General features: G+C 36.9%; 1 protein-coding gene across 2 annotated transcripts; it reads left to right on the top strand.

The window, feature by feature from the left end:
* The first annotated feature begins 68,306 nt into the window (after positions 1-68,306).
* On the top strand, positions 68,307-270,575 carry LOC145672036 (uncharacterized). 2 transcript variants are annotated; one of them, XR_014128610.1, is made up of 7 exons: positions 68,307-69,113; positions 187,057-187,265; positions 190,861-190,996; positions 216,016-216,149; positions 224,231-224,459; positions 258,095-258,707; positions 270,233-270,575. XR_014128610.1 is itself a non-coding variant. In XM_081741242.1 (6 exons), exons 1-6 carry the CDS (start codon positions 69,047-69,049, stop codon positions 258,178-258,180), a joined length of 861 nt encoding a protein of 286 aa, XP_081597368.1. In that variant the 5' UTR covers positions 68,307-69,046; the 3' UTR covers positions 258,181-270,575. The 2 variants fall into 2 exon arrangements, 1 of the variants encoding a protein (XP_081597368.1); XM_081741242.1 differs by having other exon boundaries at positions 258,095-270,575.
* Positions 270,576-288,358: the final 17,783 nt, after the last annotated feature.

Genomic DNA, 288,358 nt, shown 5'->3' with positions numbered 1-288,358 from the left:
GTAGCAGGGACGTATCCAGGCTGAAAGTTTGGGGTGGCGGTTGTTCGAAGTCAATAAATTTTATTTAACATTTATAATACAAAGGTGAAAATTCTTGGGATAAGTTTTATTTTTTAAAAAATCCTATTCTGGGGGGGTCGATCGAGTCTCGAAGAAGAAAATGTCTTACTACTGGTCTAATTCCTAGCTCTGTGTCTTTCGTGCACATGATTCCGTGTTCGAATTCCGGCGGAGAGCATAAATTAATATCAAATCATTCACTTCCAATACTCATCTGTCTTCTTTAGCCTAATTTGCTGGAATGTTAAACTTTTTTTTTCATTTTCGAAGGAAAGCATCTTAGATTTCATGCTTCTTTACAGACAAAAATACGTAGTTTCTGAAAAATGGACTTTTGGTACCGTATATTTATACAAAGAAATGCTGACAAAATGCATATTGTCGGAGGAGAGAGGTGTTTCTGGACTCTAAAGAAAATAAAGCGGAAAATATTTGTAGTAGCGATGCTTTCTATTCAGAAAAACTTGGCGAGTAGCATTTCAGATTTCAAAGTAATATAAAAATTTGAAGCCCAAAAGATCGAAGAAAGACCTTCCATTCTAAAATAATGCATAGTTTATATAATTAAATAATTTTGTTTAACTTCGTGCGTGCAATTTTCTTGCTTCTTTTCGGATTAACGCCATCATTCATGGCTTACAGCACATACTATATATTCGATTTATCTCGTGTTCAATAACATGAGTGTAGAGGTTTTGTATATAAATAGTGTATAAACGTACATTGATAGTGCTTGTTTGAAAAAAAAAAGGAAATAGCTTTTTTTTTAATTCAATATTAGAGAAATAATTTAATCAGTAATATATAAATAGAGCTTAAAAGACTTTCCTCTTCATATTTCCTTAATATTTTTTGGATAAGACTCAAGAATGCTGGGGGAGGGGAACACTTGCGCGTACCTACATACCTTTGATATTGCAACATTGCAACCGGTACTTGTACAGACTACGCGTCGCTACTGCCAAATAGTCGATAAAACTTGTATTTCTTAACGCTATAACCGAGTTTGGCAGAACATGAAATTGTTAACTGTTGAAGAAAGGTTTGTATTTTAGTAGGTACTATACTCTCGCCCTATATTGTATATTAGTAGGTAGCACTAGCACAGATTGAGATAGGAAAGGAAAGATAGGGAAGATCTTTCGATCATTCCATATGATCTCTGATGTCAGCAGACCAGTTCTTGAAAATGTACAGTTCTTGCATTATTTGAAATAGAGCGCCTAAATTCCATTTCTCGCATCTGAAGTAACAGACGTAAATGTGTTTTACGATTGTTAAAGTAAACACACCTTTCTTTAATTAAAAATAAGTTAGTTAAAGGGTGAGATTATGAGGGATCAGGGAGGAACAGTTACCCCTCTTGGGTTAGATATTTATATAGAATTTATCAATATAATAGTAATATATGTCAATATAATAGCAATATAATAGTAGAAGTGAAAGATTGCGGCATTTTTTTTACATAACACGCAACTGATTTTTATTTGCCTGATGCAATTGTTTAGATTATCCACAGACCGTTTTTCAAATTATTCTGTATGAGTAATCATTAGATTGAATTAACAAATTACTTTTATACATATTTTCAACGTGTGAAATGATATAGTGGATTATGCAGAATCTAGGAAGCTCAATCCTCGTGGCTGGCAATCGTAAGAATTTTTTATTCACACAATCCTTTTATCTCATCTAGGTAATAATAAATTATATCGAATAATAAAGCTATTATTGGCTCCTTATCTATGGTAATTTTAAAAACAGTTAATGAGGGATAATAATTAATCAAAAGTTATTACTTATAGGTATTTAGAACTGTTGTGGATTTTTTTACGCGTAACAGTAATTGGAGTATTTTGTTACATAATCAGCCTAATCCACCTTGAAAATTGGCAACACTGTACAAATTTTAAAAACAGTTAATGAGGGATAGTAATTAATCAAAAGTTATTACTTATAGGTATTTAGAACTCTTGTGGATTTTTTTATGCGTAACAGTAAGTGGAGTATTTTGTTACATAATCAGCCTATTCCACCATGAAAATTGGCAACACTGTACAAATCAAGCTACAAAAAAGTTTATACTTTGCCAGGTAAAACTTCTTTCTGACAAGGGAGGGTCACGAAGTGACTCAGCTGAGATCCGAACGAGACTATTGTGTTTGCAATTGATATGTTATAACTAGAAGAATCCCAAAGTTATACGTGCCACCGGGCGGAATATCGTGAGTTACAACATATTTTGTAATGTAAAAGCTGCAAAAAATTACCTGGCAGAATAGTTTGAACCGAGTCATTTCTTCGAAACGGTTGGGTCAATGCAAAACTCGGCGAACACGTATCTCATCATTTTCAAGGGCACAGTTTTTGGGGATAAAGTTTGCCCCAGGGTCCCAGATGGGATCCAACTCAAAAGTTTCAAATGACACGAGGAGGGGGGTTAAGTACACATTTTTTGAAAGTTGTGAAGTGGAAGAAAGTGGAGGAAGTCTCGGCTCTACGAAAAACCTGTGCAAAATGGCGGCGGGGCAAAATGTAAACAAAAACTTAATTGAAAAGTTCATGGTTACCCCTATAAATCGGAAACGGTGAGACAAATGGGAAAACAGGAAAGGACGTGTAGCATTATTTTCAAAGTACAACGATTTAAGTTGAAACGTCTTGTCCCAAGACCCCCACAAGGTCTCAGGTAAGGTCCAACTGAAAAGTTTCAAATGGCACGGAGAGTTAATTAGCACATCGTGTGAAAGGTGTTGTTAAATGAAAGAAGTTGGAGCAAGTCTTGACTTTCTACGACAACCCTGTGCAAGTTGGCGGCGGGTCAAAATGAAAAGAAAAGCTTAATTGAAAAATCTATGGCCACCTTAAATCCAAGATGGCCGCTTAAAACCTATGCCGAGAGGATAGGCATACCAGACTGTTGAACGTAGGAAAACCAAATTTGGCATGAACGTTGATCATTAGGTGACGAAAAGATACGAAATGTTCAAAAACGCGACATCTTGAGTTCAAAATGCCGCACTATGTATCGGATGCATGTCAACTTTAAACAGTGATGTTGGAAAAGCGAAATGTGATATTTACGTTTATGGTCAATAGTAGATATCTACAAAATATAAAGCGTGAAAAATGAGTTTGTATATAAATATGCTATTTTTTGGAATATTGTGACCAAACAAGCAGCTCGATGTACTGAAATGATTTACACGTTGGTTTGGTACTGCTCGCCAATCTTGCAAGTGAACGTTTATTGTATATATATATATATATATATATATATATATATATATATATATATATATATATATATATATATATATATATATATATATATATATATATATATATATATATTTGTTATTGCTTGAAATATTGCGATCAAACCAACGAATGGCATACAAATGTAACCATCACGAATACGTTACAATATCGTAAAACTCATCTAATTTGTAATTTATAGAAAGAAAGCAAAAATAAATAAGACCGAGTAAAAGGAAATAATCGGAGAAAAACTCAACTATTCCAAATTAATTTTCATTGCATAGAAACGATTACTTTTCTTACTTCATTAAATCGGCTTTCAACATTAGCCGGGAAACAGACATGCAGACAGAGCAGAAGATTGAAAAAAATCAACGAAACTGCAAACCTAAGATAGAAATGCATTGAAGAGACCGTTCTCATCGCCAGGAAATCAATTTGCTGAGATATGGACGCTTCATCGCTATCCGTATGATAAAATATTGGACTTTTGTTTAGCAGTATGAATAGGAAATCAGAGTTGTGTGTTCATCACATATTCATTATATCATAGGCGCCGACTTTAGGGGGGCAGGACACTTTTGGCACCCCCAATATTTAAAGGTGGGGTCCTCGCCCCTCCAATATAATCCAGTCGAGGAAGGAGAGGATGAAGCGGAATATCGGACCGAGAACTTGGAGGGGGGAAGAAGAAGGGTTTCATCAAACAGTTGATAGAAAACGGCTGAATATGATTATGTTCATTGTTTGCCCCCCCCCCAATATTTTCTTCAAGTCGGCGCCTATGCATTATCTTAACACAAATGATATCGAGAGAACCGTGACGAACGTACATTAGGAACAAAACATATATGTATTGTTACGGAATGAAATAATAGTTGAAGTGAATCGAAATTCAGTTGTTATTTAGTATTCCTATTGTTTCTAAATACATAATTTTAAAAAGAAAGAGATTTAGATTTGTACTGTTATGAATGGCATAGGTTTTAAGCGGCCATCTTGGATTCAAAGTAGCCATAGACCTTTCAATTTGGTTTGTTTTTATACTTTAACCCGCCGCCATGTTCCACAAGATTATCGTAGAGAATCGAGACTTGCTCCATCTTCTTTCATTTAACAACAGCTTTAAAACGATGTGCTACTTAACCTCCCTTGCCATTTGAAACTTTTGAATTGGACCTCACCTGGGATCCTGTGGGGGTCCTGGGACAAGACGTTTCAACTTAAATCGTTTGAACATAATGCCACACTTTACAAATAATGCCACACGTCCTTTCATGTTTTCACATTTGCCTCACCGTTTCCGATTTATAGGAGTAACCATTGACTTTTCAATTAATTTTTTGTTTATACTTTAACCCGGCGCCATGTTCCACAAGATTATCGTAGAGAATCGAGACTTGCTCCATCTTCTTTCATATAACAACAGCTTTCAAATGATATGCTACTTAACCCCCCTTGTTATTTGAAACTTTTGAGTTGAACCCCGTCTGGGACCCCGTGGGGGACCCTGGGACATACTTTTTTACCTCAAACTGTGTGCCCTTGAAAATGGTGGGATTCGTGTTCGCCGAGTGTTCCACTTATCCAACCGTTTCCGAACAAATTACTCGGTTCCAACTATTCTGGTAGTTTTGTAGCTTTTACACTAAAAAATATATTGTAACTCACGATATCCCGCCCGGTGGCACGTCTAGTTATCATAACATATCAAATGCAAACACAATTGTCTCCTTCGAATCTCAGCGGAGCCACTTCATGACCCTCCGTTGTGGTATACATTCCCTTTAACTAGTTTTTGGGATAACAGGAAGTGCTGATGCGTCGAACATAGCCACCTGCACAGGTGTGCGATAATTAAGTAGGCAAAGACATTCGGCGAAACTGAAATAGGCGAAACAGGAAAATACAACATGTTGCAAGAAATGTAATTTCCAATTATTTGTCACAAATTCTATAGTATCTGGCTGTGGAACACAAAACCACTTTACACAAAATAAACCTAAAGTAGCGAACACAATAGTCCAAAAGTTTGATAAATAATTTGTTAATCGTGTGTTCAAAACACGGAGAAAGTCATATTTGATTTTTTAATTTTCTTTCTAACTTACCCGGAGACTGAGAACATTTTTTAAAAGTAATTCTTTATTCAAGTGTTTTCGTTTCAAATTTGATTAGAAAACCATATTATAAGAACTGTAAATGTAAAATGCCATAGCTGAAAACAGGATGGTAAATATCTGCACTCTTTCAACGGTATTACTGTAATTTCTTACGCGAAGCACCAGATTTCGATTATATGTAGAAGCACATGTGGTGCGGGTCCCACGTTGAGTTGTGTTTCCATATCTCTAATTGAGTTGATTTTAACACCCCTTTCAGCAGCGAGGCTATATGAGACATGGACCTGCTGATTAGCGTGGAGTCCTAACCAAGGCTAAACTCTAATTAATCAACTATTACTTTTTGATTTGTAACATAAAATCATTCCTAAATGCTTTCTTGACAAATAGAATAATTCACTGGTTTCTTGCTATACATCACGAAATGGCAGAATTATAACTTTTGTAGATAGAACAAAGAAATATTTAGATTACTCTATTACAATTGCCATGTATAATATCGATTTCAGCGGAAGGAAGGTGCTTAATTCGCTCATGTAAAAATAGTATTGAAAACGAACGTGAAATCTCAATTAATTTATTAATCAATCAATCGAACACAGTATGAAACATGTCGCAGTGGGGTGGGGTGGAATCCACTTCATCGTTCTTGATTGATTTTAAATCTAACAAAGGACATCACTCAATTGTCCGGCTCTGTTTTCAATGATTTTTTTTCTGTTAAAGGACATGTATGCACTATTTGTGATGATAGAAATATTTGCCGTGGTGCATGTTTCTATTTTTTATAATTTTTAAGAGTTGTGATGTGGTTATTAGAGATTACTGCAGAAGTTTCTTACTACCCTTTATAAACGGAGCGTTAATGAAAAAAACAACAATGTATATATAAAGCTTAGGGGAAGTCGTATGGTAGGTATGGCCTTGACGGCATCCATCTTGAAATCCGCCATTTTGAATTAAGGCCAAGTTTTTAAAATAGGAATAGGTAATACGATACATAATTTCGGGCTATAATTTAATTAGGAAGACAATGGTGAAGTTAGTTTTAAGATATGCCAATTTCGCTAAAAGTTACAGGCATATTAATTGTTTACTAGCTGAACCTGCGCTCTCTACACAGCGCATCATTAGCATATGAGCATAAATCTCCTTCTCATTCCTTACAACATCTGTACATGTCCTTTTACAGACACAAGTGAAAGGCGTATTGAGTAAAAAAATCCAAGAGGTATCATAAATGGGATTTTTTTTGATTATTTTTTCTCAATATCTCGCACCGTTTGCAAGATTTGAGCCTACTTCCGGTTGGAGTTTCTAATTCATGTATGACCAGTGTTTTCTTTCTTCTTGCATGCAGTATGTAATAAGACAATACATTACATACACAATTAATTATAATGTCAGTTATATATGGTGTTCATTGGGCAAAACACTCAAAAAATAAATAAATAAATAAATAAATAAATAAATAAAGGTTCATCTTAAACTGGAGAAATGGTTATCCTTGCCTTTCCATTATTATTTGGTCATGAAACAAACGCCTGAGACATATACAACCTCTATATACAACTATGTAGTGTTGGAATGTATAATGCGTAGGATGTGATGCTTTAGTTTTTTTTAATTTCAATCCTTCCAATGTACCCGTAAAAATGTAATAAAGAAATAGTATCCATGTTTTTTACATATTCAATTAGAACTGGACAATCTACATGAAATTCGCTATCGATCAGTGAAAACGTCATCTTTCTAGAGCCTGCAGTTTCCGAGATCTCATTTTCGAAAGGATTGACCACAAACAGATAACCGTCCACAATATCTATCTATTAAAATGCTACAATAGCAATTAAAAGCGTTTTTTTTTTTTAGTGCTCGCCATAGGCTAGCTCCCTTTTTGAGGGCTACACTCTCTCTTAGGTGGGAGAAGTGAAGGTACTATGGTAAAGAAGTAAGGAATGGGTGGGCTAAGAGTTATTTATTTATTTATTTATTACTAAAACTAGGACATTATGATCTTTTCAATCATAATCATACTTGAACGGTTGGTGTAGTTTTAATAACATAAGAGCAGTAACATAATAGCGAGTATAATTGAATACAACATAAATAATAAATATGGTAATTATATAGTGGTTTTCAAAGCTAAACCAAGTTTTCTTATCAGCAGTAAAACTGTCATATGGTTGTTAGCAGCCACGTGCGGTTTGTCAACCAGTTGGATGTTGCCGGTATTACAAAAGCTTAGCCGCTCTCCCTCTCGCCAGGGTAAACAATGAAGTCTCGAACTATTCTTTCTGGGTGTTGCAAACCAATAATCAGATACATAAAACCAGAATAACAATTTAAAACAGGGATAAAATACGTACAAGTCATTCAACAAGTAATTTTCTCTCCTATTAATATAATAATAATAATAATAATAATAATAATAATAATAATAATAATAATAATAATAATAATAATAATAATAATAATAATAATATGATAGTTTTTACGTCCGAGCCATTTCGGGTACTGTGCATTTGCGGTAATGCTCGGAAAATAGAATAGAAACTGAACCGCACGTTGGACCGATATTATATTTTTACCCGTATGAATCGGGTTTGCCCGATTGAACCGTATGAATAGTAGGGTGCATCGAATTTCCACTTTTTTTTAAATCAGCTTACCCTTAGTGATATTTTTTTGCAAAATGGTCTCCATATAACGTATAAAAAATTGCAAGTCGATTGGTCAATATCTTTAGGTGCCACCAACGGCTAAAAGTTTTGAAATTTTGTTAAAAAATAAATGTTATTTTTAAAAATGTAAAATATCTAATTTTATGAAATATGGTTATCCTATCTGGTTTTGTTTCTGTAAAAGGTCAATATTTTACGTGAAAAAAAATTCAGCTTGATGAGTCAAGTCATCCAGGTGCCACCTGTGGCTTAAAATATGGACAAATGTGTCCCTACTTTTTCATTTTTTTAAAATTAAGTAGCATTGTTTGTGATTCATCTGGATCGTTAATTAGATAAGAAAGATTTTGTTTTACATCTGCAGCTATTTGCTTATTTCCAAACGTTAATGATTGAAATGACCCAGAACTCACCATGAGGAGGTGGCTGTAGTTCGAGTTCCGCCCACCTATATATACTAATGTTGCATATGGTAGTGCAAGTCATATTGTTACTCTTTTACCTCAAACTGTTTTTCTTTTCTTTTTTGCATTACATTCTGGTATGTTTTTTCTTGATTGTAGTGTTAATAGGACAAATCTATGTCGTGCTTCTTGCCCACATACCGTTGATGCCGCTTCTGACCCCAACTTCACCATTCTTTCCACCGCGCGAGTGTGACAGGGTAAGGATGTAATATATTCATTAGCCATTGGAGCCGTCTTTACATTTTCTCTTAGCTTCTGCAGGCTCAAGTGTTTTGTCAGTGGTGACTGTCAGCGTCATGTTGACCAATTAATCATATCAACATAGTTTGTCGCTTCTAAGTTGATTTCAGGGATGACGAATTCTCGTACCGGTACGCGATCACCAGATTGGGTCGTTTGTCTTGCTTTTAGGACCCGCCTCCAGCCGAGCTCTCGTACGTTAGCATCTTGGTCAGTCAACATTGATAGAAGTAGGTTTTCAGGATGACCGTACCATGCATTTCTACGGACATTGGATCAATTATTTTCCTGTATTTCGCTTCCATGTGGCGAGAAGTCGTGATGAGTTGCCACAAATGACGAGCTTCTTCTGCACACGATGTATTACGGATCACAGCAAACCGGAGTGGCGCGTAGACCATCATGATGTACTGGACGATGGTTTTAAGTTCATTCGTGGGTTCTTTTGTTCCTACGCACAAACGTAAGACTCTATTTGCTGTAATTACCCATCTGGCTTGATGGATTTTACCAGGGTTCATGTGAGCTAACTCAATGGGCCATTCTCCTGAAGAAACCGCTTGGCAGATATTCAGCACTTATTTTTGATCCGTGTTTAATGAATCTTCAGTGAAGTTGAGATCCCAGTCTACTGGAACGGGCTGAAAAATCTGGAGTGACAACTCTTCACATATTGGAAGTGCTGATCCTATTGGTCCTTTAAATGTATTTGGTAAAGTAGACTTGCCGTCTATAAATTCAATCAAATGTCGAAATGGGAGTTCATTCGTGTGTATGATGATTAATTGGTGATATGATTAATTGGTCAGCATGACGCTGACAGAGTCACCACTCACGAAACACTTGAGCCTGCAGAAGCTAAGAGAAAATGTAAAGACGGCTCCAATGGCTAATGAATATATTACATCCTTACCCTGTCACACTCGCGCGGTAGAAAGAATGGTGAAGTTGAGGACAGAAGCGGCATCAACGGTATGTGGGCAAGAAGCACGACATAGATTTGTCCTATTAACACTACAATCAAGAAAAAAACATACCAGAATGTAATACAAAAAAGAAAAGAAAAACAGTTTGAGGTAAAGGAGTAACAGTATGACTTGCACTACCATATGCAACATTAGTATATATGGGTGGGCGGAACTCGAACTACAGCCACCTCCTCATGGTGAGTTCTGGGTCATTTCAATCATTAACGTTTGGAAATAAGCAAATAGCTGCAGATGTAAAACAAAATCTTTCTTATCTAATTAACGATCCAGATGAATCACAAACAATGCTACTTAATTTTAAAAAATGAAAAAGTAGGGACACATTTGTCCATATTTTAAGCCACAGGTGGCACCTGAATGACTTAACTCATCAAGCTGAAATTTTTTTCACGTAAAATATTGACCTTTTACAGAAACAAAACCAGATAGGATAACCATATTTCATAAAATTAGATATTTCACATTTTTAAAAATAATATTTATTTTTTAACAAAATTTTAAAACTTTTGGCCGTTGGTGGCACCTAAAGATATTGACCAATCGACTTGCAATTTTTTATACGTTATATGGAGGCCATTTCGCAAAAAAATATCACTAAGGGTAAGCTGATTTAAAAAAAAGTGGAAATTCGATGCACCCTAATGAATAGGGATGACCTGATAATCCCGTTTTTATGAAAACAAGCTTAGTCTGTCATTATGGTAAATGATGTGTTGTTTCACTTTATTATCATAACACAAATTGTTCTAATTATCATGTACGAACTCATAACGAGTCTATCGGTACAAACGGTCCAATCAGGACAAACACGGGTCAAACGGGTTTATTAGGTCTAAGGATCGAGTATACCAAACGCAATGGTTATCGGGCGGATACAGTTTACCCGAAAAGTTCAAGCACTAATTATAGGTTAAAGTCAATACTTGAGAGCTCTAATTGTTTGCATTCACTTTTTTCTTTCTTTTTTTAGGTAGCCGACCAACGAACTTGAGGATACATAAATATAAATGCTCAAATCTAAATTATTGTATTATATTATTGCAATGAGCATCAACGTGAATTGCTATTAGGAGTTAGCATGATGCACTAATATTAGTCTTATAAATGTTTATTATTATTATTATTATTATTATTATTTGTTTATGCCCTTCATGCAACTTAGAATCAATCTCACATAAAGTACTATATCAGACCTGATTGAACATTATTTTGAAAATTCTCATATAAATAGATAAAATTAACAATTGGAACTTAACACTTCAAGAGTTCAAAACATGTCCTCGTTTTCGTTTTCCTCAGTTTCTGAGGACGATTGAACTATCTCGATGACAACATGATCTTTGTCTCCAACAAAAATATTTTGCAAGACACGGTAACTTTGTTCAATGTCCTGGGAAAACATTATTATTATTATTATTATTATTATTATTATTATTATTATTATTATTATTATTATTATTATTATTATTATTATTATTATTATTGCCCTTTCTGAATTGCTTTATGTAAATGCAAGGACACATTTTTACTTGACAGCTATAAGTTATGAATATTTTCATATAAGGTAACATTGGCTAAAATGCCATACTGCGTTACTCGTAGGGATGGGCTAGGGTAACCAGACGTACTGATTTTCGCAGTACAGTACTGTTTTTCAAATAGCTGTCCTACGTGTTGCGAAGATGTCTAGGAAATCGAGAAATATCCTTCTTCTTTAAAATGTCCTGCGAAATGTCCAGAGTTAATTTATTTGCAATATCTTAATGTTTCATTCTTTATTCACAATATTTTGAATCAAACACACTCTTTTTCTGAATGATGAACTGCTGTGTTTTTTAACACTCCTCAGAAGACTAGGGAGGGAGAACAATCAACAAACCATTTTTTACAATACATCGCTTTTACTGAGAAGGCCTTGTTGAGATATCGGTAAAGTAGGAAAGGTTTCTTATTGAACTTATGACAGTGATGCTAACCAAGTTAAATAAAAGTTCCTTTGTGCTGGTCTAAATTTTCTTTCATTTCTTAAAATAATACCACGCTTCGAAATTTATTATTATTATTATTATTATTATTATTATTATTATTATTATTATTATTATTATTATTATTATTATTATTATTATTATTATTATTATTATTATTATTTAGCCCAACACGAACTTTGACTGTACGTTCATAAAATAAACCAATTTGTTATTCATCAAAGCATTTGGAGTTGTGTTTAATTCCTTTAATAATTTTGTTCAGTGCTTCTTCTTAACAAAAATGTTCATTAACTTAAGGTTAACATTAATTGAAATAATGATATGCGTATTGCCGACGCAGTAAGATATCATATACAGTACTATTATACTTGTGTCCTACTTTTCGATTGTTAGAATGTGGTCATCCTACGATGGGCACGAGTGAGTACGAGCGAGTATTCTTTGAAACTCGATTCGACTAAAACCAGACATCTTTGAACGCGATTCGAAAAATTTCCTCCAACTCGACTCGAATTCGGGTCGAGTCGAACCAAATCTGGTTTGTAGTTTCGAGTATTCTCTTCAAGTATCTTGCATAGACAATATAGGTTATCAATGATACTAGTACTACTACTAGTACAACTTTTATTATTATTATTAATAATAATAAATAATAATTATAATTATAATTATAACAACACTGTGTTTAAACATGAAAGAAACGCGGTCTGTGTTTGAATACTAAAAAACTAGTTGATTGCTAACCTCGGTAGTCGTGAATTCTAGGAGTCAAGGATATTGTTCACGAACTTGTGAATTTGGGTTGAGGGTTTAGGTTGAGTATTCGGGCTCGAGCCAAACATTGTTAAAAGTTATAGGGCACTGGCCAAATATCTTCAAAACTGTTCGGCCCGGGTTTACAATTGTAAACAACTTGAGCAGCTGGGCTCACAGCTCACTCACTATGGACCCGAACCGAGAAGTGAGCCGAGCCAACAGCTCACCGAACCGTGTCAGCAAGAGCCTTCGGCCCAGATGAGCCGAACCGAGCAGATGGTTCATCCAACCAAGCCAGCTCGAGCCGATGGTTCACCCCAAGCGAGCCGGCTCGAGCCATCGGCTCAGTTATTACTTCCCAACTGAGCTTCTTATTAAAAAAGTCTCTTGTGGTCTCGATATCGAGACGAGAAGGCATGCGAGCATGTTTCCTCTAGTGAGCAACATTAAAAGTATTCCATATTACTACTTAGCTTACATTTCTCATGGCTTTCGCTTTCTAGTGGAATCAGGCCATGATTTCAAAACGAGCTAAAACGTAATAATAATAATAATAATAATAATAATAATAATAATAATAATAATAATAAATATAAGTATTCCATACATATAGAAATGCTTTTGACCAAGCACACAAGAAATTATATTTTGTCCATTTAGCACTATCATTCTTTTGTCACTCACAATTATTAATATTCATATAGTAAATATCTTATAATTCTTATATTTTAAAATCAATTGACAGGTCTCTGATTGCTTTTATGAGAAATAAATATTTGGTTTTATAGATACTACGCAGTGGGGATGATCGTGCGTCGTTTCGGTCCTATGCCGTTTCGGTCCTGCGCCGTGTCGATCCTGTGCCGTTTCGTTCCTATGCAGTGTCGATCCTGTGCCGTTTCGGTCCTATGCCGTGTCGGCTCTATGCCGTTTCGATCGTACGTATTCTATGCATATAACTTGCACAGGCATAGAATCGACAGGAGTTTATAATTTGTAAGAGCAAAGATTAAACAGATAATAAAAATATTATTTTTTTAGGCACATGATTAAAAGTTAAATTATTTCAGAGCAGCGGCGTGAGAGCAAAACGGCACAGGATCGACACGGCATAGGATCGACACGGCATAGGACCGAAACGGCACAGGATCGACACGGCACAGGACCGAAACAGGTTTCTGAGCTGAATTGTCGGTCGTATGCCGTGTCGATCCTGTGCCGTGTCGATCCTGTGCCGCATCCCCCTCAGCTTGTCTAGAAACTGTTTAGTGGCATGTTTTGTTTTGAAATAAGAGTAGATGGAAGGCAATTGCTGTCTCTTCCGAGAAAAAATTACAAACTTTAAAACACCAAAGTATATTATCGGAACCCTTTAGGGGGGAGGCCCCCTGGGCCCACCTCTTCCCTACGCCACTGACAAGGAACAAAGACAACACGATAAGTTATCAATTACCGTTGAGTTCATTTTTCTAGTCGCTGTCTTAACCTAGATTTTTGGGTAATTCAAATTCTGGCCACACTGTAATTTCTATTGATGGCAACACTGGAAAATCATCCGATTCATATTTTCGGGTATAGAATAGCATTATCTATTCATCAGGTAAGTTACATTTCAATATGTCTTTCCACTTGCGAAAAACGGGCAAAAGAACAATTGTTGGCTTTTTAAAAATATTTAGTAGTCTGCTCCCTTGACATACATTTGTACACTTTATTAGTAAACAAGTGAATAGTTTTCGATACCTGGGTAGTATTCTTAGTAATGACATGAAGTTCGAACGTGAAATAAAAGCAAGGATAGGAATGGCGAAAGAAGCCTTTAGGAGGAAGAAAAGTCTGTTTTGTGGGACCTTGAAGAAAGAGTTGAGAAAAAGACTCATAAAATGCTTCGTGTGAAGTGTTGTACTGTATGGGGCGGAAACGTGGACATTACGTAAAGGTCACGAAAATCGACTGGAAGCCTTCGAAATGTGGGTGTGGAGAAGAACGGAGAGAATTAGTTGGGTAGAGAGGAAAACGAATGAGGGAGTGTTAGAAGAGGTAGGTGAGAAAAGAACACTTTTAGATATTATTAGGAAGAGGAAGAGAAACTGGTTGGGACATTGGCTAAGAAGGAACTGTATCATGAGGGACATCCTAGAGGGTATGGTGGCGGGAAAGAGAGGGAGGGGGCGAAGGAGACTACAATTAATGGATGATATTAAAACAGAAAGATCATACGCGAAGACGAAGAGGTTAGCGGAGGACCGTGGAGCATGGAAGCTTCTCAGCTGCGGCAAGTGACCTGCCAATAAAGGCAGAATACCTATGATGATGACTTGTTTAACGATGCATCATGAAAATTTGATATTACACTGTACTCTTTCTCTTATAAAAACAATCAAGTTCTATAATTTTTTCCTGGATATATAGGTGGAACTATTTTACAATTACTTATGGGGTGCAGAATAATACCTGGTCAATAATATACAGGCGTAATGGCTCGTACTATTGAACTCTACCAACAAAAATTTCTGAATGCGCCCCCTGTACTAAATTCGTGGATGTTTGTATTTTCATGTACCAATAGAAAACACAATGGAAGGAAGAAATTAATGAAATTGATGACTAACCGAAGATTATTATCCGGATAAGTATTTGCTCTGAAAGCTCTAGGTTGGAAACATCAAAATATATGATTTTTTTCTTAATATCAACTCGGTCAATAAATAACTAAGTAAATATGGCTCCATTACACTTCTATTCGCTTTCGTACGTCAACTATGTTTCCCCTCCTGGTGTAAAGCATTCTCATCTTTCAGCGGGATACTAGCGGTAATATCAAGTCAAAAGTTCGATATTATTCTTCGCATTTTCAGTCATTTTTTGATGAAACATGAGGAAGTATTACGGGTGAACGGAAGCATTTCATTTAAAGGGACAAGCAATTAGTGTAAAGGGGGAAAGGAACGGAACGAATGAAAAATCCATTTGTAAAAGCGTGACGTGATTTGAAGACTGCTGTTTTTGGAAAAGAGAGAGAGGGAAGGAAAAAAAAAGACATTTGGTGCATTGGATGCATTTGGTAATAACAACGGGGACAGATGCTAGAGTGATTCCTCAGAAAATAATTGCAACAGAAGGTTGTAATCGGCAGATAATGGCCGCCCAGGAGCTGGTGACCAGGTGTGGGTTATTGTTAGAAAAATTCCTGTCTGTCGATGTGTTCCCCCTTTCTCTTCTTGGTGGATGGGCAAATGATGAAGCGGTCGGTTGACTCATTCCATTCCATCCGACATTGAGGGTGACAGCCCCCTCGTCTTCAGGGGCATCTGATGTGAGGTGACTGACTCCACTACTCTAGGGAGCGAAGGGGGAGTTGGAGGTGTGGTATGAGATGTTAAAAGACTCGTGTCTGCCACTTTGTTATTGATGTCCAACAATCTTCTTGGTTTCCTTCCCTTTTCTTCCCTTTACGAACCATATCAAAGCAGTGTTACTAACTAGCCATGAGAATTACACACACAAAACAACAGGGATCCGGAATCACTATCCCTTTGGAGTTCTGGTACCTACTTTTAGGCACTAAAGTAGTGTCTTCATTCAGGGGCGTCATTTAAGGGGGGCAGGGAGGGGCAATTGCCCCCCACCCCTGAGTTTGGTATTTTTATAGATTTTATCAATAGAATAGTAGCAAGTCAGTAAAAAACGCCGAATTTTACTCGTATCAAGGGGTCTTGCACCCCCCAAGCAAAATCTGAAATGACGCTCCTGTCTTCATTATTCGATTAAAAAAGAACCAATAAAGCTTTTCACTTCGTTTTTTTGTTTTGGTTTTTCAAGTCTAGAGGCATTGTAAAACAAGTTACGTATGGTTTCACTCTTTTCCCCGTCGAGATATAGGTGTTGACGTCATAACTTTAAAAAATATTTTTTTATTAGGTCTATATTTATTATTTTCTGGCGGACTTACTTTTGCACCTAGAAGACTGAAATTTTGCACAAACATTCAGTCCATCGAGTAGTATTTATAAATATTTTTTAGATCTCTGCATTAACACAAGGAGGGGGGGGGCAGAGGGGCAAAAAGTGCAAGAAAAAAGTATTTTAACCAAAAATTCCCTTTTTTGCTATTTTCCCGCCTCAGATACATGATGTAGACATGTGAATGGATGTTCTATTTTGAAGAGAACAATGGATAAACCATGATCCTAGGATAAATAGAATGTTTCAGCAAATGTTTACCTGAGATCCTGAAAAAGAAACTTGGTTAGGTCTATTTTTATTATTTTATGGCGGACTTGAGTAATGATCTCAGTCCAGAGATTGAGATCAGGGTCTTTTGTGGTAATCTGGGGCATTGTGGGAGATCATTGGCAAATATTTTTCCGCCCTTACAATTCAAGAGAGAAAGTTGAAATTTTGTATACACGTTGAATACTCCCTTAGTATTTTTCACTTGGTTTTCAGATCTCTGCGTTAACAAAGGGGGCTCCAGAGGGGATCAAAATTTGAAAAAAAAAACAGAGAAAAATCCTGATTTCTCTAAAAATTTCCCGCATCAGGGACATGATACGGAAATATGAATTGTACCGTTTAAAAGGTTGCACTATTGTGAAAACAATGAGGTATGAACCATGACCCTACGATAAATAGGGATGATGCTGTAGCTGCTTGATTGAAAGTCTATAATTTACCTTTTAAAAAAGAAGGAATTTAAAAGGGCTATACGCTGATCAAAGTAAGAAATGAATTGACATTTGAAATGAGTTGACAATTCTGAACATGCATTACAAGACGGTAACATTGTAATATTTTTGCCCCTCTCTGAAGAAATCATTATAATTATACCACGACGCTTTTTTGGCCTGCCTTTCAGAATCTTAATAACTACGTTACGCACCTTCCCTTCTCAGCACCAAATTCCACCAAATTCCAACTTTTGAATTTTCAATTCGTTTTAAATTTTGATCCGAGTATAGTGATATTGTGCATTTTTAAGGAACATAACAAAAATACCTGAATTATCTCTCAGAAAATCGTCCGAAAAAATATCACTGCTAAAACTAAACTAACACTCTTCGCTTTTTTTTTTTTTTTTTTTTTTTTTTTTAATAAACACATACACACAATGAATACCACAGTGTGAGGTTATCAATGAAATATTGATGTATAGAATATAAAGAAGGTTCGTTAGAGCTGTTTTTGGGAAAATTCTTTTCAGCCTACAGTAAGCTACACTTATAGTTTTTAGTTAAGAAAAAAAGTTCCAACTCCAGCCTGGGGCAAAGGAGCTGATTTCTCTGTAACTTTGGGGGAAAGGGGACATTCAGATGTGTGTTTGGTTGCAGACAAGGGTCTAAGAAGGCCTATATGAGGATTTTAGGACAAAATTTAATTAAAATTATGCCAAATATTGTACATTTATAAAAAAATACATATAACAATAAAAATAGATACAAAAATATATATGGGGCCGCGGTGGCTCAGTGGTAGAGCATTCACCTCTGGTGCTTAGGGTCCCGGGTTCGATCCCAGTTCCCGCCAAGTGAACTTTGTGGTGGACAAACACCGTGCTCCTTGGGTTTTCTCGGGGTTCTCCCGTTTCCTCCCACTTTCTTCATTCCACCATTTAATTCATTTCTCATCTTCACCGTCTCCTTTAGCCTAACCGGCATAACCGCGGGACGTAAAACTCAAAGATTTCATTTCATTTTTCAAAAATATATATATTCATAAAAATACAGGGGCCCACACGAACATTGGGAGGCCCCTCCCCCGGGAATCGGCGCCCTTGGCCTGAGGGAGGGATTTTTTAAAATTTGATGCAGATACGTTGAACAGTAGGGCCTCTAGGTGAGTGCATAAGCATCGGGATGTAAAGAGAATAGAACCGTAGCCAGAAAAAAATGTAATCTTTCAGTTTAAATCCCCAGAATTGTGTCTTTTAGGCTAAAGGAAACGATGATTAAGGTTGGTTTAAAGGGACAAGTTTTGCCGATAGATGGCACTACAGTCTTCGTATCTCTCCCATGTATTTTTTACCTTTCGCGAAAATTCACGATTTCTCTTACAAATTTTTAACCTAGAGACTTCAGATTTTTAGAGAAGGAACTTCATAATTTATCAAAGACAATAATCCGTGCCGATTTTTTATGTAGAATTTTCTTAATTGTTGAAACAATTCTATTGTTAAAGGTTTGGATATCCATTTAAACATTTAAGTCATTCCAACAATGAAAAAAAAAATTCTAAATAAAAATCGGCACGGATTATTGTCTTCGATAAATTATGAAGTTCCTTCTCTAAAAATCTGAAGTCTCTTGTTTGAAATTTGTAAGACAAATCGTGAATTTTCGTGAAAGGTAAAAAATGCATGGGAGAGATACGAAGACTATAGTGACATCTATCGGCAAAACTTGTCCCTTTATATTAACCTTAAAGCAAGTGAATGATGACGGAAGAATTAGTGGAATGAAAAAGTGGGAACACTCCGAGAAAATCTACAGGCACAATGTTATCCACCATATACGTACTTCGCCGGGAATCGAACCATGAACCGCGCGCATCATAGATAAGCGCTCAACCACTTTTTGAAGTTAACTGATTTACCGAACGTGCCTCATTAACTTGCTTAACTACTTATTACTAAGTTTTTACTTGTTTTTCTATTAACCTAGAACGACAGGAACACGAACACAGAAACATCGAGGACAGTTAAAATTCCAAAGGCTGTCCTACGCAGTGGTGCCCACCCCCCCTCATGTCCATGACGCATCCCCCCTCAATTGTCTATCCGTAGGTGTTCTTCCATGAAAAAAAATTTCGATTATTTTTTATATCCCCTCAAACATATTTATATAGATTTTTACCCCCCCCCCCAATATTTCAATGACGCAGTTTGCGTCATAGCCCCCCCCCCTTGTGGGCACCCCTGCCTACCGGGAATCGAATCCGCGGGACCTCGTACACCAAAGGCACACGTGCTAGCCTCTAGACCGGCGGGAAGGGTAACCACTGATCCACCGTGCCCTCTATTTTTGAGAATGGTACGATTGCTCAGTAGTAGATTCTGAACGAGTCTCAACCTCAGACCATGAGTTTGTGATACATCGTGGTTACTATAAAAGAAAGAAAAGTTTCCAGTTTCACTGTTATAAGACAATATTGTTGGGAATGATTTATACTGTGAGTATTTACACACAGTGAGTATAAAAAAAAAACACTGGATTTGGTGGGAAAACCAATGAATTGCCAACACTGAACTTCCCTCTCTTGCAAAGAAGCTCTCTGAAATATTATTCGATAAAGAAGGCAATCTTTTATTTCAACTTCATGCCGTTTGTTTAACCACTATGAAACAGAAATATGAAATTAAACGAACATAACACAGAATAAAAGAAAAGAGCAAAACTTCACTGCATCAAGGCATTTCCATTCGCCGCAAACAGGAGCTTACCTGCCGAGTAACGAAAAAAATGAAATGAAATCTTTGGATTTTACGTCCCACGGTTATTCCGTTTAGGCTAAAGGAGACGGTGATAATGAGTAATGAATGAAATGGTGGAATGAAGAAAGTGGGAGGAAACGGGAGAACCCCGAGAAAACCCACGCACACGGTGTTTGTCCACCACAAGGTTCACTTGGCGGCGGATGGGATCGAACCCGGGACCCCTAGCACCAGGGGTGAACGCTCTACCACTGAGCCACCGCGGCCCCCTGCCGAGTAACGAGAGCATAGGCATCAGATATACGGAAAGTCAGGAGAAGGGGGTCGCATTATAGACGTCTGCTCAGGCTCGGGTTACAAATAAAGAGTACTTGTCGGAATCACATTTCCGACACTTCTGATTACTACCTTTTAATCCTTTAACTGGCACAGTTTTCTGGAAATGTATAGTCTTAGGTGGATGCCTTGACGTAGTACTATGTCATAACCAGTTAAAGGGTTAATTACTGTCAGGTGGTGAAAATGGTGATCGTAAAAGAAGTGCGTTACTGAATTATGTCTCTCTCTCTCTCTCTATGTGTGTGTGTGTGTGTGTGTATGTGTGTGTGGGGATCTGTTTGTTTGTTTTCAATTTTGAGCCCTCCATTCGATAGAGCATCAAAAGCTATCTGAAAGAAGTGATGGAATTTTTTGAGGCAGTCTTACAGTTCCTGAGATATTGGCCAAAAAAACGTTACGTTTTCGGGAGATTTAAGGATCCATATCTCGGGAACCTTAAGTCATGGGGAGATGATATTTTGCGAATTTTTCAATTTTGAGCCCTCCATTCGATAGAGCATCAAAAGCTATCTGAAAGAAGTGATGGAATTTTTTGAGGCAGTCTTACAGTTCCTGAGATATTGGCCAAAAAAACGTTACGTTTTCGGGAGATTTAAGGATCCATATCTCGGGAACCTTAAGTCATGGGGAGATGATATTTTGCGAATTTTTCAATTTTGAGCCCTCCATTCGATAGAGCATCAAAAGCTATCTGAAAGAAGTGATGGAATTTTTTGAGGCAGTCTTACAGTTCCTGAGATATTGGCCAAAAAAACGTTACGTTTTCGGGAGATTTAAGGATCCATATCTCGGGAACCTTAAGTCATGGGGAGATGATATTTTGCGAATTTTTCAATTTTGAGCCCTCCATTCGATAGAGCATCAAAAGCTATCTGAAAGAAGTGATGGAATTTTTTGAGGCAGTCTTACAGTTCCTGAGATATTGGCCAAAAAAACGTTACGTTTTCGGGAGATTTAAGGATCCATATCTCGGGAACCTTAAGTCATGGGGAGATGATATTTTGCGAATTTTTCAATTTTGAGCCCTCCATTCGATAGAGCATCAAAAGCTATCTGAAAGAAGTGATGGAATTTTTTGAGGCAGTCTTACAGTTCCTGAGATATTGGCCAAAAAAACGTTACGTTTTCGGGAGATTTAAGGATCCATATCTCGGGAACCTTAAGTCATGGGGAGATGATATTTTGCGAATTTTTCAATTTTGAGCCCTCCATTCGATAGAGCATCAAAAGCTATCTGAAAGAAGTGATGGAATTTTTTGAGGCAGCCTTACAGTTCCTGAGATATTGGCCAAAAAAACGTTACGTTTTCGGGAGATTTAAGGATCCATATCTCGGGAACCTTAAGTCATGGGGAGATGATATTTTGCGAATTTTTCAATTTTGAGCCCTCCATTCGATAGAGCATCAAAAGCTATCTGAAAGAAGTGATGGAATTTTTTGAGGCAGCCTTACAGTTCCTGAGATATTGGCCAAAAAAACGTTACGTTTTCGGGAGATTTAAGGATCCATATCTCGGGAACCTTAAGTCATGGGGAGATGATATTTTGCGAATTTTTCAATTTTGAGCCCTCCATTCGATAGAGCATCAAAAGCTATCTGAAAGAAGTGATGGAATTTTTTGAGGCAGTCTTACAGTTCCTGAGATATTGGCCAAAAAAACGTTACGTTTTCGGGAGATTTAAGGAGCCATATCTCGGGAACCTTAAGTCATGGGGAGATGATATTTTGCGAATTTTTCAATTTTGAGCCCTCCATTCGATAGAGCATCAAAAGCTATCTGAAAGAAGTGATGGAATTTTTTGAGGCAGCCTTACAGTTCCTGAGATATTGGCCAAAAAAACGTTACGTTTTCGGGAGATTTAAGGATCCATATCTCGGGAACCTTAAGTCATGGGGAGATGATATTTTGCGAATTTTTCAATTTTGAGCCCTCCATTCGATAGAGCATCAAAAGCTATCTGAAAGAAGTGATGGAATTTTTTGAGGCAGCCTTACAGTTCCTGAGATATTGGCCAAAAAAACGTTACGTTTTCGGGAGATTTAAGGATCCATATCTCGGGAACCTTAAGTCATGGGGAGATGATATTTTGCGAATTTTTCAATTTTGAGCCCTCCATTCGATAGAGCATCAAAAGCTATCTGAAAGAAGTGATGGAATTTTTTGAGGCAGCCTTACAGTTCCTGAGATATTGGCCAAAAAAACGTTACGTTTTCGGGAGATTTAAGGAGCCATATCTCGGGAACCTTAAGTCATGGGGAGATGATATTTTGCGAATTTTTCAATTTTGAGCCCTCCATTCGATAGAGCATCAAAAGCTATCTGAAAGAAGTGATGGAATTTTTTGAGGCAGTCTTACAGTTCCTGAGATATTGGCCAAAAAAACGTTACGTTTTCGGGAGATTTAAGGATCCATATCTCGGGAACCTTAAGTCATGGGGAGATGATATTTTGCGAATTTTTCAATTTTGAGCCCTCCATTCGATAGAGCATCAAAAGCTATCTGAAAGAAGTGATGGAATTTTTTTGAGGCAGTCTTACAGTTCCTGAGATATTGGCCAAAAAAACGTTACGTTTTCGGGAGATTTAAGGAGCCATATCTCGGGAACCTTAAGTCATGGGGAGATGATATTTTGCGAATTTTTCAATTTTGAGCCCTCCATTCGATAGAGCATCAAAAGCTATCTGAAAGAAGTGATGGAATTTTTTGAGGCAGCCTTACAGTTCCTGAGATATTGGCCAAAAAAACGTTACGTTTTCGGGAGATTTAAGGATCCATATCTCGGGAACCTTAAGTCATGGGGAGATGATATTTTGCGAATTTTTCAATTTTGAGCCCTCCATTCGATAGAGCATCAAAAGCTATCTGAAAGAAGTGATGGAATTTTTTGAGGCAGCCTTACAGTTCCTGAGATATTGGCCAAAAAAACGTTACGTTTTCGGGAGATTTAAGGATCCATATCTCGGGAACCTTAAGTCATGGGGAGATGATATTTTGCGAATTTTTCAATTTTGAGCCCTCCATTCGATAGAGCATCAAAAGCTATCTGAAAGAAGTGATGGAATTTTTTGAGGCAGCCTTACAGTTCCTGAGATATTGGCCAAAAAAACGTTACGTTTTCGGGAGATTTAAGGAGCCATATCTCGGGAACCTTAAGTCATGGGGAGATGATATTTTGCGAATTTTTCAATTTTGAGCCCTCCATTCGATAGAGCATCAAAAGCTATCTGAAAGAAGTGATGGAATTTTTTGAGGCAGTCTTACAGTTCCTGAGATATTGGCCAAAAAAACGTTACGTTTTCGGGAGATTTAAGGATCCATATCTCGGGAACCTTAAGTCATGGGGAGATGATATTTTGCGAATTTTTCAATTTTGAGCCCTCCATTCGATAGAGCATCAAAAGCTATCTGAAAGAAGTGATGGAATTTTTTGAGGCAGTCTTACAGTTCCTGAGATATTGGCCAAAAAAACGTTACGTTTTCGGGAGATTTAAGGAGCCATATCTCGGGAACCTTAAGTCATGGGGAGATGATATTTTGCGAATTTTTCAATTTTGAGCCCTCCATTCGATAGAGCATCAAAAGCTATCTGAAAGAAGTGATGGAATTTTTTGAGGCAGCCTTACAGTTCCTGAGATATTGGCCAAAAAAACGTTACGTTTTCGGGAGATTTAAGGAGCCATATCTCGGGAACCTTAAGTCATGGGGAGATGATATTTTGCGAATTTTTCAATTTTGAGCCCTCCATTCGATAGAGCATCAAAAGCTATCTGAAAGAAGTGATGGAATTTTTTGAGGCAGCCTTACAGTTCCTGAGATATTGGCCAAAAAAACGTTACGTTTTCGGGAGATTTAAGGATCCATATCTCGGGAACCTTAAGTCATGGGGAGATGATATTTTGCGAATTTTTCAATTTTGAGCCCTCCATTCGATAGAGCATCAAAAGCTATCTGAAAGAAGTGATGGAATTTTTTGAGGCAGTCTTACAGTTCCTGAGATATTGGCCAAAAAAACGTTACGTTTTCGGGAGATTTAAGGAGCCATATCTCGGGAACCTTAAGTCATGGGGAGATGATATTTTGCGAATTTTTCAATTTTGAGCCCTCCATTCGATAGAGCATCAAAAGCTATCTGAAAGAAGTGATGGAATTTTTTGAGGCAGCCTTACAGTTCCTGAGATATTGGCCAAAAAAACGTTACGTTTTCGGGAGATTTAAGGAGCCATATCTCGGGAACCTTAAGTCATGGGGAGATGATATTTTGCGAATTTTTCAATTTTGAGCCCTCCATTCGATAGAGCATCAAAAGCTATCTGAAAGAAGTGATGGAATTTTTTGAGGCAGCCTTACAGTTCCTGAGATATTGGCCAAAAAAACGTTACGTTTTCGGGAGATTTAAGGAGCCATATCTCGGGAACCTTAAGTCATGGGGAGATGATATTTGCGAATTTTTCAATTTTGAGTCCCCCATTTTGAGCATGCCCGCAAAACAACATATCTGTTAGGGCAGAATCTGCTATACTTTTGTTGCACATGCCTTCTTTTAGAGAAAAAGAGAAAGAAGTAGAATGTTGAAACATTCTAGAGTTTGTGGAACATAGTTTGTAATAGAAGATGTGATCTTGAAATTAGTTTTATACTGATATGTTTCTTGTGACAATGGTTAATATTTAAATACATAGTAAAAAAGTGGAATGCTGTATTCAGTAGACGTTATATAATTAATTTTTAGCATTGCGGTAGTTTAATATTTCCATCTAATTCTTGCAATACACAAGCTTGTGCGAAGTGGTGAAGTCCCGTACATTTAAAGCATCGTTTACCGAAAGCTGGACATTTATCTTTAGCATGAACACGATGACAATTTCTGCATTTAGTAACCTTTGTTTTATTTTTGTTAGATGCATATCATATATGTTAGAAACATATCAATATAAAACTAATTTCAAGATCACATCTTCTATTACAAACTATGTTCCACAAACTCTAGAATGTTTCAACATTCTACTTCTTTCTCTTTTTCTCTAAAAGAAGGCATGTGCAACAAAACTATAGCAGATTCTGCCCTAACAATATCATAGAAAATTTTCACAGAATTCTTAAACAAAGTATTTGGAAAAAATTGAGTACTCAAAGAAATTATAAATTGATATATATATTACAAGAATTGTTTAGTGAGTAATAAAGTACATAGAACAATTGGTATAAAGCCCGTAAAAGTTAATAAGAAAAATTAGTTCTTTTTAAGTTCATTCTGGCAATGTTCTTGGAGAATTCTCAACTGGCTTTTAATCTTAATTAAATACTCTTACAAGGATTTGCCAAACGATCCTGGAATGTCCTAACTAGTAAAAATATATTTCTCTAACGCACCTTCATTCTGTTCACCTTTCTAAATTGCCAAAGTAGACGCATGTAAATTAAATGCATCTCTTAAAGTAACTTCTTTGACATCTTCCAGGACTATCGCGCTTGTCAACCGAAAGCAAACCATGCCACTCCACTGAGAAATAATTTAAGTGAGCCTAATTACTTTCAAGTGATGGCAGGTGTATATAACTGTGTTATTTTATTCCATACTTGCAGCAATTACCCATTTTACTGCGTTAAAATAAAAATTTAAAATACACATCTCCTTATCTCGTGTGTTTGGTACTCGTGAAATATCTTATTTTTGTTTTTACTGGCATGATTTAAACGGCATCGGAAGTATCACTGTTCATCTCAGCGACCCCGAAAATTATAGATTCGACCCTAATATCGGCCATTTTCGATCATTTTTATATATCGCCCCTCTCCCTCCGCCAAATTCTGGGGTACGGGGTCGGAAGTGTCACTGCTCATCTCAGTGATCCAGAAAACTATGGATTCGACACTAATATCTTTCATTTTCGATCATTTATATATATATATCCCCTCCCCCTCCCCTACGTTGCACCGTCAGATATTGAAAACCAGGCCCGAACCATTCCAGGCCCGAACCTCATCTATGTTAAAAATTTGATCGAGGTTCAAGAGATTTAGAGTCACAATTATAGTTACTTTCAGTTTTATATAATAAATAAGTCTATTTTGTTATTTATATCATTTATTCATTTCTAATATATTTATTTGGTGTGTAATCTATATAATAACTCCATATGAAAATGCGGCAAATTTGGTGATGAAGAACAGCAAAATCTAAGGTATATTGCAAATTTCTGCTACTAGAGGCAGCACTGCCTAAAGATGAAAATATAACAAGAGATGATACAAGTGAGGGTGAAACTTTAGTGTTTCATCTAAAAAGGGACTGAGTACAGTGACGTGTATAAAAACAATCTGCATAAATGCCCTTATATATGGAATAACTTATTTAAAGACGGCAACATCATGCGAGGAAGAAAAACCTAAAAATTTCCACATGACCTTCTTTTAATAAGTCAGCACATTGGGAAACAACGGAAATATAATTTTCCCATTAAAAATTGACTAAGTTGCGTGCAAGACGCTGAAATTCAGAGCTCGGATGCTCAAAAGAAAAGTTCTTGGAAGAGAGGGAAATGGGCTAGTGATGACTAAGGAACTTAACAGTAAGGATACTCCTAACATAAAATTGTATAGAATACAGTGCAAAACGGCTGTGTGCGTGATATATGATGACAAGGGCGGAAGTCTATAGTAACTTACTATTACATTTTTTCTCTGTTATGCTTGTGCTTCTATTCCCAGAAAAATAATGGAAATGTTTAGTTCATGGAATATTCACTGGTGCCTCATCACCCCTGGAAAGGAACACAAAGTGTTACTATCATCAACTCGTGCAGCAATTGTTTTAATGAAGAACTAAGCTAATAGGGGACATTACTTTCAGCTAATGTAATAGTATCTAACTTACAATGTAGTATACATCCGGGAAAAATATACTTACGTAAGATGTGTACGTTAATACTTTTAAGAACTTATTCACCAGCACTGCAATAACAAGACTTCCCTCCCTTACTGTAAATTCACCTTTCCTGGAAGCTGGTAAAACAATCTTGGCAGTGTCATAAGCTTTTCGTCTCTCTGAGAAGCAGTTGTATCTGGTAGTTCAGGTTAATGTGAAATGAAATTTTTAAGTTTTACGTCCCACGATTATGCCGGCTAGGCTAAAGGAGACGGTGATGATGACAAATGAATGAATTAGTGGAATGAATAAAGTGAGAGGAAACGAAACAACCCCGAGAAAACCCACGCACGCAGTGTTTCTCCACCACGAAGTCCTCTCGGCGCGATCTGGGATCGAACCAGGGACCCCACGCACCACAGGTGAACGCTTTACCACTGAGCCACCGCGGTTCCTTGAAGGTGAATGTACAGAGGTAGGAAGGATAACAGAATGAAATTTGTACAAGGATCATCAACCCTGTGATTAGAATCTTTTGATTAACAGAAATTTCAGTTGTAGTCCTGAAAACACTTAAAGATAACGTCATATAGGACAAAATTCAGATTATGCATAAGCAATTATTTTTTTACTTGTGAGGTTCCTTTAGTAGTCATAGAATCTATAGTAGTTATAGAATCTCCTTTAGTAGTCACAGAATTTCCTTTATTAGTCTAGACTCTCATTTAGTAGTCATAGAATGTCCTTTAGTAGTCATAAAATCTCCTTTAATAGTCACAAACTTTCCTTTAGTAGCCATAGACTCTCTTTTAGTAGTCATAGAAACTCCTTTAGTCAGGGGTGCCCACAAGGGGGGCTATGACGCAAACTGCGTCATTGAAATATTTGGGGGGGGTAAAAATCTATATAAATATGTTTGAGGGGGTGTAAAAATTAATCGAAAAGATTTTTTTTCATGGAAGAACACCTACGAATAGACAATTGAGGGGGCGTGCGTCATGGACATGAGGAGGGGTGGGCACCACTGCCTTTAGTAGTTATAAAATCTCCTTTAGTAGTCATAAACTCTCCTTTAGTAGTCATAGAATCTACTTTAGTAGTCGTAGAATCTCCTTTAAGTCATAAAATCTCCTTTAGTAGTCACATAATCTCCGTTAGTAGTCATAAACTCTCCTTTAGTAGTCATAGAATCTCCTTTAGTAGTTACAGAATCTCCTTTAGTAGTCACAGAATCTCCTCTATTAGTCATAAACTCTTCTTTAATAGTCATAGCATTTCCTTTAGTAGTCATAGAATCTCCTTTAGTAGTCATAAAATCTCCTTTAGTAGTCGTAGAATCTCCTTTAGTAGTCATAAAATCTACTTTAGTAGTCATAGAATTTCCTTTAGTAGCCATAAAATCTCCGTTGGTAGTCATAGAATCTCCTTTAGTAGTCATAGAATCTTCTTTAGTAGTTATAGAATCTCCTTTAGTAGTCACAGAATTTCCTTTATTAGTTATAAGCTCTCCTTTAGTAGTCACAGAATCTCTTTTAGTAGTCATAAACTCTCATTTACTAGTCATAGAATCTCCTTTAGTAGTTACAGAATCTCTTTTAATAGTCTAGACTCTCCTTTAGTAGTCATAGAATCTCCTTTAGTAGTCACAGAATTTCCTTTATTAGTTATAAGCTCTCCTTTAGTAGTCACAGAATCTCCTTTAGTAGTCATAAACTCTCCTTTACTAGTCATAGAATCTCCTTTAGTAGTTATAGAATCTCCTTTAGTAGTCACAGAATCTCCTTCATTAGTCACAAACTCTCCTTTAGTAGTCATAGCATTTCCTTTAGTAGTCGTAGGATCTCCTTTAGTAGTCATAAAATCTCCTTTAGTAGTCGTAGAATCTCCTTTAGTAGTCATAAAATCTACTTTAGTAGTCATAGAATTTGCTTTAGTAGTCATAGAATCTCCTTTAAGTCATAAAATCTACTTTAGTAACCATAGCATTTCCTTTAGTAGTCATAGATTCTTCTTTTTAGTCATAGACTTACCTCGAAAAATCCAGTCCTTCTGCAACCTCTATAAAATCCCAAAGTTGTGCCCCTAATAGTTTCGGAAAATCAAACTACATAATACCAACTTAACTCTACCGTATGATACAAGGACAGTACTTATAAAATTTCACGGCTATACACCTAATAATTTCGGAGATTAACTTTTTTACATTTTTTAAAAAAATTAACTTATGATGGTTCAAATTTGTTCAGTTTCAAACTTTTTTTCTTTTTATAAATCAAATTGTCTTAAAGTTGAAGGCCTAAACATGATAACTTCTATGAACAATACTATTTGAGTAAGGAAATAATGTTATCTGAGAAGCAATATTAATTAAGAAATGTAAAGGGTGTCCCAAAAAGAACGCTGGATTTGAAAAGCCCGTTACTTTTATTTATTGTTCGCAACATTATTTTTGCATGTTCTGTTATCAGTGATTATTGAGGTTATATTTTTCACTATGCTTTTGTTTTCCAGGTCAGTATTTGTGGGAGTATCGTCATGGAAAGATACAATACGGTGCAGCGAGTGTTGATTCTTAAAACTCACTAAAAGAATAGTGAAAGTTTCGCGGAAACTGTTCGGAAACTTCGTACGATTCTAGGACACCATAACGCATTAAGTGAATCCACTGTTCGCAGATTGATCAAGAAATTTGAACAAACCGGTTCAACAGTAGACATCAAAAGCCCTGGACGACCTCGACGTGGCCGGAATGAGGAAAATGGTTGTTGCCGTATGTGATTCTGTTACTGTGAGTCCGGGAAAATCATGTTGCCGTCGTACTCAAGATCAAGAAATGTGTATGTGTCCAGCAACAAGGCACAGAATCTTAACAAAAGATTTGCACTTACATTCGTGCAGAGTTCAGTTTACACAGGAACTTAAACCAGAGGATCATGGAAAACGACGGTAATTTGTGGAATGGATCCTGGAAAAGGAACGAGAAAGCCATGGTTTCACAAAGCGTTTTATTTTCTCAGATGAAGCTCACTTCCATTTAAACGACTTTGTGAACAAGCATAATTGCCGAATATGGGGACCAGAGAACCCAAGAGTAATTCACGAAAAAGACATGTATCCTCAGCAAGTTACGGTTCGGTGTGAGATTTGGAGTGGGTACATAATCGGTCCGCACTCTTTTTAAAGATGAACAAGGAATGCCTGTCACATTGAATGGACTTCGTTATCGTGCGATGCTTTCCTTTGGACCCGTTTGGATCAAATAAACATCGATAACTTATGGTTCCAACGAGACGGCGCAACTTACCACACTTCAGGAGGCACAATCGCTCTCTGGGAGAAAAGTTTCCGGACAGACTAATCACATTACGATGAAACCAAACCTACCCACCTCGATCTTGTGACTTGACACACGTTGTGACTTTTTCATATGGGGGTACGCTAACTCACGAGTTTACCAGAACAAACCCCGTACTCTGTTGGAACTCAAACAGGAATTCGACGTATCCTCGACAAAGTTGATTGTGAAATGTAGCAGGTGAGCAGTAAGTAATGTAGCAGTAAGTTCATGCACCGAACGATCGCGTGTAGGGCTAATAGGCATGTCATATGCCCGATGTGTTTCACGTTTAAGGTTAGTTTAAAGGGTCGAGTTTTGCCGATAGATGTCACTACAGTCTTCATATCTCTCTCATGTATTTTTTAAATTTCACGAAAATTCACAATTTCTGTTACAAATTTCAACCTAGAAATTTCAAATTTTTAGAGGAGGAACTTCATAACCTACCGAAAGCAACAATTCGTGCCGATTTTTTATTTAGAATTTTCTTCATTGTTGAAATGGCTTGTTTGTTGAAAGGGATATCCAAACCTTTAACAATATAACTGTTTCAACAATGAAGAAAAATCTAAATAAGAAATCGGCACGGATTGTTGCCTTCGATAGGTTATGAAGTTCCTTCTCCAAAAATTTGAAGTCTGTACGTTAAAATTTGTAAGAGAAATTGTCGATTTTCGTGAAAGGTAAAACAATACATGAGAGAGATACGAAGACTGTAGTGACATCTATTGGCGAAACTTTTTCCTTTACACCAACCTTAAACCTCAACATCTCCTGAAGAGAATAGTATGTTTTGTTTGCTTCTTTCACATAAATAAATTCTATTTATAGTAACTTCAAATCCGACAATTCTATTTATAGTAGCTTCAAATCCGCCATTCTTTTTGATATACTATTTATAAGTTCTTTTCTCAGGAAAGTTCTCCTACAAACTTGAGAAACTACCTCTCACATATATAAAGAAAGTTTTTTTTTTCTTAGGTAATGCAATAGGATACTGTACATAAATTTAAATATAGTCAATCATGGAACATTTTAATAGTGAAGGAGCAAAGTGTCTCCATTTTTGATTTTAGAAATCTGGAAACCGTACTCAAGGCTGTGAGCTAGAAATCTTAATAATTTGTGTCGAAGTATGGATGGCTGAATAGCAAGGAAGATGGGTCTATTAGTGCTACACAGATACGGAATATTTGACAAGGCTCAGAACAAAATACACCAGAACAATCATTAATCTAAAAATAAAATGAAAAAGAAATAAAAATATGAAAAAAATCAAATGGCAAGATCACGCCCAACTAGCAGTAATCAAACTGTGGCACGTTCTCCACTCAAGTAGAAGGGACTAAGTTGTTGAAGCGTTATCATTCTCCAATTTGTGATGTATTTCTGTGTCGTATCACCACTGCTCCACCCCCTTTTCCCTATGAACTACAATCAGAAAGCAGGCTCTCTAATTCACTCTGGGTGAAGGGGTTATGCTAGAGGGGAATGCGGGGGAAAGAGAAGTGATAGCTTTTCCAACGGCTGACTGGAAATTGCATTGGAAGTTGGATACGTGACTAGTTTGTGTGTGGCTTACCGCATCCCCCTCCCCTCCTCTTCACCAACCACCAGAGGGAACTTTTTTTTTCACACCCTACTGGGCTCTCCATCAATATTTTCCCTCGGGGGTTTCCCCAAAAATTTTCCTCTATCGAAAGAAAGAAAGAAAAAAAAAACATTTCAGTTTCTGTGTAGTCTATATATATAAGGGAGACAGGAGGAGGGAAAATGTAGTTAGCTGCTGGGAGGACGGGGGTTGGAAATAGGGAACCATGTTATGGGTGAACGAAAAACTCATCTGGGGCCAATCAACGAAGATTCGCAAACACGCAATCGTCTCAAATAAAACAAGAAGTACTTAGAAAAAAAAAATTGGGGAAATTCGTTTGGGTTGTTTTGACTCCGATACAACTTGAGTTGGAGAAATTCCAAATCTAAACCTTCTTTTATGGTTGCATCTTCATAGCTGAAACGTGGTTCTGCCTTTTACTGGGAACGATATCCTTCGTGACGAATAAAGATTCTGCTGAAAACAAAGACATCTTACAGTGGGTTCAGCCCAGAGATTGAATGGTCATTTTCCGAAAAACTCTACGTCATCACTAAAAATTTCTCAACAGGAAGTTGGGATTATTTTCACTTTTCAGAAGAAATCCCTGCTTTCTACTCCCTTGTTGCTGCTTTCACACTATTTTTGAATCAAAAGATACAATATACGTATTTCAAATAAAAATTTTCTCGCCGGCCTTATATCTGGAGCACTACATTTAGTGTAGCCAAACCCGTATGACTTAACTCAGTACGATGTTCTTATTCCGTAGAAAATAGGAAAACTCGATTTAGGGTCCATTCAAAAATTTTGTGGCCCCTGATCCAAAAACTATATTGGCCAAGATCGCAATCTTTTGATTCATTTTTTTGGATCATTCTTAAAATTATTGGCCAAGATCGAAATCTTTTGATTCATTTTTTTATCATTCCTTATATTATTGGCCAAGATCGTAATCTTTTGATTCATTTTTTAATCATTCCTAAAATTATTGGCCAAGATCGTAATCCTTTGATTCATTTTTTTGGATCATTCCTAAAATTATTGGCCAAGATCGCAATCTTTTGATTCATTTTTTATCATTCCTAAAATTATTGGCCAAGATCGTAATCTTTTGATTTATTTTTTGATCATTCCTAAAAATTATTGGCCAAGATCGCAATATTTTGATTCATTTTTTTGGATCATTCCTAAAATTATTGACCAAGATCGCAATCTTTTGATTCATTTTTTTTATCATTCCTAAAATTATTGGCCAAGATCGCAATATTTTGATTCATTTTTTTTTATCATTCGTAAAATTCTTGTTGTATTGGTAGTTGCAATAGCAATAGATAATGAAGTCAAGGTTAGAGCATAAATTTAGGTTTAGTAATGTTATGTTAGATTAATTGATGACAGATTAGTATTTCCTTTTAGCATGTGTGAGACAGTACCTACGACCCCACACCACTAATCGGCTTTGTTTCGAAGGGAAGCATCCCCAACCGGAAATTAATAATAATAAATATAATAATAATAATAAATATAATAATAATACATATAATAATAATAAATATAATAATAAATTTAGTCTTTACTTTTAATGCCTCACGATATAACCTCTAAGCCAAAGGATTTCGTTTGATTTGAGTTTTGTGTACCTTTCAGCGGCGAGGCTATTTGAGACGTGGACTTACAGTTTAAAAGCGTGACGTACTAAAAATAATAGAAAATTTACCATTTTTCTTTTGCTTGTTTATTCATAAGTGAAAGGAGATAATGAAATGCAAGTTACCACAATCATAGATAACGTTATTCTACAACAGAAAATATGAACCTGAAGAATATTCAGTGTTGCCATCTATAGAAATTACAGTGTTGCTAGAATAACAACCCCCCTAAAATCTAAGTTAAGGCAGTGACTAGAGGAACAAACTCAACTGCTTTTGGTTACGTATCATATTGTTTTGGTTTCCTGTGCACTACTTTTTAAATAATAGTTCTATTTAGTTTGTAACAAAAAAAATAGTTTTAACATAAGTTATTAAAACTAAATAATGCTGCTATTTTAAAAAGTAGTGCACAGGAAACCAAAACAATATGATACGTAATCAAATGCAATTGAGATCGTTCCCCCAGTCGCTGCCTTAACTTTGATTTTTGGGGCTTTGTTATTCTGGCAACACTGTAATTTCTATGGATGGCAACATTGAAAATTCTTGAAGTTCATATTTTCTGTTGTAGAATAACATTATCTATGATTGTGGTAAGTTGTATTTCATTATCTCCTTTTACTTATGAACAAACAAGCAAGAGTAAAATGTAAAGATTGTATTACCGGTATTTTTAGTAAGTCAGGCTCTTAAGTGGGATCCGAGCCACATGAACTTCCGCCGGGAACAGAACCAGGTTCTCCCACGCCAAAAGCGCGTACTCTACCCGCTTAGCTACGAGAGTGCTTTAAGCTAAGGGAGACGAACAATTTATGAAATCAAATTATCGTATTATTATTATTTTCTCGAGTTCAACATCCCAAGATTGTGCTCCGAGGTTAAGCGAGTCGGTGATGATGATGATAATTAAAGACCGGCAGTTGTGCAAAATCAAATACTAAAGAAGACAAGGAAAGTGACTAAATAAAATTTAAAAGTGGCTGTTCATGTTACAAAAATCAATGTATTCATTGTACGTATTTTTATGTCATTGATTTTTCACAAGATTACATTAAATAACTCATGTATCAGGTAGGCTCTCTCTACCACTGAACCATCGTACCGGTGCCCCGCAATGGCGGATCCAAGGGGGGAGGCGATCGGGACGATCGCCCCCCAGAAGAGAAAACTTTTTTATTTTATATATAGATAAAACCCATCCCAGAGTTTGGAGCTCTTAAAAGTAGCTCTAAGTAGCAGTATTACAACCCACCGTCCCCCAAGGAGTCCGTCCTGGATCCGCCCCTGGTACCCCGTGAATGATTGTAAAGGAATTGGAGGGATGGTATTGTGGTAGGAAACGGGAGAATCTTAAAAGTCCACCAGCACGATGCTGTCCACCACAAACCTATATGTCCTGAGATCGAACCAGCAAACCCTTCGCACTTGAGGCGAGCACTCCACTACTGAGCCACATTGCCCCAGTAGGAATCAAATTGAAGATCACGTACAGTATTAGGTTAGTATTTTTGGTTACAGTTTCTTCACCGATGCTATATGAGTCATGGATCTGGAGTTCAACATGGAATACAAAAAATCATAATACGTTCAAATTTAAAAGCTCTCCCATCTGGAATCAAATCCGGAACTTCGTGTATTGAAAGGCGTGCACTGGCTACTAGATCAGCTGAGATGGCTGGGCACAGGAAGCTCGTGCTTTATATACTTACTGTTTCTAAAGATAAATCGAGTCTTTTGAATTTGCTAGATTACTTTTGATTTATTAAATATTCATTATATTTCACTGCTGAAATTAGTTTATCTATTTTCTTTTCTTCTTCTTCTTCTTTCAATGCAAGCTGTATCGATACTCTACGAAGATTTGCATCGTAGTTTGCAAACAGTTTTCATCGTGTGCAGATGGTGATATCGACGCGATAAAATGCTTCTAATAGATAGTAATTTATCGTCATGCCATGAAAACAGCCAGAGACATCCACCGGTGATAAAAGAAACTATCAAACGGGATCAGGGAAACCTACAAAAAAGAAGAAGAAGAAGAAATAAAGTATGTGACGTAAGTGAGTAAACTCTTGGAAAAACATCTGTCTTTTTTTTGTTAGAAGTCCCGTTGATTATGATCAGATGTCCAATATCCTAAAATAACGATATAAATTACTATTGATGCTCATAAAATGATTTAAAAAGTTGTCTTGAAGAAGAAGAAAAAAGAAACAACTAAAAGCACCATGTTGGATGTAGCATTTTGTTTAGCGCTGGGTGGCCGTAATTTTCTGTCATATGAGTCAGCGGAAAGTGCCAGGTGTATATTGGGTGAGTATGCTGCTCTTTTGGTACCATTTGATAGAAAAACCAGGTGATAACAATGTCCTCTCTTTTGCATGGGCCATTTACACTCCATTATCTGGATTATCGCCTCTTTTAATGGCAGTTGAGCACGAAGGAAAAGCTTCTCTGCAATTTAGAGGCCAGAAGGTGATTATTATTGGCCTTCGTGCGCAAAGATCGTTTTATGATTGAATTCTCGCTAAGTAAATACGTTACTCACTATTCTTATATTTCTTTCTCTAGATCTACGAAGAAAGAATGCTGTAACTGTAAAGTAATTCGTATATACGAGTACTCGTACAACAACATACTTCTATCTGACACTGATGCAAACTTCAAAACATTTAAGAGTTTCGGGTTCCATAAGCATCTAGGCGAAAGTATTTATCATATTCTTAATCCTTATTATAAAGTAAAAACATCTCAGTCTGTCAGGCACGCTATTTTCTAATAGTTTAGTCACGATAATAGTTGTTACTAGCTACATTGTCTCCTAGATAGCAGGAAAATATATCGCTAGCATTCAGACAACTTGCTTAAACGACCCACCCGAAGGCAAGGACAACTGGTAATAATAATAATAATAATAATAATAATAATAATAATAATAATAATAATAATAATAATAATAATAATAATAATAATAATAATTGCTTGTATTGAAGTTGAGGATCCATTTGAGCACTGCGGATATATGGGATTGTGGTTTATATTTAAAGATGAAATCCGAAGCTTCTAATGCTTTCCCACTGGGTATCCAACTCAGCACCAAAAGCGCGGGCGCTAGCTACTAGACCAGAGGGGAGGATTACACTGGGTAACAAATTTTGGCCAACTTTATGTTTATTTGATTTCATTTCTTTTTTTAATATCGTTGGGTGGTACCAATAACGTGCATAACATTAGTTTTCCCGAAATGTCAAAAGTTTTGCATTAGTTTGCCAGTTGTGAAATTGATACAGTGCTGAGTACATCTGGGTGTGTGTTTCAATTTTTGCAATGGCGGTAATATTGCAACAACGAGTTCGTATTAAATTTTGCATTAAAAACAGACTCAATAGTGCAAATATCTTGGAAATGTTGGAGACGTATTTTGGCAATGATGCTCTATAACAAAAACAGCGGTTTACCAGTGGCACGAACGCTTTGCGCTTGCTCGTGAGTCAGTCGAAGATGATGAACGCAGTAGCAGGCCCTCAACATCGAAAACCGACGAGAACATCGATAAAGTGAAAGAAATGTTGGCAGAAAACCGTAAAATGAACAATCAGAGAACTGGCATATGACTTGAACATTGCTTATAGATCCGTTCAAGACATTATAGTGAGTGATTTCGGCTTGCGCCGTGTTGCAGCAAAGTTAGTACAGAAAGACCTGAATTTCATGCAAAAGAAAAGGACCGCGTCGATATCGCCAAAGACTTTATTTGCAAGGCTGATCCGACGCAACATTCATCAAACGCATTGTTACTGAAAACGAGACGTGGATTTATGAGTATGACACGCAATCCTGATATCAGGAGAGTGAGTGACGAGCACCCAATGAGGCAAGATCGAAAAGAACGCATCGTTTTCAGTCGATTGATTGATTGAATAGGGGGATTAATGGGAACGTCAGCATCGAGGCTATATGTCCCCTCTTTTTCAGTCGAAAAACAAGGTGATCTTCATGGTTTCATGGATTACAACGATGTTGTACATCATGAATTTCTGCCAGAAAGTCAGACAGTTTACAAGAAATATTATTTGAGTGTTATGAAGCGTTTGCGTAAAGCAATTCACATAAGAAGAAAATATCTCTGGACAAACAACTCGTGGATTGTGCACCATGACAATGCAAGGTCGCATAATGCTATCATTATCCGAGAGTATGACACCAAAAACATAACGAATATCATTCCGCAGCCACCAAATTGACCGAATTTAGCTCTGTGTGACTTTTTCTTGTTTAATCGACTCAAGAAAAGAAACCATTACGGATGACGCATGTTAGCACCCGAGAGGAGATAATACGAAAATCGAAGATGGCTCTGATGGACATACCGAAAATTGAGTACCACAAATATTTTGAGAACTGGATCAAGCGCTGGCATAAGTGTGCTAAAGTCGATGGGGGCTACTTCGAAGAGGACAACATCAATTTTCAGGAATAAACTTCTATTTTTTAATTTTGTGAGTGAATTCCGGGATCTTTTTGATCAAGGTAGTATCTTTTATGATGTTTATTATTATTCAATTTAATTAATAATGAAAACTAAGACAATGAGATACACATTTCACAAATAACAGTACTATAAATATACCACATTGACTTGACACCTAGTCTTCGGTTCCAAGCGCTGCTATCGGCTGAAGGAAATCCACTTCCTTTGGCGCAGACGGCTGCAAGGCTCTCTCGCTTATCAGTAGTTGAACCCTTATTGGCTCAACGCGTGGGTGTGTCGAGGGTGTGAGCTTTAGGTCACATTTTTGCCACGGCTCAAGACATTTTGGCAGCACTATAACATTTGTTTTTCCGTAATTCTGATTTACCTGAATAGATTTCCAAATTCATGCGAAAGTCTGTCTGTCCAAACATTCAGGAGAAACAGGTGGCTACATATAGACTTTGGACCTTAACTTTTTTTTTTTTTTTTTTTTGAACCAGGGATATCATTAAATTATGCACGAATCGTTCGTTTATATTTCTGTGTTGCTCTTTTAGAATGGCGTACCCAAGAGATTGGCTAAAATACGAAAAGCATCCAACTCTCGTGTTTTTAGGGTTTGTAACAACATTTGACAGCTCGGAAAGGAAGATGTGTCTAATTTGCAATATGCTATGGGTGTGTTCAAGCAGGCATGACGATGTGGCAGGCATGGGGGGTTGTCTTCAGAAGGGGAAAAAGGGGGTAAGGAAGTAGCTAGTTTGCGGAGAGAAAAAAGTAATCGAAAATCAATACAGAAAAGCACGGTGGAGCGGAGTAAAAAAAAAAAAAAATCTTCCCAATACTTTCTCAGCACTAATAAACTCGTTCTCTTCCACTAGTCACACCCCGTTCCACCTTCTCACAGATATCCCTCAGTATTTTCCTTCCTCGTGAGTTTTTTTTTTCCTAAAGGAAAGTCTGGAGTTTCCCCCCTCCCCCCACGAAAACAACGTCGGCCATGTCAATTGATTTGACACGATCTTCGAGCATGAGAATTATATCAATTTGTTTTATAATTTTTTTCCCCTTTTTTTCTTTAAAAAAGTAATAAAATAGAATGACTCAAGTGAGAGAAACTACAGAAACAATACTTTTCTGTAAATTAACTGATAAAAAAAGTTCATATAAATTTTGAAAGGAAAACAGTTTTATGATAACGGAAATATTTATGTTTCAAAATTAGTTGAAGCAACTGTGAAACGGTTTTGTACCACTCAACTCAATATGCATTTTGTATGTTTCTATTTTTGTGGTTCATATTTAGCATCCCTAACATTCATGTGATTTTAATACTAGTAGATACGAGGGTAGTTTGATAAGTACCTTGATTTGATATTAAAGAAGACAATTTGATTTTATTTTTCGACATAGTCCTCTCGAAGTTCAACGCACTTACACCAAAGATTCTCCAGCTTTGCGATTTTTTCGAAGAAATGAGTTTTGTTCGAACATTTCAAAATACTCGTTTGCTTCCTGTATAACCCCTTCAATTGACTCAAATTTTCCTCCTTCTAAGAATGTTTAGAGTTTCGGAAATAGATGGTAGTCCAAGAGACCTAGGTCTGCTGAATAGATTGAGTGGTAGCAGTTCAAATTGCAGCTCGGCCAATTTTTGCTCAACGACACGCTTTTTCTCTGCTCTGGAATGAGTAAAGACGATACTACACGTATCTTGCGAAAACATTTTTTCACGTGCCATTCTCTTTGCAAAATGTAGTAAATCTGTTCAAGTGAGATGCTTGTGGCTTCTTCCAAATCGCTTGTTGTTCCTCCTATCCTAATGATCTGTGTTGATTTCAGGGGATGGTCTGAAGAAGAAATCCTCCCCCCCCTGGGAGCATTTATCCCATCATCCTCAACCTGAGTTACTTGTATTTTCGTACTAATACTGTCACTCCTCGTTAATTCGAAATCCTGAATCGGCAAAATCCTCTGAAGTCTTTACTGATAACTCCTAACTGGCATGGGGGTTCTCGGTTCGATCCCAACTCTTGCCAAATGAGCTTTGTGGTGGACAAATAGCGTGTGGGTGGATTTTCTCGAGGTCCATTTTTTTCAAATCTATATCATTTCAAGTGTTTCTATACATATCTTAATTAGATAAATGCTTTTTTTTTGCTAATATCTTGTTCAAGGGGAGGAGTACACCTGGAAGCCCCCCCTCTACGTACGCCACTGCTTCTAAAGTACATGTTGTTCGTAAACACTGTGAATAAAGGAAATGTTCTATTAAGAAGAGGAAGCATTTCCTTTCCATGTTTGATCTCTTGTTTATGTCATCTAGCGTGAACATTTTTTTGCCTTTCTTCCCCGTGGATTGGTGCACCCGACCGAGTGAGTGAGTACATGTCCTAGATGGCGACTTTTATAATGAACGTTTCAGGGAACTCACCGTAGCGAAAACAATGCATCTGTGTGTATGCGTATGACTTTGTGTGCGTGATTCTATTACGTATATAGAGGAGGAAGAATAAACTATGCACAAAGGGAGTTTGGAAACAGACCTGTAATTAAATGTTGTTTACCCTAACCATCGGAAGAATATCCTGATGTGCCAGTCGTCCGCCATTTTGTCAACAGCTCAACCAATCATAGGAAGCACAAATATTAACGTCAAGAGGAACTCACTACATGATTCTAAAAAAGAAAAAAAAAGTTAATTAATTTTTTATTTAATGGCGTTTTATATTGGCGTTGTACCTGCAGGGTTTATTACCACCTGCTGGTGCTATAGGATGTTTCATAAAGCAGTTCTTTGTTTGAAATCAACAAGAATTCTGATTCTGCCGAGATTGATAAATCATATCTGAACGTACTTTTTATTCCCGGAAGTTTTATTACCACGTATTTTTAAACATATCACATAGCAAAAAAGGATTTTAAATTATCATCTTTTATGCAAATACTTATTTTTTTTTTTTTTTTTTTTAAAAAAGACAATTTTATTTATTTATTTATTTCCTTAAAATTGTTCCGTGGCTTTTCTGCAGATTTCTATATATCGGGTGTTCTAAAAATGTCTCCCACGGACCACAACATTATTCTACAGGCCAAAATAAGCGAAAAATGTTATATGATGGTATACCCTCTCCGGGCCCTCCTTCAGCTACTATGGAGAATCAAAATTTCACAATGTGACAACGTCGCAGATTAACTTGGAGTCATTAGCATTACTCTACGAATACAACCAACAGTTGAATCGATTGCTACACTAATAAATGATGCTAGTGTCAATCAATATAGACTTTGGCTGGCCTCGGGAAAGAATCGATATAGGCCTAACTATTTGATAGTTTGGCAATCGAATCTATGGTTCTTTATTTGCGATGTTGCCACATTGTGCAATTTGTGTCTCCAGACGAGGACTGGAGACGTATATTTTTTGCTTTATTTTGACATGTAGAATAATGCTTTGTGGTTCGTGGGCGTCATTTTTAGAACACAATATATATTTATATATATCCTAACTATATATAGAATTACATGAGCTGACATAAATTATTGAGCACTTCCTGTAGGGCTACAATGATTAAATTTGGCATGATTGTAGCTTTTCGGGACTAACCGCTAGAAAAATTGCCAAAAGTGAATATTTTTAATTTTTGAGAGGTCGAAAGAGGGGTTGAAAAATTTCCCCATGTTATTTAAATGGGACTTTTTTTTTGACTTATAATATCATGTTTTTAGGTACTTAGAATTGGAATAAAAACTTGAAATTCGATATGCTTGTACGTTTTCTTAGCACTACCTAAGTAAATCAGTAAAAATAAAACAACCCAACTTTAGATTGGTTTTATAGGGAACTGAAAAATCTTTCCTATGTTAAAAATATGGAATATCTCTTACACACCCAAATTATTGAGCACTTCCTGTAGGGGTACAATGATTAAATTTTTCATGATTGTTGCTTTTCCGGACAAACCCACAGGAAAAGTGCCAAAAGTGAATATTTTTAATTTTTAGGTGGTCTAAAGAGGGGATGAAGAGTTTCTCGATGTTACTTAAATGAATCTTTTTTTCTACCTATAATCTCATAAATAAAAATTTTCAAACGTAGAGTGGTTTTATGGGGAACTGAAAAATCTTTCAAATGCTATTTATATGGGACGTCTTCTACACCCCAAAATGTTTAGGCACTTCTGGCAGGGTTAGAGTGATGAAATTTGGCATTATTGTAGCCCTCCAAGACTAACCGAAAGAAAATTGCTAAGTGAATATTTTTAATTTTTTAGGGATCCAAAGGAGAATGAAGAAATTCCCATATTATTTAAATGGGCATTTTCTTGGGATACAAAATCTTATCTTTTAGATAGTTGAAGTAGGAAAAGAAACGATAGAATTGTGGGTTCAAGAGGTTCGAGGCCGTAGGCCGAGCAAAGACAGTGTGTGGGGGCGAAGCCCCAGGATGGTCAGATTCAGGAAATATGAAGAGCAAGTTCAGGAGATTCACTGTTGATACAAAGGGCGTAAAGATAAGAAATGCGAGGCCGTAGGCCGAGCAAATTCGGGGGTCTGGGGCAGAGCTCCCAGCTAGCCAAAGGCTAATAGACTCTATATATATAAAACTACATGAACTAACATAAAATAAAGATGTACTTCCGGTTGACGTAGAAACTTTAAATTTGGCATAATTGTAGCTTTTCGGGACTAACTCACAGAAAAATTACCATTAGTGAATATTTTTAAGTTTTAATGGGTCTAAAGGGGCAACGAAGAAATACACTATGTTATTTAAATGGTCGTTTTATTGGACCTTAATCTCATATTTGAGGCACTTGGAATTGGAATAAAAACTTGAAATTTCGTGTGCTTGTACGTTTTCTATAGGATTATTTAACAAAGTCAATAAAAATAAAAACGTCCAACTTTAGTGTGGTTTTATGGGGAACTGAAAAATCTGTCCCATGTTGTTTATATGGGACGTCATCTACATCCTAAAATGTCTAGACACTTCCTGTAGGGCTACAATGATGAAATTTGGAATAATTGTAGCCTTCCGGAACTAACTCACAGCAAAATTGCCGAAACTGAATATTTTTAGTTTTTAGGGGCTCTAAAGGGGAAATAAAAAATCTCCATGTTTTTTAAATGGACGTTTTCTTGGGATACAAAATCTTATCTTTTAGGTAGTTGAAATACAAAAGTGCAATTCGATGGAATTGTGGGCTTAAGAGGTTTGAGGCCGTAGGACAATCAAAGACGGGGGTCTGGGGGCGGAACCCCAGCTAGCCAAAGGCTAGTATATATATATATATATATATATATATCTATATCTATCTATCTATCTATCTATCTATCTATCTATCTATCTATCTATCTATCTATCTATCTATATCTATCTATCTATATATATATATATATATATATATATATATATATATATATATATATATATATATATATATATATATATATTCTAAACGATATGTTTCATTGAGGGAACAAATGATATGGCATATTATAAATCCTCATGCGCAAGTTTCGAGTAAAATGATTTTTTTTGTAAACTAAAATTTAATGTGTGCAACAACTACAGCACCAATGAAGATGAAACTAATACTAAAACATTTAATTGAGATACTTAACAAACATTTAATTAGGGTACTAGAAAGAATATGGTTAAGGTAAGGTTTGGGTACAGCCACAGCCAGGGCCGGCCCTAGGCAATTTGCCGTCCCATGCAATGGCGTCATTTCCGACCCCTATCTCCAGAAAGAACAAATCTTAAAAGTCATGATTTTAAGTATGCTACGCCACCATGAACAATGAAGAGGAGGGAAAATGCACTTGCACTCAGGAAGGCCTAAACACTACAAATACAATCTCGTTGTGCCTGTTTCTTTCTTTAAATAATAGTGTATAATGTTAGTGAAAGATAAAGCAAAAACACGTACAAAGGAAAGACGGTAATACTTTTAACAGAATTCAATATCGAACTTCAATCTCAATATATCAGTTTGCAATTCCATTGCAACTAGCTCTTTTATCTTTATTTCTTGATTTTCCTTCTATATCTGTTAAAAAAATTCCTTTCCACCTTTAATGATAAGGAACTTGTTTGTGACAAAGACAAGATTAGTTTTCATATCAAAAGTGTGATAACACACTAAATGGAACAGGCATTCACTACTGTTATAGAATTGGGTTCTTGCTTTTGACAACAATCAAGTACTAAGTCATGCTGTGATTTGTTTCACCATTGCTTGCACACTGTCCATGTGACCTTAAACTAATATGACCTAAACATGATTTATGAATATAGTGCTCAAATAGAAAGTCAACTTAGTAAATTTAACTATCATCATCACGAAATCTGTTTTCAGCAAGAAATATTTATTTTGAACAATGTAGTTATGACTGATTTTGTTGCTTTTCGAAACTTGCCGCAACGTGCAAATGGACGTGTTGCATATATGGTAGAGCCGGCTCTGGAATAGGGATGGCCAGAACCGGTTTTCCGGTCTGAACGGATCCGGTTCCGGAACCGGTTCTTCGGACAAAGGTCTGGTACCGGTTCCCAAGATCCGGTTCTGGAACCGGGTTCTCGGGTCCAGGACTGGAACCGGTTCCGGAACCGGTTCTGAAAACCGGATATCCAAGAACCGTTTCCTTGAGGAACCGGTTCCGCCGGAACCGGAACTTTGTGGTCATCCCTACTCTGGAAAGATGATAGTACGCAGTATGGTTAATGAGAAGTTTGGGTACACCCACAGTAGGGTGTCCCTTATTTAGGGTAATTTCGTATTGCAATACGCACACCCACTAATTGTATTCTATGTGACTGTAAACACGCATTAGTAAAATAGCAGCTTCCTACGAGAACGTTAACCCGTGCCGACTTGACGACAGTCATGAAATAACGTTTCCACGTTATAATATAATTTAGAATGTACAACCGTGATAACGGAGAAACTAAAAGAGACAGAGAAACGAAGCTTTCAGAAGATACCGAATATCTCGGTCAGTATGTGACTTATAGATCTCATATAACCACGATACTGCTCCTCATGCTCTACCGCAGTGCATTATACAGGTTTTAAACCATACTGCACTAGTGACCTTTTCCGAATTATTGTACCTTTCCAAGCTCAACTTTTCTCTTCTGTTGATGGCAACAGTATTCAACGGACTCTTCTAGACCTGGAGTCAGAGTAAACAGGTCTTGTCAATATTAAATTTAAGGTGTACAAAACGTTAGTACCTCAATCCCTGTGTGCGCCACGGTATTTACATTTAACACAGGTTTCAAGTTATTTCTCGAAAAGTTTGCAACACTGATCTGCGTTTACAATCTCTCTTGCCTTTATTTTTATTGTTGCTTCCAATGATGATATCCAATTTAGGTCATTATATTTACAAAATCAAAACTTTCTCTTGGGCTGGCAACACTGTTCATCCGGCGATGTTCGTCAATACACTAGCAGATGTCAGCCTTTTTCTAGTTGCTGCGTGCAAAGTTTCGTTTCTCTGTCTCTTTCAGTTTCTCCGTTATCACTGTTGGACATTCTAAATTATATTATAATGTACCTAGGTAGAAACGTTATTTCATGACTTTGTCTTCAAGTCGGCACGGGTTAACGTTCTCGTAGGGAGCTGCTATTACACTAATAAGTGTTTACTTTCACATAGAATGCATTTAGCGGATATTCGTATCGCAACACGAAATTACTCTAAATAAGGGGCACTCTAACCCACAGCCAGAACATCAAGAGTTATAATCTCCCCGACGACAAAACCTTGACACAATGATTTCTTCGATGAATGGGGGCTGCAAACACGGAATTTTATTATCAAAACAGAATAAAGTGGAATATAATTAATCAGTTTAAGACCTTCCAAGCATGAAATGTCTCGAGTACTTGCGGGATACTCGATTAAACTAGTACTAGTTGGTAGGGCAGAATGTGGATCTTCTCCTTCTTCTTCTAAACCTTTTTTACAGTCAGCTGGGGTCAGCTGTTCTCTACCCGTTTCTATCTTGTGTCATATCCGCTATGATACCACACTGCACCATATTGTCCCACTTCTTCTTTGGCCGGCCTCGGAACGTTTCCCACTTACTTCTGTAGCATCTATTCGGTGAGCTACAAACTATTTTAAAAGTCTTACTTCTTACATGACCAAACCATCTCAGTTTACGTTCTTGCAAGTTTTTCTATTACTGATCTCATCTTTACTGTTTTCCGGATCATTTCATTATTAATTTTGTTCTTCTGCGTCACTCTACACATCCACCGCAACATCTTCATTTCTACAATAAGCAACTTTTGTTCCTCTCTCTTTTTCGTCGTCCAACATTCCGCTCCGTACAATAATGCAGGTCTTACTACTGTTTGGTAAACTTTTCCTTTAAGAAGTATTCATATCTTATGGTCACACAACGCTCCTGCCGTTCTCTCCATTTTGTCCAACCATTGCTAATTCTGTAGTTTACTTCTATTCCTGCATTTTCCTTCAGGAGACTGCCTTGATCAAAATGTTCCCGAAATTCACTCACAAAATGAAAAAGTACAAGTTTGTTTCTGAAAATTGATGTTGTCCCTTTCGAAGTAATTCCCATCGACTGCAATGCACTTATGCCGGAGATTGATCCAGTTCTCAAAACATTTCTCGTACTCGATTTTCGGTATGTCCATCACAACCGTTTCGATTTTCGTATTATCTCCTCTCCGATGCTAAAAACATTCCCCGTAATGGTTGTGTCGAGTCGAGTAACGTTGAGTCGATCAAACAGAAAAATGCCATATGGAGCTAAATCCGATGAATTGGGTGGCTGTGGAATGATATTCTTTACGTTTTTGGTGAGAAACTCGCGAATAATAATAGCGTTGTGCGACGTTGCGTTGTCATGGTGCAAAAGGCTAATAATTGTCTCACGCAAACACTTCATAACGCCCAAATAATACTCCTTGTTGACTGTATGACTTTCTGTCAGAAATTAATGACGTACAACACTATGGTAATCCATGAAAACCGTGAGCGTCCCCTTATTCGACTGAAGACGACGTGTTTTTTTTCAGTCTTGGCACATTCGATGCTCGCCACTGGTAAACCGCTGTTTTGTTTAGAACAGCATTGCCAAAAGACTTTTCCAACATTTCCAAAGTCTTTGCACCATTGCGTTTTTAACGCAAAATTTAATACACAGTCGTTGTTGCAAAGTTAACTCCATTGCAAAAATCGAAACATGCTCCCAAACAGATGTACTCAACACTGCGTTACTTTCACAACTGGCAAACTAGGATGTTCAAATTGGGAGGGAATGTCGCTGACAGGTGTGGCAATGCACAAAAAAAAGAAGAAGTGAAATAAGGTGACAGAGCGGCACACGTTGATAACTCCGGGAACTTTTTGATGAAGGTAGTAGATCTAGCTTTGTGTATCACAAAACCAAATGATATGAGCTTAGATACAAATGGAGCCTTTGCGGGGGCCGAAGTCTTCCTGAACAATATGGTCTCCGAACAGCTTTCCCCATCACATATCGCACACATAGTGATAAAATTTTGTCTTAAATCTAGGTTGCTACATCCACCGACGCAATCTGTCTTCAACATTGGGGGGGGGGGATAATATCGTTCCCATAATTTTTTTTTTTTTTTTAAGTGGCGTTCAAAATTTTTATGAAGTTGAAAAATAACGCTGTGGAGGGTCAAGTGAGCAGAGTTGTCTTCAACATTGGGAGACGGAGAGATTTGAGGCTTATTCTGGGGGGTCATCAATTTCATTTCACTTTCCTTTGTGGCAAGCGGACACAAATCATCACATTTCTCTCTAAAAACCACATTTCAAATCGGATTATTGGGGGGACAGTAATCCCGAGTTCCAAGATTGGATGGGGCCGCGGTGGCTCAGTTATAGAGCGTTCACCTCTGGTGCTTGGGGTCCCGGGTTCGATCCCAGCCCCTGCCAAGTGAACTTTGTGGTGGACAAACACCGTGGTCGTGGGTTTTCTCGGAGTTCTCCCGTTTCCTCCCACTATCTTCATTCCACCATTTCATTCATTCCTAATCATCACCGTCTCCTTTAGCCTAACCGGCATAACCGTGGGACGTAAAACTCAAAGATTTCATTTTTTCCAAGATTGGATGGGACATGTCCCCCTCATCCCCCCGGGATTTGCACCAGTGACTACATCGGTCACTAGTTTATCTGTATCGCTACTTTTCCATATGCATACACATCGTGTTTCTGCGGGGTCTTTTCAACATTCTATGAAAGAAAATAAGGCATCTTTATGCTTCATGAAGAATATAAATTCTAATTATTCAATGAGTTTAAAAAGCAAGTTAAACTTTGACCATAAACTTCACTTGAATCATATTTAAGCGACTTCATTTTACCTTGTATGTCTTCTTATTAACTAAAAATTTTGTTATAGGGACGCTTTTATATGTCCCCCCCCTAAAGAATTTTTATTTCGCCTACTCAAATTCATTAGTTTTGTCTCTAATTTTCATAGTTTACGAACAATAAAAAATCGCAAATTTCTGGTTAAAGTGAAGAAAATACAAGTATAGCATAATATAAATTTTATAAAAGATTGTAAGAGTGATTCTCTTTGAATATTTCAACCTAGCTTTATAAAGTGATTTTCCTTGGAAAGTCTACGGAAACGCTTATCAACAGCTACATGAAGATTATCTATAGCACGTGTTGGATATGTAGGCCTATACACGTGTGTGTATATATAAGGATATTTTTATCGTTATCGGTTTGGCCTGATTAAATATTTCTCCTGTTAAAATGATACGAGTTCAATATATTCTCATCCAATATTTTACCTTTCTTTTGTTTTTTAAGTACGTTTTACCTCCAATTAAAAATATCTACTAGGGATGGCCAATTCCGGAATTTTTATTTTCCGGAATCCGGAAAGTAAATTTGGAAAATTTCTAAATTCGAAAATATCCGGATTTCTGAAAAATTCCGGAATTTGAAAAATCCAGAATTTAAGAAAATTCTGGAATTTAGAAAATTTTTCCCAAATCCGGAATTTTCTAAGTTCCGGAATTTTTCCTAAAATCGAAATGTGAAAATTCCGATTCCGGAAAATTTTGGCCATCCCTAATATCTACCAATTGCTTGTTCATTATTTCTTGTTGTTCAGTTTACTACGAATTAAATATTTTTTAGCTAATATATATATATATATATATATAATACATTTTTTAATATCTTACCTGACCAGTTTATGCTCAATGATTCTGAGCTCCAGCTCGGACAATCTCTCGTGCTATGACATAGAGACTATGTGTTTGTATTATATTTTCCCTTTATGAAACACAAATGTTCAAAATTATGCTTCAATTATGCAGTGTCGCAATCTGTGTAACGAAGAACTAGTTTGGATCTACTATGAGTCTTATTATTACTTAATAATAATAATAATAATGATAATAATAATAATAATAATAATAATAATAATAGTAATAATAATAATAATAATAATAATAATAAACTTCCTATTAAAACTTTGAAAGCGCTGCTAATTTCTTCCATTCTATTTACATGACCTGCCTCCATAAAACTCCTAGACTTGATGACCATAGCAATGTTCGTTATACGATATCAATTATGTAGTTCCTCGTTATGAAGTTTCCGACATTCACTATTCACGTTTCTCTTGGGTCCGAATATTCATTCGTTTCAGGATCTTATGCTCAAACACTTTCACTCTGCGCTCTTCCCTCAGAGTAGGCGACCATGTTTCGCAACCAGTGTTTCCCTGTTTTGCCTAATTCCTGTTCTGCCTAATGACCCTCTAGCACTTCATAACACGTTTTTTAAATCTTATCTTATCCTTAGTCAGAATAGAAATTGCTGTTCAAGAAATGTACAAGAAATGTACTTCCCATAAGCTCTATCTTTAGTAAAAATCACCCTCAAAACTGTTCATTGTAACATAACTTTTGTAGTAAAAACAATCCTAATGAGCCGTACACAATGGTGCAGTAACCTATAGTGTGCTATGAGTGTAAGATCAAAAATCTAGACTTTGCTTTCTTTCAAATGCTACTATATTATTGCATACCAAGTCATCTTCGGTAAGATTTTGTTTAGGCTTATGTCTCTCATTTTATTCATTTTATGATCATTAAGCAGAAAACTATAGCATAATAAAACACTTTCTTATATATGACTCTACCAACTAAAAGGTAAAATCTACTTAAAATTGAAACTAAATTTCACGTACTTTATTAGTGGAAAGGCATTTAAAAAGTAATATTTAATCATATTTATAAAACAGCTCCGATTAAATAATATAGTATAAATAATCCAATTTACGTAGCTTTTGGCAGCTAATAAGGACAACTGAATTTGAGGCCTGTAATGTTTCCTTATTTGAAATAAGCAACTTACTTTTCATTATGGAAAGATGATTGGCCAACTACAATCAAGAAGTAGTTGACATCTAGTTTCGCCCAATCAGAGGCAAGTATTTGTTGCCGTGTAGAGCTACTTCGGTAAGCAAACTGAATGTCAACGAATTCTTGCTTGTAATAGGCCAGATATTGCTCCACATTTTAAATTAGAGCTGTTCTATAAATTACGTAGAATTCTCTAATGGCTTTCCACTAACACATGCACATCATATTTACTCTGAATTTCAAATAAAATTTACTATCTTTGGTGTTAGTAACATAAAGGAAATATAGATAGCCCATTATGGGTACTGCATCAGAATGTACGACTCCTTAGAATTGCCTTTACCTGAAAGCTAACTGTTACAATAAACAATTTAGCGAGTGGTTTCCCATGAAACTTAATCCACTTTACATATTATGGGGTCGAGACAAAAGCATTTCTTCAAGTTCGATATTTTTATACTCCTTGAAAAATAATCTTCCACAAAAATGCCATCCTTATTAGAAAAAAAAGTACCTCCAACTTCAGGAATTCAGAATTAATCGAATGGAATCGAATCAAACCTAACAGTGCCACATGGCCGCAAATAACGAGTCTGTCTAAAGAACTTTTGGACACAACCATCAATAGCCGGATCTGACTCACCTGAACAGGGATTTTCCCCATGGCCGCAAATTACGCAGAATCGTACACTAAGAAAGACGCGTCAATAGTAAACAGAAAAAATGGCAAAGAAAAAAATAGCAAAGGGAAAATGAGATTGATTATTAAAATAGACATTAAACATAGACCTCTAATACTGAAATAGACTCTGAAGGAGGCATGTAGTCCATCACGTTCTCATGTCAATTATAGTCAGTAATTTGAAGTGGAATACCTCTGTTTCGGTATACGACGTTTCGATGTAGGGCTTTTCGGTGTAGGACGTTTAGGTATGAGGCTGGATCGGTGTGTAGATTCCAATCTTTACACCAAAACGTCCAGTCTTTATAACGAAAGTTTTTCAATAGGAAGAAATAAATCCATAAAAGATAAAAGATTTAAAATAAAATTAAATGTTGTCACGAAATGATACTAATTTGCGTGAAATAATTCTTCTTTTTACTCATTTTACGAATATGAACTAGAAGTACATCAGCTTAGTGCTTTCTTTATGATGGTACTAACAGAAGCTGGAAATTTTTCTAGAAAGTTAATACAAGTATCCTTACGTAAAGTCCGCAGGAAAAAAAAAAACATGAGCATGCAATTTTATTGTGAAACGACAAAGTCTTTTGCTTCAAAATAAGTGTGCCGTTGAGGACGCCGAGGTTTTTCCAGGCGTGATTTTTGCCACTTAGCGTTATGTTGATTCCTTGCGCTGTTAGGCGTAGTTTCACGATAAACTTACATGCTCATGTTGCAGTTTTTTTGCTGCGGACTGTACAAACGCTCTTCCAAAGGGGGGCTAAAGAGTCTATAGCCCCCTTGACGCTCAGGTATACACTGGATAAAATGGGCTCCAACCCTGCTTTACACTGGATAGAGCAGCAAACTATGGTTTAGCCCCTCCCTTGATCATATCCTGGATCCGCCACTGCTTATGTATAACATGTATTAGCGGAAGTGTCAAATCAGAAGTAAGAAGCAATACTGTTGACATTTGGGAGGTAAGGACGGCAAAACCCAAGGTACGAACATCGGGAATTCGAGTCGAATGTAGATACTGCACATCTCTCATTATGGAAGTTCTTAAGAGTCTTCATCCCGGCGAAATTAAAATACCTTTAATTTTACAGTAATTATGTGATGTCTTCAAATAGATAAAAGATAATTAAAATATGGAACAAGAGCGCCCTAGACAATATTATTTTGCGTGAGGTACCGTTATCGCAAGTCACCTAGTGGCTTTCCGTTTTCAGCTGTTTAGAAACGCGAAAATAAATGCCGATTTTCAAAATGGTTCGAATTCGAAAGCAGATAAGTGAGTCGTGATAACGGTATCTCATGTAAAATAATATTGTCTAGGGCGCTCTTGTTCCACATTTCGGTTATCTTTTATCTATTTGAAGATATCTCATAATTACTGTAAAATTAGCGGTATTTTAATTTCGCCGGGATGAAGACTCTTAAATGCTATTCTAAGAGAGGAATCTCTACGTGAAATTCAAATGGAACGAATCACTGACGAGCATGAAGACAGAACAAGGAAAAAATATGCCGGTATTAAAAAGAGGCTGAGCAATATTTGTACAAATACAAACTTAATTATATAGTTACCCTGTTAAAGGAAATTGCATACAATTTTGAATTTTAAATTTGGTGATTCTAAGGAAAGTGAAGTTGTTCAGATTTTCTTCAACAGAATTCCTGTGAGGTAGGCACATACCCAGGAATTTATTTTGGGAGGATCAAAATTAAATATAAGGATAAATTATAATAAAATTTGTAAATTCGCGACTAAAATTAGCCTAAACTTACACAAAAGTCAAAATTTCCAGGAGCACCCCCAGGATCCTCCCACTCATGTAATTCAGTCTGTAAGTGAATTTCTCAGAAACGTTCTGCAATAGACTTATTTGTTGACACTGAATACTTTGAAATAAATTTGAACTAAATTCGAGTATTATTGTACACGTTATTATTATTGTCATTGTGTTGTAAGTTGTATATATTATCATGAACACGTTTCATTCTATCATGAACTCACCCCAATATCATTCTGTAAGTGCGTCAATAATATTTTAAACCAGTTTACGCTATGGCATGGTAACTACCCTAAGTCACTTCTAATGTAAGATTACAAAATTCAAAGTACAGGTACTTTTTAAAAACTACTTTCTTTGTAAACTAGCACCAAACCTCACAGCCAAACGTCCTACACTAAAAGTAAGCAATAATAATAATAATAATAATAATAATAATAATAATAATAATAATAATAATAATAATAATAATAATAATAATAATCAACATATATCGCTGGGCTAGTAGGAATCTAATGTGTTATAGGCCTACAACACGTGGGGGGAGGGGATAGCAAGACTCAATGTGTTACTAACGAGGAAAGAAGAATGTTTGATTTCAAGTTTAAGTAGCTTGAGAAATAGTTATGGGAAAACTGTTAAGGAAACAAACTTACACCAAAGAAAATAATAATAAAAAAAAATACAAGTATTTCTACAGGTTCCATTTCAATATCGTGAAAGGTAATTCCACCAATCAGAGATAAGGATTTGTTTATATTTTTCAATTTTGGCCAATCACAAACAAGCATTTGTTTACATATTTTACCATTGAGAAGTGTTTTTTCTCGATGCTAAAATACTACATGTTATAACACTTAAATTCTACACAACTGAAGACTTTTATATACAGCATCTTACTATGTTTATAATAATAATTGTTGTTTTAGGCTAAGGACAGTGATCAGTAAATTAACCATATAATAGAAGAATGGTTGTTCTTTAGTGTTTATACAATATGAAGCCCAATCAATTATGTCCTATGGTTCCAATTTATATATTATTGTTACTGTAATTCTTCATATTTCAACTCCTACACGAGGAAATGTTGACTGAATTACCTTAAGGTCAAAAGTCACTTTTAAAAAATACAATTTTTCCTATATTATTATTAAGAATTTTCCATGTCATAAGAGAGAATTCATGTAATTGCTAGTGCAGTTATATATGTCTTTAACTATATTACTGTTCAGTGAGTTGTACGCTAACAACCAGAAGGATAAGATCTCGATGAAGTTGTAGACGGCGAACAGATATCGTGGTGATATACTCGTAGTAAAATAATGGTGGTCTATGATTGCCAATTTAATTTCAGAGAAGCTGAAATGATATAAGAAAATCAAGAGGTCCTGAAAATAACTCTAATTGTCGGGAAAATAATTAGTATTAAATTTCCCTTAAATATAAATATCCCTTTCTGCAAAGATGAGGCAGAAAAGGGATTAGGCAGAACAGGAATTCCTGTTCTGCCTAAAGATAAAATTAGATAGAAAATGTCTTACAAAGTGATGGAGGGTCATTAGGCAGAACAGGAATTAGGCAGAACAGGAAGACACCTTCACAACCATTCAGAACAACAGGCATGATTATCGTTTTATATATTTTAAGCTTCAAATTCCTCGACAGAATTCGCGACGATAAAAAGTTTTGAACTCAATAATAACACGAATTCCCTGCTTCAGTGGACATTTAATTTCTTCGTGAATATGGCTTTGGTCTGTTAATATTGATCCTAGATATTTGAAAGTATTATTATTATTATTATTATTATTATTATTATTATTATTATTATTATTATTATTATTATTATTATTATTATTATTATTATTATTATAAAATGGTGTGGTTGAAATCCTATAGGGTAATCTTCAAATAAAGCAAGGAACAACTTCCATCACTCCTTTTCCTTTCGACGACCGCGGTGGCTCAGTGGTAGCTCGTTCACTTCTGGTGTATGGGGTCCCTGATTCGATCCCAGCTCGTGCCAAGTGATCTTTGTGATGGACAAACATCGTGTGCGTGGGTTTCCTTGGGATTCTCCCATTTCCTCCCACTTTCTTCACTTCACCATTTCATTCATTTTTCATCATTACCATCTCCTTTAACCTACCTGGCATAAACATTGTATGCAAAACTTAAACATTTTATTTTTCATTTGCTTTCTTGCACATACGAAGGAATCAGTTATAAATAAAACTAAACACTTAAACCGACACAATACTCGTGCATAATCGAATATATTATTACTAATTGCTGATTAAACCAATCATTGATTACCCGGGGAGATAAGATTATGTAATAAATTGTTCCCTAATTAATGATGTACACAATAATGGAAAGTGAAAATAGACTGCAATTCATCTAATACAGCATCATTAACATCATTTTCTCTGTCATTTATATATACACAAAGTACCTCTTTCTCTCTATCTGGAGGCCAATACCACAAAACGTGTTCGGTTGATTGGTTGTACTAGCCACAATTCCACTGAGATACATCTAATTTAATTTCATTGGATTAAATGCATTTTTAAAAAAAATTAACATCCAACCCTGGTCTCAGTCGATTAATTAACATAATGATCTGATCGGAGCCCGCAGTACATTTAAAAGTTAGGAAGCTTTTCAAAATTATCATTTAAGAATGAGGAAAAAAGGTTAAATCAATTTGGGTGCAATGCACATTTGATTTAAAAGTCCTGAACCATCGATTTACCATCAGTATATACCTAGATATTGCCAACCAGGGTTGTTGTATCTTCAAAATTAATGTAGTTTTTTTTTTTTCTACTGTAGGGCACTTCGAGTAATCCCAGATTAGTAATATTAGCTTAAGGTAGCTACTATATCTCAAATTATCTCTATGGCTAATTTGAGAAATACGCACCTCAAAAGAGCTACTTGCGACAGAGTTATAAATAAGGTACTAATAGGGATTTGCACCACTGTTTTGAGACAGCAAAACACATCCGTGTGTGTAAAAGAAACTTAGATGACATTATATTTACTGTAACATGTACCAGAGCCAATTACCCGCTTACCCGGCTTAAAATAAGAAGAAGAAGAAAGAAACAGTAATATGTTCCATTAATCAGTCACTTTATCCGCCTCCCCATTCATCAAGATGCAGGCCTGAATTTGGATTTAGATGGAATATAAGTGTCATTGTTTATCTCAGAGACCTCGAAAACTAGAGGTATAGGTTCGACACTAATATCGGTAATTTTCGATCATGTATACCCCTCCCCCAAGTTGCGGGGCTGAATTTGGATTTAAACGACATCGAAAGTGTCACTGTTCATCTCAACTACCCCGAAAAGTATGGATTCGACGCTAACATCGTCTTTTTTGATCATATTTATATATATCCTCTCTCCCGCTCCCCTAAGTTGCATGTTAAAATGAAATAAGTCATTTTCATTTTTACTTATTAATATATTCACATTCATTTTTAGTTATATATATACCTTCCTCTTCCTCCTTCCGTAAGTTGCACCGTCAAAGTAAAACGATATAATTCATCGCAGATCCGAACCTCACGTATGTGACCAATTTTTTCGAGATCGCCCCCTCCCTCTCTTTCCTGTCACCATACTCTTTAGCATGTTCCTCATGATACAATTTCTTCTTAACCAATGTCCCAACCAGTTTCTCTTCCTCTTCGTAATAATACCTAGAATTGTTATTTTCTGGCACACCATTTGTAACACCCTCTCATTCATTTTTCCGCTAGGGCCAGCTAACTTTTTTCATTCTTCCGCACACCCACATTTCGAAAGCTTTCAGTCGTTTTTTTTTTTAAATCATTTTTGCGTAATGTCCATGTTTCTGACCCACACAGTACAATACTCCACATGAAGCAAACGGAAGTATTTATAGGACAAAAGTGCTTATACTGCAGCCTGTGATTTCCAAAATTCAGGTTGAAATTATACACGTGAGTATGAGATATCTTTCAAATGAAGACATTTTAGTTAACCAATACATCTTAAAGATTGACCACCATATCCTTATTCAGAATACAACATTACTTACATCATGCTGTCCGATGTGTGTGTGTGTTAAGGAGCCTTCACTACAGCGAAATTAAACTACCGTTAATTTTACAGTTTTTTCTGTAATATCTTCAAAAACAAATAAAAATATTCGAAAAGCAGAAACGTATTGAACTAGACAATACGATTATGCATGTGATACCTTTACTACAATTCACCTATCTGCTTTTGGTATGACGCTATTTACAGAACCCGCAAAAAAAATGCTAAATCTATCTACAGTTGCAAATCGGAGGCAGATGAGTTGTAGTAAAGGTATCACATGCAAAGTCGTGTTGCCTAGTTCACTACGTTTTTGGTTTTCGAATATTTTTATTTGTTTTGAAAATATCACAGAAAAAGTCTAAAATTATCGGAAGTTTAATTTCGCTGTAATGTGAAGACTCTTAACATCAAAACACACAATTACAAACACATAATTTCTATGAAACTGATCATAAACAGAAATAAAGTTTCATAATCTTCAAGAATTAAGAAACATACAGAACGTTTCCAATATTATTTATTTTCAATATTAAATTGTTAAGACTTCTTGACTATATATATATATATATATATATATATATATATATATATATATATATATATATATATATATATATATATATATTATCTTGAGAGACAAAGTCAGAGCCAAATTTAAGAGAGAGGTGCACCGATGCACGTGTACCCCCCTTCGTTGTTAATATACACTTTCTAAAATAGGGATGGTATCGAGACGAGACGAGACGAGACTTTGTACAGTCTCGGTCTCGTCTCGGTTGATAAATAACGGTCTCGGTCTCGGTCTCGTCTCGAGTAAAAAATCACAGTCTCGGTCTCGGTCTCGTCTCGGTCGACAGATGCTTGTCTCGATCTCGGTCTCGGTCTCGAGTACCAAATCTCGGTCTCGTCTCGAAAGTCTCGAAATAAATATTGTGAAATTAAAATAGTGAAAGTATTATTCTCGTACAGTCTGTCGCTTCCGCTAATTTTTTCCTTTCATTTTGACTTAGAATTATGGTATGATGTACCTCTTCATAGCTAATTTGCTAGTGCTAATGCTTTTATTCCAGGTTCAATGATCAGTGTGTATATCACCCTAAAACCCTAATGAAACCCATATTTCACTTTCAGCAATAGACTTTGTCTCATATAGCCTCAGAACTGCCTATACAATTAAACTCTATTAAATTAACTCCAGTACTATACAGTAGTTTATTTCCTTCCTTTGAATCAGAATTGTTCAATACCTCCTAACGGATAACGCAACACATAGCAGCACGAATGTATTTAATCGTACCGAAATTGAAACTTTAGAATTTCTCATTATTCAATACATTCTGCTTTGACTGTAATTTTAAAAACAGAATATAACGTTCATTATCTTAACAAATAGGGTAAAGTATTACTACAATATACGTATTTTGTTTGAAATTGATGAAATGCTTTGTTACCGTTTCACATCTCCGTGTTTAATTGACACTTTGTAACAGGAACGTCCTGAACCTTGTGGTGGGAGCTACTACACTCATCTTTGCTATGTGAGGTCTCGAGTTGGATCACAAAACAAGTTAGATTCAAAGTCCGATGTTTCGCATAGTTCGCGTCTCATTTTAAGTGCATTCTGTTCTTATACTAGTTCATAAGTTCGTAATGCATTACGTAAGCATATATCCAGCGCCGTAACATAGATTAATCTTATTCTTGAGCTCTCAACGGTGCATGCAATTTTTATTTGGGAAAACTAACCTTGCGTTTATTACGTTGAAATTTTATAATATATACATATTATATAAGTATATAGGTAATTCGAGTTATCTGTATCTATTTTTTCTCACTCGCCAAAACAAGTGATTCTTAACTTTCTAGTTTTCTTTTGTCCTAATTTTCGTAGTTTTGCTGCAACATGATGGATTGAATAGTCAAAAATACTTTTTTCGCTCTATGATTTTCATTAAATTTTGGATCCATTTTTACCCTACCTAGTAAAAGTTATATATTTAGTCTTAGTTGAGGAACCAGTTTTTCGCTTCTGTAAAATTATGACTTGGTTTAGTTTACCTCCGAGGTCCAGATATAATAAAATATGACCATCATCATAATCAACCATTATCAATCCATTGCTGGATGAAGGTCTTTCCAAGTCTTCTCCACAACTATCTAATGGGCAATTCTTTTCCAAGTTACTTCTCCAGTGGTTCTTGATTTCGTCACACCTTCTTGTATGCGGAGGTTTCCTAGGCTGTTTTTGTCTCGTGGTATCCAGTCTAGAATTGTTGTCGTCCGTCGATCATAATTTCTTCTTGCAATACGTTCAGCACACTTTCCAGCTCATATTAAATTATTTCATTAGCTACATCAGTATTCATTTCTATATATTTGGGCCAGAAATAGTTCGACTTCGCTACTTTCGGAGTACAGACACAATACTTTTTAATCATCGGATGTGACAACACTGACTGAATGATTTAAATCAACACAATGTGAGGACCCCAATTTGGTCTAGCGGCTAGAACTCTTCATTTCGGTTCGCGTGGTCCCGAGTTCGATTTCCGATAGGGGTAAAGTTGGACGACCAAAGTGGTTCGGATTCCACTATAATCATTAGCTCCACGTCTCCTGTAGCTGCCCTAGCATAACTGTGGGACGTTAAACTAAAACAAAACAAAACAAAAGTGAACACTATGTATTACTAACTGTAAGTTCTTGAATAATTGCATATAGCTATATGGTATGGATCGAGTTTGAGGTGGTCGGTGGTCAAACTAAAGCAAGTGAAATGTAATTAGGGTGCAATTAGAACTTTTAATTAAGCACGATCTTAATCTAAAGTGTACACCAGGCCTAAGGCTTAAGGGGAACAACTAGTGTTACTGAAAATGTATCAGTTACATTTAATCTCAGTTACAATTTGAATTTACATGCATTGCTGGAACGAAGATTTAAACATTAACATTATAAGTAGCCCAAATACTATGAAAAACAACGTCTCTTGAAAGCATTCTTGAACCATAAAACAAATTACGAGTAATTTTAAAATATGTTGCAGTTTATCTACGTTATTTGCACATATTTAGAATAACATTTAGCTATCTATTTAAGTTGGCAACACTGCTTAAAATAATGTAACTGCGACTTGTAATTAAAACCACCAAAAACTGTTGTAACGTTATAGAAGCAAAGGACAGCAATAATCATTATAAAAATTTAATAAAAGTGCGTCATTTTAAGCAGTATAACAATCACTACCAATGTGTTTGGTATCTCTGAAACGATTTGAAATAACAATTGTTGTAAATGGCGTTATAAGCATTTAAGTCTTTTGGAAGCATCTGCATGATGAGACGTGATATGTCAGCGCGTTTTCGAAGTAAAATCTTTAGAAACATTTAAATTCTCCGTTTCTTGTAACTTTGTTCCTTCATTCATTCGAAATATATTATACCATGATCACAGTATTTGACGCTAAGGTAGGCCTACAGTTGAGTTGCGCATTGCACCGTCCATGCCATTTGAGTTATTAGAGATTTCCAAGCTACATAAATAATGTATGGGCTATTGTTGTTTTGTTAAATAACTAAATATGTAATACTTTACGTAGCGCAATTTGAGAAAATACAACTTTATTTTGCTTTAGCAACATTGCTTGTTTATCTAGTGATATTGCAGAGTATCAAGAAGGATTTCCCAACTTGGTACAAAATTTCAGCATTTTTAATATTTATATATATATAGCAGATCCTAGGGGAGGGCCTATCCCCCTTAACGCTCAGGTATGCACTGGATAAAATGGGCTTCAATCCTACTTTCTTTACACTGGGTAAAGCGGCAAACCATGCTTTAGCCCCTCCCTTGATCATATACTGTGTCCGCGGCTATATATATATACAGGATGGCATAAAAACTCAAATAGGAAATGCCATGGGGCACACCGAATGGTGTTGTCGCGGCGCCTCCCGGGGCCGCCTTTCATGGGGTACCAGGGACAAACTTTAAAATTTTAAATGGAAACATGGGGCGAGTAATACCTCGTTCCATAGATATTTAAAAAGTAAAACGTGTTGTAGCAAAAGATTTTTCACATCGGTCACCGTTTTCAAAATGGCCGCCAAGACATGGAGCCTGTATCAGATAAAACGTCCAGTACCACTAGACCCCTAATATGTAAATAGTTGGAGATAAATGAATAGAATAAAACTCGTATAGGAAAGCACAGAGGGTATTTATCATTCCACGGCTCCAATACAATGCAACGGAGAAAAAGATTATTAAAGTATAATTGACATAATGCAAAAGAGGAAATAATAGAAAATGATCTTTCCGACCTCTGTCCGTAAGTAAGTGAAGCGGGAATGAACGGTAAAATATCAAATGAGAACCTCACTTTTTATTTGCAATAGATATGGTTTGTCTGAAACACTTGTGTATACAAATGACTGGTGTAATAATGAATAAAAATAAAGTGAAATAAGGTGAATAAAAATAAGGTGAAATTCAAGTTTAACAACATTTTACCCGCCCCTTCGCCTCTGATAATTTAACGCATTGCGTGCAAGATTTTTGGGACATATCTGCATCAGTATGTACAGTTTCGTTACTAAGGATCACAACTGAAATTACCGTTGAAAGTTATTCGGAATGTAACTGTGGACATCTCAGTGAAACTCATATTCTATCACATGCAAGAAGACATAGAAGGAAAAGAAGCGAACCACTATCATGCAGACGACTGTTGAACAAAACCAACGTTTGTAAACATTGTTCTAAAATTGCATTGTTCGACAAATTGGTTTTGCATTTCAGTTGATTCATTTTTGCATCAAACTATTGCCTGCAATCAAAATGGAAGGTATCATTTAACAAGAATTTTACATACTTTATCCCATTACAGAGACATTTATCTCTTATAAAAACACATTTCAAATAACTTTGTTTCGTAGATACAATTTGCAAAAACTAAGGCTCTCATTTGCAATTTCACTGATCCTTCGCGCTTCACTCACTCACGGAGTGAGGTTGGAGCGATTATTTTCTAGGAGTTAGATTTGTTTCTTTCCATTATGGCACTTTCACTCTAATCATCTTTTCGACTGTTGCAACATTCCCGAGCTATAGAATGATAAATAACCTCTGTGGTTTCCTATTCGAATATTTGTTCTGGTGTTTTCATATTAGTGATACTGGACGTTTTACCTGATGCAGGTACCATGTCTTGGTGGTCATTTTGAAAACGGTGACCCATATGAACAATCTTTTGCAACAGCACTCTTTAGTTTTTAAAGATATGTCGAACGAGGTATCATTCACCTCATGTTTCCATTTACAATTTTGAAGTTGCGCCCTGGGCCCCCATGAAGGGTGGCCCTGAGAGTCTCCGCGACAATATCAATCGATGTGCCACATGACATTTTCTGTTTGAGTTTCTGTTCGGTTCATTTATGTTCAACCGTTTTCATATTAGTGGTACTGCACGTTTTACTGTATCTGATAGAAGCAACATGTCTTGGCGGCCATTTTGAATACACTGCCCGATATGAAAGATCTTTTGCCACAACGCTTTTTAGTTTTTCAAGATCTATCGAACGAGGTACCACTCACTCCTTGCTTCCATTTAAAATTAAAGTTGGGCCCGGGAACCCATGCAGGGCGGACCTGGGTGGCACCGCGACCATATATATATATATATATATATATATATATATATATATATATATATATATATAGAGAGAGAGAGAGAGAGAGAGAGAGAGAGAGAGGGAGAGGGAGGGAAAGAGACAGAGAGAGAGAGAGAGAGAGAGAGAGAGAGAGAGAGAGAATTTTATTCGCATCAGCAGTGGCTTGAGAAACGAGTGAGAAACATTTCCGTTGTACGTGCAATGCAAAAAATTATCACAAATTTATTTCGGGAGGGGTTTGAGCCCGATAACCACCCCCTAAATACGCCACTGTACATCAGTCAACCGTTCTCATATTATCTAACACAGCAACGAAACATTTTGAGTGAAGGAAATTTTAGTATTTATCTATATCAATATTCGAGACGAGACCGAGACTTTCGAGACTGACCTAAGTCTCGTCTCGGTCTCGTCTCGATTTATAGAGGTCTGTCTCGGTCTCGGTCTCGTCTCGGTATTTAAAAGTCTGTCTCGGTCTCGGTCTCGTCTCGGTATATAAAAGTCCGTCTCGGTCTCGGTACCATCCCTATTCTAAAATGAGAAGCTAGCAGTGAAAATAGCAACACTTTCCGAAACTTTCTGCCATCATATCTCCGTTTGGGGCTTAGAAAGAAAAACAGAGCTTTGCAAAAGCAATAGTTTAAGTCGATTTTCTAAAGGTTGAAGGAAAAGGATTCACCAAGCAAAACAATAGAACATTTCTCAAGTAGGGAAAACAGAAGCCAAGAAAAGAGAAGAACTCTTTTTCCTGCTTAAGAGGCCTCATACCGGAGAAATTAAAATACCGCTAATTTTACAGTAATTATGTGATATCTTCAAATAGATAAAAGATAATGAAAATGTGGAACAAGAACGCCCTAGACAATATTATTTTACATGAGACACCGTTATCACGACTCATTTATCTGCTTTCAATTTCGAGCCATTTTGAAATTCGGCATTTATTTTCGCGTTTCCAAACGGCTGAAAACGGAAAACCACTAGGTGACTTGTGATTACAGTACCTCACTCAAAAAAAATATTGTCTAGAGCGCTCTTGTTCCACATTTCAATTATCTTTTATCTATTTGAAGATATCATATAATTACTGTAAAATTAGCGGTATTTTAATTTCGCCGGGATGAGGCCTCTTAATACTTGCGACCCTTTTTGAAATACTTTCCTCCGTTGTATGCATCAATGTTGTCAGTGGAAAGAATATTTTCACATGTCACTTTGAAGAGTTTCAGTGTGATTGGTTTTTTTGGTAGTTATTGGTGCACTTCCCCTCAGATAATCCTGAATCCAGGGCCGCATTATATATATATATCTTATAATGCTTACAAGTAGTAGATGGGTATATGGCGTATTTCATACGGTGTGGCGGAAACCATTTCGAGGGACCTTGAGGGGTTTGTTTGAAAATGAAATGAAATAAAAATTCTAGTTTAATGTCCAATATTTGGGCTGAGGAAGACGGTGTTTAATGAAAGGGAATAACCGTGAAATAATTGGTGGTTTCAATATTAGTTAAGAAAATAACACGTCATACAAACTATACAGATGTACGTGGTGTACACGTGACACAGCTACTTCTTAATTACCAATTTAATTTTAATATGGGTGAGTCTATTCTTCTTATTTTGAGCATCGTAAATTTGCCATAACTGATCTACATCATATATGCGTCGCACCCTAATATCTTATGGACGTTAGCGTTCCCATGTTTGAAGAGTCAGACAAAAATTCTATTTATTAAAATGCTAGGTTTATATGTTTGTCTCCAAAGAAAAGTTTATATGTTTGCCTCCAATCCTTTGGACAATGAGATCTCGAAAACCGCAAGTGCTAGAAACGTGCCGTTTTTAGTGGTCGATTCCAAATTTTGTGTAGACTGTCCAGTTCTAATTGAATATTAAAAAAAAAAAAAAACATGACCGTTATTTCTTTATTACATTTTTTGGGGGGAAACTGGAAGTGTTGATTTTTTTTTTAAAAAAAAGTAAAGCAACATATCCTACGAGTCATACATTCCAACACAACATAGTTGTATACGGGAGTAGTATATCTCTGAGGCGTTTATTTCATGGCCAAATGATAATGAAAAACGAAGGATAACAATTTCTCCAGTCTAACAAGGGAACAACTTATATTGATAGTAGCATTGCCCAATCAAACAATGCGCAATCGATATAAGAGTGAAGAAAAGTCCAAAGTTTTAAGGATGAGTAGAAGCATACCTGTAAAGTCGTGATGTACAGTGTTGCCAACGTTTAAGTATAAACCTATATAAATCTCGGATGTAGAAGAATACATACAGTAAAGATTCAAACTAGTTAAAACCAAAACAGTGTGCTTCGTCCTTACTTTTGTACTTAAGTGATTATATTCTTGTTTGTGGTCTCATATTTTGGTTTCAACTAGTTCGAATCCTGTACTGTATGTACACTTCTACATCCGGGATTCATATAGGAATTCATATAGGACTATTCTCAAACGTTGGCAACACTGTACCCCACGACTTGACGGGTATGGTTCTACTCATAATTAGATTTTCTAGACGTTATAGTTTGTGTTCCATGCCATTTAACAGAATTTCGTTTTGTGGTCAGTTGGCAACATTGCATTACATATGATGTTATTGGTCATGTCTGTGGGTACAATGTTCCTTACTATACTGTCGTATAAATACTATTTTGATTATTTTAATCATTTTGAAGTTCTTTCTGTGTCAGCGTATCTTTTGCATTTCTATCTTCACATGATTCTAGATCCTTCTTCCCTCTGTATCTCCTGTGTTTCTGGGTGTTGGCCCGTAAAATTTTGGATTTCTCACTCTTCTTCACTTCTCTATCGATTGCGCATGGTTTGATTGGGCAATGCTATTATCAATGTAAGATGTTCCCTTGTAAGACGAATCTTTATTGCTTAAAGTGATTTTATCACTGACATCATAATTAATTGTGTATGTAATGAATTTGCTTATTACATACTGCATGCAAGAAGAAAGAAAACACTGATCATACATGAATTAGAAACTCCAACCGGAAGTAGGCTCAATCTTGCAAACGATGTAAGATATTGAAAAAAAATCTCCTTTCCCTTATCAATTTTTATCAAGACTTTTTTCACTTGTGTCTGTAAAGGGAGATGTACAGATGTGTGAGGAATGACAAGGAAAATCATGCTCATATGTGAAGGATGCGCTATTTAGAAAGCGGAGGTTCAGCTAGTCTATAAATTTTAAAAAATTAGGTTTATATGTTCGTAGTCAAGAAAAGTATGTTTGGGGCCAATTCGTTTCGACAATCAGTTCTCGAAATCCATAAGCTCTACAAGTATGTTGTTTTCGCTGATGTGGATTCGTCGTCCCAACAATCACCTTACCCATAAGAAGAATAGTATCTTTTTAAATTCGAGACGACATGAGAAGAATAGGAATTCTCGTCTTGGTTGGGAGACGAGACAAAAAGCGTAAGAATTCTCGTTTCGAGACAAGACGAGGCAAGAAGAACAAATATTCTCAACTTGTCTTGAAGACGAGACGAGAAACATAAGGATTGCTGTCTTGTTTTAGAGACGAGAAGAGAAGTATAAGAATTCTCGTCTTGTTCTGGAGTTGAGACGAGAAATTTTACGATTCTCGTAGATAACCCAATTCTTAGACCTCAAACACTGTTTTAGTGTTATAACTAATAATTCACATTATGACGAAAACTATAAATTGATAAAATGATTTTCCGAACAGAATGAAAAGCATAAAATATCAACTTTTATATATATGTAAATCATTAAACAATATACCTCAATAGTAAATATGGTTTAAATGTTATATCACACTCTTCGCAGAGCTCTCGTGACGTGGGAAGATTTTAATTACTTTCAGATGAAATTAAGAATGATCAATTGTAGTATTTCCTCTCCCTCTTTTTCCTTCCACTATAGCTTTCGAAATGAAGTGTTAACCAATTTCTTCATCTTTTTAAGAATCACCTCGAAAATTGTTTCTGTCTCCCACTATTTCTAACACTACGTAATCCCGTTCGACTACTACTAATCTTCTCCACCGTTTTGCATATCCATATTTTGAAAGCCGCCAGTCTACTTTCATCACCTTTTGTTCACGTTGGGCCCTGTACAATACAATACTCCACATAAAATGTTTGTTTGTTTGATTGATTGATGTTAAATATCTCTTTTCGTTACCACAATTGGTTGTTTATCGTTCTTTCTCAGTATCAAGGCTATATAAGGTGTGGACCTACAGCTTTGAAGGTTTAATCCGGACCACATTAATGCCTTGATTATTTCATGGATCTATTACCCCGAATCGAATTCGAAATGATGTTCACAAAAGACAAACAAGTTAAGTTGAGTTGATTTGTAGTTTCGCGTCCCTTTTAGCAGCGAAGCTATATGACACGAGACCTACTAATTAACGTGGAATCCAAACCACATGAGATTCCGCCCGAAATCGAACCAGGGTCTCCCATGTCAAAGGCGCAAAAGACAAACGAGCAAGCCACAAGACCCTGGGGAACAGTATAATAATTGTAAAAATGAAAGATCTCAGCTTAAGTGTTACACTATCCTAAAATGTTATTCAACCTTGCTTAAAGATTTGTAATGCAGGTTGTATAAAGACAAACGGCGCAATGACAATTCTTTATAATAAACGGGAAACCTCTGAATGCTTGACGCTAACTTCTTTTGGTGAACAGTCACCCCGAAAGATGTCGCTATGTTAGGTATCACTTTCCTGTGTGGCGCTAATGGACGTTGCTACCTGCATTATTTTGTGTAAAGTAAACTCCTTAAATTTTTACATAAAATATATGTTATAGAGTTAAGAGTGGTGGGTGGGGAAACTCAATATAGAAATAAATAAATAAATATGTAGAATGTAAACACTTTGAGTTTTTAATTAAGCAGGATTTTAATCTATTGTTAACAACAGGCTAAACAATTGGGCGCAACTACTCGGGATTCGTTTTTAAACAAGTATGTCTCCAGTGGGAATCGAACACAGTACCAACCGCGCTAGTTAGTTGCCCAGGATTTAGCACGGGGAATATTTGATAAATTTTCTTGTCCCGAAGCATTTTCTTCTATTACATTTGTTAAACTCTAATACTTATTGAAATTAAAAAGATAGATTAAAGACAGGAATGAATTAAAACACAAAGATTTAACAGCGACGAAATGTAAAGTAACTGTTGATATTTCGTAGGGGTGAGTTACCGGAAAAAAAAAGTCCACGAAAAGAGTTAGATTTACGGGAAGAGGAAGAGATGTAAGGAACTTGGGAGGATGGGGTGCAGTCCGATTTAACAGTGTTTGACTCTAGAGAGAAGAGTTTTGTGTTATTGCGCGCGCAACTTCAAAAAGACACCCAAGCTGCGCGGGAGAGACGAGGAGCAGTGAAGTGTGAGTTCAGTCTGCTTCCAGTTTTCGCAGTCCGTCAAGAGTCAAGGCGGAACAGCGTGTGCCGAGATAAGCACCAACGGACACGTGTGTCCTGTTGGGAATCGGGCGCGAAAAAAAAAAAAGTATACGCCCTTGATCTTCCGGTACGGCTTTACGAAAAAAAATATATATTTACTTGAGAGGGACGGAAAAACAAGTTACGACTCTTGTTTATTTTTTGCAAGGGAAACAGAGTGGAAGAACAGTATTTCAAAAACGAGATTCGCTTGATGAGGTGCAAATAAAAAAGCAAATTGTTTTGCAAACAAAATTCGCGCTAGAATCACTTTGATTATTTTGTTTACATATAAATAACATTCAAATATCAGATTATTTACAGAAGTGCAAAGAAACGAAATATCGAAAAAGATATTTAAATATTTACAAAGAAAAATAAACTTGTCTGTTAATAAAATAAACTAACCCAAACAAAACAGTGTGTGTGTTTAATATTGATAATTACAAATAAAGTGAACGATTAGGACTCTCCTACTCTTTTTTTTTATTATTATGTGAAGAAAAAGTGTTATATTACATTCATATATAATATATACATTCCATCCTTCGCATGCGTCAAATATTATTAACCAATGTGCAACATTCAAAATAGAAAAATCACGAAAATTTTAAGTTATACGACAAATAAATGTTCTTTGTGAGTGAAACTAAATTATAAAACTGAGACGTACAAACTGAAAAGAACGTTATAACATGAAGACTCCAGGAGTTTTATTACAGTTACGAGACTATATGATTTTGGTTTCGATTTTGTGTCCAGGTAAGTAACTCATTTCTTTATGTCTGTTTCATAATGAATTGTCTAGTACCAAAGGCATGGTGTTGAGTTGAGTTGATTTTGAGTTTAACGCCCCTTTCAGCAGTCAGAATATATGAGATGGGACATATTGATAACATGGAATCCGAACCACATGAGCTCCCGCCGGGTATTAAACCCCGGTCTCCTACGCCAAAGGGAAATGAAATGAAATCTTTGAGTTTTACGTCCCACGGTTATGCCGGTTAGGCTAAAGGAGACTGTGATTATGAGAAATGAAAAAAATGGTGGAATGAAGAAAGTGGGAGGAAACGGGAGAACCCCGAGAAAACCCACGCAAACGGTGTTTGTCCACCACAAAGTTCACTTGGTGAAGCAGGGTTTGAACCCCCGACCCCTTGCACCAGAGGTGAACGCTCTACCACTGAGCCACCGCGGCCCCTCCTACGCCAAAGGCGTGTACGCTAACCGCTTAGCCACGAAGGAGCTCGGAGGTTCGCGAGGTCCCTGATTCGATCTCAGCTCCTTCCAAATGAGCGGTGGATTTTCTTGGAGTTCTCCCATTTCCTCCCACTTTCTTCATTGCAGCATTATCATTCATCTCATTATCACCGTCTCCTTAGGCTCGGAGCGTTAACGTGGGACGTTAAACTCAAATAAATAAATAAATAAGTAAATAAATAAATAAATAACCAGTAGAGAATGTTCGATGAACATTGCCCGAATAAAGTTAAAAAGAACTAATTTTCCTTATTAACTTCTATAGGCTTTATACCAATTGTTCTATGTACTTTATTACTATACTCATTAATCAATTTTTTGTAATATATCTATCCATTTATAATTTCCTTAAGTGCTAATTTTTCCCACACACTTTGTTTAAGAGTTCTATTTAAACTTTTTACGATATGTTGTTTTAGGAAGACACATGCTTAAAATAGAGGTCTCAAAATTGAAAAAAATCGCAAAGTATCATCTCTCTATGACTTACGGTTCCCGAGATATGGCTCCTTAAATCTCCCGAAATCCGAGTTTTTTTGGTCAATATTTGAGTAAGTTATTGAGAGATGATATTGGTGTTGATCAATATTTAAGAGGATGGTAAACATTTTCGTACCAATAGTAACCGATGGCCTCTGGCCAAACCAGTGGCCAGTTGGACAGCAGCCACCGGTTACTATTCTGTACCATAATGTTCACCATCCCCTTGGGTATTGATCAACACCGATATCATCTCTCTTATGACTAACCATTCCCGAGATATGGCACATTATATTTCCCGAAATCGGAACTTTTTGGGCTAATATTTCGGGAGCGGTAAGAGTGACGTAAAAAAAATCCATTGCTTGTTTCAGATAGTTTCTGATGTGCTATCGAGTGGAGGGCTCAAAATTGAAACATTCGTAAATAACTATCATATACATAAACACACGTACAGAGAGACATAGAGAATTCACTAACGAACTTTTGAAGTTCGTTGAAACGCATTTAGGTCCACAAGTACGGTAATCGAGGATTGTGTGGTCCCATTGCTTCAGGAAAGTCAAAGGTTGATTTTGAACTTATTTATATATTTTTTAGAGTTGACATATATTTTCTTGAAAATTCGAAATCTTGCATCAATTTTAATATCAATTTCGATATGATAGAGTAGTAATTAATACAATTAAAATAGAAATATTACAACAATACAACGTAACTTCATTGGAATCTATATAGTATTCCCATCGGTAGCATAATACTGTAATGTTGCAGGCGAGATATTGTGGGGGAACGTTGTATCCACTGTGGTGATCCACTGTGGTGATCCATTGCACATAATGATCTGTACGTTCGCCAACCGCAAAAGACAGAAATCCCGGCCATGAATACCATATTCATTGTGAGAGTATACTGTGTTCTGAGCAGGGGCGGATCCAGGACCGACTTCTGGGGGGGGGGAGGCGGTAGGATGTCATACTGCTACTTAGAGCTACTTTTAAAAGCTTCAAACTCTGGGATGGGTTTTATTTATATATATATAAAATAAGAAAGTTTCCTCTTCTCGGAAGGGGCGATCGCCCCGATCGCCCCCTGGATCCGCCACTAGTTTGGACTTACGAATTTTTAAACATTGATAAATATTCTTATTGTAACATTGATAAATACTCTTCATTGTGTTCGTACAATCATTGTATCAATTTTTGGTCTCTATACTATAATTATTGGGTGAAATATAAATTGATAAAAGATTGGTAGATGTTGTTGTTTCGAATTTGAAAATGTACTTCTTATCTCGATGAGACGAGACTCGAGAACAATACTAGTTGCTGCTAGTAGTTCTGAGCTCTTCACAGCTATATGGATAGCGTGTGCGCCTTTAGCACCGGAGCTCCAAAATCGATTCTCGGCAGGAGCTCATGTAACTTGAATTCGACGTTCAGCTGTAGGTGTACGTGTCATAGAGACTCGCTACTGAAAGGGACGATTAACTCAACTCAACTCCTATTAGTGGCTTTCCTCTTCCATCTGCACCCTTGCACTGTAAATATATGACTGTTTAAAGCATATGACTGTGTCCAGGGCTGGATCCAGGATTTTCTGAGTGGAGTGCACCAATAAGTACCAAAATAATCAATCACTAAAGATACGATTTTTTGGTGACACGCTAAAACGCGAAATGTATCAGTTTTGCACGAAAATGTCGCGAACCTAAAATATATATTTTTTCATTATTTGTTAGGCCATATAACGCTCGCGATTAAACGCGAAATTCTGTCCAATTAGCGAAATTTGCAACAAGTCTCGATATTCCTCGAAATTTACGTAAAAGTGATAATTTTTCAACGCTTTTTTGATTTATTCACGAACATTATTTCTCCCTTCTGAATACTTGACCGTGAGTAAACGCCACTAGTTCGTCATTTGTCTACCACAATGAAATATGGGACTGCTGGATTCAGCTGGTGAGATTTTTTAAGACATTGGCATCATTATTTCATCTTCCCCAGCTCAAACTTGCTAAAACCTGATGCTAAGTTTTCTAGCAAAGTGATGAAAATCCCCAGTTTTGAGAAGATAGACCACCATGAATTTTTTGAAATATTACATTTAGTTACAAAATGAGCTCCAAACGGTATCTACTGCTTAAGTTGATAGTGTGGGAGGAGTGTTGCGAGGCATGTTAGATGAGCATTCAGAAATCGCTGGAAAGTTGTTTCCAACAAATGTACATATCAGTTTCGAATGTTGATGTGGAGAGGGCTCTCTCTTCTTACAATGACATACTTACCGATAAAAGAACAAATTTAATACTAGAAAACATTGAAACAATGCTTACGTATTATTTGCGTAAGTAAACTGTCAACACTAAACTTATTTTTTCTATTAATCTTCTCTCTCTCTCTCTCTCTCTCTTTCTCTCTCTCTCTCTCTCTCTCTGTATCTCTCTCTCTGTCTTTTCTTTTTTTTTTTGCTTTAAATGATACTTTTATTCAATGAGGATGCTTAGTGTTATTTTTTTTTTAAAAAAAACTCAAATATTGTTTAATAAAGTCATGCATGAGCTCATGTCATGATGATTGATGAGTGGAAATTAAGGTGAAATGAAATTTAATTGTAATTGGCAAGAAATATAATGTTCTTACATTGAATTTTTATTGATCGCTTTAATCACGCTTTACTCGTATTTTTATAATGAAATTACGAATTCTTATTTACCACAAAATGGTGTCTCTACCAAACACACTAAAACTCTTGAAAGTAATATAGGACAATAATCTTTACCTCTGACAACAGTGATGCATAGAATAAAGAGGGTTATTTTAAAGAGAGTCGCAAGTGGCATGGAGGAAAACAAAAGTTCTTATCTCCTCTTGGATTCTGTTTTCTTCCCTACTTGACAAATGTTCTATTGTTTTGCTTGGTGAATCCTTTTCCTTCAACCTTCAGAAAATCAACTTAAACTATTGCTTTTGCAAAGCTCTGCTTTCTTTTAAGCCCCAAAAGGAAACATGATGGCAGAAAGTTTCGGTAAGTGTCCCTATTTTCACTGCTAGCTTCTCATTTTAGGTAGTGTATATTTACAACGAAGGGGAAGGGGGAAGGTGCACGTGCACCGGTGCACCCCTCCCTTAAATCCGGGCCTGACTGTGTCTCTCAGGATCATCCATGGTCTGTTTACCCCTGATATCACGGCGTTTCGGAGATAAACAGTGTGAACCACCAGACACGGCATCAGTTGCAGGGTATGGATGTAGCGGTGGACAGACCGTCACTGAGCCAGAAAGACACATCAATATGCTTGGAAACGGTGCAAACAGTCATCAGCGTAGCATAGGCTTTAAGTGGTACATGCGAAATAATAACGAATACTAACAGCAACATTTAATTACACATTTATTTGTTTAAAAAATGTCTTCTAGCTCAGATTTTCGAGTAAACCTGCTATTTATGTTGGCTTATAACGGTACGTTATAATAGCAGTACGCATATTCAGTAGTGCAAAAATAACAATTGAGTTATGTACTTTCCATAAGTTTTGGCAACGCTGGTATCAATAACAAATGACCTCGCCATGTCAATGACGTCATAAAAGCCAAGAGCTCGACGAACTATCCATCTCCATTACCTTTGCTAAGGGAAGTTTCCTTCATTAATGTCGACAATTTTAATGATTACGTGTTGCTTGTCATTGAAATTAGTGTATATGATTTTCTTTATTAACTAGTCTATGATGCTGTTCGCTTGTTTATATTAAACTACAGTATAATATCACAGTACAGTATAATCCTGTGCCTGAACCAGCAATTCAAATCTGTTACATTTGTAGAGATGCAATTTGTGGATCCAGGAAGTGATAAGACATAGTATCTGTACTTTGTGTGTGGTGTTGGGAACGAAAACGACACTTGGGCTCTGCATGTGTGTTGTAGGACTAATTAACATTGAATTTCTTGGATGTATGTGATTTGCTGTATCCGCCATTTAGCATCAACCCAACAACATATTGTCAATTGTTATTTCTACATGATAAATCCTTAAACAATATAAAAGTTAAATATGAAGAGGAAAAGAGCTTTGAAAACTCTGTAATACCATCCGTCATTCGCCCACTGGCCCATGGAGAAGGATTACATGTTTCTGAATCCCAACAAACGTTCCGGCAACTGTTGATGAATGTACAGAATCTGACCACATGCCATCTTATTCGTACAGTAATACACATCCGATATACCAGGTGGTCCATTTGCGCCGTACAATTAGCGTAGTTAGACAACCAACCATACAGTGCAGTAAATAGGGTTGCCTTTATTCAAGGGGTAACATGCTTGCAAAGGCACTTTGTCTCCATATAAACAAATGCTTACCATATATTTAAGAGTTATATAGAAGGTATCATGCAACGATATTCGTATAGTACAAGATACGTAGAAGTCGTTTAGAAGTCAATTACCGTCCCAAGAAAGTATAGATTTAACAACAATTTACATTCACGTTTAAAAAAAAAATGAAAAAGTTCTAGTAAAGAAAATTGCTTTGATGATGTAAATTTAATAGTGGATCATACGAGAACAATAGAAAGAAATGCAGAGATCTTATTAAACGCTTGCAGAGACATGAGTTTAGTAGTAAATGCAAAGAAAATTAAATACATGGAAGTTCGTCAAGATCGTAATACGCAAGTTATGGATATATTAAAACATCAAACAACACTTTTGATAAAGTGCACACTTTCAAATATCTAGAATCAATATTAACAAACGAAAACCATATTCACGAAGAAATTAAATGCCGACTGAAAGCAGGGAATTCGTGTTATTATTCAGTTCAAAATCTTTTGTCGTCGCGAATTTTGTCAAGGAATTTGAAGCTTAAAATACATAAATCGACAATCATGCCTGTTGTTCTCTATGGTTCCGAAATATAGTAACTTACTCTGAGGAAAGAACATACGCTGAAAGTATTTGAGAACAATACCCTGAAACGAATATTCGAACCCAAGAGAAACGGGAATGGGGATGGCAGAAACTTCATAACGAGGAACTACATAATTCATACGGTTTACTATACATTAGACTCTATTAGGATCATCAAGTCTAGGAAGCTTAGGTGAGCAGGTCATGTAGCCAGAATGGAAGAAAGTAGGAACGCTTTTAAAGTTTTAACCGGAAGACAGTAGTACTCCCCCGCGTATATTGAGCCGAGTCAGCAAAAAATTTTGTGACGTCATAGGTCAAAGGTCAATGACCTTGGCCCGGGGTCAATGACCTAGGGGTACCTAGGACCACCCCCTCTAAATTTTGGCAGGGGTACAATGGCCCACCCCCTAAATTTTGGCAGGGGTACATAGGACCACCCCCCTTAAATTTTGGAAATTGCCAAATCTAAAAATTTGGTATGGTAGGGTAGGACCATAGTATGTACCTCTATCAGTATTGGGGGTCTATGTCGTTCCCTTTCATGGGTAAAAAATTGCCAAAAATTCAAATTTCGGGGGTTTTTGACCTAATTTATCCCCTTTGATGAGGTGTTATTACCTTATATAGTTATATAGGCGTATACAGGGGTCCATTCCCTTTCATAAGACATGGGTATATTGGTGCACCCCTTGAAAAATTTGGGAGGGGTACCTTGGCCCACCCCTTAAATTTTGGAAATTGACCAATTTCAACATTGGGTATTATAGTACAGGACCCTAATATGTATTATGATAAATTTGGGTGGTCCACCTCGTTCCCTTCTAGGGGTACAAAATTGCCAAAATATAAACGTAAGCAATACGTAGTACCACGTGTTTGGTTTTTGGTCGATTTTATCCCCTTTGATGAGGTGTTATCATCCTATATAGTTATATGGTTATGTATAGGGGTCCATTACCTTTCATAAGATATGGGTATATTTGTGCACTCCTTTAAAAATTTGGGAGGGGTACTTTTGCCCACCCCTTAAATTTTGGAAATTGCTCATTTTACATATTTGGTATTATACTACAGGACCCTAATATGTATTATGATACATTTGGATGGTCCACTTCGTTCCCTTCTAGGGGTATCAAATTACCAAAATATAAAACGTAAGCAATACGTAGTACCACGTGTTTGGTTTCGACATAAGTTATCCCCTTGGATGAGGTCCTATTACCTTATATGGTTATATGGTCATGTATAGTGGTCCATTATCTATCATAAGACATGGGTACATTTGTGCACCCCTTTAAATTTTTGGGAAGGGTACCTTGGCCCACCCCTTAAATTTTGGAAATTGCCCAATTTAAACATTAGGTATTATACTACAGGACCCTAATATGTATCATGATAAATTTGGGTGGTCCACCTCGTTCCCTTCTAGGGGTACAAAATTGTCAAAAATATAAACGTAAGCAATACGTAGTACCACGTGTTTGGTTTTTGGTCGATTTTATCGCCTTTGATGAGGTGTTATTATCCTATATAGTTATATGGTCATGTATAGGGGTCCATTACCTTTCATAAGATATGGGTATATTTGTGCACTCCTTTAAAAATTTGGGAGGGGTACCTTGGCCCACCCCTTAAATTTTGGAAATTGCCCAATTTAAACATTTGGTATTATAGTACCGGACCCTAACATGTATTATGATAAATTTGGGTGGTCCACCTCGTTCCCTTTTAGGGGTACAAAATTGCCAAAATATAAACGTAAGCAATACGTAGTACCACGTGTTTGGTTTTGACCTAAGTTATCCCCTTGGATGAGATCCTATTACCTTATATGGTTATATGTATAGGGGTCTATTCCCTATCATAAGACATAGGTACATTTGTGCACTCCTTTAAAAATTTGGGAGGGGTACCTTGGCCCACCCCTTAAATTTTGGAAATTGCCCAATTTAAACATTTGGTATTATAGTACCGGACCCTAACATGTATTATGATAAATTTGGGTGGTCCACCTCGTTCCCTTTTAGGGGTACAAAATTGCCAAAATATAAACGTAAGCAATACGTTGTACCACGTGTTTGGTTTTGACCTAAGTTATCCCCTTGGATGAGATCTACCTTATATGATTATATGTACGCGTATAGGGGTCTATTCCCTATCATAAGACATAGGTACATTTGTGCACTCCTTTAAAAATTTGGGAGGGGTACCTTGGCCCACCCCTTCAATTTGGAAATTGCTCATTTTATATATTTGGTATTATAGTACTGGACCCTAATATGTATCATGATAAATTTGGGTGGTCCACCTCGTTCCCTTTTAGGGGTACAAAATTGTCAAATTTTAGTACAACCACGTGTTTGTTTTGGCTCAATTTATCCCCTTGGATGAGGTCCTATTACCTTATATGATTATATGGTTATGTATATTGGTCCATTCCCTATTATAAGACATGGGTATATTGATGCACCCCGGGAGGGGTACTTTGGCCCACCTCTTTATTTTGGAAATGGCCCAATTTAAACATTTGGTATAATAGTATAAGACCCTAATATATATTATGATAAATTTGGGTGGTCCATCTCGTTCCCTTTCATGGGTACGAAATTGCCAAATTTTAGTACAACCACGTGTTTCGTTTTCACCTAATTTATTCCCTTGGATGAGGTCCTATTACCTAATATGATTATATGGTCATGTATAGGGGTCCATTTTCTATCATAAGACATAGGTACATTGATGCACCCCGGGAGGGGTACCATAGCCAATCTCTTAAATTTTGGAATTTTTTTAATTTAAGCATTCGCTATCATAGTACATGACCTCAATATGTATCATGATAAATTTGGGTGGTCCACCTTGTTCCCTTTCATGAGTAAAAAAATGCCAAAATATAAACATAAGCAATATGTTGTATCACGTGTTTGGTTTTTGGCCCAATTTATCCCGTTTGATGCGGTTCTATTACCGTATATGGTCATATGGTCATGTATATAGGTTCATTTCCTATCATAAGACATGAGTACATTGATGCACCCTTTAAAAATTTGGGAGGGGTATCTTGACTCATCCACTCAGTTTTAGAAATTGTTTTAATATAAGCATTTGGTATCTTCGTACAGGTCTTCAATATGTACCACTATAAATTTGGATGGTCCACATCGTTCCCTTTCATGGGTAAAGAACTACCAAAAATCAAATTTCGGAGGTTATTGACCCCTATTTAGCACGTTATATGGTTTATTACCTTTATATGTTTATGTTCTCTTTTAAATTTGGGAACTATAAAATAACATAATTTGGTAAACGTTTTCTAGGACCCATTGGTGTTCCTCTTATGGCCAAATATTCAAAATTTAAAGGTTATTGAACGGCTTTATTATTGAATAACTACAGGATTTATTACTTTTTCATAAGACACAGGTGTATTTGTGTACCAATCTTAAATTTCGGGAGGGGTGCATTTCTTATTGTCATATCAATAATTGGTAATTGTTCTTAAAATTGGATAGTATTTCATTCATTGGGTAAATCATTATGATCACGTGATCAGTTATTGACCTATGATGGGATTAGGAGTCCAGGACATTGGTACATTTAAACTTTGTAGGATAATTTGAGAATGCGTCATTGGTATTGATTATTACAGCCAAATATAAACGTAAGCAATACGATGTACCACGTGATTGACCTTGATGAGGTAGTGTACAGGGATACATAGCTAACCTTATTGAATCTTATGACTCATAGTCTTAAGGGAATACATGCTACAACACTGGCAAAGTTATTGTTGATGTAATTTGATTGGTTGATCACTATCTTTCGTGCAATCTGATTGGCTGATCACTATCTTTCGTGCAATCTGATTGGTTGCTGATTTTCAAATCTTTGCTGCATTCAGTTTTCAGTTTTGTTTAACATTTAAAAATCTTGGTTTCGTTCAACATTTTGCACTCACTGATAAATATGATCAAAACCGTTTATTTGTTAATCGAATAGTTAAAAACCGGATAAAGTTTGACGGTTAACCGTGAAACGTAAAATTTGTAGTTTGACATTTTTTTGTTTGAAACTTTTTGTTTGAAAATTCTTGCTTTCAAATTTTTGTTTGAATTTTTTGTTTCAAAATTTTGTTTGACATTTTTTTTGACAACTTTTGTTTCAAAATTTTTTTGTTTAAAAATTTTTCGTTTGAAATTTTTCGTTTCCAAATTTTTTCGTTTAAAATTTTTTGTTTAAAATTTTTTGTTTCAAAATTTTTTCGTTTGAAATTTTTTGTTTCAAAACTTTGTTTCAAAGATTTTTGTTCTAAATTTTTGTTTCAAAGTTTGGTTTGACATTTTTAAAAGTTTGTGCACTCATTAGTAAAGAACCGGAACTGTTTAGAGCAAAAACCTTTGACAACATTGTGGTGCAATAGTACACGTCAGAACCTGGGGTTGTACTTGAAATGAAAAAACACAATTCATTGAAATGGATCATTTTATTACACTCCACATACATCCATACCAGATAGTGGTTCTGGATATTGTCGATACAATGTATTTTGAACTTCTTGCACTAGTTTGTCTTTAGCATATAATTTTAATTCCAATTGAAGTCTTTTAAGATCTAATGCAATATCAATTGGTGGAAACTCAATGTCCATTTGATCACAAATAAACTGTTTATCAATACAGGTATGCACCCACGAACGATGTTGACAACCATCACAATATCTAGATACATGTTGTACAATATGCATAAATAGTACTTTTTCAGGAATATACTAGTTTTGTTGCACACTTCCACTGCATGTTTCACACACTGAAATACGCTGATGAATTTGTTCCATTCTGTTTCCGTTAGATACACCATATTGCGAGGGACATGGAATGTACTCTTTTTACGTAACAGCACCATCTTCTCTTCGAGGACTGTACGCAGCACCACTTCATGATTTGAGCCTAATGATTTGACTATGGTCACATTTAGCTCATCATGAAAATAATCGTTCATTTGGTCGATTCGTGAACATAATATTTGCCATTCTTCACAGGTCAGTTGTACACCAAATTGTTCTGCTTTGCCCAATCGAATCACAGGTTCAAATGTTCTAGCACTGATACCAATCATCACATGTTTTGTTTATTGGATAATAGCTTGCGAAGATGAACTCTTTATCGTAAGAAGTACACATCTTTCCTCCTGAAAAGCACTTGCTCAAATGATTTCATGAGCTGACACTGTATTTGCTGGTTTATAGTTATTGCTGACGTCATTGGTAAGGAATGTGCTGACGTTTGAATTCATGGTTTCATCACAGTTGCTGACGTCATGTTGACCAACCAAATTCATACAACTATGTCTGACGTTTGAATTCATAATTTGCTGACGAATCCGGCTGTGTACTAAATTCAAGTTGATGACTTCGACCCAAGAATCCTTTGTAACATAAAGATACAGATCCAGTATTTAAGAAACGCAGCAGTTCTTCTTGTTTTGATGCTTCCATGGGTAAATATCTTGCTGGTAAAATTATATTCTTATCATTTTCAAGCTTCACTACGATTCTTAATCCAAACTTTGTAGGGATCATTTGGCTAGCTAAGATTCTATAAGGTACATTCTGTTGTAAATTAGTAATCTTGGTAAATGATTTCATCACATCACGTGTGTTTAGAAACTGCAGACAAGTAGCCATGATGACGTTATCATGAATACTAACTCCAACGATACTTATATATGATGCAAAACTGATGACGTTGCATTATCATCTTCTGACGTGCACCACAACGTTGCCAGATGTTTTTGTTCTAAACAGTTCCGGCTAGTGCATACCTGTATTGATAAACAGTTTATTTGTGATCAAATGGACATTGAGTTTCCACCAATTGATATTGCATTAGATCTTAAAAGACTTCAATTGGAATTAAAATTATATGCTAAAGACAAACTAGTGCAAGAAGTTCAAAATACATTGTATCGACAATATCCAGAACCACTATCTGGTATGGATGTATGTGGAGTGTAATAAAATGATCCATTTCAATGAATTGTGTTTTTTCATTTCAAGTACAACCCCAGGTTCTGACGTGTACTATTGCACCACAATGTTGTCAAAGGTTTTTGCTCTAAACAGTTCCGGTTCTTTACTAATGAGTGCACAAACTTTTAAAAATGTCAAACCAAACTTTGAAACAAAAATTTAGAACAAAAATCTTTGAAACAAAATTTTGAAACAAAAAATTTCAAACGAAAAAATTTTGAAACAAAAAATTTTAAACAAAAAATTTTAAACGAAAAAATTTGGAAACGAAAAATTTCAAACGAAAAATTTTTAAACAAAAAAATTTTGAAACAAAAGTTGTCAAAAAAAATGTCAAACAAAATTTTGAAACAAAAAATTCAAACAAAAATTTGAAAGCAAGAATTTTCAAACAAAAAGTTTCAAACAAAAAAATGTCAAACTAAAAATTTTACGTTTCACGGTTAACCGTCAAACTTTATCCGGTTTTTAACTATTCGATTAACAAATAAACGGTTTTGATCATATTTATCAGTGAGTGCAAAATGTTGAACGAAACCAAGATTTTTAAATGTTAAACAAAACTTAAAACTGAATGCAGCAAAGATTTGAAAATCAGCAACCAATCAGATTGCACGAAAGATAGTGATCAGCCAATCAGATTGCACGAAAGATAGTGATCAACCAATCAAATTACATCAACAATAACTTTGCCAGTGTTGTAGCATGTATTCCCTTAAGACTATGAGTCATAAGATTCAATAAGGTTAGCTATGTATCCCTGTACACTACCTCATCAAGGTCAATCACGTGGTACATCGTATTGCTTACGTTTATATTTGGCTGTAATAATCAATACCAATGACGCATTCTCAAATTATCCTACAAAGTTTAAATGTACCAATGTCCTGGACTCCTAATCCCATCATAGGTCAATAACTGATCACGTGATCATAATGATTTACCCAATGAATGAAATACTATCCAATTTTAAGAACAATTACCAATTATTGATATGACAATAAGAAATGCACCCCTCCCGAAATTTAAGATTGGTACACAAATACACCTGTGTCTTATGAAAAAGTAATAAATCCTGTAGTTATTCAATAATAAAGCCGTTCAATAACCTTTAAATTTTGAATATTTGGCCATAAGAGGAACACCAATGGGTCCTAGAAAACGTTTACCAAATTATGTTATTTTATAGTTCCCAAATTTAAAAGAGAACATAAACATATAAAGGTAATAAACCATATAACGTGCTAAATAGGGGTCAATAACCTCCGAAATTTGATTTTTGGTAGTTCTTTACCCATGAAAGGGAACGATGTGGACCATCCAAATTTATAGTGGTACATATTGAAGACCTGTACGAAGATAACAAACGCTTATATTAAAACAATTTCTAAAACTGAGTGGATGAGTCAAGATACCCCTCCCAAATTTTTAAAGGGTGCATCAATGTACTCATGTCTTATGATAGGAAATGAACCTATATACATGACCATATGACCATATACGGTAATAGAACCGCATCAAACGGGATAAATTGGGCCAAAAACCAAACACGTGATACAACATATTGCTTATGTTTATATTTTGGCATTTTTTTACTCATGAAAGGGAACAAGGTGGACCACCCAAATTTATCATGATACATATTGAGGTCATGTACTATGATAGCGAATGCTTAAATTAAAAAATTCCAAAATTTAAGGGATTGGCTATGGTACCCCTCCCGGGGTGCATCAATGTACCTATGTCTTATGATAGAAAATGGACCCCTATACATGACCATATAATCATATTAGGTAATAGGACCTCATCCAAGGGAATAAATTAGGTGAAAACGAAACACGTGGTTGTACTAAAATTTGGCAATTTCGTACCCATGAAAGGGAACGAGATGGACCACCCAAATTTATCATAATATATATTAGGGTCTTATACTATTATACCAAATGTTTAAATTGGGCCATTTCCAAAATAAAGAGGTGGGCCAAAGTACCCCTCCCGGGGTGCATCAATATACCCATGTCTTATAATAGGGAATGGACCAATATACATAACCATATAATCATATAAGGTAATAGGACCTCATCCAAGGGGATAAATTGAGCCAAAACAAACACGTGGTTGTACTAAAATTTGACAATTTTGTACCCCTAAAAGAGAACGAGGTGGACCACCCAAATTTATCATGATACATATTAGGGTCCAGTACTATAATACCAAATATATAAAATGAGCAATTTCCAAATTGAAGGGGTGGGCCAAGGTACCCCTCCCAAATTTTTAAAGGAGTGCACAAATGTACCTATGTCTTATGATAGGGAATAGACCCCTATACATATAATCATATAAGGTAGATCTCATCCAAGGGGATAACTTAGGTCAAAACCAAACACGTGGTACAACGTATTGCTTACGTTTATATTTTGGCAATTTTGTACCCCTAAAAGGGAACGAGGTGGACCACCCAAATTTATCATAATACATGTTAGGGTCCGGTACTATAATACCAAATGTTTAAATTGGGCAATTTCCAAAATTTAAGGGGTGGGCCAAGGTACCCCTCCCAAATTTTTAAAGGAGTGCACAAATGTACCTATGTCTTATGATAGGGAATAGACCCCTATACATATAACCATATAAGGTAATAGGATCTCATCCAAGGGGATAACTTAGGTCAAAACCAAACACGTGGTACTACGTATTGCTTACGTTTATATTTTGGCAATTTTGTACCCCTAAAAGGGAACGAGGTGGACCACCCAAATTTATCATAATACATGTTAGGGTCCGGTACTATAATACCAAATGTTTAAATTGGGCAATTTCCAAAATTTAAGGGGTGGGCCAAGGTACCCCTCCCAAATTTTTAAAGGAGTGCACAAATATACCCATATCTTATGAAAGGTAATGGACCCCTATACATGACCATATAACTATATAGGATAATAACACCTCATCAAAGGCGATAAAATCGACCAAAAACCAAACACGTGGTACTACGTATTGCTTACGTTTATATTTTTGACAATTTTGTACCCCTAGAAGGGAACGAGGTGGACCACCCAAATTTATCATGATACATATTAGGGTCCTGTAGTATAATACCTAATGTTTAAATTGGGCAATTTCCAAAATTTAAGGGGTGGGCCAAGGTACCCTTCCCAAAAATTTAAAGGGGTGCACAAATGTACCCATGTCTTATGATAGATAATGGACCACTATACATGACCATATAACCATATAAGGTAATAGGACCTCATCCAAGGGGATAACTTATGTCGAAACCAAACACGTGGTACTACGTATTGCTTACGTTTTATATTTTGGTAATTTGATACCCCTAGAAGGGAACGAAGTGGACCATCCAAATGTATCATAATACATATTAGGGTCCTGTAGTATAATACCAAATATGTAAAATGAGCAATTTCCAAAATTTAAGGGGTGGGCAAAAGTACCCCTCCCAAATTTTTAAAGGAGTGCACAAATATACCCATATCTTATGAAAGGTAATGGACCCCTATACATAACCATATAACTATATAGGATGATAACACCTCATCAAAGGGGATAAAATCGACCAAAAACCAAACACGTGGTACTACGTATTGCTTACGTTTATATTTTGACAATTTTGTACCCCTAGAAGGGAACGAGGTGGACCACCCAAATTTATCATAATACATATTAGGGTCCTGTACTATAATACCCAATGTTGAAATTGGTCAATTTCCAAAATTTAAGGGGTGGGCCAAGGTACCCCTCCCAAATTTTTCAAGGGGTGCACCAATATACCCATGTCTTATGAAAGGGAATGGACCCCTGTATACGCCTATATAACTATATAAGGTAATAACACCTCATCAAAGGGGATAAATTAGGTCAAAAACCCCCGAAATTTGAATTTTTGGCAATTTTTTACCCATGAAAGGGAACGACATAGACCCCCAATACTGATAGAGGTACATACTATGGTCCTACCCTACCATACCAAATTTTTAGATTTGGCAATTTCCAAAATTTAAGGGGGGTGGTCCTATGTACCCCTGCCAAAATTTAGGGGGTGGGCCATTGTACCCCTGCCAAAATTTAGAGGGGGTGGTCCTAGGTACCCCTAGGTCATTGACCCCGGGCCAAGGTCATTGACCTTTGACCTATGACGTCACAAAATTTTTTGCTGACTCGGCTCAATATACGCGGGGGAGTACTACTAAGACCAATCGGAAAACGACCATGAGGAAGACTTGGGCATAGATAGAAGTACAATATTAAGATGGATCTCTCAGATATAGGAATACAAAGCAGAAACTCGATCCAGTTGGCTAAGGGTAGAAGTCAGTGAAGAGCTTTTGTAAACGCGGCATTGAATAGCCCATAGATTTAGTTAAAGAAAATTGCATAGACAGGTTACATGTTTCAGCAATTATTTTATTAGAGGATTGAGCTTCATGACGAAAGATCTACTTAACATCAGTCATAAGCGAATGTTTCTAACAAAGTCCAACCGAAATTCCTGAATAATATTCTAGCAATTAGTAATCAAAGCATTAATCTAATTTGTTTACCAATTAAACAAAAGAAACCATTTTATCTTAGACAATCTGAACCATATTTGGAGATTCCAATTAGCTGAAATCAGTAGATTCCAGAACCATCACTAAATAAGATATTTTCCACCTAAAATAAACAAGTTCTTATTATATATCAAAATCTTCGATGCCAACTAATTCACAAAATGTCGTCATTCATTTAACTGCCTTAATACAGATATGGCAGATATTAACTTCAAGCACGTCTGTATGAACACTAGGAATACAATTAAGTCATACAAAACTCCTTCTTGTCGAACACGCCTTTGGCGTGAGAGATCCACGTTCGATTCCCAGCGGGAGCTCATGTGGTTCGGATTCCACGTTAATCAGTAGGTCCCGTCTTATGTAGCCACGCTGGTGAAAGTTATATTAAACTCAAAATCAACTCAACACAATAAAGTTATATAGAAATATTGCTTATCAAAAACAATTTAGGATTACACGATCTTCTTTTACCGAACGTTCCTAAAGAAGCATGAATACCGAAACGAAAGATAGAGAACACTAGCAAACGACCATTTCGAGAACATTCGTAGATGAACATTACCATTTCTTGCTGCGAATTCCGTAAGTCGTATACACAAACAACAAAAACAACTTAATTTCAATCAGTATCGTCATGGGCAGGTGTCGAAATATCATACATAAGCATCTTTCAAATCGTACGTAGTTCCAAACAATTACTTCACACACAAGTTGAATTTAAAATAACCTATGCTATACTATGTTGAACATATAATCCAGTTTACGAATAGTAATCATAATAGTGTGTGCACAAGATATAGGAACTGTAACGACTTGTATTAACACAACGTAGGAAAACAATAAGTTAAACTAAATTTTGCTCGAAGTAACCCGGAAAGATAGGAAAAGGAATGCATGGATGAAGAAGATAACAGGAGTGAAGGATATAAGCGCGAAAATAGAGGGATTAAAAAGCAGTAAGCGGGACACATTGTAAGAAGAACTGATGGCAGGTGGACAAAAGCAATCTTTGACTGCAATCAAATAGTAAAAAAGAAATTCAAGGAACGGCCTAATACGAGGTTATGTGACGAAAGTAAGAAGCACTGTGGGTTAACTTGAAAACGGGGTGCCCAAGACAGATGCTTGTGGAGAAATATTGGAGATATCTTCATCCAACAGTGGATCGACAAGGAATAATAATAATAATAATAATAATAATAATAATAATAATAATAATAATAATAATAATAATAATATAATACTGGAAATTATAAAGACAACTCATTGTGTGTGCAATTATATTCAAATAAGCACAGAAACACTGAACGCTAAAATGACGGCAATCGAAGTTTAGTTTGTTCATGCTTCACCACTAAGCAAGGCTTTCTGATCAATTTTTGCTTTTCATGCGTGCGTTAAGTTTTCAATATCTTGCCAAAATTCAACAGTTTATTCTCCAACTCCCCTTGCTGGTCTTTCTAGTAGGAGGTGACCAAATGTTTCTGTATAAAAAGTAGAAGATAGACATGTTTTCATGTTTGGTCATTATTCGGTTTCCCAAGTGCATACCAATTTTCTATCTTTCCAGCTGAAAACGCGTAGTTGCTCAAACTGCACGGCAAGGAGGTTCCACACGTTTGAATCTAACTAACATTTCACTTGGAAGTGAGTTTACGAATATTCATTTCGAGATTAATCAACATCTGCAATCCCGAAACCCGTTTAAAATTTTTCAGAATAATATCCTACCAAAATATGTAGAGAGTAAGTTAGAAATTCAGTTGTGCTGCGAACGGTAGTAAGCCTCTGTGTTCGAAGTGGAAATGTTCGGCAGGTTTTTTTGAAATTTGTTCACTCGTGGCATAGATATCAAGTTCTAGTTCGGATGCAAGGTCTGTAAGATTTTCAAACATATTTTGAAATTCTGATGTGGACTTTTCTCTTATAGCTTGCAAAGATTTTTTGATAAGATTGATCTCACCGAAAGCGTTCACTAGATCAATGTCATTCTTCTGGAACCGTTTTGAGAATGTGAATGTTATACTCAGTAACTTACACAACACAAGCAAAGACACTACAAATGGCGTGCCATAGATGCTGTGCAAAAGTAATGAAGCCTTCAATAATGCTTCGCCTACCTCTGGACTACTTTTTATTTCTTCAAGAGCAGCAATAATAGGCTTTAACATTTCTTTGAATAGTAGTACAGCCTCATGCTTCTCGAGTTTCACAAACTTTTTTTTTTAAAGCCTACTTTTGTCATAGTTTGGCAGAAGCTCTTTAATTTTATCTTCCAGAATTCTTGTTCGTTTTAAACTTTCACGAATAAATGTGCAGTATTCAGATATAACCCCCATTGCATTACGAATATTTAGCACCTTCGAAGCATCAGAAAGGCACAGATTAAAGCAATAGGACATATAATGTGTGTGCAAGGCCTTAGGATACCGTTTCTTGATTAGTACCTGAACTCCTCTAAACTTCCAACTCATGGCTCCGGAGCCATCGTAGCTTTGTCCTCTTAAATCGCTCATGTCCAAACCGAGACTATTTACATGGTCTTCCATCACTTTTAATAAGCCGTTTTTGGTCAACGGCCCAAAACACAGGAAGTCTTCTTTAAGTACACACTTATCGAGATCAAGTACACACATATATCGCACACAGAGAGAGAATTGTTCTATTTGAGAAAAGTCCGTTGTTTCATCAGTGAGAATACTAAAAAAATATGCTTTGTTTACTTTGTCCACAATTGTAGACTGTATTAAATGTCTAAACGAATCTATTAAAGCATTCTGCACTTTAACTAGTCTACATACCAGTTTTCGGACTGCTTTTTAAATGTTCTTCAAGCACTGTGTCTCCCGACTTGACGCGGTATCCCAGGAGATTCCTGAAATTGCCATTATTCTGTTTTGGAGTTGACAACTCAATCCGACCCCAGTTCTGTGTTCCTCGCAGAGTAGGTTCTGTTGACCACACAAACGAATAGTTTCCATGATATGTACGAGTTTTTTTTCTATTTTCTTGCACTTCTCTTTTTTCTGGCTGTCAATTTGTTGGTCGATGCTGACTATTTTCCCCTCAATTAAATTGCATACTGCCACCCTATTCACTGCTGCATATCTATGGTATTTGTTACTTTCATGCTGTTTGAAGGGTTCTAGTTTTTTCTTTAAATTGTAAAAAGGTTTCGTCACGAATGCACTCAGACTCTGGTGACCTGCCTCCTTCTTTTCCGTAAACATAACACAAATCGCACAGAACAGACCTCTTTCCTTGTGGGAGTAGGCCAACCAACTAAAGTCTTCCAATCTTGCTTCCATACGTTTTTTTTAACAAGTTCGCCTTTTTTTAAATTATCCAATTGTATGCCAACGAAGTTTCCATGTGACTCGAATGTATCATTTGAGTCACATGAATACAGAGAGGAAAAGCTTGTTGATGCACTACTGGTTTCTGCAGAAGTTGTACTCACGCAATGAACAGAGGACTCTGCTACTTTATGTTGAGGAACCGTTGTATCTTGAGGGGCTTCTTTACTTTACCTTTTACTTCTTGGAATGTGAGAGGTACTGGGATCGGTACCCAGCATCTCCACCATGTTAGCTTGATTTACTTTAGTTTTAAATGAGTATGGGGATTGTAGCTAAAGAGAGAAGTTTAGACTAAACTTAGAGAAATATTTGAAATTTTTTAAATGAACATGCCCCTAAAAGTTAGGCAAAATTGTATATAATGAAAACTAAAACTAATTTGAACAATAACTAATGAGTAGAGCAACCTATATTATGCTTTATTTCTTGTGTAATTATGCTTTATTTTTTCCAAATTATGCTTTATTATCCTTTATTGTTAATTTCAATCATTGTTTTATATTAACCGTGTACAATGTATAACATTTACTATACATTAAATATTCTAAATATCTTGATCTATTTATTAATATTTTATGCAACCAGTTTCTTTCATATTTAATGAACTTTGTATTTAATGCACTGTAAAGAGATATGCTTTACTCGAGTCAGTTTGTGTGTGTGTGTGTGTGTGTATGTGTGCGTTAAATGTGCATATATACACAAAGTGAAAGTAAAAGATGCCACCAAAAAGTGTCCAAGTTCAAAAGGTACACATAACAATATAATGTGGAATTCTTGTGTACTATTCATTGTTGGCGGAAAGTTTTCTTCTTCTTTTCCATTTTTCTTTTCTCCACACCAAAGGATTTCACCGAAAAGTATAGAGAAATAAAAATAAGCTTTTCATTGTTGCGTTGTTATGTTCTTAATGATTTTGCATTGTAAATATTGGTTTTAAAGCAATATTAATACAGTGTGTTAAACCTGAAGTTAAACAGAATTTTCCAAGAATTGTGCTATATATTTTAAATTATGCTTTATGCTTTATTTTCTAAAATTATGCTTTATTATGCTTTTAAAATTAGTTTTTTTTTCTGGACCCTTAGACAACCACAACCATGTTCAAGGTACCAACCGTATGTGTAAATTGCTATTATGCTTTTTATGCTTTTGGGTTGCCCTACTAATGAGGTTGATGTTTAATTTAGAAAGAAGCTTTATGTTTATGTTAATTTAATTTATTGGACATCAGATTGGACGGTTGTGTGTTTTTAGATTGGACGTGTTTAAATATTTCAAAGAATGTGTAGGATAAAAGAAAAGGAAATTCGGCTAAATAGAATGTTATACGTTGAGTGTTGCTGCATTCATGTCGTTAAAAAGTTTTTCTCTGCAGTTTCGTTTTAGTTATTGTAAAATGTCCTTGGAAACATTAAACTTGGCAACCAAAATACATTATGACAACAATTGTCCATGAAACTTCTAAACACTTTTTAAACTTAAGTGATAGTTATCCTGACTCTTACTTTGAAGATAATATGCACCGTGTTATGCAAAAATGAACTAAGCGCCAAACTTTGAAAATCCACGTAAATGCGACGATTGGTTCCTGATAAGCATTAGAACGTTTTGCACAATCGAAAAGAGAGGAAAACCAACACCTTTCAAAAAAAAAATAATCATAATTTCACTTTTGATTACGGCTATATTAATGCTGGACATCAACCTTTATACATAATTTTCTTAAAAGTATTAAAGTGGCGCTTAGTTCGTTTTCACAGGACACGGTACATATTATATCGAAAAGATGATATGTTTGTTTATGTGATTAAACTTAGGCGCAATTTTTAGAGTTTTACTTAGGTGGCTCAAACTGATTACCCGGTTCGCGACTCTCTTTGTTACTGTTCCGTAGCGTTTCTCTTTTTACTCTCTACTAACTTTTTTCCTTTATTAACTTTTTGCTATCTCCAAGGAAACAATTTTATATAACCGAAAACATGAGATTGCAGATTTTAGAGAAACTTTGAAACAAACAATGGTTTTAGCCAGCACGTGAAAACTTTTGAGAAAACTCAGTTGAGAAAGAACATTTTGCTGACCAAAAATCCTTAAAATTTTAAGACATCACTTTCCGGATAATTTAAATTTTGTCAATTTAAGATTTTTTTTTTTTTTTTGGTAAAGATGAATACAAAGATTGTTACAAAAATACAAACATTTGCTGACACAATTTTGAATTTAAAATGTTGATTTAATAGCAGTTATATAATAGTTTCATTATGTAATTTTTTTAAAAAATGTAATATTACTAGCTTGCAGTATCTTGTTTTATAACAAAGACTATAATTCGTGAATAATGTAAATAATTTTCAAGACACAACTTTTTTTTTTCAAACTTTGTTAATTAATGTGATTTAATAAACACAAGTGATTATGGAAATAAAATTAAGATAAATTACTTTTAAAATATAATGTATCGTAGCGTTACCAAGATTTAAACCCAAGTATCATAACAGTATGTAAAATAAATAAATAAATAAATAAATAAATAAATAAATAAATAAATAAAAGCAACTGGCTTTGTGGCTTACTCTTGAAGCACCCGACCGATCTGAATCAAATTTTGCACATAGATGATATTCGGTTCCGGAATGTTTTCTTATATCACGTTGGTGGTGCAACTTAGGAAAGGAAGGACTGGGAGCAACATTTATAAATGATCAAAAATGACCGATATTAGTGTCGAATCCATAATTTTCGGGGTCGCTGAGATAAACTGTGATCTTTCCGATTCCGTTTAAATCGATGTCTCTAAAAATGAAAACAGGACTTCTCACGAGTACCAAACACACGAGATACGGAGTTGTGTATTTAAATTTTCATTTTAACTCAGCGAAGCGCGTAATCGATGCTACTTACTAATATCAATATCCGAAAGTGTAAGTTCTTTTTCCACTTAGATATGGGCTTACTAATCTCAGATAAGTAAATAAAAAAAATGAAAAAGGAAGACAAATGAATTCGTTAAAAGTGAAACGTAGACAAATTCACCAGTGTTCAGAAGATATTGTCCACAATGCACTGAGCAGAGTGGATCGGTGGGTCGTAGTTGGTCATGGTGGATCGGTGGGTAAGAGTGGGACACGTTGGGAGGTAGATCGTACTGAGTCACGTCCTGTTTAGCCTCGACGCACTGACCCACTCACAAATCGTGGCCTACTTGACCCACGACCCACTGACCTACTTCATCTCTGGTTGTAGTACATTATAGGAAATCTGCATGCTTTCGCCTATTTTTAGGCCTAAGACATTTAAATTCCATATCACAGTTTTCGCATAATCTACTCCAACTTACTTCAACTCAGACGCAGAGGAACCCAAAATGTTTGAAACACAGTAGCCTGGGTAAATTAAAACAGCGTAAGCCAATATATAATACAACGTCTTTCTGAAAATTATTTAATGGAAACTTTTGCTTGGAATGTAAGAAAGGTCACGGGCCTCGTTCTGTTGCTGGTGGCTACGGATTGAAAGTGATTATTGAAGTAGATTCAATAGAAATGGACACAAGAGGTTACAGAGGAAACCATTCGACCCTTTCGAGAAACTAGACGAGATGGCTAAATAGAACGAACACCAAAGAAATTGGAGTTCGGAGTTCTGCTCTACACTGCTGTTGTTATTGCGACATAAAAGCGATCTATTTCACACAAACTAATAAATACAAGGAAAACTTAACCTTGTTTGACAACCGACACATAGGCCTAAGTTGTTGGATCTCTCCTCTGTACCCAAAACGTTACCAGTGCCGACATTGCATTCCAAGAAGTATCTAATTTGATTGTGAGGTGCTTTGCTGCTGCACTAATAACTACGTCTGTACATCTTAGTCAATCCAGGCAAATTCAATGATTTAGGTAATTGAACCGAAATGTACCAAAAAACTATTCTGTCTATGTTGAGCAACAACATCCGTAAAATGATGCCCCGGGTCATCCTAGCCACGTGGGGCTTAGTGTTATCTTGTAACAGGAGAACTCCTTTGTGATTCAGAAGTGCGGCTCCAGAGTTTTGAGTTTTTTCTTGAACATGGCTCAGCTACTGACAGTACACAGTTGCATTGATGCTCTGCTAGTAGCAGTTCTCGATGTATGATGACGCGAGCAGTCCACCTAACACACAGGAGGACCTTCTTCTAGTGCAGTGCTGGTTTCGGCTATTTTGGAATCGGTTCATGGGATGCTAACTAATGACGACGGCGCCGTGGAGCTTCATACAGGGCCCACTTGTCATCACATATCAACACCCTGTCCAGAAATGGTTCCTTCCTCAGACGAGACAGCAAAGAAACACAGGTATCTGTTAGCGTTACCTTCTGGCCCGGAGTCAAATCATGTGGGACCTATCCACACAACTTGTAGTGCTTCCAAAGTTGATGGAAGTGTGGCCGAATTGTTTCTCCACTCACACTGAATTGTAGTCCCACTTTCTCACATGTCTGGCCATTGTTGTCTCAATTACTACCTGAATATCTTCATTCTGTACATGTGTTGGTCTTCCGCCACGTGGTGCGTCTTCGAGTGTTTCGTAACCGTCCTAAACTTGTTAAACCACCGCAGCACTGTCCGCGTAGTCACGACACTCTCACTAAAGGTCTGGCGTATCTTCTGGCCCCCCTACAGCGGCGTTTGAACCCAGTTTGAACTCGTATCACGCCTTTTGGAGGTCCCATGTTCACTCTGTCCTTACTTGAGTTCACGGTGTAACTGAACTGCTACAACCAGGTAGTATGTTGGATATACCTACACCAACAACTGACCTTCGCCTTATCTGCATACGCATTCAACTCACGGTGTGAGGGCCAATTGAAAAACCTCTACAAAAAAAAGCGACAGAGCGTTCTTGGTTACCTTTATACCTTTTGCCCATTCATATATAATTAGAACCTTATATATATATATATATATATATATATATATATATATATATATATATATATATAATAATACATATAAGGTTCTACTTTGGCGTTTGCCGTCTGCTTGAATATATTAAAGCTTGATATTTTCTAAATTTTCTATACCTTTTACTGTTTTCCGTGTTTTAATTTTTTAAAAATAAAAGTCTAAAGAAAAGAAAAAAAGGAGAGGTAAACAATAATGAAGAGCTTAACTAAACATATAACTTTGCGAGCGGAGGTATAACTTCGCTTATAATAGTTTAATTTCAGCCTCACTGTTTTTGAAAATCCACTTCAGTAATTGGATTTAACTTTAGAAAGTTCATTTAATTTTAGTTTTCGCTTAAAATTAAACTATACTATTATAATATTTGACCTTTCCACTTTTGACATTTCTGCTGTTGTTCTGAAAGTCCGTCAAACTCATTATTCTCTCCAACTTTCCACATCTGTGTTGAAAAAAAAAACTTTGTATATATATATATATATATATATATATATATATATATATATATATATATATATATATATATATATATATATATATATATGTGTGTGTGTGTGTGTGTGTGTGTGTGTGTTTAAAATTACACAACGACCACGCATTCAGAACCAGGAAAAGTACCATGCCAATACAGTTAAATTCTGAATCAATATTTCCGAAGTAAGGTTCTGACAAACAATACGTAATTAAATAGCGTCTGGGAAGAGTGAAAGAGAGAGAGAGAGAGAAACGAGGCAAGGGGTTCTCAACCTCTGGTACACGTACCACTGGTAGTATGCGAGATGCTGTTGATGGTACGTACGACTTATGGTAATACAGAGTTTCCCATTTAAAACGCAAGTTGGAATCAGGTAAGGCTAACTTTTGAATGGAATAATTTACACGTATAAATGATACACCAATTTTTAGCGTGATCCATGTAGATATTTTTAAACATAAAAGTAGCTAATGAAGTCCACGTGTGTACATGTAGTGTTGCCAAATGTAAGTGAAAGTGTAAAAAAAATACAAAACATGGTAAATGACATGTCACATATGTGCACGGACATGCAGCCCACAAATTTCAGAATGGATTTGTGGATTGGATCGGTAGTTATCGTAGTCGAAGAAGAATGGTTCATTTTCACCATCAACTTGTTCAGAATTCTGCCATTAATGGCGCATTTGAAGTTTTACGCTACACACTGGCAATACTGTCTGTGTTTATGTGCAACAAAATGTGTGTTTATTTACTGTTTATCACATAGAATCATTGGAAACACTAATTAAAAGCATTGAAAACTAGGAAAAATAGCGTAACTTACTTGCACCCTGCAACCCTGTAAGAAGAGGCTAAATATAGGCAAAGGAAGAAGTAAACAGGCAGTATACAGTTCATCGTCTTACTTGGCGTGGTGTGTTTCGTGTTGTGTAGTAGTGAGAGGTTTGTTTGTTACCATTAGGTACTCCAGAGAGGAAAGCGTGTTTATTGTTGAACATTTTTTTTTTTTTTTGAATCAAAGTCCTGTGCTAATGTGATAGCATTGTTTCAAGAAAGATTTCCAAATAGCGGTGTGCCAGAAATATCAACACTTCAGCGGTTACTAACAAAATTTCGCGAAACGGGATCTGTAAGTGATAAACCACGCAACAGATAATCGCATGTTCTTACAGATGTGATTCAGGACGTTGAGCATCGCATTTGGTAATCAGCCAGAAAGTCAGTTCGTAAACTTGCTGTACAGGCAGTTTACCAAAAACAACAGCACACTGAGCCTTAAAAAAGCTGCACCTACATGCATTTAAGATACAGGCTGTACAAGAATTGAAGCAGATAGACAAGGTCGCATGTATCAGATACTGTAGTTGGCTTAAATCATTCATCAGAGAGCAAAGCATGGGTGTTTTGGACAAAGTTTTCTTTAGTGATGAAGCATGGTTCCATTTAAATGGGTATATGAATAGCCAAAATTCACGAGGGGATTATTGGTCAAGTGATAATCTCCATGTGTTACACGAGCAACCACTTCATCCAGAGGAGATAAGTATGTGCTGTGCAATTCCACGACGTCGAATAATTGGACCACATTTGACGGTGCTGTGTGTCGTGACATAATCACAAAATTTATTTCCATGCTTGAACCTGATGAACGTGATTCTTGGTTACAACAAGATGGGGCTACATGTCACACGTCAAATGAAACTATGGATAGAGTCTATGTTGACTGAGTTTCTCGGTGACAGAGTATTAAATTTGTGGCCGAGTCGCACCCCGGACTTGACATCTTCAGACTATTTCTTATGGCAGTATTTAAAACAATTCATGCATACAAATAACCCAAGGACTGTACAAGAACTGAAAACCAGTCGGCAGAGCTATTGAGGAAATGAACCTGTCAACTCTCCGTGAAGTTGCTTCCAACATGCTAAGACGTGTGAATCTTTGTTTGAACGAGAATGGCGGGCAGTTTCAACATCTATTGTGAAGCTACGTTTTCCTTCCTTCCACACAGGGTTGCGGAGTGCATGTAAGTTACGCTATTTTTCGTAGTTTTTCAGTGTTTTTATTTAGTGTTTTCAATGATTCCATGTGATAGACAGTAACTAAACACACATGCTGTTGCACATAAACACAGACAGTGTTGCCAGAGTGTAGCGTAAAATTTCTAAAAACATGTTTTCGCGGTTACGCCATTAATGACAGAATTCTGAACAAGTTGATAGTGAAAGATCCATTATTCTTCGACTACGATAACTACCGATCCAACCCACAAATCCATGCTGAAATTTGTGGGCTGCATATCCGTGCACATGTGTGACATGCGATTTACCGTGTTTTGTAATTTTTTTTTTTACACTTTCACTTACATTTGGCAACACTGATGTACACACTTGGACTTCATTAGCTGCTTTTATGTTTAAAAACATCTACATGGATCAGCTAAAAAATTATGCATAATTTATACGTGTACCTCATTCCGTTCAAAAGTTAGCCTATATTTGATTCCAACTTGCGTTTTGAATGGGACACCTTGTATTAATTAATAATATGCTTTGGTGGTAAGCCGGTGAGAAACTCTGCTTTAGGCTAAAAGGGACGGGACGATTAATGAAACTGAAAAATAATAAAATAATTTGTGAAATGAAAATGTGACAAGAAATGGGAGAACCCTAAGAAAACCCACCGATGTTCTCGACCACAGCTCACTTGGCCTGGGATCAAAGCAGGGATCCCTAGTAGAGAGACAGATAAGAGAGAGAAAGAGTGAGATGGAAAAAGGACAAAGAGAGTAAGGTAGAAATAGAAAGAAAGATAAAGATAAAAAGAGCGAGATAACTAGATAAAAGAGAGAGAAAGATAGGTAAAAAGAAAGAGAGATAGCGAGATAAAAGGGAAAGAGATAAAAAGATACAGATAGCGAGATAAAAGAGAAAAGAGATGAAAAGAGGAGATATAGAGATAAAAGAGAGAGATAAAAAGAGAGATATAGCAAGATAAAAGAGAGAAAGATATAAAGAGAGAGAAAATAGATAAAAGAGAGAGAAATAGTTAACAAGACAAATATAGCGAGATAATAGAGAAAGAAAGGTAGATAAAAACAGATAAAAAGATACAGATAACAAGATAAAAGAAGAAAGATAGATAGCGAGGTTGAAGAGAAAGAGAGATAAAAGGAGAAAGAGAGATAAAGAAAGAGAGAGAGGTAGATAAAACGAGAGAGAAAGAGATATAAAAGGGAAAGATAGGTAAATAATAGACAGAAAGGTAAATAAAAAGAGAAAGATACCGATATAAAAGAGAAAATCTGAGAGAAAGAGATAGAAAGGTATATAGAGAAAGAATAAGAACAGATAGAAAGAGAAAAGTCAGAGGAAGAAAGAAAGGATTATAAAAGTCACAGAACAAAAGTAAAACAGAAAGAATGATAAAAGAGGAGAGAGAAATGTCAGAGGGATAAAAGAGAAAGAAAGATATAAAAGAGATATAAATTAGAAACAAGAAATAAGAGAGCTAGAAAAGGTACAATCAGAGGAAAAGTAGAAAAGTAAAAAGAGATAGAGAAACGAAGACAAAATGAGAAAAAAGATATAGAGAGAAAGTTAGTGGAAAAGGAAGAGAGAGAATAAACGTTTTATTACTGTATAGCCTACTGTATGTATGCAAATTTTGACGAGCAGGGAACGAGTTTAGACTTTCTGTGATATTCTCCTGGGAGGGTAAGTTGTTTCTCCCAATATAACTGCATGTATTCACTGCGTTTTGTTTCTCTTGCTAATTTTTCAGCTTATAACGTTGACTGGACTTAATGAATTGCTGGTATTTTCCATTGAGTTAACTGTTTTATTGTCATTTTCATTGTTCTCCTCAAATGCATTGTATTTTCCTATGACTGTCACTCATATGGATCAAGCTCTTTTGGTAAAAGCAAGCTCATTTTTTTAATGCTCTTTGTCCTAATAACAAACTGTTTGTCTTTTGTGACTTAACAATATACTTGATTTGATTAGCTTTTTTCTGTTTTTTTTTAAACAAAAACAACGGCATAACACTTTTTCAATTAGCAAAAACATTATGGTATTACTATCGTTTCAGTGTCGGCACTTTATTTGCTGCAAATTGCTAACATTCTGTACGCTAAGGTCTGCACTAAATATTATTATTTTAATGTAAGAGTTTTTGAAAGGGAATTTTAGTTTCAGTTACGGATTTCCTACTTTAGCACTATTCATATGAGTAACATTGTTCGTACGTCATTTTGTTTGAAACGAAATAAACTTTTAGATCGTACCAAGCGCATGCGTGCTTGATGCATACATAGAAGAAAATTGAGGATAATTCGAGAAATGTCTAAACACTCCATTTTGGAAATGTGCACCGTCTATAGGGATGCGCACGAGACAAGAGTTGAGACTGTCTCGACTCGAAAATATGCTGTAAAAGTGATGTCTCGACTCGAAAAATATATATTTTTCTATTGGAAGAGCTGTGTCTCGACTCGAATTTTGCTAGGAAAATTCTGTCTCGACTCGACTCGAACGCATCCCTAACCGTCTAGTGTGGCATTAGCTAAGACTACACGAATATGATGTATCTTGATTTTTTTTTTTTTTTTTTTTTTGTGGGGTATATGTAATGAGCGTGCCAAATGTCATTGCGATATCTTCAATAGGTATGAGGCAAAATATACCATGCGCTCATTTTATGGTGCACATCATGATACCACATATAGGGTGGCAGCCGAAAAAAGAAAGAACGCCACGTTATATGTATGGTCAGTCGCAATGAAGCATTGGAACGCAGAACATCGTGTTATCTTAGTTCATACAGGGTGACGCGGAACCGACTGACATGTTTCGAAGTTGAATATTGTACGGGCGCGATAGTTTGGAGTCGGTTACAGATGGGAATAGGATGCCATTTTATAGGAATACCATAGCAGTTACCATGCATATCATTGGAGCGTTGAACAATGCGTTTTCTCTGCTTGTACTTATTACGAAACGAAGTCAGTCATTAAAGTGCAGTGATTGTTTAGACATTTGATGTTAGCTGACATTACGCTAAAGGTCCATTGTAACTGTTGCAGTATTTTTATGAAACGGCATCCTATCTACTTTCGATTCGCCAACCGCAACCAATGTCCAACTTTGAAATGTGTCAGTTGGCTGCTAGGGATGGGCATGAGCGACTTCGAGCGAGTTTCTATTGAAACTCGACTCGACTCGAAACAGACATCTTTGAGCTCGACTTAAGAACTCGGCTCGAAATATTACCTCCAACTCGACTCGAATTTGACTCGAGTTTCGAGTCGAGTCGAGCCGAAATGAGTCAAATCGAGCCAAATGCTGTGTGTAGTTTCAAGTACTTTCCTCAAGTATCCTACATAAACAATATAATAATTATCAATGATACTTACTACTACAACAACTTTATTATTATTATTATTATTATTATTATTATTATTATTATTATTATTATTATTATTATTATTATTATTATTATTATTATTATTATTACAACACCACGGTGTATAAAAATGAATACTAAAAGCTAGTTGACTGTTGACCTCGGTAGTCGTGAAGTCTAGGAGTCAAGGACATCGTTCACGAGGTTCTGGTTTGAGTTAAGGAGGAGCAAGTATCCGGGCTCGAACTAAAAATTGTTAAAAGTTAGAGGGTGCTGGCCAAACATGTTCAAAACTGCTCGGCTCGGGTTTACGGTTCTCAACGGCTCTAGCGACTCGGCTCACAGTACATACACTATCGAGCCGAGCAAACAGCTCACCCAACCGAGCCGAAACAAGCCGAGCTGATAGCTCACCACAACTGAGCGGGCTTGAGCTGGTAGCTCACCTGAGCCGAGTTGGTGCCTCATCCCAACCCAGCCGGCTCGAGCTGCTCGCTCAGTTGAACCGAACTGAGCCAGTTAACATCACTACCCGGGTTGGGCTCCTACTTCTGCTGAAAAGTTCGACCGTACAGGTCTCAGCCGTGGTGGTAAGAACTACAGTATATACCGGTACTTATATTGGTGCTTTGACGACATTGGAGGCTGTCTAGTTATAAAAATCCATTGTCGTCTTGTTAATCGAGACGGTACGAGATGCGAGTAGTGTCCCATCTCGTGAGCAACACTAAAAATATTCCACATTACTGCTTACATTTCTCATAATTTCGCTTTCCAATCTAATCAGGAGATGATTTCAAAACGAGCTAAACGAGCGAGCCGTTTATCAAACTCGACTCGACTCGAAACTCGACCTCAAAACAGTGACTTGACTTGGAACTTGACTCGAGAAAATCACCTTTGACTCTACTCGAATTCGCTTCGAGTCGTTAGCTCGACTCATGCCCATCCCTAGTCGGCTTCACGCCACAACGGACTATAATATAGACATACTCACATTTGATTTGATTCATGGAATGCAGTTATGCTCAGCTGGTAATGCATAAAGGAAGTGTTGGAAATGTCACATCGTTTTCCTGAAGGGAGGTCCGAACCCTTCTCACTGATTTTTTGACACCCTTCGTAGGACATCAGGGCTAATGGAATTCATCTCTGTAGTAGTGACTCACTTCAGGTCTTGCAAAGCACAAAGGTTTCTAGATATACACGCCGTTTAAGAAAAAAGTTAATAAAAAAGATTCTGGTGATGGCAAGTCAGGAAAACTGGGAAGTCGAAGACCTTTTGGGATCAAGCGGTCACCAAACGCATCTTCGAGAAACTCTACGGTATTGGATGTATGGCACATTCCTCCGTTTTGTTGCAGGTAACATCTGTGTTTATCAGGTTGGAGAGGAGCTACAAATTGCATAATTATACCTCATGTATCTGATTATCAAGGGTTTCGTAAAGAAAAAGAAAGACGGGCCCACTATTTGTTATTACCCACCAAACCCCCACTTTCTATGAGTGCAGCGGCAATTTATGTAAGATGTGTAGATTTTGTGTTCAATAACTGTTGTTCTGTCTATTATATAACCGCTAAGCTGAAAAAACACCTCATCACTTAAAAGCAAATTATCCAATATGTCCATTCCATTACTTTCCACCTAGTTGATAAGCTACTGACAGCTTACTCTTTCAACCGTGCTGGAGCTTCAGTTCCTGTACTCAATATACTCGATATGCATGCAGATGTAATTTCTTTGTGACATTTTGTGCACTCCCGTACGGTATTCTTGACTAAGATGATAATTTACGCAAAAAGATTTCTTGTAGATTGTTAAAGTAATGCACGTACCTGGTACCTCGCTCATTTTCCCTTCTCTCAATACAGAAGAACGTTGAGTTGAGTTGATTTTGAGTTTAACGTCCCTTGCGGCAGCGACGTTATATAAGACGGGGCCTACTGATTAACGTGGAATCCCAACTACATGAGCTCTTGCCGGGAATCGAATCCGGGTCTCCCATGCCAAAGGCACGTACGCTAACCGCTTAGCCACGAATGTGCTACTGAAGAACTTGCTATTGTTTATAAGCAGTGGACGATACACAAAACCAGGAAGACACGAAGAACAACAACATAACGAGCCACCTGAAGAGAGTATATAAAAGTGCCTGATCGCTAAGCCTTAATTAGCTCTGGAGGTCGCATTGGGCAAAGGGATTCTACCTTTCCTAAAATCCCTGGAGGCTGCCTTGAAGCAAAGGAGATTCCTCAACACACACCATACCTTGCAAGGCTGCCATGAGCTGAGGAGGTTACCTAAGGACCATAAACTGAAGTCGCTTCAAGACAACCCAGTGGCTGCCATGAGCTAAGGGGTTCCCGTATAAAACATTACTTCCTTCACCTCTGGTCATAAGGAAGATATATTAACTTTGGAAACACAAAGACTATTATGTACTTTTAAAAATTAATAGAAGGGCTAGAATCCCGGACTTGAGTTGAGTTGATTTTGAGGTTAACGTCCCGTTCAGCAGCGAGGCTATATGAGACGTGGACCTACTGATTAACGTGGAATCCAAACCACATGAGCTCCCGCCAAAAATCGAACCCGGGTCTCCCACGTCTCTACCCACACAATTTCAATAAGCTGTGATCCTTGGTCTTTCACGCATTTTAAGGAGGAGCCTCCCCCCAATTTGGAACCACTGGTCTATTGGATCTGTTGGGATAAAACGGGGGCACGGTGTCTCAGCACTAAAGTGCTTATCTCTGGTGCGTGGGGTCCCTGGTTCGATCCCCGTTCAAATAAGTTTATGGTAGACAACACCGTATCTATGGGTTTTCTTGGGGTAATCCTGTTTCCTCTCACGTTCTCATTCCACCAATTCTTGCATCGTCATTCACCTGCTTTTACCGTTATCCGGGCAAGACATTTTTGTAACGTAAACGGGCAACCGGGGCCTGTCAGGCCCAGTATATATTTTAAGTGCAGAACACTCAAAATTCAATGTATGTTGCCGCATACTGTTCCGACTAAAGGTTACAATAGTCACGTGTTCAATATATAATTATGTGACAATTTGATCTAATATTTGACAGGAATTTCACTAAAGTTATACGGGGCCTCCTAGGCCCCGGTTGCCCGGTTACGTCAGGAAAAGATTTTCAAATTAAAAAAAAAAATAGCTTTACCAACTCGATATGTTCATGATTTTAACTTCGACGAAAGATAGAAGAATTCAGTATTTTATGTCTTCGAAATATGTATGGTTATTGAGAAATTTTAGAAAAATGAAGCTACTGGGTCTGGGAGACCCCGGTTGCCCGGATAAGGTTAATCATCCATCTCCTTTAGCCTAAAGGGTATAAACGTGGGACGTTAAACTGAAAGATTTCATTTGATTTATATTTCTATTTTTTTAAAATAAAGATTAGCAGACATTGTGGTTTCTCTTATAAGTACCGAAGCGTGAACAGCCATGAAAAATGAAAGTCGACGCCTACGGTTGAGGGTTCCTGTGACAAGATCGCTCTCAGCTTTATTTACCAAAATTCTTCACTATCCTTTTTTTCTTCAATGTATTTATTCCTCTTAATTTAAAAAAAAAAAAAAAATATTTCCCTTGTACTATCGCTATACGCTATCCACCTCCCTCTTTTTTAAACCCAATTTCCCAAAACCAATTCCTTGTTCTCTGCATCCCCAACAATCCGTCTACATACGGTTCAGATGAGTGGCAGTTGTCCACGTAAAGATGACAAATCAACTTTCGCCATGTTGCAGAATATGTTTACAGGAGAGCCACACCGGTTCGTTCAACCGCATTAAAATCGAACCGGTCAAATGCCAGCGAGTGTTAGTATACGGGTTACGAAAGGAGGGCGGGGTATTTGCATGGCGTAATGAAAACGCTTTTAAAATTTACAGTTTGCCAGATCCGTTCTGACAGATTCAACTCATAGCCATTTACCACAGGCATCTGCTAAGTGTCACGGGGGAAACGTTAGGAGGGGAGAGAAAATGGCGAATTCAATTTATCAAAAGCAAAAAAAGAAAACAAAATTTTACATTGTGATGTGTGTGTGTGTGTGTGTGTGTGCTAAATTCTAGCAATCGATCACATGTGATTGGAAATTTATTTCGTGGAATGGGATGTTAAAAACACAACGATTACATTTAGATGGACATCGCGTTCGTCTTCGTTAATTGTTTTCTGATGAACTATGAATTTTCAGAGGGGAAAAAAAGTGAAATTTACTTTGAAATCAAACACAGATCCCCATATATATACCACAGACCCCCATTAATGGTTTATATATATAAACTATTAATAATCCCTATTGAAAAGAAAGTCCTAAGATCTCTTAAGATCTCCAAAATATCCCTTAGGCAACTATTTCTCCCGTTAGGCTCTACTTCTTGATTTCGTCATATCACTGTGTGAAAGGACGTTTCCTAGGTTCTAGCTACTTGTACGAGGTTTTATTTTAAGTGAGGTCAGTTTGTAATTACCAATTGAAATTGAGTGTGTCCTTGAGAACGAGTGCACGCACAGTGTTCTGGCAATCCTTAGGCACAATCAGGCACCATTTACATTCACGAGGTCAGTCTCTATGCTTCATAGTGTGAGATAAAAAAGAAAATCGCGCGATTCCCTGGATGCGAAAGACAGACACCAGGTACCCAACACTAAGGAACATGACAGCTGTGAATAGTCATCTCCAAATATAAGGTGTATGAGAAAGTATTGAATGACAATAAAATGCTAAATTGGGTAAGGTTATTCAAGGAAGGCAAGAAAAACATTCTTCTCGTCAAATTTTTTAGCTTGAAGAAATTTGATCATCCGCCATACAGTTCGGACAGTACATCTGCCTAGCGACTACCATCTTTTCTGCAATCAGCATACCTTGCTGAGTGGTAAGCGTTTAGACACTGATGAAGACGTAAAAACTACTATGAAGAACTGCCTATAATCGCAGGAGACAGAGTTCTGTGAAAAGGGTATCCGAGAACTTGTTTGTTGTTATACATGTTTAAACTGGCAAGGAAATACGCAGAAAAATAAAGAATTGTAAGCGAATGTATAAAACAAATAATGGTTTTAAACGTGATAAAGCGGACCTTATTTCAAAAACAACTCTAGTAGCAAGGGACAGATTGTTTTGGTTCATCGCTACTCAACGTCTTTATTTTCTCTCTTGTCATCTGTCTGATACATTCTATTGTTTTGTGAAGAGACCAGTATTTCTTATTTATTGATTTATGTTGATTTCCCACTTATTTATTTATTGTTTGCCTGAGAAATATAATTTTCATTAAGACTTGTCATCAGAGTTGTGAAGCTATCCCTTTTTTTTCTAATTACATAAAACTGTTTTGTATACATCAAGAACGCTATACATTCGGAAGATTTAGCTAATGAAATTCATTTACATCTGGGAATTCGTTTAATGTTTTCTTCCGTAGTTTTGTGTTTTCAGTGCTGAATCGTGGAAGTGTTTATTTACGACTTTCCACTGACGCATTCCGTATTGACTGTTGTCAGGGCTTACCTTTTGCCCACTGTCACCATCGCATTTGCGTTTGACCAAATGAGAGAGTGCATTTCATCTCGGTTGCCCAGGTGGCGTGTAGTGCTTTAATGGTGGTTTCGTGTATGGGAATTAATAATCAAAATTCTTTAAATAGACTTGATATATTTTAAAAATTTGTATGCAGATAACACTGTGACTCAGACTCCAATCCGCCAGCTGCACTTCACTCTCGTGGGCTTATCAATAACTGTAATAATGAAAGAAAGTCTTTATGCACTAATTTCCATCACTGTCTTCTGAGTGTTGCCTCTGCCAATCTTTGCTTCATCTAGCTTTCGGTGTCGCTTCTGTTGTACGGGTGGAAAGAGAAGAAGCTATTACTGTTTTGCGATTATGTAACCTCTTGACCGGTATCTGTGCTGCAACCTGCCGGAAAAAGCTGAAGAACCCTCCAAAGACATTGAAGGTAAGATGAGGTAATATGGTGGCGCTGCCTATCACACCACTTTAGAGCCACCCTGAAGTAATAGCGTATATAAGAATTATGTTGGGAGAATATCTGGGAATTATGCCCTGTAAGGAATCCCTTGCACACACGTTGCACATTACTGAAATGTGCACTTTTGGATGGCATATATATGACAAGGTGACCAGAACTTTTACTTTTAAAAACGGGACGTATACGAATCAGTGACGGGGGGGGGAGGACTTCCACATTGCATTTTGGGACTCAGCAGTGTTTTCAATTTACAAAATACACAAGTAAGAATGATAACACAGCGTTTCTAACTTAAGTACTACCCAAAAATACTTTTCACTACTTCAACACTCAGAATTCCCACTCAATTTCCACTTGAACCACAGAACTCTCAATTCTCATTTGAATATTCAGAAGTTCTAGGCACGGATGAACCTTCCCAATGAGTGTTAGTACGGAAGAGTGTAGAATTAACGTTAACCATTTATATTTTGAATAATAATTATGGGACACCTGGGTCATGTTTGCTTAAAAACGGGACATTTAGGCGTCCCGTTTGAGAATCAGAAAAAAAACGGGACAGCGGTTGAAAATAAGGAACTGTCCCGGCTAAAACGGGACGTCTGGTCACCTTGATGTATGACTTCCTTTACGCTGATATGGTTCGCCACTCCACAGTTTGTAGTGCTCGATATAACGCGTCGCATTGTAGCTTTCCCACGCTTTCGGACAGCCCTAGCTGTGAAACTAAGCACCTTTTCCCACAGGGCCATATGAACTCTTTTTATTACCTTGGTGTCAAGAATCAACTACAAAACCTTATCAGTGTTGTAAAGGGAATCCCTTAAAGAATGAAAGCAACTTTTGAAATGCTCGCCATTTCTGTTCTAGTAAGTTGGCAGCACTGAACGTTACATGATTTTCATTTGTTGTCTTTACGCCTAGTAGTAATGGAGTGTTGAATATCACATAGTCGTTATTTATTTTCTGTGCGGGTAGGAATACAGCGCTGAATACATTTTGTAATAAGTTTTCACTACAACAACACGCTGTCCTACCGTGAAGCACTCCAATCCTACCTGTACAGAAAATATAAGACGATCATGCGCTATTCGGTGCTCCGTTACTACTAGCCACAAAGAGAGAGAGAGAGAGAGAGAGAGAGAGAGAAAAGAAAATTGTGTAACATTTAGTGGTGCCAACTGACTGGTACAGAAATGGAGAACATTTCAAAAGGTCCGTGCTTTATGGGACACTCTTTATACACTGTACATGTACTCAGAAGCCATGCTTCCTGACATTTCTTCCCAAGATTACTTCTCATTCTGAACATACTAGCTATAGTCCCATTTTCATGGTATGTCCATAGGGTGTTAGCCGTTGTAATGTCGTCTTACTAGTTAGATCTTTTGAGGGTTTTATGTACATCCTCATTCGATAACCTTTGTCCTCTCAAACGCAGCTCTCATAAGGATCATACACCAATAGAAGTTGATCATCCTCTACCAATAATAATTGTTACCTTTTATTCTGCATAAAAATACATCATGCATTATATGCACGTTCTTATGTTCATCAAATGTTCTTATATACATCATAAGAAACTTAAATATGAATCACTAAATAAGTGTTAGGATAGGACAGGAAATGGCAGAGGGGAGTACAATTGCAAGGATAGTTCGACAGGGATGCTGTCTCTCGCCTACATTATTTAATATCTATTTAGAAAAGATAATGTAAAAGGGTCTATAATGAAGACGGCAGGAGGAGATAGAATTATTAGATGGACAGTTTGCAGAAGATATAGCGCTTGTTGCAGAATCTGTAGAGAAAAGTAATAAATATTACAAAACTTAAGGAAACGCTGTGATGAATATGGGATGAAAAGAAACGTTCGGAAGACAAAAGCCATGGCGATTAGAATGAAAGGGTCCGTGTCAAATATAGAAGTAAGAGGGAAGTAAATACTTTTCGATATCTGGGTAGTACTATTAGTAAGGATATGAAATGTGAACGTGAAATAAAAGCAAGGATAGGAATGGCGAAAGAAGCCTTTAGGAGGAAGAAAATACTATTTTCTGGGATTTTGAATAAAGAATTGAGAAAAAAGACTCATAAAATGCTTCGTATGAAGTAGTGTACTATGTGGGTCAGAAACAATGACATTACGCAAAAGTGATGAAAAACAACTAGAAGCTACCGAAATGTGGGTGTGGACAAGAATAGAAGGAATTAGCTGCGTCAAGCGGAAAATGAATGACAGGGTATTAGAAATGCTAGGAGAAAAAGGAACTTTAGATACACTGTAAAAAATAATATCTTAGATTTTAGAAACCGTCTCTTATCTGTGCACCAACATAATATTTTCTTAGAAATGAGATTTAGCAATTCCCATTAATTAAAAAAAAAAAAAAAACAACAGTGTGGTGTATCATTCCGCTTTCTACAACCTTCTCAACCTTTCTTCATTTTTTATTAATGAGAATTTCAAACCCTTATTTCTCAGAAAAGATCTTCTCGGTGCACAGATAAAAAACAGTTTCTCGGATTTAAGAAAGTATTTTTAACAGTGTATTATTAAGAAGAAAAAGAGAAACTGGTTGGGACATTGGCTAAGAAGGAACTGTATCATGAGGGACGTGTTAGAGGGTATGGTGGCAGGAAAGAATGGGAGGTGGCGAAGGAGCCTACAATTAATGGAGAATATCAAAACAGAAAAATCATACTTGAAGACGAAGAAGTTAGTGGAAGACAGTGGAGCATGGAAGCTTCTCAGTTGCCTCAAGTGACCTGCCAATAATGGAAGAATATCAATTATGATAATGATTTATTCTGCAGAAACAATGTATTTATGTACGTGTACATACAAAATGTATTGTTACATAACAGATTTCATCGATTGTTGTTTGTTATTTCGTAACAAAGTATCCTAACAATAACACACACACTACGAATATTTGTAAATCTTTAACATTGTGGACATTTTTTTGACTTTTGTAAGTAGAACAGAACAGAGGGAAAATACAGAATGAATGTAACGTTATTACTCTTTACAGGGAGAAAGACGAAGGAAGATAAAGATCCAAAGCGGCGACAGGGATGTAACAAGATGATTTGTTAAAGACACTAACCAGCCATCGGTGGAGATAAAGATCTTGCTCATTGCTGTATTCAAATGAGCCACATGTTTTATTCATTCGCTTCCTGTCTTACATACGCTTCTTCTCCCCCCTCGCAGTCTTCAAATCAGGTAGAAATGCCCTACGATTCTCTGATATATTCATTCATTCGACCAAGATTTCCCTTCCGACTCCTTGGAGACAAATGTACTTAAGACGTACGGAGAAACCAGCGTTACCAACTCCTGCGTTCAAAGTTATTTTAACAGTTGAATATAATACTCAATTTCCTAATAAAATTGTCACTAAATCATCTTTAATAAAACACCTTCAATAAAACACTGAAAAAGAGTAACTTTTGTTTCGTGTGGGTATGTGTTACCAAAAGTGACTTGATAACACTATTTTCACTGATACACACCTAGTAAACGAGGAACTGATCTTACTGGACCATAACAGTGTCCCCATTAGTCGATTTGATTTAATTTTGAGTTAGTGTCCCTTTCATTAGCAAGGCTATATGAAACGTGGACCTACAGACTAATGTCGATGCGAAGCACATGAGCTGCTATCAGGAATCCAGGGGCGTATCTAGGGGGGCGATCGTCTTATTTTATATACAAGTAAAACCCATCCCACAGTTTGGAGCTGTTAAAAGTAGCCCTAAGTAGCAGTATTACAACCCATACACCCCAGAAGTCCGTCCTGGATCCGCCCCTGCAGGAACCTAACCCGACTCTCCCAGGCCAAAGGAGCGTTCACTAAACGCTTAGTCACTAGAGGCCTCTGTCTGCATTGCTGTAAAACACTTCAAAAAGGTCACAGAATGCTTTCGGGAAAAGATGAGTGATTTCGTCATCTATCGGTACACCAACACTGCTACAATACCGCATAGAGTGTATAATGCTAGAATATTTTAATTATCAGGAGACTACGTAAGCATTTATAATCAAATGACGAGCTGTGCTCACGCGAAGTGCTTAAAACTTACATTATAAAACAACCAGAATTCACAAAGTATAAGTGGTGAATATAATAGTAGTCCATTTTCTCGTGCAGAAGTAGTTCTTGGATTCAAATTCTCTTGTAGATGAGGCAAGTGGGTCGGGTTTGCCTTAGTAATTTGTTGTCATGTATTTACATCAGGGTGTTTTAATTTGTTTATATTACGTTATTTTTTTCCTGTTCGCATGCTACACTCACATTTTTTTTTTTAAATCAATGTTGTGCTTTCCACATCAAAGTCTGTTGTCGTTTTGGTCTTTTAATATGCTAAAAACAATTCAGTACTCTTAACTTCTTGAAAATAATACCGTACTGAGGTTCCTCGACATTCGATCATTTCCAGCCAGACATGTTAATTTTCAATCGGGCTAGCAAGAGCTCAGACTTACTGCTAATGGAACTCGCTCAGACTCATCTAGCTGAGTCTTTTGCTAGCTTTGACTACTCTCACTCGATCGACCATGGGCTCGTTATTCTAATGAAAGCCGCGCCAACTCTACTAAGGTTTGATATCCGCCTATAGAGGTGGTTCTCACATGAATTCTACTTGTTCATTTAACACAAGATCGATTAACGTTCGGCAGAAGGCCTCGTGAGTTTGGAAATTGCTTCTGGCAACCAAGGTATGAGCTCCTGTCTGTTCCTTCTACTAGAACTGTCATAAATTTTTCCCATTTTAATTAAACACATGATATATATTTTTTTAAAGATAAGAGAATCATTCTTGTTGTCAAAAGTCTAATTTGTGAGGAAAAGTAAATTAATTTACGTCCCTTTAAAAAATGACGACGAGTTACGTAAAAAGAATTTCTAAATTTCATAAAACATGAGTGAGTTTTCTTTCAGGTTTTATCATAATCTCTTTTAGTCAAGTTTGAATGAGTTTCGAAATAAAATGAAAGAAGTTAGAGCATTCACTCAATCTAATTAGAAATTGTGACTTACTACCTTCTACTCTCACAGCATCACTGCTTTTAAAGTCAGTTTTTTAATACATACATTTAATTATTAGATGTAGGTAAACAAAAAACAATGATCTTCTTACATACACATCCACTTATCAAGGAGGAAGTAATATTTTTCAAAAGAAAGTGGATGGAACAGTGTTTTAAATTAAAGTTGCGCTACTCTTACCTTAGAAGATAAATAAAAGTGACCAAGGACACTATAAATTGCAGGCATGGTAATAACGAAGGGTTAGGATTAGGAATTAGAATTCTCGGCTGTCGTCATTTAGCCCGTCACATATATGAGGGATCACGTCCCTCAGTGATCACATTATCCGAGGAAAGGAATGGAAGGAAGGATCCGGGAAGGGAGCAAGTGGCCTGGGACCTATATGTTAGGTACCATCCTGGCATTTGCCTGGTGTGAATGACGGAAACCTCACTCAGGATGAAGACGGAAGCACAATAAGTACTCAATGAGAACCGTCCTGAGTTCTTCCATACCCGGAATTCAAAACTATTTATTATATTTCCAAGGTATAACTTCAAAAAGAAGTAAAGGAAAGTAATTGAAGGTAAATTGGGAAACTTAATATGGCGACCACGTCATATGATTTATGACCACTTTAAAGGTAATCTCAATAGATAATCATCTGTTTATTGGTTATCATAGATGAAATGACTAACCCATTTTCTTTTCAGCAAGTGGCTCCAAGTTAGGTGTACGCAAGTTCGTACTTGCCTCGGCTGCAAACTGCAATAGTGGATATGATCTGATTTTAAATAATAGGAGGTTCTGTCTCTATTTATGTGGAGAAGAGGAACATAAAATCCAAAAATCTGATTCAATGAATCAATTATACCTACTATTAGAACAACATATAGGGGCGTTCAAAAATTTTTGCACGGGTGGTTATAGTATTATTGTTATTATTATTATTAGTTGCAATATGATCATAAAATTTTAGGTGAACATACTTTGATCCTTTGGTTACAAGACCATGTCACTCAACGTAGCTTCCATCTGTTGTTCTTTCTATGCCTTGAATGCACTTTGGTAAAATTCAGGTGCTGACATTTACCCCATTGTTTCACATAAGAAATGAGGGCCCTCGCAGCTAGGCATTCACACGACCAAACAGGAAGTAATCGGAAGGAGTCAAGTCTGGACTAGGGAAGCTGAGGACAACTTCTCATCCCATTTTCATGATTTTCTGCTCTGGCATCATGGCTGAGTGAGGCTTGGCATTGTCATGAGCAAGTTTGATGTCCTTACCTTGCAGATTCAGTCTGTAGATTTGGAGAGCAAGTCCTATCTTATCTAGTGACAAACAATGACGCACCTTATTAATTGACGAGCCATTTTTGCAAGAAGTTTACGAAAATGATGCGATACTGATTCCAGAAAAAGGAGGCCATAATTTTCTGGCCTGATCTGGAAAGTATAATTTTTTCAAACCGCTACAACCAACGGTGGATACTGGCACGGATCAATATGTGATCCCCATAAACGTTAGTCTATTCCCTATGAATTGATGTGGCTCATTCATCACCGGTTTTGAATAGAAATTCCTTTATCAACTGTTGTTGTGTCCTAATGTCTACTTCAGATTCCATTGCCGTTTACCTGTGAACAATAGGAAACACCAATTATTACCACTTTGAAGCCGAAGAATGAAAGTATGTTTACTTAAAATTTTATTATCATATTGCTACTAATAAAAATATGATACCCATCAATGCAAAACTTATTGAACACCTTTTGTAGAAGACGTAAAGACAGTTATCAATATAGTGTTATCACCTGAAATAGTAACACGGGGGATGAGTGTGTAACTTCTATCCGTTGCTAGTTGGGTTTTAGGTAATGGTCTGTTGTACGTCATGTGAGGTAGAACTTAGACATATGTTGAAGCGAGTAGACGGCACTAATACAAACGGGCACCTCTCTAAGTTTCAAAAAGGTTAAATTGTGAGTGCGTGTTTAGTTGAGGTTATCTAAGGTGGACAGAGTGTTAAACGTGTTGCGAGGAACAGTGTTAAAGATGATAGCCTACAAACCCGATGGCTAAACAATATTGGCAAGTAATAGTAGACGGAAAAGAAGCCTCATTCACAGACATCGCCAAGCATTGAAGCTAATTGGGAACAAGAACTATGGAGCAAAGCAGAACTCACTGCTGACCCCAATCAGCAATTAATATAGCCTGTTTCCACAATCACAGCTGGACTTTAGTTGCATAACGCAAACATCTGCTGTCACGTTACATTTCTCAAGCCAGTCAACAATATTCTAAAACAAATAAAATGATGCCGAAAACATTAAAAATGTGGTGCACATGTTTGGGAACGCGTAATAACGTTCGATGAATCGTCTTTCACCGTATTTCCGACAATAGGCCGTGTTTATGTATGCCCAAAGATATTTGTACATAGAAATTTCCCTTCCCTAACGTGGCCGTGGCTCTGTGATGATATGGCTTATCATTTCGTAGTATTGAGTGAGACGCTTATAGGACGTCCTATTGCCCGTAGTTCTGTGGACGTTCTAGATGACCACGTTCGCTCTATGATCCAGATATTGTTTCCGGAAATTTTCTGGAAGATATAGCCCTGCTAGAAATGCTCAGGGACGATTCCACAAACATTGGGAAAAACTACATAGGTTGGATAAAAATGCTGACAACAATGTTCTCACGTCAGAAGAGTATGTCTTAGCATTACAAGTTCTCCGTAACTGATAAGGGAGTGTGGCGAGTGGTAACATGTGTATTATTCAGTCAAAAGTAACAGTGTCGTAAAGAAGAGGAGCAAAGTAGAAGTGCCATTACAATATGTTATGTAAAGGCGAAAAACGTGCGTGGAGCAAGATTGATATGACACGTGAGAACAGTGCACAATAATGTTTTTAGGGCCTTCGTGACCATCGTTTGCCAAAATGAATGAACCACTATGATACAAGAGAACACATCATCCGTGTCATAAGGCGGTCCCTGTGGGGCACTTGCAAATGTTGATGAGCTGACGGTGTACAACAACTTCCAAAAGTGTGGCATAAAGTGATAAAGATGGAGGCGATTACATTGAAGGAATGAAACAAGTATTCATCTGTGCATAAAACTAAGCACGAATTATAACAACGTTGTCATTACTTTTTATCCACACCTTCTACAGTACTTCATTTGACTATTTACATTCCTAGACCTCAACATTTTTGAATATCTTAGATCATCTCTGGAGCTGACATTCTCTTCTATCCCTGCTGATGGGCCTTACAAAGACTACTCCTCAGCTATAAAATGGATTTTCGAAAATTCCAAAAGGAGATTTAGATTGTCCATCTGAAGGTACAACACTTCTTTCATTCTCCTTATATATTTCATGTATTCATTAATGATGCTATATAGCCATTTATACATTTCTTTAAATTTCTGTCACGATCCTCCACTTATCATGAAGTTTACAGTTGTTTGGTTGATTTTGATTCAACATTGATTTTCAGTATCAAGGATATATGAGACTTGGACCTTCAGCTTAAGACACGGGTTTCGCACCGAAAACCTCGTAAGACAAAATTTCGCATTGCCTCACTGAATAATAAGTTGTCAGTCAATGACCTTGTGAGTTAAAATATTGCAGGACGAAATCTTGTCCGACCGAAACCTAGCGAGATCAAATTCTCGCCACAACAAAATAACTCATTGCAACAAATTATTCAATACAAAATGTTTAATATGGAGTACTTTAAAAAAAAAAATGGGTTAAGAGATTCATCTCTCGAAATATTGTAACATCACGGAGTAGTGTAGAAAGGTTAACATAAAAAATATGTTCTACATGAAAGAATATAAAATAAATATTACTAGTATCCTACGCAAGTTGTTGTTATTGTTTAAGTATGGTTTCTTTGATTTATATTTCTTACTGTTGAATGTATGTATGTTCAATATCCTATATAACTGAAAGTCCAAATATATAGATTTTATTATTAATAAATTCCAGTAATATGTGAAAAATTTTTAAAAATAAATATTTTACGATTTATTTATTTATTCATATTTTTGGATATTACCGGCAGCTATGAAGTTAAGCCTGTCACGTATGAGAGATAACGTTCCTTGACCAACACAATGCGCAGGGAAGAAAGAAGGAAGCGACCTAGAACCTGTATGTTAGATTCTATCCCGGCATTGATTGATGAGAATGAGGACAACCAATGAAAAACCACTCAAGAATGCTAGTCTAAAAAAAAAAAGTGTTACATCTTTTCGGACAAGTGTCCCCACCGGGAATCGAACCCATTACCACTCGCACCAAAACGGAGAGTTTTAATGACTGCTACGCCTGGTTACAAACATTTTACGAAAATTATCATAGCACACTTTTTTTAAATTTCGGTTGGGGAGGGGTTATTTCACCTTATCATTTTTGATATATTTCGGACCTAAAGTAGAAATTGATAAGAAGCTTAAAAGAAAATACAGGCCACATTGCAGCAAAATTGAATAATTTTGTCGATGGCTATCCTGCCATTTTAAATCTTAAATTAAGAAATTCGGAACTTTGGGAACCTTCCACTTTTTACCCTCTTAACTTTCACCAATTTCAAACAAGCAGCGAAAATGATAGGAAACTCCTAAATAAAATAAATTGTACCACGTTGATCAAAATAGAATACTGTTTATGATTATTATACTCGAAAATTATATAATTACTTTAGTAGTGACCACTAGGCAAACAAATCGTTCAACAATTCTGAAAGTTACGAACGTCACTTTTTTTGTTTCCTGACAAAGTTGAAAAATGGATTTAGCAGGTTTTACTTCTATATCCCTGAATTGTAATTCTATGATACATGAAGGGCCGGTGGCTCAGTGGTAGAGCGTTCACCTCTGGTGCTTGGGGTCCCGGGTTCGATCAAAGCCCCCGCCAAGTGAACTTTGTGGTGGACAAACACCGTGTGCGTGGGTTTTCTCGGCATTCTTCCGTTTCCTCCCACTTTCTTCGTTCCACTATTTCATTCATTACTCATCATGACTGTCTCCTTTAGCCTAACCGGCATATTCGCGGGACGTAAAACTCAAATATATCATTTTATTTCTTTTTCTATGATACACGAAATGATTTCTCTATTTCGACAATATTGTACGTGCTGGCAACACTGTTGGAAAAATCTTTTTGAGTGAAGCAACGAGCGAGCGGCAATTCATCGAAAGAGGAATCCACATTTTGTGGACGAGTTGCTAGAAAAATCTGCCTCTTTATGTTCATCCACGGCTCCTCGAAGGAACACGGATAGGAATGGGAAAACCTCATTTGAAATGCATTAAAATTCCTGTTCTATATATCTTTAGCTCTTTTCCAAACACTTAAATCCAAAGCAGCGAAACGGCTATAAAAACTCTTTTTCCAACAGTTAAAGAAACTGAAATTAGCATTGAAATTCTATGAATGTGTCTTTAAACGCGTTATAAATTAACTTCTCTGCAGTATAACGATACTTTTTTCTTTCTTTCCAGAAGCTAATTGTATATCGCTGACGATTTCAATTGCATTTTTCTTTCTGTTTAAAGACGTACTGTGTATGTATTATTGCTATGAAAAAAAAAGTCTCAAGGATCGAGAAACAAAATAATTTTGCCCTACTTAAAAAATACAAAATCTTTTAAATTGGTTGTTATAAATTTTGAGCTAATAGAACTCAAAGTCGTGTTCAGAAAAAGAATTGACTGAGAAGGTCGGGTTATTTTAGAAAGTATATTTGATTTCACATCGTGGATCTACGGTAAACTTGCAAGAAATGGAGATTCAATATTTAAATCGTAGATGGTAGAGTCTTTTCCGGTTTCAGAGCTCAATTGTAGCTTTGTGGTTAGCGTACATGCCTTCCGCGTTGAAGATCCAGAATCGATTCCTGATGTTGAGATGGGCACGAGTTGAGCTAAAACTCGACTCGACTCGAAACTCGAAGCGAATTCGAGTCGAGTTTCGAGTCGAGTCTAAGCTAAATTTCTCGAGTCGAGTCCCGAGTAGAGTCACTGTTTTGAGGTCGAGTTTCGAGTCGAGTCGAGTTTGAAAAATTGCTCGCTCGTTTAGCTCGTTTTAGCTCGTTTTGAAATCATTGCCTGATTAGACTGGAAAGCGAAATCTATGAAAAATGTAAACAGTAATATGGAATATTTTTAGTGTTGCCCACGAAACGGGACACTGCTTGCATTTCGTCTCGTCTCGAGTTTCGAGTTGAGTTGGAGGAAATTTTTCGAGCCGAGTTCTCAAGTCGAGCTCAAAGATGTCTGTTTCGATTTGAGTCGAGTTTCAATGACAACTCGCTCGAACTCGCTTGTACCCATCCCTATCCAGATGGGAGTTCAGTAGGTAAACTGAGAAAAAAATGATAGGTGGCGTATTTAAAAAGATAGGTTACATGCGTAATTCCTGTAGTTTTTGGACTTAACGTACAGCAGACGTATAACTGAAAACGCATGTTTCATAATACTTTCCGTATAAGTATTCCATCTATACGTACTTTTCGTATGAAACAATGTAGGTGGTCAGGATCTCACATACAAATGGACGTATATAACATATAGCTGACGAAGGTAACTTAAGTATATGCATGTGACATACGGAAAACTGTTAGATGTCAGACATCCTGCAACGGCATGATGTAACATCTAAGGGCAGTGCCTATGTAGCATACGGATAACGTATGCTCCGTACTGATTTCTATAGTAAGCAAGAGGATACCGTATATTAGTACAATATACCGCTGTCCGGAGAATGGATTTTTCTTTGTGTAGTTAAGCTGCATGTCCACGTCTCATATGCATAAGTGCTAAAAGGGACGCTAAACTTGAAATCAATCAACCACCTTCCGATTTCAGTTGAAAGACCAGTGCCGGATCTAGAAGGGTGAGGGGACAGCCAGAACCAGACTGTGATAAATACATCATGAGTTTACTGTAAACTTTCAAAAAATAAAAATAATAACTTAAATAATTTTTGACGCTCAAAAAACTGGGGGAATTATGGCCCCCCGGCGCCGGGTAGATCCGCTACTGAGAAAGACAAGGTTGAATGAATATAGAATATGTTCTCGGTACGTTAAAGGTTTCAACCGAGAATTGAATTGGTTCTCGAGCTGCCTAATAGCTCAGAGTTAATGCTCACAGAATTTTGTGAGAAATAAAGGCAAAGTGCAATGAAGAAAAGAGCTCCTGGTGCAACAACCTTTAAGCCTATGAGGCAGTTTGTATGATTCATGATTATAATCCCTTACCCCTTAGAAGAACATTTTAATGAAAGTCTAATGAAAAGACCATAAAATACTGTACTTTTGGCAGAAATTTTGAGACCCCAACCCCCGAGCCGAGAATAAAATCTTATCAAAGTTATATGATAAGAAGTAAGCATGAAGTGCTTGCTATGTTTCACAACTAATCTCAAATGGGTCAGTCGGGAAGCGGTGGCTCAGTGGTAGAGCGTTCACCTCCGGTGCTTGGGGTCTCTGGTTCAATCCCAGCTCGCGCCGTGTGGACTTTGTGGTGGACAAACACCGTTGGTTTTCTCGGGGTTATCCCGTTTCCTCCCACTTTCTTCATTCTACCATTTCATTCATTTCTCATCATCACCGTCTCCTTTAACCTAACCGGCATAAACGTGGGACGTAAAACTTAAAGATTTCATTTCATTTTTTCAAATGGGTCAGTCGCTTTCCCATGACCAAAAATAATAAGAATTCTACTATTTTCGGTCATTTTGAGTATTTTTGACCCCTTCTTGGTCCCAGGGGCAGAACTTAGACCTTAACAGAATCTACAATGTCACTATTCATGTCAATGATCTTGAAAATTATGAATTTGGCACTAACATCCTTCGTTTCTAATTATTTTTACATGTCACCTTCTTTCTACTTCTATCCCGTATACTAGGGTTGGTAGATGTATCTTATCACCATTGGAAGTTGAACTTGATCTTCAACGGCATTGTCATCAAGATTCTGATTATTCATCTCAGCAATCCCGAGAAATATGAATTCTACATTAATATCCGTCGTTTTCTATTAGTTTTACATGTCACCCTTCGTAGCTACCCCTAAGAGAGTTAGTGGGGTATTACTTCCTAGGAAATTTTCACATTATAAGTTATACGTATACAAAGTTTGGTTGAAGTTGCTTCAGGGGTTCCATAGTTATGCTGAAATATATAGCATACATTTTCTCTCTTTAAAATGGCTGAAAACATCCTCTCAGAATGGAAATGTTCAGAAATGCTCGAACATGTTCTTCTCTTACTTTAATGAGTTCTCTATATGCTGAATTTCATCGTTCCAAATTGACAGGCTTCCAAGATACTTAATTAGACATTCATTTTTTCGCATATAATATGACCCTCCTTAATTAAAGTAACATGATAACAATCTGAAGTTAATCTCTCTCTCTCTCTCTCTCTCTCTTTCGCTATATATATATATATATATATATATATATATTGCGAATTTAATTGCACATAGTTGCTAATATTGTTCCTTTCCTACAAGTATATTTCACTACAAAAAATCAACTCAATTGGATAATATTTAGGGGTCGCTCAAGGGACACGAAGTGGTACCATAGGATGCATATAATTATGTCGTATACGAGACATATTGGAGGTTTAAAAGTTCAATCCTTATAAAGTAAATTGTACTTTTTTCCCTACAAAATGAATTATTTATTATTATTACTAAACTTGCAAATAGCTATTACAAAAATTACCATTTATTGATTTCAAAATAAGGAGATACCTCTAAATATGCAGTTGCTGTTCATTTTAAACAGAAAAAATAAGGTTATTAACGAAGTTGGTAATTTTTCAAAGTGCTCTTTCGAGCGTCTGAAACATGCTTTCTGTGGTCCTTAACAACCTGAATTACGCTCTGCATTTCACTTTCTTTCTTTGTGATTGACTCATTGAAATTGAACATAAGGGCCACTGAACGTTCAGCAGCATCTTTGACAACCTTAAGTGACTCGGCGATTCGTTTCTCCTTTTGGAATTTGTCCGAGTTACTCCAGTGCTCGGGATCACATTGGAACATGAAATTGATGTCAACTCGAAGAGGACGTAAGGCGCAAAGGGAGGCTGAATTAATCAAATCATGAAGATTCTTTCTTTCTAAGCCGTAGGCATTTCGCGCAAAATTTATATCTTGAAGCAGCATATTACCTTTCCCATCTAACGAGCCATATTGTAAGCACCTGGTGACTTGAAACGGTTCTCCTTTGGAAATTCACCAAGTATCAACAGGCAAAGCTCTATCATTTCTTTATAGTCATCACGGGGTACATAGCTATTATCTTCCTTATGTACAAGACGATTTTGTAGAAACAACAACTTCATTTTTCAGTGTTCGTACATATGTCATGGAAAGGCGTTCGTCTTCGAGCGCCTTAAAATTATAATGCTTAAGGTTTGGTCAAAACTCTTGGAAACGTTGAAACAGTGGAATATTTGGACCTCTAAGATGTTATCCAAAATTATGGGAAGTGCATAATTAATTAGGTGAAATTTATCCGTATTTTAGATGATACCAATCATAAATATAACTCCGTTTCTCTTCCAGTTGTGGACTTATATGTCTTATATTTATGCCTACACTAGAAACGCCATTTCAGGCACGTAGCAAAGGGGGGTATGGACCCCCTTCGAAACCAAAAAATGGAAAAATTAAGGAAAGATTAAACATAAAGAAACGAGAAAAAGAAGAATCAGCGTTAAAAATAAGCTACAGCAAGCGTTTGGTTACTCTTTCTTATGAGCATCTTTGTGTGGAGGAAACGGAGGGTGTAAGTTAAAAATGGATATTGTTGTAACGGGGTTATCAATGATAAGAGCTCTAGCACTGAGCCACAGCTCGCCCTCTAGGAAATAAAGATTCATTTTATTTTTTGTTAGTTTCACAATGCATATTCATGAGTTTACGCATGCCTAGATTTTTTTCTCTATTCTTTTTGGATTTAGTCCGCAATGGTATCTGTGTAATAATTAGTAATTATCTCTGTTGCTGGTAGCACTTCCTATAGGGAAATAATGACATCGCGATTGGGGAGTTGTATGTTGCGTTTCATCTCGAGCCATGATTTTTCTGCTCATGTTGTGATTCTGTCGTGGTCTATTTTCGAATGATTTATCTTATTTAAAAAAATACACTAGAAAGTCATTAAAAACATTTTATAAATCTATCAGAATCTGATGAATGAATAACAAAATGTGTGCTAGAAATATTGGGTTCAAGATGATTCAACCAGATGCTTCATTTAATGTCGGATATAATACCTAACAGTCATGTTCCGTAACAACCATTTATTAATTGTATTCACTTTGCATTTGCTTTCTTGTTTCGTCACAACTTCTACCATGCTTTAGAAGATACTTTCTTCTCCCTTGTTTTACAACTATTTCCTACTACAATACTTTCTCATCACTTTTGAGTTGAATGCAAGTACGAGGATGAGTCAATAATAATCTACATTTTCACTATAACGTACCCTCAAAACTGTCATATTGCATTATGCGCATGAGTGCATAGAGTTAGTACTACTGCGATTACATGTGCAAAATTTGATCAAGGGTGCATCATTTTCTTTCGGATTGATAATGTGTAAATATGTCCGCTCCGCTAGCAGTTAGCATCAAGGAGGAACGACGACCAGTGATTCAGTTTCTCTGGTCGCGTTTTTGAGAAAATCGTCCGAACAAATACACAAGAATAAACTCCCCTCGTACAGTTTTCAGGAGAAATGAGTTATTCCATATTGTCAGGTTATTAATAATGTACTGATTTGTGAGATATTAACCAAATTACCTGAGAAAAGCGTCCGAGTGTGTAGAAGGACTGATGTTCATCAGATTTTTATCGCAATACGGAAAACAGTGTTTCATCATGTAAAAGGTATCACCTGTGTCCTGATACATCGAAGAAGCATCTTCTTTGAAACATTAGTCATCCATTACAGATTGAGACACGCCCATAAGTGGCTTCCCGACCAACTGAAAACCTTCTTGTTGGAAGGAATATGGAAGCTTGCGAACTACTGGACCAATCGCACTGACAAAGGAACTATGTAGAAAAAAAGTGACATGTTGAAACTCTTCCTTTGTGTAAATTAATTTTAGAACAAAAAGTGTAGATATTTTATCATTCGCGCTCGTACTTCCCCATTCTTCTTCTACGATTCTAAAACATTAAAATTATGATATATCGTGTTATGGATTCAATAATTATGGTCCTCTTACCAATTTCCTACCACCCTGTTTTCTTCTTTTATAGATCAAATATGAATTAAAAAAAAGGTAAGAGGACAATAATTACCTGAAACACATATAACCAATTATTTTAAATGGGAAGTCCAAGACCTTTTACATCTAACTTTAAAAAATTCTGAGATATGAACATTTTAAGATAATAATTGTCACCCTTATCCCTCCCTCTTCCTTGTTGAATTTTTTAAAAGTCCTTAGTGGTATGTTACCTCAAACATTTTATGTACTATTAAAATTTGAAGTTTCTAATTTAAGCTGTTTGGCCTGGGCTTTGATCAGTCAATCAGTCATTTACTCAGGACTTCATCTTTTACATATCATCATCATCATAGGTATTCCGCCATTATTGGCTGGTCACTTGTTGAAACAGAAGCTTCCGTGCTCCACGGTCTTCCGCTAACCTCTTCGTCCTTTTCTGTTTTGATATCGTCCATTAACTGTAGTCTCCTTAGCTCCCTCCCTCTCTTTCCTGTCACCATACCCTCTACCACATTCCTTATGATACAGTTCCAATGTCCCAACCAGTTCCTTTTCCTCTTCTCAATAATATCTAAAATTGTTCTTTTCTCACCTACTATTTCTAACACCCTCTCACTCGTTTTCCGCTTGACGCAGCTAATTCCTTCCATTCTTCTCCACACCCACATTTCAAAAGATTTAGTCGTTTTCCATCATAATGTCCATGTTCTGACCCGTGTTGTACAATACTCGACATGAAGCATTTTTTTTGAGTGTTTTTCTCAAATTTTACATCTATCTATTAAAATGCTATAATAGCAATTAAAAGCGCCTGAGCTCCAACCTATAACTTTAGCTTTCAAATCTTTCATTTACTGTTATATGTGATTTCACGTTTAACAGAGACAAATATTTTAAGTATTTGTACTTTAAATAGTCTAAATTAGTTAACTATATATTTTTCGTAAAGTTTATGATATAAAATTGTTGTTCAAAGCCTTTGTATTTTAATAAGCTTTCTCTAAAAAACAATGCATGTGAATTATGCTTCCATCTTCCGAGTTCTTTTAAACTATATGTTTAGGACGTTTATATGTTTGTGGTCAATCCTTTCGACAATGAGATCTCGGAAACTACAGGCTCTAGAAAGATGACGTTTTCACTGATCGATTTTAAATTTTGCGTAGATTGTCCAGTTCTAACTGAATATTAAAAAAAAAAAACATGGCCATTATTTCTTTATTACATTTTTTAGGGTACACTGGAAGCGTTGAAATTTAAGAAAAAACTAAAGCATCATACCCTATGCGATATACATTCCAACACAACATTGTTGTATATTGGGGTTGTATATGTCTCAGGCGTTTGTTCCATGACCAAATAATAGTGAAAAAGGAAGGATAACCATTTCTCGAGTCTTAAGATAAATCTTTATTTTTTTGTGTGTTTTGCCCAATGAACACCATATATAACTGACATTATAATTAATTGTATATGTAATGTATTTGCTTATTACATACTGCATGCAAGAAGAAAGAAAACACTGGTCATACATGAATTAGAAACTCCAACCGGAAGTAGGCTCAAATCTTGCAAACGGTGCGAGATATTGAGAAAAAATAATCTAAAAAATCTCCCCTTCATGATACCCCTTGCCGATTTTTTATCAATACGTCTTTTACTTGTGTCTGTAAAGGGAGATGTACATATGTTGTGAGGAATAAGAAGCAGATTTATGCTCATATGCGAATGATGCGCTGTGTAGAGAGCGCAGGCTCAGCTAGTATAAAGATTAAAATTCTCTTCATTTTAGAGTGGCATCCTACGAGAAAAATACACAGTTCGTTTTCTGTATTAAATTAAGGCTGTCAATAATAAGTTATAATAATACGTTGCTAAGTAAACTATTAGGATCTTTTATTTGTATAATCGAAACTTGTTTGAGGTTCTCAAATATAGGATGTGGTCAGGGTCGGATTGAGGGCTTAGAGGGGCTGTAGCCCTATTTCTCTAGGTGGACAGGGGCCTACACTCTGATCAAAATCTCAATTGGCTGTCAAAAAAGAATCATAAAGATACAATTATCATCATAAAATAAAATATGACTGAAAATATTAAACATGTTCCCTTATCTTGCCTACTGTATTAGAAGTTAGCAAGGGCCACATATTTTTTCTAGCCCCGGGCTTTCAGGTCGGTTAATCCGGTCCTGAATGTGGTACGAAGTTGTTTTCATTTAATTTTTTCTTCTTTTTTGAATTTATGTTTAATTTGCAAGGAAAAATGAAATGAAATCCTTAAGTTTTACGTCCCATGGTAATGTCGGCTAGGCTAAAGAAGACCGTGATGATGAGAAATGAATGAAAGTGGTGGAATGAAAAAAGTGGGAGGAAACTGGAGAATCTCGAGAAAATCCACGTATATGGTATTTGTCTACCACAAAACTCACTTGGGGCAAGCTTGGATCAAATCAAGGGCCCAACGCATCAGAGTATAATAAACTACCACTGAGCCACCGCGGCCCTTTATTTTAGAAGAACCACAAGGCCAGATCCAAAGTACTATGTTAGGTCCCCTGACCACAGTTTGAGAAATGCTGCTCTAAAGTAAGTATATAATTTAAATCGAAAGAAAAAATACAGTGAATTTCCTAAATGTAACAATCTGTACGAGTAATGATCCTGGTATATCTAAAGGGCTGAAAATACCGAAGCCACTTTCTTGCCAAAAGCATGTTTGAGAAACCTAAGAGTTGAGCTTTTTCAGTGTATCAGCAGACGAGAAAATTACGTTCTCCATTAACAAGTGATATCACGGAAAATTATGTAAATGTATTCAGATTTCTGACCTACCTCTGAGTATCTTTCTATCGCTTTTAGGGTATCAGCAAATGGCTTGGAACAATATTGCACAATGTAATAAAGATATCTTGTACTTATCTCTCCCTTCTAAATTCGTTTGTACACGAAGTGTAATGCGTATAAATGCATGTGTAATTAACAACATCGAAAAACAGAATTTATTTCATGTAATAGTTCTCAGACTAGTATAGTTTTTTTTTATACAGCTTAGATTATAACGTATACTTACAAAATTGCTTGCTGTAAACGGATAAAGCGAATGTGTAATTACAACAGAATGAGAAAATAAATTAGGGAAAGAAAGATACAATAAAGGAAGAGGGAAAGGGAATATATAATAGGCAATGAAATATTAAGATTAAAAAAGATACATTCTCTTGCATATTCTGGGTGTTTCGGATAAAACGTTCAATGCTTATATAAATAACAAATGGTTGGAGATAAAAAAATGAATTTTCAATGGAATATTTCAGTTTAAAGTTCCATTTTATGGTCTCTCGGTTAAAGGAGATTATGATTAAAGCAAGTGAATAAAGGTGGAGGAATTGACGGAATGAAAAGTGGGAGGAAACGGAAGTAACCCGAGAAAACCAATGGACATGATGAAATCTACTACAAACTTACTTGACTGGGGATTGAACAAGCGACCTTAAGCACCAGAGGCAAGGGGCCTGCCACTAAGTCACTGTACCCACCAGGTAGTGACATTATTTTATTTTTGTTTATTTTCCCTTTTGATCAGCGAGGCTATATGAGACGTGAACCTACAGCTTAACGTTGGATTCGAACCACATGACCTTCCGTCGGGAATCGAATCCGGGTCCCTCACCCCCAAGACGCGCATGGCAAGCGCTTAGTCACATGGGAGCTCAGAAGATGAAAAGATGAAACAAAAAGTGAGATGGGAAAATGTCAGAGAATGTATCAAATGGGGCACTGGGTGCCCAGCAAGACATCGTATCATGGGGACCCATGAAACCATCAGAAAATTTAAAAATGAAATGAAATGAAATCTTTAAGTTTTACGTCCTACGGTTATGCCGGCTAGACTAAAGGAGACGGTGATGATGAGTAATGAATGAAATGGTGGGAGGAAACGGGAGAAACACAAAACGCACGCACAAAGTGTTTGTTCACCACAAAGTTCTCTTGGCGCGAGCTGGGATCGAACCAAGGATCCCATGCACCAGAGGTGAACGCTCTACCACTGAGTCACCGAGACCCCCGAAAATTTCAAATAGTAATATATGTAATTTGGTACTTCGTTAAAGAGATAATGGAAAAATAATCAACTTTTATAGGAAAATGTTTTTCGTGTGAAAGACCATTTACGTGTGCTATATAAGTATTCTAATAACAAACGCGAAACGTCTTAGTTTGTGTGCCATTCTGATCAAGGATGTTATAAAATAGAGGATCTGCCCTTACAACAAAATCGTGAAGCCACGGGTCACAGTGTCGACACCCCTAGTCTGTCCACTCCGCCCAATAAGATCGCAATGTCTTGAGCCAACAGTCATGGCGAAAATGAGACTAGCGAACCAGACGTGCCGATGCTCGTTTGTTTTTTTAGCTTCATTGATTTAATAGGATGAAGATACATATGGACAGATCCTCTATTTTATAACATCTTTGATTCTGATCCTAAAAATAAGCAGTCATATTAATAAATGTCTCTACCTTCATTATGGCTCGTCTGTCTGACAATAATAGGTGTTTCTATTTGTATTTTGCCTGCATGATGATAATGGGTATTTCCACCTACGCTTTCACGTGCCTTCCCGATTATAATAGGTGTTTCTACCAACGCTGTCAGGTACTAAACTGCTTAGGCAATTTCACGATTCAAACTAAATAACTATGTTTTAATAGGAGTAGAATGATATTTAGTCTCTTTTGTATTAACAAAATATTCTCAGTCTTCGTATTGGAATATTAACACTAAAACGAGGTGTGAAGGCAATTGTGAATGTATAGTCACTAGACTGACAAATAACTTGAACGTTAACACTAAAATTGATAGGCGTCTATAAATATATATATATGTTTGTATATAGTTGAAAGCTCATAACATATACAGGTTACTATAGTAGTAATGTATCTAAGGCTTATAGAAGTAGTTAGAGATAGTTAAACAAAGTTACAGATACACATTACAAAAGTCATTTGTTCAAGATTTCTCCGTTTATTAAACTTAAGAGTTTTCAACCTCAGACCTGTACAATTATGATGAAACCAGTATGACTCATCGGGGTTTTTAATGTTGCCTACCAGAGGAGACGAGACAAGAAGTAAGGTTTTTCGTTTCGATTTTCATAAAGTTTTTTTCGTCTCGTTTTTTAAAATTACATCTTGAAGTTATGAGAATTCTCCTGCGTCACGAGAGATTCGCATAGGTTGTGGTATAACAACATTAAAACCATATTTACTATTGAAGTAAATTTTGTAATGACTTACATATCTTCAAACGCTGGTGATTATTCTATATTGTGTTCATAAAATTACTTTATCTTATTATAGTCTTTATACTATGAATAATTTTACACTAAAACAGTGTTTGAGATCTAAGACGTAGGTAAACTAGTGTTCCTCAAGTGGCTAATGAAATTTTTCGTCTCGTCTCGAATATGAGACGAGACTTATCATTGAGAAACTTAATTTTCGTCTCGACTCTTGTCACGTTATAGATACGAGAACAATCTTTGGCGTGGGAGATCCAGGTTCGATTCCCGGCAGGAGCTCATGTGGTTCAGATTCCACGTTAATCAGTAGGTCCACGTCTCATATAGCCTCGCTGCTAAAAGGGACGTTAAACTAAAACTCAACTCAACTCAACGAGAACAATCTTTCAGTTACCACGGTTATGCCGACTAGGCTAAAGGACACGGTCATCATGAGAAATGAATGAAATGGTGGATGAAGAAAGTGGGAGGGAACGGGAAAACTCCGAGAACATATACAGACACGGTGTTTTCCCACCACAAAATTCACTTGGCGTGAGTGGAAATCGAACCAGCGACCCCACGCACCACAGGTGAACGCTCTATCACCGAGTCACCGTGGCCCTAGAGACGAGAACTCGTCTTTGGACATCCTTTTACTGCAAAGGAGGTTTAGTTACGTCACTGAAGAAATGCTTTGTATGAATTATCCTGTATTAATATTTCGTTTTTGCTTAATTGTTTATTTAAGGAATAGAAAATAAGAAAATTCAATTTAGTCTTTCTTTTGTACCAGTTTTAAAGAGAAATATTGACATTACAGGATACTGTAGGTACAAGAATTGATTCAGAAACGTTGAGAAAGGAAGCCACTGTAGGTATAGATAGTCTACAACAGCAAAATAAAGCACCCACCAATTGGTGATTCGATGGAAGTTGCGGTACAGCTCATCTAATCCATTTCCTTGTAGCAGGGAGTGTTATTCCCAGACGGGGGCGGAGGTGTTAATAATATATTTGTGGGCAGATGCGGTGAGAATCAGCGATTGACTGTCTTTAATCATCATTACTCTTTCAGAGAGATGGGGTGGGGGGAAGGAAGAGCGACCGTGGGGTGGGGGAAAGGGAAGATTTTCTCTTCCTCAATCATGTAAAAGAAGGGAAGAAATGAAGGGTGTGGTGGCTTTTAAAAATCATTTTGTCTGTAGGGGAGACTTGTTTTCATTTTTTTTTTCACTTCTCAACCGATCTCCAAATCGTTTGCTTAACAAATCATTTGTGATATTTTCGTTTCCTCTTCATTTACCAATGGGATAACAAAATCATATCATTTAGTTAAAAACAAAACTTCATGCTTTCCAACCACAAAGGCAATAGCGTCTAGAGGCATTATTTTCAATTAGTAGAAATTTGTGTCGAGGACAAAAAAGCTGTTTCAGTTTTCCAAAACAATCCGGCTTTCTATCAAAAACTTGGGAACACGGTGGTTTTATGGTGGAGCGCTTCCTTCTGCTGCGTGGGGTCTCTGGTTCAATCCCGGTTAAGTAAATTTGGGATGAACAACGTGGTGTTCGTGAGTTTTCTTGAGGTACTCCCATTTCCTTCCACACTCTTATTTCACCAATTCTTCCATCATCATTCACTTGTCTTAAATATGGTCTCCCTTAGCCTAACGGCCGTATTCGTGGTACGTTAAATTGAAAGATATTTCATTTTCCTTTTACCTCCTATCGTAGCACCACATTTTAAAGGCTAACATTCTCCGCTCCTTTTCTTATCCTAGGCGAGGGCATGGTGGCTCAGTGGTAGAGCGCCCGTTTCTCCCATATTCTCATTCCACGTATTCTTCCATAATTATTCACTTCTTTAAATCATCCGTCTCCCTTAGATTACGGGGAATAAACGTAGGACGTTAAACTGAAAGATTTCCAAGACTTCATTTCTACCAAAAACCATTTCCGGTTTTCTATTTTTAAAAACTCGGCATTAGTTTTCCATAAAAGTATTTCCGCGAAAAACTTAACTTTTTTTTTTTAACGAAACCGATTTCTGTGGTAATCCGATCTGTTTTAAAAAAAAGCAAATGTCAGTTTATAGGTTTCTGGTTTCCCTAGAAACAAGCTTTGTCCATCACTAGTAGATATGTAACAAGAGCAGAGCTGTGCCGTGGAAAATCAGGGCCTGGGGCGAGGGTATACGACGGCGCACCCATACATATATTCCAAGCAATTTTCCCATCTTTTTTCCTTTTTTCTCCACCTTACTCCGGCGCCCGGGGCCGTCGTCCCGTTCGCTCCCCCCAAGGCAGGTCCTGAACGAGAGAACATACTTCGTGCTCGATACAGTGACATCAGTGGCGTAGACAGAGGGATGACCCGGCTCCCCTATAGTACAGTGATATCTAAAATGAATTTTGATTATATATATATATATTAAATGTTTCATTTATAATTCATGAAAATGTTTCGTTTTCTAAAATAATGTATCACAAAAAAAGATTTACTTTTTAGAAGCTCTATCTTTCGCCCTACATAAAGTGTCACCAAATTAGTTACGTATTGTATTCTTCATCTTTTACATTTGCTACTTTTTCGTTAGCACATGCATGGAAGTTTATAATATGTGAGTACGAATAGAAAAGTGAATGTTTAAATTTCTCAAAAATATTATTAAGTTACTGCTTAGCCGAATTGTTATCGTGCATGACTTTGGGATGCGTGGTTGCTGGTTTTATTTCCGGTATTGATCCATCATCATGAGGCAATAGGATAATTAATTGTATTAAAAGATACGGAGCTTCGGTCCAGAAAACAAGAAATAATGGCGTCTGAGTGCTGGTGTACTGATCAGTTGGACGTGTGCCTTCTGTTCCCTCATAGGTTGTTTCCCATATTGTGCACCAAGTTTTACAGAATCACCTGATTAAACTTTGATATCCTGCATAAAGAATAATATGAAGATTTTATGTTCTGTGATTCATTGTGCTTATGCTTCGATAACCCTTGTAGTTATCGTTCAGTGTAGTTCTTTGACACACTCACACACACACACACACACACACAAGCACATACACAACAAGTGAGAAAGAAAATTATACGTTTAGTGAGGAAAGAGTGAGAAGAAAGAATTATGCTGGTTAGAATTACATTTGTAGCTCCTTACATATTCTGCATCTATAAAAGGCAGAGCACAGGAAATGAATGTTTTTTTAAACCGCTAGTACTCGGCGACGAATAGATTTCTTGGTTTGGAGCGACCGTTGGCAGACATCTCAGACAATGCAATTTCAGTCGCTATGGAGCATTAGAACGTAGAGCATCGTGTGTTCGCGGTTGAGCAGTTCTTTAGAAACTATAATTCTGTGCTCACGGTTCAACGTTTTTCCGTCGAGTGTTTAATGTCGAACGTCGGGATACAGTCCCAGATCGAAACACTACACTGTAAAAAATCGTTGTGTTATTTCAATGACATACCTATGTGTTAACACAATTGTGTTAAAATATAACACAAACAGATGGTTAGAACAACTCACTCTTCATTTGGAGTTGTGTGTCAAGTGCCGGTAGTTGAAATGACACTCAGCCTGTGTGTTAAATTAACACAAATGTAGAATCTTCGGTGTTATTTTCTGAGTGATTGCCAAATATGCTGGCCATCTAATTCTACATGTCTTATGTCTAAAGCTACAGTCAAACACAGTAGAAAGCAATACTTAAACAAATCCAGGTATACGCAAAATTTGAACGTGCAAACTGCACAATGTGTTCTCAATTGTTTTACATAATGTTTCTGAAGAAATATGTCAACAGCGAGAAACAATATCGTATTACTATGTCACTTCTACACTGCACGAGAGCTCACCAGTCAACACCGGGGACTGTTTCAAAATTGGCGGAAAACCAGTAGAAACACGATTAAGAGGCAAACATTTATAAGAATATAGGTAAGAGCATCTATCATTCTTGAACAAGTTGTCGGTGAAGGTTGTGTTTCGAACCATCAAGAAAAACTTCTCTATAAGTGTTCCAAAGAACGACAAAAAAGTTTATGAAGATTTTCTAAATTAAGTGTTCTGTAGTTTACTATTCTTATTTTAAAATTAGAATCTTCGATAATCGTAAGCATGCATACCACAAGCTTCTCTAACACGAAAAATGGTTCCATCAACACCGCACGGAGTTATTTAAACACGAAATAGGTGTTATAGTAACACAGAACTGGAGTAGAACTAACACCATAAATTGTGTTAATATGGTGATTTGACCTTGAATTTTAACACAAGAAGTGTTGAATTAACATCAAAACAGTGTTACTTATACGACTTTGACCTTGAATTATGACACAAATTGTGTGTTGAAATAATAATAATAAAAAAAAAAAAATATGTTGAAATAACACAGGGACACTACTGACCCTCACATGGTGTCGAATCAACATCGAAAATACTAACACAGATCCGAATTTAACACCGGTGGTGTGTTAAAAACGTAACACACCGCCTGTGTTAAACGCAACACTGCGGGGGCTGTGTTGAATTAATACCGCAAAATGGTAGTTACGCTGGAACCACTGCCTTGTGTTAAATTTGAGTTAACACAACCATTTTTTTTACTGTGTATACTCTTATGGATTGCAGCGTTCAAAAGTACTGGATCTATGGTCTAAAATAAAATTTGATGTCTTGTAAGATGCGATGAAGCCTTCGCCTAGCGGATCGTTTCGGATTAGCAAGAATTGCCTTTTTCACTCTGCATACGTTTTCCGGAGTTAAACCAGGTGGTTTCTTTTTCATCACAGATCCAATACTTCTGAACACTGCAACCCACCGGAGTATAGTGATTTTATCTGGGACTGTACATCGACGTTCTACATTAAACTTTTGACGGAAAAGATGTTGAACCGGGACTACAGAATCATTATTTTTAAGAACTGATCGATCGTTAATACACGATGCTCTACGCTCCAACGCTCAATTGCAATTGAAACTGCCAACTGTCACTCCAAATTAATACATCTATTCGTCTCGAGTGCTGGCGGTTAAAAAAAAAAAAACATTCGTTTCATCTTCTTCACTCTATTCGTATGTGACAGTATTTTATTATGTCCGGATCCGACCAGATCTATTCGGATCAAGGATATGGCCGAGTCACTTTAGGTGTGTCTAGAACACTGCTGTGGCCTGGTTATCGGGTGTAACTGTCACCGTATCACGGGTCACGTGACTCTCGTGTTACTTCTGGATTAACATTGAAAACTGATTTGCGTTCTCTTCTGAATACAGTGCGACAGATGTCCTAACTTTTAAGCTATAGGGTTTGATATTATAATGCAAGGATTACTTTGTATGTACAAAATGTATTGATTAATGTTATGTAATGATTAGATGAGAGTATTAAAAATCTTTTCCAGCACCATTTGCCGAATATTTTAACAGTTAATGTCCTTACGGGAAGAAAGATGAGGGCGGAAGAAACCGCAAAGGCTATAACGTCAAAAGAAGAAGAAAAAGAGGACAGAAATCAATTAAACCACTGTGATTAATCAGAAACTTAAGAAGATTAAAAGAGTTTTGGAGAATTTGAGATAAAATCACGAAGAAGATGGAAGAATTATTATTAAGAAATAGGAGACCACGTAACGAAGGAAAGAGAAGCCATGTCAATAAGGATCAAGAATTCATTATTTTCCCATTACCTAATGAGTTGCTTTAATTTTTAATTACTCATTCTTTACGAGTCTGGATAATTGCCAAACGCTTAATTAACAGACCCAGTTATAATATCTTTCGAACAGAGGAAGCTGAGGATACGAAAATGCGGAAACCGTTTCTCCTTCTAAGAAAGAAAACAGATCTCTGCCAACACAGATTGTCAGCGACCAATCTTTGAGAAGATAGATTTTTCAGTGTCTTCATTTATCTATTTCTATTTACTTTTGTCTCCCATTCAGAGGAAAATAGAGCGCATTTAATTATTTTAATCGTTAGAATTGTAATTAATATTCGGTTAATTTTAGCGTAACAGTTTCCATTTCGGTGTCTTCCCCTTTGGCCTATTCCCGTTTCGCCTACAAACCTTTCAGCAACTTCTATCATTATCTCAATCTCATCTTATCTATAAGTAAGACGGATATTCCCGTTTTGCCTATTCCTGTTTTGCTACCTCACTCGACGAGGGATATTTAGTATTTGAGGGAATTTCTGCGGTGGGAACGCAATATAAAGATAATGAAAATATTAATATATCCACTAAATGCAGTTATGCCACTTTCAATCAAGTTAAATCTATTGAAATTAATCAATCTAGGGAATAATAAATTAAACAAATTAACTTGAATTTTACAGAAAAGAAAATTCCAGAATTAACACTGCATAGTAATCTGATTATTGTCTAAAATTCTCGTATTAACTAATAAATGCTATTGTAACTTCGGCTTGTGTCTAAAGTGTTTCTAAATTTTTGTGCTTAAATTTCTCAACTTTGTTTTTCTTTTCTAATTCTTTTAAAGGTTATGATTAAGGTAAATTGAGTGTGTCAGCATGATATTTTTAAATGTGATTCAGCAACGTTCAAATTCCGTCGTTGTCTACCATCACCATATTCACTTTAAACGTTATGCCTTGACTTAAGGCTTATGTCGGTCCATCAAGCCTATAAAAGTAATTCCTTCATTATGAGAAATTTAAATTAATAATTAATAATTAGCAGAAATAATTTTAAAGAAATTCAGATCTAGAAGGCAATTAGCTTCCATTCAAGGTATTCCACCTTGTACTCCAATGCCGCGTTAAATACTATCAAAGCAAAACAGCTTCCATTCAGAGAAACTTGTATTCAATTTATTCAAACAGGAAGAACGAGGGAGAGAACTAACTCCGTTCACTACATTTCTGCTACCTTTGGTTCGATACTCGTCCCCCACTCTGGACATGAATCAAGCATTCAAAATTGAATTTAATAGCCAGCATTCATACTAACCTGAGACCTCCCTACGGGCCTCAATTTTACTCTATTAGAATATTACAAGTATTTCCGCATTTAGGCAGAATAACTACAAAGTTACTTCCGCAAAGAATTAAGGCTGAAAAATTCAATAGTAGGGTAGTTGGAGGGTATAATTTATTTATTTATTTCATAAGGACAACACAACAGGCTTAATGCCCAGTTATAGTGTCGTATACAAAATTATTTATTCATCTCTCAGAACCAGGGGAGTATCGATCAACCTTGTAAAGTTCTAGAAACTGATCTTGTATAGCTAGTCACTCTTCTTTTTAAATTGGGGGAATGCGAAAGTAGGAGGAAACGGGTGTACCCCGAGAAAACCCACGCATACAATGTTGTCTACCACAAACTTGTTTGGCGGAGGATCGAGCCAGGGACCCCATGCACCAGAGGCAAGAGCTCTACCCCTGAGCTACCGTGCACCCCTCTACGTTCTCTTTGTCAGCAGCGAGCAATGTAGGACAAAAATCTGCAATCTAAAGTGGGATCAGAATCAGTGTATTTCGTTCGACGCTCTTTAGTCAGTGGGAATCGAATCTTCGAATTTTGACAGGAAATACTCGGGCACTAGCCACTAAACCAACCAGGAGAGCTAGATTAAAGAAGAAAAATGAAAGAAAAGAAATGCCACATATAAAGAACAAAGAAATAAGATAGACTTTAATATTTTTCAAATGTACTTACATTTAATACCCATTTCAAGAATCAATTTGTCTCCAGTTTTGTTGGAAATATTTTAATCTCTGAGCGTTTTCTATTTGTCTTTGTTCCTAACGATCAGCGAAATTACATTATTTTCTGTAGACATGAAGTTGATAGACCACAAAAGATAAAAGAAAGAAAAAAGGACTTAGGTGGAATTATGTCTTCTAAATGTCATTAAATCCCTCCAGAAATTTCTTGTCAGTCATTTCGATATATTGTGCTTTGGTCTTCTTTTCCCTTTTTTTCATTTTTGTGTAGTTCAGTAATCTCCACTCTGGCCATTTTCTGATCCTTTTCACAATTCCATAATAGAAATCGATCGTTTTCTTCAGCCATCGTATCTATAAATCCCCCTTTCTGCCTTTTTTTCCTCTGAAATTTTCCCTCTGGTTCCTTAATTTTTCCCTAGTCCACTATTTCTATTATCATCTAAGCTTCTGTTGCTCTATTTCTGATACAAGAGAAAAAATAATAAAAAGAAATAAAATTACCTAATTGAGCTCATTGACAGAGATCGCTGCAAGAAACTGTTCTCTCTTAGCTTCAAGAGAAAAGGTAGTTAGGAAGATAGACTTTGCAATGCATTGATGCCTTTTCTACTAGTCTAGTGGCTAGCGCGTACTTTTTTGGTGCAGGGGTTCCTTTTTCGATTCCCGATGGGTAGACTAATCCATGAGACGAGACAGAGATCTTCCAACAGAAAAAAATGACCTCCTTCGTGGCTATATGGTAAGCTTACTCGACTTTGGCACGGAAGACCGAGGTTCGATATCCTTTCGGAGTTCATGTGGCTTGGATCTTACGTTAAGCTCCAGGTTTCATATGGAGTCGGTCGTGAAAACAATCCTAAATATCAGTACAATGAACCAATCCTACAGAACAAATATACTTTTTGAAACAAGAAAGCTCTTTCACTACGTGTTTTCGAGACGATATAGCCCCAAATCTAGTCTCGTGGGTTATACGTATATAAGAAATATATAGTCTCGTGGGCTACAATGATATTACCCAAATGTAGTCTCGTTGGCTACATTGATATAGCTCCATATCTATTCTCCTGGGCTACACTGATATAGTCCGAAATCTAGTCTCATGAGCTACACAGATATAGCCTCAATCTAGTCTCGTGGGCTGCACTGATATTAGTCCCAAATCTAGTCTTGTAGGCTACGCTGATATAGCCCAATATCTAGTCTCGTAGACTGCACTGATATAGCCCCAAGTCTAACCTCATGGGCTAGATTAATATAGTCCCAAATCTAGTCTCATGAGCTACACTGATGTAGCCCTAAATCTTGTCTTCTGGGCTACACTGATATCGTCCGAAATCTTGTCTCCTGGACTACACAGATATAGCCTCAATCTATTCTCGTGGGCTACACTGATATTAGTCCCAAATCTAGCCTTGTGGGCTACGCTGATATAGCCCAACATCTAGTCTCGTAGACTGCACTGATATAGCCCCAAGTCTAATCACATGGGCTAGATTAATATAGTCCCAAATCTAGTCTCATGAGCTATACTGACGTAGCCCTAAATCTAGTCCTCGGGACTACACTGATATAGTCCGATATCTAGTCTCATGGGCTACACAGATATAGCCTCAATCTAGTCTCGTGAGCTACATTGATGTTAGTCCCAAATCTAGTCTTGTGGGCTACGCTGATATAGCCCAACATCTAATCTTGTAAACTGCAATGATATAGCCCCAAGTCTAATCTCATGGGCTAGATTAATATAGTCCCAAATCTGGTCTCATGAGCTACACTGATGTAGCCCTAAATTTTTTTTTTTTTTTTTTTTTACATTGATACAGTGACAAATATAGTCTTGTGGATTACACTACCTATGGGAGAGCATTACATTGTTTCGAATTCCACATATTAAGCTTCCAGTCCACATCTTCTACTGTTCCCTATTGTCTATAGTGCTGAAAATATGCCTAACTGGAAATTCAATAAACTTCAGCAAACGAAATGACACATACAATGTATTGCAGAGAATCGTCCCTCTGAGTATAAAGCGCGGTTTCTTAGAATGTCCTAAATACTCAGATTTCAGAGAATTTCCAGGACTCCGAAAGATTCTTAGTTGTGCATTGGAAGATGAGGATCTTCATTCTGGTAATCATGTTCTGGTTTTCATTGACTATACAAAACTTACTACCATTCTCTGAACTTGCTTAGCTGCTACAAAAAATTTTTAAACTACAATCTATTTCTCCTTTCTCTATTTCGTTCTACTATTTTTCTCATTGCTTATTATTATTGTTGTAAGTTTTACCAAAGAATATTTATAGTATCTTGGGTAAGGATGTCCCACAGAGTGAAGACGCCCCTGTTCGAATTGCTGAAGGTCTGTGACTCGTGGTCACAGCACTCACCATGCACGTGAAAGGGTACGCAGTCTTGAGTAAATATATGTGGAAGTTGCATCCGAGAAAGAAGCTGCTTTTGTTTAGACCTGCTCACAAAGCCAAGTTACTCCTATTTCAGTGTCTATAATTTTAGAGAGTGAAACGTAATAATGCTCTTGACGGTAGTTAAATAGAAGTACATGAATAAAACATAATTGCTTAAGAATTTCAATCTTTTACAAATGCTAATATGCTTTGTTGTGTTTCTTCGTCTATAAGTATATGTCACGTGATCGACTGGCGCGTCTTTGCTTCAAAATTGGGACAGTTGCCCCAGTAGAATCGAAGCAAAGATGCCCCACTTTGTAACACTAAAGGTTTACGATTCCTGTTCGGGACAACAAGTTTATGCGGTGTTGGAATGATTTGTACGTTTGTTATGTTTTAAACAATGCCTCATTGTTCTGTAATAATTTGTAATTAAATGTTTATTCAGAAGCAAACGGAAAATTCCCGTTTAGAGTAGTAGCTCGGTTTCCTGGGTGTGTTGCTGCTTTCAATGATGTAATTTTCTACTTAAAACTTTTTTTCTTTTCACTCCTTACGTAATCAACATTGGGCTGAGGACTTCACATATATGTATATGACACTAGTTAGCTTGCTAGCTGAATCAAAAGAATGTGCATTTATTGAATTTTAAGCCATTTGTGTGAGCTGAATATGTATGAGGGTTGTTCAAAATACTAAAAATATCCTTGGGGAAGGATCCTGCGATACATTTGATTTGTCACAACTTCCTTTATCTGCTTAAATTATTTTAAAAATGGTAAATCTCTGGGTCAATCAAATACCCCTTCATTGCAAAGTGAAGAACATTCCCACTAATCCATCAGATATCATCATAGGTGTACCAGTGTTGTAGCCAGCAAGTTGTTATAAGGGGAGGCATTACTTTTTCAGGGAGCAGGCTTTTACATATTAAAAGAAAGCCGTCCTTCGCTCTGGTCTATTGGCTATTACGTATCCCTTTGTTGCATGAAGTTCCGGGTTCGATTCCCGATATGAGCGCCTTGGAAAATCTTAACGATTAGAGTGCTTTTAATTTAAACTGTACGTTCACTGCATGCCACTGCATTAATTGTAGCAAGAATCCAAGTTTGGAGAAAATGAACAAATGATAATAATGTGTGAGGTCCAGAATCCCTTTTTTCTCCTTTATTTTTATCTATTTTTTTTAGAAACGGATTTAGAAAATACACATGGAGAATATTTGTCATTTTTAAAAAAATTCTTATAATTAGATAGAAAGTTATTAGAAATTAAAGTTAGTAATGTTAGTAGTACAAAAGCATAATTACCTGTTTTTATACTTATGAACATATTTAGAAACATTGGGAAACTGGAGGATCTTTGCCCAACATGTATGCCGAAGATACTTCACTTGAAGGTTTTAATAAATGGTTTATTTTCAGTTATTAAATTTACTGAAATAAAATTTGCTTTCGAAATATTACAAACAAGACATCAGTCTTCTAATCCATATATATATATATATATATATATAATTGAAAAACACTATGTTTGTGACTCTAAATCTTCTGAACCGCCCAACCAATCTCGATCAAATTTGTAACATTGATGAGGTTTGAGGCTGGGCTGGTTTTAGGCTATTCACTTTGATGGTAGAACTGAGGGGCGGGAGAGGAGGAAGGGGTGTAGAAAAATAAATAAAACTTATTAACTTGTGAACCACTTGACCGATCTTGATCAACATGTATGAGGATCGTGCCTTGGTTGTTTTTCATTGTTTCACTTTGACAAGCCAACCTAGGGGAGGGGGAGGGGGAGATATATGTAAAAAAAAAATAAAAATAAAAATGACTGTCTTTGTGACTTCATCACTCTTGACCCGCCCGACCGATATCAATCAAATTTCAACATACATGAGTTTAGGGTCAGGAATTACTTTAGGCTATTCACTTTGGCGATAAAACGTAGGGGAGGCAAGGGAGAGAGAAATTTAAAAATGATCGAAAATGACTCATATTAGTGTCGAATCCATAGTTGCTGAGATTAACAGTGACAATTCTGATGCCATATGCCGCAGCACGGAGGAGTGGGAGCTATATATAATAATAATAATCGAAAATGGCCAATATTAGGGTCTAATCCATAGTTTTCGGGATCATTCAGGTGAACAGTGACATTTCCGATCCGGTTTAAACCCAAAATCAGCCAGTCACTTGGGGAAGGGGGAGAAAGAGATATATAAAAATACTCGAAAATGACCACTATCAGTGTGGAATTTATAGTTTTCTGGGTCGCTTAGATGAACAGTGATACTTTCGATCGCGTTTAAATTCAAATTCAAGCCCGCAAGTTAGGGAAGGGGATGAATATATATATATATATATATATATATATATATATATATATATATATATATATATATATATATATATATATATATATATATATATATATATATATATGTGTGTGTGTATAAATGATCGAAAATGACAGATGTTAGTGCTGAATCCACATTTTTGGGGTCGTTGAGGTGAACTGTGACACTTCCGATGCCATGGCCCGCAACATGGGGGACGGAAATAAATGATCGAAAATGACCAATATTAGTGTCAAATCCATGGTGTTCGGGGTCGCCAAGATGCTCAATGATTTTTGCAATGCTGTTTAAATCGATGCCATTAACAAGGAAAACAGCATATTTTTGACGGGTACTAAACATATGAGATACGGTGTTGTGCATTTAAATTTTCATTTCAACCCAGCGAAGCGGATAATATATGCTAGTTGATCATAAATACAACCACCTCACATCAATTGCAAGAGGTGAAAAATGGATAATAATGAAAAAGTGGGGCCTCTTTACCCAAGTTACTCTATTACTTTATTTCATATTTTCCTTCTATTTTCTCACTGCTTTCTATTTTTATTTATTCTTTTTATTGGTTGTTCGTTTTCAGTTTGGCTGTCCATAGAGAAGAATGACGTTGCCTATGGCCTTTACTAAGTCGCGTATAAATAGCCACCCTGTTGCCTTCTCCATTATACTCTGAATCTAGCAACTAATCAATGCACTGAATTCCCTGGTGATAATTTTGTGCGATAAGAGGTGAGATTCACTGTTCTAATGTAATAATTTCTGTTGAGTGGCGCTTTATGGTGGACAAACACCATGCGCGTGGATTTTCTCGGAGTTCTCCTGTTTCCCTCACTTTGTTCATTTCATTCATTTCTCATCATCATCATCTCCTTTAGCCTTGCCGACATAATCGTGGGACATAAAACTGAAAATTTCCTTTTTTTCTTCTATTGAGTGCGGCACGCAAGGAGATGATTTTGACGTCTTAACTCCCCCTTTGAGCAAGAAATTGTGAGAAAGTAAATATTCACTATATTAAGATATACATATATGTACAAACATCATGCGTGTCCCTGAAGAATATGAGGTTGAATGCTTCAACCCTCCCTCTTCAAATTAGTTCAAAAGAAGCAGGCGGCAGATCGACTACACTTGATTCTTTGATTTAAAAGGTGGTACTATATCTCTGATATGGGACACCTTAGTGCAGTGGTTACAGCGTTGGATTCTTGTCCACGTGGTCCCTGGTTCTATTCCCAGCCGGTGTTTCTCCAATTTTCGGCGTCCACCCAGAGTCGTGAGGCAAACTGGAGAGCCACGTGAATTAAAGACGTTACGGCCATAAGGTCTAGAAAACTCCCGATATTGCGACGCGGCGCGCTGATCACATGTTCGACGCTAAGCTCGAAGTAGTTCCACCAGTCGCTAACAGATGGCGTGGAGCGGCTCAGGCCCACAAATCGAGGCTTTGCTCCAAGTGGTGATACTGTATCTCTGATGGATAAAAAATTAGAATCTGCGTGGAAGACGGGTTTATTTCCCTGTGGAAGCTCGTCATAGTTTTGGTAGAATCTTAATGTCCCTTTTCAGCATCCCACCGAAAAAAAACCAACACCACCTAAATTAATGGTAGGCGATACCTACTAGGATACCGGCGAGTATCGTAGTTCTAATGTTGAAAAGAGATAACATTTTATTTATTGATTTATTTTTATTTATTTATTTATTTATTTATTTATTTATTTATTTATTTATTTGAAAATGCTAAGAAGTTCCTGGAACTAGGTAAAGGAAAACAAATAAACTTTATCCCACATGTCTTCTTAGGTATATTGAAATGAAATGAAATGACATTTTTGAGTTTTACGTCCCACGCTTATGCCGGTTAGGCTAAAGGAGACGGTGATGATGAGAGATGAATGAAATGCTGGAATGAAGAAAGTGGGAGGAAACGGGAGAACCCCGAGAAAACCCACGCACACGGTGTTTGTCCACCATTAGGTATATTGAAAATTAAACAGCTGGCAAATGTGTACGACCAGATGAGCTTACTTCTCAGAAATCCCCTGTATATTAGTAGCCCTATAAATACACCGTGGGAGGGGGTATGTAAAGGAGCATATTCATGTGTAGGGGTATATACGTGTGTATGTATATACATATGCATTAATGTAGCAATTGTAATTTTTATGGATTCGATGTCAATGGTAGTACGTATATCTTGTATACATTTGAGTTGGTTGAGTGTAAGAAAAGGCAAACATAGCCTTAACTCTGCCGTTAAATAAATAAAATAATTATTTTTTAATTAAATGCTAGTTAATCACTTGTTTACCACTTTTCTCATTTCCAAAAGGGAACATTTGACCTTTTCCTTTCATAGGTGGAAATATCGCTGAATGTATGAGTTGCAGAGAATATTTATCGCCAGAGACAACTTAATCATATTAATTCGTTAGCAACGTTACAAGGAGATTATTGCTAATTGTAGCAACGGCACTGAAGCTGCAACTTTTACTTTCATTAAGTGGCTACTTCATTTTAACAAGCATTTCTTCGAAATGGGAGAGATTTTTAACACCATGACAACGAGATATTTTCCCCCTCATAGTTTGTTTGAAATACTGGAATTAAATTTGTCGTTTTGCAATCTCGAATGTTCACTCTGACAGAAACAAATATTTCGCATAGGATATTATCTTCCTCCAATCTTATTACCATCCTCCCTGCAATCCATTTTTATATTACGCTATTACCTTCTTGATCTTCCCAAAGATCTCTTTGTGACCATAGATTATTAACAGAACTCCATAAATTACAGGTGCATTTTTTTATGTATATGAACTAGCGTCTTGTCTCTCTAACATCCGATTCTTCACAGATCCAAAATACACGTGGATGAACCATGAATTGCTATACTCACCAGGAACACGGAATAACTGTGTCAATATGTTTTTACAAAGAGTGGCTCAGTGATTTTGATTCAGTGTGAATTTCGTCCTCGATTTCCTGAACATGTAGCACCAACTGGCCAAACACTGTGACGTCTAGCCGGTTGCCTCCAAGAAGACGTCGCGCCCACTAAAATTAAAGTATTGTTTGGTTTGTGAGGTGAATTTGAATATATATTTCGCGGTTATTGATGTTTCAAATGGGAACGACTTTGGAAGGCCATGACATACTGCATTACAAATGTCGACTTTTCCAACATTTCACGATTTCATCCTAACTTACACTTGATCACTCCCTTCGTATCTAGTTTGCTTTGTTTAGCTCTTGGGGGTCGGACAATGCATACTTTCCACACATACAGTACGTACCGGTACATAGTGGTCGGACGTATTTAATCCAAGATGGCAGCATTTTGAACATAAATTTTTCTCATACCTTACTCTACATGTGACGCCTTCATGCCAAGTTTCGTTTCTCTACACTGTCAAACATTTATTGGCCATTTTACAGTGCATTCACTGGCAACCAACCACGCCAATAATTCAACATACTGTTTCAGAGGAGTCGACGTAAAAATGTGCAAAATTGAGGAATTTTCCTGAAATGTTACGGATTTTTCCGAAAAGTTACGGTGAATCATTAGTGTTTCTGGTTGCCAGTGAATGCACCGTATAAAATAGCTACCGAATTTTTAACTGTATAGCTCCAGCGTTTAGAACTAGGCATTTTTTTGAAATATAAAATCGGTCATTTAGGCCACCATGTTAGTTTCCCAGGTTGGAAATTATAGTTATTTTGACAGAATACTTTCTCAATGCTTACTCAATATAGCCCACATGCCAAAACTCATTATTTTAGTAATTTCTTCTAATTGTTTGGAAAATTTAGTCTGTCTTAACTACCTTATTTTCCCTTGATATCACTTACACTTACAACTGCCCATTTGGACTCAGATCCTCACAGTGTTACAGTGTTCTACACACGCGTACAATTGACTCACGATCGTCGTCATCGCAAAGCTTTACGTTCCCGTCTTTATCTCCTACAGCAGTTGCTACAACCCGGCGTCGCATGTTCAGGCCTTGCACACATCTATCCACTTAAACGCCAATAATGTTCTCTAAACTGTTTTGTTTATAATGCCTTAGTTGCACAACACGAGTTGAAAGTCTGACATCACAAATTGTGCACAACCCTGCTCTTCCAGATCTGTTTATGATACCTTGCCACAAATCAATTAGCACCTTAATGGCTGAGTAAGCCTCAACGTTCCATTGACCAGTTCAGAAAGTTGAAGTCGCAGATTCGAGCATCATCTTCGACATCGATTTATTTCGGTGTATATATCTTCTTTACTTTCTTAATATTATTTCATTAGGTTAACTAGTAAAGGATACCCAATGGACAAGAGATAAGTGGGTAATGGCAAGGGCAGTTGATAGATTTAGTATCCTGGCATTCGCCTGGTGGGACTGAGGACGGAAATTGGAGCATTTTCTGTTCAGTTCATCTCTTCCCTTTCCATTCTACTTTATTTAACTTCTTCTGCATTGGCCGCAACAGTGAGCAAAAGCTCCATCCCATCAATATCTGATTCACAGGCCATACTTCTCCAAAACTGTAGGACCCATTATTTCTAATTCCAAATGCCTGAGAAACGAATGCTTCCACATGTTCTTTTCTATTCCCATTACCTACTCCTACACCAAATTTGGTGCAAATATCTCTGAGTGACAACATACCCTTCCCTCGTAAGATAATATATTGTGTTACACCCTTCTTCGCGTCCTTGTGGACTGCTCCATTCAGCTTGTATACTTGTCATCAGCTGCCATATTGAAAATCTGTGAAGTGGGTCATCTCTCAACAGTAAGGATGTTATATTTCAAAACTGAAAATCTTGAACACTATGCTTTATCTTTAAACTGCGCGAAGTAAAAAGGACAGACACAATTACTTTCTGCACTGATCACCAACTGTCTACTGAGAATTGCGCTCCTGAAATTACAAAACATCTGAATGTGGAAATAAAACACGTGATGGTAGTTGAGTGTGTAACAACACCCAAGTATTAAATTTCTACCTCCTAGTTTTCCTCTATTAAAGTTTTTGAATATTTTCCACTTTTGCGTTTCCGATATTATTAGAAATCCAATCAAGCCTTGCTATTTGAATGTTCCAACATAAAAAGTAAATAATAACTTTCTTCCTTGCAAAGCCGGGCATAACGTCTCCAGAAATACAAAGGAAATTACTGGACGGCAAAATTGTAACATGAAACGAGGTTTAAATATCTCGTAATCGCCGTAAGCCGAAGTAAAGAGAAATACAGACAATTACACTAAATGCTGTTAAAGGTTTGACAATTGATGCTGTTTTAAACACCCATTGACGCAAACGCTGCGTCAAGATTTTAAACCTCAATACCTCACCCCCTAATTAAGCTAGGAAGATATTTTTGGTATCAGTGTGTTTCTGAAGGACGAAGCTGTCCGTTGATATGCACTTTTTGTATATGTGGAAGTAACACGATATAGGGGGAGAGTAAAGTTCGTTTTTTCCAGCATTAGGTTTCTTCTTCTTCTTTTTTGGAAAGGACATTCCCCAGATTGTTAGTACACTCATTAAACTTGGTATATGAGTCTACTACATGGTAATACCCTTATATAGGGAAGAAGGGGGCAAAGTTGGTCAATTTTTTAAATTTTTTTTTCAAATATTTGGGTATAATGTCCCACGATTATACTGTACCTGTTAGACTAAGGGAGGCGATGATTAAAGCAAGTGAATGATGATGGAAGAATTGGTGGAATGAGAAGGTGGAAGGAAACGGAAATACCTCGAGAAAACCCACGAGCACGATGTTATCCACCACAACCTTACTTGGCCGGGAATCGAACCAGGGACCTCACGCACCAGAGGTAAGCGCTCTACCATTGAGTCACCATTTCCCCGACACCAATTTTTTTGTCTCATTTTTTTTAAACGTAAATTGCTTTTTTTGTTTGTTCTGCTTTTTCTACGAATAGGGCGAGAATTGCACAAATGTTACCTCTTTGGTATCTGTGTTCTATTAGCTTCCCAACAAATTATGTCTCTGTGATAAATTTGGGGGATCACTAGCAGAGTTGCCAACTCCTCTTAAGAAAAAATCGGGACGGGACGATCATGTTGGAGGCTTCTCCTTCCTTAGACGACTACAAGTAGAGTCGTTGAAAACAATGTAAATAATCAGGCGAATAACAAGAACCTGAATGAATGCATCACCTTATTTATTTTATTTTCCCATTCACTGCTCATCACTAATCTCTTTCCAGTCTTAGAATAAAGTAGATGTAAACAATCCCACCTGACTACCAGTGGGTCTATAATCAGTGATTGTTTGTCGGTCTCACTGCACTAGTATCCTACCGCAATATAATCCTTAATAAAATAATAATTTCAGAGAAGATTTCCTGCATTTTGTGATAATAAACACAATATATATAATATTTAACAACAGATGTAGCTTTATTTCAACCTCATCCGTACTTGGACATAATAGCATTTACTGCGCATGCGTGTGCGTTCGCGCGCCAACCCCGCTCATTTGTAAATGCAGAATGCAGTTTCTTGTCAACACTGTTGCCACACTTGGTACAATAGTACCAAATTCAGCCCTTTTTGTCATTCATCGGCCCGTTGGTACCACGCTGGCATTTTCAGCCCCTTTTGTGAAAAAGTTGGTACAATTCTACCCAATTCAGCACCATAGATAGCACTGTGACTTAAAATTATTAATAATGTGCTGTGATGTCTTTCAGGAAAGGTTCTAGGACGATGGACCGGTTTTACATTTCTTTTTACAAATGTCAGTTTACTTACCTTATATTCTGCTTACAGTCTATTATTCTCCTTCGGTCGTGAAATAAGAGAGAATGCAGTATAATAATTTAAATTTTAATGTTTTATTATAACGTATTGTTTACACACGAACTCGGAGATGATTGATTTATTGCGTTTTACTTGTTTTTTTCTTATATGACCAAAATACTGTTTTGGTTTATTGGTCACTTTGAAATAGAGGCGCGTTTGGTTTCCCTACAATACATACCGAATATAATAACTGTTTTCCCTTCTAATTTGTGGGGGGCGCGGTGGCTCAGTGGTAGAGCGCTCACCTCCGGTGCTTGGGGTCCCTGATTCGATCCCAGTTCGCGCCGTGTGGACTTTGTGTTGGACAAACACCGTGCTCGTGGATTTTATCGGGGTTCTCCCGTTTCCTCCCACTTTCTTCATTTCACTCATCTCTCATCATCACCGTCTCCTTTAGCCTAATCGGCATATCCGTGGGACGTAAAACTTAAAGATTTCATTTCATTTTCCCTTTTAATTTGCGGCCTCTGTTGTACTTCCTACGTGCGAAAAAAAAATCATCTACTTCCACGGTTGTTCGGGGTCGTCCTATTTGGACGTTTTTAAAAATAGCACTTTCTTGATTTGGACTCTTGGAAGGGGAGAGGGAAGAATGTTCAAGAACTTTACCTCTTTTAGCTTCATGTTATTGAGCCATGTATAACATTGGTATAAATTAATGAATTCAGCCCTTTTTGTTTCAATTTGGTACTATTTTTCAGCCCACTCCAGACCTAGGACTGTGGCAACACTGCTTGTCAACGATTAGTGACAATAATCCCTCTTCGTCTTGTGTTATAAAACACAAAAGAAGACAAGAGGAACAGACGCAATTTCATTTATATAACGATTTAAGAAAATACGTATTTCCAACATAACAGTAGTCAGTGCCAGTCCGTTAATTAATACGAACCAACAGAGCTTTACACTTTGGAAATTATGCGACGACAATAAGCTAGCAGGCGATCTTGCTGCTCACGTCTCTCGCTGCCGAAGCACCGCGGATTAAGGAATTACTGACAAAAATTATTATTAAAATCAAGTCTTATTCTTTAGCTATCATCATCATGCAACAAATGAAACCAAAACAATGGTGATTTATTTAACACAAACAACTTTTAAAGAGAAAACTATACAGAATGTTTGAGATTATCTCAAACAAATGAGTTACTTTAAAGAATTACTGAAGCAGACTATCACTAAACAAGTCTTCTTTGGCTATTCCATTTGCAAACTTAAATTTAAAAATGCAAAGGAGAAACTTCGTGTTCTTCCTGCAGAATTTAGCATTTTTTTAAATGTACTTTTCGGTACTTATAGTAACCATGATTATTTTCCTTTTGCTATTGTAAGTTGAGATAAAGTCAGCACAAGACATGTCCAAGTTTAAAGTAATAAGTAGGGATGTGCAAGAGACAACTATGAGGCTGTCTCGTCTCAAAAATTTGCTGTAAAATTGATGTCTCGACTCGAAAAATGTATATTTCTCTATTGGAAGAGCTATGACTCGACTCGAATTTTGTCAGGAAAATTCTGTCTCGACTCGTCTCGTGTGCATCCCTAGTAATGAGTCGACACAACAGCGGTTCAGAACATTTGTCCGGAACATAAGTCAAATTAAAACACAAATTTGTTAAATTGATTCTATACATAAAACTGTGCGTGTATAATAATAACTTATTCCTTTGTAAAAAAAAAATGGCCCAGTAAAATATTAATTAACTTTGAAAATCGGGACAATATGCGTCCCGACGAGTGTTCGGTCGGGACACGGGACAAATAAGTCAGAAATCGGTACAGTCCTGACAGAATCGGGACGGTTGGCAACCCTGGTCACCAGGGACCCCAACGTAAGATTCTAAGATTTCGTTCAGATCTCTGGCGGGCGCAAAAAGGTTAACCCATTTGTGCTTTGAAGTGTTATATCCGTAAACTGAAGAGAATTGTTGAAAAGAACTGTTTTTCTTTTGTACGTCGAAAATCAAGGCATTTATAGGTCCTGAAACTTATTTTCGGGGCGCCGGGACACAGATGTCCCAATGCGGAACGATAACAGAAATTCCGAGATGTAAGCAACCATATTCCACGGTTCTAGAATTATATTTCTGTATTTTCACAACAATTATGAGTCAACCTTAGACTAGTGGTTCTCAATCTAATTCCTATCACGACGCCCATCTTATCACATCTCTTGCCAGCGACCCCCTTTTAATTTCTAGTTTGTAATAAGCTTGTGTGCGATTTTTTAATATACCTAGTGCGGAAATCTCGCAATGTCCAGCTATTTCTATAATAGTGAAATCCATTTCTTACATATAGTGGGTACAGTAACTTCTCTAAAAGTGGATGGATTAAATCCAAATTTGGTCAGTTCATTAATATTACAAATATGGAATCCGATCCGTCATACTGTTTCAAAATGGAGGCCGTTTGAAAATTTTAAAACTTCATAACTCCTTTAATTTTGGGTCATATGGTAAAAAAAATAATAAAGTGATTTCTAATTTTGGTTAAAGAAAAGTTGAACAGTTGTTAAAAATGTTATTGAGTATTTTAATTTTCGAGAGGTCGCCACTTTCATTTACCTCATATTGTAAATTTGGTACATTGTTGTGCCAGGGGCGTCACTTCAGACTTTGCTTGAGGGGGAGCAAGAGCACCACCGACATAACACTTTCCCGTTTTGTATTAGTATATTAGTAGACAATATATTAAAGTATATGTATTCCTCAAACTCTTGGGGGGGCAATTGCCCCCTCCTGCCCTCCCCACCTAAATGACGCCCCTGTGTTGTGCATGTGTTCAGTATCACCAAAACCTGTTAAAAACAACTTGTTTACATTTAAAATTTAGGAAATAAATAAAATCCCACACCAAAAATATACGTTGATTGTGGCCAGCTTGCTGGAAAAAAGACTATTTGCTCACACACATGTGTGTACAATTCTGCAAAGAACAAAAAAGGATCCTAAACAAAAACAATTTCTTTTATTGAAGATAGAATAATTTGTCCATTATCTCTTCCGCATATCTTCGAGACCCCAGGTTGAGAACGCTGCCTTTAGACAATACGGAATAGCAACTGAGGATAGTAACTATTATATCTATTTAAATAGTTAAGTGAATTTTGAAATTTGTAATAATCTTAGCAGATAAACTTTAGGCCTATTGTAATTCATGACTTTTAAAACCTTCGAAATATATACTTTATACTTTAAAATTAGCATTTAGCTTACCGACTTTGTAATCGAGAGTTATCGGGCTGCAATTCCACATCGAACCATTCTGAATTATTTTTAAAGCTGTTTCGTAAGGAAGAAGACGTTTTCACACTTAATTTCTTCTTTACGGTGTTTGTAGTGCATGTCTAACGCGTTGAAGCTCAACAATGGAAAGCGCTGTAAACAAAAAATTCTAAGATTCGATGAGAATCCTCCAATATTGAACACAGCCAATATAAAGTAAGTTGTACGTTTAAAGACCCCCTTTCCACTCGCTTTTGAGTCTGTCAAAATTCCGCAAAAAATTAAATTAAGTACAAATTCTAAAGACTTCGCCAAGGATACCGTCTACTTTAAAGTGCTACCATCTATGAACAACAGCAGCGGAAACTGGCAGCCATTATGTTCCAATTTTTTTTATTTTTTTTATTTTCTGAAACCATGTTATCCTAAAAAGCAGGTCAGGCAACAAAGGTCTCTGTTTTCTACTTCATTTCGCTTATCTTTAACGTTAGGAGAAGGGCTAATGGTGAGAGTGTGTCATCGTCGAGTAACTGCCATTTTCGTACGCTAGATGTCAGCACATAAGCATCTCTTTAAGCGTTCATGTTTATTTTACCTGTTTATTATTCAATGCTTTGTTTCTTTTTTTCTTAATGTGTGACTGCGCAGGTGCTTTAGTTGCATTCTGAAGAAAGTGGTCGCCTGGAATATTTCCCCCAGGACCTCATCTCATCTGTGTGCAAAATATAATCACCTAACACTTTTGTCTCTTTTTCCCGCCAGACAAGAAAGTGACAAATGACAAGTGACAAGCGCTAAAAGCTCCTTCCGTACAATGAACCATCACATCTCAGCGCGTCTCTGTTAAATGTCTGCCATTTCAGTTGGAGGGAAATGAGTTTTTGTTCTGTTCTTAGCTATTGTCTTTCAACTTAGTCCTCTGTTCACCGACCCGCAGACATCATATGTCACTTGATAAGTATTTAAGCTGTTTCCTATAGTGGAATACAGTACTTTCTTACAGTGGTGTAACCAGAACATTATATGGAGGGGCTAATGCCTGGGAGTAGAATCCATTTTCCATGGTGGCGTTTACTCAGGTCAAATTCCCTTCCTACCCCACTGCTTCCACACGGCACGGATATACTGAATACAATAATAAAATTTATCTATATATTAAAATGATACGTTTATATGTTTGTCTCCAAAGAAAAAATTAGACATGTTTGTCTCCAATCCTTTCCATAATGAGATCACGACAACCAGAAGTGCTAGAAACGTGCCGTTTTCGCTGATCGATTCTAAATTTTGTGTAGGTTGTCCAGTTTTCATTCAAATTTTCGAAAAAACTTGTCTTAACTTTTCTATTCCATATTTTAGGCGTCGTTTTGACCCTATTAGTTTAATATTGCCACTAGGATACCCTTGTGAAAGGCAACCAGTACAGGAGCTACGTATAGCGGGTTGACAAACATTTCAGGCGCTTCGCTTTACTCGGAATGACAAAACCTATTGGAAACTGGCAACTTCGAAGGCTTGTGGATCCACAATGAAGCGTACTCGGATATGGAATTATAAGAAAAAAAACGCATGTGGTATAATTTATCACTTGTCCAGGTTTGACACAAATTCAACCCCAACATTCTATATATTAAAATACTATATTTACACATATTTGTCTACAGCAATTCATACCCTTTGAGAGTCTTCCTGTCCTTTACTTGTGTTCGTGAAGAAATTTTCACAGATATAGTCAGAAGAAGATTCAGACTCATATTAGAACTGTGGGCTGTGTAAATAGCGTAGGTTCAGGTAATATTTTTGAAAAAGAGAATGTGAAGACGCAGTAGATATTTCAGAAGAAGAAGCCAAAAAATGACAGGAGAGAATTTTTTTCTTGTTTATGAAAAACAGACGAATAAACCAAAAATAAAACCACTAAAGAAAACAAAATTTTGAACGAATCGGTGAAATGAGAATGTTGGAGACAGTTGGAAAAAACGTCCAGGAAATCCTTCAATACGATGTTGCTTACCAAAAACTGACATGACTTTCGTTTGAATCAGTAATCCCTTGCACCAGTAACTGTATCACTGAACTACCGACACATTTTATTTTTACAAAGTAGTCATTAATAATAAGTTAAATAAATTTTTACACAAGCTGTATCAGTCAATGCTTGCAACAGCACCAAAAAATCGTCAATTCTAATCTTAAATTTGCACTTTTAAAACTATTTTGACGATTAAATTGCAACTTAAAAATTGTATTGCTTCAATTTAGTTATTACAAAACACGAGAAGGATGTAACCACACTGAAATTTAAGCAATAATATTTCTGTATTAGTAAAAAATAATATAGATTGTTATTATTTAATTGCAACTAAAACTGTATTGTTTGAACTTAGTTATTTGTGAAAAAGATTATGATTATACAGAATTTGAATGTGCTTTGTCGTTTGTAATTAGGACAAATAAAGAATTTTAGTAAAGTGAGAGTTTAACTTGCAATATACAAAAGGCGGAATGCTTGGCTGCAATAACTAATACTACGTAAACCAAAACTTGTATTTTAACATAGAAATATTTATTCTATCTGCTATTTTAAGCAAGTTCTATTTTGTAATTTATTTTTGTTCTTTTGGCCGCTTGTTTGTGAATTTCGCCAACAACAGTGAGTCGTGAGAGCTTTTACCCGGGAGGCAAAGTAGTCTATAAACCAGGACCACGTCAGCTTAATTGCTCGTTTCACGATCACAAAAAAGTGAGCATATTTTTTTGGCTTGACCTGTCTCACCTTCACCTCTTGATTTTACAACGAGAGCTTCACGTCGTGGGAGGTTACTGGAATTCAAAATAACTGTTCCTTAGAGCCTTTACTCTACGTTCATTGAATACAATATTCTTGTCAAATTGACAGTTTTATTCTTAACTCAAGATAAGAAGCATGTGTTTGTTTTGTACGTCTGGAACTAGAAAATAACGTTTTAGACTTTCAAAATGTGTTATACATAAATACGGGATGTTCGTCTACCTATCTATTGATAGGTATGATAGCAAAAAAGCTTACAGATAGAGAAACTTCGTTATACGAATTCAGTGTTTTAAGAGTGTGATCCGATCCATCTCCTAGCTTAATTTCTCTATTTAAAACGGAAGCCCCCTAAATAATCTATTTCCAATTTCAACGTTCATAATCATAGAGAAAAACTGTAATTTATACCGAGAAGCGACTTCTTAAATGCATTTAGATCCCCAAGAATAGGTCGCATGTCTATCCTTATATGTCTACTAAAACCAGATCATCATAATAGGTATTCTGCCATTATTGTCAGCTCACTAGCCGCAACTAAGGAGCTTCCATGCTCCACGGTCTTCCGCCAACCTCTTTGTCTTCACATACGATTTTTCTGTTTTGATATCGTCTACTAATTGTAGTCTCCTTCGCTCCCTCCCTCTCTTTCCTGCCACCATACCCTCTAGCACGTCCCACATGATACAGTTTCTTCTTAGCCAATGTCCCAACCAATTTCCTTTCCTCTCCGTAATAATATCTAAAATTATTCTTTTCTCCCCCACCACTTGTAATACCCTCTCATTCGTTTTCCGCTCGACCCACCTAATTCTCTCCATTCTTCTCCATACCCACAATTCAAAAGCTTCCAATTCTTTATCCAATCGTTGCATGTTTCTGACCCACATAGTACAATACCCCACACGGAGCATTTTATGACTCATATCTCAACTCAAGGTTCCACAAAATAGTATTTTCTTCCTTTTAAAGTCTTCTTTTGCTATTTCCATCATACTTTCATTTTACATTCACACTTCGTATCATTACTAATAATACTACCCAGGTATCGAAAACTGTTAATCTGTTCTATTTTCTCCCCTAATATTTCTATATTTGACACTAACCTCTTCGTTCCAATCACCATGGCTTTCGTCTTTCTAACATTTATTTTCATCCCATATTCTTCACAGCTCTTCCTCACGTTTTCTAACATCTTACTGATTTCCTTTTCAGATTCTGCAACAAGCGCCATATCGTCTGCAAACCGTATGCAACTAATCATTCTACCTCCTACTGAAATGCCATCTTCATTGCAATTTCCCTGTTTCAATATTAATACCCATAGAGCGAAATCGGTCCTAGGAAGTGAAAAACAGTTTTTTTTTTTTTCGATTTCGATTAAGGATCCCCAAAATATATCGCACCTCACTTCTTTTTCTTGTATTGAAACCGGAAGTTACAAAACCCTGTAGCTCTTACGGTTTCAACACTGATTCCTATAGAACCAAAACTGTTGAAAATGTCGTTAAAATGTTTTTGATATGAACTCAGCGTTCCATGAATAAATTTTATCTCTGACTTAATCTTTCCATTTCAATCAAAAGGGATAGGTCTACTACTTCCGGTTTTAATACTCAATCCACGTATTTGTAAGTCTACTGTAGTTTCTCAAGATCAAACAAAGCTTACTTGTTTCTCTATACAGACCAATCACCAGGGCTAGACTTACATGGAGGTTCCGGCCTAGGAGCGTATGTTGGACGGAAGCTCCATAGGGAAAAAAGTTGAATAATAGTAGTAGTAGTAGTAATAATGAACATAATATAGGTCAGAGTAAATGCCCTACAGGTACACTGAGAAAAAATGTAGGTGGCGTACTTAAAAAGGTAGGTTACATGCGTAATTTCTGTAGTTTTTGGACTTAACGTACAGGAGGCGTATAACTGGAAACGCATGCTTAATAATACTTTCCGTATAAGTGCTCCATCTATACGTACTTTCCGTATGAAACAATATAAGCGGTCAGGATGGCACCTACAAATGGACGTATATAACATACAGCTGAGGGATGTAACATAAGTATATGGATGTGATATGCGGAAAACTGTTAGATGTCAGACAACCTGCAACGGCGTGATGTATTGTAACATCTAAGGGCAGAGGGTATGTAGCATATGGATAACGTAAGCTCCATACTGATTACTGTAGTAAGCAAAACAGTTCCGTATATTTGTATATACAATATACGGATGTCCGGAGAACGGATTTTTCTTTGTGTAATAATTCCTTTATGGATTCAATTGGCTTTAATAATTGATGGTGAATTTGAAATCTTGAAATAAAATGAAATCTTTGAGTTTTATGTCCCACGGTTATTCCGGTCAGGCTAAAGGAGACGCTGATGATGAGAAATGAATGAAATGATGGAATGAAGAAATCGGGAGGAAACGGGAGAACTCTGAGGAAACCCACGCACATGGTGTTCCTTCACCACAAAGTTCACTTAACGAGAGCTGGGATTGAACCAGGGACCCCATGCACAATATAACGAAATACTTTAGTTTGTATAATATTTACCTGTACCGTGGGCAAAAAGTGCTCATAAATATGTAATATACTTAGTAGAATGTTCATTTTAAATTAACAGAAAAGAAGAATGTTTTTAATATATGTAAGAGATTATTATGGGATAGTTGTGGCTATGTACATGTTATGTGTTGACCTAGTCAAGTGAATTTATGTATTTCACGGTTTTAAAAGGGAATATTTAAGACATATCAAGCAATAAAGGTGAGACTAGTAATTATCGCTTCGTAACTTATATTTTACAAGACGAGCGTCGTCAACCTGGTCCGTCTTGTAAAATATATGTTACGAAGCGATAATTACTTTTCTTTATGCAAGAATCAAATCAGATATTCAAAGATCATTAGTCTCACCTTTATTGCTTGATATGTCTTAAATATTCCTTTTTAAAACCGTGAAATACATAAATTCACTTGACTAGGTCAACACATAACATGTACATAGCCACAACTATCCCATAATAATCCCTTACATATATTAAAAACATTCTTCTTTTCTGTTAATTTAAAATGAACATTCTACTAAGTATATTACATGGCTCTGATGTAATTTTCCCCGTGGAACAACATTTTGATGTCAAATTAGAAGATTCGACAATTATAGACTCATCCAATTTAGTGAACATGGTTAAGATCCGAAGACACAACAAGTTTTTGAAACGTAATTCGCAAGTAGAGTCTTTACAAGAAGGAAAATATCGGATCAAGGTCAACGATTTAGTTTTCGTTAAACAACATCCGCAGAGTAATATGTTGTTAAAGAAAATCTATAAATTTTGTGACATTTTTTCAGGCCCTTATTTATGTTTTAAGGAGATAAATCCTAAAGTCTTCGAATTGTTAAACGCTAAAACGGGGATGTCAATTGGACTTCGCAACATAGATGAGTTAAAGGTTTGGAAGCCTACTCCGTATACAAAGGAAAAATGGATGCATCTAGTTAAAGAGTTAGTAGCACCCAACATTCTTGATCAAATAAATAAGAATGAAAAATAACAATAATAATGAAAAATGTGTTTATTTAATAACAAAAAGGTGTCTTTTGTTTCTATAAAATAAATTTATTTACTTCCATTTGATTATTCAAACGTAGGTTATGTTTAATTTTTATTCTTTCTTATTAATGTGAAGAATCATAATTCAATTTATAATTAGTTAAAGGCAAAAATTATTTTATATTAGATTGATTTGTGTTTAATTATCAAAGATTATGTTAAGAATAAGATCCATTCTATAAAATCAATTATTCAATGACTACCTTGAGTGAAATTCTTCTTTATTTTGGACATCTTAGTGCTACTATGTATACATTACAATTGCAACATCTAACTTATTTGTTATACAATGCGCCCGAAAAGAACAAATATTATTTGTCACATCATCGTTTGTAATAATGATCGAAACTAGTAATCTTGATAATTTGTGTTTCACCCTCGTTAATTATATTTCTAAGCGACGATGTTTTTAATGATAAAGAATAAATAATAATGTAATAAAAGAGAAATATTAATGAAATCAAAGATTTATTGTAAATGTATTTATGTGAATGATAATAACTAATATTTTATATATATATGAGGGTTAACCAAAAAGTAATGAAGATATATACGAGGTGTGATCAAAATATAAAGAACATATGTAATGTACGAACATTAATCTAATCAGACCAGTGGTTCTTGAATATAAAAGCCAAGCCTACTCATGACTTTTATATTCAGTCCCTTTGTCGGGCGACATTTTCTATAACGAAATACTTTAGTTTGTATAATATTTACCTGTACCGTGGGCAAAAAGTGCTCATAAATATGTAATATACTTAGTAGAATGTTCATTTTAAATTAACAGAAAAGAAGAATGTTTTTAATATATGTAAGAGATTATTATGGGATAGTTGTGGCTATATACATGTTATGTGTTGACCTAGTCAAGTGAATTTATGTATTTCACGGTTTTAAAAAGGAGTATTTAAGACATATCAAGCAATAAAGGTGAGACTAATGATCTTTGAATATCTGAGTTGATTCTTGCATAAAGAAAAGTAATTATCGCTTCGTAACTTATATTTTACAAGACGAACCAGGTTAACGACGCTTTTCTATAGTGTCGTTATAAAAATTTTCATGGAACAGAAGTTAGAATTGAAATTCAACGAAGCTAGCAAGCAGTATGAAGAATTAAGTAAACGAATAGAACGGATAGAACTGAAATCAGACGATACGAAACAAACAATCGTCCAGGTGATGAACGACATATCCTCGCAGTTTGAAGAGAAGTTAAAAAGGTTAGCCGATGAGTGTCAAGAAAAGCACGATCATCAAAATCATGAAATCTGTGCTGTAAAAAAGGATTTAACGTTAATAGAATCTTCCGTTAAACATCAAAAGATCCAGTTGGCTACTATGCAGGAAGAAATTAAAACGTTACAGGCTAGAGATAACATTTATCGCAATAATCTGGGCAGTGATCGCTTCGAGTTTCCCCAATCACCGGATATAAATACGCCTTCGCCGGAATCTGAGGAGGATATTATATTAGAGGAAAATTGTCCGAAGATCACTGATGAACGAAATATAAATGGTATCATGACACAGCACGCTACGGACCGGAACAATCACACCACAAGAACAAGGAGTGAGAAAAGAAAGGTAAAGTTAAGTGTCAAGATGAGCGAAATCAAAGCCATGAGTAAATTTAGTGGTAAGTGCAATGAAAATGCTAGTTCTTTCTTAGAGAAATTCCAAGACGAATGCAATATAATGTCTATCGACCGATCACAATACATGAAATTAATACCCCATGTATTACTCCCACCTTGTTCCTTATGGTTTAAGGCAATACGTGATCACATTAGTACATATGAGGAATTTAAAGCGGCATTGATCGCGAATTACGAAAATGACTTTTTGCTGGCAAACAGAGATGCCACTCTTAGAAATCAACATTTCAATCCTCGATTGCACAAATCTATTGTAGAGTTTGTTGTAAATGTCTATAATGAATTAAAGGTTGTTAATCCCTTGCAATCGGAATCAAGAATAATTGCATAACCATCGTTTTCATTATTAATATTAACACAAACTTTAAAACGAAAATTCACAAGAATCTATAACCAACATGGGTTTAACCTAATTTCGTTAACGGTAATCATGTTACATTCGCACTGGCATATGAATCTAATAAAGTGCATTGTACCGCACAATCGTGATTATGTTCTACATTAGGTTGTACATGTCTTTCATCGTGATTTGAATTTTGATACGAAGTACCATCTCGTGAACACTGATTATGTCTATACATAGGATTGGTAGCATCTCTAGGATTTCGACATGTATTTCTATTAATTTTGTGTCTACTTCGGTTGATTTGGTTAGGCGGATTCCCTACATAACCTTGTCTATTTTGAAGACTGGGTATTATGTTAGTATTACATAAATTTTGCAAATAAACCAATTTCATAATAATAATGGAACACTATAAGCCTTCTTGCAGGAAAGGAAATTTTTCATTCCTAGAAGGAAAACAGATTTTGGCAACACTGGTCGGAGATCTTTCTTTCTTACTACTCATAGACAATGAGAGTGAACTACCAGCTGCCACTTAGTTCCTTGCACTCAAAATGTCCTATAAACCAGTCACGTGAATTTTACCTTATTTCCCAACGCTAGCGTCTTAACAGCATTGTCACGCGATTCTTTCCTAATAATATTATAAAGCCCTCTTCACTTCCTTTTGTTGCTGGGAGATAATAATAGTTTTATTAGTAATGGTCGCCCGTCTTTTATTACTAAATGTTCAGAATCAATGGTTCCCTAATAACAGTTTCTTCCCTCCACCGTAGAGGGCGTTGTCTACAGGCTTTCCTCTGGAACACGCGATTAGCAGAACAAGAAATGTACTCGTGAAATTCTAAAACTGGATACGAACGATCTTTTTCTACATAAGTGAACAACGTGATGCCATAGTTCTGACGTTTTAAGAAGTATTTCTATTGTATACTTCAGAAAACAAAATAGTTCTGATACATTTTTTTTCTGTTGAAATATCCATCTCATGCTAACAGAAACATGTGGTTACTTCAATGGTGTTCCGCTTCCTTTGAAGCTGCCTGAGAACTCCTTTGTGACCAAGCGGTTAGCATACGCGCCTTTGGCATGGAAGACACGGGTTCGATTCCCGGCGGGAGCTCATGTGGTTCGGATTACACGTTAGTCAGTAGATTCGCGTTTCATACAGCCTCGCTGCTGAACGGGACGTCAAACTCATAGTCAACTAAATAGTCAACTATACTCAACTTGAAGCCGCTTGAAGATGATTTGACGGCGTCCACTTTAGGACTTTGGTCTGGGTTATGCACCCTTGATCTTGGTTCCTGTCTTGCATCTGTTGTGGTTTCTGAACTAGTATTGCCTACAAGACCCGAAAAAATTATCGTCTTACCTCGAAAACCAAACGAGAATTGTCGTGTTTTCCATTTGGAAATACACTTGTCGTCTTGCCTCCCAGGGACAACACTAAATACAAAAGGTCTAATTCACAAATGGTACTACAGTCACGGGTGACTAACTCTTGGTCTGGCCCCATTCAGTGGACAGGCCCTGGATAAAACAGGAGAATATCCACTCCACCAGAATTCGAACCTGAGTCGTTCTGTATAAAGGTAGACAGACGCCTTATCAACTACGCCATATGTACTGAGTAAAATTCTACGAGTTCTGGCAACCGTGTTACGAATTCAAGTGAATTTATGCCAGCCATTGATGTTAATTCGCAGTGCCTTATTCTTCCTATGCTATGCTTTGTGTTTCCGCCCACCCCACCCTACAACTCTCTTGCTCCATTTTGTGCGTACCTTTTCATGATTACAAATTGTAGCATCAGTTGTTAGCGTGACCAACAATGGCCGCTGACATAGGAGGCGTTAGATCACTTGTTATGCGTGATTCACAAGCTCATTGCATTTTTATGACTCCCTTTCCCCCCTTTCCCCACTTCATTTGCTTTGATTGCTCCCTGCGTGATCTAATAACGGTATTCGTGACGCGCTCTTATCATCTTTGTTCAAACAATAATTTTTAAAGACATCATCAGCATCATTGAATTGCAACTTTTACAAAATGTTTGTTTTTCTTTTATTTACATGACGCGAAATGGCTATTCATTTGTTTAATGTGCATGGCAGCTTATGTAGATGGCGCTGATTGAAATGCGTTTGACTGGAACGCTGACTAGCGGCCGAAATAAAAAGGAAAGAAAAAATCTAGTGGAACAAATGCACTTTGTATCATTAAACACTTAGAACTGTCCTAATTGAAAAAGAAAATACAAATTTCAGATTTGAGGCAAGCACAGCTATTGTTCCGTAATATCAATATTAACTTTATCAACTGGGAACTGCCGATTCCTAATTACTAAAATTTATTTAACTTCCGGTTAGACTATATTCGCTTCACACTGTAGATTTGTATATTTTTAGCCCGCAGAAAGAAATCTAAAATGTCTTAGTAGCGCAACTAGCCCCAAATAGCAAGAAAGCCTTCCGCCAGTTGGCGCGTCCCTGACTTTTAACTTTCTACGCTTGGCCTTTCAACGTGTGCTTTCAAACAATGTCTGCCTTTTGTTGTACTTGCAAGCGATACTTTAGATCCTTCGCAAGCGATACTTTAGCGTTATAGCATCACTTGCTGTTCATTGGCTATTGAATTGCCGCCACTGTAAAACACTTGCGACAAGCTTGAATGAAACACTGAATGCAAGGTTGCTTCCATATAACTTCGTTACTGATATCCATCTTGCGGAATCTTTGCACGCTTTCCAATCAAGCCAGACGTAAGCTTGCAAACTTAAAATTCAAGCTAACGGCAAACCGTTTGCAAGTTGTCTCAATTAACCTGATTTGTCTTATAAAGCAGCGCTGCAGACAAATTTTGGGTAAATTCCCCCCCCCCCAAAATCATTATTGCTTGTTATTTGTCCAGTGTCTTTAAAAATACGCAAACTCACACACACAGATACACATACTCATACACACACACACACACACACACACACCGTACGTGAAGAGTACTCTTAATCTTCATTGAGACAGGAGACATCACTTGCGAAATATCGTCGTGCGAAAGTTTACTGCCGTCCTTTTCGAATAACTGCCTCACCTCTCTAGCCAAGAACCCTCCACAGACAAACTGCAATGCGGTTCCCGCTTTTTGATTATTTTTTTTCTGAATTGTTACTGGTTTTGTGCTGATCTGTCCCTCTATTCTATGTGTGGTCAGGAAAGTGGTAAGCAGTCAGCGATAAAAATTATTCCCGTTTAGTAAAATGTATTTTGGGAATATCGGCTGTATGGCTGGAAAGTACAGAAAATTCTATTCTTTCTAATTTACTGAAAACTCTACCCAAATTGTCTTTCTATTCTGAAGTTATTTACGAAACATTTCACAGAACAAACAAACAAACAAAAAAAAAACTTTGTTGTTAACTGTACCCACTTTGTCGCATTGGCATTCTTATAAGACTGAAAATTGTACTGTCGCATTACAAGTTATCCGTTTGCGAGCAGAATTTCTTGTGAGCTGGTGTATAGAGAAGTGCGAAGGATCTTCCACGTATCAATCAGTAACAATCAGTCTTTCTTTCAGAAATAATGTTCCGGGGTGACACTGCTGATAGTATTCTATTTATTATTATATTATAAACGTATTATTTTGGTCTGCTCCGCCCAATGCAATGCCCCCAAAAAAACAGGTCTGGAAGAAATACTGGTAACAATACACACCGCCACACCTGTGCTACTTTGGTGTAATAATAAGTCCGTGGGCAAAGGAGACTTTTCTTTGTGGTCAGAGCGGAAATTCCGTTTATTTTATTTTAAGGCCCTTTAGCATGTTGATAATAGGAATAACTAAATTTTGTATGATGGAGAGAATTCAAACTTTCAATTTTATCCATATCAGATGGTGCAGTACGTCGTTTGCCCCGTCTACCCTGTACTAGGTAGTCTTGGCCTCTTCCGAAATGAAATCCTCGTTCCGTCACTGCTTATACGTCACATATACAGTAGATAGATTTGTTGAAGGTTAATTTCGTTTTCAGCCTTCAACGGGAGCTGACTACTGATGAGACTAAATATATTGATTAAACTGACTTGATTGATTGAAAAACTGATGTTATACTTCAATCAGGCAGCGAAGTTAAGAAAGTACCCCATCTGGAACTGACCTAAAGTGGGTTTCTTGCTTGTATTAGGTAAACCAAAAAAATGAAAAATGAAATGAAATCTTTGAGTTTTACGTCCCACGGTTATGCCGGTTAGGCTAAAGGAGACGGTGATAATGAGAAATGAATGAAATGGTGGAATGAAAGAAGTGGGAGGAAACGGGAGAACCCCGAGAAAACCCACGCACACGGTGTTTGTCCACCACAAAGTTCACTTGGCGAGGGCTGGGATCGAACCCGGGACCCCAAGCACCAGAGGTGAACGCTCTACCACTGAGCCACCGCGGCCCCTAGGTAAACCAAACTCTTCACTAAAAGTTAAAATACAGGTCGTATATATTGTATTTCCTGCCCTGCTGAAAAAATACCAGCCAGTTGAAAAAAAAAAAAACTGTTCGGAAATATCTGCTTTAGAGATTGAGGGCTTTACTGGCCCTTAAATCATTTCAGTGTTATATACAAGAATCTTATAAAATAGAGGATCTGCCCTTACAACAAAATCTTGAAGCCATACGTCACAGTTTCGCCACCCCTACTCTGCCCACTCCGCCCAATAGGATCGCAATGTTTAGAGCCAACAATCATGGCGGAAACGAAAGTAACCAATCAGACGATGGTAGAAACACAGTAGCCAATCGGACGTGCCGATGTTCGGTTGCTTTTTGGCCTCACCGATTTAATAGGATGAAGATACATATGGGCATACCCTGTATTTATAACATCCTTGGTTATATATCTGTGACCATCTTTCTTAATGCACAGCAGAACTTTTTCTTTTGTTTTCTCTTAAGGAACATTTTATATAGTTAACATACAGAAAATCAAATTCGATTTTCTTCTGAAACAACTTTTGGTAGTTCTCTCAAAGTCCTCATTTCAATTCTTCCATTTTCTTTCTTCTGTAAATATCCAAAGAAATCTTCAGTTCTTCGCGAAGTATTTCAAAGTTAGTTGGCCCAGGACTCCAACGAGAAGGATTTCTTTTTCTAAATTCTTTTTATTTTTATTTTTTTAAAACAAGAATTTAGGAGTCAAAGTTGTTGAGCGTGAGAACCCTTGGCTCTCCACCTACATGAGGTCATTGCATTTACTTTTCCACTTGGCACAAGTAAATATTTGTTCAGCTGCAAATACCAGAAGGATAAACAAACATTTCTGGAGATCTCTCCCTGATTCCAGAATCTTCAATTACGCATGCAACAGACGGGAGAAATGTTTGCAAAATTTCCACTAAGCATACATCACGTTTTCTTCTTCTTGTTGTTACTATGGTACCAATTGAACACAAAACATTCAGAAATAGTGGCGATTCTAGAGGAAATGCCTCAGATTTTCATATATGGATATAGAGATAGAGGACTGACAAAAATAGTTATTATTAAAACCGGAAACTTGTTTCTACAAACATCGAGAACCGAAAAAACTGAATTCACTCGCGTTTCCTTGGTTTCGATTTTTTTAAAAACCGGTTCGGTTCTCCAATAGGTTTGGGTTTTTACTGAAACCCGTGTGATATTCGCCGAAGCCGGTATCTTCCTTATTCTTGTAGGACTCTTACAACCAAGCTAAGCTAACGAAGAAAAAAAAAAGTTTCTGTAGGAAAACATAACCGGATTTAAAACCGAAATCGGTTTTCGATAGAAAACCAAAACAGGTTTTTATAGAAAAACAAATCTGTTTAGGGAAATCAAAACCAGTTTCTGATAGAAAACCTAATGGTTTTTCGAAAGTTTTGAGAAATCGGTTTCCGTTTTTCTAAAACCGAAAAACTGAGTTTTGTGCCTATTATTAATCAATATAGGATTAAATATTTCTTCTTGTGTAATTCATTCTTTGCTTCAGCGTAGCACTGATGTGACTGTGACTTGTATTCCCGATGGGAGAACGGGGTTTTCAGTTGAGCCAGTTCTCTAAGATAATTGAGCAGATAGTGTAGTATGTGCTTCCCTATGGTGAGATGAGTGTGTACCCTATCCCATAGGTCAGCATCTAATCTTTTAAATTTAACTTGGGAATTGTATCCAATGGTAATTGATTTGTTCAATTTGTCCAAATTCAAATATAAACCCTTCCAGAGAAAGGTAGTGGGATATGCCCATTAGCATCATGGACCGAAGGACATGTACTAGTTATACCTGCTGGTAGATAGCCAAGAGACGAGGTATCGGAAACGAGATTAGTACATTTTTCAAATTCGAGACGAGACCAGGAGGAATAAAACTATTCAATCGGTTTCGGGATCCAGAATGAGATACCTGAGTAACTCAAAATGTGTGCGGTACCTCTATGATTAAACGATGAAGGTAGGCAGGGTTGGGAACTAAGAAGTTCTTTGGAGCACGCCCGGGGTTCCCGAAATTGGGTTGGACTCTGCCGGACAATGATCAAACCATGAGATTCGGTACCCTGTGTGAGCTTATACTAGGAATCTGGGCAACGGCGAGCATATGCGACAGGAGGTGAGCTTGCCTTTCAACACCCGGACGCTGTGCTGTACTCGCTAGCAAGGTTGCCTTCATCAGTAGGTTACTAGTAAACACTCAGGTCTTCGGTCTGGCAGTACAGTGGGCATATCCAACTTCGTTAGAAAATAAGGGTTACATCATAATTGTAAATCAAGGTTGATTAACAGACTTTGAAAGTGTACTACGTGCAAGAGGAACGAACGTCCACCATAGAGGAACTACAGGGCGGATCACGCGGAACCAGTCCAAAACTTAGGTGAAACGACCGTAGCTCGTCAGAAGTGACGGGTGAAGTATGGCGGTAGACCACTTGATCCTAATTTCTTCTCATTTCTACCTTTATTTTGTATACTGTTGCCCACAAGATGATATTTAAGGCTGTCGTTTCGTCAAAAAAATGTCGTAGGAAAAGTCTCGTCTCGTATAACTGTTTATATTAAAAGATGTGGCTTAATTTTCCATTGGACCAGGGAGCCAAATGGATCTTTGGTGTATAGCTCCATTTTTGTCAACTTTTGTTATGATTGGCTGAATCTGTTTTGATCAGCCAATCAGCGTTCAGAACCATTTCCTGTAATTATGTTAATATAAATAAACGTTGCTTTGCTCAGTAATTTGTAGTTTTAGTAAAGTATATGAAATATCTTGCAGAATTTTCACATTTTCAGGCAAAGCCCTTCCCCACCGAAAGTTAGCAAAGCCCCCCTGAAACAAAATCGTAAATACGCCACTGAGTGTAAGTAAAAGATGTGTATTTTGTTTTCCGTCTTTCCACGAAAACTTTGTCTTGTGTCGTAACATTAACTGTAAACCCCACACGCCCCCAGTGTCTATCAACTATGCTTAGCGACGTTATAGCAGTTTTAAGTTTCATCTCCGGATTTTAAAGGCACAATTTGAAATATCACAGTGTAGCAGCAACTTTAAGACATTCAGGTTTCAAAACAAAAGAAGAGGTGGAGGGGGGCAAAAACTACGATAAAGTTACACTCAATAAAAAATATCCGGAGTAACAACGAATCTTTAAGATGGCCTGGAGATCACTGGCTCCTCTATTATTAGCCTTATATCTTCTGATATGTCTTCAGCATCACAAGAATAACTTCTATGTCTCCCTTATTTCTATTTAAATTTGTTGTTTTAGATTCGTTATTTCCAATATGATATTGTATCTGTATCGCTACAAGCTAAGGATTAGGATTAGGAATTAGAAATGTGGCCTTTTGGTATTTATGGCCATGTTAGCCCTTCACTAGGATTAGGATTTAGGAATTAGATTTCTAGGCTTTCGGCATCTATGACCATGTTAGGCCTTCACTAGAATTAGGATTAGGAATTAGATTTCTAGGATTTCGGCATCTATGGCCATGTTAGCCCTTCACTAGAATTAGGATTAGGAATTATATTACTAGGCTTTCGGCATCTATGGCCATGTTAGCCCTTGACTAGAATAAGGATTAGGAATTAGATTTCTAGGCTTTCGGCATCTATGGCCATGTTAGCCCTTCACTAGAATTAGGATTAGGAATTATATTACTAGGCTTTCGGTATCTATGGCCATGTTAGCCCTTCACTAGGATTAGGATTAGGAACTATATTTCTAGGCTTTCGGCATTTATGGCCATGTTAGCCCTTCACTAGGATTAGGATTAGGAATTATATTTCTAGGCTTTCGGCATCTATGGCCATGTTAGTCCTTCACTAGGATTAGGATTAGGAATTAGATTTCTAAGCTTTCGGCATCTATGGCCATGTTAGCCCTTCACTAGGATTAGGATTAGGAATTATATTTCTATTCTTTCGGCATCTATGACCATGTTAGTCCTTCACTACGATTAGGATTAGGAATTAGATTTCTAGGCTTTCGACATCTATCGCTATGTTAGCCCGTTATGTACGAAGGATGACGTCCCTTGGCGATCGCACTGCCTGAGGAAAGGAAAGGAAGAAAGCGGCCTGGGACCTATAAGTTAGGTACCAGCCGGCATTTGCGTGGTGTGAACGAGGGATATCGAGTAAAACTTCATTTAGGAAGGCTAGCCTGAAAAAGCGGTTACCATTTTCCGACCGAGTGTCCCCACCGGCTACGAGCAAAGGGAAGGAATCCTCTGAAATCTCCGCACAAGAATGGAAAGTTTTCTTCCTTTAACATTTTTTAAAGTGCAATTTCATTCCTATCTTAAGGTGGGTGGGCCGCAGAAGATAACACTTTCTTTTGGGTGATGAGTATTCATTTATTTCTAGTTTCATTTGGAGACGTGTAATAGGATTTATTTATTGATTGTTGTGTTTGGATGTGTGCAATATAAAATTACAAAATACGAAAATACAGAACAATACAAATGAAAGCAAGAAAAATTCATGTTATAACTAGCAATGAAATGCCGAGATGTTGAAAAGTTTTCTTGGCTTCACGAAAATAGTTCAGAGAAAAAATCCGTGAGGATGGTTAATTTGATGAGCAGATCTGACGCTGTTTTCAGCTTTAAAAAAAAATGAAATGAAATCTTTGAGTTTTGCGTCCCACGCTTATGCCAGTTAGGCTAAAGGTGGCGGTGATGATGAGTAATGAATGAAATGGTGGAATGAAGAAAGTGGGAGGAAAGGGGAGAACCCCGAGGAAACCGACGCATACGGTGTTTGTCCACCACAAAATTCACTTGGCGGGGGCTGGGATCGAACCCGGAACCCCAAGCACCAGAGGTGAACGCTCTAGCACTGAGGATGAGTTATCATCAGGTAACGTCTTCGGTGTTGAAGCTGCGATAATGCGTGATATTGTAGTCTCAGGTCTTGAAGTGAATGTAGTAGTGGTACTTTGAAGAGATGCTGGGAGAACAGTGTTTCTGAGATCTAACACTTATTGAATGGACTAGTGTGTCCCAGCGATTCGTGAAATTTTTAGTCTCCAATTTAAAATTGTTCTTCTCGTCTCGTTTTCGAGACGAGACGAGATTTCTCATCTCATAAGCACCACTAGTCATTGTTGAACCTTTGTTAAAAATTCCCTTTTAGATTCATTCAGAGGCATTACCCTCAAAGACCGGGTAAAAGAAAATAGTTGTGATTTCAAGTAGGGAGAGAACTTTCCTTGAGTTCTATGGACATACTTCTGCCATTTATGAGTCCAATATTGAGATATTAATTCCAGAGGGAACCCTCAAACTACATCCCTTGTAGCATTTTTCAATAAAACGTACAGAATGTTGGGCCAATTCAAACCCTCGTTGGAGCACAGGGGATAAGAAGAAGGTAAAACTAACCCCACGTGGAGGCCACTCCTAATGAAATGATTATTTTGAGGGAGCATTGTAGTCATTCAAACACTGGGTGTTCATCCACTTTATGGAGGTCGTAAGAATGATTTCCTTTTTCGAAGGCTATAATATGAACAGTCGTACCCGCCCTTGTATTCTCAATGATTGCATACTATAGAGCGATGAGTAAGAAGAAAATACATTTTCTTTTGGCTTCGTGTATTCCCCTCCAACAATTACCAATCCAAGACTCTCCATGTATATCGATTGCAAAGGGGGTTTACCACCACACCCGCCATTGCAAACACGAGAACATTCTTACGTAGCTATCAGGGGGAGCCATAACAGAATACGACAGGCAAAAAGGGAAGAATTCTGCAACTGCGAGAGCTTGTTAAGGGGCTTTCGGGAAACGAGCGTCTGCTCTTTATGGTTCCCTGATGGGTCATCAGAAACCGACGCTTTACTAGCTCTCAATGACAACATAAGAGAATGTCTCCCCCCCCCTTCGTTCCTCTCTCGAAAAATGAACGGGGCCTCCCCCTCATCAGAAGTATTCGTGCTCAGCGAAGGAGTTGTATGTATTCACACGATGATCATTTCCGACAGCGTTACTTACTCAAAAGCATTGTCTTTGATTATTTTTCTTATGTTTCCCTGAAATCTCTTTTAGTTGTTTTCAAGCTGTCGTGTGTGTGCTTTCACTCCTTGGTCTCCACAATAAGCAGATGTTTCTGACTTTCGCTTTCGACAGGCACACGCCATCACGTCGGTGCACTGCAGTTTTTCTTCCACCGTTTCGAAAACATTATTGTTCCACGCTTTTTGCTTTATTTATTTTTCTCCCGCTCACTGCAATGCAGTTACTATATCCAAAACCTTGCGGTTTTCATTGCGTAAAGAAATCGTGTACATTCTTTACTACAATTTATCAATCGAAACAATAATTCCAATTCCTTGAAGCTTTTGATATATTCTTTCAAGAGTTTCTTCTGTAAAGGAAACCTTTTATAGTTAACTCAAGTTTTAGCATTGGTCAACAATTGAGTCTCATCCGAAAATTAAATCTTTCGTTCTTTCCTTCAGTATAAAGTTGCAAATGTTTGCAAATATACATTCCCTTGCGCCTTCACCAACTCCAAACAATATTCTTCTTGTGATTCAGTACGTAAGTGTACTAGGAGAGATGCACGTTCTTCGCACGGGATAAATGATAGGCAACCTACAATACAGTAAGGTCGTTTGGGTTCTCCACCTCACAGAAACCTGATTCACTGTTCACATGTATTATTAGAAGCGTTGTAAGAGTGCAATTTAAATTCGTTCGTCCGTCTGTCCGTTACTCCACAGGTAATTCTTTGTATAAAAGGGAATTCTGTTTCATTTTCAATAAATAGCTAAAGAAATTATCTCGGTCGCGTTCATTAATGGAGTTAATCCGTTAATCCGTTAATTCACGGATAACGACGACTTTAACGCCATCTATCCATAACTCATTCATTCATAAATGCAGGTAACGTTTCGCGTAGCACTAATATACAAAGCTCTAAACATTAAAGAGCTACGGGCTGCATAAACATCTAGGAGACGCAACTCCATTCATTTCTAAATATACGTTTAATGTAATTGTTTAGTGTTTAGCAGAGTATGTTTATGATTATAAAGTTGACAAACTTGTATATAAATATTAAAAAAAAAAAAAACTACGGTTCGTGCAGTTACCTACAAGTAATGCCAGCAAATATTGTGAATTTGTATACCAGAGAAACAAACAAACATTCACTATTTTATACAGAAGGTTGTTCGCTGTATATCCGACCGTTTTCAATTCGGTGCTGCCATCTGGCATACGAAACTGGAACTATGGGGTTTCTGGCGGGAGCAGTGTTGTGGCTAACCTTGTAAGTGCGTGTTATCAAATGCCGCCGAAAAGCAACCTGTATTGAAAGGCTTACGTAATAGCCCTTTTCCATGATAAGTTCTCGGACGTACGCATTGTGAAAGTGTCGGGAGAATGGGTTAAAACTCGAAGTGACTACTGGGAAAGCTATTGTGGCTCGTTACACACAAGAGCTCCTCCGTGACTAAGCGGTTAGCGTACGCGTCTTTGGCGTGGGAGACCCGGGTTCGATTCCCAGCGGGAGCTCATGTGGTTCGGATTCCACGTTAATCAGTAGGTCCACGTCTCATATAGCCTCGCTGCTGAACGGAAAGTTAAAACCAAAATCAACTCAACTCAACTCGTTACACACAACAGGTTTCCCTTGCGAAGCATTCACCTACCAAAAACACCAGGAGAATGGCTGTGCAAAGGGCCCCTGTAGTGCTAAGGGGGATCTGTCGATTGGCGTCCCAAAAAAATCCCCTGACGCAACGTGATATAGGCCACCTCGCACTGTCAGCTGTGAACAAAATCATTCGCAAACTCTTCAGGTTGAAGTACGTGCGGAGGACCCGTATACACCACCCACTACCGCGTCATATTGCCGAACGTAAAACGAACAGCAGGAAACTGTATGAAAAGTACTTAGAGGGAAGAAAGTTGTCACAAAGGAAGTATCATACGTCCATCTCACTGCTGATGGTCACATTCGGGCGATCACATTCCGTGATGTTGACGGCGCAGCAACTTTGTTGATCAATGCAGGGAAAGTTTCCCTCGTGACTTTATGGTTGTTACGGGATTCGGATTTGAAGGTAAGTTGCGTAAAAACGTGACGGTGAATGCAAGATACTTCCAAGAATCCATTCTGACACCTATCTATCGGAGGTTCTACGGAATACAAACGACAGAAAGCGGTAAAACTGGAAATTTGTAGGAGCAACATCAGCGGAATATGCCGAATAAGGAGGAACCTTCCACTGAAACTGTTAAATGATAACGGTTGTTATACGTGTCACATTCAATTATAGCGTTCTCCATGAGGAGGATGATGGGATGCTGTTTATTTGGTCTTTTCTCCTGAAGTGGTGCATGACCTCGTTGGAATTGATCAGAATAAATACCAGCACTGGTGGTATGAGTACGGGATAAGAGCAGGGACGAACCTACAGGGGGTACACAGGGTCCATACCTCCCCCCCCCGAAAAAACTTCCTAACTCAACATGCATTTGTACAGTTTTTCAATAAAACTCTACTTGTTTAACAGGGAAAATTGATGTAGCATGAAACTTTGATCTTATACTTCATCCTATCGAGTTATAGGCACCTCCGTTCTATATGCATACATCTTTGATCTTAGGTTTAAGAATACGGACATTATTTCTTCCTTATAAGCACATCTAAGAATACATAGATTGTCTGTAGCCACCATATTTGTTCCAGAATAAACATCGGACAGCTTGACAACAATATCTTTCGGTTCTTTAACGATTTTGAGCAACAAAGTAAAATCTGTAGATAATGTTGCTACCACTCCCAAGTTTACCGGTATTAGCCATGGTTTTCAAGAATTTATATTTATCCAAACTGGATTCAAAACATTCTTCATGAACATCGTCAAAGTGGTTGTCAGCCTTTTAGGATGTCTCTACTTCCGTCTTATTGTGGGTTATAGAAGAAAAATGTCGGCTAGTTCTTTACCAGGAGGTAATGTGCCTAAGATCGATGACACATTCCCGCGCTGGATGGCGATGCTGATACGTTGGAAAAGGAATGCACTTCATCTGTACTCTTTCTCTTTTAAAAATTATATATATATATATATATATATATATATATATATATATATATATATATATATATATGGAAGTATTTTACAATACTTATCGTCTTTACGAATGCTAAATTATTCTTGTTCAATACTATATAGATATAGTGTATACTAGTATTTCACATGCCCCCCCGTTAAAGCTTGAATACGTCCCAACAAAAATTTCTGGGTGCACGCTTGGGTAGTTGGGTAGGAGTTCACTGTAGTTAATCATTTTCATGTCCCCCAATTACACAGCATTATTATTATTATTATTATTATTATTATTATTATTATTATTATTATTATTATTATTATTATTATTAGTAGTAGTAGTAGTAGTAGTAGTAGTAGTAGTAGTAGTAGTAGTAGTAGTAGTATACACATTCGGTTCGGGGCTTGGTGTTGCCTACCTGCTTGAAGTAACCCCTTCCTTTCTCTATTTAAAGTTATTGTATAAAAATTAAAATGCCAATTGTTCCAAAAAGTAAAACTTTCAGTTAATTTATTCTACCTGCTTTGGTATATGAATCCAGGACGTGGACAGTAACAAAATAAAATATTCATAGCTTGAAAAATTTAACAACCAACCAGGAAGAGATTTACACTAGAGATTACACACAGACAGGAAAAAACTGAACGTAAAGAAAGATGGCAGCACTGAGAAAAAAATGTAGGTGGCTTACTTAAAAAGATAGGTTACATGCATAATTCCTGTAGTTTTTGGACTTAACGTACATCAGACGTATAACTGAAGACGCATGTTTTATAACACTTTCCGTATAAGTGTTCTATCTATACGTACTTTCCGTATCAAACAATGTAGGCGGTCAGGATCTCACATACAAATGGACGTATATAACATACAGCTGACGAAGGTAACATAAGTATATGCATGTGATATACGGAAAACTGTTAGATGTCAGACATCCTGCAACGGCATGATGTAACATCTAAGGACAGTGCCTATGTAGCATACGGATAACGTATGGTCCGTACTGATTTCTATAGTAAGCAAGATGATACAATATACCGCTGTCCGGAGAACGGATTTTTCTCTGTGAGGACTGGCGGATATTATCGTAAAAGAAACATATTCAAATTGGAATGGTACTGACAGAAACAATTTTTGACTGGATGCAAAGGAACAAGGGGGTGAGATGGCTCAGTGGTAGAGGGATTACCTCTGGTGTGTCGGGACACTGATTCGATCCGCAGCAAAGTAAGTTTGTGGTGGGAAAGATGATATCCGTGGGTTTTCTAGGGTAATTAACATTTTATTCTACTTTCTCATTCCACAAAATAATCTGTCATCATTCATTTACTTTGATCTTCCTGTCTCTTAGCCTAAGGGATATAATAGTGGGACGTTAAACTGAAAGATTTTATTTTATTTCAAAGGAATAAAGTACATCTAGGAAACGTCCTCATACAAATAGATTGATAAATCAAAAAGCACTGCAGAGTATCATAGAAAAGTATTACTTAAGCCGCATAAAAATAGGAAACATCTTTATCTAATAATGTATTCACAACAGTTGATTTTATATACAGGGAGTTTCAAACAACATCGACGATGTTTGGGAGGTGATTCTTGATAAAAAAAAAAAAAAAAGATAAGACAAAAAGTATAGACCAATCTCAGTGCACAAATGCTTCCTTTTGGAGTTATAGGCTGCCGAAAACATGAAAAAGTGAAATTTAAAAGGTCCATAGCTCCTAAACTATGGGACCTTCCGTAGTCGTGTGAAGACTTCGCTTAAAAACTACAGTAGTATGTGCCCTATGCATATATCTAAGTTTCAGAATCCTGCGGTACTCACGCATTAATTTTTATAGAATTTTTATAGTTTGGCAACGGGCATATAATTTGAAGTAATCTCAAATTATCTCTATAAAAATATTACAGAAATATCGCAGGATTCCGAAACTTCGATATTTGGATAGAGCCCATGCTAGTTCCTAAGTGAAGTCTTGAGCCGATTACGGTAGGACCCATAGTTTTGGAGCTATGGATCTTTAAATTCCATTTTCTTTCATGTTTTCGGCAGCCTATAAGTCCGAAAGGAAGCATTTGTGCACCCAGGTTGCTCTATACTTTTTTTTGTCTTATCTTGGTGTCAGGAATCATCTCCCAAACGTTGTCGGTGTTGTTTTGAAACACCCTGTAGAACTTATCAGAATTCTTCTGTGTCACGACAGGTCAATGAAGGGGTTAATATAATAACATATAAACTATATTTATTACTGAAGTATATTGTGTAATAGATTGGGTATCTTTAATCGTAAATAAATCCTCTTCATTGTGTTGTACCATTATTAGAAAAATTTATAGTTTTTATTCTCTGAATTGTGCAACACTAAAACAACGTTTGAGGTTTAAGATTTGGATGAACTAGTGTTGTCCATGACATTCGAGAAATATCTAATCTCGTCTCGAATTGTAATCAAGACGAAACGACAAGTTTCTCATTTCCTTTTCAACACTATTCGTAGTTACTTAAGTACGAACACAGGGGTAAATACACTTAAGTTTTTTTAAAAGAATAAACTGTAATTTAAAGGAAGAAACAGAACATGACTCGTATCCAACTATATTATCACATAATTTATCGATGCTCAGTATACTCAGAATACCAGGAGCAGGTTTACCAAAGGAGACTTTTACTGACCCGACAGCTTCTTTGGTGTGGATAAGGGAAAATATTGTGAGTAAGCAAAAAAATTAGTATTGCTTACTTACAAGTAACAATGTGGTGTTGAAGGAAGACGGAGAAGATAAAATGAACAGAGAGAGTAACAAATGAAGATGTTTTAAAACGGATAGGAGAGAAGAGAATGCTTTTAGCCACTATCCTTGCTAGGAAAGCGAATTGGATTTGACGCATCTCGCAAAGAAATTCTCTTCTTCTTATCATCATAGAAGGAAAGATGGAAGGAAAGCGAGGAACAGGAAGAAGAAGAACACAACTGATCGATGATTTGAAAAAATAGAATAAAATATTGGGAGTTAAAAGAGAAGCTAAAAATCGAAAAACGGGAAGAACCATTTCGAGGCCCAAACGTAAACTAAAAAAAAAAAAAAGTTCCAGGACCTGCCAAAACGCACAATACTTGATAGTAATAATAATTTACAAGTAGTTTGTGCTTTAATGAGTATTCGTGTCACCATTGGAAAAGACAATGCATAAATATCCAATATCTTATTCAAAACTGTATTTTTATAAATATTTGGCATAAATTAACAACAATTTCTTGGAGCTAAATATAACACTGTCTGCCAACGGGAATTAGGCGCTCAATAACAAGAAAATTAGTGAAAGAACTATAATTTTTCAACAATTCAGGGGCACAAAAGTAAAACCTGTTAAATCCATTTTTCAATTTTGTCAGGAAACAAAACAAAAGTGGCTCCCTTATGTTTCATTATATATAGTGGTAGATCTCACTCATCTGCATTAAGTTGTGATCACTAAACAAACAAGTTGTTCAACAATTCTTAAACATAAGGGAGTCACTTTTGTTTCGTCTTCTGACAAAATTGAAAAACGAATTTAACAGGTTTTGTTTCTATACCCCTGAATTATTTCCAGTAGTGTGCCAAAAGTAAACCTGCACGGTCGAACTTATATTCATGCCATCTTGGTTATAGTTTGTACCAGTAACTACCGAAACTTTTAATACTATTTCATAAACTGACTTTAATACAATTTAGAAACATTGGTTGAGTTGAGTTGATTTTGAGTTTAACGTCCCGTTCAGCAGCGAGGCTATATGAGACGTGGACTTACTGATTAACGTGGAATCTGAACCACATGAGCTCCCGCCGGGAATCGAACCCGGGTCTCCCACGCCAAAGGCGCGTACGCTAACCGCTTAGCCACGAAGGGGCTCGTTTTTAGAAACATTGGCTGTTAACATGAGTTTATATCTGCGACATAAATATAGGCCCATATGCACAGTGGTGTAGATGGGGCCGCCATTAAATTTTTACTACCCCCTTCTAAAATTTTCACGGTAGGCTTGCAAATGAATTATCGTATGGTGATGAACAATAATATGGTTAGATCGCCCCCCTTAACTTCAAACGCCCTTCCTACATTTTGGGGATGGCAACAGGCCTGCATAAATACACTTTATATAGGTGTTTATAGAATAAAATAGAACCAAAATAGCATGTAGATAAGTTAATTGATCAAAAGTTTGTTCAATAAGTAACTTTATTTGGGAAGTCTACATTATTAATTAATACAGAACCAGATGACGAAAAGTAACTGCTATAGTTACATCTTAAACCGAAAGGAAATGGACTCACTTCTCTGAAAACTTTTTTTTTTTTTTTTTAAGTTTTCAAAGCCAATTTCGGTTTCTGTACCAACCACTAACGAGAATACGTATTCCGGGCACACAATTACATAGCACGTCCAGAAAGTAAGTTCCGTTTCAATTTATCTCCGCTGCAGCGATGCGATCGCAGTTCCGCACATGCGCGGTAGACGCTCTGTATCAAGGAGAAGAAACGTGCGCCATTTGGAGATCGCTGTCAGTCACGTACGCTTTGTTGTGCTTGTTTACAATGTCGGTGTTGATTGAAAATCCCGTCGCTTGTGAAATCAGAGCGGGGATTTGTTTTCTGAATGCGCTGAATGCTGACCTAGCTCCTAGCGACTTTCATCTGTTCTTACATCTCAAGTCTTTCCTTGGCGGTCAACACTTCAACAATGACGACGAGCTGAAATAAACTGTTTCCAACTGGTTGAAGACACAGGCGGCAAACTTCTATGAAGATGGTATACAAAACCTTGTGCCACGCTATGACAAATGCCTGCAAAATTTCAGCAGTTATGTGGAAAAGTAGTTTAAGAGGTGTAGAATTTTGTGCAATAAATAATTTTTCTGTATCTGTACACAATTTAATTTTATTACCAAACGGAACTTACTTTCTGGACTTGCCTCGTACTAAAGCTGTCATTGCGGAAAGTATATCAGACGCGAAACAGTTAAGTTGTCTTCTTTTAGTGTCCTGCACAAGAGACATGCGTTCAATCCTTTTCGTTGAATATTGATGTTTCCGCTGTGGTCTTCCGTAGTTTGACGAGAAGTTCAATTTTCTGTCTTCTATAATTTTGTAAGCATTCTCGCAGTAGACCTGCTTGGGATTCGTTGTGGTAATTCTTTCAGTTCTTGGTGTACAAAGTATGCGAACAGTCGCGAATTGAAAGCAGCATGAGAATTTTTAGTGCTAAAAATATAGTCCATAATGTTAAATTATCAAGAAGTTATATTATTTTCCCGTGGCAGCAGTCGCGTAGTGTCCTTGATGTTGGATTTTTTGTACAACTCCTCGATTTCTTTTGAAAAAAAACTTATTAGGATATAGGTAGGCTTCGTTTTAAACATCCTTCTCATATCCTTGTAACATAACTTCTTCTGAGATTCTCTTATTAATGTAAATGCTCGGTGTTATACATTTGGGATTTCTCAATGCAATTGATTAAATTGATTTATATTAAGTCTTCATTTTCAGGATAAACATACTTGGGAAAGAAACTAAGCCACACGTCTCAACATTAAATTATTCCTGGTTGTACGTAGTTATTTTTTTCAGATTCATATCTTATGCTGATACGAGGCATATATATTTTTTCAACCTCCGTTCGACCGTGGGGAAACGCGTGAGAAGACGAAATAAGTATAAGACAAATTGTTCATTGGACATCGCCTACGCGTTTGTAGATCCTGTAGATAGATCCTGCCATTCAATCATTTTGGAGTAGAGAGCGTGAAAACATATTATTTAGTTCAACCAAAGCGCTCGCTAAGTGTGAACTACGTGATGTGATTCGATTTCTCAAGGTGGCTGCTGCATTCCCTGAAATTTCAAGATCAGACATTTCAAAAATCATATGCTACGCCTTTCACGAGCTACATGATTCACGCGTTCATCAGAGTTGGCTGTTGCCACATATTTCCACTCTTGGCTGCTCTCACCGTGAATGTGGGTAAGTCCCTCTTCAGACTCTCTGCAGCACTCGTTCAAACAATCGTCACTAATAAAACTCCTATCGTTTATTTTACACATGTGACGATGAACTTAGGCTGCATTATGTTCTTTCGCCTAGAGAAATGGAATTAAACCATGTAGTTCACTGTCTCGCGTAGCGTAGTCGTTAACACTCTCGTTTTTGATGCGAGCGATTCGGGCTCGATTCCCGGTGGAGACACTCGGTCGAAAAAGTGTAAAAACTTTTTCAGGCTAGCCATCCTGAGTAAGGTTTCCCTGGGTTTTCCTCATTCGAATCAGGCAAATGCCGGGACAGTACCTACCCTATACGTACCAGCTCGCTTCCTTCCTTCCTTTCCTCTTATACTGTGATCGAAGTGGGACATCATACCTCATATGTGACGGGCTAACATAACCATAGATGCCAAAAGCCTAAAAATCTATTTCTTAATCTTAATGTAGTTCACACTTGGCGGGCGCTTCGATTTCACTCGATACGGTTCTCAATTTCTAATCTTACATTGTTGTGTCTGATAGCAAAGTGCAGGTTCAAAAATATATTCCTCGTATTCATTATTAAAATAATAATAATAATAATAATAATAATAATAATAATAATAATAATAATAATAATAATAATAATAATAATAATAATAATGTAGATACAAGAATATACAGAAACATTATGTACGTGTATCTCTTGAATAAGATGCGTTTCTTTCTTTCTTTATTTGCCTTCAACACAACAGGTATAAGCCCAATTATAGTGTTGGTGTATTACATAATACATTTACAATAGTTTTCTTAAACATAGAGTTCATATTACATACGTCAATTTCTTTGTATTCGATACATATTTTGTTATAAGTAGAATACATTCTCCAGATTCCTGATTTCAATGAAACGTTGGTCCTTGCTTTTTGGTAATAGAACACGCCAGTTATCAGGACGAGTTTTAAGTGTCAGGACATGAAAATTTAGTGTCGATGTCACATCCGTACAATTAAACTTGTTTTCTACTATTTTATGGAGAAAAATCGTATCTATCATGTTTCGCCTTTGTTCAAGTGTAGGGATTCAGAAGTTGTCTATTAATATTAGATAATTTTCATAATATGGATAGATTACAGTTCTGTTGTAAAGTCAATTTCACAATCTAATTTTCAACATAATTACCTCCATTATTTAAGCATTTGTTGAGGCGTTATAAGAGTTTTTCTGTGCCTTCTGCAAAGAAATCCCGTCCAATGCCCGATAACCATTCTTGGACTGTAGCTTTCAGTTCGTCATCCAATCGTCGCTTTGAAAGTTCGTCTTTCATGGGACCAAACACATGGAAATCACATGGTGAAAGATCTGGGCTATAAGGAGGCTGATCCCACACTTCCCACCTAAACTTTGTCAGAGGTTCGCAGTCCCACCACCACTTCGCGATAGCTTGACGTGACACTGCATTTTCACCATATACTTCATACAAATTCCGATAAATTTCAGTGTAGTTACACCTTTTCGCCCACAAAAAACGAATCACTGCACACATTTCCAATTTGGATGCCACTTGCAGATGTCGTGACATGTTTACAACTGATTATCAGAACATCTCCATTTGCCTCGTGAAAGCCGCTACGTCACACGATACAGCTACATGTCTGCAGTGTTGCCACACAGTTTCTTCAAATAGCCTTTGACCGAAAATATTTACGAAAGAGGGGAACCAACTTTCTGGCTGACCCATGTATAAAGTAGGCACAATTGTTCACTATATCTTACAATAGATGAAAATGTTGAAAAAATTGTTGGCAGATATATTAACATTTCACATCTCGCTTACATCAATTTTCATTTTTTCCAGTTGTTACCGTTGCACATTCGATTCGATGCTCGGGTATTACGACGTATATAAATATATATATGTATATATGTGTAGTAATAGGATATATGCTGGAAGAGAAGTTTGTACAGAGAGAGATAGTACTGTGAAAGTATTTCTATTTTTATTCCTTTTTCTCTAGTACAAAAATCACATTCAAATTTAATTCTCCCGAGTTGTCGACATTCCCTCTATGGACTGCCATAACAGGGGAAGGGGCGATGGTTGATTTACAAGCGCTTATACAGTATGTATTCTTTTCTCTCTCTTTATTTTTTATCAAATATTTTTCACCACGAAAAAATAAATTGTTTTGCATGCAATGAGGGAGAGTATACTGTTTCCTCTGAATATGGATTGACTCACATATCTCTTCCTACCGAATATTTAGTTACAAAAAAAGTCGATATATATATACACGTTTCATTTTTTTTCCACCTAAAGGGCCATTTTTTCCGTATGTGTTTCTTCTTTCGTCATTCGTTTATTTCATGTTTGCCAGTTTATCCACCAGATGGCTTTGTTGTTCACGCCTTTCCTTTTTTTTTTAGCCCTCTCTCTCGTCCTGAATCGCTGAGGGATTCCCCCGGCTGACAGGGGTCTTGATGGGAATTGTCACTCGCAATCGCGCCTACATCCATAACGAAAGGAAAAATGCTGCCACATTTCCCCCTTTCCCTCTACCCCAACCCCTCCCTTAAAAACAAGAAAGAGTTTTCAAGATGATTACAATGCGTTTTCTACTCCCACTGTTTAACACAGTTGTTTGTTTCAGATGGGAATGGGAATGGGAATGGGAATGCGAAACGAGCAAAGGTGCGAATGACATCTCGGTTACCTCGAAACGGCATAAAACTTTCCTGTTTTTTTTTTTTTTTTTTTTTTTTTTTTAGAAGAAAGAAAAAAAGCTATCTCTCATGCTGTATGGATTTGATATATACACACGTGGATATTTCCACAATTACTCGTCATATATGGACAATAATATCGTTTCATGTTTGACAGTTATGTGTGAAACGAACAAAAACGACGAGAGCACAACCATAAACTGTCGAATTGAACCCTGTTTTTAAAATCTTAGTAATAAGTGACTTTTTTTTTTTTTTTTTTTAACGATCTAGAAGCGACAACCAACCACACCCAATTATGTATTGAACTGCAAAACAGTGTCTTTGATTCAATACATTCTAATTAAAATCATAATAGTTATCTTTAAAAGGCGTAGTTGACCACTAATATTACTGTTAAGAGTCCCTATCACTGCAAAATTAAAATACCGCTAATTTTACAGTAATTATGTGATATCTTCAAATATATAAAAGATAATCGAAAAGTGGATCAAGACCTCCCTAGACGATGTTATTTTGCATGACCTACCGTTATCACGAGTCACCTAGTAGCTTTCCGTTTGCAGTTATTTAGAAACGCAAAAATAAATGCCGATTTTCTAAATGTCTGGAAACCGAAACCAGATAAATGAGTCATGATAACAATATCTCAAGCTGAATAATATTGTCTAGGGAGGTCTTGTTCCACTTTTCGATTATCTTTTATCTATTTGAAGATATCACATAATTACTGTAGAATTAGCGGTATTTTAATTTCGCCGGGATGAAGACTCTTAAGGAGGTGGTAAGCGCAGAATTTTCTGTAATGACTCTGTGTCAGAAGGTCATAGGTTAGCTAATTGTTATTGAGAGACGACAAAACTTGAAACAGCGATAATGGGGGGTCGAAGTAGGGGCAGGGGCTTGATTTCAGACTTCGATTGAGGGGGGCAAGAGCACCACCGACATAAGACTTTCACGTTTTGTACTAGTATATTAGTAGACAATCTATTAAAGTATGTGTATTCCTCAAACTCTTGGGGGGAAGCAATTGTCCCCTCCTACTCCCCATGAATGATGCGCTCGAGTACGGACTACACATTACGTTACCTAAATTAAAGACTTTTGGCTGGCCTGAGCCCTTTGTGTAGCTACTGCAATGCCAAAAAGTTTAATTTAATGTTAAAAGGGTTGTGAACAAGTTTCTGTTCATTTGGTATAAATATTTCCGAAGCAGAGTCGAAACCATAACATTCAAAGTGGGGGAGAAAAATGAAATCTTTAAGTTTTACATCCCACGGTTATGCCGGTTAGACTAAAGGAGACGGTGATGATGAGAGATGAGTGAAATGGTGGAATGAAGAAAGTGGGAGGAAACGGGAGAACCCCGAAAAATCCCACGGTGTTTGTTCACCACAAAGTCCACACGGCGCGAGCTGGGATCGATCCAGGGACCCTACGCACCAGAGGTGAACCACTGAGCCACCGCGCCACCCGTTTAACATAGAGAGTTCATATATTTCAACATCCATCAGTCCGCCTTGAGACTGAAGTAATCGTAGGGCCGAAGCCCAAGCAAATAATGGAGAATATCAAAATATTACTTTGATGAAGTTCAAAAGACAAGTAACCCTTCGAAAGTGAAACTTTTCGTCAATCTTCTATGTGCCATAATTATGCTATGCTCGTAAGTATGTATTACAATACTTCGTTCTCGCTGGCATAGTATTGTCCGTTCACTGTAGCTTGGCGCTGTGTTTTGACACAAAACCTGGCCAGCGAATCTTAGCAGTCCTTCCCCTACTTTCCCCTTATAGCAGTTGTAACAGTGGAACTAACTCATCAATTTTAGCACTAGTAGGGTTTGGTATTTGCAAGTTGCGTAAATTTCGAAAGAATTTACTTCTTCTCTAATCAGGACCGTAACTTGTGTGGGACAGGGGAGGGGCAACTTCCCCCCAGGGAGGTTCCCCGCCGTTCGAAGGGGCCCATTTGGAGACGAAATTTTCTTAATCCATATACAATACGAACATGAAATTATAAATGAAGCATTAAACAGTTTCACTACATTACATAAAGCAGCGCACAAAAGGTAAATAAAACAAAAGTGAGCCTTGTGCCCACTTCAGTAAGAAACGTCTATTATTAGGGGCCCTAGAAATAACATTTATTCGTATGGCTTTGAGATTTGTCAATGTTGTCCCCTTAATTAATTTGTCATGTATGGAATGGGCCCAAGGGCGTAAGTAACGGCCCCGCAGACCTTGCCGTGAGGGATGGCCGACAGGCTCCGGGGGGCATAAATAGTAAGAAAAAGTTAGAAAGAGGGGGGGGGCCAAGAATGAGAAAAACAACTTTTTCTAGGAGGCCCAAATACACATATTAATGCTTGCCCCCCAAGTTACGGCGCTGTCTCTAATGTGAATTTATTGGTACATTTCTGCTAATAGTTAACTATATCAGGTTGGTCTCTTTAAACCTTGGGCCGTGGAGAGAAACAATATTACAGGAGGATAGTATTCATATTTTAAGAAGGTGGGGAAAGGAGAGCAAGGATGAGAAAGATGAGAAGAAAGAAAGAAAGAGAATGAAAGAAACACTTCTACATTTACTTCATAATGAATTTAAACACACACAAACGAAAAAGGGATGTCGGAACCCACCACCATAATCTTTGTGGAAGTGTTGACAACATAATATTCTGAAGGAATATATTTCCCGCCAATTCTGGGGCCTCGGTGTTTGGTGTATTAAAACCCACCGCCCTCAAGAAGTCCGTCCTGGATCCGCCCCTGCCTTACAGAAGCTACTATCTAGTCATTCACCTCGTGGGACTGAGGAAAACCTTAATAAGGAATACCGGCCAGAGCCGCGTTCATGCCCACGCTCGATCTACCTATTTTAATGCCTTTTTTCGTGTTGCACAGTGTCTGGTAAGGGCACACAAACAGGGCAAATGTGTACAGCTTTAAAATGTTTAAATGTTAAAATTCGCTTTATACTGTACTTTGAACACTTAATTCAATGTGTATTATATTCTTCTTACAGCAGCATGGTTTATTTCCTAATACTTTAAGTCTATGGTTGTTAGTATTTATAATTATTGCATCATACTAATCCTTCTCAAAGCTCGTTCAATTAGTATGAAATTCTACACTTAGCAGTTTGCAACATTGCAAACCTTCACCAACAGGCAATATGTGGGGAGAATATTTCCACCTATACTCGCATCAAAATTCCCAGCCCTTGTTTACAATCAGTACAATATGTTTCTGTCGCCTTATCATGAAAACAACGCTGTCCAGCGAACCTAACGGTCTTCGCTACCTCTGTTTATTGTTTACAACACAAACTGCCATCTTCCAATATTGCCAGGCGCACAAGGTTTTCGCACACTTTCGAACAAGAACACTTGTACAAAATTGAGTGTGCATTATATGTAAGATTGTATTACATAATAACTAACTCAATTTTTCATAACGTTAATATCTCAGTCATCTCAAAAGCAGCAATTTATGTAGTAATAGCACTTGGTCCATGACTGTGCAGAAGTAGGTACATTCGGTTCGGAGATTCATGTGCCTGGCAACCATGAATTAACCGTGTAGGGGTGAGAAGCAAGGTTTTGACGCTCGCACTACAATTGTTGTTTGTAAACAATCTTCCATCCTAGAGTGAACAGACAATAACTGATACAAGAGAGGTTAGGCTTCTACGTTATGTATGCTTATAAGAGTGCACATGACCTTGAATCCATATAAATATCTCGTAACTGACAGTGAGACTTTGTGTTCAGTGTTGCCAACAACCTCTGAAAAAAATAGGCTAAATGGTCTTCAGAAATAAGCTTTTTTTAACGCAAAAAATGGCTAGATTTTGAACTGCTAACCTATAATCCACATTGTAAATTTTAAATCCCCTTTTCGTGTGTAGGATTATAAGTGAGTTATAGTAAAATTTGAAGTGTTGAATTTTATTCGCAGAACACTAACAAGCAACATACATGACTAAATTAAAATAAAAACTATCAACTCATCTGATTTGTGAAAATAATATCAGTTTATATTATCAGTTTAATTGAAATAAGTCATCATCGATGACATCGCATTTAGCCTAGGCGCTGGAACTGGATGCACCATCGTTGAATTGTGGATTGGTTGGGTTTATGTAGACTGACATTGTCCCAATTTTCAGTAGTAGCCTACTTCTTTCGGCAGGTCATGGTTCTTATAAACACTTCTTATTTCTCCGTACATCCACATGAATAATCATGATTGCATTGAGAGTTTTGAAGCTAATTAAAAAATGAAATGAAATCTTTGAGTTTTACGTCCCACGGTTATGCCGGTTAGGCTAAAGGAGACGGTGATGATGAGTGATGAATGAAATGGTGGAATGAAGAAAGTGGGAGGAAACAGGAGAACCCCGAGAAAACCCACGCACACGGTGTTTGTCCACCAGAAAGTTCACTTGGCGGGGGCTCGGATCGAACCCGGGACCCCAAGCACCAGAGGTGAACGCTCTACCACTGAGCCACCGCGGCCCCTTGAAGCTAATTAGATACTCTATTTGTTGCCTTAATAAACAACCTTTAAGCTTGAAGAAACGAACAGTTTACTAAATTTGTATTAGAAAACTTTCACTCTTGCAATGAAATGTGAAATTTAAAATAACTTTTTAAAAAAATAACAAATAATGGTTCTATTACGGGAGCGACATTGAAATCCTGAGTCGATAAATATTGTTAAATAGTTGTAAATCTGTGGGTGGGGAGAGAGAAGGAGAGTGAAGAAAAATTTTTGCGTAATATACCCTCTGTTTAGAGACATCAATTAATACGATGATATATAATGACAAATAGGCTATTTTTTTAAAACCTTTACTTTATTTTGAGAGAAAAAGAATTTTTTTTTTACAATTAATTGAACGGCTAATAAAAAGGTAAAAATGGCAAAAGAGTTTCATAAAACAAGCTATATTTGACGCTATAAGTATTTCGTAAATTTGTATGGCTAGAGCCTTACCATTTGATCTGTGCCCCTTCTGGTGCCGCCGCCAATGTGTGCTTTCCCGTACCTCCCTCAAAAGAGGAGGGAGAAGTTGTTGCGGCCGAGATCTTTCAATTGTTAGATGCGAAAGCGTTGCCAAAGTGAGTTATTTCACGGACTTCGCTGTCCTCAATCTTGTTAGCCATTCTGAGTAGCCTACGATCTTTACTGGTCAAGACCAAACGATTGAATGACAAATTGGCAACACTGCTGAGGTCATTCACTTCTTTTCCGTAAGTAAAGGGAGAATTTCCTCCGCCAGAGGGTGGCGCGGTTAGGGCCGAAGTATAGTTCGCACTCTTTCCGAGGGCATAGATGAAATAGACAGGCTCTAAATCAAGGATGTTATAAATAGAGGATCTGCCCATATGTATCTTCATCCTTTTAAATCGATGAAGCCAAAAAAAAAAAAAAAAAAAAAAAAACAACCGAGCATCGACACGTCTGATTGCCTACTCTCGTTTATGCCATCGTTTGATTGGCTACTTTCGTTTCCGCCATGATTGTTGGCTCAAAACACTGCGATCCTATTGTGCGGAGTGGGCAAAGTAGGAGTGGCGAAACTGTGACGTATGGCTTCAAGATTTTGTTGTAAGGGCAGATCCTCTATTTTATAAGATCCTTGCTCTAAATGCTTCTCCAAAATAGGCTAGATTTAGCCAAAAATAGGCAAAATTGGCATTACTGTTTGTGTTAGTTATAAGTTTTTGCTATCAACCAAGCCTTACGCGCTATATTTGGCATTTAGGCCTATACGAAGTTACGAACAACATTTTAAACTTTCTGTAATGTTAACGAAAGAAATCTTGTGAGCCAATGCATTTTCTGGCTACATCAACGTGAATAAATATACTGCTGTCTATTTTCTCTCTGTGCACTCGTCCCCGACTGTATCTCGTTCCTTGTAATCATTTATAAATAATGTATGCGACACTTTATTAACCCTCAGAACAGTTTGAAAAGAATTCGTTTTTTTTTTCAAAAATAATGTTTGGCAACTGTATACAAAACAACACCTTATAGTATGTTACTAAAAATACTCGACATAACGTCAGATGGTGAATTTCGCTACTAGCGTGGTATAACTTTACCCAAAGTGTGAAAGGATTGAAGTAAAACAGGATTGGGTTAAATTTTAATGTAACTCGGATAATACGAAACCATTGTGTTGAATTAAAACCGCTATTTTTCTTTTATTGTGTACATATACTGTATTTGTACCTTTCAGATCTAAAAAAAAAAAATTAAGAGCATTGCTTGTATTCTGTTTGTACAGCGGAAATACTCTAATATTTAAGAGTTTTAAAAGAATCCTCTGCTCTGTCTTTGCAGTGTTATCAAAAATCTACTTGAACCGAGTAGTTATTCCAAGCGAAGCAGAGTTCAAAGGGACCGCCATTTTGCGCTGTGACTTCCAGCTCCTAGACACTAAGCTGTTCTCAGTAAAATGGTACAAAGACGAACATGAGTTCTATCGATATATGCCTCTCAAGGGAGAATCCAAAACTCAAGTCTTTAACGTCGATGGAGTCATTGTAGATGTAAGTATGCAATCTTTCTCCAAAGCAATCATTGCATTATTATTGTTGTTATGTTTTAGTTAAGTTACTTTTCTGTTTGTTAGTATGTTAAAGTGAAAATTTGTAACTTAAATTTCACGCACTCCCATAGTAACTCGAGGTCTGAAATTTTGCACAAATACGTAGACCAATGTCGGAGAGGAGTAGAGGAAGTAACACCGTGAACCTTTGCGTTGCTTTCTTGGTAGTTGATTTGAAGTAAGTAAAAAATGTCAGCTGACTATGTAGTTGAGCTCCAAGGTATTTGGGTTGGTCTTTCTCCGGGAGTTGTGTGCCTGCGAGGTGGAATGCGGCGGATGCCAGTGTCCGTTTTGCGAGTTAAGTTCTCCTCTACTGTTTTGCGGGAATTTACTTTGATCTTCCACCGCTGAGTCCAGTCGTCCAGCAGTTGGAGGTGGCGCCTAAGGTAGACTGTAGCGTGACGTTGGTTGCCGTGGGTAGCAAAAATCGCCGTGTCATCGGCAAAGGTTGTAAGGTTGTTATTGGGGATAGTTGAAACGTTGCTTGTGCACAATGCGTAAAATATAGGTGAGATCCTGGAGCCTCTGGGAACTCCTGCGTGGATTGGTCGTAGGTTGGTGCTGTGCCCTGGGTGGGATACAAAGAAAGTTCTTCCATACAGATATGATGCTATTATTCTAATTTGGTAGTGCTGGAAGGCCTGGAGATGGAGTTTATACATCATTCTCATGTGCTACATCTTATGAAATGCTTTTTCAATGTTTAGGAAGACACCCAATATGTGGTTTCCGTCGTTCAAACTGGTTGTTATGAGCTCTACCACTCGACTAGTTGCATCTCCACACTGTGCCCTGCTCTGAAACCATACCGGTTGGTTGGCAGCAACTGGTGTTCGTTGACAAACTGCAGAAGTCGCCGTTGAAAGATCGTTTCGGACACTTTATTGGTGTGCGAAAGGAGGCTGGTTGGGTAGTAATTTATTGGATTCGTTCGAGTTGTGCCCGGTTTTGAGATCATACAGATTCTTGTTTGCTTCCAGGCCTTTAGGAAGTATCCAAGCAGTAAGAGGGTGTTGTAGATCTTACAGAGGAAGATCAGGGCTTTTCTCGGAACGTTCTGGAGAGCTTGGGGCGTGATGTGATCCGGGCCAAGGGTACGGTGCAGTTTTAGCAATGGTATCAAATGCTGAATTTCTCTTGAAATGGTAAGTGTGCGGACGGAGGGTGTCCTCCAACGACATGTTCTCTATGGTCTGGAGGATTGCTTCCCGGATATCGGACAGCGTGGGTTCAAGTATGTTCTCCAAAAAGTTATTTCAGTGTTAGTTCGAGACATTTGCATGATGCCTCTAACGAAAAGGTTAGAAATAATTAGAAGTAAAGATTGATTACAGAATATTGATTAAAGGCTAAAAAGTAAATAATAACCTTTATAAAAATTCAAAAAAATGCTGTTATGGAATGCAATTATTATTATTTTGTTTTAAGTCCTTGATTATGCTACGAGACTAAGGTAAATGAAGGCTGTAGAGACGATATACACCTAAAACAGTGATACTAACCTGTCGGTAAAATCTTATTTTCTGGTACTTTCCCATTAATTTCACGATTAGTGATAAAAGAAATTTCTATAGTAATTGGGAGCAAATATGAGTTTTTCGTACATTTACTTCACCGAGGCCAACAAAATTCCCTATGGACGGTAAGTAAACAAATGAATGTCTAATAATCGTGAAATTAGTGCTTACTGTAAAATTTGTTACTGTAAAGTTTTTTTAACTTAATTTTAAAAGAAAATATTGGAAGTTAAAAGTGGAAGCTGAAAATCGAGAAACATTTCCAGACCTAAACTAAAAATTAAGAGGAAGAAAAGAAAAAAGAAAACCTCATTAGTCCCAGGATCTGCCAAAACAAATAATAATAATAATAATAATAATAATATAAGGTGAAAAAAATCGTACCAAATGAGAAACAAAAAACTTCCAAAACGTTCCATACGAAATTACTGGAGAAAGAAGATTGTCTTGTTCGGTTTCGTAATGTTCCGTCAAAGATTACGATACAACAGCCTGATGGAAATACCAAGAACAAAATGCACTGTTTTCGTCAACACTTTAAATTGTCTTTTCTAAATTATTTATTCATAAACTATTTCAGTAAAATAAAAAGTCTGAATACTCTTACATTAAAGAAGCTGAGTGACGTATAGTGGTTTCAGTTTTTAAATTTTATAGATTTTGTAAATTTTGTAAACCGTGGGAAATTCAAGAGCAAAATGGGAATTTCTACATCTCGAGATGGGATTTTATAACATTTCAGATTGGCATCACTGACTTAGAAGCAGAAAGTTGCAGGTGGGTAGAAAGTCCTTTCGGAATTGAGACTGAACCTTCTTACAAGTATCTGTTTTGTTTATTCATCGTTAGGTTTGGTTGCATAAAGTAATAATATAGCTCCTTCCATTGAAATTGTGGAGACTATGGCGCCGCCAGTCAAGGAAGTTGGGTACTACGAACTACTGAAAAGCAAGAACGAATCAAATCATTCAGAGCTCGTGAGTCTGATAGAATTAGCCAATGATACACTTAGCTACTGCCAGTAGCAGACAATGCAGTTAGTTACAACTCTAGCCGGTAGTGTCGCAGAGTCACTTTTGTTGCATTGTGGGAAGGATTTGAATTTCCATTAGGAATATAGGGAGTGGCTCATCAGAGTAATTAATGTTTGGTTGCTTCATGTATTAATGTAGGCAATAGGATTACTACTATTACTAATAATAGTAATATTTAAGTGGGCTTCAACACTGTGTAGAACTTAATTTTCATACCAGAAAATAATTGATGGATTATTCAAAAGTTGAAAATTACCCACTAAAAAATCGTTTTACAATAATTATACAACTTTTTGAAACAAGAATGAAACAGTAATTTGATATAACACGGTAAAAAAAAAAAGCCTCTGTATTAATGCGGTATTACAAATCCTACTTCAGATTATGATTAATGGCAGATGTGACCAAGGATGTTATAAAATAGAGGATCTGCCCATATGTATTGTCATCCTATTAAATCGATGATGCCAAAATACAACCGAGCATCGGCACGTCTGATTGGCTACTCTCGTTTCCGCCATCGTCTGATTGGCTACTTTCGTTTCCGCCATCGTCTGATTGGCTAATTTCGTTTCCGCCATCGTTTGATTGGCTACTCTCGTTTCCGCCATCGTCTGATTGGCTACTTTCGTTTCCGCCATCGTTTGATTGGCTACTTTCGTTTCCGCCATCGTCTGATTGGCTACTCTCGTTTCCGCCATCGTCTGATTGGCTACTTTCGTTTCCGCCATCGTCTGATTGGCTACTTTCGTTTCCGCCATGATTGTTGGCTCAAAACATTGCAATCCTATTGGGCGGAGTGGGCAGAGTAGGGATGGCGAAACTGTGACGTATGGCTTCAAGATTTTGTTGTAAGGGCAGATCCTCTATTTTATAAGATACTTGGATGTGATACTTTTTCTTTATATTTAAACTACACAGCTATTTCATTATTCAAATAAATTGTCAAATTGATTAGAATATACTTCTCTTTTCTTAATTTCAGAAAGATAAATCGAATCAAAGTCATGTTGTTCTTCGGCAGCTCACGTTCGACAGTACAGGGAATTACAAATGTGAAGTGTCTGGGGACAGACCGCATTTCATTACTGTGCACGAGAACAGCACGATGACAGTTCTAGGTGAGTAGGTGCATTCATAAATAACTATCTAGTCTTAAAATAACCTTAAGGTTTAGAGCAACCCAGTTAGAAGTATGTGGTATATCTCCAATATATCTTTTGGGGTTGATCTCTTTCCAATTGTTACCAAAACCTCTCTACAGTGGTGGAAATTGGTATAAAGGCAGAGGGACATGTGAAAATAGAAGAAGGTAAGAATACCGAGGATGGATAAAGATGATATTTTACAAAATAACTTTGTATATTGTACAAAATCAAAGGCATGTGGTTTTCAGGTAGATCAATGACACGTCGTTTTTTACAGAGAGAAATGAACCGACTGTTGGATGGAAATTGGTATAAAGGCATTCACGGTTACATGTTGTTTGGAGCCCTCTACACGTTCAGCACCATTCCTGATCAGTGTATCTTTCAGAAACAATATTCCGGGGTGGGGGACACACTTAGTATTCCGTGGTGCAGTGCTGGTACTATTCTGTTTATTATTATATTATAGACGTATTATTTTGGTCTCCTCCGGGGGCACTCTCAGAGCTCTGGGGGGCACTGCCCCCAAAATAATATGTCTCGAAGAAACACTGTTCCTGATGCGCCTCTGAGAAACGGTGACTTCAACTTTCGTCTATTCAAGATTTGCCTCATATCCATAGGCAATGGAATTTACAGATGTTAGCTCAAGAGAAAATGTAAGCGAATCTTGAATTCAAGATTCGCCTTCGAAGATTTGCCTAATGCGAAATTATGTTGGTAGTACTGCCAGGAAATAACACAAAAACTTGTACTTTCCAAATATTATTGAAATAGTACAAGCATTGATATCGAGATATGAAAATGTTACATAAAGTTACAAAGTGTATTACGGAAAAAATAAAATTAAGTAACATAAATTCTACGATAGTTTCCATAAATCATAGAACAAAATTAAACAAAGCACCAAGAATCAGTAAGAGTCTGAAAACGTCCAATTACAGTACGAGAATAGTTTCAAGAGGAAATATTAATTTTTAATAAAGTACAAACTTTTCAGTCCAATATGTAGGGTTCTAAACCCGTAAAAATTAGTAACTTAATGAAACTTGCAGGATAGCTTCTTTCTATCAAGTATAGGCATACCCTAAAAATGCCCAAATATCCGTCTTAAGGTTCACCCAATATGATTATGATATCTAATTTGGCCGCCACCGTCTATAGAACAATCATGTTTTACTTGATTTCTTACCATAGGTTCAATCATACTTTCTTATAACGTATAACAAAATATCTTGTAAACAAAATTTCCTTCCGTTTGATATATAATTCACCTCTGTAGAGCAGGTAGATATAAAGTTACAAACGATAGAGTAGGCTTGTGTCGCTTAACTTTGTATTTGTTTCTTTCAAGTGAATTTTTCTGATTTTTTAAAACTCTTTCATGAAGAAGGAAGATTTCATCAATCAACCAAAATGTTTAATTTCATGAAAATACAGGACCAAACATGGATGATGTGGTATTGTTTGAAATGAATTTTCAGGAAGTGATATGACTATCTTTGTAACCAGAAAGGGAAGAAAACTTGTTAGAAACTACTCAAAAAAGTAAAATAAAATGGGAAGTTTTACGTCCCACAGCTATACCGGCTTGGCTGAAGGAGACGATGGTGATAAGAAACGAATGAAATGATGGAATGATGTAAGTGGGAGGAAACGGGAGAACCCCGAGAAAACTCACGCATACGGTGTTTGTCAACCACAAATTTCACTTATCGCGATCTGGAGACGAACCAAGGATCCCATGCACCGAAACTGCTCAAGAGATAGGCAGTGAATTGCAACAGGTTGTGAGTATATTCAACGACTACGAATCCTGAAGAGCTAGAAAAAGTGGAATAACATTTCCAAGTGCATTTTTATGCATCGCATGATGGTGATGCACTGGCTTTCTGTCGATATTTCACATACGGAAGACATATCTCACACCGGTCAGTCATCCCTTAGTTTTACCCATAAGAGCAAGTGCGAGCAGACAGCACGTATTGAAGATGTACAATTCGCGGCATAGAAATTGTTACAAAAATTCTAAGTCCAAATTAAGAGTTTGTTATTAATTTGGAACTAGAGTTTTTGTAACAATTTCTATGCCGCGAACTGTACCATCAGGAGTGAATTTGACTGGACCAAGATATTCCAACTATTACTTGCAAATGTAACACACTCATGACTTAGTCCAACTGTTCACGTTCGAGATTGTTTTAATGAAACATGTGCATTAATTGTAGGGAAATGAATTACCCTTGAATTATACGTTACTTTTATGAATCTTTCTAAGTTCTTTCTTTTCACTGCAATAGGTACCTTGTTTGTCCTGAAAGAAGTAGAGTTTATTATATAAAACCTGAATTACCAAAATATAAACACTCTCCTTAAAACGTGTTGCTTCAATGACATCTTTCATCTGAAGTAACAGTGAGTCTTATCCAACTCAAACATATATTTCATGTCCCAACATTGCACCGTGCCAGAGATGAGTTAAGTTTTGTGTCTTTATCTATTGTAAATTATTTTTATGGTTTATAAAAAATGAGTTTGGTGTAAATAACGTTTTCTCTGCGAACTATTTTGCTAATTAAGTTTATAGAAACTACCGTATAATGTGCCATTATTCTCAATTGGACCGTAGTTTGTGTATATCAATTGTAATTATAGTATGTTGACACGTTTTCTTTATTTTTTACTTATATTATGTGTATAAGAAAACAAGGAAATCACAAAAATACGCTGGAAAGAAAGACCTAAGATTAAGTGACACAAGCCTACTCTATCATTTGTAACTTTATAACTACCTGTTCTACAGAGATGAATTATACATGCTATCCGGAATTGTACTGGCGGTTTTTAAAAGTGTATAGATTTAATATGATCAGTGATACAGAAGAAAAAAAAACACATTCATATTGAAGGAAAACTCAAAAAGTTTTGTTCACCAAATTTTCATACTTGAACAACTACCGGTGACGGCGCTAGTATCGCCGATAAACAGAAATGGCGTCGGCAGTCGAAAAGGCGCAATGCGTGTGGTGGTTTGCAGAGACGAAAAAGTGTTGTTCAAGTTCAACGAAACTTTCGACGTGTTTACCACAAGAATCCTCCATCACGCAACAGTATCCTTGATGAACTGAAGAACCGTATTAGGAATGCGATTGCTTCAGTAACACCTCAGATGTTACAGAATAGCGGAGAGAGATTGAATTCAGACTAGATATTGTAAGCGTTACAGATGGAGCTCACGTGGAGTTACACTGAATTAGAATGACTTGTAAGTAAAACCAATTAAACTTTTTGAGTTCTCCTTTAAAATGCATGTTTTTTTTTTCTGTATCTCTGACTATACTAAAACTATACGCTTTTGAAAACCGTCCGTCCCATTCCGGACACGCTGTATATCAAACAAAGCGAATTTTGTTTACAAAATATTTTGTTATAAGCTTTAAGATCGTAGAACTGGACCTAAAGTAAGAAATCAAAGAAAACATTATTGTTCTATAGATTATGGTGGTCAAATTGGATATGGCACCCATATTGGTTGAAACTCAAGAGGAATGTTCGGGGACTTTTAATATATTACTATACTTGAAGAAAGGAAACTATCCTCCAAGTTTCATTTAGATACTAATTTTTGCTGGGTTTGTCAAAATTTTCCCATTATTTAAATAGTTTCAAGAGAAAATGTTAACTATTAATGAGGTACGGACTACCATCGTATGCGAGCTAAACCAAGTTTTTTCTTTTAATTCAACTTTCCCTAATAAGAAAGTTAACTCTGTGTCGTTGCTTTGATTGACGTTTGCATAGCTAGAAGGTATTAAGCGAATCTTGAATAGGCAAAACAAGAGAATAGGCGAATCTTGAATAGGCCCCGCTGAGAAATACCTGACACGGTGCGATAAGAGAAGCGCGGGTGTGAACGTGTGTGCGTTGTTTTGTGCGCCATGTCGAAAGTCGTCGAGTGAGGAAGAAGCACGTGTCTGTCCGTACAAGGAATGGACCTGTGAAATCGGCAATTGGAAAACAGTTAAATTATTCAAGTTGTGTAGTTGATAATTACGTTCGGTTGGGCACACAATACGGAAAGAACGGAAAGTGTGGTAGAAGGAGAAAACTCTTGGAGGCAGCGAAACGATTAATTGTGCGTAAGGTAAAGCCCGGAAATATTCCTCTTTCCAAGTTACCTGTCACATCCAGAAGAGTGCGTCAAATTTTAGCTCAAGATCGACATCTTACCTTCAAGAAATGGAAGTGTAAACCACTCCTTAGTGCGACGCACAAGCAGGTGAGACTGTAGTTTGCGGAAACACATATGTTGTGGACATCCGAATGGAGTCACGTTGTGTTTAGGGATAAGACAAAGTTCAATTTAGTGGTTCGCATGAGTTGCAATACTATTGGCGTGACCTTAGGAAAGAGGTGCAAGTGCAAAGAGTAGAAAGTTTGATGGAGGAAGTGTTATGATTTGAGCAGCGTTTTGTGTTAAAGGTACATCCAGCATTGCATGGCTCAGCACCAAAATCAATTCACCGACGTACACAGAGAATGTTGTGCTGACACAACAGAGCTCCTTAGGCCTGTATTCCAAGTTCTGGCAAACGTAGTTGTGTTCAACAAATGGTTTGTAACTTTCTGATCATATCTTACAATCAAATTCCGCCGTTCAATGGAGTTACTCTTGTTCAGTGACTGCTACCCTTTCTATGTCTTCTACGCTTCAATTCCTGTTTTGCTCAAGAAAACTTTTGGCACTAATCAGACCTTTTCTATTTCTGTTTACGTTTTCATTATGTTTAACTATTTCATAGGAATGATGATAATCCCTATTTGACTGTTAATCTTTGTGTAATCGAATACATTTACGCAGTACTTGGATGGAGATGGTTTTGGGATTACACAGGTCTGCAAAAATAAAACAATGCTAAGCTGTTTCGGTTTAGTTAACTGATTCGTATGTATTGGGGTGCGCTGAATCCAGAAATGACAACCGTTTTGTCCTGGGCCGATTGGCTTTCGAACAAACGGGTGGTCATTGTTGAACAAAAATATGAACACAAATATGCGATTTTCAGAAACACCATTAACAGCGTAACATAAATTAATGTACAGAAACACGCACGCACGTGAAGACAAAAAAGTAATACCACCCTCAATCAAATTGCATGTGAAATCGTCTTGTTTTAAAGGCCAAACTTCGTTTGGAGCTTGTCCTTTTGTAGGTGGCTGCCGGAAGATCCCTAAACAACATCCAGCAGTAGTCAGTCATCAATGTAACACTCCAGTTCCCTGATACCGTTGTTCCATTTCTTGGGTATATTGATGGAAACGCTCCCCTTGCTCTTCACTCACTGCTCCTACATTGTCAGGAAAGTATTCAAGGTGGGAATTGAGAAAATAGACTTTTAAGCTCATGAAGCAACTAAGCTTTCGGAACGCGTGCAACATTTTTTCCACCATTTTTTTGTATTATGGGTCCTTTCGGTCTCCCAAAAACGTTTTGATGACCACAGTAAAGGCAAACCAAGCCTCTTTTCGAGTTGGAGTCATTAAACTGATGAAGTCTTTGTCGGATATGATTTTCTAATATCAGGGCGAACAAAAACTCGCGTACTCCTAGTATTTGAGCAACAAACAGCGTAGCCAGAACTACTTACAAACGTTTTACAAATCTAAGATGTAATCTTACTAAATTCGTTTTATGAACAGATTTATTGTTTTTGATTTTTCTTTGTAATCTCGTACTGTCTTTTATGACACATTACAATATGTGTCAGTGATCTGCATCTGGACCAATATACATTTAATCTTTCATGTTCATATTTATTTTCGTGCGGTGCATTTGCAATTTAACGATTTCCAGTTACCTTATTGAGCACGTTACATTTCGATTGTGCAAAAACTTGACGTTCCAGGAAGAAAGTTCGGTGCACCTAGAAGCGTAAAAATCAGCTAAACTTATGCAAACAGCTTTTCGGTTGCAGATCTATGTTATTCACGACACCCATCAGTTACACAAAAGATTATAATTGAATTCTGAGACTTTTCCAACACCTTTTCAGTAATAAATAAATAAATAAATAAATAAAATAAATATGACTAATATGTCAATATTGCTTGATGAACACCTAGTTATTCGTTTCGTAAAATTTTGGTGATTACTTAGAAAATGTCTAGTGTAAGATTTTATTTTCACTAAGATGAGAGGTAGGCCTGCTATTTCACACAAAAGTACATTATCATAAAGTCCAGTGATCCAAAATGACTCAATTTCATTTGATCTGTCATACACTGGTTGGTTCCTTTCTGTGTAAAACGAATTTTCGATTTCATGAACCTGGAACAGGTACTACTCAAATGTTATTTTCATAAGTTTAACTAGCAGTATGGAAAGCTAAGCCTTTTCCATTTTTATATTTTTTTAAAAATATATATAATATTGTAAACACGTTATACGAAAAGATTAACATTTTTTTAAAATTCCTTAGCTGTATGATGTGAAAATTCCACTGTACCCACTTTAATGTTAGGAACAAGTCAAACGCACAGCTTCCTCTGCTTCGTCGCTATGTTCGTGTCTACTCGACTTCATTCGGAAGAAAACATCCGTCTTACCACCGATAACAGCAGAGCAAACAATATGGAACTTGCTTGCAGTAAGGCAGTGAATGAACTATTTTCTCTAGAAAATGCATTTTTTTTGTAAATAATTCAAATCTTACTTATAAAGACACAAAAGAGAGGAACAGGCTGTTCCGTCTGTTTAATCTAGGTATCGCCGCTGGTGTAGAATTTAGGGGCAGTCTCCGAGTTACGTAGATTTGACAAATTAAATTCACATTTACGTAAAAAAAATCCCGACATAAGTAAAATTTACGAAAGCTACTTACACCTGAATTAAAAAGTAGTATTCCATTTTCAGAGCCATCTAGTGAATGAGAGATTAACTAATAGTTGAGCTGTTATTAATTAGTTCATTGCTTTATGCAGGGAGTGGAAATGTGGAGGTACACAAGAAAGACAGCGTCTCCTTGGTAACAGAAAGCTTCCATTGAACAGCTACTTCAGATTAGATGGTAATCGTCCCCTTAGCTGTAGAACTCTATTTCCACCCCTGGTTTTACTATCGGTGTTGTAACAATATAAGCAGCATGTACTGTAATATACGGGATGTCATCAAAAATAAGGTGAATACTTTTATTAGAAACAGAGTAATAAGCTTACATGAAATTTGGTTTAATCTCCTTCAAAGTACTGTCCTTGGCTAGCAATGCACTTATTTCAAAGTTGAATCCATGACTAGAAGCATTTCTGGAAGATTTCTTTTGGAAGGGCGTTCAGCTGCCTGTCGTGATCTTCTCAATGTCAGGAATGGTGTCAAAACGTTTTCCTTTCAGCATGCTTATAATTTTTGGGAAGAGTCACAAGTCATATGGTGCTATATCTGGAGAGTGCAGCGAATGTGGAGAAACAGGAATACTTTCTTCGGCGAAAAACTCGTAACAAGGTTCTTCGTGATAAAAAAGGAAGCCATGTGGCCATTTAATCGGCGGTTAAAATGCTTTTCACGAACCGCATGCGAGATTTTTAGTTCTTCGGAAAGCTCTGAAGTAGTCATTCGCCTGTTTGAACAAATCATTTGTGTCACTCTTTGCACGTTTTCATCTGTTTCTGACGTCGACAGACGTCTCGATAGTTGCTCGTTTTCTACGAACTCTTTGCAGCTTTTGAATCGCTTACACCACTTGTAGTCTTCAATACCACTGCTTCATCGCCATACACTGATTTGGACATTTCGTAAGCTTCTTTGGCACTTTTTTGCAGCTTAGAACAAAACTTAATGTTAGCGTGCGACAGATACTCTTAACACGTCCTCACTCTTCTGACTCTGGAAGCCAACTAACATGTCACAACTCGTTCAAACTCGATACTGACTGTACCAAAGGCTTAGGCTACCGGGATTACTAGTTGAAATGGATACATCAATAGATGGTACTATGCACCTACATTCACCGTACTATTTGATCATGTCTTGTAGTATGAGATGTAGAAAGCAAATGATTTAGTTTTTGCAATACTGTCTTGTTAAACTATTTTTTTTATCGATTTCTTGTTCTTTTTTCATACATGCTTGCGACAGACAAGGGCGCCTATTCTGGGGGGGCCGGGCCCCTATTGTATTTATGAGTATACAATATTTGGCATAATTTGAATGCAATTTGTCTTAAAATCCTCATATATATATATATACCTTCTGCATCTGAATGACCCCCCCCCCCAAATTTACAGAGAAGTCGGCGCCCCTGGTGACAGACAAATCTTAGGTTATGGTAAAATTCATCTTAACGTAAATTTCAGCTTACACACGGAGCCCTAGCATGACACAATTACTGCAATACGATCTCTTACAAAACATAAAATACTGCATATTATATATTATCGCAATATTTTGCATAGTTACCACTATTTAAATAGAAATATTTTTCGCCTTACGTAACTATCAACGAAATTAAACCCACATTACATTATCAAATTATTCTATCATTTCCCAACAACTGTTATTTCATCACGTACCATTGAGTCGTAAATACGCATAATTACTTTAGAGTAATATGTTTCCACTCTCTAATTCAATAAGAGGGCGCGGTGGCTCAGTGGTAGAGCGTTCACCTCCGGTGTTTGGGGTCCCTGGTTCGATCCCAGCAAGTGCCGTGTGGACTTTGTGGTGGACAAACACCGTGCTCGTGGGTTTTCTCGGGGTTCTCCCGTTTCCTCCCACTTTCTTCATTCCACCATTTCATTCATTATTCATCATCACCGTCTCCTTTAGCCTAACCGGCATAACCGTGGGACATAAAACTTAAATGATTTCATTTCATTTCATTTTCTCAAATTCAATACAACAGTTTTTTTTTGAATCTATCAAAAAATGACGGATATAATTGCTATGCGTAGTAAACAGAGCGCAGAAAATCCATGAATATAGATCGTGTGTCCATATTCGATCCATCAAAAACAATCCTGAGACAAAGACATTTTCTTTGACTTTCTTTTTTTCTAATTCTTTTGAATTGTCGTTCGTTTAAAGAGGAAAATGAGAGAATGGAAGTGAGGCATGGGCAGTTTTTCCTTCCGTCGAACGGAAGCATAAAAAAATCTATGATTGGTATGCGAAAAGGAAACAGCACAAAGAGCTTGGAGTTTCCATTTCCAAGTAATTTGGTTGTTTCAAAGTGGAAAATTACCTATAATTTAAAACTGGAATGCATTTCTCATCTTTGTAGTTGAGCAAAATGAGATTTATCACTTTTTTTTTCTCACTCATCTACTGATAACTGCACGAATCAATACTCATCTCGCTACGTTCAGCGGTAGAGGGCTCATCTGAAGAAGAAATAGAAACGGCGTATAATGTGCATGATCTTTGAGGTAAAAGGAAACAGTTAAAAACGTTTTTGGGTTAGGAATGTGAAAGGAATTGGTTGAATGGCGGCAAATTAATGAAAGTTTGCATGACCAAGAATCGAACTAGGGATCTTTTCCATTATATAAAAAACACAACTTTACCAGTTGCTACAAAATCCTTATTAGCCTGAAGCTACAGTATTTGTAAAATAAATATTATAATGTTGTAGGCTATATGCCTGAGAACGCGTAATGAAATCCCTCCTATAAAGGGAGTCCTGACTACCTGGCCACTTCCTGGCCAGTTTTTTTGAAACTAATGAAATAAAATTGAATTTCTCAGTTTTACGTCCCACGATTATGTCGCCTAGACTAAAGGAGACGGTGGTGATGAGAAATGAGTGGAATGGTCTAATGAATAAAGTGGGAGGAAACGGGAAAATCCCGAGAAAACCCATGAGCACGGTGTTTGTCCACCACAAAGTCCACACGGCGCGAGCTGCGATCGAACCAGGCACCCCATACACCAGCGCTCAACCACTGAGCCACCATGACCCCGTTTGGAAAGTACGTAGGATTTGTGATGCAAAGAGAAATTTTGGAAACTCTACATAAAAGGTTGTAAATTAACATTTTAATTATGATTACTATTATGTAGAGTGGCTACAAATTTCCGTTAAACCTTGATAAGTGCAAATGTAAGTTTTACCGTTACTTCTTTATAAATGCTAATGCAAGGTTTTCCATTTTTTCACATTGTGTGAACGATAGTTGACACTTTCTTTTACAGTATTCAATGTGCCCGCACCACTTGCCTGGCCACCATGAAGATCAGACCTCACCACCTGTGATAATGCGCTATGGGGGTCATAAAAGACATCATTGTCCAAAACCGTTACGATACCACTCCCTAAGGCCACGTTACATGAATGTTGTAGCTGTCATAAAAAGAACCTTGCAACCTGATCTTTCTATTTACTGTTTGCATATTACGACTGAAAGCAAGAAAGATATCTCCACACATGCAGCACTGCACTCTAGTGGACAAATAGTGAACTTCCTCATTAAAAGCATATATTTTGGCGCACTTCCCCTCCCTGTCCAAAAGAATCCGTTGTTTCATAAGCGGGGAAACTGTTTTTACCTTTATGCCAGCGGGAGGGCGATAGCAGGTAGCAAGCAAGACGACACAGAAAGTTGCACATGGTTCAACTCCTTGCAAGATAGATAAAAATATAGTATGTTCATTTCAAGATTATGTTCACATGGAGAAATGTAGTAGGGTTGCAAGGTTTCTTTTTTTATGACAGCTATGACAACGTACCATAACTGACAGAAGCTGTGAAACAAGCTTTCACTCAAGTTATACCTGCAGTACTCCGCAAAATGTCGTACAGAACCTGGCGGCGTATTATCCTTTGTCATGAGAATGACAGCCGACAGCCTGATCTTTTGGACACTTAATGTTTCCTACTTCAATAAAACTTCTTTAAAATATTGTTGTTCATGCCATTCAGTTCTATCCGTGTAGTTATTTACGTATGTTTAGTGGTTTATGTTACTAATTTTCAGAGATAACGGGACTTTTTAGCCACCCTGAATAGGGTGGCACAGAACCGACTGCCACATTTCAAAGTTTAATATTGCACAGGCGCAATAGCTTGGAGTGGATTACGGGTGGGAAATTGGAAGAGAATAGGATACCATTTTATAGAAATACCATATCAGTTACCATAGACATTGTTCCAGCGTTTAACAATGTGCTTTCTGTCTTTGATCTTATTATGAAACGAAGTCAGTCATTAAAGTGCAGTGATTGCTCAGACATTTCATTGAAACTTGACATTACGCTAAAGGTCCATTGTAATTGTTGCATTGTTCTTATGAAATAGCATCTTATCCACTTTCTAACCCCCAGTCGCAATCCCCTCCAAGCTATCGCGCCTGCGCAATATTCAACTTTGAAATGTGTCAGTCTGTTACACGTCACTTTGTCCATATGCTCGGTAAACTCTAACCTGAAATCAAAATTTCGCATTCAGGAATCGTTTTCCAAATTTGGACATATGCTAGTAGTTAGTATGATTATTTTTGAAATTCCAATGTATTCAGTTATTGTTATTAGTGTTCAGATAGTAGAGAATATTAACCTCAAAGTCAGAGAGACAAAGTATCGATTTATTTGAATTCTTGGGAGATACAAACTGAGCATATCCGTTTTAGTTCTGTGGATTCTCCTTTCTCGGGAAAACTGTGTGTGATACGAAGAAACCAATCACAAATTCGTAACTTACTCGAAAAAATACATTTGAAAAACATATCTTTAAGCATAGGACAAATTTCTAGTTGGACAATGTATCATTTCCTATCGGTGACTCTTACTTAGAAGACTTACTGTAAATTAACCCCTTCGGGGTCCTATGGTACAATTTGTACCATATGCACTTTTCATGGTACATTGCGTTATTTCTCTTCTATTTGAGCTTTTTCGTCCGTTTTTTTTGTTTTTTTTTTGTTTTTGTTTTCCAAGTCCAGAGGCCTTGCAGAAGACATTACGTATGGTTTCAGACCGTCCTGCGTCCAGACATAGGAGGTGATGACGTCATAAATCAAAAATTTATTTTCTCATTTTCTAAGCGTATGTTCAATATTTTTTGGCGGGCTTATTTTTCTACGTAGAAGATTGAAATTTTGCACAAACATTCAGTCCACCGAGTAGTATGTACCAGATTTTTTGTTCCGATGTCAGTGCTAAAACAGGGGGGAACCAGCGGGGCAAAGGGGTAAAAATAGGGATTTTTTACCCCAAAATCCCGTTTTTCGTCATTTTCCCGCCTTACATACATGATAGGACCACGTGAGTCATACCGTCTGAAAGGCAGTTCCATTCTGAAGAGAACGACGGTCGAATTATTATCCTAGGGTAATTAGGGATGTCTCAGGGAATTTTTATCCAAATATACTTCTGTATAGGGTAAAAGTGGGGCATGGTAGGGAATTTTTTCTGGCGGGCCTATTTTTTCACGTAGAAGATTGAAATTTTGCGCAAACATTCAGTCCACCGAGTAGTATTTACCAGATTTTTTGTTCCGATGTCAGTGCTAAAACAGGGGGGAACCAGAGGTGCAAAGGGGTAAAAATAGGGATTTTTTACCCCAAAATCCCGTTTTTCGTCATTTTCCCGCCTTACATACATGATAGGACCACGTGAGTCATACCGTCTGAAAGGCAGTTCCATTCTGAAGAGAACGACGGTCGAATTATTATCCTAGGGTAATTAGGGATGTCTCAGGGAATTTTTATCCAAATATACTTCTGTATAGGGTAAAAGTGGGGCATGGCAGGGAAATTTTTCTGGCGGGCCTATTTTTTCGCGTATAAGATTGAAATTTTGCAGAAACATTCAGTCCACCGAGTAGTATTTACCAGAAGTTTTTTCCGATTTCTGCGTAAAAACAGGGGGGTCCAGAGGGGCAAAAGTTGAAAAAAGGGAAAATTTGCCCCCAAAAATCCCTTTTTTCAGGAATTTCCCGCCTTAGATACATGGTGGAGACATGTGAATGATACCGCCTGAAAGGCAGTTCTATTCTGAAGAGAATGATTGGCGGATTATAGTCTTAGGGTAATTAGGGATGTCTCAGGAATTTTTTTCCCTGAGATCATAGTGTTTTATGGTATTTTGGGGCATTGTGGGAATTTTTGATAAAAATTATCCCGCCCTTACTATTCAAGACAGAAACTTGAAATTTGGCACACACATTCAGTATACCAAGTACTATTTATCAGATTTTTTTTATGGCTACGATCACACAGGAGGGGTCCAGGGGGGCTAAAGTTCGAGAAAAAATTTTTTCCCTCCTAAATTTTCACTTTGACATTTTCCCCCCGCTTCTGGTATATGGTATGAGCATGCAAGTGGTACCATTCGAAAGCCAGCTCTATTCTGAAGAGAATGAGGTATGAACCATGATCCTAGCATAAATAGTGACGATACAGTAGCTGCTTGACTGAAAGTCTAAAAAATAGCCCAAAAAGCCAGGATCCGGAAAGGGTTAACCCTTACATCCAATTGTAATTGCAAGATCTTAACTTTAAGCACTCAGTTTACTTAGCTTTTGACGCTTTTGTAAAGACAGTTGAATTTAGGCTCCTGTGATTTGCCTTTTCGATATAGACTAGTCACGTTATAAGATATTAGGTTCCAAAGTATTAGGTATACTGTATAGTAATTAATGTTCCATGTGTACTCCGTTAACACATGACACATGTCCAAGCGGTAGTCGAGTTCCAACCATACGTTTTGTAACATTTCCCTATTAATGGTGCTAACAGCAGCCCTAGACTCTATCAAAGCTATTGGCGGAGAAGTACGTAAACGTGCTACTTAGCGTCACATGAAACTAGATTGGGAGTTCTGATCAGTCATAAGAACAGAGGCAACTCATGGTCACTGGTACGCTGAACCAAATCATGCGGAGGTTCATGATTTAAGTAGCGACGAATATCTACTATGTGCCGAGCGGAATGGTGTTTTGTCTTGATCGAAGACGGAATTTCGGCCACCAGTGTTCGGTTGTAGAAACAATTTCAACTGCAACGTATCCCAATAGCAGTTATATGTTGTGTTCTCATTGTAGACAAAAAGAGCCAGTACAGCTATATATGTAAAATGATAAAGGATAACCATAACCTGTCCCTCATTCCGTAACAATCTTCGTAATAAAATCTGTGGATCGTAAACAATGTAAAAAAAGTCGAATAAATAATTAGGTATAACTACTATGCCAACTGTAACAAACTAAAGCGAAAATTGTTCACTGGCTTGACGCAAACGGCTACTGTATGAGGCTCCCTGTTTAAGCCTAATATTTGCCCGAGAATGTTCTGAGCCCCTCGCACACATAGATGTTAGTATAGGTAAGAAAATAAAATGAAACCTTTTAGTTTTACGTCCCACAGTTATGCCGGTTAGGCTAAAGGAGACGGTGATGACGAGTAATGAATGACATTGTGGAATGAAGAAAGTGGGTGGAAACGGGAGAATCCCGAGTAAACGCACGCAGACGGTGTTTGTCCACCACAAAGTTCCCTTGGCGGGGGCTGGGATCGAACCCGGGACCCCAAGCACTATAGGTGAATGCTTTACCACTGAGCCACCGCGGCCTCCTAGTATAGGTAAGGGTTTGGGTTGGTTCTGGCAATCTCTTCTGATTGATTTAATTGGAGTTTACGCGGTGGTTCAGTGGTAGAGCATTCACCTCCGGTGCATAGGGTCCCTAGTTCGATCGCAGCTTGCGCCAAGTGGACATTGTGTGAGTGGGTTTTCTCGCAGTTCTCCTGTTTCCTTCCACTTTCTTCACTTCACTATTTCATTCATTTCTCATGATCATCGAGTTACATAAAACTTAAAAGATTTCATTTAATTTCAATTGTTGTTAGGACTCCTTTTAGCACCAAAAGATAGGAGATGTGGACCTATGGTTTAACGTGAATTCGAACCGCAAGCTTCCACCGGGAATCAAACCAAAGTATCTCACACCGAAGTCGCGCACACTAACTACCTAGATATATAACCACGATGGAACTACTACTTTCTTCTTAATGTATACTTAAGGTTGCCATATTTCAAAAAAATAAAATCCGGGACGCTACTAAATTACAAGAATCTTTTAAATGCTTAAAATGAAAAGAATTGTTATATACTAATTTACTTTCTTCCATTAGATAGAGTTGTTCAAGTATTACGTAATCACATTTTTAGTCATTTTAGTAGACCTTCTCGTTCCTGGTTAAACTTAAGCAGATGGATTAACTGGTAAGCATTTTTTTTTAAATTTCTCAGAACCTGTTATGTTTCGTGGCTTTACAAATACTGTTTTAGCTTATTCAAGATACTGAATGATGTTTCCCTTCACACGTTTTGTCTGTTCATTTTTTTTTAAATAGAACCGTTAATTCATTGGCAATGTGTTCTGGCGGAGTTTGTTATCTTCAAAGAACTTTTTTTGTTGAATTTTTACTTCATTTCTGTTATTTTTAATAAATTAACAACTCAATAACTCGCATGTATGCTTACGTCAGCATGATTCTTTAGTTCAACTTTTGAATTGCCATACTCAGAAGTTGAAGAGAATAATCATATACCTAATTCTGTGGAAAAAGCAAACTATAATACTCCCTTCCTTTCTTCTTCGCTGAAATCCGGGACATTTAAGTGTCCCGAGAAATGTCCTCGGGACGCCCTGACGTAGATCTCAATTCTTTGACGCCACGGATTTTCCGGGACGAATGGCAACCTTATGCACATGCACTGCAATAACAAATAAACACCTCACACATTTATAAACAAGAAAACAGTTTTAAATACAGGGGTTGGACAAAAAAATCTAAAACTCTTCATACAGGACACGTAAGTTTGGCCCTCCACTGTACAACACGGGTTGCGGTTGCCGATCGTTTTTTGGTTTCAATATGTCATGTGGACCTTCCTCTTCTGTCAGCAGTAACCAGTTCAACTGTGAGTGTCGTGGTGTGAAAGTGTGCGGTAAAATGGGAGACATGACAGACTTCCAAAGAGGCATGATCGTTGGTGCCCGTCTGGTTGGAGATTCAGTGGCAATAGTGGCGAACATTGTGGGGGTATCGAAAGGTACTGTGTCCAATGTCACGAGGGCACACACAATTCATGGTCAAACCACGTCTACAAAGCACAACAGTGGTCGAAAGACAATCCTGTCAGATAGGGACCGGAGGACATGAAAACGGATTGTAGCAGCTAAAAAGAAGACCACTGCAATGAAAATTACGTCTGAACTCAATTCCGATCTACATAACCCGATTTAATCGAAAACAGTGCGACGAGAACTTCATAAAATGAAAATTCATGCCAGGGCCGCTATCGCCAAACCCCTGGTCACAGCAGTAAATGCGAAGAGGCTTATCCAGTGGTGCAAGGACCACAAGACGTGGACTCATGAGCAGTGGAAACACGTAATGTGGTCCGATGAATCGACCTTCACCTTGTTTCCAACAACCGGTTGTATTTACGTATGGAGAACACCGTCCCAGGCCTATGATACAGACTGTCTGCTCCCAACTGTAAAGTATGTGGGTGGTTCTGTTACAGAGTGGACAGTGATATCGTGGTTTTCTGCAGGTCCCATCATAGCTTTGCATGGAATGATGAATGTTAAGGCGTATGAGGCCATTATGGGGGACCAGGTTCTACCCATGGCCCAAATATTCTTCCCTGATGGTGATGACATCTAGCAAGATGATTTGGCACCCCTGTCACACTGCAAAAACGGTGACATCATGGTTTGAGGCGCGTGACCAGGAGCTACCACACCTCTCCTGGAGCCCATAATCACCAGATCTGAACATCATTGAGCCATTGTGGTCTGAGTTAGAAAGGCGTGTTCGGTCTCATTACCCTCCACCAGCATACGTTAAGGAACTGGAGCATGTTTTGGAGGAACAATAGTACAAAATTCACACACCACGATTCAGGAGCTGTATACGTCCATTCCACGTCGGATCCAAGCTGATTTGGACGCAAAAGGAGGCCCCACAGCATACTGTTTATGATTTCCACACTTTTGCAAACGTTTTAGATATTTTTTTGACCAACCCCTGTACATTGTTATTAGTGTACTGTACACGCGACATAAATTTTTGCCTATACTTACATAACATTAATTTTATATTTTCCTTTTCTTGTTCGGTTTGTAAAAACATTTCAATTTACTTTCATGTCTGAACCATCATTATATGCGTAATACTTTGAAAACAAAAGAATGTTTGAAATCTACTTTTTATAGCAGCTCTGTATTATGCACTGTTAAATATCATTCGTAACGCTGTGCATTGTAGAATCAAGCGTTTTTCTTTTAAATTGAAGATGTTAATCGTTGTGTTGTTTTTACCAATTTCAATACTAACTAGGCTACTCTGCCATGGTGGCAACATACACCGAGTATAGCCCATTAAGATTAATGTAAAGGGAGAAGTTTTGCCGATAGATGTCACTACAGTCTTCGTATCTCTTCCATGTATTTTTTACCTTTCACGAAAATTTACAATTTCTTTTATAAATTTCAACCTAGAGACTTCAAATTTTTAGAGAAGGAACTTCATAACCTATTAAAGGGAACAATCCGTGCCAATTTTTTAATTTAGAATTTTCTTCATTGTTGAAACAGTTTCATTGTTAAAGATTTGGATATCCATTTGAACAATCAAGCCATTACAACAATGAAGAAAATTCTAAATAAAAAATCGGCACGGATTATTGCCTTCGATAGATTATGAAGTTCCTTTTCTAAAAATTTGAAGTCTGTAAGTTGAAATTTGTAAGAGAAATCGTCAATTTTCGTGAAAGATAAAAAAATATATGGGAGAGATATGAAGAGTGTAGTGCCATCTATCGGCAAAACTTGTCCCTTTAAACCAACCTTAAACTAAGACAGGCATACGAAATGTGTTCAAAAAAGAAATCGAATTGTGAAATATTGTGCCAACCGGCAGAGCGGGCACGTTGCGGCTAATGAGCGCACCTACGGCAGATTTAGGCAACAAATTCCTATTTGCCTCGTTTCGCTATGACTATTAGTGCCGAGCTACAGCCGTAGAAGTGAGCATGTGCACAAGCTGTTCTTCGCACTAATGATATAATAGCGTGTGTGGGTGGGTGTGAAATTTTGCTACAAATTTGACAAAACATTTACAGAGACATTTCAATTGCTTTTCAATTTATTCAGGGTGTCGTCCAAAAAAGTATACAGGAGTCCGTCAAAGACCAAAGTGATGTTTTTTTTTTTTTTTTTTTTGGTGATTGGCAAGCCATTGTTCATGAATTTGTATCACGTGCTGTAGCAGTACATTTTAGTTCGGTTGGGGGATGTTGTATCAGAAAAAGGCCTGAATTGTGGGAAAACCAGACTTGCATGGTGCACCATGCCAATTCGCCTACTCACGCTTCGCCTCTCATCCATCGGCCTTTTTCTATTTCCGAAATTTAAAATGACTTTGAAACGACGTCATTTTAAAATGATAGAGGGGTTTTAGGACAATGTGACAACAGACTTACGCATCATCCTAGAAAGTTATTTTCGAAAACGAAATAAACAGTGTGTTGTCAGTAGAGGGAACTACTTTGACGGGGACAGTGCTTAAATATTATAAAATGAGCAATACAATTTTTAAAGTAAAAGTTCGATCTTTTTTTGAACACGCCTCGTGTTCAAATAGCCTTAGTTGACAATGTTATTCTTCTTTACCACTTGTGGATGATGGATTTCGTCTTTCTGTGTTGATAGATTTTTCTTAATTCGTGGTACTCCGTGTTCCTCAAAATATATTAAAGATGTAGAGACTTTAAAAAAAAGGGAGAAAAAACAGATAGTTTTATTGATCTTCAACCAACTATTCAAAGAATTGCTTATCCACAATTTTTATACAAATAAACGAAACGTATTTGTGTTTTCAACTTCCCAGTTTGCTATATAGAGCTTGTATATACAATCAATCCGAACGGAAGTACTCAGTTGTTCTCAGAATTTCTTTATTGGTGTCTTCTGATGGAAGAGGATCATCTATGCGTATAAACATTCACTTGACAACCACAAAATATCCTAGCAACGACAATAACATTTGATCAACATTTTTTTGTTTAGATTCTTTTTTTTTTTTGAGATTTATATAACACTAGCGTCAATTATCCACTTCGCTAGGTAAAAATAAAAAAAATACTATTAGTATTAGTTCCATTAGTAAATATTGTTTTACTAATATTACGGAAGAGCTCTCAAATTAATAAGAACAAAGAAAATGTTATGAAAAATTAGAAAATAAGAAGAAATCTATAGAAGTAAAATTAAATATTACTACTGTCGACTGAATTTGGATTTAAACGGCATCCGAAGTGTCACTATTCATCTCAGAAACTCCGAAAACTATGAATTCGGCATTAATTTCGGTCATTTTAGATCATTTTTATGTATCTTCTCCTCCCCCAAGTAGCAGGCCTGAATTTTGATTTAAACGGCACCGGAAGTGTCGTTGTTCATCTCATAAAGCTCCGAAAGCTATGGAATCGACACTAATATCGGTCATTCTCGATCATTTTTATATATATCTATAACTCCCCATCCTTTTAGTTGCACCGTCAAAGCGAAATGATAACAATCCAGGCTTGAACCTCATCTGTGTTGAAAATTTGATCGAGATCGGTCAGCTGGTTCAAGAGTTATTAAGTTACAAACTTAGTCATTTTCATTTATATATAAATTATATAACACACATGACCTAAACAGGAATTTATTAACCAATGGCTTTATCATTGCAATGGAGATTTCTGAAGTTAGAGGTCGGCCTGCTGTTTGTGACAAAATTAACATAGTGTGGCAATTATAAAACAAAACTAACACTTTTTGGGATGAACTTAGTTTCCGCATGAAACTTTTTCATAATGGTGACTCTTACGTGTGATCTTGGGAGCATGTGTAGAAATTTCCAGCTCGGCTGGTTGCTCGTGTTATGTGTAACACGGCTAAGTGTAGACTTGGATTGTAATACCTCGTCACCGTTTCAACAATTGAACAGAAAGTATATATCAAATCCTGTAGGGTGCTTAGGGAAAACTCCAACGGAAATACTTGAGAGTATGAAAAAGACTTATATTGACAACTCTTTTTCTTGTTGCCATTTTTTTAATGTCATAAGGGCTTCAGTGTTGGAAGAAAATCTGTGCAAGATGATGAACGTCTTCCATTTCTTTAAATCCTGCATTATCATTAGAGAAACATATTTGTCTTTCACTTCACGATCTCAGATATTTCCCTGAAACGTTCAGTTGGTCACTCAAAATGATATCCTAAGTTCTTACTATAATATTGTTAATCTGGAAAACCTGCTTGGACTGAGCATTCGTTGTCTTTCACAGATTCTCCGATTATTATGCCGTTCAAAACATGGCAACAAGAAAAGCAAATGCTCTCATAAACCCTTTGTTTAGTGTCGCAAATATTTCTGATGTAGCTCACAGAGAACTTGGTGTTCACTTTACTAAATTATTGAAACGGTGACAAGGTATCACAACACCTGTATATACTTAACTGCGTCACGCACCACATTGGTCACCTGCCGAGCTGGAAATTTCTGTACATGTCTAATCACTAGCAAGAACGACTTCCGTGCCGAAACTAACTTCGCTGCAGAAATACATCTCGTTTCCTAATTGCGGGGCCGCGGTGGCTCAGTGGTAGAGCGTTTACCTCTGGTGTTTGGGGTGCCTGGTTGAAACCCGGCTCCCGCCAAGTGAACTTTGTGGTGTACAAACACCGTGTGCGTGGATTTTCTCGGGGTTCTCCCGTTTCCTCCCACTTTCTTCATTCCACGATTTCATTCATTGCTCATCATCACCGTCTCCTTTAGCCTAACCGTGGGACGTAAAACTTAAAGATTTCATTTTCATTTTTCGTTTCCTAATTGTAGCACTATGTCTATAATGATCAGTTTCTAAAAGAAGCCCTATTGTGTGTGTATGTGTGTGTGTGACATTGTGTTATATATCATTTCGTATTCAGAATGTTATGTATATATTTTTCGTGAAGGAGAAAAAGAATCTTTCTGTGGCAGGTAAAAGCGTAATAAAAACTAGAATGTATTGTTAGGATGTAGTCAATAAGAGAGAAAGTATAACAAGCTTGGTTTCGCTACAAAAAAAAAAAAAAAAAAAAAATCCTCCTTCATCTCCCCTTCATCGTTTCTTGCTTATAAAAAAGAAAGCTAAAGATGAAGGGGAAGAAGAAGAAGAACCGAAGAGGAAGATACAAGCTATTGGATAAAAGTTATTGGCCTCAGAGGTTCGTGGTTAATATTTGATCTCAAGAGAGAGAGAGAGAGAAGGGGGAAGGAAGAGTTTTATTGGGCTTCGGAAAGATGTCCCCAAGAGACGAACTCTGTACAGATTTCGTTCTAAAGAAATGCTAAAGGAATTCCTTATCACATCACATGACAAGGCATTTATCTCTATGATGCTTCTTCGGATATATCTTCCTCTAATACTTGGTCAGAATTTAAAATTTTTTCAAGGAACGATCGTTTGTCTAAGACTGGGCTGGGCAAAGACGTTTTCCTGAGTTTCTGCTATGGTCATGGTCAATTCCAACAAGAATTTTGAACAGTGATGTTTTTTTAAATATAGACTCACAGTTTTATTACCATTATAAAAGTAACTATTAAAAGATCGTTTTAATAGTTGCAATGAATTTGTTAAAGGTTACCATAATTTTGTGGAATAAATGCTTTTGTGACTTAAGTAATAAAAATCTTATGTAATGAACATTGCCAAAAATTGTACAATGTGCTGGAGTTGTGGAGACCATCACAAATCTCCATTATAGCTGCTTTGAAACAAGAACTTTTGTGCAACATTCTGCAAAACATTAGGTCATCGAACAGGCAGTAGCCAGTGTTCACAAAGATCTTATAACAGTCAAATTTCAAGTAATTAATACACATCTAAACTAGCCCAACAGAAAGCATTTTAGACCCCTAAATGAAACATCAGTGGCCCTTGTGAGGACCAGTCGACAGAAGTACAATAGTTAAATATTAAGACATCATCAACCCAGTCTCCAACCTTTGACCCCTACCAACTAGGTCCTCGAAACCAACACTAATAACGCATGCAAGAACGTATAGTAAACACCCTACTAGTTGAACGTAACATTCCCCCTTTCCCATTAGAAACAAATGAAGATGCCAACCCATGTAAAGCGGCAGAATATGAAAGATTGTATCTAAGAGAGTTCATCCAAGAAATAGTCGAACACACAATACATACAGCAACTACACAAATAATCAACTGGGTCACAAATAGCCTATTAGATAACACCGTCTTAAACGTAGTATCTCTCTGGCTAGACACATCTTCCACTGTACGATTAAATCACAACAAATCAGCAAAGCATTCTGTTCATAAAATACACCTCCTTTCAACATAAAAATAATCACATAACACAACCCGTTTGTCTTATTCTATTTCAAAAATGAAATTTTCAAGCTATTGCTCATATATGAATGCTTTGATATTCATGCATGAATAATGACTACGAAACCCTAACGAACATAGTTAATGGAAGGAGAGTGACAATTATCATCGAAGTACAAGAAGACATACGGTTTTATAGCAAACCACTCATGAATTGAGCACAGCTTCGAGACCCCTTAGAGTAGAACAATCCACAACCTCTAGATTCTTTAGACGTAGAGACGTCTTCAATCCTTAAACAGAAGCCACAATTTCTTCACCTACTCACTGTGTCTATAACCAAAATAAAAGAAGATAATGAATCATTTGGATAAAATATCATTTAATACTACCAGCACCACACTAATAATACCACCGCCTCGTCGAGGGTGGTAAATACGTTTTCATTGGACATCGAAAAACAAAAACAAGCTTAGAAGCCCTCTGCTAGCAGAAAATGACAGAGAACGAAAGGAGAAGGGGGCGTAGGAAATACGAGTCGCCAGTCATCATTCTATTTAGCACAGTACGGTGTTTTCTCAACAAAGTATAAACCACTCTAATATATATCTCGTAGTTATTGTCTCTACGTCAAAACAAACACTGAATGCGGTTGAAAATTTAAAAAAAAGTATATGGATATTTTTTTTGTGTCGATGACGGCGATAAAACAAATAGCAGAAAAAAATGATACAATAAGTATGTTAAATTGAATTCCTAAGATCTGAACATATGTGACGAAACGAAGCAGTGCTACCAACATTCTGAAAAATATTCTAGCACATACTTGCTGTAGTAAGTACTAGTACTTGACGCTAAATTACCCATGTTGGATAAAGAAAGTACGAATAGTTTAGTGGTTAACTGAAACACTGAAAACTTAATATAATTCCTCCATTTCTCTTGCATCTTTCTTGAATATTAATAGCATAATGCAAGGTTTCTCAACCTGGAGGTCACGAGGATAAGCAGAAGAGATAAATATAATTGAATGAGTGAGTTGAAAAAGGTACACATTCCAGAAAATAGGCAAGCTAAACTGGCATGGTTATATTCATTTTATATGTGCCTACACCGCTTGAGAGGAACAAGGAACGCATTCTTTAATTTTAGGTCCTCTTTACTGAAGTCTCCGAGAACGTATGAGAGAAAAATCGAACATATTTCTGGAATGTGTTCATGTTTCCATCCAGTGTTTGAAAGTTGAGGTTTTTGGAATGTGTTCCGTTTTCAACTCACCCATTCAATTAGAATCTAATACCAGGAAATATTTTTTTTAAATATTAATTTGAATGTTGTTTCCTGATAGGCATATTTTTTTTATTTTTGTACATACTGTTAAGAACAACAAAGAATAGGTCTACTAAGCATTTTCAACAGGTGCAGAACTATTAAAAAAATTAAATGAAAAAGGTACGATATGAAACTAAAGAGAACTGCATATTGAAATACCAGAAAAATACAAAAGGAACAAATCCTGCATATTGAAATACAATTGAAATTGAAAACTAATGAGATACCTGAGCATGGTGTGATTTCACTAGTGCGGCAATGTCCGGTTCAATTTTCGTCACGCACATTATCAAGTTATTTTCAATTGATAAGAGACTTCTTGTCTGTTTTAATGCTTAACATAGAACAAAACCCACTTTCACACAGGTAAGATGTATTTATAGGATATGAAATTATTACTTTTAAAGATTATTACTTTTAAAGTAACAGATGCCAGACCAGGATATTCTTCTCTCTTCTTCAGCCAGAATTTGTCCAAGTCTTAATTACAAAAAAAAAAAAAAAAAAATAGTTATCGCACTATTAGTTGGTCAAGAAATCATGGACTTAGATCAGCTACTTTGATGGCCTCTTCAATGAACGGATTTAATATGCATCTTGAACCAGCACTTTCATCGTAGGGAATATGTTATTGTTACTGTAACCACTATATACAAAAAAATGGATTTTACTATTATAGATATACTAAATGGATATCGTGCGATTCTACGCAGGTATATTAGATATCCCACAAACTAGAACTTATAAGGTGATCGCTAGAAAGAGGATATGATAAAATGGGGTCGTGATAGGAATTAGGTTGAGAACCAGTGGCAGTATGTACACAGGTACATCTTCACAAGATGTAAGCGGACACGATACTTTTTTTTCTTTTCTTTTCGAATTTTGGCTCCGGAGATTTTCGAAAGTCAAGTTCTATTTAAGTTTCTGGCAGTTTCTAAAACGCCTGTCATCCATGCAACCAACATTACATCTACTAGTCAATTTGTTATGCTGGTTACATAATAACTGAGGATAACTACCCGGGTAGCAGAATGGTTATGGGTACATTCGTTCAAGAGCATCATCTTTCCATTTTTTTTTTTTTTTTTTTTTTTTAATCAAGGTTCTGAATTACCCAGCTAGAATGTTTGCTTACTACTATTAGACAAATAAAAGTACGCCATTTTTTTAATGTTATATGTACAATGATTGCCTGAACATCTCAACACTTTATGTTACCACAAGGCACGTAAATGTTTAATTTCCTTTGTGAATATTTATTTTTCAGCTGTTCCGAAGATGTCCCCAACTATTAACGGTATTGATGAGCATTACTCCATTAATGACACTGTCACAGGCAACTGCACGTCACAAAAGTCGAATCCGATAACAGAGCTCTGGTGGCTCATTAACGGAAAAAATGTAAGTGATATTTGTTCACACAATTTATAACTTATATTTTGTTTCTATTTTCTTATCAACACGCCACACAATAGTTAACTTTCATCTGTTCTAGTTTTCTTGATCAGGACAGTTAAAGGACCAACGGAGAATAAAAAAGACAATTTGTAATTATAAGAGAGGGTCAAATTGGGCAAAATACCTGACAGTGTGATATTCCTCGCAGCACATCTTACGCTTTGACTGACTAGTCATTATTGGCCTACTAAAAGTACATGGGATTAAACTCTAATTCGAATATGACTTTCGCAAGCCAATTAGAGTTGTTGGCTGACGACGTTGTAACCAACAGACCCTGTAGAAGCGGGAGCATGATCCCACATAATTTCTTACGAAACGAAATTCACAGGAATTTTATGTTAAGCTGCGACATACTTATTTCATTTTACGATTTTTTTTAGAGGCAGCCCGGGGCATTGTCCCTAGGCCACCAAAACACAGTCAAATTTACAGTAATTTCTGCTTTGGTAACTAAATAAAGGATAATTCCTGAGAAATCAAAGAATTTTATACTGTAATCTGAATTAATTGTTATGAATACTGCAGTCCTGAATATCTCTACACCAGAGGAAGTGGCCTTCCATGACGACGAAATCGGCTTTGAGGCTCTTAGAGTTAAAAGAAATCATTGTTACTCAATAAATTAGGCCTAAACGTTAATTTGGTTCTTTTCTTAAATATTTTGTCTTTCATATAGCTCTTCAATCGCTGTTCTCTCTCTTTTTTCTTCTTTCCGCTTTTGTTTTCTTCCTTTATTTCTGTATTTTTCCTTCTCGTTCACAGACGGAGATTGCCACCTTTTGGTGCAGCAAGGGGCCACGAGGATTGAAAGTCCCATAGATCCAACCAAGGAATAATTTATATACAAATCAATTCAAGGGGGCGTTGTTATGGTTTGTATCATTAAGTGTTATATCTAGAGACCGGATGTTAGGCAAAATGCCTATTCTTTAATATTAAAGATATGGTCAAAAATAACGTTTTAAAGTTTTTATAGGTTGTCATAGTTTCAATTTAAGCCAATTTTATTTTGCCTCTTTTGCCTATTTGGCCCCTTCCTGCCTAAATAATTGCTTTAGTGCCTAATGTTGCCTATTTTATGCATTTTCTTCGAAATCAGCACTAAATGTTCCCACTTAATAATATATTTACAAATTATCGCTCTTTAGAAGAAGTTATATCTGGCTATTAAGAATATGTGATTTTACACTTCTGTACAGAATTTTTGTCGATGTCTTTCAAAATTACATAAATAGAAATAACTCTCTTTAGTATCTCAAGAAAGGATTCTGCCTCTTTGAGAAAGAAGTGGTGTTTGTAGTAATAAGATGCAATAAAACTTTGGACTGCTATGTGTACTAATAAAGTGCTTTAAAACTTTGGACTGTTGTGTGTACTGATTAAAATGTATAGAATTTGGACTGTTATATGTAGTGATAAAGCGCTGTATAGAATGTATTTACAAAATATACATGGAACCTTCTTTTTTATACATACATTAAAAATATTAACAAACAAGTATGTTTCTATATTCTTTGAACAACATCTATGACTTGAATTTATTTTTTTAATTGTATTGAATATTTCTCTTCGTTATTTCGAGTTACACTTTAGTGCCTATTTTACTGCCTATTTTTTTAAATTTTAAGTGCCTATTTGCCTGCCTATTTTCTAGGTTTTTAATGCCTAAATATCCGGTCTCTAGTTATATCTTTGAAGTAGCTTGGAGGTGGAATGAAGTACCCTTCTGCACCAGGACTAACTCATGAGTTGGAGTCCTTAAAAAACCCTCCTGAATTGATATGAACTCAGTTGTTCGGGTGGCGAGAGCGATTTCTACACCGGGACCCAAAAGCAATTTCTTACGGCACTAATAGACAAGATTTCACCACCGTGATTTATATGTACTCAACTAAAAATGCATTAGGTCCGACATTTAAATGACGTCAAATTTTTCTTGCTGCAAGATTATGCTGACCTGTAATTTAAAATACAAGCGTTATTTCGTTTCATTTCATTATTTTTCAAGTTTCAATAATTCTACATGTAAAATGACATACGAATTAATCTCGTTTAAGGGGTAAAGCAAATAGTAAAACAGTGTCTCGTGCACACCACTGCTAAGCCAATTGATATAAAAAGAAAACGGGATATTTTCTTTTTAAAAAAATAATAAATTTTAACTAAATTTAATTATAAGTAGTATGCGCTTCACCGTTAGGCAAATACAAACAATTTACTAGTTAAGGGTGTAAGTCACTACATACAGCCTATATCATCATCATCATCATTGATATTGTGCTATTATTGGCAGGTCACTTGCCGCAGCTCAGGAGCTTCCATGCTCTACGGTCTTCCGCTAACCTCTTCGTTTTCACGTACGATTTTCTTTGTTTTAATATCGTCCATTAATTGTAATCTCCTTCACCTCTTCCCTCTCTTTCCTGCCACCGTACCCTCTAACACATCCCTCATGATACAGTTCCTACTTATCCAACGTTCCAACTAGTTTCTTTTCCTTTTCTTAATAATACTTAAAATTGTTATTTTCTTCCCGCCATTCCTAATACGCTCTGATTCCTTTTCCGCCCGACCCAGCTAATTTTCCACATTCTTCTCCATACCCACACTTCGAAAGCAGCCTGCAGTAAATTAGTAAATAACACTTTGTTTCAGCAAAATAAAAATTGTCAGTTATTTTTATTTAAAAAAAAATACCAACAAATTAGAAAACATTTTGGTGTGACAAAACTTTTTTTTGTTTCGATTTTCTTAAAACCTACGCATGAAAATTTCAAACTCTCATGTTTTCTCGTTGAACTCAATATGATGTATCGATTGATATTTGTCTTATATTAGGACAATATTTTAGTTAAATGGAAATTAAAATATAAGAATTAATAACAATTTTAATCCATTTCTCATCAACCATACTCTTTGTACTGTTATGTTGCTAGTTTTGTGAATATGAAATTTAATTTAACATCCAACGGTTGTCTTCTTTAAGACAAAGAATACGTATGGCTAATGAAAGCAAAGTAATTGTGAAATTCACGCGATAGCCATTAGACCAATGTGAAGAGTTGCTAGTGTCATAGCGAGGACCTTAATTAGGTATATAGGATGTGGTTAAAAATAAGGTATATAATTTTATTAGAAACAAAGCAATAAGTTTACATGGAATTTTATTAGAAACAAAGCAATAAGCATACATGGAATTTTATTAGAAACAAAGCAATAAGCATACATGGAAATTTATTAGAAACAAAGCAAATAAGCTTACATGGAATTTTATTAGAAACAAAGCAATAAGTTTATATGGAAATTTATTAGAAACAAAGCAATAAGCTTATATGAAAATTTATTAGAAACAAAGTAATAAGCTTACATGAAAATTTATTAGAAACAAAGCAATAAGCTTACATGGAAATTTATTAGAAACAAAGCAATAAGTTTACATGGAATTTTATTAGAAACAAAGCAATAAGTTTACATGAAAATTTATTAGAAACAAAGAAATAAGCTTACATGGAAATTTATTAGAAACAAAGCAATAAGTTTATATGGAAATTTATTAGAAACAAAGCAATAAGTTTATATGGAAATTTATTAGAAACAAAGCAATAAGTTTATATGGAAATTTATTAGAAACAAAGCAATAAGCTTACATGGAAATTTATTAGAAACAAAGCAATAAGCTTACATGAAAATTTATTAGAAACAAAGCAATAAGCTTACATGGAAATTTATAGAAACAAAGCAATAAGCTTACATGAAAATTTATTAGAAACAAAGCAATAAGCTTACATGGAATTTTATTAGAAACAAAGCAATAAACTTACATGGAATTTTATTAGAAACAAAGCAATAAACTTACATGGAATTTTATTAGAAACAAAGCAATAAACTTACATGGAATTTTATTAGAAACAAAGCAATAAGCTTACATGGAAATTTATTAGAAACAAAGCAATAAGCTTACATGGAAATTTATTAGAAACAAAGCAATAAGCTTACATGGAAATTTATTAGAAACAAAGCAATAAGTTTACATGGAAATTTATTAGAAACAAAGCAATAAGCTTACATGGAATTTTATTAGAAACAAAGCAATAAGCTTACATGGAAATTTATTAGAAACAAAGCAATAAGCTTACATGGAATTTTATTAGAAACAAAGCAATAAGCTTACATGGAATTTTATTAGAAACATAGCAATAAGCTTACATGGAATTTTATTAGAAACAAAGCAATTAGCTTACATGGAATTTTATTAGAAACAAAGCAATAAGCTTACATGGAATTTTATTAGAAACAAAGCAATAAGTTTACATGGAATTTTATTAGAAACAAAGCAATAAGCTTATATGAAAATTTAGTAGAAACAAAGCAATAAGCTTACATGGAATTTTATTAGAAACAAAGCAATAAGCTTACATGGAATTTTATTAGAAACAAAGCAATTAGCTTACATGGAATTTTATTAGAAACAAAGCAATAAGCTTACATGGAATTTTATTAGAAACAAAGCAATAAGCTTACATGGAATTTTATTAGAAACAAAGCAATTAGCTTACATGGAATTTTATTAGAAACAAAGCAATTAGCTTACATGGAATTTTATTAGAAACAAAGCAATTAGCTTACATGGAATTTTATTAGAAACAAAGCAATAAGTTTACATGAAAATTTAGTAGAAACAAAGCAATAAGTTTACATGAAAATTTAGTAGAAACAAAGCAATAAGCTTACATGGAATTTTATTAGAAACAAAGCAATAAGCTTACATGGAATTTTATTAGAAACAAAGCAATAAGCTTACCTGGAATTTGATTTAATCTTCTTCAAAGTACTGTTCTTGGCTAGCAATGCACTTATCGCAACTTTGAATCCATAACTGGACGCATATCTGGAAGGCTTCTTTTAGAAGAGTGTTTAGCTGCTCTGTCGTGACCTCTCAATGTCCGGAATGGTGTCAAAACGCATTGCTTTAATTTCTGAGAAAAGACAAAAGTCGACGGTGCTATATCTGGAGAGCACAGCGAATGTGGACAGACAAGAATATTTTTTCCCAAAAACTCGCGAATCAAAAACAAGGTGTGGCACTGAGCGTTTTTGTAGCAAAGGAGAAAGCCATTTGCCCATTTAGTGGGTGATTGAAATGCTTTTCACAACCCCATACGAAATTTTTAATTCTTTGAAAGCTCTTGAACAGTCATTCGCCTGTTTGAACAAACCATTTGTACCACTTTTTGAACGTTTTCATCTGCTTTGGATGTCGAAGAACGTCTCGATCTGTTCCCCTTTTTCAACCGACTCCTTTCCGCTTTTGAATCGCTTATACCACTTCTAAACAGTCTTCAATGCCATCACTACATCGCCAAACACTGATTTTGGCATTTCGTTAGCTTCTTTGGCACCTTTTTTGCAGCGGGCGCGCAACAGAAACCCTTAATACATCCTCACGCTTCTGCCTCTGGAACAGTGTTGCCACGGTCCTAACCCCAGAGTAAGCTGAAAAACAGTACCAAATTAAAACCAAAAGGGCTGAGTTCGTTATTTTATACCAGTGTAATACATGGCTTTATAACACGGAAATAAAAGAGGTAACGTTCTAGAACACCCCCCCCCTCAATATGACGTCACTACTAAACAAGATAGCCCGGTAAGCCGGCAACTATGTCAATGTATTTTTTCGTGCTATTATCGTTTTGATGTAGAATCTTAACGACACATAAATCATAGAGTTACTTGAGCACACGCTGGTCTTCTTCAGAATATTCAACACTTAATTCAACGTGTGTGTGTGCTCTTTTTTAAAGAAAAAACTTCAACCTAAAATTTAAACTACACTACTTTTTTCTCGTGTCCTTCATACACGGCGCGGATGCCCCTATCTAGCGTCATTTGTTTCCAGGTAAAGTTCGAGGTACGAATTTTCAGCGGTGCAACGTCACAGAATGAATATTCAACAGCATTTTTAAGAGTCCAACACTATAGGTAATGTGAGGTGTAAGAAAAGTCTTACTGACACTTTTGAAAATGTGACAAGTATTTGTTAAATGGTGCTGAATTGAGTAGAATTGTAACAACTTTTTCACAAAAGAAGCTGAAAATGCCAGTGTGGTACCAGCGGGCCGATGAATGACAGAAAGGGCTGAATTTGGTACAATTGTACCAGGTGTGGCAACACTGCTCTGGAAGCCAACTAACATGTGCTAACTTGTTCAAACTCGACAGTGACTGTACCAAAGGTTTAGGCTACCAGGATTACTAGCTGAAATGGATACAACGTCGGCAGATGGCACTACATTCACCGTAGGTTTTGATCACATCTTGTGTTTAATTATCAGCTTCACCACAGGAAATGTCATAGTTCCCGTCCAGCAGCAGTGTTTAAGTATACAAATTAAATATATTTTTTCACTTTCTCGAAAACTACGCATAGTCACATACAACATTTTGTTCAGCTCAGGAAGATCTATCAATTGGTTTAAGTATCATCTTTGGAGAAGATTTTTTTCTCATTAAACACTAACATTGTTGTACAACTAATCTTTTATATGCTTAATAATATGCCGTACATACAGGGTCCGGCGCGAAAGTCTAACACTTTTTTGACAGCATAGTACAGTCAGCGAAGAAAGGTATTTTCGTTTGGTAAAATTTGTTTTGGGAATAACGGTGGTATGGCGAATGAACAGAAAATTACATTCTTTTTTAATTTATTGAAAACTGTACTCAAATTATCCTTCCTTTCTGTAGCTATTTAAGAAAATAATTTCATGAAACGGAAATAACTTTTGTCGCTTACTGTACAAAGTTGTAATTTGAAACAAAACATTTTCTTTTTGCCTGTCACTAATGACATGTTATTTATGAATCATTTAAACAAATATATAAGAATAGTCAATGTTTTAAAACCGACGTCATCCACATGAAAATAATTCTTGCGAACGTACCCACGCATGGTAAACCATATCTTGTAGAATTGTCATAATTTCCCTACGACTTATGTCTCTCAGTTCTGTATTGTGTGGCTTCTTCATGAAAACTTTTTCTATTAAGTAACCACATCTATATATATAAAAGAGAACGTACAAATCCTTTGTTAGCTCATCACGCTAATACGGCTGAACCAATTTCTTTCATTTTTGGGGGGTTATTAAGATTTGGACCCTAGATGGTTTTTATCATATCACTTTAATTTTCAATTACCAGTGTCTTGAGATAATTGACCATTCAAGTGTCCATAACGTACAGATCCTTTGTTAGTTCATCATAGCTAAATCTAACCGTATTTATATGCAACCCACATGACCGTGTCACTCGGCGGGTTAACATAAATGACAGGCGATATAATGTTAACATTTACTGCAATCTTCTATGGTTTTTATCATATCACTTGAAAGCGAAAAAGTAAAAATTATCTAAGTAACAAAGTTTATTGCGTTCCGGGGTGACCCCAGCGAAGCGGGGTGAACGCTGCTAGTTGAAAATAATCGCAATTCAATGGAACAGTTGAGTGTGGTGACCCTGCCATGTTCCCTCGTTGAGAGACGAGGAAATCGGGAGACATTCGTCTCACAATAGCCATCGACGTCTTTTATGTGTGGGACGAGGGGGGGGGGGCAACGATGGCTAAGTGGTAGAGCGCTTAGCTCTGCTGTATGGGATCCCCGTTTCGATATCCAGGCAAGTAGGTTTGTGGTAGATAACATTGTGTCCGTGGATTTCCTCCTACTTTCTCATTCCACCAATTTTTCCAGTTGATCTGCGCAAGGCAACAACAATTCTCATTTGGATGACGTCATTTTTAAAACATGAAGAATGCTTCTTTATCCAGTTTTACTTATGATTTATAGATACACTTCATTGAATACAAAAACAAAATAGATAAATGTTTTTGTCTGTTCGTTTGTTAAAAAATACAGCGTTGTACTAACAGTAAGAATTCGAAATCCATCAGATTTTTCTTCCCTACCCTGTAGAAAACAAACTTTTCAAAGTGTTTCAGCAGTTTTTGGAACTTGTTCTTTCAGATTACCAACAGTGAAAACGTCTACTATGTGAACGACACTGATAACGAAAACCTTACCACAACTGTTCTCGGAATAAAAGTAGTAGTGAAAAGCGACCATTTTGTTCCTCACATGGAAATCCAATGCATAGGAAGTGTCGCAGGATATATAAAAGAAAGTTCCATTCTCAAAGTTCATCAAACTCGTGCCAACAATCAGAAGTTGTATTCTGGAAATCATAGCAGTGCAGGTAAGATTTATTTCTTCATTCTGAATAGAATATTAAATTTCTAACAATTCAGGTACAAATTATGAAATTGAAGATAGATTTCTAATATTTGTAATTAAGGTGGATCACCACCCGGAAGTCATTACATATTTTAGCTCATTCCCTTAACTACTGCGCAATGAAACGTTACATATTATAAATTTTGTACTATAAGATAAGAGTTATGTTTCAGCTACAAAACAAGGCAATAATTTATTTGGTTGTGTCTTCTGATATCGAAAAAGGTAACAAATAAAAGAAAATATTTGATTCGTTTTACAATGAACACACAAGATGGTGCTTGCCGTTAGACCTTACTAGAAGTACTCATTTTTATGAAATGTTTATTTGTATGTGTAAAGTGTGCTAAAGTAACAATCTTATGAAATAGATATATTGTTTGACCGTTTCTCGTGTTGTTTCACATTTTATTTAAATATTACTTTACATTTAAGGAAATACATTTTGAGAAGAAACTTGCGCAGAACGCAATAATGCGTTGTTGCCAAATTTGTACATTTACTTTGGTAGTCAGAATACGGAAATTCCTAGGTTGCAGTGCTGCAGTTCGAGAAGCGAAACTTAGCTGTGAATTCCGGTAAGGATCGAAAATTAATTTCTCCAGTAAGTATCCAAGCAGAATTCCATGATAACATCTGGCATAAGTAAATACTCGACACTATCTGGCAACGCCACACGATACAAGCAGCGTTTAGAATAGCACCGAGAACACCTAGTTATCCACCTTAAAACTTACTAATTCCCAAAGAAAGAGTAACAACCAAGAAACTAAACTATCACACCTGTAAATAAAGTGATAAGGTAGAAATAATATTACTGATATAATGTTCATTACCAGATACAATATAATCTATCGTAAGGAAATCATATACAGACAATATAAACTCTCTAGCGTCATATATGGTGCTCCCGATGCACTTTTTACTACACTTTTAACCCTTACGATATCAAGTTGTTTTGTATAACGTAGCATACCAAAAGGGGGCTCGTTGAGCCCATAGAGGAAAATTCATTTTCAAATTAAATTCTCAGATATTTTATTAAATAATCAGTTATAAATAAAATAGTGTCCCCGGTGGATGAGTGATTAATTTCGTAACCTTGCAATCAAGGGGTCCCGGGTTCGATTTCACAAGTGGGAACACAAGTGGTTTGGATCCCACGTTAAACTCTAGGTCCCCTTCCTCTGGACGTCATAATCATCCCATGGAAGGAAATGGCAAACCACCATCGGTTCGTCTCGCCCAGGGACATTCGGGTAGAACACCACATCATCACAATAATCATCATCATTATAAATGAAATTATACGTGTAGGTTATACAAATAGGTTATATTATTTTGGGCTACCGTATTCGTCCGTATGATCGGCGTGATATGCCGGTCTCGTGCAACAGACGTCGCGTCGAACAGTGGTCCGAATAGCGAAAAAGATGGCCAAAATAAGAACGAGTTCTTGAAATGTTATAAAACTGTGTATATGAAAGTTTTCAAGGTTGGTGATTACGAATTTGATATCAAAAATGAAAAATTCAAAATGGCGGACCGAAAAGTGACAGACTCATATTATGGATCTGGCATTGGGTACAAAGATGTTTGCATTGTCACAGATTACCAATTTGATAATAAAATTGTACTCTTCAAATTGACGGATCAAATATGGCGGAAAATGTATAAAATGAAGGTTACGGAGCTGATAACAGTATGAGGTACGTACGAATTTCATATTATGTGTAAAATTAAAAATAGAGGATCCAATATAGCGGAGCAAAAGTAGAAATAGTTGTTTATGCTAATAAGCACTCACAAAAACGTCCTGGTTACAAGCCTAATTCGTCTTCAGACGAAGTAGTTACAGATTCGTCATCTTGTGTGGTTATTTTCAGTTGCGTAATCACATTCTGAGGTTGTATCTGGTTGTCTTCTTTGGGAGTCCAACCAAGGTGGAAAATACTGGATCCGAACTGAACATCAGCCTTTGAAAGATCCGAGTTACTAGCTACTATTGATGTTTTTCGAGTGTTGCGTTCTCTGTATTTTCGCGCATCCTTGTGTCTAGATTCAAGGGCCTCTTCTAAAAGCTCCCCAATTGGTAAAAGAGCTGCCTTCACAATTACTGACCTGTGAATAAGAACTTTGTGCACGGTGGGTGCTATGTAGTATCACGGGTATAATCGCACAAATAATAGAGCAGTTTGCGATGCAGTACGTATTAAATTTTGCAAAATGTATGTCATGTACACAGGAAATTGTTGTCAAGATAGTTTATTTCCGAAGCTATTTGAGATACTGCAAAGAACCTGCGGGCGGCATTGCCATCATTGGTAGTTCCATAACCAGGCTTGGGAATATCTACACTGAGGCCTAGTATACTTCTGAACCTCTCTTGGATAATTCGTTTTCTGCTTTCGAACATTTGACGGGTTCCATCTTTCGCACTCGCTTTCCATTTCTGAAAATCTAATCTATAAAATATATGAAAGATACACTCAAAAAATCGAACATGTGCATGGAAGATGGAATGTTCGAACTCCAAATGGGATAGATCTTGTGACTCTGTCGTCTCCAACTCACCCTGTGTGCTTCCACGGTCATACAACACAATCGCTTATGTTCTTATCTCCTGCTCGTCTCGCCACCCCAGCCAGCCATATTCAATGGCATGATTCCAAGGTTATATTTCCTATAATAGATGGAAGTACGCAATTAAACTTACATAGAATATTTACAAATATCTACTGTTATCCATGTTTAAATTTCGTGGTGTACACGTGTATCTTGTTTTAAAAGAACTCTACAAGTAGTCTGTAGTACTCCAATACACACGGATAGTAATATGTGTTTATTATAACTACAACGATGCAATACACATTGCTCATTCTAACTTCGTCATGTACACAATACTATACCCAGTGTATAATAATTACAATATGGCCCTTCGTTCTCATGGTTGCTTGGAAAACAACTTCCCAAACTCAAGTCGCACATTTGCTAATTTTTTGTAACGAAACTTCCGCCATTTTGGGACGTCTACTTTTACCGGTACTAAGACATAATTCAGTCAATATCATGTCATTCTCATGAACTAATTCTCGAAGATGACTGTTACAACTCTTTCGTGTCTAACTTGAATTTCGCAAAACGACTTTTATCCACCTTTTTCACTATTCGGACCACTGTGCGTCGACTTGATTTGGTAGAACTCTGGAGCATTTTCTGATTAACTGCATCCACAATTTCAAGTGTTCGGACATATTTCAGAATGTTTCTTTTTTTTTTTTTTTTTTGCCTTGTTCAAAATAGATCGTGTCTGACGTCATTGTTTGACTAATTGTTATGCACTCTTTGCTGGCACTTTGACACCATGAAATTCATGAGCAAACTACTGAAAACACTAAGATCTCAACCGGTGATTTTCGTACAAGTGGCGTGCTTCCATGCCCCACTCTCTCTCTCTCTCTCTCTATATATATATATATATATATATATATATATATATATATATATATATATAGGGTGATTCAATAAGAACGTACCAGATCTTTATCGCAGCTAATACTGCACGTAGAGCCTTCAAGCAAAAAATTGCATTACCAATTCAATTTAAATAGTATCCAATAAAAATCCAATAAATATAGTAGCGAGACCAGTGGCGTCTCGTGAATACCTCCAACGGGGATCAACTTCAAAATTTGAAATGGAAAGTGGTATAACTGTTGGAATCGTTCGAAAGGACATTAAATGTCATGCAACTATTAGAGGACAAACTTTGTCATATCCTTTCCCATTTAGCCGCTAGAGGCGTTGTTGCAGACTTGTATCTGACTACCCGTAGCAGGCGTTTATCTCAGCTAATAATGCACATAGAGCCGTCAAACAAACAATTGAACTACCAAATCGTATGTTCATGGAAACAGGGGTTGGTTGTGCCTCCATTGAAACAAGCGCACAATGGGAGAAACGTCGAGAGGAAACACGTTGTCATATTTCTTCCTCGTTGGCAGCAAAACGGTCGCACTACTAGGTGAAAGTCAGATAGTGCGAGGGTGTCTCCAGTCACACCAGGCGAATGCCGGGAGGGTACATGCAAACCATGCCCTGGCAAACAACCGCCGATGCCTTTGCAGGATTAACTCGGGGCCTAAGCCAAGGATAGCCCAGACCCACAATGACGTTGACGCGCAATGTATCTTGTGTGCGTACGTACAAGATGAAATATCTCCCAAATCCGGGAGCATGTGTTGTGGACTTGTTTACTGTTTTTTTCGAGCAGCACACTCATTTATCGTTGCCAGTGATTGTGTGGTGGTACTCTTGTAGATCCAGTAGCTAACACGTACATGACCTTGCTCAAGACATAGTCTATGCGGCCTCGAACAGGCGATTGCTGCTATGTCAGACAGAGGGCAGAAGGAGCGTTGCTGTAACCAAAACGGGTAACACAAGCGTGTAGAATCCGAGAGTGATTAACCTCTGCAGTGAGTTAAAGTGGTCCGTGTACTGGACAAGGTGTCGTGTATTGAGTTCTACTCCCCTGTGCATTACAAGCTCGTGACGGGACGAATACGAAACTTCCACAAGCAGTGAAACCTCTTTGATTGTGTTGATGTTTGGGTGGTTGTAGTAGGAAGTGTCGGTAGTAAATAACATTCATGCGATATACGAATTTGGAGGCATTCCAAATGCTCATGATTATAGGGAAATGCCGGGAAAATTATAGGGCTGCAGCTCGATTATACGCTGAATGCTATCCACAGCGACAAGCTATTTCCCACAATCTGCTGCGGAGATTATCAGCACAATTGAGGCAGACAGGCAACATGCGTGGACACTATGGTGTCCAGAGAAGAGTCGTACAAAATGACGTTGCCATTGATGTACTTGCCGCTATTGCAGTAAATCCTCATGTATCTTCGCGGAAGATCGCACGAGATCGTGGTATCAGTCAAGGTAGTGTCCTGCGTATTCTATGGAAATCATATTTTCACCCGTACCACTTCTCTCTGCATCAAGAACTAAGTGATGCGGACTGTAATTTACGGCTTCTGTTCTGCAACTAGGTGGTCAATAGCGGGAGAGAACATCCGAATTTCATTCACTTCATTTTATGGACTGATGAAGCGACATTCTGCAGTGATGGCAACGTGAATCTCTACAATGCACATTACTGGGCAGCGGAGAACCCTCACTGGATGAAAGAAGTCAATCGGCAACACCGATGGGGCATTAATGTGTGGGACTCAGGTCATTGGGCCATGGTTTTTTGCTGGTCATTGAACAGGTGCAATGTTTCGTGATTTCTTGCGACGCCATCTACAGCCGCTGTTGGAAAACGTACCGCTCCATATACCTACGTCAGACGCTGTGGTTTCAGGGCCGCGGTGGCTCAGTGGTAGAGTGTTCACCTCTGGTGCTTGGAGTCCCGGGTTCGATCCCAGCCCCCGCCAAGTGAACTTTGTGGTGGACAAACACCGTGTGCGTGGGTTTTCTCGGGGTTCTCTCGTTTCCTCCCACTTTCTTCATTCCACCATTTTCATTCATCACTTATCATCACCGTCTCCTTTAGCCTAACCGGCATAACCGTGGGACGTAAAACTTTAAGATTTCATTTTTTCATTTCATTTTGCTGTGGTTTCAATTATATGGCTGTCCAGCCCATAATGCTGTCATGTGTAGGGAAGAGCTAAATGTTGGATCCGCAACGCTGGATCGGCAGAGATTCCAATCCACAGTTTCCTCCGCGGTCACCCGACCTTACTTGTATGGACTACTTTTTCTGGGGTCGAATTAAGGATCTTGTGCATGTCAACCGACCAACTACAATTCACAACATGCAAGACCTCATTAAAACCACATTCCGGACCATCAACGTAGCCGAGTTTGAAACTGTTGCTCACAATTACGTACAGCGAATACATCTTTGTATTGATGTTAGGGGACATCGCTTTGAACATTTGTGAAAGCCAGGAGGCGTCAACTACACTCCGCAGAAGGTAAGCTGATTCTTTAGCTCTTTACTCATCTTTCTCCAATGGCTTGATTGCAACGTCTCAGCTTTCTGTCCCCATATTTTGTTCCATGCTTTGGCAACAGCACATTCGGTTCGTCTTTCTTCGTTGCAACCAATAGTTTCTTTTTCTGTTTTGTTATAGCATCGTACATTGTCCCTAATCATAGTTCTCCCCGTCGAGTGCGCTTCTGTCGCAGCCATACGGAAACCACTCTCTTCAAATATTGCGTATGTCATTGGTTCCCTATTTAGAACTTAATTCAACAGCAGCAAATGTACCTCTGCTTACTGTTACAGTATGTACCCTACCCCCGTCGTGGTCTCTTGCTGACGACATAGTTGTCGCTACTTACACGGTGTGATTTCGCGTATGTACAATCGTACGTCCCGTTCGTTTCAGACCAGTATTTACTCTTCCCTTTGGTTTCGCATGCAGAAACCCTCACATCATCTGACTTTGACCTCGTAATGCGACCGTGTTGCTGCCACAGAGGAAGAAATATGACAACGTGTTTCCTCTCGACGTTTCTCCCATTGTGCGCTTGTTTCAATGGAGGCACAACCAACCCCTGTTTCCATGTCAAATTTTGCAGATGACTCCCGTTGGAGATATTCACGATACGCCACTGGTGTCTCTACTATTTTTATTGCATTCTACACATACGATATGGTAGTTCAATGTTTTTTTGACGGCTTTATGTGCATTATTAGCTGAGATAAAGGCCTGCTACGGGTAGTCAGATACAAGTCTGCAACAACACCTCTAGCGGCTAAATATGAAAGGATATGACAAAGTTCGTCCTCTAAAAGTTGCATGGCATTTAATGTCCTTTCGAAAGATTTCAACAGTTATACCACTTTCCATTTCAAATTTTGAAGTTGGCCCCTGTTGGAGACACCACTGTTTTTCCTACTATTTTTATTGCATTCTTTACATACGATTTGGTAATGCAATTTTTTGTTTGAAGGCTCTACGTGCAGTATTAGCTGCGATATAGGCCTGGTACGTTCTTATTGAATCACCCTATATATATATTTTTTTCTCATTCTGAGATGAATCTCTATGGTTAAGAGATTGGTTTCCAATGAACACCCTATATTAATCTCAATATTGCTGTGTGTGTAATGTATTATTACATTATATACTGTACGTTCAAAGAAATAAAACCACTGACTACACATTAATAAGAAAACCCTTAAAAGTAGGCAGAAAACTCTTTGAGCCTGGCGAGGATTTGAACGCGGGTCTACCGAATAGAAGTTCAATGCGCTAACCACTTACCTACTGCGTCACTTCAGCTTACACACAAACTAATAACTAGTTAAAATCGTCTCATTTAATCTATACAAGATACTAATGCTCATATAAGATGTTGCTTATGTGAGTGTCACAATGAATTAGTCGAGATTGCCTTGTTTAACACAAAAACAAGTTATATAGACATTCTTCAATGAGGAAAGTATCAGGAAAGGTTCTTCAGGTTGAGGCAACGTCACCGTTTGCATTGGTCATTTCGAATTATTTTTACATGACACAATTTCTACTTATTAGTGCTAATGGGAGCTAATTTTGGATTCAAACGGAAATGTCTCAGCAACCACGAAAATTATGATTTCGACACTAATATATGTCATTTTCGATAATTTTTATATATTTCCTCCTCCCCCAAGTTGCGGATCTGAATTTGGATTCAAACGGCATCGGAAGTGTCACTGTTCATCTCGCGACCCAGAAAAATTTGGATTTCCGCACACTAATATAGCTATATCCCTTCTCCATTCTTCCCTATGTTCCACTGTCAAAGTGAAATGATAAAAACCATTCCAGGCTCGAACCTCATCTATGTTAAATATTTGATCGAGATTGCTCGGGTGGTTCAAGAGTTATTAGGTCACAAATATAGTAAATTTCATTTTTATATATATACAGCGTGGTCTAGAAGTGGGCGTACCCCTAATTAGTGTTTCCTGACTGTTTGAGGTTTCATCCACATTTGTTTGGTAACATTGCTTGACACTGTCTGCTAACATTGTTTGGCATTGTCTGGCAACATTGCTATCATTGCTATCCATATTCATTTGTTTTCTGCTCTTTTCTGCTTGGTAACAGTTGTTTGCAGTGAAGTTGGAGTAATCAACAATGTGTGATCAAAGTCCATATAACATTGAACAAGGATTAGTTGTTGTGGTTTGGCTTTACGAAAACCGTAACGCAGGTGACACCATGGAAAGTGTCAAAGCGAAATTTACAGACCGCTTTGATATTAATCCACCAAGAAAAGTAACAATGTTGGGGTGGAAAAAAATTGCATTTGTTACGGGCAGTGTGAAAGTTCTTTCCCGAGACGATCGACCGATAAAACGGAGAAAAACGTGCCGTGAAGTGGAAGCATCAGTGCAGCGGTCACCTTCAAAATCAACACGTAAAAGGTCTTCGGAGCTTAATATTCCTCGAACCACCATGATGAGGCACATGAAAGAAGATCTAAAATTGAAGGTTCACTGTCCAATACATGTGAATGAACTGAGTGACGCCGACATAGATGCACGGAAAGATGCATGCAGAACTCTCCTTAAGGCGTTCCCTCCCAAGATCTCGTGGTGCAGTTCTCTTCACAGACAAGTGTACTATCTACCGCAATATGCATTCTCGGAACGTTGTAATGTGGTGTAAGGAAAACCCTCGGTTTTGCAAAGAGATGGAGAGAAACCCACCACATGTGATGGTGTGGGCTGGAATGAGTGCAACACACATTTTTGGGCCTTACTTCTTCGAAGACAATATTAATGGATGTAACCATCCTGAGTTCGTGGTCCATGTTCGGGCGAACATTTATTTGTAACCAACTAGAGGTCGTGGTCCATGTTCGGGCGAACATTTATTTATAACCGTCCTCAGTTCGTGGTCCATTTATTTGTAACCGGCGTGGTTCTGTTCGCTGTCCTTGGCTCGTGGTATTACCAATAAGTATACTCCTGATACTTTAACTTACCTGGACAGGACGACGAAGACCTCTCCGAAGAAGATTACAAACTGTTTCCCAAAAAGCTCGTCGGTCTCAATAATGAGATGAGCGTTAGGCACCGAGAGGTTCGGGTGTCTCGTCTCGAAAACCTCACGGACGATCAGACGGTCATTTAGACCATAATGCACACAAACATCACTCATACACACAACGAAAACACACTGGATTAATTGACACTATACTTATTTATTAGAACACTATTTTGAAAAAAAAATAACGAAGAGAAATGAATACAACACTGGACACTAATAAATTTTGCCGTTGAAATTACGTTTTGCCCTATTCGGGAAATATAGCCCTTTCTATGTATATATGATTATAATTCAGGTATCACTAGAAATACTTTGCTCACACCATTAACACACTTGGGGGATTCGCACTGGGGAAAAGTTGTCTGGATCGTCCCACGATGAACCCAGTTGTTACGCTGAACAGTCCTGCAGCGTAAAAGTAAATCTTGAGTAATTAAACGAAAAGAAGGTCTTCACAGTTGAATTCTGATATTGGAGGGCGCGTATATAACGTTTTAAACGCACAAGGTCTGAGGACCTAGGATTTCACTGATTGGGGCTAGCCGTAAGAAATCGTCCTTCACCGGCTAAATAGCTTGTGCCCCTTAACACAACTTATGTTTGAAGTTCAACTCGAGATGCGTGGTTGCATCTTCCAGACCTGTAGTCAAACTCCCTGAGCTTCCAAGCTCAAGCTACGGATTGCAATGGTCAACAGAAAAGTGTTGGCAGTTCATTTCAAAAATTACTCAGTTACTCACCTGTATGCACATACCAACAGAATATAGAAAACAATTTCTGTTAATTTTAGTCAACTGCCCATAATGCACTAGACACGGCGATAACACTGGCGTGAGAAAGTACAGATAACGGGCTACGAAACAACACAGTTGGTGCCACTTTGGTTACTGAAACATCTGGTCAGCCCGTATTTCTCCAATCTATTATAATGTTTCCATAAGCAATTAAAGAAAACACTTAATTCAGTTCCCATTAACTATAGAATATATGCTGTGCATATAATGAGTCAGGGAGAAACACTGAAATGGTTAGTCACTAACTGAAATGTTCTCAGCAAAAGCAACGTTTTAAATATATATATGAAAAAATGATGAAAGACTTCTTTGTCCAATTGTGTGGGAAAGAAGCAATTCCCACCAAAGAAAGAACTTATATGCGTTGCAGAATAAAGTACAAATTGAAAATAATAATCACTGTCTTCACGAAATATACAGGGCGTCCACAAAAATACTTCTATAACCTGGTGGCGGTTATAGATTGGTGTCCGAAAGTGGAACGACCTGTCAAGTGCACACGTAGACAGGTTGAGAACCCTTGGCCGTATGACGAAATATGAATAAAATTAGGTTTTTCACCTGAAAATTTAAAATAAGTTAGTTGGCAACACTGTCATATGGTGTGAGACTTACGTGTATGAACGATGAATGGTTTTTCACCTGAAAAAGGGCTATTTAAAATAGTTAAATAACTTGTCCACTCACTACAACATGATGAGGTTCCTGCATGAGCAATGTCCAATCCAAACGTTCCATAAAGTAATAAGATCCTCTTGAACAATTGGTGCAGTTGAGTGTCCTTATCTTCCGTTTCTTCACATGTTGAAACCATGCTGTCTTCCTGTGTGAGTATCCTCCATGATTCTCCAACGATAAGTTGATGAGGGGAGAAGGGGAGATTTTTTTTTTTTTTTTTTTAACACTGGTGTGAGAAACGAAGTACGGTTACAACACCTGTATGATAACTTTTTTTTTTTTTTTTAAAGTTCGCAGAAAGCGTTTATAGGGCTATTTAATTCTTATTTTTTTTTTTTTTTAACACACAAATACTTTTCGTAAAATGTTTAAGTGTTCCGTTTGTAACATTGTAACACTGTACTTTGGTCCTAGTTCGGTTGCGCCATTTCTTGTAACACTGAGGGTTCCGGTATTGGAAGCCAAGTTTGGTAATGATAATGCTATTGTCTCGGGCGCTAAGTTTTGCAACGATAGAAAATTACTAATAATTAAAGGAAAATTTCTGCTCGGGCTGCCAAATAGAATTACTGCGTGATATTACGAATAAGCAGATCTTACGTATTTGGGCGACGAAGAATATGAAACGTATTGTTTTCGGAATTCGATTCCTTATCTCTAATTTGCATATTTAATCTGAACTAGAATGAATAATTAAGGCACTCACGGATGAGCCTAATATGCATCAGAGAAATGAATACCTGACCTTGTACTTGAAAAGTGAATGGTATTGATGAGCGACATCTCATCTGCCTATTACACAAATAAAAAAAAATGAATGAGAGTTTGGAGAATTGAAGTTGACTCCACGGGGCTCGAACTTCAGTTCTCCAAGGTAAAGATACAGTTTTGCTAAGATGGTTAGGAATTAAAAAAAATGATATATATAACGAAAGATGACCTAAGTCTAATCGATCCTGTTTTCCCCATAACGGTGTCTCCAAGGCGCTAGGAAAACAGGTGCGTAGTTAATAGTTAAGTGATTTAAACATGCGGAGCAAAAATCTCACAAGCTGCAAAGCTGAAAGAAAGATTTTTCGCTAATGGCTTGTTCAGTTGGCTACACTGACTATCACTCTGTCACCGAAGTGTGTGGAGATAGCAAAAATAGTTAAAAAGCAACAAACAAGGAAAGTTTAATTTAAAGTTTAAAAAAAAATGAGTTAATTTAGATAAAAATTTCTGATGGTCAATGTAACCGTGCTTCAACTTTTTCTGTTCTTCTAGGTATGCTAATAACGGTTAAAGAAATAGGCATATCTTTGAAATGATAACCACATAACTGCTTTGGTTCTAACGTCAAATAGACTTTTAATAAATTTAACGAGAAATAAGGTGATATCTACAAAAATCAACAAGAAAGTTAATTTGGATTTACAAAAAAATGAATTAATTGACTTTACTGAAAATGAATCAGACTTTTGACTGTTTTGACCAAATAATATGATTTCTCTTAACACATTCTTCACTGTACAACGTAATATTCAAATTATTCAATCTTGACTGTAAAATTTAGCAACAATCTATTTCTACTCAACTAAACTGACAATATTCGATTCTTTATAATTACTATGACGTAGTTATACAAACAAAAATTTCTATTAAACTGAATATTAATTAGCAAAATGATTTATTGTTTTCCCCCTAGACATAAACGACTATTAAGTAATTCGCCCACAGTTACTACCTCTTTTTATTAATAAAAGAAATGGAAATAAGTTTAAGAATCGGATTACGGAATGAAAGAATTAATGATTTAGGTTGCTTGCAAGACTTACTGGAGAAATAGTTTAGAAGCGATAGTATGCTTTTGAGAAAATTTAGTGTACTGTTTCTAATGAACGCTAATGAATTTTCAATATTAAAAGATTTGCATAAACAAAACATAGCTTTGTACACATACTATATCAGTTGGTAAATAATACAATTCACAATAAAAATCGTTACACAACACTAACTACACAAATATTTCATAATCAAATACACTACACAGAAATATATATATAGTACTACTATTATTATAATTTGGCCAATTGATCAAAATAATTACATTGTCGACGCTTTCTGATTTTCTCACTGATTCCTTATTTTGCGAATACACGTTTCTCCATAGCTATGGACCCTATCTGCGTTCGTTGCTCAGATAGGTACCTCCGAAGGGATTTACTCGAGTATCTTAAATTTGTTTACCTTATTTACGAGACTCTAACGATATTACGGGATAAGAGTGTTTACACTTATTTGTCTGAAACTTACTCAACATAGCACGTCTTTGGAACCTTTATATTGATTGTTTCTTTTAAGAATGAGTATAATAAAAATTGACAAGTTACAATAAAATCATATTAAGCCTGTTTACCGCTCTGACACATATTTCCCTAACACAACCTATACAAATGTTAAAATTTGAAAAACTAGACTTTGACGCTAAATCATAGTTTACTCAAAACAGAAATTACATTACATTCACACATCTTAAACGCGATTTATGTTTAAAAGAGAAATAATCCATACTTGATATAAATAAATACTGGATTGCATATAAATGATTATAATGACGGCTTCAAGGATCTAAATATTGACACATTACGATTACAAATAAATGCATGATTGAAGATCAAATCAATGTATACAAATTTCACTAGTAAAATAATCAAAAATTTTATGGTACTTATTCAAGAATGAAATTAACAGTTCCTATATCAGTGAATTAATTTTGGAAATGCAACCAAGGCATTAGGCTATTTGTTTACTTCTTTTAAAAAGAAAGAAAAAAAAATGCTCTAAATGTTTACGGACAGTTCCGTATGAATAAACAATGTCCCGAAGTTTCTAGGAAAAGGTGAGTATGGAGATCACGAATCACGGAAATATTGGCCATAGTCCTTCTTCAATAAAGAAAATAGCAGAATACTTTGTCCTACCTTAATAAGTCCTTCCGCTTATATTTCCACACTTCAGAAGAAAACTGCACTGTACTTAACTGATCGTCACAATGCTTCCTAATGTCCCTTCTCAGACCCCGCTGTCCTCTGGATTCAACTCCCGGAGAAGAGGTCCTCGTTTGTCTGAAGCGTCTGGGTCTTCCTGTGGCAAGGCATCTGTCTCGAGTATCGGGGATCGAACCCGTGTCTCCGTCCTTCATCTCCATGTTGTTGAAATGCAACGATGCGTCACTTATCAAATCCATCTGCACTTAAATTTCACTCGCACAGTTTATATATATATATCCGCCATACATCGCACTACTTTTCCTGTCTTTGCACTTTATGCGGGAAATCAACGTATATAGAATCACAGACTCACTTTAACATCACCATTTATGTAGCGTTACCGTAAGATGATAAGAATTATGTCTATCTGTCGAAATATTTGTATAAATTATCTTGTAACGACGAAGTTGCTGTGGATAACGCGTGGTTTAAGTAACTGGCTGCTAACGGGTGTTTAGCTAGCCATTTTTCTGAAATTTAAACACTTAAATATATATATATATATATATATATGTACATATGAGTTGACGTACGCTTATGAATCGCGTGTTGGTGATGTTTTCACGATGAAGTGTCGACTTAGAGTAACCTCTCTTCCGTGTAGGCGTTCTCCCAGCTTTCTTTATTTTTTTAAAAAAAATAGACGCTTCATTCTTCTCTTTGTGAATTTTGAATTTCGGATTCTGATTCGCCGCTTTAAGTTCGTGACACCATTTCCCAAAAATCGGTTGATAATTTGGCTTGGGTTTCTAGCGTCTCTTCTGGGCTAGTACGTGATGTTCAAGAGTTTCATAAGCACTTGCGAAGATTGTAGATAAAAAATTTTGGTTCCTGTGTGTCTGTGACGTGATATTTGCGATATGGAGGTACTTAGGTAGTGCGACAGTATGGCTGGAGTAACAATAGCAAATTCCATTACCGTTTACTGGCGAGGTAGAAAACTGGGTGGTCTATTAGTGCGGTTACCGTCTTATGTTTTTTTTTCTTTCTGAAAAGCAGAGAAACTTCTTTACCTGGGACAAATGAAAGAGGTTCGTTTGGCTGCTAAATGAAACAAAATAAAATTTTCCTTGACTTTTTAAAATAAATTGAATTTACATATAAAGATGTTTTAATTTGAATATAAGAACAATTAATTAAGTGTGTGAGCGTAATTGTCACAATACCCCCCTCCCAAGATGTAGCAAGTGCTGCAACAGAGTGAAGCACGGCTGCATCTAAGGAGAAGTAACATTTGATAAATATAAAAGTTCAAATTCTGACAAAAAGTACAAGTACATGAAAATCCTAACCCTAATCTATGTTGAAGAAGAAAATTTATAAATTCACCAAAAATCCGAACCCTAATGGTAAAATTTCGTGCAAGCTGAGAGAGATAATCTCAATCTAGATGAGAGGTCTCAGGTATTGAGTTGTTGGTCAGTTCAAGCTGCTGGACACAAGCTTATGAGGCATGTTTTAAATAATATGACCTTATTCTTAATTGTCTCTTGGAGTTCTTTATTTTCTCTGCGCGGGATACAACTTCTTCTATTTCTTCCAAAGTGCTGGCTGCCCTAGGTAATAAAACAACAAAACAACAATATTATATAATTTTCAGCGTCTTGTATCATCGGGAAAGAGAGCGTTGGTTACAGAGGGTGGCATGGAGCTTCAATTCCTCCATGTGCGAGGGCAAGGCCACTGCTCGCACTTTTGCTTTTATTCTTCGGCCATGATTCATCTTCAGTACCATAACTTTAAAATATAAGGAGAGTAAAATGATTAAGGCAAAGTTCCAAGTCGCGAACATTCACTTGTGGGAACTTGCAAACATCTTGGTGGATTTGTCATCTGCTCGCAGCTCGTAGCTCACTATTCTTAGGCTCGGCGCGTTTTCGCAGGTATCATCACCAAGGGGAAGGAGTGCGTTGAGTCTCTGCTCTAAACGCAAAACTCCACTTCAGAGAGCTCAAATCGGGAATCCATCTCTACCGATTGCTCCGTATACAGGCACTTCTTCGTGCATAACAAAAATTACATCTCTCCTGGGCCGGTTTCAATGCTGGGTTGCGCACATTGATGAACATCTTTTTCCAATCTTCCTCTGTAATTTTGATTGCCTCAAATCCGATATCTGAAATAAAGTTAAAACAAATGCTGGTAAACAAATTCATTTCTGGGCATTATGCATCCATATAGTTCATCTTCTTATTCTTTATATTTATCTTCTAGGGTTAGCCGCTTGGATAAGAGATGCAGGTACATTCAACTGAGTTATGCCATAAACAAAATTCTCTTATATTTCTTTCATCAGTTTCCTGCTAAGTTTTCTTTCTTCGCGCTAGTACTTTATTCTTGACTTATACTTTTCTTGCAGTATCTTCTTGCAATTTTTCTTTACTTCTTGTCTACAATCATTGTATTTCTGTGCTTCCATTAGTTTTCATGCCATTGTGTGTCTTAGTCTGTTTTCCAGCAAGCTGTCACGTAACCTCGACTCGAACCTGGACCGTTGCAAGTCAATTTTTAGTATACAAATGTCATAGCCGGGTGAATGGTGACAATGCCGATACCATTCTTGTCATTTTCCAGGCTTTCCTTGATACAATGTGAATAATGCCAATTGTCATTGCTCATTTCCTGAGTGCTCACCACTTTCCTATTGGCAATCAATGTATCCTGTTGGCCACTTTTACATTCTGCTTCTGACTTGTGGTCTTCTCTGGTGCCTTCATCATGAAAATAACTTCTTGGCGGATTTGCTTCGTTCTGCCAGTTATCGTCACTTATCTCCTGTGTCTCTACTGCTCTGGCCTGACTGTGTATAACTTGCCGGTCACATGGACTTCTCTGGCCGTTGTAAGTTCTCCATGAATCTTGGTCCTCGAACTCAAGTACTCCTTTTCCTTCTGCATTTCTGGAGTCTTCTGCCCATTTTCTCCGTGCCTTCGGGTGATTATTCCTCCTGCAATAGTTATGGCTGCGTTGCCATCCAGCACGTTTGTCGTGGAAATCTTTCATTCTTGTATTTTTGTTTCGTCTTGGTTGGATTCTTGTCCTACCAGGGATCATTCTTCCACGCAGTTTACGTTTGCTCTTGAATTTTGGAGCGTTCACAGCGTTGGAAACACTTGTGCTTATCTTTACAGGCGCAGGGGTTTGTTTGGCTTCCTGGTGTGTATCCTGCACAATTGCTTCTGATGGAAGTTCCTCCAGTACTTCCGTGTTCGACTTCTCGTGTTCGTCCAGCCTCCTGGCTTGCTCCTGTCGTTTCCTCGAGAGGTATTCTGCCAAATGATCTTGTTTTTCCATGAGCTTGTCAAGTTTTCTATTTTGTTTTTCTCTAAATTCTTCGTTTTTCTTGTTCTGTTCTTCTATATTCTTCCTCTGTTCTTCTCTAAATTCTTCATTTTTCTTGTTCTGTTCTTCTATAATCTTCCTCAGTTCTTCTCTAAATTCTTCGTTTTTCTTGTTTTCTTCTTTTTGTTGTCTCATTAACTCATGTAACGCTGATTGTAACGCTGATAGAAAAGATTCCTGAAAATCGCCATTAGTGCTGTTCGGCCTGTGATGCTGTTGAATGTTGTCTCTACTTCCTTGAGTGACATCATTTTCCATAACTGGACTTGTATCCCTCTGGTCACCACATTCGGGACAATTTCGAGCCTCATCCGTGGGATCCAAATCCTGTTCCCATAGGTCACGTCCACACGTGCGACAACGTTGTGCTTCTTCCATTGCAGACATCCTGTTTCTTGGTCGTTGCCTTAAGGTAGATGGCCTCAACTGTGGCATCTGCAAGTAGACTTAAATAACTGGATTGTCAGAATAATTCTTATTAAAATTTGTCTAAAATTAATTCTAATTATCTGACCTATGCTGTCAATCACTCTAAATTTCGTACTCTAAGTTCACCTTAATACGCAAAAATATTACTATTTCATCAATGTAGCATGCCAAGCTACTTTATCACCACACGTTTTCCACAACAACTTAGTTCATTCTTGGTTTTTTTTTTTTTTTTTTTTGTTCACATGTATATTCATGTGCATATACAAATAGTGTATTAATTAACAGATAACATGTCTAAAACACAATAATATGTAAGTAATAAAATGCATGTGTAAATAAAAGTATTAAATCTAACCTATTCTAAACATATATCTATATATGAATATATATAATTATATTAATACTAATGTTATTCACTAGAAACAAACTTAGCTAAATTTATGCTTCAATATGCCAAAAATTTGCATGTTCACTTACATTAGTCGCTTACCTGGTGCATTACCTTTTTGTTTTCTTCTTTCCTTCTTTCCTTCTTTTCTTCTTTTTTTTTTAACACAAACAAAATATTGTATCTCCTTCCTCTTCCAATCACACAAACCAACAAACAAACGTGAGGTAAGAACTATTATTATTATTATTATTATTATTATTATTATTATTATTATTATTTTGCGCATGTGCTGACATGAAATAAAATTGGTTGCGAGGGGGAGTAGAACGCTTAATCGTTCCCTACGGGTAATCTCGAAATAATGATTCTTTGAATACAAAGTTACCTAATTTCATATCACGCTTCCCATTCTTAATTTTAGTATTACGGAATAGACTTGATTACTGTTTTCGTTCGCTGTTCGAAATTTACTATGTATGCTTCTCCAAACTAGATTTCCTACTTTTTTTTTTTTTTTTTTTTTTTTTTTTAAGCTTACTACGCTTTTCGGTCCTGAAATAAAATTAACTACGCATGTTGGTCCTTCAAATAAGATTAACTACGCATTCGGGTTCCTGTTCGGGAAGCCATTTCTTGTAACATTGTAACACTGTACTTTGGTCCTAGTTCGGTTGCGCCATTTCTTGTAACACTGAGGGTTCCGGTATTGGAAGCCAAGTTTGGTAATGATAATGCTATTGTCTCGGGCGCTAAGTTTTGCAACGATAGAAAATTACTAATAATTAAAGGAAAATTTCTGCTCGGGCTGCCAAATAGAATTACTGCGTGATATTACGAATAAGCAGATCTTACGTATTTGGGCGACGAAGAATATGAAACGTATTGTTTTCGGAATTCGATTCCTTATCTCTAATTTGCATATTTAATCTGAACTAGAATGAATAATTAAGGCACTCACGGATGAGCCTAATATGCATCAGAGAAATGAATACCTGACCTTGTACTTGAAAAGTGAATGGTATTGATGAGCGACATCTCATCTGCCTATTACACAAATAAAAAAAAATGAATGAGAGTTTGGAGAATTGAAGTTGACTCCACGGGGCTCGAACTTCAGTTCTCCAAGGTAAAGATACAGTTTTGCTAAGATGGTTAGGAATTTAAAAAAATGATATATATAACGAAAGATGACCTAAGTCTAATCGATCCTGTTTTCCCCATAACGGTGTCTCCAAGGCGCTAGGAAAACAGGTGCGTAGTTAATAGTTAAGTGATTTAAACATGCGGAGCAAAAATCTCACAAGCTGCAAAGCTGAAAGAAAGATTTTTCGCTAATGGCTTGTTCAGTTGGCTACACTGACTATCACTCTGTCACCGAAGTGTGTGGAGATAGCAAAAATAGTTAAAAAGCAACAAACAAGGAAAGTTTAATTTAAAGTTTAAAAAAAAATGAGTTAATTTAGATAAAAATTTCTGATGGTCAATGTAACCGTGCTTCAACTTTTTCTGTTCTTCTAGGTATGCTAATAACGGTTAAAGAAATAGGCATATCTTTGAAATGATAACCACATAACTGCTTTGGTTCTAACGTCAAATAGACTTTTAATAAATTTAACGAGAAATAAGGTGATATCTACAAAAATCAACAAGAAAGTTAATTTGGATTTACAAAAAAATGAATTAATTGACTTTACTGAAAATGAATCAGACTTTTGACTGTTTTGACCAAATAATATGATTTCTCTTAACACATTCTTCACTGTACAACGTAATATTCAAATTATTCAATCTTGACTGTAAAATTTAGCAACAATCTATTTCTACTCAACTAAACTGACAATATTCGATTCTTTATAATTACTATGACGTAGTTATACAAACAAAAATTTCTATTAAACTGAATATTAATTAGCAAAATGATTTATTGTTTTCCCCCTAGACATAAACGACTATTAAGTAATTCGCCCACAGTTACTACCTCTTTTTATTAATAAAAGAAATGGAAATAAGTTTAAGAATCGGATTACGGAATGAAAGAATTAATGATTTAGGTTGCTTGCAAGACTTACTGGAGAAATAGTTTAGAAGCGATAGTATGCTTTTGAGAAAATTTAGTGTACTGTTTCTAATGAACGCTAATGAATTTTCAATATTAAAAGATTTGCATAAACAAAACATAGCTTTGTACACATACTATATCAGTTGGTAAATAATACAATTCACAATAAAAATCGTTACACAACACTAACTACACAAATATTTCATAATCAAATACACTACACAGAAATATATATATAGTACTACTATTATTATAATTTGGCCAATTGATCAAAATAATTACATTGTCGACGCTTTCTGATTTTCTCACTGATTCCTTATTTTGCGAATACACGTTTCTCCATAGCTATGGACCCTATCTGCGTTCGTTGCTCAGATAGGTACCTCCGAAGGGATTTACTCGAGTATCTTAAATTTGTTTACCTTATTTACGAGACTCTAACGATATTACGGGATAAGAGTGTTTACACTTATTTGTCTGAAACTTACTCAACATAGCACGTCTTTGGAACCTTTATATTGATTGTTTCTTTTAAGAATGAGTATAATAAAAATTGACAAGTTACAATAAAATCATATTAAGCCTGTTTACCGCTCTGACACATATTTCCCTAACACAACCTATACAAATGTTAAAATTTGAAAAACTAGACTTTGACGCTAAATCATAGTTTACTCAAAACAGAAATTACATTACATTCACACATCTTAAACGCGATTTATGTTTAAAAGAGAAATAATCCATACTTGATATAAATAAATACTGGATTGCATATAAATGATTATAATGACGGCTTCAAGGATCTAAATATTGACACATTACGATTACAAATAAATGCATGATTGAAGATCAAATCAATGTATACAAATTTCACTAGTAAAATAATCAAAAATTTTATGGTACTTATTCAAGAATGAAATTAACAGTTCCTATATCAGTGAATTAATTTTGGAAATGCAACCAAGGCATTAGGCTATTTGTTTACTTCTTTTAAAAAGAAAGAAAAAAAAATGCTCTAAATGTTTACGGACAGTTCCGTATGAATAAACAATGTCCCGAAGTTTCTAGGAAAAGGTGAGTATGGAGATCACGAATCACGGAAATATTGGCCATAGTCCTTCTTCAATAAAGAAAATAGCAGAATACTTTGTCCTACCTTAATAAGTCCTTCCGCTTATATTTCCACACTTCAGAAGAAAACTGCACTGTACTTAACTGATCGTCACAATGCTTCCTAATGTCCCTTCTCAGACCCCGCTGTCCTCTGGATTCAACTCCCGGAGAAGAGGTCCTCGTTTGTCTGAAGCGTCTGGGTCTTCCTGTGGCAAGGCATCTGTCTCGAGTATCGGGGATCGAACCCGTGTCTCCGTCCTTCATCTCCATGTTGTTGAAATGCAACGATGCGTCACTTATCAAATCCATCTGCACTTAAATTTCACTCGCACAGTTTATATATATATATCCGCCATACATCGCACTACTTTTCCTGTCTTTGCACTTTATGCGGGAAATCAACGTATATAGAATCACAGACTCACTTTAACATCACCATTTATGTAGCGTTACCGTAAGATGATAAGAATTATGTCTATCTGTCGAAATATTTGTATAAATTATCTTGTAACGACGAAGTTGCTGTGGATAACGCGTGGTTTAAGTAACTGGCTGCTAACGGGTGTTTAGCTAGCCATTTTTCTGAAATTTAAACACTTAAATATATATATATATATATATATGTACATATGAGTTGACGTACGCTTATGAATCGCGTGTTGGTGATGTTTTCACGATGAAGTGTCGACTTAGAGTAACCTCTCTTCCGTGTAGGCGTTCTCCCAGCTTTCTTTATTTTTTTTAAAAAAAATAGACGCTTCATTCTTCTCTTTGTGAATTTTGAATTTCGGATTCTGATTCGCCGCTTTAAGTTCGTGACACCATTTCCCAAAAATCGGTTGATAATTTGGCTTGGGTTTCTAGCGTCTCTTCTGGGCTAGTACGTGATGTTCAAGAGTTTCATAAGCACTTGCGAAGATTGTAGATAAAAAATTTTGGTTCCTGTGTGTCTGTGACGTGATATTTGCGATATGGAGGTACTTAGGTAGTGCGACAGTATGGCTGGAGTAACAATAGCAAATTCCATTACCGTTTACTGGCGAGGTAGAAAACTGGGTGGTCTATTAGTGCGGTTACCGTCTTATGTTTTTTTTTCTTTCTGAAAAGCAGAGAAACTTCTTTACCTGGGACAAATGAAAGAGGTTCGTTTGGCTGCTAAATGAAACAAAATAAAATTTTCCTTGACTTTTTAAAATAAATTGAATTTACATATAAAGATGTTTTAATTTGAATATAAGAACAATTAATTAAGTGTGTGAGCGTAATTGTCACACGTTTCGATCACTTTATTTAATATAATATGAACTAAATACGTTATAGGGCTATTTAAATGCTCTTTTTTTTTTTAACACTAATAAATTCTTTTCGCAAAATGTTGAAGTGTTCCGTTTCGATCACTTTATTTGATATAATATGAAGTAAATATACACACACAATAACTATTCATGAAAACATCGACTTAAAGAATTATCTAATATCTCAATAAAATTAGTAAATATACTGATATCTGCATTTAAAATATCAAAATGTGAATGAATAAGCAAATAGCAAAACATGTTAAAGGTACTAAAATATTAAAATTATTATTAAAGTTTCGATATCACTATAATATATTTGAAAAATATGAAAATCACTGAAAAAGTAAAATGAATGAAAATGTAAACACATGATAAACTAACAATATATAAACAAAATAAGATTTTCACCTGTATGTCCTTTTTTTTTTTTTTTTTTTTTTTTTTTTTAACTGTGCCTCGTGTTGTTTGGCAGAAAAGAACGAAAAATCGTTTTCCAAAAATAAAAAAAATAAACTTAAGTGTCAAAGATGACGTTCATAGTAATTCCAAGAAATAAGCATGATTCTGCATATCAAAGAAAAGATCGTGATTTCGTTGACATGTATGAAGAAAATTTGGCACGCCATAAGATCAAATGCCATCTGCTCGTCGTGAAAATCGAGACTTTAATTCAATAATGCTCAATACAACAAATGGTTTCGTTCTGAAACATGTTTATTATTAGCTTAGGCCTAGAATAATGGTAGTTGTTCACTTCCATAAACGTAAACATTGTAGGGTTACCAGAATAGGGGGTATTATCTGCAAAAAATTTATTAATTAAAATGTTGAAAACTATCCAATATTGATCCAAGTTTTTCGAAGGTCTAAGTCAAGGAAGTTGACTCGCTAGTCCAAACATTCCTGAAAATAAATGGTCATTACGCCATGAATTGACCAAAACCATAGGTGGGAAAAATGTGTAATACTACACGTACCTACACACAAAATATGCCATCGACACCTGCGAGGCAAGACTAGAAACGTGGAACGGCCTGCAACCATAGGCACTTACAAAATGTTTCTATACATAACTGAAATATCAACACTAATATTCAGTAAAATACACGTATGTTCCCTGGAACATAACGTACATCATCCACCTGGAAAAAATGTGTAAACACACAAAATACAAATGCTCTCGTAGCATCGTAAAATATGTCTCTAAAAGACAAAATACATGAGACCTATTAAAAGAAAAACATGAGATACAAACAAGAATATAGTCAACGACATTACAACTTTCTGGTTGGTCTGAAACATCCAATTAAATTCCCTACAAAACAGCTGTAACAAGCTTCCTTAGGCATCTTCGCTACAAAATTTTCAAAATGGTCTTATTAACATATTAAAATTCAGTCATCGAGCATATGAAATAATTGACAGAAAGTAATTCTCAAAAAACGTTATGGCTTCATACTGTCGGAAAAAAAGAAAATAAGTTTATTTTTCGGGATCTATATCAATATCTCTAAGACGGCTGAAACCTCATAAATAATGGGCCATGTCGATTTTTGAAGAAAATCATCCGTCATTGGCAGTATGGCTGAAACCTAAAGATTTATATTCCAAAACCTTTGGCCATGTTGATTTCTGAAATCCTCCATACTGTTTGTTATGGCTGAAACCTAAAGGTTTATATTCCAAAACCTTTGGCCATGTTGATTTCTGAAGGAAATCCTCCATAACAAAAACAATTTTACTAAAAAAAAATTCCAAATAGTTTTGGGACATACTGTGATTAAAATATAGCTTTCTGAAAATTAATAAAAAAAATTACAACACCTTAACATACAAGTACACTATATAGTTACGATTCATAAACATTAAAATATTCACTGAAATGTTACTAGACATTAAAATATACTCTAAAAATCTAACCTAAGAATACGCATGCTTAGTTACGGGTACCATAAAGGAAGAAGAGAAATGAAAAACTATATTTTGCGATTGATGGCGAAAATACAGTTAGCTATGGAATATCCAATGGATTAGCCACATCCATTTTTGCAACAGATCTGCAATTCCAGGAAAAATTGCCTCCCTGAAAAAAAATATTTATATTTATCCCCATAAAATATCCTACCCGAAGGAGTTCCCCTACGGTCGTTCAGTGGTCTAGAGAAGACAAAAAAAAAATGTTAATTAGAAATTACAAGAAAATATAGAAGTTAAACATATTTCCGCATATATATTAATATGAGGGGAAAAACGACCGTTCACCATCAGAATATCTGTTCATATAGTTCCTTCTACAATAAAAGATTACTGCTTTCGTTCGGAGAATTATACTATTCACACGACATTCCTGCACATTCTATTACCAACAAGGAAATGTCTGTTATCACTTGTTTAAGGCTTAGCCTACTTTCCGTTCTAAACTTTTCTCTTCGAACAAAATATATCATGTCACATCCTGGAAATTCAAATAAGTCAAAATCGGGTAAATGACGTAAATGAGGTTCAATAAAATTACAGTAAACACTTCAAAATGAAAACGAAAATCTAAGATTAACACTGAAAAATAAATTTAACATTGATTATAAATGTAAAGTTTCATATTCTACGCATGAGATTACATACTAAGTTTCATTTACAAATACAGAAATATATACGTAACTAACAACTAAAAATTTTCTTATCCTGAGCATCTCGATATTTTTTTTTTTTTTTTTTGAAAAGAAAATCAAACATTAATTGTGAGTCATATGTATGATAACATGTTTAAGGATTTGGAAAGTGGGAAGGGATTCTAAAAAAAAAAATTTTTTTTTTTTAATTTGAAAACAATAAAAATATATATATTATAACGCCAAAATATCTTCCCACTAGCTGGGAATACGGAACTGCGCCACTAGTTCAAGATTGCTTTTGGATAAATGCAATCTCCCTACGTATTTGGTACGTTAATTATTTACTAAAAGATCTAAATTCAAACATCTAAAATGAAAACAAGAAAAAATTAATGACAGTAAACTAATAGTAAGTCATTAGTAAGGTTTGCAACACAAATGCACAGCTGACTGAGGTGTGAACTGCTACACGGAGCAAAGACAGAAAAAGAAAAGAATGAATCAGCTGTATACCGTCCGTTATTCGTAACCATAAGCACAGGTGGTCGAGAATGCAGCGACTATCTTATCAAAATAAAGAAAGAAAAACGTGTTATCTGCTCATTGCCGAACAGTTAAAAGCTAGAAGCAAAAATAAGTTTGAGAGAAATGCGTAGTTCTTCTTTTCGTATACAGGTGTTCTGTCAAAAACTAAAAGCAAAAAGGAAAAAAAAATGAATACATGTTTATCGCTTAGAAATGCGTCGCTCTCCTAGGAGAAAAATTTGTATCAACACACAAAGTCTTGGTTACGTTTTTTTTTTTATGATTACTGTTTCTGCTTTGATAATTACGGTTTGTTCGTCTATTTCTACGGTGGTTACCTCTCCGTACAAATCTATGCTTAATGTCACACAAATTGCGGTTCCTGTCTAGTATGTGATAACTCAGGCTACGTGGCCGTGATTTACGACTCCTTCTGTTTCTGTTACTACCTTTTCGAGTGCGGTCTTGGTTCTGATTCCCTTTAAATTTCGTATTGTTTACGCTCCAGTCTGCATATCTTTGCCTATTGCTATCACTGTAACCTCGTTTGCGCTTTTTTACTCTGTGGTTTGTGACAGCTGTTGTGCGCTTACGACTTCTGTCGTCTACAATCATATGTTTGTGGATTTCACTACTTCTATTACAAGCGGCGTCACTAGTACTACTATCAGGGATGTTATTAGATTCTGAATAGATAAAATCGTTGCCAGATTTGTTACGAGGTTGGTTTAGACTACCTGTCACTGGTTGGAGTTCAGATTCCTGCGTTTCCTTTTCATTAGGAGTGTTAGTTTCTAGCTCAGGTTCCAATTCCAGTGTTTCGTATCCAATAGGAACATCTGACTGTAACTGGGGTTCACATTCCGGTGTTTTGCTTTCAGTATTTACTATTTCCTGGTCGTTTTCGCAACATTCTTTCGGTACGGTGTCTAAACTCTGACCTGACTCATTATTTGGCTCGACAAAATTCTCTTTATTTTCATTCCTAGCTTCTATCAACTGATTATGTTTCTTTCTCCCTTCTTCTACTAATTTCTTAATATCCTCATTAGTTAAACCCATTTTTTGTAAGAGTAAATCTAGTTTCTCATTAAATAAAGCTAGTTCTTCTTGTGTGTATGGCATCTTGAACAAGAAAAAACTTAAAACGTACCGTAAAATATACTATCACTAAAGAATATGATTAAAATCACCTGAAAGAGTTTTTTTTTCAGATTACTGGTTCTGAGCTGAAAAAGAAATGGTATATTAAAATATTAATCTTATAAATATTCGAGCACCAACGGTCTCGATTCGGGTCAATAGTTCGGGCGTCATTTATTTGTAACCATCCTGAGTTCGTGGTCCATGTTCGGGCGAACATTTATTTGTAACCAACTAGAGGTCGTGGTCCATGTTCGGGCGAACATTTATTTATAACCGTCCTCAGTTCGTGGTCCATTTATTTGTAACCGGCGTGGTTCTGTTCGCTGTCCTTGGCTCGTGGTATTACCAATAAGTATACTCCTGATACTTTAACTTACCTGGACAGGACGACGAAGACCTCTCCGAAGAAGATTACAAACTGTTTCCCAAAAAGCTCGTCGGTCTCAATAATGAGATGAGCGTTAGGCACCGAGAGGTTCGGGTGTCTCGTCTCGAAAACCTCACGGACGATCAGACGGTCATTTAGACCATAATGCACACAAACATCACTCATACACACAACGAAAACACACTGGATTAATTGACACTATACTTATTTATTAGAACACTATTTTGAAAAAAAAATAACGAAGAGAAATGAATACAACACTGGACACTAATAAATTTTGCCGTTGAAATTACGTTTTGCCCTATTCGGGAAATATAGCCCTTTCTATGTATATATGATTATAATTCAGGTATCACTAGAAATACTTTGCTCACACCATTAACACACTTGGGGGATTCGCACTGGGGAAAAGTTGTCTGGATCGTCCCACGATGAACCCAGTTGTTACGCTGAACAGTCCTGCAGCGTAAAAGTAAATCTTGAGTAATTAAACGAAAAGAAGGTCTTCACAGTTGAATTCTGATATTGGAGGGCGCGTATATAACGTTTTAAACGCACAAGGTCTGAGGACCTAGGATTTCACTGATTGGGGCTAGCCGTAAGAAATCGTCCTTCACCGGCTAAATAGCTTGTGCCCCTTAACACAACTTATGTTTGAAGTTCAACTCGAGATGCGTGGTTGCATCTTCCAGACCTGTAGTCAAACTCCCTGAGCTTCCAAGCTCAAGCTACGGATTGCAATGGTCAACAGAAAAGTGTTGGCAGTTCATTTCAAAAATTACTCAGTTACTCACCTGTATGCACATACCAACAGAATATAGAAAACAATTTCTGTTAATTTTAGTCAACTGCCCATAATGCACTAGACACGGCGATAACACTGGCGTGAGAAAGTACAGATAACGGGCTACGAAACAACACAGTTGGTGCCACTTTGGTTACTGAAACATCTGGTCAGCCCGTATTTCTCCAATCTATTATAATGTTTCCATAAGCAATTAAAGAAAACACTTAATTCAGTTCCCATTAACTATAGAATATATGCTGTGCATATAATGAGTCAGGGAGAAACACTGAAATGGTTAGTCACTAACTGAAATGTTCTCAGCAAAAGCAACGTTTTAAATATATATATGAAAAAATGATGAAAGACTTCTTTGTCCAATTGTGTGGGAAAGAAGCAATTCCCACCAAAGAAAGAACTTATATGCGTTGCAGAATAAAGTACAAATTGAAAATAATAATCACTGTCTTCACGAAATATACAGGGCGTCCACAAAAATACTTCTATAACCTGGTGGCGGTTATATGGACATTCTTACCTGGAGATGCTTAATGAGTGGTTGGTGCCTCAACTGGAAGAAAATGGTATCAAATACACTGTTGTGATACAGCAGGATGGAGCACCAGCACACTTCACGATCCACGTGCGCAATTACCTGGATCAGACGTTTCCTGGCCGCTGGATTAGAAGAGGTTGTGCATCTTCACCAGCTCCCTTTGCGTGGCCTCCACGAAGTCCCGATCTGGCGACACCAGACGATGCTCTCTGGGGTTTCATAAAGCAACAAGTAAGAAACACTCGATATCACACAACGCAGGAATTACGAGCAGCTGTGGAACACGCCTTCACCCTCGTGACTCCGGAGTATCTCCGCAAAACATCTGCGAGAACTTAACGCAGAATTCAGCTGTGTTACGACATGGATGGTGATCATACCGATGTTTATGACTCTTAAGACTCCTAAGATTTCAAGGTAACTGTGTTCAGATATTCTAGCATAACTAACACTATACTGTTGAAACTAAAGGAGGGGTACGCCCACTTCCGCACCACCCTGTAGATTTGAATTTCTCGCCCGTCCCACTCACTTTACTTCCGAACAGGGGCCCTATTCAAAAGGTTAAGAATGCAATTATAGTTTTGTGTACGTTAAAAAATAACACCTTTATTTAGAAATATGTCTCTTTACGTATGAAAATCTTGGACTACATATCCCAAGTATCTAAGTTCTAAAAATCTATGGTCTCGAATCGAAGCCTACAGTGTTTGCATTAAGGAGAAGCGCGGTAATGATTGTGTTGCTCTCTGAGATATGCAAAATTTCTGTCCACCCTTTCCTTCGTATTAACTTGTTTTATATGACCTTTCCAACGACGCTATAAAGAAGAGACTAGGGTCGACTATTTATCTTTACTGGAAATTCTCCACAACGCCAAACGAACCATTTCAATAACAGAAGAACACATAAAGATTTTAATATGGTCCTCCCCATATGAACACACACACACACACATGCCCACATACAAAGTGAAATGGCATGTACTCCTCCCGTCGTCTTCGTATTTCCATTGTTGGAACCATTGTTGTAATTTGGCACGTTTAAAAATGTCGTGGAAGGCTCATCTGTTGGAATTGTTGAAGCAGATAGATGGTCTCTCTTTCCAATATCGTTTCGCTTGTTCTTTTGCTCCCGAAGGACATCCTCAGGCAATTTAAAATGGCCCAACCTCGGAGAAAAAGGAGGAAAGACAGACACCTTTATTTGCACAGGCCTTTCGCTTCGCTCGCTATCCAACTTCCATTCGGAGAGACGTTGGAGATTGGCCAACCTCGAAGTACATCCATTGCCCCGAAAGAAGAAGAGGAAAGATCCATATTTGCTTTTCCTTTATTTCATATTTTCCTTTTTCCCTTCTTCTGCGTCTACTGTACATCACACGCTTTGCTTCGTCTGTTTAATTCCTCTGGATCTTTGCGTCGCGTCGCTCAAAAGGCATAATTAAAAAACTAGGCGTACTCAACTCAAAATTAAAAAAAGCATCGCGTGTTAGAGTTTTCTCTCAATATATTTCTTTGTATTCGTGGAAATGGAGAGAGAAACGCGGAGAGTATTTAATTGTTCATGAGCTTTGTGACAGCTGAGGTTGTTTTAAACACAGAGACCGGTACCACAGGACGTCGCTGAAATTGGCTACGAATGAAATATCAAAGTCTTTCTTTCCTCTCTTGTAATATATTGCAAAGCAAAAGTGATTTTTAAAACAAACCAAGATAACAACGTTCTTTTCATGTCAGAGATGGAAAATCCCAGTGAATGTTGTACAGCTCAGCATTTTGAGTTTAACCTAATGATTGGTCTTACATAAGTGGTTCCTGTACTGAATGGATCATATGAAGTGAAAGTAATCAAACTCAATACAGACATGTACCACTGTGGCTCAATGATTCTAGTGCATCTCTAGTGCATGGGGTTCTTGGTTCGATCACACCTCGTGCCAAGTGAACTTTGTAGTGTACAAACACCGTGTGCGTGTATTTCCTCAGGGTTCTTCCGTTTTCTCCTACTTTCTTCATTCCACCATTTCACCTAGCCGGCTTAACCATGGGATGTAAAACTTCAAGATTTTATTTTCAATACAAACAGAAAGCCATGATTTATTACGCCGCTTTTTACACAGTAAAAAAATGACTATATGGCTGTATGTTCATTCGAGTTTCTTTAACTTTTGACACAAGCCTGGTGCTACTTGAACTCAATCGCACTTTGCAGTAGAATGTTAAAATGGCAGTCGTTAAATGAACTACTTGACGTGATGAATTATTTTAGTAATATACCATTGATGTTATATTATATACGCTTGTCAAACAGCTGCTTTTACTAAAATAATTTCTTCCTTGTTAAAAAGATACGTTGTTTATCAAAAATAATAAAATGTGACATAATTTATTCATATTGGTTATGAATAAAGAAAGATAAAATATGAAATTTTATTTTTTAAACCATGCCTCTGCAACAGTAACAAATGTCTTATTGTTTCATATTATGTTGAATCGAAATATTGTGTTTTAAATTTTCATATTTCATAATATTTCGACAAAAGTTTTATGATCTATGATAGTAAAAATCTTCATATTTTGTATATACCGTGTATGCCTAAACTTCTCTAATTTCACTGAACCCAGAGACCTTACATTACCTTCCCTCTCACATATATAGTGGGAGGCTTCTTTCTTATTAAGTCAACAGCAATAGACCGATCTCAATCTCGTAGTTATAGGCTAATTCTAGTGAAGGATATGCAGTGACTTAATTTTTCTGCCGCATTGGGACTGGATATTCTATGATTACATGAGACTGCAGAACACTTCTATTCAGCGAGAAAATATGAATCACAATTCTCGTTCAGTGTATTCATTCTTTTCTTTTAAAAAAATATTTATGCTAATTTATTAAGACGGTGGATGTAACAAATAAAGAAATTTGTCCACCACAGACGCACGACGGTTCTGAGTAACAATCCGCGTTAACACTCGGCGCGATCTTTCACTGAGGATTTTCTTCCGAGAACTGTTCCTCGAGATGTGGTTCATCGTGAGTTTTGAGGTCATCCTTACCTAGGACGCTGTCCCTCGCGTTATACTCGATACATTTCCTACTGTCCTTACGCTCGTACTAAATAACCAAGCGCCAACAATTTCCCCTCTTTTAAAATCAGAGAGGTCTCCTGATTTAAATTATCGCCGTCTGCTCTGTTCGCTACACACTTTCGTTCTATTGCTTCTCACGTAGTATGGAGTTTGTCTTAGACGCACGATCACCCATCGCCGTGTATGCTAACCCAGATATCTTACGTGTTTCCAACTACGGGTATTTATGTTACTTTAATAACTAGGCTATATGTATTTATATCAGTATTTTTTAAATTTTGATTGTGAGGTTTGTCGGGAGGTCCTCGGTGATACGTAGATTTATCCTCTAGATTCTATCGTTGAATAGTGACCCGATAGGAATAAATCAGTTCTGGTGATCTTGGAGACCACAAATGTTTAGACGACGGCCCTAACGATGATATATTTCCGCGAGAACATAATATCGATATGAGTTGATATTGGAACTCATGGTTTCGTACATAATTTCAATCTATACTCAAGTCAGATGCTGTGGAAGCAAAGGTATCCTAACCCACCAAATATGCGCTAAGGTATTCTAACTAAATACGTATGTCATCGCAATGAAACACCATATATATTTCAATATATTTTAAAATTACCTAGTTAGGTAGAAGGTAGAGCAATTCACAAACGGGATTCCATTTTCTCTCACAATCTAAATTATAAAACAATGTAACACAGATTCACTCAAATCAATACAAAATCCACTAACCTAAGTAATTAGGGTAAATAGATATCCCAAGGCCTAGGCAACCAAGAGAAGGTTTCACAGGAAGCTTCAGGGAAGTTGAGATGAGATGGGCTTTGATTTTCAGTGCTCTGTGCAAGCAGAGAGAGGTTAGAGTGTCCCACAATGCTCCAGGCAAGCTAGGCGAGAAGGAAAACCACGAAGCTTCACGCAAGCCTGGTGGTTGCGGTTAGGCGGTTAGGAATCTCTCAGTGCTCCGAGCAAAGTAGGAGAACGGTTAAGTTCCACAAAACTCCAGGCAAGCTGACTGGACAGGAGGACCGAGAGCTCCAGGCAAGCTAGGAGGCTTGGGTTAGGTTTGGATCTCTCAGAGCTCTAGGCAAGCTAGGAGGCTTGGGTTAGGTATGGATCTCTCAGAGCTCCAGGCAAGCAAAGTGGACAGGATGCCTGAGAGCTCCAGGCAAGGTAGGAAGCTTGGGTTAGGTATGGATCTCTCAGAGCTCCAGGCAAGCAAAGTGGACAGGAGGCCTGAGAGCTCCAAGCAAGCTAGGAGGCTTGGGTTAGGTTTGGATCTCTCAGAGCTCCACACAAGCCAAGAAAGCAGAGTTGACCACCCGAAACTAATGTTGCTTGAGGCAATGCATGGAGTTTTATACCTTGTTCTAAATAGTGGTGTCGCCGGTGTCCCTCTTCCATCACATGATCAAGTGGTGACGATGATTCTTGTCATCTGCTTGATGTGGTAACTTCTAGTAGTAGAGAATGTGGTATTGTTTTTCTAATATAAATAAAATAAAGAGTTTGTTTGTGTGCTTGTCTGTGTGCGGCCTGGGGACCAGACGACTGGACGGAGAGTTACCAAAATTTGGTCATGGGTATCTTGGTCCAGACCCCAGATCAAGACTTTGCGTTTTTTTTTTTAAATTTCGAACCAGGGGGGTCTCAGGGGAGCGTTTACCGGGACATGTAACAGTAATGAAAATGATCGATATTAGTGTCGAATTCATAGTTTTCGCGGTCGCTGAGATCCATGGTGAAGCTTCGATCGCGTTAACTTCCGAATTCACCCTATTCGGCTGCTGGCCGGGGTCCCCGGGGGGGGGGGGAGATACCGAGACATTTAAAAGTAATCCAAAATTACCGATGTTAGTGTCAAATACATAGTTTTTGCGGTCGCTAAGATCAATGGTGACGCTTCCATTAGCAATGACTTTCAACTTCAGCTACCACTGTATGCGGGCCGGGGGTCTCCTGCCGTGGGGATACCGAAACATGTAAAAAAAAAAAAAAGCCCAAAATCACCGATATTAGTGTCAAGTCCATAGTTTTCGTGGTGATACTTCCACAGGCGTTGCCTTCCAAATACAGCTCCCATGCGAAGAATGTGTATATTTAGCTTAGTTATAAATAAAGGCACATGTTCATGTTTGCAAATACTGTATAACCACATGTTTACAAATATATAGCTACATAAATTAGATACTTTTTAGGTGTGTAAGTTTTTTTAACCTTAAATGTAAATCATGTTGTACCGTATATTTTTTATCTTTAATCTTTCTTTATCTTGTTTTCCAGCATCATCACCCGTACACCTACTGTTTCTCCTCTTTCTCTCTTGTGTTCTACTGATGATGCCGCAGAGAGTGCTTTCGACAAGATAGTGACAACTGACAATCGCTACCGAATAACATAATTCAATAATGGATGGTTGCGGAGACATTTGTGACGATTTATTCTTAATTATTATCGAATATAACAAAACTAAAATACAACAACAATATTTAAACAGACAACAATGAGTGTTGGTGTCAGTGTTTCAAGTGTTGTGTTGAAACAGTGAAAATTACAATAATATTTTGTTTGGTAAATTACGTGATTTAAAAACAATAACTAATATGAATTAATCAAATTTATGTTCCAAAGAATTTGAACCTAACAAAAAATAGTGTTGTGAGTTTTGATAAAAATTTAAATGCTAGAGAAAAGTAATAAAAAAATAAACTAGATACTCTAAACCGAAATAAATCGATCTCATAGTTGTTAATGAAGTGTTTCAGAACCAGAGTGGGTTATCTCCATTTTTGTAAGAAGTAAGGAAGGAAGGGTGAAGGTCTCATGGAAACAGGCAGTATATGACATAAACGTCTTCAACAGATTGTATCGTAATGGAGTAAACAGCCTCTGTCAGGTTTGTATTAAGTAAAAATATGTGGAGTAAAAGAATGAGGTTTGTTTTACAGTGGCATATTGATTTATTAGATCAGTTCTTTTCTGAAAATAACTTATCGACATGCAAGGCCGCCGATTTCTCTGTAAATTGGGGGAGGGGACGCATTCAGATGCAGAAGGTATGAAGATTTTAAATCAAATTGCGCTGAAATTATGCCAAATATTGTATATTCATAAATATAATAGAGGGGCCCACATTAGCTTTGGGGGGCTCCTTGGCCCCCCATGATCGGCGCCCTTGTCGACAAGAGAATAATGGTTTCGTTGGATTAAAGTTTTTAATGGACTCTTTCAACAGCGAGGCTGTAAAAGGCATGAACCTACAGCTTCATGAGGGATCCGAACAACGTGAGCTCCCGCCAGTGGTAGATCTAGAAGGTAAAAACTGGGGGGACAAAAATCTGTAAGTTTTACGGCCCATGGTTACGCCGGCTAGGCTAAAAGAGACGGTGATGATGAGAAATGTATGAAGTAGTGGAATAAAAAAAAGTATTAGGAAACGGGAAAACCCTGAGAAGAACTCTGTTTGTTCACCACAGAGTTTACTTGGTTCGAGCTGAGATCGAACGCAGGACCCCATGCACAAGAGTTGAACGCTCTACCACTGAGCCACCGCGGCCCTAAACTAAGGGGCAGCCAGAACCCAGACTCTGATAGGTATATCGTGAGTTTACTACCAACTTTCAGATATATTTAAATATTAACTTAAATTGTTTTTGTCACTCAAACGAATGGAGGACATACACTCCCGGGTCCGGTCTAGATCCGTCATTGACCCCGCCAGGAATCGAACTGGGTCTGCCGAACCGAAAGTGTGTACGCTGACTATAAACCACAAGAGAGGTAATGAAATAATAGAAATCTCATTATTCGGTCCACCTCCAAAAATTTATAACTTCGTAATTTGTGTGTAAAGAAGTGTATTTTCCTTAGAAATAACGGAGGTAATTACGTACAGTAATATAATACACAAATCAATGAAAGAATTAGAATGAAACGTGTATCATACTTCTTTAACGGCTGAGCGTGCTGTGCATAGAGTGACCAGATATATATATAAAATAAAAAGAGTATATATATATTAAGAGTATTAATCTCTTTTGGAGGTCCAGATACTTTTCTCTCTTTTCTGGTCAGAATCGTTGCTTTGTTCGTTTTTCCTGTTTCATGAAACTGATTTGGCTGGGAGCATTCAGAAATCAAAAGTTATTATTAATCGCTTTTTGTTATATCAAAGAATGAATCATCATACGTGAAACGCTATATGAGTTGATTTTGACTTTAACCCTTTCAGTGCGTAATTTTCAGATGCGAACCGCTGTAAAAAGTGTAGTTTTTTAAAAAAAAGAACTTTGGATGTTGATTCTAAATGTTTCAAAATCACTTACATCAGAATCACTAATTAATAACTCTTCCTCGATATCAGCATGGTTGAAATATAGTTTTGAAGCCATTACTGTGCTGTCTGCTCTCAAACAAAACAAAGAATGAAAACTGTATTTGACGAAGCTCAAACTCTATTTTAATTTATTTCTTTTTCCTCTTCTGCTTTTAATTAAGCAACAATTGAAACCAGCTGAGCGCAAACTCGCTAAATATTGTCGGGATAACATTACTCATACTATGGGCAAGTATGTTCGCCATACGCAATACAAAATAGCCAAAGCAAAATGAAAGCGTATATATACGCCATCCGCACAGCAGGTGTGTTTTGAAGACACGAGTTAACTCGCCACCCACACTGAAGGAGTTAACGTCCCTTTCAGCAGCGAGGCTATGTGACACGTGGACCTACTGATTAACGTGTGATCCGAACCACATGAGGTCCCGCCGGGAATTGAACCTCGGTCTTCTACGCTAACCGCTTAACTACGAAGGAGCTCAAAAACGGTGGCTTAACATGTCATACTTGCGACCACAATCAAGTCAGTAAGTTATAAATTCGAATGTGTCGAAAATAAAAGAAATAAGATTTACTCTGCGAAGGTCACTTTATCGTTTATTATTTGAATAAAAGTTTAGCTCACTTTTTAGCAACAAGGCTATATGAGACGTGGGTGTACAGTTTAAGGTTGAATCCAAACCACCGGAATGCATTCAACTTTTCAAACCTTATCATCCATCCGAAAGCGAAACTTGCGCGCTAGCCACTACGCCAACAGGAAGTGTTAGGTTACTGTTTATGTCGCGTAGTAATGCTCTTAGGTGCTTTCTTGATGATGCAACTGCAGTAGACTGCAGTATTAACAATAAAGGTCAGGGATGTACTCACGGACTTGGTTGTGGTGGTGGTTCGGACCTTCCTTCGGAAATCTCAACTTTCCTATAAATTTAATCTAATTTTAGGGATTGTTTTACACATTTTTGTGTAGTTAATTCTCATATTGAATTTGGAGCCCCCCCTCAAAAAAGCTCAGGGTTCCTCTTGAAATAAACTCCCGCCTACATGCCTGGTTATCATTATTTCTTACACTTCTTTTGGTCAAAACATTTCTCGTTACCCTAGGCGTAGCTGTGCATTATCGGTATATGTTATTGGAATTGACTGAAGGAGAGCTTTCGATCTATCGTTCTACGCTAAAAAATTGTAGAATATGTTTTGTTTCTGAATTTGTCACTTAGTTGAATCTGTAGGGCAAAGAAAACTATCAAATATGAATTGTGACAATACAATGAGTAGTTACAGGATATTCGAACCCATGATAAACAGGTCTTCCGATTGCCAGACTTATGCGTTACACCGCTCGACCAGGGCAGCCAGAGTGAAATTAGTAATTGCTATAAACAGTAAACAGTGGCGTATTTAGGGAGCTATGGGCTCAAGCCCACCCCAAAATAAATTTGTTGGTTTTTCGAGGCCAACGTACACAGCACGATTCCTTCTTACCATTTCTAAGAATTTCATTGACTTTCCATTTTCTTATGTTGTTTGTTGAGAAATAAAACTGTATTTGTCAAATTTCATTCCATGTAAGAATTGTGTTCTTTTTTTACTTTCTTTCGTCCATTCTACTCTTCTGTTTCTTTTCCTTAGTTGTTACTCTCTTTCGTTTCTCCTGTCATACTTTAGACCGTCGGCCGCCGTCAGTAATACCAAAACTAAAAAGAGCTGATAAGCGAAACTGGTATTCCACACCAACTTGCACGGATATCAACCTAACGAGACTTCAGTGATTATAACAAAGGAATATTTACATCGTTTAGTTATGAAGAAAGATAAATATTTGAATTAAAGAAAATCAAGAGGAGGGAATAAGTAGCCCGGGAAATTAGGTAGACCAAGAGGATGCTTCCTTTTTCTTATATGAATAGAATAAAAGGTTAGATTCCCTGCTAAATTTTTGTGTGTATCATATCACAATAAGATTCACCAGTTTGCAATTCTCGCCATTAAAACTTGAATTTATGCATAAATTAAAATATATTTAATTTTAAAATTCAGGTGGGCAATTGCCAAATCCTAAAAAATATACCACTGGCTATAAATAAATCTCGTTCTTGTATTATATGTTAAGTCGCTGGCGGCTGATATGGGAAATCACATTGAAAAAAATATGTATCCCTATAAGCTAAGTGAAGAGAATGCTTATCTAACGTAGTATGGTAATTCTTGTATACAATACTCTGAAACTGTATGAAATTTTCTTCTCTTAGCATGTAGTAAAAAAAAAATCAATGTCATTTCCCTAAAGACTTGCAAATGAGAGATAATATATATCTGAAAAGTTGTTTACTCAATTAAGGTGTGTTTTATTGTGCTTAGAGAAAAGTGTTGTGTTTTCATACGAAACTTTATAACTGATACACAAAGTAAAGTAAATCTATGTTAATTTCTTGCACGATTGGACATAGCCCATTCTGGCTCTCAATATTTAAAATGATTTAGTATTTATTCGTGTCTTTATTTGTTCTAAGAATCTGGACAGAGGAGTTTCCTTCAGTCTCTCTCACTGTTTAGGTGTCCATTTACCGTACCTTTTATATCCCAAAACAGAGGAGCCGAGCTTCCTTTTTTTTTTTTTTTTTCAAAAGAAAGAGAACAAAGTGAATTGCAATAAGAAATACCTGTTTTGTTTGTTTATTGTTTAAAAATGGTGTGTATGAGTGAGTGTGTTTAAAATAAGCACTTGTACTTGTGTTTCATCATAAAAAATATGATAGATTAATTACTGCCAAAATTTCAGTTGAGGGTGAGTGTTTTAATTCCTAACAAGAAGTTTGTACTTATGTGAACATTTTTGTCTATCAGATTTACAGCGGAATGTCAGAAAATTAACAGATTGTTAGTAATGGATGACGAAAAGAGTAGTAGTTTCTGTAAAGGAATCTGTTTCAGACAATACTGGTGAAGGCCGTAAAAGATTTAAAATTTTATCGGTACAAAATGGGGCAAAAAAAAGCTTCAAGAAACGTATGAATTGGTAAGTACAAGGTATGATCCAAAAAATACGGTGAATGAATTCTTTTTAGCAGCAACTGCTGACGTAACAACCATTTAATGTAATTTGTCCGACAGCCTGATCCCTTGAGACAGGCAGTGTCAAGTTACAACACGTTCTGGCTTGTCAGTCAGTCATCTAGAGCCACTAGAGGGAGGTTGTGTTTACCGTGTCTGGCATCATGGATTTCGAACAACGCGTGAACATTAAGTTCTATTTCAAGTTGCAAAAATGCGCCAAAGAAACTCACGAAATGTTAAAATTGGTGTATGGTAATAATACTGTAACTCTGAAGGATGTTTACAAGTAGCATGAGCAATTTAAAAGCGGAAATGAGTCGGTAGAAGATGATCAGTGTTCTGGACGTCCACTAACCCTTAAAACAGAAGAAAACGTGCAAAAATTGTTCGTTCAAACAAACGAATGACTACTCGAGAACTTTCCAAAGAATTAAACATCTCGCACGGCTTCGTACAAAGCATTTTAACAACCGATTTGGAAATGAGAAGAGTAAGAGCGAAATTCGTTCCCCGACTTTTTACTGACAAAAGGAGTTTTTCGTCGAAAAAGTATTCCTGTTCGTCCACATTCGCTGTGCTCTCCAGATATAGCACCTTCGCTGTGCTCTCCAGATATAGCACCTTTGCTGTGCTCTACAGATATAGCACTTTCACTGTGCTCTCCAGATATAGCACCTTCGCTGTGCTATCCACATATAGCACTTTCACTGTGCCCTCCAGATATAGCACTTTCACTGTGCTCTCCAGATATAGCACCTTCGCTGTGCTCTCCAGAGCACCATGCGTCTTTTGACTCTTCCCAAAAATTAAAACCGTGCTTAAAGGAAAATGTCTGGACACCATTGCTGACACTGAGGGGGTCACGACAGAGCAGCTGAACGGCCTTCCAAAAGAATCTTTTCAGAAATGCTTCCAGTCATGGATTCAACGTTGGGATAAGTGCATTGTGAGACAAGGACAGTTCTTTGAAGGAGCTTAAATCAAATTCTATGTAAGCTTATTCTAATAAAATTATTCGCCGTATTTTGTGATCACATCTCGTAGTCAAGCTTTCTCCCTTTAGTTTGTCCCGATAAAATTTAATTTTTTACCCATGTGATTTCCTTCAAGAACCGCCACTGGTTACAGTTGTTTGCTTCGGAGAAAAGAGAAAAAGCAACAGATAATTGTACACAACAGTAACGGTTCGTGGTCTTTAAAACTAGTGATCGTAATATCAAAGGCGTGTGTGCTCCCTGTTCCCGGTTGTTACTTTAATATTGAGATAATACGAATAGAAAAATACCTATTTCTCAATTTTTGCACTTATTAATATTTAATTATTATTCACTTTCAAACATAATGAACAATTACTGCTCATTGTAAGTTTAAAGTGATCTCTATGCACATATTTTATGTAAATATTATTAAGTACTAACTCTATGGCCTGTGTAACCTTGAGGTTCTATGCCGTATGACTTCTCTTCTTACAGTTAATCAACTGGATTAAGTTTCTACATTGTACTTATATTTTTAAGATATCCATCTTAATATTATCCTCCCATCTGCGCCTAGGTCTTCCTAATGGTCGTTTTCAGATTGGTCTTCCAGTTAAGACTTTGAAAACGTTCCTACTTTTTCCATCCTGGCTACATGATCTGTCCAAATGAGCCTCCTACACTTGGTGACCCTAACAATATTTGGTTCCGCCATTCCCCATTCCCGTTCCTCTTGGGTCCAAATATTCGTCTCAGAATGTTATTCTCAAATACTTTCAATCTGCGTTTTTCAGTTGCAGTAAGCGACTATGTGTCGCAACCATATCGTTTGATATATTTTAAGCATCAAATTTTGCGACGAATTCGCAAGGAGAAAAGATGTGTTTCGACAACGGTGGCTATCACATGGAACAGATATTACAGTCCCTCATGATGTAAATGAAACTTTTGGCTCATCCTGTTTATCCGGAACAATGGCTTTCCGCACATATTCATATAAATTGTTTCTTTTAATAAGGTTGATTTAAAGCATTCACCCTGAACTTTAGATAGGGCATTGATTAGTAAATCTCTGTTACTTTTTGTCAGCTAAAATCTGTGGGACAATTTTCTGATTTTACTATGAATAAGTTTTGATTTTGTTTTGTTCTATTTGATTGAAATGTTCGTGTACCTAGACAAATTATAAAAACAGACAAAGGTGAATTAAAAGACAATATGAAAAAGGACTTACATTATGACTGTAATTGCGACGTCACTAAAATTTGGGAAACTTAACCCATTGGAAAAATATAATTTTTCAGTTTTACATCACACAATTATGCCCTGCGCGCTGAAGAAGACGAAAGATCAAAGAAAGTGAGTAACTGGGAAAGAATTTTTAGAACGGAATACAGTAAAACCCCAATTATCTGCGATGTGGATTATCCGCGAGTGCAGCATTTTTTTTTTTTTTTTAAATACGAACTTTAAAATAATAATGCAAGCGAGCAACCGGGAAAACACAATAGGTCCTACAGTGCAAAGCTGTAAAGTTACTGAAAGGTTTATTAGGCATCGTAAGCCTATAGGCCTTGTCGGAATTTGTGAATGAGTGACAGTATCTTACTCTTTTGTTTTGGTCATGGCTTTTACATTCTCTGATCACTAACCTTGACGACCCGAGCAATAGAAACAATAAAACATAGTTTTTTTTAATGCTGATATACTGTATTTTCGTGTTTGCACCTGACTTTTAGTTTTTTTCCGGGTTATCCACGGTGCCCTTGCCACCCAATTCCGGGGATAATCGTGACTTTACTGCAGGGGCGGATCCAGGGGTAGATCGCCCCCCTCAGAAAAGCAAACTTTCTTACTTTATATATACGAGCTATTCCAGAGCTTGGAGCCCTTAAAAGTTGCATTATGACAACCCACCGCCCCTTCCCCCCCAGAAGTCGGTCCTGGTTCCGTCACTGCTTTACTGAATTGGTAGAAATGGAGGAGTTTCAATGTACTTACGGACACAGTGTTCTCCTCAAAACAATCAAACTGTTTTATCGCATAAATATCTACAGCATAACAGAAAAATTCAGAAATCTACTTAAAGCTATTCAAAAATTTGTTCATAGTAGATTTACGCATAAGTGACAAAATTCAAAAAGTGTTTTGAAAACGTTTCAAAACGGTCATATTTTAGTTCATGTTAAGAGAACTTAATACGAATAAGCTAAACATTTGTGATAATATCTCTTGTTTCAATTTTAAATAATTCATACAACTAATTCATGCATTTTATACCTTGAAATTATATTCCTATATGCTGTTTTACTGTAAACATTAAAAAAGAAATATTTTCTTTGTACGATTATGCCTTTTGTAAGTAATATGATACATGATTCTATAAGAAATCAAATGCTAGATCATTCACTTTAAATTTACTTTGTTGTTCCTTGTAGATTGCCTGAAGCATGGCATTCCTGGAACGTGGTTTGTCTTTCGTAGGAACTTCTGTGAACATCTGAAACCTCGATTATTGAAACATATTTAAAAATCTTTATTTATTTATTGGAAATATTGAGTTTAAAATTATGCCAGTTGTAGTGAACTTATGTAGTCCTAGTGTATACGTACATATATTTTATTGCTTTAATTTACATCGCTTTAGTATATATATGAGCAGCTTGGGCGAACATAGTGGTATGTCAAATTTTATAAATTTCGAGTAAATTGGAAAAGAATTGACAAATTTCCATGCAACTTGATGCAATAAAACTGCCTACATACTCTTCCGTTTGATCGATCACATCCCATTCCGTCTAACAACTAAATTTCACCTTAAGTGGCATTTAGTGTTATGTTTGCCCTAGTCGCTCATATTTATGGTTAGGACCTTTATTAAACATGTATTATGCTATGTTCGAAGTGGAAGTGTATGTGATGAAATGGTTTTGTCAAAATGAACGGTGTCTTGATTTAAAAAAAAAATAATAATGCAATTTATACGTGTAGTCCTTTCGGTATCAACAAGCCTTTAGTTCAGTGCTCATAGGTTTCCTTAAAGAGTTTCCATCCACGGACATAAAATTTTCCCTTTTCTTATCAAATTTTTCCTCGTTTCTTGATTGTCCAATTCCTGTGGTAAAAGTTACGTGATAAATTAGTTTAGCTAGGTTAAAGGAAATGCCAACCACATTTGTTTTATTCTTTCCCTTTTTTGCTTCTACTCTTTAACTTTTTCCTTCACTTATTTTTTTTTTTTAAGTACACAAATACACTCAGCTAACATGAATGCAAATTATGCTACTTTGAAGAGATAAACACACAAGCTATTGCTATTTTTTGGTTTATTTCTGAAGAACAAAGAAAAAGTTAGGCATTTATATTGGTCAATTAGTTAGGGTGAGAATTGCCTTAGACTTTCACTTTTCTCAAAAAAATCCCTTTTTCCCATTTTGCTAAATTTATCTACGAAATTTCCCTGGATTAGGAAAATTTCCCCCAAGCTATGAACACTGCTTCAGACACAGCAGTAGAAGCAACAATCGATGATGCGATCCCGGTCATTGGTTGGTGTTGATGTTACGCCGCTGAAAATATTCCGTCATTGCCACGTCTAGTGAACAAAGCAATAACATAACCTTGACAGATGTTTAACTTGCAACTAGGGATGGCCGGAACTGGTTTTCGGCTCTGAACGGATCCGGTTCTAGAAGATCCAGTTCCGCAACCGGGTTTTGGGACCCATGTCTGGAACCGGTTCTGCCGGAAACGGAACTTTGTGGCCATCCCTACCCTAAGCCCGAGCTGCTGGCAGGCTGTGAACAGTGTGCTAGATGTAATGGTGGAAGCGACAGGCAGACGCTCAGGCGGCGGCCGCTTTCCTCATTTGGCTAAACAAACTGGGTAACTGGCAAACAACTCATTGGCTAAACAGGCAAATTGGCAAACTCATTTTGCTAAACATCCACTGGTGGACCAAATTTTTTTCTGGGGGCACAAGCAGGTCTGGAGGGGCATAACACAAGCGCATAGTACACATTGCAGTGTTTTGAAAGTGAACTTTGTGCCTCTTGTACGAGACTTTGGGGGCCTTTCGGATCCAGGTCTGGAACCGGTTCCGGAACCAGGTTTTCGAATCCAGGCTTGGAACCAGTTCCTAAGATTTGTTTCTGGAACCGGGTTTTCGGATCCAGGTCTGGAACCGGTTCCTTGCGGAACCAGTTCCACCGGAACTGGAACTTCGTGTCCATTCCTACTTGCAACTGCATTCAGAAACTCTTTACATTTTATAGTAAGTCCGTCGTGATTCTTGAGGAGCGTAATATCAACAAAGATTAACTTTTTATTACTACAAGTTGAGGCCAAGAAACTTATCTAATGCCTTAATTTCTGTGTACAAAAATTTGGATATCAGATAAATTGTTTTCTCTTGGCTTCTGGCGATAAATTTTTATCTTTATCGATATCATTTTCCTTAAGCCCTGAGGAGCTATTTCGTCCTCGGGCAATCCCCTTAAGATTACTTCCTTTTTCGCAGAATCCTGTTTCACAGAATGTCTTATCAGTGTGCAGCGTTGCCAAGTTTACCCTTTCCTGTTTCGCGGAATCCCTTGAAAAGTTTTGGTAACATCTCAATATTAGAAATACACATATACATTTACTACTTCCTAAGAACACCTACAATATACATCATGGATAAATGCGTACATAACTTTACTCCTCGAGTAACCCAATTTCTAGTCATGTAAGGGTCATGAAATGTTAAAATCTGTCGAAATCTCGAATTTAAATTATTTCACACTTTTTAAAAATTGCTTATAGTAGATATTAAAAGTACGTTCTACACAGAGTTTGAACTTATAACTAATGTCCTTCTTTATCTTCAAAGTTAAGTTTCTAATGAATTCTACGTTCTACTACAACGTATTTTTCTTTACACCGAGGATTCTCCACACCAAGTATCCCGTGCAACAAACTTTCCTCGCACAGAATTTTCTTACAGTAAGTTTTCCTACACCAAATTTTCCTATGACAAGATTTCGTACACCGAATTTTCCTGCTCCCGTCCGAAATACTTTCCGTGCAATGTAGGTGTATAACTATGAAAATAGACGCGGACAAATTTGAAATGTTCAATACATCACTATCTTTTCGTTACTTTCACTTTACAAAATTCCCTTTCACTTTACAATGTGCTGATATGCCAGCCATCTTGACTTTCTCAATAATTTATGAAATAATTTGTTTGTTACTTACAATTTGTATATGTGATTACAATATTATGATAGAATCAATTTCTCAACATGCAATAGTTCTGCTGCAGTACAGGCCTTCCACAAACTTATATTTTTAAAAAACCTCTCATTCTGCGAAACAGGAACACACGCATTGGATTTTTGTTCTTCGAAATATGGCAGCGCTGAGCGTGAAAAACCAGTTTGTACCCCTTTCTGCGAATCAGGAACATAGCCCTCTGAAATCCTCGCTGGTGGCTGAGAGCATTTCCAAAATTGCTTCCTATGTCTGGTTCATAGTATCTCTAGCAGTGAAGTCATTCCAATCATTTTAAAGAAAGAATTTCCAAGCGTCCTATCAGAAGGGCATAGCGTCGTTCTGCGGGTACTACACACAGGAGCTGTGAAAATGAACGATGTCTTATTGCCATATGGATGAAATTAAATTTCCATGTGATAGATATACATCATAACATTCTGGCGAAAGTTTGATTCGTACAATTTCATGTCCTTGTTTCCTCGTCATCAGCTTTCAAGCCAATCCGTTGTAGAATTTATAAATGAATGTAGTTTATTGTCTTATATTTACTTTATAAATAATTGCAATATAGTTTTTTTAAAACTTAAATGCAATGTATGTTCTTTGCAAAAATATTCGTATTATTGTATTTTTAAATACGAGGGCAAGTCAAAAATTATTCGCAATGTAGCTCTAACTTTTCTTACATTGTTCATGCTGACCCCTGTCCTCGTGTATTTTATTGTTATGCTGTTGTGGTCATGCTATGAAAGTTTGATCTTAATTCATCCATTTGTCTTCCTTTTATTGCAGATAGATCATGGCCGTATGTCTACTATTTGATCGTATTAACCAGCTTTTCTTACTTCGAACATAGCTTATATGTGTAAACAATTCACTGTATTATTATTGCTATTATTATTATTTAAAATTGTTGCTTTAAATTGATATAATTATGCACTAGGGTACATACGATTAATAAAATATAGTACTTAGGAGAACGTTTCAATAGGATAGTAGTATCTTCATCAGTTACAAGGTTCTGCTGATCTGTCTGATGAAGATACTACTATCCTCTCGAAACGTTACACAATGTACTGTTTTTGTTAAGTGTATGCATTCGGTCCACAGTTATATCAGTTAAATAATGGTTTATGGTTTATATAAAATTGTTATTGTGCTTTTAATTTTTCTATTTTGTAATTATTTTAACTTTAAGCCAAAGATTTTGTTTAGTCAATTTATTTAAATTTAGTTCTGTTTAGTGTTTGTATTTTCGAAACATCAACTTCTTGAATGACGTTGTAATATAAATAGACACAATAAAGATGTTTACCCCCTTCACCATTATTAAACATCTCAAAAAAATCATAGGCAGAGGTAAAAGTGAGGGGGAACGCCGTTCCCCACTTGCAAAAAAATATCTATGGGGTCCCTAAACTTTCTAAAAAAAATTACAATGGGCAAAGCTAGGCGCGGGAACGGTGTGACGTTATTCGTCCCTCTTCATTTTTAGATCGACTTTTACCCCTTGTTATAGGTATTCTGTGAACAGACTAATAATAATAAAGATGTACAGTATTGTTTCTTGTAATCTGTGGCTACTAAAGACAGATGGGCAAATTAACAGGTATTACTGTATAAATACGTGATGCATATTTATTTTAGAATCCTAATATAATGTATTTCAAGGAATCTTTTGTCAGTACAATATTGAATTCTAAAGTGCTGAAATGAACATAAATAAAGAATCAGACAGAATAAATTGAGGTAATTAATATTATATGTTATTTTTATGCACGCTGTAAAAACTGGATTGTGATAAATAACAATTGTTCATTCCAAATAAAACCAATAAAAATTATTGAGAAAATTGTATTTTTTTCTATGTAGTAATTTCTTCCTTAAACTTCCCATGATGTATCTTAATAGACGATGACGAATCTAGGGAAGATCTGCAATACGGCTACGGCAACGTGTCTCTCATCGGAGCACACAAGATTTTCTTTTCTGTTGACATGTCTGTAAGAAGACTGGGACATGTGCTTTCTGAGCTTGTGCTTTCTTGATACATAAAGTATAATGATGTACGAGGTTTACTTCGAAAGTAATACATGCTATATTTTCCCATAAACTCTAAACGCATGTTCAAAGTGCTATAATACTGTTTGTAGAACACAGTCATTTATGCACAATAATAGAACACTTATCCCGATTCCGATCCTGGGTCACTTGGGTCACGATTTTTTTCTGGGTAATCGGTGTGTGGCTCTCGTTCCTCAAACCCGGTGAGCCAGACTGAATTGTGGGAATCGGGCAGACACAGACATACCCGGTGAATCAGACTGACTCAGACACTCACAAACACAGTCAGTGACGCAAATTGACTCGCTGAATCGGACACACACACTCGGTGACTTTGACTGGCTCGGTGACTCGGACAGACCGAGACACACCCGGTGGTCCAGACTGACTGTGGCTCGGACAGACAGAAGCACAGCCGGTAATCTAGTCTGAATCGGTAACTTGAACAAACACAAACACACCCAGTGACATACACTGACTCGGTGACTTGGACAGATATAGACTCATCCGATAACCTAGGCTGACTCTGTGGCTCGAATACACACAGACACACCCGATGATATAGATTGACTCAATAACTCGGACAGATAAAGACATCAGGTTATCCAGACTGACGCAATGACTCGGGAAGATAGAAACACACCCGGTGATCCTGATTGACTCGATAACTCAGGAGACACACCTGGTGACCCAGACTGACTAGGTGACTCGGGCAGATACAAACACACCGGTGATCCAGATTGACTGGATGACTCAGGAGACACACCTGATGACCCAGACTGACTAGGTGACTCGGCAGACACAGATACAGACACAGCCGTGACATAGACTGACTCGGTAACTTGGGCAGATACAGACACACCCGGTAATCTAGATTGACTCGATGACTCAGAAGACACGCCTGGTGACCCAAACTGACTCAGTGACTAGAACAGACCAAGACACAGCCTGTGACCTAGACTGACTCGGTAACTCGGATAGACATATCCAATGACCCAGACTGACTCAATAACTCGGACAGACCCAGACAGGCCCGGTGACCTGAGAGCAACCGAATTATCATCTCTGCAGCATTTCTGCACAATTTTATAATTGATTAATTAACGAAGTTCACTACTTGAGCTCCAACATTCATTTGTTTTTTTCCCCGATGTGACATTTCTTAATCAAGGTACCATGCTTTAAATATTTCAAATATAATTTCATCTTATTTGTCTTTTCATATTGGAAAATATCTCAATGGTTTCTGAACATATACTATACAAAAAGATTTAACAGAACACTGTATGTTCTGAGCGGTATCTTTTTATATTCTACATGGCAAGTTTTAGAGATAAGTTTGTGGCATATACCATGCTATTGTTAAATGTTGTGAGGAGCACATCTCCAACAGACCAACATACAGGTAGTGTAGATTCACTGTACGACATTTGATGGTTAATCCAGTTTGTAACGATAAAGACTCTATTAAGATAAACGCGAGTAAAGTACTAAGGAAGAATTAATTTAACGAAAATATGAAAGAAAACAAGAAAATGGAATAACACGATGTTGTTAACCAAAAACTCGTGCAGAATTCTACTTAATAAGGATATCTTCGTATATAAGGCTGCAGCTCTCAAAGTGAGCCATCGTGCACTCTCCGACAGCAAAACTACGAAAAATTTGCTATCAACGTTTTCAAGCTCCAGGAGTCATCTGTGTTCAGTGTGTGTGTTCAGTGCGGGACAAGTCCATGTAGTGAAATGGCTTAACAGCGTGATTTATCAGAACCGCTAGCATGGGGAGCTATCGGAAGTTTGGAAGTTGGTGAGTCACAATGGGAGGTGTCAAATACTATAGGAGTACCACAAAATATGATTTCCCGATTGTAGACTCTATTTCAAACGACATAAAATGTTCTAAGAAGACAATTACAGGGCCGTCCACGAGCAACTACAGCCATAGATGTTCGATATCTCTTGTTAACAGCCTGTCGGAATCAGCGCCAGAATTCAGCTCTGGCGCAGCGAGACTTCCGAACAGGGGCGTCATTTAGGGAGGGCAGGAGGGGGCAATTGCCCCCCAAGAGTTTGAGAACCACATATACTTTAACTATTTGTATACTAATATACTAGTACAAAACATGAAAGTCTTATGTCGGTGGTGCTCTTGCCCCCCTCCCCAAGCGAAGTTTGAAATGACGCCCCTGCTTCCGAACATCAACAGGACGCACAATATCGTGTCAAACGATCAGCAATCGCCTTCGAGAAGGACACGAGGTCCATAGTGTGTGTGTGTGTGTGTCCCATTTACAGTATGACATCATGTTGACCAAAAATTGTGGGCGGAGGACATCATATATGGGAGTGGTGCTCTAATGATTTGCGATTCAGTGTGGAACCTAATAATCGACCTGTTTTGATCTGCAGCGAGTGTGAAACACAAGAAAATCACATGTTTGTGATACAAAGATTCCAGTATCATGGTGATTGACTTATAGTGGTTAGGAGTCAGCATTGGTGAGCATATTGAACTCCATATCATCCAGAGTGGCTCTTTGACAGCTCGCAGGTATAGGGATGAGATACTTTAACCTTTTATTCTAGCTTATGCTGCTGCTATTATTGATTCGTTCATTTTTATTTATGGTGATGCTTGTTCTCACAGTGTTTGGTTAGTGGATGAGACGCTGGAGCTGAAGATATAGCTTGGATTGTGTGGTCAGTATGCTCACCACATCTCAATCACATTAAGAATGTCTGAGATATGCTTGGCAGTTTGAGAGGTACACACATTGCTCTCTTGATTCCTGAATCATATGAACAATTATTTTCGAGCTCCAATACAAATGTGGACCCGATTTTTCTACTTTATCTTACAGCATTCCCTCCTGTATGTTATACCTGAGTCAAATACAAAATTGTTCAAACGTTATCGAAACATATTGTCTGATATTTCATTAGATCCAGTAATTGTTTTTGCAATATATATATATATATATATATATATATATATATATATATATATATATATATATATTCACAAATACAAGAACGAAGCAAAAATTCTGAAATATGTAAATGGAAAATTAGGACATACACAGAGAAAAAACGTATGTGACGCATGTAAAAACGTAGGTTTCATGCGTAAATCCTGTAATTTTTGGACTTAACATACGACTATTGGTAACATTCTGCAGAAAACATATAATTAAAAAAGTATGTTTTATAATACTTTCCGTGCAAATGTTCCATCTATACGTACTTTCCGTGCAAGTGTTCCATCTATACGTACTTTCCGTGCAAATGTTCCATCTATACGTACTTTAGGTGCGAATGTTCCATCTATACGTACTTTCCGTGCAAATGTTCCATCTATACGTACTTTCCGTGCAAATGTTCCATCTATACGTACTTTCCGTGCAAGTGTTCCATCTATACTCACTTTCCGTGTAAATGTTCCATCTATACGTACTTTCCGTGCAAGTGTTCCATCTATACGCACTTTCCGTGTAAATGTTCCATCTATACGTACTTTCCGTGCAAATGTTCCATCTATACGTACTTTCCGTGCAAATATTCCATCTATACGTACTTTCCGTGCAAATGTTCCATCTATACATACTTTCCATATGAAAGAAAGAACTGTATACAGGTCGTAAGGATCTCACTTACAGATGGATGTATGCAATATACAGCTGACGTAGGCTATGTAACATATATGTATGTATTTAATAACTGAAGACTGTTAGATGTCAGACCTCTTGCAGCGGCATGATGTAACCTATAACGAGAGATAGGGCAGAAAGTATGTAGCATATGGATAACATATGCTCTGTACAGATTTTCGTAATACACGTATGGGTAGAGTATATTTGTAAAACATACCGCGGTTTCAGGGTACGTCAATGTTAAATTTATAGTGCGTGATAATCATAGGATATAGCAAATGAAAACAGACTACAAAGAAATGCTTCCTTTCATAGTGTTGTTCACTGAGAAAAATCCGTTCTCCGGACAGCGGTATATTGTACAAACATAATCTACCCATACGTTTATTACGGAAATCTGTATAGAGCATACGTTATCCGTATGTTACTTAGGCACTGCCCTTAGATGTTACATCATGCAGTTGCAGGATGTCTGACATCTAACAATTTTCAGTATATCACATGCATATATTTATGATACATTCCTCAACTATATGTTATAAACGTCCATTTGTATGTGAGATCCTGACCGCCTATATTGTTTCATACGGAAAGTACGTATGGATGGAACACTTATGCCGAAAGTAACATAAAACATGCGTTTTCAGTTATACGTCTGCTGTACACTAAGTCCAAAAACTATAGAAATTACACATGTAACCTACCTTCTTAAGTACGCTACCTACAATTATTTTTTCTTAGTGTATGTACCTCAAATTACAACACTAGAAACCATACCTTCGCTCTTTGTATGAAGTTGAAAGTACAAGGTGATCCTTCTGATGAATATAGCCTGGACTTCAAACATACTTGTAATGGTTTGTAATGTAATTTGAGAAAAACACGGATGAAACAAACATACGTATATACACTGCTTGACAATTGCTAAGGAACAACTGATTTATGTCACGTAGCATTCCCGGCAGCCGACCAATTACAGTCAAATGCAACACACAGGGCGTAGTTGAGTGGGACGCAGACGTGCAGTTGGATGGCTGGAAGCTGGCCAAATTGTCACTATTGTGGCGACAGCAATGGAAGTGTCAAAAAGTGTCATTGAAAACGGCCACGGAATGTGGAAATGCAATGCGAAAGCATGCCGATGGTCGTCGAAAGAAGACCACACCTCAAGACGATCGATATGTATCCCTAGTGGCGAAAAGGAACAGACAGCACTCTGCGTCAGATAGCTGCAGACTTTGCAACTGCTATCGGTACCATGTATCTGCCAGAACTATTTTGCGGCACTTAAATCAGGTTGGTTTGTATGCACAGAAGCCTGTTAAATGCATCGCACTTCAACGAAGTCATCGTCGCGAACGATTACAGTGTTGTCACAGGAACATGTTGGTTGGAATCAGCAACAGTGGTTCAGGGTTATGTTCTCTGAGGAATCCCGTTTCACTGTGACAAGTGATTCTGGCCACCACTTGGAGAGAGCGGGGAACACGTTGTGCACAACAGAAAGTTCATGAACGTCAGCGCTATCGCCAGGGCGTGGTGGTGTGGGCAGGCATTATGCACAATGACAGAACCCCGCTTCACATCTTTGAGCGAGGTAGCGTGACATCACAGTGGTATTGCAGAGAGATTCTTCTGGATCATGTTCGTTGTTTTCGTCGTGCGATAGGTCCGGACTTTCTGTTTATGGACAATGCGCGCCCACAAAAGACCGCTGAAGTATCGGATACACTTGAACGTGATCCAATGGCCTGCTTACTTTCCGGACCTTAATCTGATTGGGTATGTCCGGGATGTCCTTGTCAAACGTGTTTCTCAACGAACTCTCCCTCCGCGAAACGTGCAAGAACTGATAAACGCCTTTCGAGAGGAGTGAGACAATATCCTCCAAGGACTCCTCTCTAGTTTAGTGGACAGCATGAATAACAGATGCAGAATGTGCATTAGTGTTTGAGGAGGTCACACATCTTACAGAAGTACTCATGCCTTTCTGGTTGGAAGGCTCATTCTGCCTGGCTGTTTGGATATGGTACAAAACGTAAATTTTCCTTTTCTTCTTTTTCCATCTGGCACAATCTGCACCATTTTCCATTAGAATAAAACACACTGTCTCTACTGTATATGTGCTGAGTTTCATTTCGTTCCTCAATATACCTATCTATTCTGGATTATTCAAAAAAAAAAGAAAAAAGAAAAAAGAAAGAAAAAAGAAAAGAAAGAAAGAAAAGAAAAAAAGACACTCCTCCTTAGCATTTGTTAAGCAGTGTAGTAACTTTCTATTTGCATATTTCGGAATTTCTTGTTTTCTTTCCATTTTTGTAGAAAAAAAAATAGTTGCAATGACCTTTACGAAAAGTTTCGCATATGCAGGGTGTTTCAAAATAACATCAACAACGTTTGGGAGGTGATTTCTGACACCCAGATAAGATGAAAAGGTATAGACGAACCTGGGTGCACAAATGCTTCCTTTCGGAGTTACAGACTGCCGAAAACATGAAAAAAATGGAATTTAAAGATCCATAGTTTCAAAGCTATGGGACCTACCATAGTCGGGTGTAGACTTCACTTAGGAACTAATATGTGAACTACCCAAAAATCCATGTTTCAGAATCCTAAGTTACTTACGCAACAATCTTAATAGAGGGGTTTCGGCTACGGGCATGTAATTTCAAGTACTTACCAACTACCTCTATAAAAATTATTGCTGAACTGCCGCAGGATTGTGAAACTGGGATATTTGTATGGGGCATATATTAGTTCCTAAGTGAAGTCTTGACCCGACTACGGTAGGTCCCATTGTTTTGGAGCTATGGACTCTAAATTTATTTTTTGCATATTTTCTTCAGCCTACAACTCCAAAAGGAAGTATTTGTGCTCCCAGGTTGATATACACTTTTTGTCTAATCTTGGTGTCAGAAATCACCTCCGAAACGTTGTTGTGTTGTATTGAAACACCCTGTATATAAATGAAATTGAAATTCACAATTGAAATGACGAATGTGTTGAAGAGTATGTAAGATATTTACTTAGTTTGTGTTTCATGCCAAAACGCTCGTCTCTTTTCGATGACTAACCCCCGTAGAAACATAAATATATATTGGAGCAATATTTTTCTTGCAATACAATTGAATTATAAAGATATTAAGGAATGCTAACTTCTCTTTTTCTTATCAGATCCCGCTCTACACTGCTTATAGTATCCAGCTGAATCTACTGCCGATTCTTTATGATACACTGGTAGTAGTATATGAGATATCCAAAGATTGTATATTTTCTATCCAAAGTAACGTTCAAAATAAATTTCCCTTCAATCCATACAGAATATCTGATACGTTTCTTTGTCATACATTTTTAACAGTCTCCATCCATTCTCTCTGCATTGAGCAACGAAGCAGAGCGTCTTAACCGGATGTCGCTTGTGTATAGAAGACGAGGAACCTCTTCAAGGTACATTTATCAAACCGGTACTTCAGAAACAAAACATTCTTTTATTGCTATTGTAAGTTTTCTACCTTAAGCGATATATTTTCTTACGTATTTCTAGAATGTTTGAACATGAATGTTTTATAACCAAACTTGACTCTTATCGTTAAGAGATTGCTTATCGCGAACTTCAGAGTTGCAATGCACTCTGATCATTAGCTGAAATCTTTGCCTTATTTATTATATCTCCCATTATTTTTATTCAACTGCACTTCCTTGCTTTTTTGTTCCATATAGTGACTGCTCTTAAAGGAACTCTCATTTGGTAAAATAAATAAATATTTATTGCTTGAAAATAACGAAACAACGCTTTCCTAATTCATTAATTCGTTGGTACAACAGTTTAAACATTAGTTGAATTTGATTCCCTTAGTTTGCAGGGATAAAATTTTAATTTTTATCAACTCCCTCGAGAACCGCCACAACTTCCACCATACTCGCAACTGTTACTACCACAAAGCCATAATGCTTTTCCTTTCTCTCTCTCTCTAACATCTAGGGGGCACGGTGGCAGAGTGGCTGCTCTCCCCGCTGGTCTAGTGGCTAGAACGTGCGCATTTGGTGCACGTGGTCCTGGGTTCGATCCCTGATGGAAGAGCCTTTGAAATTCTAAATGTCTACGATGTGTCCGTGTTTCAATCCCTGTGGTTCAAAGTTAATGGAAACAACTGTAAAACGAGTATATCTGAGTATTAGAGACGAGTTACTGAGACTTACGATCCCTCTAGTGCTTGGGTTTCGATTCCCGGACAAGTAACTTTGTGGTGGACAATACGTGGGTTTTCTCAGGGTACTCCCGTTTCCTTCCATTTGTTTCATTCGACCAATTTTTCCATCACCATTCACTTGCCTTAATCATTGTCCCCATTAGTCTAAAGGGCGCAATCGTGGGAAGGTAAATTGAAAGATTTTATTTTTTGTATAGCTTCTATTCTGAATTGACTTTCGTTCTACCTTACTATCCGTTACACTTCCTTTTGGTTTTACACTCTATCCATCCATAATTTTCATTCTTATCCTTACCCATATTTCGAATCCTACTCATTTCTTGTCGCGTTTCCATAATATTTATGAAATGAAGTCTTTCAGCCTTATGCAGAGTCGTTCTGACCCGTGATTAGTGTTATACTAAAGAGTTCGACTAACATATGTTTCCTGCAGTAGTCAGGCATTTAGTATGACGCTAGTCATACATCAAAACGAGTCTGCATAAGGCGGTTTGAGTTTAGGCCTTACTGTTATGCCTCCTAGTCTAAAGGAGATGGTGATGATGAGAAATAAATGAAATTGTGGAATAAAGAAAGTGGGACGAAACAGGGGAACACCGAGAAAACCCATGCGCACTTTGTTTGTCCACCAGAAGACTCACTTGGCGTGAGCTAGAATCGAACCATGGACCCCATGCATCAGAGGTGAACGCTCTACCACTAAGCCATCCCGACCCGCCATAATATTTATGTTTTTGTTTTAGAAGAAAGGTCTTTTTGTGGTCTACGACAAATGAATTATAACTAGCATATGAAATTGTAAAGCAAGTATCTATGTTTCGTGTACGTATTGAAATTAACAATGTTGAATGAAATTGATTATGCTAGTTGAACATTACTAAATGCAAATAGGTGAATAGCTATATGAGATCATCTTTGATATGCAAATAACGCCACTGTGTGCAAATCGACATGAAGTAATGCAAACGTAACAGAATAGCAGTAAGTGAATAGCATAGTGATTAGTATCCACAGAGTATAATAAGCAATATACACAAATGAATTCTAAGAGAATAAATAGATACGTAATACCAAGCAAATTTCCCTAAAACAAAGATAACATATTTGTTATTGAAATGTCAAAGTCCATACGTAAGAAATAACATGAAACAAATGTCTACAGCTTTGCAGGTCGTTTAGCAATATGGACACATTTTCTTGTCAAGGGCAAAGGTGGGACACATTTTCAATTAACTTATAGCTTGTTACAACGTAATACTAGCAATCAACCATTGTGATGACAAAGAAAAGTATTGTACTTACGTTATAAATAAGAACCGAAGTGAAGCCATTTTCACAAATAACTAATACACTTTCTTATAAATAAACTGATCTCGAAAACTTTTTTAAAAGATTGTTAGAACTCGAGAGTCGTTAGGTTGATCCCAGTTTCTATAATTCTTTAACTGATTCTCTGCTATTTTCTGGTCCCTACTAGTGTTGGGCACAAAAACCGGTTTTTCGGTTTTCGGTTTTTAGAAAAACCAAAACCGGTTTTTGAAAATTTTCGGTTATCGGTTTTCTCCAAAACCGATTCGGTTTTTTCACCTGATCCGGTTTCGGTTTTCTTCAAAACCGATTCCGGTTTTTTTAATTTGTTCTATTTCTGACCAGAATGGTGTTTCGTTGTTCTCCGGAAACCGAATCCATTTCCACAGAAATAGTTTTATGTGTTTTCGAAAAGTTTTCACCGAAACCAGTTTCGGTGAAAACCGAACCGGTTTTGGAGAAACCCGAAATGTCGGTTTTTCGGGTTTCGATTTTTATAAAAACCGGTTTTGCCCATTCCTAGTCCCTACTAGGTCCCTGCTATTTTCTCTCTTGGCGCTGTAAGGACACGTACTGTAAATAATAATGTAGTGACTATATGTCTTTTTGGCATCTGTGCAGAAGAGAGACTTCTGTTGCTGCAAGCTGTTTTTGTCTTAAAATACTCTTTCTTTTTTGAGTATAACTGCCACTGCAGCCTATAGTCTTCAATTAGTTTTCGCCTCGAATTTCATTATTAAAAATTACACTTTTTCCTTTTCCTAAATACAAGGTTGAATCTTAAGTCTTGCTATATTTCCAGAAGCCAGACAACAGGCTCGTATATAAGTCATGATCGATCAACTGTAAGCACAAGGTCAAACTGATCCAAGGAGTAGGTAGCAAGCGGACAATTTAACACGGAGGTCGCGACTCCGTCGGCATCTTCTTTCAGATTTTAGTGGAATCATCAAAAACGTCCAAAACGTGAACTGTAACTGTATGATTTAGATCTTGGTCACAACGCTGCGGTAACAATCCAAAAATTTGTTACGCGAAAGCCGAAAGGGGAAGTAGTGAACCACAGCACAGAAACTCGTTGGTTTCAAAAATTTTGTGCAGGTTGTAAAAATGTGGGAGCCACCGCATGATAACAGATTTTGAGGTCATATGACACCCGCTTGTGGAAAATTCATCCACCAGCACACGACGATTCTAAAACCATCTCAGAATATCCTAATCTACTGTAGTGCGCCACTTTTGTGAGCTTGATGAAACCATCAGGAGATGCCGGATTGTACCATATAATTTGGACTCGCATCAGCTAAGGACCAGAGGGAAGTGCATGTGCAAGGACACCTGCTGCAAAATTCGCATGACGTGTGTTTCCTGAAACGAAAATTCGAATGTTCCATCGTGAATATAATATATGGATATTTGGGCTCGAGTAACATCATTAATGCATTATAATATTTTGTAGAGAAGGTATACTATAATTTCGGCTGCTTTTGGATCACTGAATCAGATCGTATGAACAGGTCTGACTGAGTTACGGGTTTGTGTGGATCACTGGATTTGTGTCAGTCACCGGGTCTCTCTGGATCTGTCTGAGTCACTAGGCCTTTCTGGATCTGTCTCAATCATCGGGATTCTCTGAATCGCTAGATCTGTCTTAATCATCTGGTCGGTCTGGATCACTGGATCTGTCTGAGTCACCGGGCTTGTCTGAATCTCTGGATCTGTGTAAATGACCAGTCTGACCGGATAAGTGGATCTGTTTGTGTCACCGAGCTTGTTTGTATAATTGGATCTGAACCACCGGTATCTATATCACTGGATCTGTTTGAGTCACAAGGTCTGTTTGGATCACTGGATCTGTCTGAGTTACTGAGCCTGTCTGGTTAACTGGACTTGAGTCACCGTGTCTGTCTGGATTACTGGATCTACCTGAGTTACCAGGTCGGTCTGGATCACTGAATTTGAGTCACTGGATCTGCGTGAGTCTTAAAATGGCTTTTTTCCTTTCGAAACTGCGCAAATAGAGTAACGTTAAACAAAAGGTGTTAATGGCCCATTTACCACGCTTGGATGGGAAGTGACTATTGCAAGCAATATGTGCGCAACTGTTACGAGTGTCTGCGTCATTGTTAGTAGTATAAGTGTCACCATTAGAACACAAACAAACACTGATAATTAATTGTGTATTTTTTTACGTTTACAGTATATAAACAAATAAACTATTTTCTAACAGGATAAAAATTCTTAATTAATATTGGTAATAAACAACATACAATTTAGCGCCATAAAAATTCGTTTTGTCTTAATTTCCTCGTAAACTATGCATAGAAATTTCACCTCAATTTTGTCATTTTATTCAGCTTGAAGTGATCTATCGATTGATATAAATATATGTATCAGCTTGGGACATTAGTTAAAGAGAATTTGAAATTTAAAACATTATTAAAAGTTTGATCTAAATCTCATTAACACTCATCCGGTTACTGTCACATTGAAGAGGTTGGTGATGGTGTACTTTAAAATTTAACTTTAATAGGTAGCGTGGTACAAACACAACATCAATTTGTAGGTCCACAAACAATTTTATTTATCTTGGTTATCTCGAAAATTACGCATGAGTTTTTGCATTCACCCATTCTTTAATCAGTTAATTAAGAACTACCCCGGCACCACAAGATGTGTGCAACACACAGAGTTCTCAAATGCCAAAGATTTTAAGGGACAGTCCCTTCTTTTATGATTTTGTCCCGCGTCCTGGAGAGTTTCGATACGGGACGGCAAAAGTCCCGTATTTTGCCCAAATGACAAATTTACCGCACACAACGACTTTAAAGCTCGCAATTTTTAATGAGTTGTCTGCCAGCCCGGAGCCCTGCCCGACTCGTCTCCTAAGCATCCCACCGTCTAATTCATTTATGGAAAGTTTTCTCACATATGATTTTGAAATGAACTTACACAAGCAGCAGGTGTTCTGCTCAGTTGATGAAAGCTGAACTTATAATAGCAATCAACTCTTCGGCTTTAAGCTTCAACGACTTTTTCGACAGCCTAAAGAAAAATCCAAACTTGAAGAAAGTAGTTGAGTCAAGCTTGAAGTACGATTTTTTGAAGAAAGTTTAAGTAACTTAAATCGAATATTTTAAAAGTAAGACTTACTTAATTTTTCTTATAATAACTGTTTGTATTAGTTCATACTTTTGTATTTCTTTCAGTCTGAAATGATTACTTTTTTTGTTTGATGCCTGGCTTATATTTTACCACTAGATCATGTTTATCAAAACCCTTCCCGTAATATTTATTGAAACTCATCAACCCGTCCCTTAGTTTGCTATTTTTATTTGGCATCCCTGGTTACACATACCATCTACGTATGCTTTCACATTGTATTTCTAGCGGAAGCTCATGTAGTTTGGATCTATTGTTAAGCTGTAAGTCCATATCCCTTACAGCCTCGCTTCTGAAAGGGACGATAAACTAAAAAATCAAATATTTTACATTTGCATTACACTTGCACTTGCACATTGCGAAAACACGGATACCTGTAAAACAGTAAGTACGCACAGACACGTAGCCAGGATTTTGTAAATGGAGGAGGGGTTCGATCAATCTAAACTATCTTGCTAGCAACATATATTGGCTTGTTAGGACAATAAAATGAGGATATGTTAATAAGTATTTTAATAACAAACTACGAAGAAATCTCGAAGAAAAGAATAAAAAAAGTATTGAAAGAGAATTTACAATATCTGCGTTTCTTTCTCTGTTCAATCAAATACTAACATAACTTTCTTTTCACATAACATTTTTATTTTCATTATACCGTCTGTTCCAAATGACAGATTAAAGGAGCAGTAGAAAACTGTTTCTGAAATAACATGTTCGATACTGCAGAGAAGCGATGACGAAAAATTATGATAAACAATGTCCACACTATTACAGAACGGCACTAAGCTTTCGAAAGCTTGAAATTTCCCTGACTAGTGGCAGAAATTCTGAGAATTCCGTAACTTTTCTAGAAATTTCAAATTCCCTGACTTTTCCAGGATATCCCGCTTATTAGCCACCACGTATTGCAAGTAATACAAATCTCATCATATGAAAGAATAACCAAAAGCTTCCTGTAGCTTTTTATTTTTAACGCTGATCCTTCTTTTTCTCTTTTCTTTTCGTTTCACTCTTCCTTTCATTTCTGGTTTCGAAGGGGTGATCCGGACACTCAGGCCCTCCTTGGCTACGTATACTATAGGTGAAAATGTACTCTGTACGTGTGCAACATCCATGCTACACTATGTACTTAACTTTTAAAGCATCAAGCCTAAATCGTCAACATTACTTACCAAGCTGGTGTCTTTTAGGGACCCCAAGTATTATTTTAATTTCTCAACTTATCTTTTTGCACTTTTTAACGAACGTATCATTGATCTAATTGTGTAGCAGATATCCCTAAAGACACGCAATTAAACGCTTAATAGTTTGTGTGTAATTGAACAAACATTTAAGGCGTTAGATTTTTAATATTCGCTAAAGAACGTATGTTTATATTCAACTTATTTGTGCATTCAAAATATATCACTTTAATGCAATGAAGAAAAGCTATGGAACTTGAAACGTAATAAATGTTTACTTACTAACAATTACTCGCATCTTGCTTCCGCAAACAAATCACTAGCACCAATGTTCACGTGCTCTCAATGTTGCAATACTTCGATCCACACATTTTCTTACTGATAGAAACCATAATAATCATGTAGAGAAAAATCAAATCTTTATCTTCCTTTGGGCCAAATTTACCTTTAAAGGGCTAAAGTATATCCAGTTTACAGTATCGATTGACGTGTCTCATGTTTGGACTTTGGACACCATTTTTTTTTCTGTTAACCCATAATACTAGACCTAATACTGAATATATTCAGGAGAAATACAATCCTATGTCGGTAGCTAGCTCCTCAGAAGAGCAAACAGAAGACAAGTTGCAGAGTTCTCTGAAGGTTCCTACTTCCATTTTCTAAATAGTATCTAAATATTATACACTTGCATTGTGATACTTGCATACGAAAAACATATTGTGCAGTCGCCCCTTGTCGGTCTGAGAACTCAGATAGTACGCTTATAAGTAACGTAATTGGAGATGTCAGAACCGACAAGTTGCGCCCAGGATTTTACATACATTGAACTTGACAGAACGTAAGGCACGGGATCAAACCTGGGTTGCATTTAAATAAAATCAGACGTATGTAAAAGTTAACAGATTGTGATGTCGATGGGGTTGAAAGGGGTGAAAAGGGAGCAACTTTTAGGACAGGTTAACCTACTTGCACTTACTTGTAGATTTGGATGTTGCCTTCTTGACGATCCTTCCAGTGAGCCGACGTCCGTCCATCCCTCTGTCTGTCTGGCTGGTCGTCCAAGTAGTCGAAGGTTAAGAGTTAGCGAAACCCGGACAAGGAAACCAACTTTACGAAGATCGCAAGTTCAGTCAGAGTCGAAACTACTCTTTAGTAAACAATTCATCGTCGTTAACAGCTATGTAACGTTAGCTGATACAAATGTGCTCTTTTGGACAGAGCAAGGCTAAATTTGTCGTAAACTTGAAAATGAAGCTCGCGGTCCACATCTTAACTCGTTTCTAATTCCATATCGACTGCCTCTTCCAAAAGTCTCTCAATCGTTTTTGTTTAGCGTCCCTTCCGGGTTCATATCCTCGGTCATTAACTATATTTTCCGTCTTGATGAAAAAGTGTGTGCTCGTAGATTAACCAAGGTAAGGTGATGGTACGAATGCGGACGGGGAAGCAATCTGTTGTTTTTATTAATTGAGAAATTACAAGTGTAAGAAGGAAATAACAGACAGCAATAAGACTTCCTAGTAGGAAAGGCAAATGAACTAATAAAAAAAATCGAAAAGAGATTTAACATTAATTTACAATATTATAATGTTTTTTGTATATTAGCCACTTCGCTGGGTTAAAACAACAAAAATTTGTAATTTATGTTACGTTAGTCAGTCATTTTTTTACTATTACTGAAGTGCTATATCTATATATCCCCCTCTCCTTCTCCCAAGTTACTGGGTTGAATTTGGATTTAAACGTCATCGGAAGTGTCACTATTCATCTCAGCGACACTGAAAACTATAGATTCGACGTGAATTTCGGTCATCTTCGATAATTTTAGTAATATGTCTCCCCCTCTCCTTTCCGCAAGTTGCGGCGCTGAATTTGGATTTAAACAGCATTGGAATTCTCACTGTTCATCTCAGCAACAACGAAAACTATGGGTTCGACACTAATATCGGTCATTTTTAATCATTTTTTTATATTTTCCTCTCCCCCTCCCCTAAGTGACACCGATCAAGTGAAATGATGGAAACCATTCCAGGCCAGAACTTCATCTATGTTGAAAGTTTGATTGAGATCGGTCTGGTGGTTCAAGAGTTATTAAGTTACAAACATAGTGAATTTCATTATTTAAATAGAAGATAGGTAGATTGGCAACACTTCCTATAATTTCTGTTATAACAGAGGTTTGCATGCTATAGTGTATACTCCCTTATTACTGAGAACTTAAGTAAAAAAAAAATATATGACATCAACTGTTTTGAGTTGCTCAACAATAAACATAACTTTAAAAGAAAATGTCTAGTTTTCTAAGCAATACTTTTTTAAGTGTCCGGTTACGTTAATCTTTAGAGTTTTTTTGCAGTTAAAAATTAGGGAGGAAATTGTACGAAACATTCTGACATCCAAGAATTTCATAAAACTACATAAAAATATAACTGTTTGTGTCAGGAAGAGATAACACCGAAAGTTCAATTTGCACAGTGTAAACAAGCACTATTGTTATTTTAATGAGTAATTATAACGGAAAGAAAAAGCTATGTTGTATTGGTATGGTAAAATAAAAATTAAAAGAAGTACACGATGCATATAGTGAAAGCATTGAAGCTGGATTTTTCGACATTTATCGTCTGAGAATGCCCCTGTTTCTTTTATCCTTGGAAGCGATACTTAGAGAAAATGCAATTCCTTGCCTTGGAGTTGACACTTGGAGTGAGCCGTAAGAAATATCGCTGTAATTTGGCAGAACATATGAGCGCAAGAAAAAAAAATGTTAGAGAAATACGTGAGAAGACAGCTCTACAGGACTTCTTGATGTTGATGTGCAAGGAGTGTAACTGAAGCATGAAGAAACAGTCTCTCCTCTTGGAATATTACGCCATTACTCTTTCCCATAATGCACGTGTTATGACGTCTGTGGTATCATTGTTAAAAGCTAAGCCATAAAAGATCTTCATATCTCCACAAACCATTGTAAAGATTTTTTAAACAATTGTAGTTTCTTTTTAGACAAATAAAAAATGTTAAAGACGCCGTAGTGAGTCCATCAGATTAGCAGTATACATAATCGCAAAATATTTACTGTCTTCCACTAACCAATAATGTTCGAAACAAAGTCGTAGACATAAAAATAAAGAAAAAGGTTTCATTACAATCTACGTGGCGCCAGAATACTTTCAATATTTTGGTGATCAACTAAGGTATAAATAAAGTCATATAACCCAAATTGTGTAATGAATAAGTTCATACGGCATTCAATCATGATCTGAGAAAGAAATACGAATACAAACAGGTTGTCTAAAAGGTATTGAGCCCTTGAGGGTCAAAATTGAGAGTACTATTATTGTTA

The sequence above is a fragment of the Thermobia domestica genome, chromosome 15 (assembly GCF_964235325.1).
Source record: "Thermobia domestica chromosome 15, izTheDome1.hap1.1, whole genome shotgun sequence".
In the NCBI taxonomy this organism is placed as follows: Eukaryota; Metazoa; Arthropoda; class Insecta; order Zygentoma; family Lepismatidae; genus Thermobia; species Thermobia domestica.
Note: the sequence above shows the minus strand (reverse complement) of the source record. Positions and strands in the feature narration are given on the sequence as shown.

Bases quoted from the DNA above. Each gene is read 5' to 3' on its own strand.
- LOC145672036 (XM_081741242.1), top strand. From the start codon at position 69,047: ATGAAGACTCCAGGAGTTTTATTACAGTTACGAGACTATATGATTTTG. The intron at 69,114-187,056 runs GTAAGTAACTCA...CTGTCTTTGCAG, and splicing joins GGTTTCGATTTTGTGTCCAG to TGTTATCAAAAATCTACTTG. The intron at 190,997-216,015 runs GTGAGTAGGTGC...TTTATTTTTCAG, and splicing joins CAGCACGATGACAGTTCTAG to CTGTTCCGAAGATGTCCCCA.